At 40.7% G+C, this 244227-nt stretch overlaps 2 protein-coding genes across 2 annotated transcripts; one reads left to right on the forward strand and one right to left on the reverse strand.

Moving 5' to 3' along the window:
* The first annotated feature begins 9445 nt into the window (after positions 1-9445).
* TCEA1 (transcription elongation factor A1) lies at positions 9446-67652 on the forward strand. Its single transcript, XM_049853771.1, has 10 exons — positions 9446-9697; positions 28946-29008; positions 41907-42012; positions 47347-47434; positions 53513-53658; positions 54781-54837; positions 55842-55996; positions 58739-58885; positions 63930-64001; positions 65490-67652. Exons 1-10 carry the CDS (start codon positions 9635-9637, stop codon positions 65496-65498), a joined length of 906 nt encoding a protein of 301 aa, XP_049709728.1. The 5' UTR covers positions 9446-9634; the 3' UTR covers positions 65499-67652.
* A 29716-nt stretch (positions 67653-97368) lies between these two features.
* Positions 97369-227738, reverse strand: RGS20 (regulator of G protein signaling 20). Its single transcript, XM_049853770.1, has 8 exons — positions 227590-227738; positions 225708-225726; positions 221936-221947; positions 194944-195258; positions 139515-139663; positions 112098-112184; positions 101597-101831; positions 97369-97557 (listed from the first exon to the last, which is right to left on the reverse strand). Exons 1-8 carry the CDS (start codon positions 227736-227738, stop codon positions 97369-97371), a joined length of 1155 nt encoding a protein of 384 aa, XP_049709727.1.
* Between the last annotated feature and the right edge of the window lie 16489 nt (positions 227739-244227).

Consider the following 244227-nt stretch of genomic DNA (forward strand, 5'->3'; position numbering starts at 1 on the left):
AGGTAGTCTGTCACCAAGTGTGTGGTGTAGGCTCTCACCTACAGTCCTAGATGGGCAGGGGTGATTGGTGTAGGCACAGGTAATTGGCTGCAGTAGGGTGTCATGTGCTGCACAAGGAAGGGGCTGACAGCTGCCCAAGTGTCTGTGAGGAAATGGTGTCCCCATTCCATAGAACGTGTAGATGGCTGGGTTCTACAGCCAAACTATGGGCACCCAGTGCTGTTGACTGCAAGGACTGGGAGGCACCACTTATTCTTGGACCTTTGTTGCAGGTGAAGGCACATAAACGTTCAGGTATAGGTGAAAATATTCTGCAAAGGTGGATAAGGCAGAGGGATGGCTTTCTTGTGGTGGCAAGCCAAGTGCCTGTAAAAAGCAATACGCTTCTCCATTTATTTTCTGGAGGTAGGGCCAAGATGACAGAGTAGTCAGATACTTCCTGTGGTCCCTCTTCCAACAAAGACCCGAAAAAATAAGTGAATCGATTATATATGAAAATCCAGGAGCCCTGGACATTAAAGGCAAATTTGACTAATTGGACTGAGCAGCAGGATGGGTGGAGTCACCAATCATCAGGCCCCTGATGCGTGTAGGTGAGGACCCAGCTTAATAGGCAGAGTGGTGTCAAATGTCACCTCTCCACCATACAGCTGATAGAGTTGAGGTTAGACTTCAGGTATATACCCTGTTGTACTGTGCTAATGAGGGCCTATGCTGTCGTAATGGGCCCACACAGGTTTACCCAGGGGTGAAAGTCATTCAAAGTCTGTGGACCCCTTATGCCTGTGCCTAAGCAAAAGAGCTTTTTATGCTCTGAGTTCCTGGCTTAGGGGAGCCAGCAGATTATTTTTTCCTGTTTGTTAATATGGTCCCTCTCCAAGTCTGGGAGAATGGCTCAGGGTATGTGATATATCCTACTTCTGGCCCAGGGAATTTGGGAATATCTGAAGCTGGCTCAGACCAAGTGCAGAGAGGGAGGGGTGGAGGTAAATGGGAGAGAAGTTTTTTCCAAAGGTGTTTTGTGACCCGTGTGGAAAGTTAGACACATGTACTTATCTTTTGCTGATTGAGTGCCACTTTCACTGATTCTGGAGGCATGAGTGGACTTTCCACTGCTCAGTCTCCCCTGATGTGGAAAACGTATCCTGAATGCCACTGTTTGCCTCACCATGCTCGTGCCTCACAGTGGATCTGGCTTGCAGGGCGCCAGTTCCTACTGGGTCAGGTCTGGCAACTCTTCACTGCTTCTGAATTGTCTCTCCCTCCCCCTGCTGCTCAGTCCGATTAGTCAAGTTTGCCTTTGATGTGCAGGGCTCCTGGATTGTCATGTATAATCGATTCATTGTTTTTTTTTGGGTCTTCGTTGGAAGAGGGACCACAGGAAGTGTCTGACTACTCCGTCATCTTGGCCCTATCTCCAGAAAATACTTTAAATGGAGAAGCGTATTGCTTTTTACAGGCACTTAGCTTGCCACCACAAGAAAGCCATCCCTCTGCCTTATCCACCTTTGCAGAATATTTTCATCTATACCTGAACGTTTATGGGCCTTCACATCTACTGATGTCAGTTGGGTCCTATCAGCAGAACCAATTGAAATCCAAATTTGTACTTCCAAACCTTTACCTAAAATTTACAACATCCTTTGAAATGGGAAGCCAAAGAAGGGCTTGCTCCTATAATTAAAGACTTCTTAGCTAAATGTTTGATCATTCCTTGCACTAATCTCTGCAACGGTCCAGTTTCCCCATTAAGAAACTCAACAATTGGGGTTGGAGCTTTGTACAGGATTTACATGCCATCAACCGCATAGTGATTCCTAGATTCCCTGTAGATCCCAATCCTCATTTACTCCTTTCTAATGTACCCCCTGAAGTGACTCATTCTACAATAATCGATCTTTGCCGTGCTTTCTTTAGCATACCTGTACACTCAGAAAGCCAATATCTGTTTGCTTTCACCTTGGGTCAGTGGTATATCTAGGGTTTTATACCATCCCTGGGCACGTGGTGCCACTGAGCAGTTTCCATTAAGCTAGTACGGACCAACATCCTTCCTCAAGCACAGTAATGTGTTCATTAAAAGATTAATGAGGTTGACTTGTATTTTTTAGCTGATATTATGGTAAAGTAATCTAAAACAGGGGTGTCAGATATTTGGACAGGGGCACCATTTTTCAAAGATACACTGCTGAATGTACTGGGTTAATAGAAACTTCTCAGTGATGCCAGACACCCAGGCCCATTGCATACCTGCCATACCTGCTATACCCTAAGTATGTCTCTGGCTAGGGGGACCAACAATATACTTGGACTGTGATGCCTCAAGGCTTCACTGAATCCCCCACCTATTTTTCTCAAATTTTACATGCTGATTTACAGCCTTACAATTTACTGAAGGGTCTATATTGATACATATGTGGATGATTTGCTAGTATGTTCTGACTCTCAACAGGCATGCCTTAAGGACAGCGTCCTGTTATTACAACATCCGGGCATCAATGGCACAAAGCCTCCAAAAAAAAATTACAACTGGCCCAGCCTTCTGTTAAATACTTGGGACATGTAATTTCAGTAAAGGGGATCACTATAGACCCCAAAAGAAAAGAAACTATTTTAGCTTATCCAGTCCCTACTACAAAGAAAAATTGAGAAGATTCACAGAACTTGTACATGAAATTTTTCTTTACTGACTCAGCCTCTATACCATTACCTGAAAGGTTCAGAACCCAGTCCCTTTCAACTTTCTGAGGATGGTCAAGGTGCTATTACACAGCTAAAGTAAGTTTTAATTAATACTCATGCTCTAGGGTTCCCCAATTACAACCTGGACTTCTCACTTTGTGTGCATGAAAACTCTGGAAATGCTTTAGGACACCTTGTTCAAAAAATTGGAGGACAAAAGGGACCGATTGGTTATTATAGCATTCAATTAGACCCCATTGCTAGGGATTACCCCTTTTGCCTTAGAGCGGTTGCTGCAACCACTAATGTCTGAGACCACTGCAGATAGCTTTAGAAAATTTCCTTGATGTTTATGTTCCTCATTCTGTATAGGCCATTTTGAATTTAACTTTGATCCAGCTTCTTTCAACCAGTTGATTGACTTCTTATGTAGTCCTCCTTTTAACTGCTGCTAATATTTGGTTACATACTGTAACCTCTTTGAACCCAGTCACATTGTTACCTTTGCCTAATGATAATGATCATCCACCACATGATTGCTTGAATTTTACTGAACAGCTTTTGTCTCCCAGACGATATTTATAAGAAACTCTATTATCAACTTCTGTTTTAGTTTTATTTGTTGGTGGGTCATACTTAAAATCTGAACCTACTAGCTCTCATTAACAGGAAGGTATGCTGTGACCACATCCACTGAGGTCCTTGGAAAAGCACCCTTCCCAAAGTCACTTCAGCTCTACAGGCTAAACTGATCACACTCATGTTGTTGATGTCCTTCTCCAGGGTCTCATCCTTCCTGATAACATGTCCAAGGTATGTGAGATGTGGTCTTGCCATCCTTGCTTCTAAAAAGCATTCTGGTTGTACTTCGTCCAAGACAGATTTGTTCATTCTTTTAGCCAAAAAACCCACTGTCATCGAGTCGATTCTGACTCATAGCAACCCTATAGGACAGAGTAGCAGTCCATGGTATATTCAATATTCTTTGCCAACACCACAATTCAAAGGCGTCAACTGTTCTTTGGTCTTCCTTATCCATTGTCCAGTTTTCACATGCATATGAGGCGATCGAAAACATCATGGCTTGGGTCAGGTGCACCTTAGTCTTAAAGGTGATACCTTTGCTTTTCAACACTTTAAAGAGGTCTTTTGCAGTAGATTTGCCCAATGCAATGCATTTTTTGAATTCTTGACTGCTGCTTCCATTGATTGTGGATCCAAGCAAAATGAAATCCTTAGCAACTTCAGTCTTTTCTCTACTTATCATGACGTTGCTTATCCATCCAGTAAGGATTTTTGTTTCCTTTATATTGATTGGTAATCCATACTGAAAGCTGTAGTCTTTGATTTTCATCAGTAACTGCTCCAAGTCCTCTTCAATTTCAGCAAGCAAGGTTCTGTCATCTACAAATCACAGATTGTTAGTGAGTCTTCCTCCAGTCCTGATGCCCTGCTCTACTTCATATAGTCCAGCTTCTCAGATCATTTGCACAGCATACAGATTGAATAAGTATGGTGAAAGGATACAAACCTGACGCACACCTTTTCTGATTTTAACCATGCAGTACCCCTTTGCTCTGTTCAAATGACAGCCTCTTGGTCTATGTACAGGTTCTGCATGAGCACAATTAAGTATTCTGGAATTCCCATTCTTCACAATGTTATCCAAAATTTGGTATGATCCACACAGTGAAATGCATTCAAATAGTCAATAAAACACAGGTAAACATCTTTCTGGTATTCTCTGCTTCCGGCCAAGATTCATTTGACATCAGCAGTGATATCCTTCATTATACATCCTCTTCTGAATCCAGCTTGAATTTCTGGTAGTTCCCTGTCAATGTACTGCTGTAACCATTTTTGAAAGATCTTCAGCAAAATTTTACTTACATGTGATATTAATGATATTGGTCAATAATTTCTGCATTCTGTTGGATCTCTTGTCTTTGGAATGTGCACAGATATGGATCTCTTCCAGTTGGTTGGCCAGGCAGCTGGATTCCAAAGTTCTTGGCATAGATGAGTGAGCACTTCCAGTGCTGCATCTGCTTGTTGAAACATCTCAGTTGGTATTCTATCAATTCCTGAAGGCTTGTTTTTCACCGGTGCCTTCAGTGCAGCTTGGACTTCTTCCTTCAACACTATCAGTTACTGATCATATGCCATCTCCTGAAATGGTTGAATGCTGACCAATTCTTTCTGGAACAGTGACTCTGTGTATTTCTTCCATCTTCTTTTGATGTTCCCTGCATCATTCAGAGTAGAACTGCCCCACAGAGTTTCCAAGGAGTGCCTGGTGGATTGGCACTGTAAACCTTTTTGGTTAGCAGCCATAGCTCTTAACCGCCATGCCACAAGGGTTTCCATTTTGCTCATAGATACCTTCAAAACTGCAACACGAGGCTTGAATTTTTTCTTTTCAGTTCTTTCAGCTTGAGAAATGTTGAGCGTATTCTCCCCTTATGGTTTTCTATCTCCAAGTCTTTGCACGTTTCATTATAATATTTTACTTTGACTTCTCAAGCTGCCCTTTGAAATTCTCCATTCAGGTTTTACTTCATCATTTCGTACACTCGCTTTAGCTACTCTACGTCCAAGAGCAAGTTTCAGAATCTCTTCTGACATTTTTTGTTTTTTTCTTTCTTTCCCGTCTTTTCAATCACCTTCTGCCTTCTTTACGTGTGATGTCCTTGATGTCATCCCACAGTTTATCTGGTCATTAGCATTCAGTGCATCAAATCTATTCTTGAGATGGTCTCCATATTCAGGTGGGATATACTCAAGGTTTTATTTTGGCTCTCATGGACTTGTTTTAAGTTTCTTCAGCTTCAGCTTGCACTTGCATATGAGCAATTGATGGTCTGTTCCACAGTCAGCCCCTGGCCTTGTTCTGACTGATGATACTGAGCTTTCCCATCATCTATTTCCACAGACATAGTCAATTCGATTCTTGCGTTTTCCACCTGATGAGGTCCCAAAAAAGATATTAATCATTGGTCTTACAAAATTCTATCATGTGATCTCTGGCATCGTTTCTATCACCATGGCATATTTTTCAACTACCAATCCTTCTTCTTTGTTTCCAACTTTCGCAGTCCAATCACCAATAATTACCAATGCATCTTTATTGAGTGTTTGATCAATTTCAGACTTCACAATGTTGGTAAAAGTCTTCAATTTCCTCATCTTTGGCATTAGTGGCTGTTGTGTAAATTTTGATAATAGTTATATTAACCAGTCTTCCTTGTGGGCATATGGATATTACCCTATCACTGACAGCATGGTACTTTAGGCTAGATCTTGAAGTTTCTTTTTTTTTTTTGAGGATGAATGCGATGTCATTCCTTTTCAATTTGTTATTCCCAGCATCATAGATCATAAGATTGTCTGATTCAAAATGGACAAAACCAGTCCATTTCAGCTCACTAATTTCTATGATATGGATCTTTAGGCATTGTATTTCATTTTTGATGACTTCCAACTTTCCTAGAATCATTCTTTGTACATTCCACATTCTGATTATTATGAACATTTGCAGCTGTTTCTTCTTATTTCGAGTCATGTCACATCAGCAAGTGAAGGTCCTGAAAGACTGACTCCATCCATGTCATTAAGGTCGACTCTACTTTGAGGAAGCAGCTCTTCCCCAGTCGTATTTTGAGTGCCTTGCAACCTGAGGGGTTCATCTTCCGGCACTGTATCAGACAATGTTCAGGCTATTCATAATGTTTTCACTGGCCAATTTTTTCAGAAGTAGACCGTCAGGTCCTTCCTAGTCTGTCTTAGTCTGGAATCTCCATTAAAATCTGTCCACCATGGCTGACCCTGTTGGTATTTGACATACCGGTGGGATAGCTTCCAGTGTCACAGCAACACACAAGCCAGCACAGTATGACAAACAGATGAATTTTGGGACCCTTATCTAAATCTTGCAAATGCCGGCCAGAAAGGTTTCACTTGAGAAAGCTGTTTCTAAGGAAGGAATGCATAATTAACTTGTAACTACCCTTTTGTCACATATTCTTACAATTATCACACTGTAACCAATCTGAGGAAGACACATATGTACTTTAATCCCTTTCACGCCCCAACTTCATACAATCCTGCCTTAAGCTGATCTAACTTTGTAACTTCCAATGGCATAGTGTACTTTAAGTTCTTTGATCTTATCCTGCATATAAGTGTCAGCTGCTTCACCGCTTTGGAGCACTGGTTTCTTTCTGAGAGTTCTAGCATATCCCCAGCTTTAGCTGCCTTTACTTTGAATAAATCTCCCTTGATTTTGAACAAAGTACACATTTTTACTGCAGAACAATTCTAAAAAAGCTCTCTCCCCTACATGCTATATTTCTCTTAACCTCCTTTACTTTTATTCATAGTGCTTATTACATCTGAGATATTTGTTTGTTGTCTGTCTCCGTTCACCAAATTAAAGCCTGGGACACAGGAATTTTGCTAACTGTTGTCTTAGTTGCTTAGTGCTGCTATAACAGAAATATGACAATAGGGTGGCTATAACAAACAGAAATTTCTTTTCTCACAGTTTAGGAGGCTGGAAGCCTGAATTCAGGGCACCAGCTCTAGAGGAAGGCTCTTTCTCTGTTGGCTCTGTGGGAACATGTTTGTCTCAGCTTCTCTAACTGGCCGTCCTTAGAGTTCCTGGGCTTGTTGACTGGTTCGCCCCGTCATCCCTAGATAGTGTTGGTCTTCCCTCTGTGTCTTCTTTTTTACGTGCTTACTCTGCTCTTTTGTATCTCAAAAGTCATTGGATTTAGGACACACTCTACACCAATATGGCTTCATTAACATAACAAAGAAAACCCTATTCCCAAAAGGTATTATATTCACAGGTATATGGGTCAGGGCTCCAACACATATTTTGGGGGGACACAATGCAATCCGTAACAACTGTAGTATCCTACAAGAGTGCTTAGCTCAAAGTAGGCATCCATTAAAATTTTGTTGTGTAAATGTAAGAATGAATAAATGAGTGAATGCATTAAAAGGCAACCTACAGATTGGGAAAAGTTATATGTAAGATATATGAGCAAAAGGTTTAGTATCCCAGCATACATGAAAAACTATAAATCAATTAGGAAACAAATTAATTAAAATGGGCCAAGTATGCAAACAGGAAATTTATAGGAGACAAAATCAGTGAACTAGAACTTGGAAAAATCTGCGATTTTAGTATAGAAAGAACATTATTAGGCAGCAGATTTTGATCAATGATAGTTAAATTTCACATGGAATTATGTCTGTAGATAACATGGATTGGTAGTAAAAGGAGGGCATCATGGAGTGATTGAGCAAAGACCTTTTAAAGGAGTTTATACTGTCTCTGGAAACCCTGGTGGCATAGTGGTTAAGAGCTATGGCTGCTAATCAAAAGGTCAACAGTTTGAATTCACCAGGTGCTCCCTGGAAACCATATGGGACAGTTCTACCCTGTCCTATAGGGTCGCTGTGAGTCAGAATTGACTAGATGGCAATGGATTTTTTTTTTTCCAATACTGTTCCTGGGGGCTATGGTTGTTCTGCGGTAGAATTCTCGTCTTCCATACAGGTGACCCCAGTGTGATTCCCAGCCAATGCACCTCAGCTCAGCCACCACCCTTCTGTCAGTAGAGGCTGGCATGCTGCTGTGATGTTAAAAAGGTTTCAGCCACGCTTCCAGACTAAGACGGACTAGGAAGAAAGGCCTGGCGATATACTGAAAATTAGCCAATGAAAACCCTGTGGACCACAACGGTCTGATCCCCTTGTGCATTGGGTCACTATGAATTTGGATGACCCTATGGCAGCTAACAACATACTCTCTTCTATACGTAATGTGGCTGATTCAATTTTCTCCTTTGGCCTTGTGCTGTTAACCATAACTCTTAAGACTGTCAGCTTCCTCATGCGTCTTCATTAGCAGGTGAAATGACTTGTTTAATTTCTTTGATCAGAAGTTTACTGTCAACTATTCAACTATATTTAAAGTACTGTACGTCCAGCAAAGAAACAAGATCAAGTCTCAGTTCTCAACGAACTTACCAATGATTTGGCTTTTAAAAAGGAAAACTTTAAAACAATCGAATCACTACCACAATAGGCCAATTTATAGAAATTAGGGAGAGAGAGAGGAGGGGGCCTGGTGGCAGTTGTTAAGCAGTTGGAAGCCAACAGAGAAAAGATTTGGCAGTCTGCTTCTGTAAAGACTACAGCCTTGGGAGCTCTATGGGGCAGTTCTACTGTCCTACAGGGTCGCTGTGAGTCGGAATCCATTCTATGGCAATGGGTGGGGGAGAGGATGCATGGTTTCCGTTTTTTCCCCAGTAGCTGCGCACAAGGGACCCATCGCTTGGGTTATGACACTTTAAAAACGGTCAAAGCCCCATTCTCCGAACCTGCACCGCTCAGAGATATGGGGGTCTCCAAAAAAAAAAAAAACCAAATCCACTGCCATGCTATTCCGACTCAGAGCGACCCTGCAGGACACAGCAGAACTGCCCTGTAAGGTTTCCAAGGAGCTTAACCGCTGCGCCACCAGGGCTCCACTGGGGTCTCAGTAGGTTTTAAAACCCTGGCTGCCCGCAGGTACCTGGGGAAGAAATCCCTTCCTGGGCAGAGGCCTGCCCTTAGCGAACTTGCCAGCATCACTGGCACGAACTCTAAAGGCCCAGCCCGCGGCTCCTCTGCGCGGACCCTCCCGGAGATCCGCGGTCGATTGGTAGCGCCTGCGTGATGCGCGCGTAGTTCGACTGGCGCTGCCTGCGGTGAGGAGGCGCTGCTGCTGCTGCCGCCGCCGCCGCCGCCGCGGGCTCGTAGCGTGAGGAAGGGCCTAGGCCCGGGCCTGTCGTGTGGGCGCTCACCGGCGCCTGGGCTCGATCCCCGAAGTGCTCTCTGCCGCAGCCTCGCCTGCGTCACGTCCCAGTCAGGACAGGCACGGGGAAAACCTTCCAGAGCCATGGAGGACGAGGTGGTCCGCATTGCCAAGAAGATGGACAAGATGGTGCAGAAGAAGAACGCGGTGAGCGCGGCGAGCGGCTGGGCCGGGCGGGCGGGCGGTGGGGCCAGGTGGGAGGAAGAGCCGCCCTGGGCGGCGGGCCGGGACAGCGGCGGGGGCAGGAGGGAAGCTTTGGCTGCGACGGGGCGGCGGGCGGCGGGGGGCGGAGGGCCGCGGGCCCCGACGGCCGCGGGGGCAGGATGCAGGCCGTGACGGCGGCGGGGCGGGAGGGACCGCGCGCGGGCGACGGGGCCGTGACGGCGGCGAGCAGGGATGGCGGCCGCTTCCGCGGAGTCAGGAGGCGCCCGCCGACCGCCCGTCCCGGGAAAGCCCTCCGGCCGAAGCTACAGCTGCTTTTCCCTCCACACGCGTTAAAGGGTTTTTGGCAGCTAGAAATTACAGCAAATAGAGGTTTGTGATTTGCTTTAAGCCTCGTGTTACCTGTAATAAAAATTAAAGTCCCAGAATCTTGTTTTTGAAGAAGGCTAAACATTCACTTGATTACTTCAGGTATGCTACAGGTTTGTTTAGCAATTAAAAAGATAAAATATGCCAGTATTTTGGGCCATAGCTAGATGTTTTCAAAAAAAGTGGATCTTGTGAGTGGTAGTGTACAAAAGAGCCCTGGTGATCAAATACCACCGACCAGGGTGGACAGATGCCATTGCTAGGGACTTCGTGAGTGGTTTACAGGTAATATCAGTGGCCTTATCTTGTCACTGATGCATGTTTATGTGAGCACATTCTCTTAGGGTTTGTCTGAGGTAGAGTGTGTTCATTGTCTACGTTTTTGTCCACCTGTGTGTGCCACTTTCAGGCCTTTGCATCACCCTCATCTATTTTCAGCCAAACCAAAACCATACCCTCTGCTGTCCAGTCGATACTGATTCATAGCAACCCAGTAGTTTTCAGCCAGACATCCACCTGAATTTGTTCCACCCTGCTTAGCACATTTTCAGTACGAATGTAGCTGAAATAACTTATTCCCATCTATGAAATGAATTCCATGTCAAATTAACATGAAAGGGAGAAGAGATGTTGTGTTTACGTCTGTCAGACTGGTTTGTCCAGCCCTTTTTTTTTTTTAGTTATAAAGCATCCGCAAAACTCTTACCTGGCTCTCCAAAACAGCTATGGGTACATTTCCCAGATTTAGAAACGAAGTCAAGGAGGTTAAGTAGTGCTGTGTAATTTGAATTGAGCCAGGGCCCAGGTTTTCCACTGGATAGCATGCTTCCTGCCAGTAGCGTTAACACTGAATTCTTAAGACTTCAGACACGTTCTGTTCCTCTTTTCATTTAACAGGTGCATTGTCCAGCATTTAATTTTACACTCTGTTAATTTGTATTTGCAATTTTGGCCTTTCAAAATATTTCCTGTTTTTTGTTCTAGCCATTACCTATGCCATTTCTTCTTCCTATTGAAACGGCCCTTTCATTCCCCCATGTCCCTTCATTGCTAGGTGATAAGTTCTGAACGTTTCTGTTATTTGATTGGATTTGCTGATATGGCTGAATATTTGATAGACTGAACGTTTATTTTTGTTTAAACTGGAAAAATTTTCTGTCTTTCTAGATATCCCTGGAACCCTATTGTGGAAACTCCCGGGGAAAAAAGCCTGTTGTTGGATAATTTTTTCCTCAGACTTAGGCTGTAAAAAATGGGTGTTCTTTAATCATCTAACACATTAGGTGTACCTGTCTTTCTCCCTCCCTCTACCCCCTTTTTTTGTTTTTTTCTTTCTTTTACTCTTTCTCTCTGTCTCTTTGTTAGTAGGTGTTTCTTAAGATAATTCCTTAGTGAGCAGGTATGGAGAACACTAGTTTGTATTTTTTTTCAGTTTTCAAGTTATCAGCATATTTTCAAGTCTTTAGTAATGAGTCTGAGGGAAAATGAAGATAAACACCTCAGATAATCCTTAAGTTTCATTTTTCCCCCTCAAATTTAATTTTTTACTAATAGTTCAACACTTTACCAACATGAAAACTTGCTCCTTCCACCCCTAAAAAAGTAAAATTGACTGGCTCTTTTATTTTTTTCTCCTCCTTCTGTTGTATAGAAATTCAAATAGGCAGATGAAATGAAGAGAAAGGGAAGTGGTCTGAATGACTCTCTCCCCAAAGTACGTAATCACCCCATGAGCCACTTTTTTAAGTGTTCAATAATTTAACAGAAGTTGTTTGGGGTGTTTAAAATTGTGGTAGATTTGTTTCTTTTTTTTTATGGTTTCAAGGTTTTCTCTCATGAGCTATTTTTTGTATTATTTTTATACTATGAAAAAGTAAACTTTGCTTGAAGAACAGTAGCTGTCATCTGAATTGACAAATGTAAGTGCTGTTATTGGACATTGTTTTAATAAAACTGTAGGAGTCACATTTAAGTAATAATAAAAATAGCTACGATTTCTTGATCATTACAATGAGCCAGATATTCTGCTAAGTACTTACATAACTTATCTCATTTATTCCTCAGACAACTTTGCAAAGTAAGTGTTATCCTCATTTTAAAAATGAGGAAAATAAGCATTTAGAAAGTTAAGTGAATTGTTTTCATAAGCCACACAGCTATGAAAGTGGCCAGATGAAGGTGTGAATCTAAATCTATTTTGCATCCAAAGCCACTGCTATTCTGATGCTACACTGACTCTCTAGAAGACTCTTGTATCTGTTTTTCAATCATGCATGGGGACAATTAAGTGAATATAAATAGGACCAGGAGGTAAGGGTACTTGCTGTTTTGGGGCAGGCAGTTTCCGTAAACTGACCCTAGTGCAACTCAGAATGTTGCCACACGTGTATACTTGATCTCTGACACTATTCTTTTTTTTTTTTTTTAATAATTTTTATTGTGCTTTAAGTGAAAGTTTATAAATCAAGTCAGTGTCTCACACAAAAACCCATATACACCTTGCTACACACTCCCAGTTACTCTCCCCCTAATGAGACAGCCCCCTCCCTCCCTCCACTCTCTTTTCGTGTCCATTTTGCCAGCTTCTAACCCCCTCTACCCTCTCATCTCCCCTCCAGGGAGGAGATGCCAACATAGTCTCAAGTGTCCACCTGATCCAAGAAGCTCACTCCTCACCAGCATCCCTCTCCAACCCATTGTCCAGTCCAATCCATGTCTGAAAAGTTGGCTTTGGGAATGGTTCCTGTCCTGGGCCAACAGAAGGTCTGGGGGCCATGACCACTGGGGTCCTTCTAGTCTCAATCAGACCATTAAGTCTGGTCTTATGAGAATTCGGGGTCTGCATCCCACTGCTCTCCTGCTCCCTCAGCGGTTCTCTGTTGTGTTCCCTTTCAGGGCAGTCATCAGTTGTAGCCGGGCACCATCTAGTTCTTCTGGTCTCAGGCTGATGTAGTCTCTGGTTTATGTGGCCCTTTCTGTCTCTTGGGCTCGTAATCACGTTGTGTCCTTGGTGTTCTTCATTCTCCTTTGATTCAGGTGGGTTGAGACCAACTGATGCATCTTAGATGGCTGCTTGCTAGCATTTAAGACCCCAGACGCCACTCTTCAAAGTGGGATGCAGAATGTTTTCTTGATAGATTTTATTTTGCCAATTGACTTAGATGTCCCCTGAAACCATGGTCCCCAGACCCCTACCCCTGCTATGCTGGCCTTCGAAGCATTCAGTTTATTCAGGAAACTTCTTTGCTTTTGGTTTTGTCCAATTGTGCTGACGTCCCCTGTCTCTGACACTATTCTTAGCTGCTTTGCAAATACAAATTCTGAGGCCACAATAACTATATAAGGGTAATTCCAAATTTTCAAATATTGGTTTTGTTTTTTTTACTTTTTTTTTCCCTTGTCATTTTGACTTAATGTGAATAACCAAGTGTGACTCTTAATCTGAGCTCACATCTTGGCACCTCTGAATTTAAACTGTGTGCTTTTAGGCAATTTCCTTAATATCTGGAAAAAGTTTTTTCTTGATAGTAAACTGGAGATAACTTAGTAAAGAATAGTGAAAAATGCTTGCAGTGCTTAGAATATAGTCAAGGCTATAAAACAGTCTGGAGTTTTTCTTTATCTGTAAAGGATTTGTGATTCCAATTTGAACTGTAGAAAGAAGAGAAAGGCAAGAATTTAGAGTCTGGAAGTTCGTGAAGAGATTTTCTGGGTCAGGTTTATTTTTTTCATTGAAGACTCAAGGCTGAGTGAAATTAAATTGCAGTGAGAGAAATTGAAATTAAATGTTAGAATTTCTTAGGAGCTAGATTACCTGAAATTTGTACATTTCTCTGTCTTATTGTATGTGGGTTAAAGGAAGTAACTTTGGTATCTGTATCAGAGTTAATTAGCATAAACCAGAATTTAGAATGACTACAAAAATTTTTTTAACAGCTATATTGAGATACAATTCATGTACAATAGAATTTACTCTTTGAAATTACACAGTGTGTTTTTTTTTAGTCTACGTACAGATTTGTACAACCATCACAACTGTCTAATTTTGGAACATTTTCATCACCCTAAAGAGAAGCCCTGTACCCATTAATCAGTCACTCCCTGTTCCCTGGGAATCACTGTCTATATGTTTGCCTGTTCTGGACATGTCATATAAATAGAATTATACAACGTGTGGTCTTTGTGTTTGGCTTCTTTCACTTAGCATAATGTTTTTAAGGTTCATCCATGTCATAGGCACGTATCAGCACTTTATTCCTTTTTATTGCCAAGTGGAATCCCATTGTATGGATATACCATATTTTGTCTATTCGTTTATCAGTTGATAGACATTTGAGTTGTCTTCACTTTTAAGCCATTATGAATAACACTGCTAAGCACATTCATGTACAAGTCATTGTGTGGTCATATATTTTCATTTCTCTTGGGTTTGTACCTAGGAGTGGAATCACTGGGTCAAGTGGTAACTCTTGTGTTTAACCTCCAAGGACCTGCCTGTTTTTCTAAGGGGCTGCACCATTTTACATTCCCGGCAATAGTGTTTGAGGGTTCCAGTTTCTCTATATCCTTGTCAACACTTGTTATTATGTGTCTTTTTATTATAAAACCATTCTACTCTACCTACCTGTTGCCATGGAGTTGGTTTGTGATATGGCATCTCATTGTGGTTTTGATTTGCATTTCCTTAGTAACTAATGAAAGGAGCCCTGGTAGTGCAATAGTTAAGCACTCCACTGCTAACCAAAAGGTTGACGGTTTGAACTCACCCAGTGGCTCGGGAAAAAGACCTGGCAGTCTTCTATAAAGATTACAGCCTAGAAAATCCCGTGGGGCAGTTCTACTCTGTCACATGGGGTCTCTATGAGTTGAAAATTAACTCGGTAGACCCAGCAGCAAGGACTGATGTTGAGCATGTTTTCATGTGCTTTTTTGTCATTTATTTATCTTCTTTGGAGAAATGTCTATTCAGATCTTTTGCTCATTTTTTAATTGGACTATTTGTCTTTTTATTGTTGAGTTGTTAGAGTTCTTTGTATTTTGACTACTGGACCCATGTCTGATACAAAATTTGTAAGTATTGTCTCCCATTCTGTGGGCTGTCTTCACTGTCTTGATTGTGTCCTTTGAAACACAGAAGTTTTTAATTTTGATGAAGTTCAATTTATCTTTATTTTATATTGTTGCTTGTGCTTTTGGTGTAGAATGACTACAGGTTTGAGGTAACATAGTAAGAAATACTGATTCCTAGTTTACAGTTATGTTGCTATAAGTCATTTATAATTTAGCATTTTCTTGTAAGAAAATAAGTAGCATGTTAATTTTTTAAACTTTGGAATCTCATAATAAATCCTACGAAGTGTTTGAGATGATTGAGCTTAAATAATGCTCACTTAAAATACTGGTTTATGATTCTGAGAGTTTTGTTATGGTAGAAACAGATAATTCTTTCTGTATTTTTATATGCCATATCATCCATCTCCTATGTGTTAGGCCCAATATGTCAGTATTTTATATGTGTTGCATTGCCTCATTTTACCATTTCTCGAGACTGGTGTATCATCACCTATGTATAATGAGGAATGCCTTGTTTAATGTGTTCAGCTGCCAACCAAAGGAGCCCAGGTGGTGCAGTGGTTAAGAGATTGGCTGCTAACCAAAAGGTTGGCAGTTTGAATCCACCACCTGCTCCTTGGAAACCCTATGGGGCAGTTCTACTCTGCCCTGTAGGGTTGCTCTGCATTGGAATAGACTCGAAGGCAACAGGTTTGTTTTGGCTAACCAGAAGGTTGGAGGTTCGAGCCCACCCAGAGGCACCTTGGAAGAAAGGACTGGTGATCCTATTTCTGAAAATCAGCCGTTGAAAACCCTGTGGAGCACAGGGTCACCATGAGTTGGAGTCTACTTGACGGGAACTGTATATATAAAGAAACTTCAAAAGGATAAATAACATTCCCATGATCTTATAATTAGTAAATGACAGTGTGGATTTAAACCTAGATCTGTCTTATATATGCCCATGTTCTGAATTGTAGATCCCCCTATTGCTCCCTCCTTATATCTCCTTGAGGAGAGGGGTGTTCGTATCCTAAACTTTTTGTTTTGAATGCTCAGTAGAAGTTTGAATACCATGTTTGGAAAAAATACTTATTTTCCTTAAGAGATAAGAACACCAATGATGTAATAAAATCAAGTACTGTGGTAGTTGCAGTTTCTCTTTCAGCCAGCACTGTGTGAACTAAATTGGGCTCTGGAAATGAAGGTAGAGTCTTTCTTCCTCTTGCATCATTATCTACAAGATGCTGCAGTCTCATAGACTTGACCTTTGGAGACAGGTGATGATTGGAAAAAGATAGAATATAGCTTCTTGTTTGATCATGCTATTCACCCTGTTCACATAGTAAAACTGCCACTGACGGACCTGTGTCATAGGAAGAGCAGTGGTTTAAGGGTCAGGAGACCTTGTCCTTACTTTTATACCACCCACCTGTATGACCTTGGGCAAGTCACTTTCCTTTTGTGGTTTTAAGTGTCTTTCTCTATATAATTGAGCATTTGGAGTAGATGCTTAAAGATTTCTGCAGACTTTAAATTCCCTGAAGTCTGAAAGGATTTGTCTTGCTCATTGCTATATCCTCAGTATTTGTTGAAAGGCAATGTAATGTAATTTGATACAACTGGAGTCAGGTCTCATCTTTTTTACTTATTAATCATTGTGCAAGTTTTTTAACTAGGCTTCAATTTCTTCTTCTCTAAAACAGGGATAATAGAGTACCTGCTTCCATAGGGTTTATTGTGCGATCAAATGAGCTAATGCATATAAAATATTTAACACAATGTCTGGCACATAGTAACGATCAAAGTTTATTGTCACTGAATTAACGTAATTATCTGTGTTTTGCCGTTTTTACTCATTTGGTTCATCATAGTTGTTTACTTTTTAAAGAACCTTGTGGGAAAGACTAATCTTACTTAGAATAGTATAATTATGAAAAAGGTCATAGGTTCATCCCATGAGTGTTGCTTAGCTTTTCTCTCTTCCGTGGCTTGTGTCTCTAACCTCAGTTTTACTGAAGAGGCCTGAATAGAAAGTGACTAAATGAATGCAAATCTATTGCTTCTATTTGGAAACAACTTAAACCTTATGCCACAGTGCTGCTGTTTTAGAATAATCAACTTAATATGTGACAGACAGCATTATTTGAATTTTAGGGTACTCTGCTTTTTTTTTTTTTTTTTTAAAGTTTTATTGAGCTTCAAGTGAACGTTTACAGATCAAGTCAGACTGTCACGTATAAGTTTATATACACCTTACTCCATACTCCCACTTTCTCTCCCCCTAATGAGTCAGCCCTTCCAGTCTCTCCTTTCGTGACGATTTTGCCAGCCTCCAACTCTCTCTATCCTCCCATCCCCCCTCCAGACAGGAGATGCCAACACAGTCTCAAGTGTCCACCTGATACAAAGAGCTCACTCTTCATCAGCATCTCTCTCCTACCCACTGTCCAGTCCCTTCCATGTCTGATGAGTTGTCTTCGGAAATGGTTCCTGTCCTGGGCCAACAGAAGGTTTGGGGACCATGACTGCCGGGATTCCTCTAGTCTCAGTCAGACCATTAAGTCTGGTCTTTTTATGAGAATTCGGGGTCTGCATCCCACTGATCTCCTGCTCCCTCAGGGGTTCTCTGTTGTGCTCCCTGTCAGGGCAGTCGTCGATTGTGTCCAGGCATCAACTAGTTCTTCTGGTCTCAGGATGATGTAGGTCTCTGGTTCATGTGGCCCTTTCTGTAGGGGTACTCTGCTTTTTAAGGGACTCTTAGAAGTGTGATTCTTTATCTTCCCAATTGATCCTTTGTCAGCAATGGATCAGAAAGTCTATGAAGACATGGAAAGAAGAAACGTGTCCATTTTTTCCCTGATTTTATAAAGATTAACACGGTGCATATATCCTATATAGTATCTCCAGAGCGATCTGGGCAATTCCAGGTAATCAGGCATGAACATTTCTGTAGTGAAATGTAGAACTTTCACAGTACGTGGGATAAATAGAACATAAACAGCTTTGTATCAGTTGAGATTACATTTTCCTATAAAATGAGTTTATTAAAAACAAGCAGAATCTTTTGGTTTTGGTGTTTGCAGATACGGGATTGAGGACCTTGCTTGCCCACAAAAATGTCATACCTGTAGAGATTTTTAGTCGTAAATTTAAAGTCAGTCCCTTTAACAAGTTGCCAGTTTTTAGTTGCCTCTAAATAAAAGGAATCGATAGAATTTTAAGATTAGAAGGAATCTTAACCAGCAAATCATTAAAATTCTTTATAGTAACCTGGCCTTTCATTCCTGTTGATTTTACATTTTTATTTATGAGGTACTGGGTTAAATTAAAATCATGTATCTGTTGTTTGTTGCCAGAAGGAAAGTTAATACAGTTGTTCTCCATAGCCAAGTCTAATACCTGTCAACTTTACGCGGGAGAATTACATGATTGGAAGCCTTTACTTGATTTTATATTTAAGAAATAAAATGATACCATGAGATTCCATGCTTGCTTCTTCCCTTGATGCATGGTGAGGGATATACACTAGGGCTTTCTATTTTCTGGTCTCTGCTGTGTTTCATTAATTTGTAGAGTGCCTAGTTTTAACATTTCAGAAATCAGAATGCATTACCTGTATTGTTGGCCAGATGGCTAAAGGTGGTTTACAGTACTTTCACATGCAAAACATCAAATCCAGAGTCAAAGCTGGGTTTGATGTTTTGACTCTGGGTGTCATCGGCTTAGAAAAAATTTCAAGAGACATTAGTGGAATATTCTTTGAAACTGAGGAATCGTATGGTAGTGCAGAGGAGTGGGAATAAAAAACAGCTAGCGCTACAAACTGCAAAGCCAGCCTAAGAGCTAATGGCTCTTAGTTCTTTTATGGATTCTTTTAGGAAATGCAGCGTTTCTGGTGTTCTTAATACAACACTTTGTAGAATAAAAACAGATCCAGTTGCCATCAAGTCAGGTTCAACTCGTGGAGACCCCACGTGTATCAGAGTAGAACTGTGCTCCATAGGGTTTTAAGTGGCTGATTTTTGCAAGTAGATCGCAAAGCCTTTCTTCTGAGGTGCCTCTGGGTGAATTCGAACCTCCAACCTTTTTTTTTAATCAGCAGCCCAGTGCATTAGCCATTTGCACCACTCAGGAACTCTGAAGAAGTCTTAAATAATAGTAATAAAAAAAAAAAGCAATTACAGTAAAGTCTGTTACAACTCATGGTGACCTCATGTTGCGCAGAGTAGAACTGCACTCCATAGGATTTTCTAAATAAATAACTTGGCAGATTGCCAGGCCTTTCTTCTGAGGGGCATCTGGGTGGTTTTGAACAGCCAGCCTTTTGGTCAGTAGCCCAGTGCTTAACCACTTGTGCCACCCAGGGACTTGAAGCAGTCTTAGGAATACCTCAATTCGTTTTGCTCATATTTTCCTTTTTAATATATGTAAAGGGCGATTTAAAAATTTGCCATGTAAAATACTTCTTTCAATAAGCAAAAGAAAGTGATAAGAAAACAGTGGCACAATTTCAGAGTTTTTTTTTCTTTATTGGTGGTATGTAAAATAATGGTGAGTCCAAATACAGTACATTAAGTGAATATTTGGACTAAATGAAATACGATATTTTAAGTGAATGTATTTGTTGTTATTTTTAGGTTATGTTGAGTTGGTTCCAACTCATGATGACCATTTGTATAACGGGACAAAACACTGCCCAGCCCGGCACCATTCTCACAGTCATTATATTTTGAGCCCATTGTTACAGCTACTGTGTCAATCCATCTCAGTCCCCCTGCTGTTTACAAGGTTTTCATTGGCCAGTTTCTTTAGAAGTAGATGTCCAGGTCCTTCTTCCCAGTCTGTCTTAGCCTGGAAGCTGTGCTGAAACTTGTCCACTGTGGGCGACTGCTGAGATTTGAAACACTGGTGGCATAGCTTCCAGTATCACAGCAACACGCAAACCACCATGGTACTACAAACTGACAGACAAGTGGTGGTATGTATTAGATTAGAAAAAATATGGTAGAATAAGTAGCAAGTTGGAATACTGGGCTGCAAGTTGTAGGTGGTACTGTTGCTTTTCATCTGATTCCCTTCCTCTTTAACTTTAGGTGCTTTCCATAATTCTTCTTGGAGTCTTATTTTCGTTCTCCTTCATTTGGTCTACTGGGAGCCTTTAAGTCTAGACAGGAACTAGCAGTGAACATTTTTTTGAGCTTAACATGGACCTAGTTCTGAATTTTCTTTTAGAATTTGCTTTTTACTGCTGTACAAGAACCAAGGCAGACAGCAGTGTTCTCTGGATAGACCTCTGAGATACAGGGACCTAATGAGAATTCTAGCAAAGAAATACCTATTCCCACTTTGTGTGAGGAAATGCTAGAGGTGCTGCAGTGTCTTCTGACCCTCACTCCTACTTTCTCAGGGTTGACTCCTTTTTTAGGCATGTTTTCTCCAGGGAAATGAAAAAAAAAAAAATTTTTTTTTTTTTTGTTGTGGAAAAATATAAAAAAAATTGCTGTTTTGACTATTTTTAAGTGTACAATTCATTGACATTAATTACATTCACCATGTTGTGCAGCCATTGCTTTTATTTCCAAAACTTTTGCATCATCCCAAACAGAAACTCAGTACAGGCATGCATTGTAGATATTGCAGATTTGGTTCCAGATCACTGCAATAAAACGAGTATCACAATAAAGCGAATCACACAAGTGTTTTGGTTTCCTGGTGCATGTAAAAGTTACATTGATGCTATACTGTAGTATCTCAAGTGTGCAATAGCGTTATTTCTAAAAAAACACGTAAACCCATTGCCCTCAGTCTATACCGTGATTAAAAATATTGCTAAAAATGCTGACCATCATTTGGGCCTTAAGTGAGTCCTAATAATTTTTTCTGGTAGAGGGTCTTGCCTTGATGTTGATGTCTGCTGACTAATCAGGGTGGTGGTTGCTGAAAGTTGGGGTAGCTGTGGCAGTTTCTTGAAATAAGACAACAGTGAAGATTGCCACATTGATTGCCTTTTGAAAGCTTTCTCTGTAGCATGCAATGCTTTTGGATAACATTTTACCCACAGTAGGACTTCTTTCAGAATTGGAGTCAGTCCTCTCAAACCCTGCAGCTGGTTTATCAACAGTTTATGTAATATTCTAAATCCTTTGTTGTCATTTCAGCAGCGTTCACAGCATCTTCACCAGGAGCCAATTCCATCTCAAGAAACCACTTTCTTTGCTCACCCTTAAGAACCAACTCCTCATCCGTTAAAGTTTTATCATGAGATGCCAGCAATTCAGTCATATCTTCAGGCTCCACTTCTAATTCTAATTCTCTTGTTTTCCACCGTATCTGCAGTAACTTCCTCTGCTGAAGTCTTGAACCCCTCAAAGTCATCCATGAGGGTTGGAATCAACTTCTTCCAAAGTCCTGTTAACGTTGACATTTTGACCACCTCCCGTGAATCACAGATGTTCTTAATGGCATCTAGAATGGTGAATCCTTTCCAGAAGGTTTTCAGTTTATTTTGCCCAGATCCATCAGAGGACTCACTGTCTGTGGCAGCTGTAGCCTTATGAAATGTTCTTTCTTAAACAATAAGCCTTGGAAGCTGAAACTACTCCTCGACCCGAGGGATGCAGAATGGACATGTTGTTAGCAGGCACGAAAACAACGTTAATCTCCTTGTACATCTCCATCGGAGCTCTCAAGAGCGGTCTTCAAATGTTCAGTAAACCGTGTTGTGAACAGATGTGCTGTCATCCACACTTTGCTGTTCCATTTATAGAGCACAGGCAGACTAGATTTAGCATAATTCTTATGAGCCCTAGGGGTTTTGGAATGGCAAATGAGCATTGGCTTTAACTTAAAGTCATCAGCTGCATTAGCCCTTGACAAGAGTGTCAGCCTGTCCTTTGAAACTTTGAAGCTGGGCTTTGACTTCACCTCTCCAGCTATGAAAGTCCTAAATAGCATCTTTTTCCAATATAAGGCTGTTTTGTCTGCATTGAGAATCTGTTGTTCAGTGTAGCCACCTCCATCAGTTATCTTAGCTAGATCTTCTAGATAACTTGCTGTAGCTTCTACATCAGCACTTGCAGCTTCGTCTTGCACTTTATGTTATGAAGGTGGCTTCTTTCCTTAAACCTCATGAACCAACCTCTGCTAGCTTCAGACTTTTCTTCTGCAGCTTCCTCACATCTGTCAGTCTTCATAGAATTGAAGAGAGTTAGGGCCTTGCTCTGGATTAGGCTTTGGCTTAAGGGAAAGTTATGCCTGGTTTGATTTTCTATAAAACTTTCTCCTCATCAGCGGTAAGGCTGTTTCACTTTCTTATCATTTATGTGTTCACTGGAGTAGCACTTTTAATTTCCTTTAAGAACTTTTCGTTTGTATTCACAACTTGGCTAACTGATGCAAGAGGCCTAGCTTTCGGCCTGTCTTAGCTTTCGACATGCTCTCCTCACTAAGCTTAATCATTTCTAGCTTTTGATTTCAAGTGAGAGACATGCGACTCTTCCTTTTACTTGAACACTTAGAGGCCACTGTAGGGTTATTAATTGGCCTAATATCAATATTGTCATGTCTCAGGGAGTAAAGAGGCCCGAGTAGAGAGAGAGAGATGGGTGAACGGCCGGTCAGTGGAGCAGTCAGAACACACATAATATCAACTAAGTTCGTTATCTTATATAGTCTCGATTCGTGGTGCCCAAAACAATTACAATAGTAATATCAAAGATCACTGATCACAGATCACCATAACAGATATAATAATAATGAAAAAGTTTGAAATGTTGCGAGAATTGCCAAAATGTGACACAGAGACACAAAACGAGTACATGCTGTTGGAAAAATGGCGCTGATAGACTTTCTCGATACAGGGTTGCTACAGACCTTCAATTTGTAAAAAACACAGCCTCTCTGAAGCTCAGTAAAACGAAGTATGCCTATATTCTTCAAGCAATAACTCCTCCTTGTCCCTCCCCCAAGCCCTTGGTAACCATTAGTAAACCTTGTCTCTTTGCATTTGCCTGTTGTAGATATTTCATATAGGTGGGATCCTATAATATTTGCCCATTTGTGTCTGATTTATTTCACTTAGCATAATGTATTCTAGGCTCATTCATGTTGTAGCATTTGTTAGAACTTCATTTCTCTTCATGGCTGAATAACTCCATTGTGTGTAATATTGACATATTGAACACAAATGACCAAAGACCAGATGAGTTGTGGAATGACATCAAGGACATCATACATGAAGAAAGCAAAAGGTTGCTAAAAAGTAAAGAAAGAACAAAATTGATGTCAGAAGAGACTCCAAAACTTGCTCTTGAACGTAGAGCAGCTATAGCAAATGGAAGAAATGATGAAATAAAAGAGCTGAGCAGAAGATTTCAAAGGGCGGCCTGAGAAGACAGAGTAAGCTATTATAATGAAACGTGCAAAGACCTGGAGTTAGAAAACCAAAAGGGAACATGCTTGGCATTTCTCAAGCTTAAAGAACTGAAGGAAAAATTCAAGCCTCAAACTGTAATATCGAAGGAGTCTATTGGGCAAAATGCTGGACGATGCAGGAAACATCAAAAGAAAATAGAATGCACTCAGTCATTGTACCAGAAAAAATTGGTTGACATTCCAGCATTTCAGGAGGTAGCATATGATCAGAAACTGATGGTACTGAAGAAGTCCAAGCTGCCCTGAAGGCATTGGCAAAAACTAAGTTTCCAGGAATTGATGGAATATTAATTGAAATATTTCAGCAACGGATGCATTGGTGTTAGTGCTTTCTCGTGTGTGCCAAGAAATTTGGAAGACAACTATCTGGCCAGCCAAGATCCATCTTTGTGCCTATTCCAAAGAAAGGTGACCCAACAGTATGTGGAAATTATCAAACAGTATCATTAATATCACCAACAAGTAAAGTTTGCAGAAAGTAACTCAAAAATGGTTGTAGGGAACTGCCAGAAATTCAGGCTGGATTCAGAAGAGGATGTGGAAACAGGGATATCAATGCCGATGTCAGGAAGAGCTTAGCAGAAGCATAGAATACTGGAAAGATAGTGTTGTTGAGTATGCAGAAGCATTTGACTGTGCGGATCATAACAGATTATGGGTAATATTGCGAAGAATGAGAATTCCAGAACACTTAATTGTGCTCGTGAGAAACCTGTGCAGAGACCAAGGGGCAGTCATTCAAACAGAACAAGGGGGTACTGCCTCGTTTAAAATCATTTGTTTAAAAGGTGCGTGTCAGGATTGTATCCGTTCACTGTATTTACACGATATGTATGCTGAACAAATAATCTCAGAAGCTGGACTGTGTAAAGAAGAATGCAGCATCAGGTTAGAGGAAGACTCATTAACAACCTGTGATATGCAGATGACTTGACCTTGCTTGCTGAAAGCTAAGAGGATTTGAAGTACTTACTGATGAAGATCAGTGACTACAGTCTTCAGTATGGATTATGCCTCAACATTAAAAAAAAAAAAAAAATCCTCACAACAGGACCAATAAGGAGCATCATGATTGTCTTCGTTATCTAGTGCTGCTCTAACAGAAATACCACAAGTAGATGACGTTAACAAAAAGAAATTAATTTTCTCACAGTCTAGTAGTATAGAAGTCCAAATTCAGGGTGTCACCTCCAGGGGAAGGCTTTCTCTCTCTGTCGACTCTGGAGGAAGGTCCTTCTCATCATTTTCCCCTGGACTAGGAGCTTCTCCACACAGAAACCCTGGGTCCAAAGGACCTGCTCTGCTCCTGGGCCTGCTTTCTTGGTGGTATGAGGTCATGCCCCCCCCCTTTTATATCTCAAAAAAGAGTGGCTAAGACACACTAATCTTGTAGATTGATTCCTGCCTCATTAACGTAACTGCCGCCTATCCCACCTCATTAACATCATAGAGGTAGGATTTACATAGGAAAATCACATCAGATGACAAAATGGTGGACAGTCACACAATACTGGGAATCACGGCCTAGCCAAATTGAACACATATTTATGAGGACACCATTCAGTCCATCAAAATGTTAAACAGAAAAAATCTTGAAGTTGTCAAGGATTTCATTTATTTGGATCCATAGTCAACAACCATGGAAGCAGCAGTCAAGAAATCAAACAACATATTGCACTTGGCAAATCTGCTGCAAAACCCAAACCAAACCAAGCCCACTGCCGTCAAGTTGATTCCAACTCATAGTGACCCTATAGGACAGGGTAGAACTGCGCCGTAGAGTTTCTAAGGAGTGTCTGGCGGATTCAAACTGCCGACCTTTTGGTTAGCAGCTGTAGCACTTAACCACTACGCCACCAGGGTTTCCTCTGCTGCAAAAGACCTCTTTAAAGTATTGAAAAGCACAGATGTCACTTTGAGGACTAAGGTGTGCCTGACCCAAGCCATGGTATTTTCAGTTGCCTCATATGCTTGTGAAAACTGGGCAATGAATAAGGAAGACCAAAGAAGAATTAACACCTTTGAATTATGGTGTTGATGAAGAATATTGAATATACCATGGACTTCCAGGAGAATGAACAAATCTGTCTTGGAAGAAGTACAGCCAGGAATGCTCCTTAGAAGTAAGGATGGTGAAACTTCGTCTCCTGTGTTTTGGACATGTTGTCAGGATGGCACAGTTCCTGGGGAATGACATTGTCATGGATTGGATTATGTCCCCCCGCCCAAAAGTGTGTGTATCAGTTGGGCTGGGCCATGACTCACACTATTGTGTGATTTTTCCTATATGTTGTAGATTCTGCCTCTATGATGTTAATGAGGGCAGATGGGCGGCAGTTGTGTTAGTGAGGCAGGATTCAACCTAGGAGACTGGATTATGTCTTGAGGAAGTCTCTTGATTTACAAAAGAAGGAATCCATCAGAGAGGCAGGGGGAACCTAGTACCACCAAGAAAGAAGCACCAGAAGCAGAGCGCATCATTTGGACCCGGGATCTCTTGTGTGAAGAAGCTCCTAGTCCGGGGGAATATTGATGAGAAGGCTGGCAGAATGTCTCCCCCTGGAGCTGATGCCCTGAATTTGCACTTGTAGCCTACTTTACTGTGAGGAATGAATTTCTCTTTGTTAAAGCCATCCACTTGTGGTATTTCTGTTCCAACAATGCTGGATGACTAAGACAGACATTATGTTTGGTGAAGTAGAGGGTCAGTGAAAAAGACCATCAAGAGACAGATTGACACAGTGGCTGCAACAATGGGGTCGAACATAGCAGTGATTGAGAGGATACAGCAGGACCAGGCAGTGTTTTGTTCTGTTGTACTTAGGTTTGCTGTGAGTCAAGACTGACTCAGTGACACTTGTCGTGAATTGGGTTGTATCCTTCAAAAATATGTGTCAACTTGGCTAGGCCATGATTTCCAGTATTGTGTGGTTGTTTTCTATTTTGTGGTATTAATATAATTTTCCTATGTGTTGTAAATCCTAATCTCTGCCATTGGTTAATGAGGCAAGATTAGGTAATGTTGAAGAGGATTAGGGTGGGATTACTCAGGTTACATCCCTGATCCAATGTGTGGCCTGCATCATATTTTATCTTACAAGAAATGAAGAGAGAGAAATGAGCAGAGAGAGGGGGACCTACTACCACGAAGGAACATGAGCCTCGAGCAAAGCATGTCCTTTGGGTCCAGGATCCTTGCTCTGAGAAGCTCCTAGGCCCAGGGGAAGATTGATGTCAAGACACGTGTAGATCTGCAGGGAATGCCAGGCATTCCCCTAGAGCCTGCGCTCTTAATTCAGACTTCTAGCCTCTAAGCTGTTGGAAAGTACATTCTGTTTGTTAAAGCCATCCACTTGTGGTATTTCTGTTACAGCATCACTAGGTTAGCTAAGATAGCACCTTAACACAAGAACAATTTATGTACCAAATTGGGTTATCCACTCATCTGTTGATGGACACTTGGGTTGTTTCCACGTTTTGGTTATTGTGAGTAATGCTGCAATGAACATTCGTGTAAAAATATGTTTGAGCCTGCTTTTAAGTTTTTTTGGTTTTTTTTTAAATGTGTATCAGCTTGGCCAGTCCATGGTTCCCAGCACTGTGTGATTGTCTACCATCTTGTCATCTGATGTGATTTTCCTATGTGCTATAAATCCTCCCTCTATGATGTTAATGAGGCAGGATTAGAGGCAGTTATGTTAATGAGGCAGGACTCAATCTACAGGATTAGGTTGCATCTTGAGTCAATCTCTTTTGAGATAAAAGAGGGAGAAGGAAGCAGAGAGACCAGGGGACCTCATACCACCAAGAAGCAAGGGCCAGGAGAATAGTGTGTCCTTTGGACTCGGGCTCCCTGCCCTGAGAAGCTCCTCAACTGGGGAAGATTGATGGCAAGGACCTTCCCCCAGAGCAGACAGAAAGAGAAAGCCTTTCCCTGGAGCTGGCACCCTGAATTTGGACTTCTGGCCTCCTAGACTGAGAGAATAAATTTCACTTTGTTAAAGCCATCCACTTGTGGTATTTGTTGTAGCAGCACTACATACTAAGACATGTGGTAATTTCATGTTTAACTTTTTTGAAGAACTGCCAAACTGTTTTCCCCAGCAGCTGCAGTGCGCCATTTTACATTCCCATCAGCATTAGAAGAGGGTCCCAATTTCTCCACATGCCTTCCAACCCTTATTTCCTGGTTTTTCCAAGAATAGCCATCATAGTGGGTATGAATGGTATCTCACTGTTGCTTTGATTTGCATATTCCTAATGGTTGATGATGATGATGAATGTTTTTTCATGTGCTTGTTGGCCATTTGTATATCTTATTTGGAGAAATGCTTATTGAAGTCTTTTGCCCATTTAAAAATTGAGTTGTTTGTATTTTTGTTGTTAAATTTTAGGAGTTCTTTATGTGTTCTGGATATTGAACCCCTAACAGATAAACAGTTTCCAGATATTTCCTTTATTCTATAGGTTATCTCTTCACTTTGTTCATAAAGTTCTTTGAGGCACAAAAGTTTTCATTTTTGATGAAGTTCAGCTTACCTATTTTTTCGTTTGTTGCTTGGCTTTTGGTGTCTTATCTAAGACTTTGTTGCTGGAAACAAGGTCCTGAAGCTTTACCCCTATGTTATCTTTTAAGAGTTTCATATTTTGGCTATTATTGTTAGGTCAAAATCGATCCATTTTGAGTTAATTTTTGCATATGGCATTACATATGAGTCCAGTTTCATTCAGTTGTCACTGCAGCATTTGTTGAAGAGACTATTCTTTTCCCATTGAATGGATTTGGCACCCTTTTTGAAAATCAGTTGGCCATAGATGTGTGGATTCATTTCTGAATCTCAGTTCTATTCCTTTGATCTATATGTTTATCCTTGTACTGCTACCACACTGTCTTTATTACTGTGGCTTTGTAATATGTTTTGAAATTCAAAGTATGAGTCTCCCACTTTTGCTCTTCTTTTTCAAGATTGTTTTGGTTATTCAGGGTCCTTTGCAATTCCAAATAAATTTGAGGATTGGCTTTTCTCCGTTGAAATTTGGGATGTGTTACACCACCACAGTAAGAAATTCATTTTACATTTTTCCTTAGGTATTTTTATGCATATAAACAAATACTGCTGAAATAAACTTTCACAAAACAATGCTTATCAGGTACTTCACTAGCGCTGGTCATAACCTATAAGTGGATTTTATGATCTTCTGTTGCGTTGCAACCCTCGTTTGAAAAACACTATATGTAGTGTGTATGTGTACATATCTATATGCATATATATAGATATAGATGTAGATATATACACCTCTGTTCTCACATGAGTAAGTGTTCGATAGTGACCTTAATGTCCTGGGAATTAAGTATGAAATTATTTTATTTTACAGGCTGGAGCATTGGATTTGCTGAAAGAGCTTAAAAATATTCCCATGACGCTGGAATTATTACAGGTATGTGCTTATTACAGTTGGTATGTATATGGTAGCTATTATACCTTATACTAGATCTTATTTAATGTTTTAATAAAGGAGCTTTTATATCACCTTTAAAATATTTTATAACAGTGTATCATATAAGTTTTCAATAGTTAATTGTTATAAAATACTGAAACATTTTTGTACTGTCCTGTTATGGTATAAAAGGAGCCCTGGTAACGCAGTGGTTTAAGCTCTCAACTGCTAACTGAAAGGCTGGTGGTTTGAACCCACCTAGCCTCTCCACGGGAGAAAGACCCGACAGTCTGCTTCTGTAGAGATTACAGCCAAGAAAAGCCTATAGGCCAGTTCTGCTGTGTCACATGGGATATCTCTGAGTCAAAAGTCAACTCGAGGCCACCTAACAATAACAACAACATGATGATGTAAGCAATTATTAGCATCTGTTTTTAAGATAGTAGCATAAACAAATAATCCACTAACTTACCATTGTAGAAAACATGTCACTTACCTCATTAAAACCTGAATCTCCAAGCTTGGCCAAAAACCCAAACCAAACCCATTGCCATTGAGTTGACTCGTGGCTCTGATTTGGTCTCCCAAGATTTCATCTTCCTGGTCTCTCATGGATAGCAACTGCCAACATGAAGCAGGCCTCAGGATGAGGATGTCAGGATGTTGACCTCCTGTCTGTCTCTTTTTTTTTTATTATGCATTAGGTGAAAGTTTACAGATCATGTTAGTTTCTCATACAAAAGTTTATACATGAATTGTTATGTGACCCTAGTTGCTAGCCCTATAATGTGACAACACACTTCCCCTTTGCACCCTGGATTTCTTGTGTCCACTCAACCAGCTTCTATCCCTTTCATCTGGCTTCTGGACAAGAGCTGCCCACTTAGTCTCAGGTATCTACTTGAACTAAGAAACACACTCTTCACGAGTATCATTTTATTTCTCATAGTCCAGTCTAATCTTTGAAGACTTGGCTTTGAGAATGGCTTTAGTTCTGGGTTAACAGAGTCCAGGGGGCCATGCCTTCTGGGGTTTCTTCAGTCTCAGTCAGGCCGTTAAGTCTTGTCTGTTTATGTGGATTTGAGTTCTGTACCCCACTTTTCTCCTGTTCCGTCAGGGACTCTCTGTTATGGTCTCTGTCAGGGTGGCCATTGGTGGTAGCCAGGCACTATCTAGTTCTTCTGGTCTCAGGCTGATGTAGTCTCTGGTTTATGTGGCCCTTTTTGTCAGTCTTCTCTGTTTTTTAGCACTGGTCAAGCACGTACACAGTTGGATATCTAGTAGACATTGCACAGATTCATTACTAAAGTCTTATTTTAATGTTCTGTCAGGTTAGAATATAAAAAATTAAGAAAGATAGAATATTAAAAAGGAAGTAACGTGACTCTGACCATTGCCAGCTAGACATTTCTCCTGATTGATAAGTGCTTTCTTTGCTGTTTCTATGCTTCTAAGTCAGAATTCAGGGAAGGGTGGCCGGGGTGTTTGAACTTGTTTGGGGAAAAAAGTCACACATTTTCACTAACATCTAACTGAAATTGAAATTTTTTTTTCCAACTCTGAAGGTAGTAAACCACAGTTGTATTAGCAGTATTTCTGATTATAACTTAACAGAAATTAACAAATATTTTAACTTCAGTATATTGCATTTGTTGCAGATATACTGAAATCTGTGTTTATTATTATAGTGGGTATTATACCCTATGCTAGATAGTATTTAATGTTTTGATAAGGGAGCACATACATTATTATGTCACTTAAAAAAATGCTTTGTATCTATGTATTGTATAATCGATTTTCTGTGTGATCCTATGCATTTTATTTAATCCATTTTAAGAGCATCCTAAGAAGGGATCCGTAATGTTCTCCAGACTGCCCAAGGGATCCGTGGCACATAAAAATGTGAAGTACTCTTCTGAATGTACATCCAAGAAAGTCATAAAGTCCTACCTTCCCAATTCAGGCTTCCTATCCAAGGATTAGCAGCTACACTGGCAAATAACTCTGGGAATAACTTTCTCTTTGAGAATTACCTACCTAGGCATGGTCTAACCCTAGTAGACCTTTGTGGAGAAGACCACGTCAAAAACATCATAGTTTAATTCCAGCATTTATTTAAGAGATAATGCATAGAGTTACACAGGGTGTGGAGCTTGGATGATGCTGTTGTTGTGAGCTGGTTCTGACTCATAGGGACCCTAAAGGACAGAGTAGAAACTGCAGTAATCTTCAGGGGAGCAGATTGCCAGGTCTTTTCTTCCACAGAGCTGCTGGTGTGTTTGAACCACTGACCTTTCTGTTAGCAGCTCAGCACTTAACTATTATGCCATCAGGAAGTTGGATAGGGTTAGCATTTATACCCATCTTTGATTTTTGTTCATATGCTTCTTTCCTTGGAAAGTCTATGTATTTTTATAACAAATGTTGAGGGTTTTATTTTTTATTTATTTTTTGTGTGGTAAGTGCCATTTCGACAATCTTATGTGTACAGGTCAGTGACATTAAATATGTTCATCGTGTTGTTCAACCATCATCACGTATCTGAGTTTTTATTATGGTTAAGAATTGTTTGGGGGCACAAAAAGAAACAATCTTTGATGGTTACGAGGGAGGGTAGAGGTGGGGTTGGAAAAACACTAAATAGACAATAGATAAGTGATAACTTTGGTGACGGGTAAAAGAGTACACAATACTGGGGAAGCCAGCACAGCTTGTACAAGGCAAGGTCATTGAAGCTCCACAGACACATCCAAACTCCCTAAGAGATGGAATTGATGGGCTGAGGGCTGTGGGGACAATGGTCTCGGGGAACATGTAGCTTAACTGGCATAACAGAGTTTATAAAGAAAATGTTCTACATTCTACTTTGGTGAGTAGCATCTGGGGTCTTAAAAGCCTGTGAGCAGCCATCTAAGATACTGCACTGGTCCCACCCCTTCAGGAGCAAGGAAGAATGAAGAAAACAAAAGATACAAGGGAAAGATTAGTCCAAAGGACTAATGGACCACATCTACCATGGCCTCCACCAGACTGAGTCCAGCACAACTAGATGGTGCTTGGCTACCACCACTGACTGCTCTGACAGGGATCACACTAGAGGGTCCCAGACAGAGCTGGAGAAAAATGTAGAACAAAATTCTAGCTCAAAAAGAATGACCAGACTTGCCAGCCTGACAGAGTGGAGAAACCATGAGAGTATGGCCCCTGGACACCCTTTCAGCTCAGTAATAAACTCACTCCTGAGGTTTACCCTTCAGCCAAATATTGGACAGGCCCATAAAACAAAATGAGACTAAAGGGGCACACCAGCCCTGGGGCAAGGAGTACAAGGCAGGAGAGGACAGGAAAGCTGGTAATAGGGAACCCAAGTTTGAAAAGGGAGGGTGTTGACATGTCGTGGGGTTGTTAACCGATGTCGTGAAACAGTATGTCTCCTAACTGTTTACTGAGAAACTAGTTTGCTCTGTAAACCTTCATCTAAAGTACAAAAGAAAAAAATTGTGTTGGGTTTGTAAAGATGAGTAAGATATAGTCTTTGCTTCTCTTTGAGCTTAAAGGTCTAATGTAGGTGTCCAGATAGAGTTTGTATGGGATTCATTTTCGGGGCTGGGGCAGGTAGAAGCACAAAGACATTTACCTCTTAATCTCATCAGTTAATCTGGGAGATCTGGAAAGCAAGCGTTTGTATAGTCAATAAAGCATAAACTGAGCCTCAAAAGATGAGTATGTTCTCACTAGGCAGCTGGAAGGCTCTTAAGTGGTGCAGTTTGCACGTGAGTACTAACCTAGAAGTTGTTAGTTCGAACCCACCCACTGATGCAGCAGAAGGCCAGGTGATCTGCTTCCATAAGATGAGAACAGCCATTGCTATGAAGTCGATTCTGACTCATGGTGACCCATCTGTTACAGACTGGAACTGCTCTGTAGGGTTTTCTTGGCTCTAGTCTTTATGAAAGGAGATTGCCAGGCTTTTCTCCCATACTGCTGCTGCATGGGTTCAAACGCCAACCTTTAGGTTAGCAATCTACTGGAAACTGCTTTTGCCATCCGGGGACTTTCTGTAAGATTACAGCTAAGAACATCTGTCATGGATTGAATTATATTCCCCCCAAAATGTGTGTATTAATTTGGTTAGGCTATGTGTGGTTGTCCTCCATTTTGTGATTTTCCTATGTGTTACAGATCATAATCTCTGCCTGTGGTTAAAAGGATTAGGGTGGGATGTAACACTCTTGCTCAGGCCACTCCCTAATCCAGTGTAAAGGGAGTTTCCCTGGGGTGTGGCCTGCACCACTTTTTATTTTACAAGAGGTTAAGGGAAAGGAAAGCAAGCAGAGAGTTGGGGACCTCATACCACCAAGAATGTAGCACCAGGAGCAGAGCGTATCCTTTGGACCTGGGGTCCCTGTGCCTGAGAAGCTCCTTGACCTTGGCAAGATTGAGGACAAGGACCTTCCTCAGAGCCGACAGAGAGAAAGCCTTCCCCCTGGAGTTTACGCCCTGAATTTGGACTTTTAGCCTACTGGGCTTTGAGAAAATAAACTTCTCTTTGTTAAAGCCACTCACTTGTGGTATTTCTGTTATAGCAGCACTAGATGACTAAGACAACATCCTGTGGAGCACTTCTACTCTGTAACACGTGGGCCCACCATAAGTCACAATGGACTTGACAGCAACAGGTTAGGCAGCTGGGCAGGGGAAGGTATTCTGGCAGGAAACTATATGTGGAAGCAGTATGTCATATTAGGGGAACTACAAGTTATTTGATACAGTAGGAAGGTAAGGTGAAAGGGCAAGCCTGATACAGAGTTGAAGATGCAGGATCGCATGCAGAACCTCACATGCATTCCTGAGTGTAGCTGGGCTGAAAGGTGTTGGGCAGGAGAGCACATGACCTGATTTGTACATTAAAAAAAATGGGAGGCTGGAAACAGGAAAACTTGTTGACTAAAGCACTTATTTAGGTGAGCAGTGATGAGGGCTTGAAGTAGGATAGTAGCAATAGAAAATGGAGAGAAGGGGAGCTTGTTAGTGACGGACAGTCTACAAGAATTACCAGCTGACTAGATGTGGGTGAAGGAGAGGGAGGAATTTCGGAAGACTGAGATATTTGCAGTAGGTGATGGTAAATGATGCCATTTAACAATACTGGAAAATTTAAGAAAGGTTGCCTGGTGGGGTTAGAAAAACAAAAACAAAAAAATACAGGAAAATTCAAGAAAGGTTGCCTGGTGGGGTTAGGATAAGAAGGAAATAAAGATGAAAGGCTGAAGGGATAAAGGATAATTCTGGATACATTGGGTTTTGAGAAGCCTGTGAAAACAAATAGATGTAGATGTCTGGTAGATGGTTGAGTACATCATTTAGAGCAGTGTTTTCAAATAGAACTTTCTGCAATGATGGAAATGTTCTATATCTGTCCTGTGTAATATTGTAGCTGCTAGCCACATGAGAGTATTGAGCACTTGAAATGTGACCTAAGAACTGAATTTTTAAGTTTAATGGATTTTAATTTAAAAAGTCATTTGTGTAAACAGCTCAAGAGTGTAGGAGAAAGAGTGGGGTTAGGAAATATTTGAGACGTAATAGCACAGGGACGGATTAGATCTTCCAGGAAGAAGGGTAAGCGGTGTTAAGATGTAACTAAACCAAAAAAAAAAAAAAAAAAACCCATTGCCGTCGCGTTGATTCCGACTCGTAGCGACCCTATAGGACAAATAAAACTACCCCGTAGAGTTTCCAAGGAGCACCTGGTGGATTTGAAATGCCGACCTTTTGGTTAGCACTTAACCACTACACCACTATGGTTTCCAAGATGTAACTAGACAATTTAAATCAAATGAGAACTGAAGATTCCATTGGAGTTTACAATTAGGATGCTTTGTACAAAAGGCTAATTGCTGTGGATTGAAGAGTGAATGGGAAGTGAGGAAGTAAACAGGAAGACAAATACCATAATAGATTGGGCTAGTTTTGTAAATTATATACAGTAAATTCATTTATTCCGTAATTATTCAGTGCCTGCTATGTAGCACATTATTCCTTTTTTTTTTTTTAAAGTAATATATTACTCTGTTTTCAGTGAAGGTTTACACAGCAGTTTAGCTTCTGATTCAACAATTTCTGTACGAATTGTTCAGAGACGTTGGTTATATTCCTCAGGATGCATGAACATTCTCAGTATTTCCATTCTGGTTACTCTGTTTCCATTAATCTAGTTTTCCTGTCGCCTTTCCTTCTCATCTTTGTTTTAAAGTACTTGTTGACCATTTGGTCTCATACAGATGATTTTTTAAAGGAGCACAGTACTCTCATGTAATACCCTTTATTTTGTGAGCCAGTCAGTTATTTAGCTAAAAGGTAATCTCAAGCTAGTTTCGGTTAAAAGTTTAAAGAGCATCCCAGGGCAGTACTTTCTGGGAGTCCTGTAATATCAGCTGGTGCAGTAAGTCTTTTTTTTTTTTTTTTTAGAGAAATTTGAGTTCTGTTCTGCATTTTATCCTATCCTATCAGGGTCCATCTATTGTGGCTCTGATCAGGATGGCTGTTAGTGGTAGCCGGGCACCATCTAGTTCTTCTGGTCTAAAGGTAGATGAGGCCATTGGTGCCAGGTATTATTCTGTATGCTGGATATAGTGGTGAACAAGGCAAAGCCTTTGTCCTCATGGAACTTGTAGAAAGGATAGTAAACACACTATGTTCCCTTTTTCTTATTTTTAAGGCAGCTTTATTGAGATATAATTCACTTATGATAAAATTTACTCATTTAAAGTATATACAGTTCAATGGTTTTTAATGTATTTACAGAATTGTATTACCATCAGACAATTTTGGATCATTTTTATCACCCTGAAAGGGAACCCTATACCTGTTAACGCCCTCCCTGTTCCCACCCCCAGGCAACCACTAATCTACTTCCTGTCCCTGTAGACTTGCCTATTCTGAACATTTTGTGTAAATGGAATCATACAGTATGTGCCCTTCTGTGTCTTACTTCTTTCACTTAGCATACTATTTTCAAGGTTAATCTGTGTTGTAGCGTGTATTGGTACTTCACTTTTTTTTTATAGGTGAATAGTATTCTGCTGTATGTTGTGAGGTGTGAAATCATCTTGGAAGAACCCATTTGGCCTTTGGTCTTGGTTACTGAGAGCTGGACGATACCTGAGGTGAATTAGTGGGTATTGTTGGAGCCCTGGTGGCACAGTGGTTAAAAGCTCAGCTGCTAACTAACAGGTTGGCAGTTCAAATCCACCATCCACTCCTTTGAAACCCAGTGGGGCAATGCGCTGTCCTGTGTGGTCGCTGTGAGTCGGAATTGACAGCAATGAGTTTGGTTTTGGTTTGATCTATCCTTATGCCAGTACTTTGGCTTGATTATGATAACATTCTAAAAAGTTTTGAAATTAGGAAGTGTGAGTCTTTCAACTTCGTTCTGCTTTTCCATAGGTTCTTTTGGATATTCCGGGTCTTTTATGTTTCCATAAGAATTTTAGGATAAGCATGTCAATTTCTGCAGAAAAGCAGCTAGTGTTCGGGTGGGTAACAGATATACCACAAGTGGGTGGATTTAAAGAACAGAAAATTTATTTTCTCACAGTTTAGGAGGCTTTGTTGTTGTTACTAGGTGCTGTCGAGTCGATTCCAACTCACAGCAACCCTGTGTTCCACAGAACCAAACGATGCCCAGTCCTGCACCATCCTTACAATCATTGTTAGGCTTGAACCCATTGTTGCAGCCACTGTGTCAGTCCATCTCATTGAGGGTCTTCCTCTTTTTCGCTGACCCTGTGCTTTACCAAGCATGATGTCCTTCTCGAGGGACTGAGCTCTCCTCACAACATGTCCAAAGTAAGTAAGATGCAGTCTCACCATCCTTGCTTCTAAGGAGCATTCTGGTTGCACTTCTTCCAAGACAGATTTCTTCATTCTTTTGGCAGTCCATGGTATATTCAATATTCTTTGCCAACATCACAATTCAAAGGCGTCAATTCTTCGGTCTTCCTTATTCACTGTCCAGCTTTCATGTGCATATGATGTGATTGAAAATACCATGGCTTGGGTCAGGCACACCTTAGTCTTCAAGGTGACATCTTAGCTTTTCAACACTTTAAAGAGGTCCTGTCAATATATTGCTATAGCCACTTTTGAATGATCTTCAGCAAAATTTTGCTTGTGTGTGATGTTAATGGTAGTGTTTGATAATTTCCACATTCGGTTGGATCACCTTTCTTGGGAATAGGCATAAATATGGATCTCCTCCAGTCAGTTGGCCAAGTAGCTGTCTTCCAGATTTCTTGGCATAGATGAGTGAGTACTTCCAGCACTGCATCTGTTTGTTGAAACATCTCTGTTGATATTCCGTCAATTCCTAGAGCCTTGTTTTTTGCCAGTGCCTTCAGTGCAGCTTTGACTTCTTCCTTCAGTGCCATCGGTTCCTGATCACATGCTACCTTTTGAAGTAGTTGAGTGTCAGCTAATTCTTTTTGGCATAATGACTCTTTGTATTCCTTCCATCTTCTTTTGATGCTTCCCGCATCGTTTAATATTTTCCCCATAGAATCCTTCGGTATTGCAACTCGAGGCTTGAATTTTTTCTTCAGTTCTTTCAGCTTGAGAAACACTGAGCGTGTTCTTCCCTTTTGGTTTTCTATCTCTAGCTCTTTGCACATGTCATTATAATACTTTGCCTTCTCCAGCCGCCCTTTGAAATCTAGTGTTCAGTTCTTTTACTTCATCATTTCTTCCTTTTGCTTTAGCTGCATAACATTCGATAGCAAGTTTCAGAGTCTCCTCTGACGTGCATCTTGGTCTTTTCTTTCTTTCCTGTCTTTTCAGTGACCTCTTGCTTTCTTCATGTATGATGTCCTTGATGTCATCCCACAACTCGTCTGGTCTTTGGTCATTAGTGTTCAGCATGTCAAATCTGTTCTTGAGATGGCCTTTAAATTCAGGTGGGATATACTCAAGGTTGTATTTTGGCACTTGTGGAGTTGCTCTAATTTTCTTCAGTTTCAACTTGAACTTGCATATGAGCAATTGATGGTCTGTTCCACAGTTGGCCCCTAGCCTTTTTCTGACTGATAATATCGAGCCTTTCCATCGTCTCCTTCCACAGATGTAGTCGATTTGATTCTTGTATATTCCGTCTGCTGAGTCCATGTGTATAGCCGCTGTTTATGTTGGTGAAAAAAGGTATTTGCAGTGAAGAAGTCGTTGGTCTTGCAAAATTCTATCATTAGGTCTCCGGCATCGTTTCTGTCACCCAGGCCGTATTTTTCAACTAACGATCCTTCTTCTTTGTTTTCAACTTTTGCATTCCAATCACCAGTAATTATCAAAGCATCCTGACTACATGTTCGATCAATTTCAGACTGCAGAAGCTGATAAAAATCTTCAATTTCTTCATCTTTGGCCTTAATGGTTGGTGCATAAATTTGAATAACAGTCGTATTAACTGGTGTTCCTTGTAGACATATGCATGTTATCCTATCACTGACAGTGTTGTATTTCAGGATAGATCTTGAAATGTTCTTTTTGACGATGAATGCAGCACCATTCCTCTTCAAGTTGTTATTTGCGGCATAGTAGACCATATGATTGTCTGATTCAGAATGGCCAATACCAGTATATTTGAGCTCACTAGTGCCTAGGATACTGATGTTTATGCATTCCATTTCGTTTTTGATGATTTCTAATTTTCCTAGATTCATATTTCGTACATTCCAGGTTCTGATTATTAATGGATGTTTGCAGCTGTTTGTTCTCATTTTGAGTCTTGCCACATCAGCACATGGAGGTCCCCAAAGCTTTGCTCCATCCATGTCATTAAGGTTGACTCTGCTTTGAGGAGGCAGCTTTTCCCCAGTCATCCTTTGAGTGCCTTCCAGCTCGGGGGGCTCATCTTCCAGCAGTATATCAGACAATGCTCTGCTGCTATTCATAAGGTTTTCACTGGCTAATGCTTTTCAGAAGTAGGCTGCCTGGTCCTTCTTCCTAGTCTGTCTTAGTCTGGAAGCTCAACTGAAATGTGTTCTCCATGGGTGACCCTGCTGGTATCTGAATACCGGTGGCATAGCTTCCAGCATCACAGCAACACACAAGCCCCCACAGCACGACAAAGTGACAGACTCGTGGGGGCCAGAAGGAGACCAGGAGTCTGAATCCAGGGTGGCTCTAGGGGAACTGCCGCTTTGTCTATTTCAGCTTCTAGTAGCCGGCAGTCCTTGGAGTCCCTGGATTTGTAGATTTATCCGCCTGTGTTGTCATCAGATAGTGTCTCACTCCTCCCCTTCCCCCCCATACGTGCTTGTTTCTGTATCTAATCTGCTCTTTTTATAACTCAGTAAGTGATGAAGTTTAGGGCACACCACACTGTTAGGGCCTCATTAACATAATGAAGGAAACCGTGTACCCAAATATGATTGCATCTACAGATATAGAGGTCAGAATTTCAATACGTATTTTGGGGGACATAATTCAATCCAGAACAGTGTTGCTTTGAATATGTACATTGCTTTGATTGTTATTGCCCTTTTCGATCCATGAACATGGGCTGTGTTTCCATTTTTTTAGATCGTTAATTTCTTTCAACAGTATTTTGTGATAGCTGTATGTTTCTTAATTTAAGATTTAGCGATTACCTTTAAATTGGGTTTTTCTTCTGGAACACAACATCCTGCTGCCTAAGTTCCTCTGAGGTTAGCAGGGTCTCTTGATCCTCAATACGCTTTCTTTTTTGATTTACCACTGACTCCGTAAGACTGTTGCATCCACTCTCCACTTCTCCAAGGCAGTGTTTTTCAGACTCTGCCTCTGGTGTTTTGTAGAAACTAGGTGGCCAAGTGTGGGCAGAGGCACATATTTTCTCTTCATAGAGTTTCAGTGTTAACCTTAAAGGCTTCAAAAAGTTCTATACTCAAGAAACCTGTTTTCCCCCCGTTTTCTAACGTTACTTGAGTACACAGCACGTTTTTTATAGCCCACATATTGCAACCTGTTATTCATACCATACCAGTTTTAGGAAAAATTCCTGGAATCTAGGGAATGCTTAGAGTCAAATCTAAATTTAGTTGTTCAAGTGAAATAGCTTCACAGTTCTTTTATCTGTCCTCTTTCCTCCACTCTCCCCAAAATACCCCCTTAAAAGGGGAAAAGAAAACAAAATTACCTTAAATCTTTATCATTCTACCTCAGCAGCCTTATTTTTATTCTCACAGTTTTTTGGCTAGACAATATCTTTCTTAAATAAGACGTTTATTACAGATGACTGTATTTTCAATGAAGTCCCTGGGTGGTGCAGTTAACACACTTGGCTGCAAACTGAAAGATTAGAAATTCAAATCCACGCTGAAGCTCCGTGGGAGAAAAATTTGGCCATCTACTTCTGAAAAATCAGCCGTTGGAAACCCTACGGAGCACAGTTCTACCCTGACATACCTGGGGTCACCCAGAGTTGGAATCCACTCAGTGACAACTGGAACTGGTGTTATAGTCTCATCATGGGTTTTCTTCTCTAGGCAGGATAATCATTGACTTTTTAGTGATCAGCACATCCTGTGGTGATTAAAAAAGCAGTCAGTCAACAGCACACAATTTGTTCACGCTCTGGTTATACTTTTGCTCGCTTCTGAGTCTCTCCTAAAATGCCGTTTTCTAATCAGTGTCAGTCTCAAGCTTCAGAACTGGGTTAATAACTCAAGTTATTTCCTCCATTCATCCAATAAAATAGGTTTTCTTCTAGAAAACCATTTGGGGGCTTTGGATTTGTGGAGTCCCTTTATCTCTTTGCTCTTGAACCTAATCTGCCCTGCTTAGCTTTCCAAAAGATGTAACTCAGCAAACAAGTACTATAAATTTTTGAACAAAACTTTTGTTCTGAACCCTTTTGTTGAAAGGATCAAATAATTTAAAAGGAAACCTTAAGTGCCCCTTTGTTTCTTTGCCTTAAAGTCAACAGCAGGGGTTCCTTTGTTTTCACCACTAAAAATTCCTTTTTTTTCTTATAGACCACATGTTTTGAAAGATTGTCTACTCACAACCTGCACTTGCTAAGTAATTTACTATATTTTACTCATTATCTCTAATTTGGCCTGTCATAGTTTTTGTGTTCCTTGACCACAGTTTGAGAGCCATTGGTGTGATAGAAAGAGCATGGACTTTGGAAATGGACAGACCTGGTTTGAAACTCTAGCTTTGTCAATTAGCGATGGTGTAATGTCAAACAAGTTATTTGTCTGTACTTCCAATTTCTTCATCTTTAAAAATAAGGATAATGATCTCAATTTTGAAAAGTTGTTAGGAAGATTAAAGAATATGGATGCTTTCAGCATAGGCCCAGGCATGCAGTATTCCTGCATGTTAAATTCTCTATATTCTTTGAAGTCTGTTTTAATATCTATGATTATATGCTAATTATAGCCAAGAAAAAAAAATTTTTTTAAACCTCTGTAAGAAGTGATTTTTGTTTGGGTTTCCTCACGGTAAGTTGCAGCAAGTGCTCTATGATGTGATCTAAGTAGGAGAATGTATAGAAACATTTCTTAGTGCATTTATCAGTCATTGCTTCTGCTTGCCGTATGTATAAGTACAATTTCAATTTTATCATCGTGTTTTACTTGTGGAAAGACCTATTTCATTATCCAGCTTTTACAATAGCAGGTTGTGTGGTTGCAGATTTTCAATGATACGAACATTGATGAGTCCAATATTTGATCTGAAGATGTTTCTATCTTAAGTCTATAATATACTATTATAAGACTTCAAAAAATTCAAAGGTTTTTGCTGTAAACTGGGAACAGGAATCTGGGAAAGAAGAAAACATGGGTGAGACATCAAGTGGTCAGAAATGAAATTGCTTGTAAGTATTGTACAAATTTTTTTTGTTCTTGTCTTGCAGTCCACAAGGATTGGAATGTCAGTTAATGCTATTCGCAAGCAGAGTACAGATGAAGAAGTTACATCCTTAGCAAAATCTCTTATCAAATCCTGGAAAAAGTTATTAGGTATAATCGACCTCTCTTCTCTTACACATATTTATGATACTCTGTTTTATTCAGATGGTTGTTGTATTTTTTCTTTTTGTGAATCTAGATGTTATGAAATCAATGCTTTAAAATAAGAATGAGGGGAGTAGTTTGACCTCTGTGTTTTGCTTTTTTAAATTAGTCAAATTTAGCTTTCTTGACTTTCATTGCTACTAACTGGATAACCTCTTTAGGTAAGAAGAAAATTAAATTTTCCCCCAAGGGAAGAGTCGTGCATGCTTTTAAAATTGTTTTTAAAATGGTTTTCTGATTTACAGGGAATGTGCAAAAGTAATAAAAAGAATTCGCAAGTACCCTCTATTTAGATTATGAATTTTTGATATTTTGCTACATTTGTTTTACCATGTTCTCTCTGTGTGTGTATGTGTGTATTGTGCGTATGTGTATTCTCTCTCTCTATATATGTATGTAAACCAAAAAACCAAACCCGTTGCTGTCAAGTCCGTTCTGACTCATAGCAACCCTATATAGGACAGAGTAGAACTGCCCCATACAGTTTCCAAGGAGCGCCTGGTGGATTCGAACTTCCGACCTTTTGGTTAGCAGCCATACATACATACAAATTTTTTCTGAACCATTGAGAAGAGGTTGCATTTATGTTCCTTTACTCTTTAATATTTAAGTGTGTATTTCCTTAGAACAAGTGTATTCACTTATGCAACCATAGTACAGAAAATTTAGGAGATTTAACATTTGTGCAGTACTCTTGTCCAATCTGTAGTACATGTTGTAGTTTTGTCAGTTGTCCCAATAATGTCTAGTCCAGGATCACATATCTGGCCTTCTAATCTGCAATAGTTCCTGAGCCTTTTTTATCTTTTATGACACTGACATTTTGAAGAATGCAAGCACTCTCTCTTCCTTTGTGTTTAATAGCATGTTCCTTATTTGGGGTTTGCTGCTGCTTTCTCGTGATTAGATCAGATTGTGCATCTGTAGTTGGAGGTGATGTTGTGTCCTTCTCAGGTATCACATCTTGAGGCATTGATGATACTAATTCTGATAAGTCAGTCAAGTTCTTCACTGTATAATTGATTGTCTTTCTTCTTATAACTAATAGGCATTCTTTGAGAGGTACTTTCTCCTTATCAGACCACATCCCCAGATTTAGTATCTGCTGTTACTTGCCTAAACCAGTCTTTACAATGATAGTTGCAAAATTGTGATTTTCTAATTTTTCCATTTCTTCAGTATTTATAAGTCATCATTCTACAATAAGAAAAGAGCCTTCCTTTTACTCCTTTCCCCTCAGGTATGTCTTTATCTAGTAATAGTGTGGACTTGTGGATTCCTTTTCTGTTCAATAGATTATAATCCATTACTGCTCATGTTTATTTTGGTACATAAATTGTCCCAGATTTGGCCAGTGGGTGCCCCTACAAGCTGGCAGCTATGTCCTTTGGACATGCCCCATCTATGGGTTTTTTTTTTCCTCCTTTTATTATGTGATTCCTTTTATATGAAGTGTTCAGAATAGGCAAATCTTTGGAGACAAAAAAGCAGATTCGTGGTTGCTTAGGATTTGGGGGACATTAGGGAATAGAGAGGTGATAACTAAGGCATACCCCATCCATTTTTGATCACTTTCCTACATTCTGACATACCAAGGTATACCAGGCTCATCTCTCTTCTCTGCCCATCCCTGTAATCAGCCATTTCTCTGAGGAAAATGGAACTTAAAAACAAGATCTGAGTGTTAAGAAAATTTAATTTTGAGGCTATTGGCCTTATATGGAAGAAAAAATAGAAAAAGTGGACCTTTTAAAATTTCAAAAATAACAACATAAACCTATTACAAGAGCTTGGAAACTTGTAAATAAAAAACCATAAAGCCTATAAAATTTTAAAAGTCTAGTTTTAATGAAAACAAAATATATGATCCTGTATTAGATTCTGGACCAGAAAAAATTTGCTACGAATTTATCGTTTTTTGGACAACTGGCAGAATTTGTGTAAGGCCTGTAGATGAGTTAACAATATTGTGTCATTGTTAAATTTACTGATTATTTACTGTGGTTATATAAATTAATAACTTTATTCTTAAGAAATACATGAAGTATTTACAGATAAAGGAGCATAATGCCTGCTACTTATTTTTAAATGGTAAAAAATATATCTGTGTACATACATGTGGATCTCTGTTTATTTCTGTAGAGAGAGAGAGATGGGGAATGAATGAATAAAAGAGCAAACGTGGCAAAATGTTAATTGGGGAATCTGAGTAAAAGTTATTTGGAGATTCTTTGTGCTATTCTTATAACATCTGTGCATGTTTGGAATTATTTCAAAATAAAGTTTTCTTTTTTTTTTAAGTCTGTTGTTTAAAGATAAACTCTTAAGTTATAGTTCATTTAAATTTTAAGTCTAATTCCGTGTTTTAGGATAATAACAGTTAGTCATGGAAAGTTGGTTGAGAACCATACACAATGTACTTTTATTTCTAGAAAGAGGTTTCACACCTTGGGGGAGAAAAGAATAGACGTTGCAGTTATGCTTACTTAATCTTATATTTAAAGAAGTTTTACTGTTTATAGTTATTTGAGATACCTAATTTCAGTTCGGAAACCCTGGTGGTATAGTAGCTAAGTGCTGTGACTGTTAAGCAAAGAGTTGGCAGTTCAGATCCAGCACGTGCTCCTTGGAAACTCTATGGGGCAGTTCTGCTCTGTCCTGTAGGTTCGCTATGAGCCGCAATTGACTCGACAGCAATGGGTTTAATTTCGGTTCAAGCTCTCCTTTAAAATTTTTTTTAACTTAAGATAAAAGATTTACATGTTCATTAAATAAAATCTGGAGAGTCAAAGGAAAAAAATCCTTAGGTCTGTCCCTAACTACAACCATCAGCTTGTATCTTACTGCATTTCTCGTTTTTTCATTTTCCACTTATACATAGATTTTGCTTCCACTCTAATTTTACTTATGAAGTATATAAACTTATTTATATTCTGCATGTTTTAACAAAATTTTTAAAATACTTTCCTTCGTCATAACTGTCATTTTTATTGGCTTCGGAGTAGTGCGTTGAGTGATTATATTATCGTTTAATCACTTACAAGTTAAGTTTTTTTAACTTTATGCCTGTTAGTATAACTAATGTCTTGATGAATGTGCTTCTGCCTAGAGGGTTTTCTTCTGATTGTTAGCTATATTTCTAGAGGAGGATTTACTACCGCAGCTATTAACCCAGTAACCCAGTTAATTAGGTGTCCCATTTTTATATACTTCAGATGTGCCAGGTGTTGATGCATTTATCCTGTGCCATGGATTAATACATGTAATCCTCACAACAGTCCAGTGTGGTGGGTGCTGTGATAATCCCCACTTTGATGAGGCAGTTGAGGACTGAGAGGTTAAGTACTTGGACACAGTCTGTAGGTAGTAAGCAGGTGCGATCTGACCGCAGTCAGTCAGTCCAGTACTGGAGCATGTCCTGCTTGCTGTATATACTCCCTCAACACTCTATTCAGGTAGAATGAATGTTTTCATGGTTGCATGTGCTGTTACTGCTCTGTTTTCTAAAATGATCATACCTGTTCTCACTATGTCAGGGCAGTGTGTGAAATCAGTTTTACTGCCCCTTTAGCAACTTTGAGTCATTGTTATATGGTATTTCCTTATTGTATCAACTTCCCCTTTTAAATGCTTTCTGCCCTATTTTAAGAATATTTCTTAGTCCTTGCTGTATTCTTTAATGCCATTATTAACTTTCTTTTCTACCACATAATACTATAGCATCGTCAGACTTTGAGATCTTTCCCGTGAATTAGAGAGAGTAACTAGGGCAATAAAACTAGTATGTGGAAGCTAAGGGATACACTTGTGATCATAGAGGGACTGAATTGTATTTTAGTTTGACAAACTATACTTGTCTTGGTTATCTAGTGCTGCCATAATAGAAATACCACAAGTGGATGGCTTTAATGAAGAGAAGTTTATATTCTCACAGTAAAGTAGGCTAAAAGTCCAATATCCGCTCCAGGGGAAAGCTTTCTCTCTTTGTCAGCTCTGGAGGAGGGTCCTTGTCCTCAATCTTGCCAAGATCGAGGAGCTTCTCAGGAGCAGGGACCCCGTGTCCAAAGGACGTGCTCTGCTCCTAGTGCTGCTTTCTTGGTGGTGTGAGGTCCCCAATTCTCCACCCGCTTCCCTGGGGAAACTCCCTTTACATTGGATCAGGGAGGTGACCTGAGTAAGGGTGGTGTTACAATCCCACCATAATCCTTTTTAGCATAAAATTACAATCACAAAATGGAGGACAACCACACAGTATTGGGAATCATGGCCTAACCAAGTTGACACATATTTTTGGGGGGACACCATTCAATCCATGACAAGACTTCACGAGGTAAATTCTAGAGTTATAATTGACATCATTCTCTATCATTGATTCTCAACCCAGACAACATATTGCAATCACCTGGGGAACTTTTAACAATGTTAGTGCTTGGCACTTCATTACTAGAGATTTAGATTGACTGGAAGGTTCCCTAGTTGCTTCCGATATACAGTTGAATTTAATGCTCAAATTCTATGTTGCATAAGAAGGACATGAAGAATTGAAAGAATTTTGTTTGTGTAGCTCTTAATACTTATATAGTGAACAAAATGTAGAAAAAAACCAAACCAAACCTGTTGCCATTGAGTTGATTTTAACTCAGTAGACTCAAAACATTTTCTGAACCTAGCTTCAAGGCTGTTTTGCTTGATTGGGACATGAATGTTTGTCAGTCCTAAAATATTGTATCGACCCAGCCTATTTTCCATTCTTTTATTTCCCAGTGTGTAATTGCTCACCTCAAGTCTTAAAGCTCATGTACTTGGCATTACTTTACAGATTTAAGATAGAGGAGGCACTTGGTAGGCCTTACTAATCCTGAGGTATTTTATTCTATGAAAATATCTTTTTTCACTTCCCTTGAAATGTTTATTTGTATTTTGCATATCACTTTAAATTTTTTGAATTCATGAAAAATTATTAAAACAATATTGCTATATATGCTGTGCTTTCATTTTTTTAAATGATAGTGTTGATATTTTTTCCATATACTTTCCTTTCTTTCCCATTGGCATATGAATTTCTAGTTCCCATCAAATGAGGGAGTTTATTTGTGAATGGTGACTGACTATGCATTGTAAAAAATACTGAAGTACATATGTTAGTGGAATAACTTGCATAAACTTGTTGAAAGTTTAGAATTTTAATTTTTTTATCACGTGAATAGCTTGGTAACATGCAGTGTTTCAGTTTTGTTTCTTTGCGAATGTTAATAACTTAACGGATTCATAAAATTTCAGATGGGCCATCAACTGATAAAGACTCTGAAGAAAAGAAAAAAGAACCTGCAATTACATCGCAGAATAGCCCTGAAGCAAGAGAAGAAAGGTATTTCATTTATGGAAGTTCACTTAGGTTGAAAGTCAGAGACTGTTTCACTGGCTCTATCACTTCCTCCGGGGCCTTTAGATCCCATAACTGTGCTCCCCTTTCTGTTTTCTAATCAAACGTAATTAGTAAATGTCTATAGCCAAATATTCTAAGGTTTTTTTTTTACATTTCCTGTAAATTTAAAAGAACAGTAGAAAACACTGCATGAATAAGGACACGTTATTTACATTGTACTCAGCAAGTTTAATTGAATGGTTCAGGGATAGGCACAAACAGAACTAATAATGAGGCAACGAAGTAGAGACTCAAATGTCCATTTCCTGTATTTACCGCACTTTTTTAGATTTGTTTTGGCCCTGGATCTAATTTTTCTTTTTATGCCTTTTTTTCCTTCCAAACTTAGCCATTTGTCATAAGAACTTAAAGCATGTAGCTCAGTAATGAAGGATTCACATTACTCCTCAGCTCTGGTGGGGCCTTTGCATTAACTCTCCCCTGTCCCATCTGAGGAAACCCTGGTGGTGTAGTGGTTACGTGCTACAGCTCCTAACCAAAAGGTCAGCTGTTTAAATCAACCAGGCACTCCTTGGAAACTCCATGGGGCAGTTCTCCTCTGCCCTATAGGGTCACTATGCGTCGAAATCGACTCAACGGCAACGGGTTTGGTGGTTCTTTATCACGTCTAATGGAGCCCTGGTGGTGCGGTGGTTAAGAGCTTGACTGCTAACCAAAAAAGGTCAGCAGTTCAAATCTACTAGCTGCTCCTTTGAAACCCTGTGGGGCAGTTCTACTCTGTCCTGTAAGGTCTCTGTGAGTTGGAATCAACTCAACAGCCACAGGTTTGGTCTTTTGTTATCACATCTGACAGAGCACTGGTGGCATAGTGGTTAAGAGCCACAGCTGCTAACCAAAAGATCAGTAATTTGAATCCAACAGCTGCTCCTTGGAAACTGTGGGGGAGTTCTCCTCTGTCCTATAGGGTTGCTATGAGTTAGAATCAACATGACAGCCAAGGTTTGGGTTTATCACATCTAATGAATTGTGCAGTATCCAGCACATTCCAGTCAGGCTAGTAAATACAGTTCATCTGTTCTTTGGAAGCTTGTAGTTTAGCAGTAAACATTGACTTAGAGCAGTGTTCTCAGAAGTGTGAGGACTTGATGGAAATGCAAATTCTTAGAGCTCTCTGTAGAGTGGTAAATCAGAAACTCTGGGAGTAGGGCTCAAAAATCATTGTAACAAGCCCTTTAGGTGACCCTGATGCACTCTAAAGTTTTAGAAACATTGGTTTAGAGCAGAGGTTTCCAAACTGTGCCCTTCAACTTTTGTCTACTGTGTAACCCTCTTACGAACTTACAGGCATATTAGATTATTAAGGTTCCCTATTTTAACTGTTTATTTCTCAGTGTTTTTCCAAAATTATTAATGTACCTTTCTTTTTTTTTAGTAACAGTTGTTAGTACCATGCACTGTTATTTTATGTACTACATATACTTGATGTTAAAAAAGGTAAGCCAAAAGTAGGGTTAAAGAGCAGTTAAAATTTATGCAGTTTTATCTAACTTTTTGTTCTGAAATAATTTCAGACTCTTAGAAAAAACTGCACAAATACTACAAAGAACTCCCGTAAGCCCTTTATCCAGTGGCCCCAATTATATTAACACGTGTGTGTATACACACAGTTTTTTGTTTTGTTTATTTGTCCAGAAGGAGTGATTTAAATGTTATGCCCCCTTTACCCTATATATGTCGTTTTTTGTTTCCCAAGAAAAAGGACATTTTCTTACATATAACCACAGTACAGCTACCAGTATCAGGAAATTTGACATTGATGCAGTACATTTTTCCTGATCTATAGACTTTACTCATATTTCAGCAATTGTCCCAATAATGTCCTTTATTGCAAAAGAAAAAGATTTTTCCAAAATGTAATCAAGGATCACTTAGTTGTCATACTTCTGTAGTTTTCTTTAATCTAGAACAGCTCTTCAGTCTGTTTGTTGTCTTTTATGACCTTGACATTTTTGGAAAGTACAGGCCATAATTTATGATTTTTTTTTAGCATATGTTTTCAGTTGTGTTACATTCAAAGTCACTGGATTAATGCCTTGAATACAGAAAAATATCAAAGGAAGAGTTCTTGGTACGGTAAAACCTGTGAAAGCTGGAACCTGTGTAAGTGAAGGAAAACAAATATTTTCCACTACTATAGACTGATAGAAAAGTGGTAAGACTGCAGTCTGTCAAAGGCATAAAACTTGCGAGACTCAGAAAAACAAGGCAGTCCCGTCGAGTTCCAGCTCTCACAGGTTTCCCTGTATTTTATCAGTTTCATGTACTTGAAGTTTAGACATAGAGGCTATCTGCAAAAGCACAGAATTATTATGTTTGAAGTCTGATAAAATAAATGGTGGTATTTATCTATGCATACATATTCATACACACTTCGAAGGAATAAATAAAGGATTGGGGAAATGAGTCTGAGGTGTAACCTAAAGGAAGATATGAGGTTAGAGCTAAGTGACTTGTAGCTGAGAAGGGTTATATGTCTAGGATGTAAGAATTCAAGAAGAAAGTAAAGTGTTAAATACTTAGGGAAGAGGCATCAGGATTTAAGGGGTAGGCTAGCAGTAGTGAAGCCAGTGAAGAAAAGGCTCCATTAGCCCAACTGAGCAATTTCCCAGTTGGGCTAGGCATTGACTCCAGCTCAGAAGGCAAAAGCATATAATTGAAGTATTGAAGACGTGGGATTGTTAGCACTGGTTTGTTTATTTATCAGTGTTTGTTCATTTATCACTGATGGGCAGTTTGCTTTGCACTGAAAATATAAAGAGCTAAGTCCTAGCCCTTCTCTTGACAAGCCCAGCATGATATGGAAGAAAGTATGAAAGTCAGCATAATACAAACTTGTGTACAGACTTTGGGAGCACAGGGGGAAATCAGAGGAGAAAGGCTTCAGGAATGAGATGACTAAACATAGGAAGTATGTGAAATGACTGTTTTGGCCATTGCAATGTATTTGTGAAATTTGACAGTGGGTTTGGAGTATTTTGGAGAGGAGGTAAGGAAATATTTCATTGCAGCAGTACAGTAAGTTAATAGATTTGTAAAGTGAATGATATAATTAGTCGCTGGAAAGGTTTATGGCAAATATCTTTAATGTAATGGAAGTTAATTGAAACTAGTCACATAAAAATACTTTGGAAGGGACCTATTTTAGTAAGAACCTAATATAAGAAGTTCCTCAGAAGCAGGTAAAATGATTAGGTTAACTGAAAAAAATATTACACTGATGACCTAATGAAAATTAGAATAAGTCCACAAAAGCAAAATTATGATCTTGACTATATTCCACCTGATTTTAGAGACCATCTCAAGAATAGTTTTGATGTGTTGAACACTTACGACCGAAGACCAACTGATTTGTGGAATGACATCAAGGGCATCATACATGGATAAAGCAAGAGATCACTAAAAAGACAGGAAAGGAAGAAAAGACCAAAATCGATGTCAGAAGAGACTTTGAAACTTGCTCTTGCCTGTCAGGTAGCTAAAGCAAAAGGAAGAAACGATAAAGTAAAAGAGCTGAACAGAAGATTACAAAGGGCAGCTCGAGAAGACAGTGTAAAGTATTATAATGACATGTGCAAAGAGCTGGAGATGGAAAACCAGAAGGGAAGAACATGCTTGGCATTTCTCAGGCTGAAAGAACTGAAGAAAAAATTCAAGCCTCGAGTTGCAATATTAAAGGATTATATGGGGAAAATATTAAATGACAAAGGAAGCATTCAAAGAAGATGGAAGGAATACACAGTCATTATACCAAAAAGAATTGGTCAGTGTTCAGCCATTTTAGGAAGTAGCATATGATCAGGAATTGATGGCACTGAAGGAAGAAGTCAAAGCTGCACCGAAAGCATTGGTGAAAAACAAGGCTCGAGGAGTTGACGGAACACCAGTTGAGAGATATTTCAACAAACGCATGCAGCGCTGGAGGTGCTCACTCGTCTGTGCAAAGAAATTTGGAAGAAGCTACCTGGCCAACTGACTGGAGGAGATCCATATTTATGCCTATTCCCAAGAAAGGTGATCCAGCCGAATGCAGAAATTATCGAACACTATCATTAATATCACAAGTAAAATTTTGCTGAAGATCATTCAACAGCAGCTGCAGTAGTATATTGACAGGGAACTGCCAGAAATTCAGACTGGATTCAGAAGAGGACGTGGAACCAGGGATATCATTGCTGATGTCAGATGGATCTTGGCTGAAAGCAGAGAATACCAGAAAGGTGTTTACCAGAAAAAAAAAAAAAAACGCAAACCCAGTGCTGTCGAGTCAATTCCGACTCATAGCGACCCTATAGGACAGAGTAGAACTGCCCCATAGAGTTTCTAAGGAGCGCCTGGTGGATTCGAACTGCTGACCCTTTGGTTAGCAGCCGTAGCACTTAACCACTATGCCACCAGGGTTTCCAGAGAGGTGTTTACCTGTGTTTTATTGACTATGCAAAGACGTTCGACTGTGTGGGTCATAACAAATTACGGATAACATCGTGAAGAACGGGAATTTCAGAACACTTAATTATTCTCATTAGGAACCTGTACATAGATGAAGAGGCAGTTGTTCAGAGAGAACAAGAGGGTACTGCATGGTTTGAAGTCAGGAAAGGTATGTGTCAGAGTTGTGTCCTTTCACCATACCTATTCAATCTGTATGCTGAGCTAATAATCCAAGAGGCTGGACTATATGAAGAAGAATGGGGCATCAGGACTGGAGGAACACTCATTAACATTAACCTGCGATATGCAGATGATACAACCTCGCTTGCTGAGAGTGTAGAGGACTTGAGGCACTTACTAATGAAGATCAAAGACCACAGCCTTCAGTATGGATTACACCTCAACATAAAGGAAACAGAAATTCTCACAACTGGACCAATAAGCCACATCATGATAAATTGAAGTTGCCAAGGATTTCATTTTACTTGGATCCACAATCTACACCCATAGAAGCAGCAGTTAGGAAATCAAAAGAGGCATTGCATTAGGTAAATCTGCTGCAGAAGACCTTTAAAATGTTGAAAAGTAAAGATGTCACCTTGAAGACTAAGGTATCCTGAGCCCAAGCCATGGTATTTTCAGTCGCATCATATGCATGCAAAAGCTGGATAATGAATAAGGCAGACCGAAGAAGAATTGATGCCTTCGAATTGTATTGGTGAAGAATATTGAATATACCATGGACTTCCAAAAGGACAAACAAATCTGTCTTCGAAGAAGTATAACCAGAATACTCCTTGGAAGAAAGGATGGCGAGACTAGGTGTTACATACTTTGGACATGTTGTTAGGAGGGATCGGCCCCTGAAGAAGGACATCATGCTTGGTAAAGTACAGGGTCAGCAAAAAAGGAGAGGACCCTCAATGAGACGGATTGACACAGTGGCTGCAACAGTGGGCCCAAGCATAAGAACAGTTGTAAGCATGGTGCAGGACCAGGCAGTGTTTTGTTCTGTAGTACATAGGGTCTCTATGAGTCAGAACTGACAGCACCTAACAACAGCAATGACCAGATTGGGTTGATGTCTCTGGGGAGAAATTAAGAGATCTTTTTATGTTTTCACAACTCACTTCTCAATACACAAGGCTTTTATCCTGGAAGGGGATATTTTAAATACAGACCTGATTGGCATTTCGAGCCCATTGGAACAGGGTTTTTCAAATGTGTTTTTTCCCTTGTGGTTTTGATTGAGAGCTGTCATATTCTTTGGCCCCATGCCCTTACCCCTCTTCTCACAACCAAGATCCCTGCTTCTCATTTATTGTACTGAACTGTAATATATGTTTATTTCTATTAAAAATATTGTTTAATGTTTAAAAGGAGCATCAAGGTAAAATATAGTTGTTTAATCTATATGCAGGTAAAAATTTTTTTTTTTTATTTAAGATTCGCTGAATTATTATCTCATTTGTTAAAGCTAACTTTTTTATTTTTTTTAAAGAGTGATGGTAATGGTGTTAGAGTTTTTCCTGATTTCTTTTTGGTGTATGTGTGCATGTGTGTGTATTTTAGTAGCTCCAGTGGCAACGTAAGCAGCAGAAAGGATGAGACAAATACTCGAGACACTTACGTTTCATCTTTTCCTCGGGCACCGAACACTTCGGACTCTGTACGGTTAAAGTGCAGGGAGATGATTGCCGCGGCTCTTCGAACAGGGGGTGAGTTTGGCGTTTGTTTTACTCCTCAGGGCTTTGACCACCGTCACCGCCATCTACACTTCATGCTTTCTGTCTTACAAGCATCATTCAGTTGATCGCTGCGAACCACTGCTTAGCTTGGGGAGGAGTTGTTGGTAATTGGGGTCAGCGAAGGAGCGGAGAAAGACATATTTTTGGCATCTGCTTATTGCTGTAATAATTCCAAGAAACAGATGCCTTCTAATGTGTGGGTGTTTACCCTGATCCATAATTGTTTGAACTTTTTTCCACACAGTATCTTTTTTCCCTGTATTTAATCTCCAAACTGATTACTCTGCACCCAAATTGAGAGTTAATGATATTGTATTTGGGCCCTGTTGGTAAATGTTAATATGATGTATGTAAGTTGTGTGTTCTCAATTCCATTTTCTCCTTTTTTTTAAGTGGAAAAGAGATCTTGATTTATGTATAGGGGCTTAATTTAATTTGAATGTACCCAGTTTTACTATGTAAAGTTTTGGCTTTGTAAGAGTTTCACACACAGGAATATTTATCATTTTATACAAATTCACCCTTTTTCTTTTCTATCATACTGAGCAATAGCTAGTTTGACTATTTTTCTCCTTACTCTGCCCTTTCCACTTTGATTCCTTTTACTGTTTCTTTTTATATTTTTTTTTCTTTATAGTTTCTTTCTATTTTCTTCTAGCCTTTTGAGAATATTTATAGGAATCTTCTGAGTGTGTCCATATATGCGATTGGCAAATGAAATGGTTTCTTTGCATTGAAGCCTGGGTCACAGGAGACAAGACAGTTCTTTGTATAAGTTTCTCTACTCTCTGCTGGAGCAACCAGAATTTATGGAGTTGTGAAATGAGGAATTACCTGCTAGATCAATTCCCCACTCCTGAGGGATAAGGCGTCATCAATGAGCAGGAGCATTGTGGATCTTAGGTGAATCCAGAGCAGAAGACTAATGGGTAGTAAATGGACCAGATTCTGATGAAACTAAGCTAAAAGGATTCTGTATGTAAGGCAAATGGGGTTGAAAAAAAAGAATGTAGTTTAACTTACCCTGAATTGACGTTTTTGTTTAAAATGTTAAGATAACTTATTCATGACAATTCTTTGTTCTATTTTTAGATGACTACATTGCTATTGGAGCTGATGAGGAAGAATTAGGATCTCAGATTGAGGAAGATATCCTTTGTGTGTATATTCCTAATTGTTTTAAGTAATTTGCTGTATTAATTGTAATTTTTTCTTCCTGTATAGAATTCAAAGTTTTATTCGCCAGATTCTATCATGATTATATTGTTTTGGTGGGAAGGGAGAGGGGCAGGGGCATCCATATCATTTTAATTCTTCTGTTTCTGCTGTCATTCAAATTTTTCTGCCTTGCAAATTGAGAATGTATCATCTCAGTTGGAGTTGTGCAAAGGACATGGAACACACATACAGACACACACACACTATTATTTGGGGGAAACTCAGCAGAGCGTACACAGTTCCCTGAGCTCATTATCCAGGGGAGAAGTGTGTTTGTGCTGGCACCATGGAAGGGGCTGCAGAAGAGGGGCCAGGGTAGAATAAGAGGACGGGGAATGTGTAGGCGACAGTGTAGCGATGGAATAGCCTAGTTGAGAAGTTGGCCTTGTTAGAAAGGGAGTTCTCCAGAGCCCAGCCTCTGCTGTGACATTTCAAACCTTCTAAACTAGTTTCTTGCTAGCTAGGGGGAGGAAATGAGCCTCCAGGGCCATCAGAATGATCTGTTCTCAGAAGGCCTCCAAGGGAACTGTGTAGTCACTTAGACTTTTTAGGACCCTACTAGAATTTAGGTTTGGGCAAGTTAAAACTTGTGTTAAATTCAAGCTCCTTTTCAGAACTTCGCTCACTGGTCGGATTGAGTTCCTGAGTTATTCTTTGGAACCCTGTTGATTTGTGTGCTGCTGGCATTTAACATTAGCAAGAAAACATTACTACTCACTCAAACAGTATAAAAGTATGATCACTATTATTTGCCAGTTACAGTTCAAGGAACAAGTAGAAACCGTTTTAAAGAGTGATAGTAATGATGTTACTTGAATTGGAACCAGTTTTTGTGAACTGCTTACAAAGTTTCAGGAATTCTTATTTCGGCAGAATAGAAAAAAATGTGGTCTTACTGTTATAATTTAACCTTTTTTTCCTTAACGGCCTAGTACCTATATATCAAGAAATAAGGAACACAGACATGAAATACAAAAATAGAGTACGAAGTAGAATATCAAATCTTAAAGATGCAAAGAATCCAAATTTAAGAAAAAATGTACTGTGTGGGAACATTCCTCCTGACTTATTTGCTAGAATGACAGCAGAGGTGAGTATGCCTGAATGTAAAGTTTCCATGATGTGATTCCATGCTGTCAAGTATAGAGAAATACTAAGTGTGTAATAAATTGTCATGAGCTATTTCGATGTATTTATATATACAGAAAAACCAAACCCACTGCCATCAAGTCCATTCTGACTCACAGCAACCTTATAGGACAGAGTAGAACAGCCCCGTCGGGTTTCCAGGGAGTGGCTGGTGGATTCAAACTGTTGACCTTTTGGTTAGCAACGGAGCTTTTCAGTACTGTGCCAGCAGGGCTTCTGCATATACAGTACACTAGACAAATAAAGTGATTAAATCTGTGGGTGCTTGGCTTCAGTACTTCATTCCATCCATAGCTATGCCGTGATCTTTGGGTGACTGCATTAAATCATTGTCCAAAAACAGAAGTGTTACACTTAATGGATTTGAGTAGAAACAAAGAGTTTAATCTCTAATTGCAAACAGACATTGTAACCTCTAAGCTCTAAAAACCATAAAATCTGTCACCTTATTGACTGTTAAATTTACATAGGGAATGATAGAGAAAATGAAACTCACAGTTCACTTCTACAGATAATAGCTCTTCACAGACAAATAATTGTAGTGTGTCTGCAGTCCCACTATTTTATTATGCATCCGAGGGAGTGGATTCATCTTTCTATAAAAAAATATAAATTGCTATTTTTAAATTTCATTTTTAAAAAAAGCTTATTAAAATAATTTAGAACCATTACAAAGTAGAGATAATAGCCTAATAAAATTCCATATGTCCATCATCCAGCTTCAGGTATTTTCAAGAATTCGTTACCCTTAATTCATCTATCCCATTTTTGCTTTTTTCTTCTTTTTTCCTGAATTATTTTAAAGCAAATGTTGTTATTGTTAGTTGCTGTCGATTTGTGGCAACTACTATGTGCTGCATAGTAGAACTGTACCGTAGTGTTTTCGTGGCTGTAATATTAATGAAAGCAGATTGTTAGGCCTCTTTTTTCATGGTTCCACTGGGTGGGTTTGAACCATCAATGTTTTGATCAGCAGTCAGTGCAACCCATTTGTGCCAGCTACAGCTCTTGAAAGCAAATTCCAGATATTGTGTCTTTTTACTTCTACATACTTGAGAGTATGTGGGGGTGAAAATATATTTTCCTTATATAACTATATTGCCATTACCACATCCAACAAAGTTAACAGTAGTATCTTGTTACTATCTAATATGTAGTTTATATTTTCCTGATGGTACATGTACTTTATATCAGAATTCAAAGTCTACGCATTGCCCTAAGTTCAGTCTCTTAAAGGTTTTAGTTTTAGTTTTTTATTTTAATCTAAAGCAGTCTTCTTTGCTTCCTGTTGCCCCTCTTTTTTTTTTTTTTATAACATTGACCTGTTTAAGAAACGGTTCATTTCTTCTGTAGAATTTCCCACAGAATGAATTTGTTTCTTTCTCCCAATTTTATTTAACTTTTTTTTTTTTTTAATCCCTCTATTTTCTGTAAACTGAAAGCTAGTTCTGTAAGCCTAATTAGATTCAGGTTCAACTTTTTTTTTTTTTTGCATAAATACTTAATAATTGGTGTTTTTTACTTCATATCACATAACGTCAAATCCATTGAAAACCCATTGTGGTCGAGCCAATTCTGACTAATAGCCACCCTATAGCACAGAGTAGAATAGCCCCATAGGGTTTCCAAGGACTGGCTGGTGGATCCAAAATGCTGACCTTTTGGTTAGGAGCTGAACGCTTAACCACTGTGCCACCAGGGCCCCCACATCACATCAGGGGGCACATGATGTCTTGTTGCTCTACTTCTAGCATGCTGAGATTGATACAGTGGGCATGGTGGTGACAGTCTGATTCCTCCATTGTAAAGCTGTCCATTGACCTTTTATTTAATGGGTTCATCCACTGGTGATCCTTACCTGAGTTGGTTATTTCGTTAAGAGTTGCAAATCAGTGGTTTTAAGAATTCTGTCATTCTTTTCACATTTATTAGCTACATTTCTCTAAGAAGCATTCTCCCTTATAAACTAGGGTTGTTGGTCATTCTGTTGGCTTATATAGCAAAAGCAGGGTAAATGTATAATTCTTTTTCCTCAGTTGCCAACTATCAGAGTAAGGATTTGGTGCCTTAGCTACTGTCAGTTTCTCTTTTTACATATATGTGCGCTCTCTTTTTAAGTATCATTATGGACTCAGTGGATTTTTATTTATCCAGCGGAGTTGGGTTCTTTGCGGAGTTGGGTTCTTTAAAACAATTATTTTGAAGGCTGGAGTTGTCCTATCTTTAGCTAACGGGAACTCTTTCATGTTGGCTCCTATGTCCATTTGACTCAGTCACAATAGTCTTTGGTAGCCTTCATGCTTTCTGCCACAAGAACACGACCTTAGCTGATCCTGTGCAATTTCCTGCCTTAAATCTGGAAGCACATTCCTTCAAGGATCGCTGTTTTTTTGGGGGGCTGAGGGGTGGGAGGAATTGGTATTTAGACATCACAATCTGGATGCTCAGAGTGTTCATTGCTATAGGGTTACATTGTTTATAAGCCTTTTAAACAGTAATCGAATCTAGTTTTCATGTACAAATTTAAAGGTATTTGATGAAATTTTAAAAGGAAACTCTTAGAAGTCCTTAATTTTTCACTTTCGAAACTTTAAAACTTCATTCTGACTCTGTTAAGGTAATTGAGCCTTAGAGATATGTAGAAAGTGCCTATAACTGCTTGGTATTGCCATCTCCCTAATAGGAAATGGCTAGTGATGAGCTCAAGGAGATGCGGAAAAACCTGACCAAAGAAGCCATCAGAGAGCATCAAATGGCCAAGACAGGTGGAACCCAGACTGACTTATTCACATGCGGCAAATGCAAAAAGAAGAATTGTACTTACACACAGGTTTGTGACCATTTGTAGATCCTTATTTCTATATCAGGAATGCCTGGTGCTCCTTTTTGGAGACAAGTAGCAATCTAATTACCAATACTTTGATTTTTATTTTCTGTCAAGAGGAGATGTGATCTCTTACATATAAAATGCTTTCTAAACAGTAACAGATGCCAATTAATTGAAAAGTTGATAGTTTATCAGTTTCGTTTCTTGGAAATCGTTATTGTGAGAGCTGTGTTAGTTAAATAAAATTTATAAACCATGGAATTTAATAAAATGGCCATGTTCTTTAAGAGCCCATAAGCAGTCAAGTATAGGTTATTATGTAAACGTCTTGCTGAACCATATAATTTAAGGAAAGTTTTCCATTCTTCCTCACGTTGAGCATGGATACTTTCAGCCTAACTGGTTCTTGGATATTTATTCCTTTTTGTAACATATTTGATGACTTCTGAATTCATCTATGATGTGACTAACCTTTTTTATTCTTGAACAGCTGAAAAAGAACCATGTTGTAGTTATTTTGGTTGGGTGTGTGAATGTGGAGGTTGTTTTTTGTCACCATCATTAATTTCATTTGCCAAATAGTTTATTTGTGCTTTATCTGTAATATGTGCTAATCTGAACAGTTTCCCCATAAAAACAAACTTATTGTTACATTTCAGGTAGATTTAGAGCATTGAATTTTCTGGAGGACAGAATTAAGCACTGAAAAAAAATATGACATCTATGGCTAAACTCTCTGTGTACAGTGTAGAAAGGAGCCTTTAGTTTTTTTTTTTTATATAGGTCTTACATTCACAGGGTTGAAAATTCAAAAGGAACAAAAGGTTATAAATGAAAATTTTTCCTCCTGTTTTTGCCTTGAGCCATGTAGTTTCTCTTCCCTGGAGGTTAAACAGAATTACTAGTTCGTTGTGTAGCCTTCCAGATAGTTTATGCGTATATATGCAAATGTGAATATATATATTTTTGTTTTTCTGTTTTTTAAACACACATAGCATATTGTATAAACTTCTTTTTAATTTTTCTCAGGTGTATAATATTTTATCTTGGGATAGACTTTTATTTTAGCCTGTTTAAAACCCGTTATTTTTGAAGTCTTCCAGTTAGTCACAGTTGTGTTATCTGAAATTTCAGTGTTTTGTTTTGTAGAACTGGTAGTACTGATACATCAACAGACGATGAAAGTGGTCTCAGAAAACTCTGAGCTTGAAATGATCTCTCCCTATACGTACGCACAAACATACACATGTACATTAAGTGGAAAAATCTTAGAAATAAAAATTCTATCCTAAAAATGTCACATAAGTAGAAAGATATTTAGAAGTAAAACTTTTTTGAAACATTTTATTGTCTTTTAGGTAAAAGTTTACACAGCAAATTAATTTCTCGTTCCATGATTCATACACAGATTGTTCGGTGACACTGGTTGGTATCCCCACAGTGTGTAATCACTCTCCCCTACCTTCCCCGTTTCCATCTGTCCAGTTTTCCTGCCCCTCCTTGCCATCTCATCTTTGCTTTGGGGCAAGTGTTGCCTGTTTGGTCTAGTATAGTTGATTGTTCTAAGAAGGGCACTCCTCCTGGGGGTTATTGTTTATTTTGTAGGCCAATCTATTATGTGGCTGAAAGGTGACCTTTGGGTGTGGCCTCAGCTCCAGATTAAAAAGATGTCTTAGGGTGATAGTCTTGAGGATTCCTTCAGACTCTTATGAGTCCAGTCCATAAAAAGTCTCATCTTTTTTATGAATTTGAGTTTTATTCTACATTTTTCTCCCATTCCAACTGGGACCTTCTGTTGTGTCCTAGGTCAGAATGGTCAGTAGTTGTGGCCGGGCACCATCTAGTTCTTCTGGTCTCAGGCTAGAGGAGGCTGTAGTTTGTGTGGGCCATTAGTCCTATGGACTAATTGTTGCTTTGAGTCTTTGGTTTCCTCCACTCTCCTTTGCTCCGGACGGGAGGAGACCGATAGTTGTATCTTAGATGGCTGCCCACAAGCTCTTCAGACCCCCAGACACCACTCACCAAACTAGGATGTAAACATTATCTTTATGAGCCGTGTTGTGCTAGTTGACCCAGATGTCCCCTGAGACTATGGTCCTGAGCCTTCAAACCCAGTAACTCAGTTCTGTGAAGTGTTTAGGTATGCCTTGACTGTGCTCCCTATGTGCGTTTACATATATGAATATATATGCAACACATAGAAATATGTATGTACAAATATGCATACACCTGTATATGCACACTCACGCACTCTCATATGCCCTCCCACACCTACCTAGCGTACATATCTACCTGCGTAACCACTCGCACATTTGTGGTTATTACTGTTGTTGCGGACTTGTGTATGTTACAGCATTTACTGTAGCTGTCTTTCATTCTCCCATACCTCTCAGTGTCTTCATTTACTTTAATCGTGTTGTGCTGAATTCCCCTATGTTGTGAATTGTCTTTCTTTCCCTTCACCAGAATTAGCACATGTCTACTATCTGTGATTCTCCCTCCCTCCCTGTCCCACCACTGGTAACCATCAAAGAACGTTGCTTTCAGTATGTAAACCTATTCTTGACTTTTTGGTAAAAGTTATAGAATATTTGTCCTTTTGTGGTTGACTTATTTCACTCAGCATAATGTTCTCCTGATTCGTCCATGTTACATGATGTTTCATAGACTGATTATGCAACAGTAGTATTCTGTTATATGTGTATACCACATTTTATCTAGCCATTCATCCACTGATGGGCATCTTTTTGCTGTTATGAATAATGCTGCAGTAAACACGGGTGCGCATATGTCTGTTCGTGTCATAGCTCTTATTTCTCTAGGACATAAACCTAGGAGTGAGATTGCTGAATCATACAGTATTTCTGTTCCTAGGTTTCTGAGGAAGTGCCATAACATTTTCCATAATGGTTGTACCATTTTATAATCCCACCGGCAGTATATAAGAGTCCCAGTCTCCCCATAACCTCACCAGTGTTTGTTGCTTTCTGTTTTTTTGATCACTGCTGTTTTTCAGAGGTGAGCTGGTATCTCACTGTAGTTTTGATTTGCGTCTCTCTAATGGCTGGTAATTACAAACATCTCTTCATGTGTTTGTTAGCCACCTGAGTGTCGTCTTTGGTGAAGTGTCTCTTCGTGTCCTTTGCCCATTTTTTGATTGGATTCTTCATATTTTTGTTGTTGTTGTTGAGGTAGAAGTGAAAGTTATTTAAAACATACAGAGTTGATATATTTACATAAACAGATTGTAGACAACTAAAGTAAAAAAATATTGTTTATTTCGTTTAATAGAAAAAGCTTAGTCTAGACGTGAAGTCAGTATTTCTTAAAATCAAAACACTCTGCCTTCAGATAGAAAACGTCAGAAGTTCTCTGAAAAGTAACAGATATAAATGAATTAACTGTGACTTTTGGTTAATATATGTCCACCAGGAGATGAAAATATTTATCAAGAGAGTGAGAGGTTCCTCATAGCTGCTTTTAGGGACCTGGATATCAGTATTAAGTATGTGTAAAAAATTTCAGACTTTTTCAAACCATTTTTTATTTGAAAGCCTTAAATAAGCAGAATGCTGTTTTGAGAATGGCTTTTCTTTATCTTTGTTTGGACATTTAAAAGTTGTGTTGATACTTGATGGGTACTGTGAAGATTCCAATCTTTGAAGTGGTGATAAACTGGGATTCATTATCTCATGCTGAAATAGACCTTATTCAGAATGCAGTGTTATTAGTGTGTAGGTTCTTACCTTTATGCTTTTTCCTCTTCCCCCTTAATTAAATTTAAGAATAACTTTTAGCTTTAATAATCCTTTGTCAGCTTTCTTTAGGATTGGATGGCTTAAAGAAGTAGTCTTTTTGTCTTTGAGACCTTTGAGTCCATAAATTTTCTTCAATTGAAAAGTTCAGAAATCTGTAATCTTGTGTAGATAAAATTTTTTTTTAGAACATTACAATAGTACTTCTTGTTGTTGTTGGTTATCGAGTTGATTCTGACTCATAGCTGTCCTGTGCGTGTAGAGCAGAACCGCTCCATAGGATTTTCAAGATTTTGATACTTTGGAAGCACATCGCCAGGCCTGTCTTCTCAGGTGCCTCTGAGTGGGTTCGAACTGCCAACCTTTTGGCTAGTAGTTGAGCACTTAACTATTACTGCCACCTGGAATTCCTAAAAGAAAATTCGGAAAATACAGAAAAATACGCATAAGAAATTTAAAATCACCCATAATATGCCATCCCATGGGAACAGTGATCAATATTTTGGAATCCACAATATTTTCTGTATTTTTCTAAATGATAGTTGCAGCTGAATACAATAAAAACTACTAGATAAACTTTCACTTAGCTATTCTAATGTAAGCACTTTCCTCAGAAACTTGGCAAACGCCCCAGCGGTTGCATAATCCATCAAGTGGACGTATTCTAACTTATTTCAAAGCTCAGTGATTTTACTGTTGGTTTCCAGTGTGTGCTATTACAAAATTATACTCTTCAAACATCATTTTATACAGATCATTATTTGCATTTTAAATTATCATCTTAAAATAGAATTGATATCAAATTCCTAGGTTACAGAGAGTGGGTATCTAAGCCTCTGTTGCTGATTAGCTTTTAGAAAGGTCATAACAGTTATATTTTTACATTTGTCAGATGGAAATATTAATTTTTACATCTTTACTAATTTGGTAGGAGAAAATTGATGAATCTTTCAATTTATATTTGCGTGCTTCTTAGCGATCATGAATATTTTCTCATATTTCTTAGCCATTTGTAGAAAACAAAGAGTGACTTTCATGAGTTTTCCCACTTATCTAGAGTGAAGTAAACAAATGAAAAGACAAACAAGGAAGGAGTTAGAAAAATGAAATTTGGAAATGTACACTGTTTGGGCATTATTTATCTTATTTGAATTTCCTTTAGGCTCTTATTCACTTTATTGTGGTACCGTAATGGTTATTATATGTCTTCATATAGACTGTTTTATTTAGGTCAGACTTTTTATTTTTATGGTACTGCAAAAGGTAATATTTTTCCCTTACTTTTGTTGCAGGTACAAACTCGTAGTGCCGATGAACCGATGACAACTTTCGTTGTCTGTAATGAATGTGGAAATCGATGGAAGGTATTGTACCCTCTTGATTCATATTATATTTTACAATAGAATGATTTCTTCAGATCTTTGTATAAGAAATACCTAGTATGTAAATATATTCATGTCTTCACACTGACCAGTACTCTTTTAGAAATAAGTGTTAACTTTCTGTGAATCCTAGATGTGGGTTACTCTGTCATGGTCCGGCATGTACTGTGTTTGTTCAGCTTTGAGAATACAGATGCTTCCTTCTACTCTTGTACTTCTGGATTGTCTGTACATGTGTTTTACTTTGTTGAAATCAAGCTCACTGATTTTAGTGTTTATTTTAGGAAATGTAGATGAGTACAGTTGTTTGGTAGACTTTTCACTAAGTCTTTATGTTGTCTGTGTAGTCTTGAATTAGCCTCACACAGGTAAATTTTTGTCATTTAGATGATTCATTTTTTTTTTCATTATTAAACTTTTACATCTTTTATTAAACTTTGAATCATGTCACTAAAAAGTAAAAAAATAAAATATTACAGAGCAAAAGAGAAAAAGTAAGTAATGCATTAATGCTTTTTTCTTACATTAATATTTGTGTTTTTAAGTGAGGCGTAATAAATGATTCATTCTTGAGTGTTCTTTGTAAGCCCCCCAAAATATAGCTTAAAATTGTGTAAAAGATTGTACGTCTATTTCTAGAGATGGGGATGTGAGAGTGGGGTTAGGAGAGGCTTGCATGGAAGGAATATAGTCTTTGGAGCCAAACAGATTTTGAGTTCTCTCGCCACTTACACCGTTATTGAACTGTAGTTTTCTCATGTATTAAATGAAAATAATGCTTACATTTTAAGTTTTGGTGATGAGTAGAAATGATGTATTTAAAGTGCCCGATAATTGTCAGTGTTCCAAAAATACCGGCTATTTTAAAGTTAAGTAGACTTTTCAGCTTAGTGCTTATGTTGAATTATTTACATAGTTTAAAGCATTTCCTGAAAGTCAGAAGTGAATAAAAGCCAGACAGTGGCTATATATCCCCTATAAATATGGTATGAGACTTTGACCCTCGATACTGCTTTAAGTGTTGGAGACAGTACTCATTTTATTATACACAGAGATTTAGTTCTGAGCTGGGGAGATGAGTGGTATTGAAGCAAGATGTCTCCTATCATTATGAGTTGACAGAAGTTTTTACAGTGGCCCAAGAAGGGGACATTCATATTTGTTACAATCTGTTGAACAAACCTGGATTTTTCGGATAACACTTTTAGATATGTTTTGCATGATGGGTCATCATTATTAGTAGGAGTGGGGATGTTGCAGCTGATTTTGGATACAGGCAGTTTGCAGCATAAGGTCTGACATAGCACCTTTTGGATTTAAGGAAATTCATGCCTGAAAAATACAGCATCTAAAAAAAAAAAAAATGCCTCTCTTTCTTATTAAAATAAGGTTTATGTTGTATTAAATGGGGGATATACTTCCATTGTCTGTTTTTAAAAGTCTCACAAAATATTTCTTCTTTTTTGACAGTTCTGTTGAGTTAGAAGAATTGACAAGCTGTCTGGACCATTAAGAAAATGGATTTTGTAATTAGCTTTAAAACTAGGCCAAGCAACTAGTTTTCCTGCAAATCAGATTTTTAAAGCGGCATACATCCCTTGGGTTAGTCTTTGTTTTGGCATAACATCCCTCTCTTAAATGTCTTCTGTAGTTTCAGATGAGTAGGGAGACCATGTAATAACCTCATCTGTTTCAAAAAAAAAGCTGTTTTTTTTTTTTTAATAAGTAAGTTGACATTAAACTTTTAGCAGCTAAACTTTTGGCAATTGATAATTTATATTTTTTTCTTCTTAAAGGAAAATATACCTTAACTTTTTTACAGTCTAAAACATACACACTAAAAATGCTATCACCTCTGTTAATACATAAATGGAAATTAAATTTTTTTCCATATTGGCATGTACCGGCAAATATTAGAGGAGGAGAAAAGGTCGTACAATTTTAGGTTTATCAGATATGGTGTGGATTCAGATAATATTTGACCAGTTTATCTAAACTGTACATAATATTTAGATTGGCGTATGAATTTGGTTTTAATTATTATGCTCACAAGTCTGGGATAATTAGATCTTATTTTGCATCTGTAACTAACCGTGATCATCATTTCTTGTAATTTCTTGTACATGTACATTACTTGTTCTTAGTAGATTTACTTTCGGAAACATGACTTTGTTGAAATCAGTTTGGTTTTATTGTTTATTTACCTGTTTGACTTTTGTAGTTTTAGTTTTACAGAAGATCACTGTTGTAGTTTAGTAGGAATTTTGTAAATCCCCACGAAGGCAGAGACCATTTTTTCCTTCATAGGAAGACACACTGGGAAGAAAAATAGCATTTTACTATAATGTCCTTATTGTAAGCAGTTCACAGCTTGATTTTTATTTCAAAATTCATGCTGACCGAGGATTGAGTTTAAGGACTATATAAACCATTAAAGCTGTAGTTTTTCCATGTGGAGGTTGATAGAAAATACTTTTTTCCTGAGTCTTACTAGCTGGCATTTTCAGTTACATCCTGAATGAGATTATTTAACAAACTGCTATGTGGGCTATAACCCAAGACATAGCGCAGATCTTACAATTAAGTTTCACTTTTTGTTTAAGTGTGTGCCGTTTGTTCTTTAGAAATAGGAACTCATGGTTTCGCTTTGGTTCCTTTGTGTACGCTTGCTCTAGCCCATCTGAAAGACTGGTGTCGGAAAGGTCACGTTTTATCGTTACTGCATCTGTTTTCTGTCGAACACCTAGAGTAAGACTTCAGTACATGCTTTGTACTCCCTCTTGTCCCCTTTTCCCCATTTCTTATTGCAAATCAGTTTGATGTAATACAGAAAACAATATTTTAAGGTCCACGTTAGGCTCCGTATATAGAAATTGGCAACTGGTATCCACTGACCTATATTTTGTCAATTCACTGATTAGCCTATTGTTTTAGCCATTTTTTTTAAATTGCATTTTGGAAAGAGTGAGTTTCAGATGCATTAAATAGTCTCACTTTTAAATTAAGGGACCCATTTTTCAATTCGTAATTCAATAAAGTTTTTTTTATTGTTAAAAGTCTATTGCATTGTGTCATTTTATTTGGACATCAAAGCTTGCTCTACCTTTTGTTTAAAAAGTCTCCCTTGTCCCTACAACTAAGGTTTTTTTTTTTTTTTTTAATAATATTTCATTGTGTTTAAGGTGAAAGTTTATACATCAGGTTTGGTTCCCATTTAACAATTTCTACACAATTTATTCAGTGATATTGGTTACATTTTTCACAAGGTGTCATTCTCATGCATTCCATTCTTGTACCATTCCCAGTACTGTAGTTTCCCGGCCCCCTTGCCTTCTCATCTTTAATTTTTGACCATTTGATCTCTATTAGATAATTTTTTAAAGGAGCTCATGTCTCACAGGTGATATTCTTTATATTATGAGCCGGTTTGCTATTTAGGTAAAAGGTGATCTCAAGGGATAGTATATAAGATTTAAAGTATACCTCAGGGCAGTAGTCGTGGGAAGTCCTGTAGTCTCAACTGATCTAGTACAGTATTTTTACACAAATAACGCTCACCTGCCGTTTGTTTACCAACCACTCCCTCCCCCTGTGAGGTATTTTTGTAAGTACGCTGTGCTTATTTTTTTTAAAGTGACATGCTACAAAAAATGGCATAGCAGCCCTTATGAAAATACTTCACAGGAGAAGGGAGTGGTTGGCAAACGAAACGTAGAAGGCACACGTTACTTATGAAAAATATGGTAAGTCTGGACTTCTTTAGAAAGTTGAGTTCTGCTCCATGTTTTTCTTCCGTTTTGTCAGGATTCACCTATTATGGCCCTGATCAAAAGCATCAGTAGTGGTAGCCAGGTATCATCTGGTTCTGGTCTCAGGGTTTATGCAGTTGTGATTCCTGTAGACTATTAGGCTTTTACACTACTGTCTTCTGAGTCCTCGGTTTCCTTCTTTTACTTTTGTTCCAGACAAGTAGAGACCAATAGTTATATTTTAAATGGCTGCTTGCAACCTTTTAAAACCCCAGGTACTACTCACCACGTTGGGATGTAGAACATAAGCTTTATGAACAGTATTATGCCAATTAACTGAGTCGTTCCAAAAGACTATGGTCCTAAGCCTTAAAACCCCAAAAACCAATATTGCAAGATGTTTGGTTATGTATCTGTAGCTGTGTTCCCTGTATGGTTTATTATTAATATATGGATATACATGCATATACACTGTGTGTACACATGCCTATAGATAGAGCTGTCGGTGTACACATATGTGCTCACATATTCATTCCCGTACACATATATGCCTATATACATATTTGTATAACCACACACATATTTTTGGTTGTTGGTATTGTTGCAAAATTATATTTGCAATATCCTTTACCAAAAACGTCCTTTTCTCTTGTGCACTTCTTAGTGACATCATTTACCTTGGTCAAGCTGTGTTCCCTTCACCCATATTCGATGCTACCTTTCCCATCACCAAAAATAAGTGTCTGCTATCTCAAGAGTGCTGCCCCCATCCTTGGTAACTGCCATTGAGCGTTTGACTCTCTATGTATCTATTCTTGTCTTCTTATAAAACTACGAGCATACAGTATTTGTGCTTTTGTGATTGGCTTGTTTTACTCACCATAGTGTCCTCTAGATTCATCCGTGTTATGAGATGTTTTGAAGACTCATTATCGTTCTTTGTGACTGTGTAGTATTCCATTATAGTATGTACACATTTTGTTTATCCGTTCATCCGTTGCTGGGCACTTAGACTGTTTTCATCCTTTACTGTTTTAAATAATACCACAATGACATTGGTGTGCATATGCATGTTCATCTCTTTTTTTTTTTTTTATTAGATCTCCAGAATATGTACCTGGAGTCCTGGTGGAGGAATGGTTAAGAGCTTGGCTGCTAACCAAAAGGTTGGCAGTTCAAATCCACCTGCTGTTCCTTGAAAACACTATGGAGCAGTTCCTGTCTGTCCTATAGAGTTGGTATGAGTCAGCATTGACTTGACAGCAATGGGTTTGGCTTTTGATTTAGGGTGTACACCTAGGACTGGGATTGCTGGATCATAAGGTATTTCTGTTTCCAGCTTTTTGAGGACATGCCATACCATTTTCCTTAGTGGTTGTAGTATTTTACAGTTCTACCAGCAGTGGATAAGGGTTTCAATCTCCCCTCAACCTCACCAGCATTTATTGTTTTCTGGGTTTTGTGTGTGTGTGTGTGTGTATGTGTGTGCCATTTTTGCAGGGATGAGATGGTATTTTATTGTAGTTTTGATTTGTATTTCTAATGGCTAATGATTAAATGCATCTTTTCATGTGTTTGTTGGCCACTTGAATGTCCTCTTTGGTGAAGTGTCCGTGTTCTTTGCCTGTGTTTTGTTTGTTTGTTTGTGTGTGTGTGTGGTGAACGTTTTTACAGCAAATTAGGTTGCCATATAACAATTTCTAGACATGTCGTCAGTGACATTGGTTACATTTTTCACAGTGTGTAAACATTCTCATTATTTCTGTTCTCTTTGAAATGTTTCCATTAATCTAGCTTCCTTGCCCTCCCTTCTCATTGTTCCTTAGGGTAAACAAATGTTGACCGTTTGGCCTCATATAGATAATTTTTAAAGGAGCACAATACTCACGGGAAATATTGTTTATTTTATGAGCCAATCTGTTATTTAGGTGAAAGGTGAGCTCTGGGAGTGGTTTCAGTAGAGAGTTTAAAGGATATCTCAGGGTGATGGTCTTGGGGATTCCCCTAGTCTGTATTGGTCCAGTAAGTCTGGCCTTTTTTAGGAATTTGAGTTTTGGTCTACATTTTTTCCAGTTCTCCAGGACCATCTACTGTATCTTCGATCAAAATAGTAGTTGTAGCCAGGTACCATCTAGTTCTTCTGATCTCAAGGTAGGTGATGTTATTGTTCATGTAGACTATTAGTTGTCAACTAGTTTCTTCTTTGAATCTTCAGCTTCTTTCTCTTTTGCTTTAAATGAGTAGAGACTAATAGTTGTATCTTAAATGACTGCTTACAAGCTTTGAAGACCCCAGACGATGCCAAACTAGGATGTAGAACATAAAATTTATGAACTTTGTCATGCCAGTTGACCGAGTTGTCTCACAAGACTGTGGTCCTAAGCCTTCAAATCCAGTAAACCAATCCCAGGAGGTATTTGGTTATGTCTAGGAAGTATCCGTAACTGTACCTTCTGTGTGTTCCATTATGAATTTAGTGCAGCACACACGTACATGTGTGTACATATGCTTGCCGATACACCTATACTTGCACACGTATATACACATGTATTCCTATACGCATGTGCATAGTTATCTACATATGTAACCACACGTATTTTTTAGCTGTTATTGTTGTTAGAAGGTTGTATATGTTACAGAATTTACAAAAAATGTCCCTTGTGTATTTCCTAGTGTCGTCATTTACCTTGGTCAAGTTATGCACACTCCACCCACTTTCAGAGTTGCCTTTCTCATTACCAAAAATTGTAAGTGTCTACTATCCAGAGGGTGGTTCCCTCTCCCTCCCCCTCCCCCTCCCATCCCTGGTAACCACCAATGAACATTGTTTTCTGCATGTATACCTATTCTTGTCACTTTATAAAAGTGAGGTCATTCAATAGTTGTCTTTTGTAATTGACTTATTCCCCTCAGCGTAATGTCCTCCAGATTCATCCATGTTATCTTATAAGGTGTTTTGAAAATGCATTCTTTATAGCTGCATAATATTCCCTTGTATGTACGTACCACATTTTGTTTATCCATTCATCTGTTGATGGGCACTAGTTTCCATTTATGTCTATTTATGTCACTGTTATCAGACCTCTAGGGTCTGATAACAGTGACATAAACAGTGGAATTGCTGGATCATAAGGTAATCCTATTTCTAGCTTTTTGCAGCAGTGCCATACCGTTTTGCACAGTGGTTGTACCATTTTACAATCCCACCAGTAGTGGATGAGGGGTCCAGTCTCCCCTCAACCTCACCAGCATTTGTTGTTTTTCTTTTTTTAAAAAAAAAAAATCAGTGCCATTTTTGCAGGGGTGAGATGGTATCTCATTGTTTTAATTTGCGTCTCTCTAATGGTTTTTCTAAACCCACCAGGCCTCCTTGGAAACTCTATGGAGCAGTTCTGTGCTGTCCTGTAGGGTTGCTATGATTCAGAATCATCTGGACGGCAACAGGTTTTGTTTGGTTTTGTTTTCGGTAGTGGCTAATTGTTGCAAACATCTTTTCATATTGACTACTTGAATGTCCTCTTTGGTGAAGTATCTGTTCATGTCCTTTGCCCATTTTTTAATTGGATTGTTTTTCTTTTTGCTGTTGAGTTGTTGAAGTTTTCTGGGTATTTTAGAGATTAGACCCTTATCAGATAGGTCATATCCTAAGACTTTTTTCCTCAGTTTTAGGCTCTCTTTTTACTCATTTGATAAAGTCTTTCGATGAGCATAAATATTTCATTTCCAGGAGGTCCCAGTTATCTAATTTTCTTCTGTTGTTCATGCATTTGTAGTTGTATTTGATAATCTGTGAATAAAAAAATTAGGTCCCATAGTTTTGTCCCTATGTTATCTTCCAGAAGCTTTATAATTTTAGCTTTAACATTTAGGTCTTTGATCTATTTTGAGTTAGTTTTTGTGTATTGTGTGAGGTATGGAATCCTGTTTAATTTTTTTTGCAAATGGATGTTCAGTTTTGCTGGCACCATTTGTTAAAGAGACTGTTTTTCCCCATTGAATGGACTTTGACTCCTTGTCAAAAATCAGCTGCCCATAGATGGATAGATTTATTTCTGGATCAGTTCTATCCCACTGGTTTATTTGTCATTGAACAAGTACCAGGCCCTTTTGATTGCAGTAGCTGTTTTGAGATTGGGAAGTGTGAGGCCTCCTACTTTGTTCTTCAATATTGCTTTGGCTATTCAGGGCCTCTTTCCTTCCCATATAAAGTTTGTGGTGGTTGTTAGGTGCCATCGAGTTTGTTCTGAATCATAGCAATCCTATGCACAACAGAATGAGACACTGCCCGGTCCTGTTGTTGTTGTTAGGTGCCGTCGAGTCAGTTCCGACTCATAGCGACCCCATGCACGACAGAACAAAACACTGCCCGGTCCTGTGCCATCCTTACAATCATTGTTATGCTTGAGCCCATTGTTGCAGCCACTGTGTCAGTCCATCTCATTGAGGGTCTTCCTCTTTTCCACTGACCCTGCACTTTACCAAGCATGATGTCCTTCTCCAGGGACTGATCTCTCCTGACAACGTGTCCAACGTATGTAAGACAGTCTTGCCATCCATGCTTCTGAGGAGCGTTCTGGTTGTACTTCTTCCAAGACGGATTTGTTCATTCTTTTGGTATTCCATGGTATATTCAGTACTCTTCGCCAACACCACAATTCAAAGGCATCAGTTCTTCTTCAGTCTTCCTTATTCATTGTCCAGCTTTCACATGCATATGATGTGATTGAAAATACCATGGCTTGAGTCAAGCACACCTTTATCTTCAAGGTGACATCTTTACTTTTCAACACTTTAAAGAGGTCCTTTGCAGCAGATTTGCCCAATGCAATGCGTCTTTTGATTTCTTGACTGCTGCTTCCATGGGGGTTGATTGTGGATCCAAGTAGACAATTTGAATCTTTTCTCCATTTGTCATGATGTGGCTTATTGGTCCAATTGTGAGGATTTTTGTTTTCTTTATGCTGAGGTGTAATCCATACTGAAGGCTGTGGTCTTTCATCTCCATTAGGAAATGCTTCAAGTCCTCTTCACTTTCAGCAGGCAAGGTTGTGTCATCTGCATAACACAGGTTGTTAATGAGTCTTCCTCTAATCCTGATGCCCCCCGTTCTTCATACAGTGCAGCTTCTCAGATTATTTGCTCAGCGTACAGATTGAATAGGTATGGTAAAAGGATACAACCCTGATGGACACCTTTCCTGACTTTAAACCACTCAGTATCTTCTTGTTCTGTCCAAACAACTGCCTCTTTATGTGCCAAAAGGGAAGAACACGCTTGGCATTTCACAAGCTGAAAGAACTGAAGGAAAAATTCAAGCCTCGAGTTGCAATTGTGAAGGATTCTATGGGGAAGATATTAAACAACGCAGGAAGCATCAAAAGAAGATGGAAGGAATACACAGTCATTATACCAAAAAGAAATAGTCGACATTCAGCCATGATCAGGAACCAATGGTACTGAAGGAAGAAGTCCAAGCTGCACCGAAGGCACTGGTGAAACACAAGGCTCCAGGGATTGATGGAATATCAGTTGAGATATTTTATGAAACGGATGCAGTGCTGAAGAAAATGCAGGCCAAGAAATATGGAAGACAGCTTCCTGGCCAACCGACTGGAAGAGATCCATATTTATGCCTATTCCCAAGAAAGGTGATCCAACTAAATGCAGAAATTATAGAACAATTATCATTAATATCACACACAAGCAAAATTTTGCAGAAGATCGTTCAAAAGTGGCTGCAGCAGTGTATCGACAAGGAATTGCCTGAAATTCAGGCCAGATTCAGAAGAGGATGTGGAACTGGGAATATCATTGCTGATGTCAGATGGATCCTGGCTGAAAGCACAGAATATCAGAAGGATGTTTACCTGTGTTTTATTGACTGCAGAGGCATTCTACTGTGTGCATCATAACAAATTATGGATAACCTTGCAAAGAATGGGAATTCCAGAGTGCTTAATTATGCTCATGAGGAACCTGTATGTATAATGGTGATTAGTTTTTCTATTTCAGTAAAAAATGCTGTTGGAATTTGGATCAGTATTGATTGCCTTAGATGTACAGATCACTTTGGGTAGTGTTGGCATTTTCACAATGTTAAGTCTTCCAGTCCATGAGCACAGAATGTCCTTCCATTCATGTAGGTCTCTTAGTTTCTTAACAGTAGTGTTTTATAATTTTCATTGTATAGGTCTTTAACATCTTGTTAGGTTTATTCATAGGTATTTTATCCTTCTGGGGGCTGTTGTCAATAGTATTGTTTTTTGGAACCCAACTAAGTTTTGTGCATTGACCTTGTACCCTGCCACTTTTCTGAATTCTATTAGATACAAAAGCTTTCTTGTGAAATCTCTGGGGTTTTCTGTGTATAGGGTCAAGTCACCTGTGAATAGAGATAGTTTTACTTCTTCCTTTCCAATTTGAATATCTTTATTTCCCTTTCTTGCCTTATTGCTCTGTCTAGGCCTTCCAGTACAATATTGAGTAAGAGTGTGATAATGTATGTCCTTTTCTAGTTCCCATTCTCAAGGAGAGGACTCTCAGTCTTTGTCCATTGAGACTAATGTTGGCTTTTGGTTTTGCATGTATGCCCTTAATTATATTGAGGAATTACCCTTCTATTCTTTTTTTGCTGAGTGTTTTTATCAGGAAAAGGGATTTATTTTTAACAAATGCCTTTTCTGCATCAAGATAATCAGAAGATTGATTTTACTTTGTTGTATGTATGTGGTAAATTGCATTCATTGATTTTTTAATATTGAACCACCCTTGCTTATCTGACATGAATCCCACTTGATCATGATGTGTAATTTTCTTAATATGTTGTTGAATTCTGTTCACTTGGAATTTTGTTGAGAATTTTTGCATCTATATTCATGAGGGATAATGGTATGTAATTTTCTTGATTTTGTGATGTCTTTACCTGGCTTTCGTATGATGGTGATACTGGCTTCGTAGAATGTGTTAGGAAGTATTCTTTCCTTTTCTGTGTTTTAGAATAGTTTGAGTAGAATTGCTATCAACTCTTCTCTGAATGTTTGATAAAATTCTCCAGTGAAGCCATATGGTCCTGGGTTTTTTCGTTGGTAACATCTTCCATCTCTTCTTTTGTTATATGAACCTGTTTAGATTTTCTACCTCTATTAGTGTTAGTTTAGGTAGGTAGTGTGTTTCTGGAAACTTGTCCATTTTGTCTAGGTTTTCAAATTTGTTGGAGTACAGTTTTTCATGATATTGTTATGATCTTTTATCTCAGTTGGATCTGTTGTAATTGCTCTGATTTCATTTTTTAATGTGGTTATTTGCATCTTCTCATTTTTTTCCTTTGTCAGTGGGGAAAGTTTGTTTTTTTGATCTTTTCCAAGAACCAACTTCTAGTCTTGTTGATTTTTTTCTGCTGTTTTTCATTTATCTCTACTCTGATCTTTATATATCCTTTCTTCTGGTAGCTTTGGTCTTCTTTTGCTCTTCCTTTTTTATCTGTTCAAGTTGTTGATTTTGGACCTTTTTTTAATGTGTGCATTTATTGCTATAAATTTCCTTTTGAGCACTGCTTTTGCTGTGTCCCAAAGGTTTTGTTATGTTCTGTTTTCAGTGTTGTTTGAGTCTATTTTTTAAAATTTCACTTCTGATTTCTTCTTTTACCCAGTAGTTTTTTTGTAATGTTATTTGGTTTCCATGTATTTAATTAATTTTCCTTGTTCTTTCTGTGTCTGATGTCTATTTTTATACCACCATAGAGAAGATGCTTTGTATAATTTCAATCTTTTTAAGTTTACTGAGGCTCACTTTGTGGTCTAAAATATGCTGTATCCTGGAGAATGTTCCATGTGCGTTGCAGAAGAATGGGTATTGCGCTGCTCTTACGTGGTGTGTTTTGTATATGTCCATGAGGTCCAGTTGGTGGTTTATAGTGTTATACAGATCCTCTGTATATTTACTAATTTTGTTTTTAGTTGTTCTCTCCATTTTCAACATTTGTGTGTTAAAATCTCTGAGTAATATTGTAAATCTACCTGTTTCTTTCTTCAGTTCTGTTAGTTTTATAAATTTTGGGGCTCTGGCATTGGGTGCATAGATATTTATAATTGTTGTGCTTTCTTTTTTAAAATGAGTTTTGAATTAAAGTCTATTTTGCCATATATTCATACTGCCACTCCTCTCTTTGGTTAATATTTACTTGGTATTCTTTTTTCCATTCTTTGAGTTTTAACCTATTTATGTCTTTGTGTCTAAGGTGTGTTTCTTGTGGACAGTGTATTGATAGGTCATGGTTTTTTTTAATCCATTCTGTCACTCTGCATCTTGACTGGTCCATTTAATCCATTTACATTCAGTGTAATTATCGATAGGTAAAAATTTACTGCTATCATTTTGTTTATATATATATATATAAACAAATATATATTTATGCATGTATTTATTTATTAGCATGATGGTAATGGTTTCTTTGTTCTTTACTTTCCGTACTGAGTTCTTTTTGTATATGGGTTTTCTTTTCCTTTTGTTTTTTTATTATTTTGTGTTTACTGAGTATTCTTTATTTTTATGAGCATATTTATTAATTTTCCCGTGGTTACCCTGAAGTTTACATGTATCATACTTAAAAAAAAGCAGTCTGTAATATCATGAAATCGCCTTGAATTCCTCTCTGTATGGAGGTTCTGTAATTATACCATTCATTCTCCCTTTTGTTTCGAAGTTGTTATTTACATCTTTATATCTCTGGTTCCCTTCAATCAGTTTTGTAGCATTATTTTTCTTTTGTGAGGTGTTGGTATCTGGGTGATGCTGTCATGTGTCTTTGTCTCAAGTTGTTGTCTGATGATGATGTTTTTCTATCTGAAGGACTTGCCTTAATATTTCTTATAGGGCTGGGCTTGTGGTTAGAAATTTCCTTAATTTCTGCTTGCCTGAGAATGTCCTAATTTCACCCTCGTTTTTGAAAAACCGTTTTGCTGGATATATAATTCTTGGTTGGCAGTTCTTTTCTTTCAGGGCTTTGTATGTCATCTCATTGCCTTCTTGCCTGTATGATTTCTGATGAGAAGTCAGCACTTAGTCATATTGAAGCCTCTTTGTGATTTTTTTCATGAGCTGCTCTCAAAATCCTTCCTTCATGTTTGCTTCTGGAAAGTTTGATTGTCATATGTCGTTGTGAATTTCTCTTGGAGTCTCTCCTGTATGGGGTTTATTGAGCTTCTGGGATGGACATCTTCTCATTTTTCATGACATGTGGGAAGTTTTCTGTCATTATATTTTCTCAAAAATTCTCTCTATACTCCTTTTTCTCGCTTCCTCTTCTGGAATTCCTTACATACATATATTCCCTCGATGGTGCCTCACATAATCCTTAGGCTTTCTCTGTTTTTCTTCATTCTTCCTGTTTATTCCTCAAAGAAATTACTGCAAGGGTTTTGTCCTCTATTTTGCTGATTTTTCTTCAGTGCTTCAGTGCTATTTCTGTCCTTCCATTGAGGTTTTTTTTTTTTATTTCTGATGTTTTATTGTTAAGCTTCTGAATTTCTAATTGTTGTTTTTGTATGGTTTCTCTTTCTTTATTGAGTTTGTTGTTTTTTTCTTATGTTGTTTTCCTGAATTCTTCTAGGCTTTTTTTTTCTTCATGTTTTTCTTGATCACTTTGAGGAGACTTAATACTAATTTTTTGAAGTCCTTGTTAGATAGTTCCATTATCAGTTCTTCCTCAGAAAGGTTTTCTGTCTTTTTATTTCAGTTGTTTGCTTGAGCTGTCTTGTCCTGTTTCTTCATATGATTTGTAATTGGCTGCTGTCTTCAGAACATTAACATTCTGTTTTATTTGTTTATGTAGTTCTTAATTGGTTGTATATTTGTCTTTTTTTATATTGTTTTATTCTTGATATATCTGGAGCTTAGCTTCTTCCCTTTCTCTTTATGTTGTCTGCCTTCCTTTGGATTTTTTAAATGGTTATTGTTTTGTAATACTGATCTGTGTATGTGTATGATGCTGCTGATTTACTGTGAGTAATTTCCTCTCACTGATGGGTATGATTGGTTGCATAAACATGGGAATCCTCTTTTGTTGGGCATGTATGTCTTCCGTTATAGAATTGCATAGAGGTGTGTGAGCAGGTCCCTTTCATGTTGTGGGGCTCCAGGTGTCTCTTGGTCAGGATCCCTCCACAGCTCTTCTGGGGCCGCATGATCCTTCCACGTTGGCATGTGCTGTTAGTGTGGCCTCTGGAGAGCAGAGCAGGTTGTGCAGACCCAGGGAGGCACTAATAATGGTTGAGGCAGGCCCTCTGCTCAGTCTCAGATAAAAATCCTAGTGAAGGCGGGGAGGGCTTGGGGCCGCCTTGTATACTTGGATGGCCTGAGGGAATAGGTACAGTGTTAGAAGAGTATGCAGTGGTGGGTGACTGGGGGTACCTTGCCTTGCGGGCCAGGTGTGGCAAGCGGTGGGTGTGGGCCAGACAGATGCATAGTAAGCAAGTTGATGAGGGTACCTTGCCATTGGCAGGACAACTGGTACATGGGTCTCCGGGGTGGGGGTGGGGCTCATCGTATAGGCTGGGCAGGATGTTTTGTGGGTGGGTTGCTGGGGACCCATCACTGCGTGGGCCTTGTGGAGTGATTGGTGGGCAGGTTGCTGGGGTCGCCTTGCCATGCCTGTTGTACACTGGGCACTGGCCAGGTAGGGTGTGTGGTGGGTGGGTCACTGGGTTCACCTCTTTGGACGGGGTGTGTGGTGAGTGGCTCACTGGGAGTGTTACTGCAAAGCATGGATTTGAGCCTCCTGCCACAGAAGTCAATACTGAGACGGGTGAGGTGAGCAGTAAGAAGGTCTTTATTGTGTACTGGTAAACAAGAGACAGGGGAATGGGCTTCTCCAAAATCTGTCTACTGGAGGCCGACCAGAAGGTTTTATAGGGACAGGTTTTGGGTCTGAAGAACTCAAGGGAATTTGTTAGCTCCCCCTTGAGGTGGGCATGATGACCGTGTTCCGGACATGTTGACCTTTTGCGAGTATTCTCAAAAATCCTCTGATGCCATCCTGGTTCCAGTCAAAAGATTGGCCCTTTGTTAAGTCTCTTCCAGATTTATTGCTTGTTGTTCTACCTCCCAAAGAGGAACATAGGTTAATTTCAAACTTTATAGGATCATGGAAAAGACAAGGGGAGGGGAAAAGAGGGAAACCGCAAAAATCACTGGGGTATGCAAAAGTTAACTATGCAGGCTAGGTAAAAGCAATACCATAATGCCCAGGATGTCAGGCCTATATACCCTATACACCCTCTTTCCCATGCTGCCCCTTTCACTCCCCACTTTTACTGGGGGTTTCTCAATCTTGGGAAACAGGGTGCCACTCTTTCTCTGACTACTTCCTGCTGATTTGAGGTGCCGACTGGGTGAGAACCTCCAGAATCCACTAAGGGTGATAAACAGGTGGAAGTTAGAATGGAAGTTAGCCATGTCTTGGTGAATCAAATGATGCACGCCTCCATGATCTGGCAAAGGGGCACCTCAACTTACCAGAGCAAACATTTCTCCAGCCTTAAGGGTGTTTGTGGTCCCTTTCACTAATATTTTCATAAGACAAGGAACACAAATGCAAATTAAAATAATTACCACGTCTGTAGTGACTAAGGGAACTAACCAAGATCCTAGAGAAGGAAAAATGCTAGAAAGCCAGCTCCAGGCATTTTCTGGCCTTGACTTGGGATCTGTCCATTTGATAAGCTGATGGATAGCTTTTAAACCCACTTCAGCTTCTCCTGAGGTGTTTATCCAGGCACAGCAGGTTCTGTTTATGACAGCACAGACTCCTCCTGACTCGGCTAACAAAGTCCAGAACAATTCTGTTATCTAAAACCACCCCAGCCGAGTTGAGGGAGATTTGTTGGGCCTTCAATGCCATTCAGTACCCAAAGCTAATAAATAAATAGTGTCAGATAAATTTTTAATAGCCATTTCCATGTGGTACATTCCTAAGCCTGGCATGATTGTCCTTAGAAACTACCACCCAAATCCGCTTTCTTCTAAAATAGGGTTATACCTTTCTCCCCCTGTTACTAGGATCACCGGGTCTACTGTGGACATATTTCTCTTTTTCTGGGTGGTTTTTGGAACTGGAGAAGTGAGTGGATGAACCTGAGTTGGAAAAACCAAAAATCCCAAGGTTCACTGTCCTACAAAGTGAATTCCAGTGAGACATTGAACTGCCCAGGTGTAAGGTGAAATCCCAGGAGTTGGGACTTCGCTGGTGGGGTAAGGTTTTCTGCCACGTAAGGTGTACCCAGGTGGGGAACACAAGGATAGGCCTTGATTAGAGGTATCAGGAATACTGGCATTAATAATAAAAATTATCTGAGGTATAGTCAGAGATTCATTGCAGGATGAAAGGAGCTGGAAATCTCGGAAAACCTGTTGGTCTACTTATACTCTGGGGCAATGTGACCCCACCTCCCACTCAGTCCCTGAAGTATGATTATAAAGGCCAGCAAGGAGGAAACAAGGTATAGTGAAAGGATATTGTACGAGGCAAGCTCATATCAGGGCTTTTGGGACATTATGTGCCAACGTACAGTTTGGGATATCTCTGGTATAATCAAAGACTGGGGCTGTCATAGGGCTTAAAGGGGCTCCAGATTGGGGGAGGTGATGACATGCCCAACAGTTACTAAGGTTTTTTCCCCTGGCCACTTCTTGAGGCATGCGACCAAGCCGTCGGATGACTAATCCCACCCATCCGGAAGAGGGGCTGGGCTCTTTTCATCCTGTGACAACTACTTGAGTACCTTCTCCTCTACTGACCTCAGCGGTATTTGGGGAACCCTTTTTAAACTTGGCACGATAATAATCAGACAGAGTATACATTTGAAATAATTATAGAAAAATCTTGATTCCTTGGTCCCTTCGTATTAGCCATCGCAATTACTTGGAGAGACTTAGTTTTGGCTTCCCAAACCACCACTTGTCCTCTCTCTGAAAATCCTCAGATCTATTTGACAGGGCCCACTGGGGTCAGAGAGGAAATTACACATGGGAGGGTTAGAGTGTCTCTACTTGGAGGGTTAAAAGTTCCTCTGGACTGAAGAATTGTAGGAGCTTGATCTGTTTTCCTGGAGGCAGCGTGATAACTTGTCTGGAATAAATAAAAGAATGACAGTTAAGATCACTATTTTAGAGTTTTTGTGAACTTATATTTTAGGCCTGGGACAGGAGTACAAGTGTATGATGACTCTTCAGTTTCTTCACTCTGCTCTTTTTTCTGGTGGGGCCGCCTTCACTCTTGTGTGGCATACCTGGGTGGCTACTCCTGCTAGTTTCAGAGATGAGTGGGTGGTCAAGGAGGCTTCGAAAGATCCTTCCCACTTAGGGGCCAGTTGGTCTTCTCGGTGTTGATTTCTCCAAACCTTTAACAGGACCAGATCTCCTGGCTGAAACCTGTGGAGGGGCAAGTCAGAGGGAGGGAAAGGACAAACAAGAAGAAGCATATTGATTAACGGTGTTTACGACAATACCCAGAGAACAGACCCAGTCTCTTTTCTCCACCTCAGTCATTACAGAGGTTGGGAAAGGCAATCTTTTCAGGAATGGTCTCCCATGTATCAATTCATAAGGGCTTAACTTTAGCCTGCTTCGAGGGGCCACCCTGATTCTAAGCCGGGCAACGGGCAAAACTTATATCCAAGTGGAGCTTGTTTTTGGGCAAAGTTTTGCCAAGGTCTTCAGGGTGTGATTCATCTTTTCAGTCTTCCCTGTTGACTGTTGCCTCCAAGCAGAATGCAGCTTCCAACTTATATCTAGGGCCTTACTGACTTCTTGGGTTTTTTGTGCCACAAAGGCTCCTTCATTGTTGCTTTGGATTGAGATTGGCAAGCCGAGTCAAGGAATAATTTCTTTAAGCAATATCTTGGTTAGTTCTTGAGCTTGTTCAGTTCAACAAGGGAAGGTCTCTACCCATCCTGAGTAATAGGTGTCTACAAAGACCAACAGATACCTGAAGTTTCCAGGTGCCCGGGGCAATACACTACCGCCACCTGGCGGGGAATGTTGACCACTTCCAGGAGTTCAAGAATTTCTGGTACATGTTCTTTTTCTTTGTTGGCAGATGTCAGAAGCCCCCTTTCTTTCCAAAGGGTACTGCGTGAGTGAAGGACCAAATGGGCATATTTATTATCAGTATACACAGTTTTACGTCTTCCTGCTTCTAGCCACAGGGCTTGCCGAAGGGCTGTAAGTTCAGCCTTTTGAGCCAAAGTGCCAGCCAGAAGTGGAGTTGCCTCTGAGACCTCAGTTCATGTTACTACTGCATATCCTGCCTTGCGACACCCCTCATATAGGAAACAACTGCCATCTGTATGCATTTTAATCTCTGAGTCACTCGGAGACATCTGAGAGGTCTGGTCTGCTAGAATAAACTTCAGTTATTTCTACGCAATCATGTATGGGAGCATCTTCTGAAATAGGCAGCAGTGTGGCAGGATTGAGGGAGGAGATAGCCGTCAAAACCTCATCAGGGTTGTCTGACAAAATTGCCTGATACTTTCTCATCTGGCCTGCCATGAGCAGAAGCCTCCGTTTTGTTCCAAAAGGGGTAAGACTGTATGTGGTGTGTTCACCATTACCTTTTGTCCAGGAGTGAATTTCTTGACTTCTTGCAACAAATCACATGTCGCAGCCATGGCTCGGAGACAGGGGGACATCCTTGGGCCATGAAGTCCAGCTGCTTCGAAAAGTAGGCCACTGGTCACCTAGCTGGCTCCAGGGTTTGAGTCAACACTCCCACAGCAATTCCCTGTCTTTCATGTACAAACAGTTCAAAAGGCTTTTGGAGGTCAGGCAGCCCTAGTGCCGGAGCTGTCATCAGTTTGTGTTTAATCTTTTCAAAGGCCTGTTGACACTGTTTTGTCCATAGTAAAGGTTCTTTCTCCTCTCATTTAAGAGGCTCATATAAGGGCTTTGCTGTAAGTCCGAATCCTGATATACAGATTCGGCAAAACCATCCATCCCAAGGAAATTTCTTAGCTGTTGCTTATAATTAGGAGGCGCCACCCACATAATGGCTTCCCTCCGATCTTGAAGAAGGTCCCATTAAACCTGGGATATTTGGAACTCCAGATACTTGTGAAATCTGGGCCTTCTTGGATACCTGGTAAGCATATTTAGCCAAGTGATTCAAAATCAATATAGTATTTTGGTCAGAGTCCTTTTTAGTCTCACTTACCACTAGGATATCATCCACATATTGTAAGACAAGACCCTTTTCTAGTCTCAGTGCCCTTAGGTCCTTGGCTAGTATGTCCCCCAAAATGGTGGGGAATTTTTGAATCCCTGGACCAGAACCTGCCATGTAAGATGTCTCTTAGTCCCCGTTTTAATGTTAGTCCAATCAAAGGCAAATAGAGGCTGAAACTTGGGGTGCAGAGGAATGCAAAAGAAGGCATCTTTCAAATCCAACACCGAAAACTAAGCGCTTTTGCTGGGTATGGTAACCAAGAGGGCATATGGGTTTGGCACCACTGGATGAATATCTTCTACTATTTGGTTGATCTTTCATAGGTTGTGAACAAACCAATATTCCTCTGTCCCTGGTTTCAACAGCAGCAGGATAGGGGTGTTACACGGAGATTGGCAGAATTTCAAAAGCCCAATTTCTATATATTGGTATACCAATGGTGCAGTACCTTCTAAGGCTTCCTTACGGAGGGGATATTTTTTCTGGTTTATAATATCTGCCCCAAATTTCCGGGTAATTTTAACTGGTGCGGCTGACTTAGCTCACCTGGGCCCCTCTGATGCCCAAACCTGTGGATCTACTTTTCGCTGAACATGGAAAGGAATGCCACTAGCTGTCACTATTCTTGCAACAGGGCCGCCGCCAATGTGCATGTGGTTGCAGATGGAATTTGGACCAGTATTTGAGATGGCTCGAAAGTGATTTGAGCCCCAAGTTTTGACAGAAGATTCCTTCCTAAAAGAGGGGCATATAAAGGAACTCATGATATAAATTCCCACCTCACAATTTACCAGTTGGAGGAAGGGACGGGTAGATAGTTTCCTGGGGGCTCCTACCACTGGAGCAGTGCGCAAGCTAAGGGGAGATTCCTCCATATTTAAAACCGAGAAGGTTGCTCCTGTATCCAAGATAAAGTCAATAGAACGCCTTCCCACCTTTAGGGTTACCCGAGGCTCACAGTGGGAGATAGCCAGTGAGTGTCTTAGCCCTGGGCCCCGTCATTCCAAATCGTCCCTGTGCGAGGGCCTCTCTTGGTAAGCTTGGAGGGTGGCAGGCCACGACCGGTTTTCTCTAACCTCAGGGCATTCCCATTTCCAGTAAGCACATTGGCCTGGTCCTAGCAGCGGTCTCGCTCCATGCCCTGGATCTATCTCTTTCCTCGCCCCCTGCCTCTTTCCCAGGCCTAAAGGGGCTAAGACGATGGCCGGCAAGGCTGCCTTTTGTTTCATTTTCTGTTTCTCTTTTTGCTCCACCACCTGGTCTCTATTATTAAAGATCTTAAAGGCAATTTCAAGCAGCTGTCCTATAGGCATTCCTAGCCTGTCCTCCAATTTCTGTTGCTTTTTGCAAATGTCAGGGCCGCTCTGAGAGATGGTCATATTTAAAAGCCGGGAGTTACTAGGGTCTTCAGGGTCCATGTCAGTGTATTGACAAAATGCATGTGTCACCCTCTCTAAGAATGTGGAGGGGTCTTCTTTTTCTCCGTGGATAATTTCTCTAACCTTTTGTAAGCTCTTGGGTTTTGGGGCCCCATTTCTCAACCTGACAATTAAGCAATCCTGATACAACTGTAGTCTGTTTCTTCCGTCCACCCGGTGTGATTCCAACCTGGGTCTTGGGTGGGGATGACTTGCGCCCCCAGCAGTCGGGCCTCATTGTTGGGGTCTAAGTCATGGAGCCCATCAGCCTCGTTTCCAGCCTGTTCTAACACCATGTGGCGTTCTTCTAAAGTTAATAGAGTAGTTAGGAGTGCTTGTATATCTGCCCAGGTAGGGCAATGAGTAGAGAAAATAGAAAGGAACAGCTCAGCTGTTCGGTTTGGGTCCTCCGATAAGGAGTGTGGCTCTTCCAGTTATATACATAAGAGGTTGAAAATGGAGTATATACCAGCATTGGTCCTCATGGTTGCCCCTCAGTGTCCACTCTCACTGGAACTTCTCTCAGTGGGTATTGCCCTGCCTGGACCCCTGGGGCACCCTCACCAAAAACTGTACCCTGGTGGGTATGAGAGGGGGAGACCATACCTGATGAAATCAGACCCATACCGTCTGCTCCTCCTTTCCTGTCAGCCCCTGGTGGGCTGGCCAGACTAGACTCGGGCTCAGCCATCCTAGCAGGAGATCTTTCTGTCTTCCCCATCTGACCGCTCGGCTCCCACCACACCTCCCTGTAGAGGGGAAGAGGAACTGAAGCAGTGGCCGAAGCCCATCCTTCTAAGGGGTCCTCAGCTGAGTGATCGGGAAGCACCTTCGGTTTCAGCTTCCCCTGGAGAAGAACCTGGATAGAGGGGGTTAAAGCTGGGTAAAGAATTATCAAAGCTTGTATACAGGGGACTTCATCCCGTTTCTTTTCTCTTTTACAAAGTAAATCAAGCTGAAAAATTGTACTAAAAACCAAGGAACCATACTGTGGCCAACACTCCTGATTTCCTAGTGGATACTGAGGCCAAACTTTATTGCATAAAAACACCATCTTTTTCTTAGCCATGGGTTCATAGCTGTACTTGTTCCAGTTTGCAAGGATGCACCCCAAGGGGGATTCAGCAAGGATTAATGAGCCTTCTCCCATGCTGGGTGCCATTTTCAAATGTTCAGTAGTTATTAATGGGCAGATTCTTCCCTTTTGAGCCTGACGGTGGTTAATTAGACGGTCTACCTGGAAGTCTGTCTCTTTTCTAATAAAGATTAATTTGGCCAGAATTCCCTGGATCCTGACCCTGGGCCCCTAGCCTCCCCGGAGATGCTTTTCTAAAACAACTTGAGCATGATAGACTTCCATTGACCGGTGAGACCAGTTGAAGAAATGGGACCAAAAATATTCACAAATCTGGTGACAAGTTTTGTACAAATAAGGATTGACACAATGATGAAAACAGCTCGGGAGCTGTGCAGCGTCACAGAGACAATCACACATATATACACAGGAATCACACATACACACATAGGCTCTCAGGCTCACACTCAGCTGCTCAGCCGGCTTCACACTCCTGGCGGCCTCAACCTCCCAGACAAAACTTAGAATGACAGAGGTAATCTTGACAGCTTTTATCTCATTCACCCACCGCAAGTCCTCTTTTTAATGATCCTACTCACCAGGTCGGTCATCTGAAGCCACTCGCTTCAAAAACTAAGGGTTCAGGCTTTCCTATGGAACCTGAACCTGCCCTATCCGCCCCAGCCCTGAGCACAACAGGGAGAGGAATCGCAGACTCACTCCTTGGGATCCCTCCTAGGCCAATCTTGCCTTTTACTCACCTCGGTCGGGGCAGCTGGGGACTGGCGGTGCTGTGGCAGGCCCAGGACTGACCAATAGCCTCCCTGGAGATAAATGGAACCTCTTGCAGCTGCTTATTGAGAGGACTGGCGATCAGTCCCAGGCCCTGCCCTGGGGCGACCATGCCTCAAGCGGCTGTGAGCTCCACGTTGGGTGCCAGAATTTGTTACCACCAAGCGCAGATTCGAGCCACCTGCCGCAGAAGCCAATACTGAGACGGGTGAGGTGAGCAACAAGAGGGTCTTTATTGTATACCGGTATACAAGAGACAGAGGGGAATGGGCTCTGAAATCTGTCTGTCTACCTGAGGATGACCGGAGGGTTTTATAGGGACGGGTTTTGGGTTTGAAGAACTCAAGGAATTTGTTAGTTCCCCCTTGAGGTGGGTACGATGACCGTCTCCGGACATGTTGATGTTCTGCAAGTATTCTCAAAAATCCTCTGACACCATACTGGTTCCAGTTACAAGACTGGCCCTTTGTTTAGTCAGTCTCTCTTCCAGATTTATTGCTTGTTGTTCTACCTCCCAAAGAGGAACATAGGTTAATTTCAAACTTTATAGGATTATGGAAAAGACAAAGGTGAGGGGGAGGGGAGGGAAACTGCAAAATCACAAAATTACTGTAGTATGCAAAAGTTAACTATGCAAGCTAGGTAAAAGTGATACCACGATGCCCAGGATGTTAGGCCTATATACCCTATACACCCTCTTTCCCACGCTGCCCATTTCAGGAGTGCCTCGCTCTATGGGCCATGGGGGGGTGGGGGTCTGCTCCAACATGAGGTGGGTTAAGCAGGAAACTTCTAATTATTACTCTGCTATTTTACTATTCAATCAATGTCTCCTGCCCACATGGATGGGCACCAACACTGATAGGAAGTCCCATCCCTAGTTTCTAGTTCCCTCCCTTCTCTGCACTTGCCAGGTATGGTCTGCCTCAGTTTGCTCCAGTGGCAGTACTCTGTGTTACTTCAGTTTTAAACTGTGGCACTCCTGTGTGCCTCCTTCTTGGGCTAGTTCAGACCCATCACACGACCTCCCTACATTGCTTCTTCCCAGGTTTGTTTGCCCAGTGCCTCTGCCTCCAGCTGTGTTTTCCGAGAAGCTGCTTTCCTGGACTCCTCCCCCAGGGATGTTGTTTGCTGCCATCTCAAAATGGCTGTGCTGTGTTGTAGCAGTATGGCCAGGGCGTTCAGAGAATCTCTGCATTCCCACTGAATTCTTTCTCACTCTGTTTCCGATTGGAGTTCAGTCCAATTATTCAGCCTTTTGTTTGATGTTCAGGGACCCAGGGTCATTGTTTGTACCCATTTCGCTTGGTTTCCCGATGGTAAGGTGCACCTACATAAACTGCTATCTTTGCTAGATACCTCGACTAAGATGTTTCAAAGCACGGTCTTAATTAAGCGAAGCCTGGTCTTACTTACGTTAAACCCAGTATTGAGCTGTAGTACAGAGCATATTGGTTTAGTTTTTTTCTCCTGAGCACCTGTTGAAGGTATGGGTGGGGATGGAGTTGGGGTTCTGAATAGAGCATAGGAATAAATCCCATTTTACACTCTGTACGCACTTGGGAAACCCTGGTGGCATAATGGTTAAGTGCTACAGCTGCTAACCAAAAGGTCAGCAGTTCAAATCCAACAGGCACTCCTTGGAAACTCTGTGGGGCAGTTCTACTCTGACCTGTATGGTTGCTATGAGTCGGAATCAACTTGACAGCAATGGGTTTGGTTTGGGTGTGCACTTGATATAAGGTTAGAGTCTCAAAAGAGCGAGTCTACTATGGAAAAATACTAGCCAATCTTAAAGTAGAAGAGGAAGAACCCTTGATAATGTTTACTTCCAGGGTAAAGTAACTGCTAAATGAAGAAACAGGAGGAATTCAGTTAGGCAGAAGTAGTGGCAATATGAAGACTCATCCCGGGAAAGCAGAAAATAGCAGCCTTGGTTTTTTTGCTCTCTTAAGGGGTGGTGAGCAAAATTCTAAGTTTTGCTGAGCCATGACAAAATTCTAAAATATTTATATACACTTTAACATCTAAATTTGTATAGACCTTATAGATTGAAAATGTTCGATATATTAACAAGACCGTAAAAGAAATAACAGGCTATAATTTAGTTTTTATAGGTGCGTGGTGGTGGTCCTTAAAGGTCAAAGCATAATTTGGGCATTTGAATTGAATTTACCTGTCTGTAAAATGGCCATAGCCTCAGAACCTGTCTAACGTCATGGACGGATAATGACCAGGATTAGCTCAAAGCTGATTCCCATAAGGTGGAGGCCAGACATACTTCTACTGTCCAACCTTTTTACCACTTCTGACACCAGCCGTCCCCCCAGTGGAACCCTCTACTTCTCTGCTGTGTTTGATAACTCATTGCAATGGCCACACAGAACTCACAGACCATACTTACAGTTAAGTAGTTTATAAAGGAAGTAACAGAGTACAAGTTGGGATCAGAGTCAACAGGCTACAACTCAGGATCAGGATCAGGAATCATGTAGACAAAGTCTGCACGTCTGCCCCGAAGTACAGAGCACATCCCTCTCATCTTCAGTACAGGACAGCCCTCTCAGCCGTGCAAGCAAGCAGGTGCTTCTCTCTGCCGTGCACATCCCCTCTCAATTATGCAGGCATCCTCTCTGCCCCCTCAAGACAGCCCTGCTTTTGGCCATGCGTGCCCCCTCTCAGCTGAGCTGGCCTCTTCCTTTGGTCTCCCTGCTGTTGGCCTCTCCAGTGCTAACTGACCCAGCTTATAGCCAGTGTAGCTGTTTTTTTTCAGCTCTCAGCTGCGTTCGTAGCAGTAGGTTTCTGCCATCACCATCAACTCTGCCAGAGGGCACCATCTGGGCTTGTTGCCACTGGCTGTGACACAGGGTCCCTTCCAGGCTCCTCACTGTCTTCAGTGTTACAGCCCTTGACCCATGTTACACCCCTTTTAGGAGATTCCTTGCCTCCTCCCTTTACCTTTTCTCCTTTCTGCTTCTTCCTTCTCTTTCTGTCTGCCAACCTCTGTGGGGTTAGCTGCATATATAAGGAAACTTCTGGTCAATTTCAAGGCATGGCCCTTCCACCAGGGCCATGAACTGATTAACTCTTCTTGGTAGGTCACAGACCTGTCATTTGCATAGTTTCCTATAGTCACTTCATTTGTATATTGACCAATGCCTGCGAGGTACATAAAATAGACCAATCACAGGGCAGGCTGCAGCCCAGGGCCAGACAAAAAGTATCAAACCACAAGTTGTTTACCTAAGAAATGTCAACCAACCTAGACAAAATGTAACAAACCCTCTGAGGTAGAAAATTAGGCCCAAGGTATTTCCTCAGGGCTTAGGGGAAAAATTTCTCAAGCTGTTTTTCCAAAGAACAAGGCAAAAGGCCACATAAAGGAATTCATTTCACCACACTGTCAAAAATTACAGTTAAAGAGTTGTGATTTGAAGACTATTAAGCAACAATCCCCTCCTCTCCCCACCCCCTCCTCCCCATGTTTTGCTGTAGAAAATAATCTATTCAAGAGGAATTGCATGTTCCACTGGGAAATGTGATGTGGATATTCACTGACATGGAATTACTAGTGAAAGCCACATGTTTCTGCCAGTTTCAAAAATAAACTAAGTACTAACACAGTAAATACAGCAGAGGTACTGACAAGTACCTAGGTAGAAATGAAAGCATTACACTGAAGAAAGCTTAAGTGAATTGAAGTTGGTCAGAAGGACTAGAGAAGTGTATTGGGAAAATCTTGTTACCATGGCTATGTTAGATAACCAACAGCTATATCTTAATAATGATGGAGTTGATAAGATTTTGTGGTAAACTTATTCACTGTTAAATCTCTAGCACCTTCGCAGAACCCCCATCACATAGTAGGTGCTTGTGAAATAGTTGAAGTTTTTCTGGAGGATGTTTGTGTCAGTGTGTTAAATTTCTTGCTGTATAGGAACTGAGATAAAAAGAACGTTCCATGAGTTGAAGTTCTTTCTAAAGTTTTATTACCACTAGTGAAGACCTGCAGAAGTAAGGTAGATAACTCCTAGTTGGTAATATTTTAGACTCCCAACTTTATTGTGCTTTAGGTGAAAGTTTACAAATTAGTTTTTCATTAAACAATTAATATACATATTGTTTTGTGACACTGGTTGCCAAGCTCCACAATGTGTCAACACTCTCCCCTTCCTGACCTTGGGTTCCCCATTTCCGTTTATCCAATTTTCCTGTCTTCTTGTCTTTGCTTTTGGGCTGATGTGCCCATGTAGTCTCGTATACATGGCTGCACTTTGTGTGCTATTTTCTGTTTTATAATCCTGTCTAATCTTTGGCTGGAGGGTGAACTTCAGAAGCGACTTCAGTACCAAATTAAAAGGGTGCCAGGTGGCCATACTCTCAGGGTTTCTCCAGTCTCTGTCAGACCAGTAAGTCTGATCTTTTTTTGTGAGTTTGAATTTTGTTCTACATTTTTCTCCTGCTCTGTCCAGGATAGATGCCCAACTTTAAAGGAAGAAATGTAATGAACTAGAGTCCTGGGAGATCCCTTTCCATGCTTTAATTCTGCAAAGTGATACAACAGTTTTATTATCAATTGATTCCCCCCTCCCCGCAACCAAAAAAAAAAAAAAAAAAACTAACCTGTGTGTTCTTCTACTTGTTTATCCATCTGGTGGATGGAAAATGAAAGCACAGGTGACTGCCACAAATGACTCACCTTCTCCCTGGGTGCCATAAAATGACATCTAATTTTTTTTTCTCTTAATGGCCATGACTGCAAAGTTAGAAACAATTTTTTATATGTGATTTGCCATACAGACAGGTTAAATTAGCCTTAGTGTTTCCATAATTGGATGACCCAACTGCTTTGAAATTAAAAGGCTTTTCCCCTTTAAATATTGTTTACGATATGGATCCAAGTTTTTTGTATAATAATGCCACTGTGAAAGTACGGCTGATAACAAAAAACACAAACTAAGAGAGCACTACAGTGGAATGGCATAGCTCTAACTTTTGTCTGTCATAGGTTCCCAAACATCCTTTCTGATTCATTTAGAGAACACTGTACTCCATATGACCCTGGCGGGCTATAGTACTGTTCTACCCCAGCCCACTCTTCACTGGGATTAACAAAGCACTCTTCTGGAACTCCGAGTTAGCCGGAGCTGCACCTGGGGCTGACTGCCACCGTTTGCCTCCTATACGCAGAGACCCTCTGTGTAATGAGGCTCAGAGAAGCTGAGGTGGAGAAAGAGTCCTACTATCATTGAATATCTGGATCCAGCCATGCAGAAGCTACTACTACCCTGAAGTTCCTACTTAAGAAAACCAATAGGTTAATTTCCTTTGTGCTTAAGCTAGTTCAAAATAGGTTTCTGTCAAAAACAGGTGAAAAAATTTGTTTCAGTCTTAAACGTTAAGTAACTGTATAATGATATCCAGAGAAAAGTACTAATATCAGAACATCAAAACCTATGAAAGCATTACTAAGATTTCCAGTTAATCTGTAGAAGTGTATGGGATCTGGAAGGAACTTCCAGGTCACGGGTCCAAAATCAGGCCGGTTCATCACAGATGGTTGTTTCATTGATTTGTCCAGTGTTTTCTTTCTTCTTTCTTAATCATGGCAGTCCTAATCCTTTTTGGGGGTAAGGAGTCCTAACTCCAAATGCTTATTAACCCTCTCCCAATTAAAAACTTTTTATGGTTAAGTAGCTAATAATTTTTAAATTTAGATTTTTAATTATTTGTCTTTCCACTGTATTCCTCTGAGACACTTAGTAGACTATAATGTCAAGGCCACAATTTCATTCTCCATGGGGTGAAGTTGACATTACTCTGATAAAAAACCCTATTTGGTGACTGTTGTTATTCTAGATTGTTGCTCTTGTTGTTAGTTGCCGCCGGGTCAATTCTGACTCACGGTGACCCCGTGTGTGCAGAATAGAACTGCTCCATAGGGTTTTCAAGCTGTGACCTTTCAGAAGCAGATCACCAGGCCTGTCTTTAGAGATTGGGGAGGTTGGGGTTGAACCACCATTTTGGCCAGTAGTTGAGTGCTTAACTGTTTGTGCCACCCACGAACTTTAGCTAGATTAAAACAAACAAACAAACCAAACTTTTTGCCCTTGAGTCAATTTGGACTCATACTGATCCTATAGGACAAAGTAGAACTGCCCCATAGGGTTTCCAAGAAGCAGCTGATGGATTCCAACTGCCGACCTTTTGGTTATCAGCTGCACCTCCAGGGCTCCTTATCTAGATTAGACAACTTAAAATTGAATTTTTTATTACACACATGTCAGGAAAAGAAAGCTCAGGTGGTTTAGCTCCAAGTTCAGTAACTAATAGAAAAACTCTCACTGTTCAACTTATGTAAGGCGATATGTCATTTTATATATGAAGGCTAATTTCTTACCAACATTTATTTTGTTGTGTTATATTAAATAAGAAAAACTGTGTGGCCGTTGAGCTTCACAGGTGAAGAGAACAGGGGGGATTGGAGCCTATTCCTGTCACCAACTCCTGAAACTGGTGCAGGCCTCTTAAAATGTAATTTCTAACCCACTTCTCAGATCATTCTGGATTCTGGATATCTTTCATTCTTGTTTTACTTTAGATGTCTTTCCCATTCATTGCAGTGTTGAGTTTCTTCGGTTCTACAAATCACCATTTTTACCTCCAAGTTATGAAGTTATTTTATTTGCCTATGATAAAAACAGTGGGATCTAGAGACAGAATCCTAGGGACAGGATAATATCCATACACCTACAAGGAAGACCAGTGTCATGGATTGAATTATGTCCCCCGCCAAAATGTGTGTATTACCTTGGTTAGGCCATGTGTGGTTGTCCTCCATTTTGTGATTTTCCTATGTTTTAAATCATAATCTCTGCGTGTGGTTAAAAGCATTAAGGTGGGATATCACACTCTTGCTTAGGTCACCTCCCTGATCCAATGTGAAGGGCGTTTCCCTGGGGTGTGTACCACCTTTTATCTCTCAAGACATGAAAGGAAAGCTAGCAGAGAGTGGGGACTTCATATCACCAGGAAAGCAGCACCAGGAGTAGAGCACTTCCTTTGGACCTGGGGTCCCTGTGCCTGAGAAGCTCCTTGACCAGGGGAAGATTGAGGACAAGGGCCTTCCTCCAGAGCTAATAGAGAGATAAACCCATCCCCTGGAGCTGACACCCTGAATTTGGACTTGTAACCTACTAGACTGTGAGAAAATTAATTTCTCTTTGTTAAAGTCATCCACTTGTGGTATTTCTGTTATAGCAGTACTAGATGACTAAGACAACCAGTTAATAAGAATATTATTCAAATTTATGCACCAACCACTAATAGCAAAGGTGAAGAAATTCAAGATTTTTACTAACTCTGCACTCTGAAATTGATCAAACATGTCATCAAGATGCATGGTAATTACTAGTGATTGGAATGTGAAAGTTGGAAATAGAAGGATCAAAATAAAAAAAAACCAAACCCGTTGCTGGTCACTGAGTCGATGCTGACTCATAATGACCCTATAGGATAGAGTAGAACTGCCCCATAGAGTTTCCAAAGAGCACCTGTTGGATTCGAACTGCTTTTGTTTAGCAGCTGTAGCACTTAACCACTGTGCCACTAGGGTGTCCAAATATGGCCTTAGTGATAGAAACCATGCCAGAGATTCCATGATACAATTTTGCAAGACTTCTTCATTGCAAATTCCTTTTTTCAACAACATAAACAGCAACTATACACATGGACCTTGCCAGATGGTATACACAGGAATCAAATCAACTACATTGGTGGAAATAGACGACGGAGAAGCTCAATATCATCAGTCAGAACAAGGCCAGGGGCCAGCTGCAGAGTAGACCATCAATTGCTCATATTCAAGTTCAAGTTGAAGCTGAAGAAAATTAAAACGAGTCCATGAAAACCAAAGTAAAACCTTTGAGTATATCCCACCTGAATTTAGACACCATCTCAAAAATAGATTTGACACGTCAAACACTAATGATTGAAGACCACAGAAGTTGTGGAATGACATCAAGGACATTATACATGAAGAAAGCAAAAAGAAAAAAAAAGACTAAATGGATGTCAGAAGAGACTTTGAAACTTGCTCTTGAACGCAGAGTAGCTAAAGCAAAATGAACTGATGAAGTAAAAGAGCTGAACAGAAGATTTCAAAGGGCGGCTTGAAAAGACAAAGTTAAGTATTATGAAATGTGCAAAGAGCTGGCATTAGAAAACCAAAAGGGAAGAACACACTCAGCATTTTTCAAGCTGAGAGAACTGAAGAGAAAATTCAAGCCTCAAGTTGCAATACAGAAGGACTTTATGGACAAAAAACTGATGCAGAATGCATCAAAAGAAGATGGAAGGAATACACGGACTCACTATACTGAAAAGAGTTGATCAACGTTCAACCATTTTAGGAGGTAGCATATGATCAAGAACTGATGGAAGAAGTGCAGGTGGCACTGAAGGTACTGGCAAAAAACAAGGCTCCAGGAATTGACAGAAGACCAATTGAGATGTTTCAGCAAATGGATGCGATGCTGGAATCGCTTACTCGTCTATGCCAAGAAATTTGGAAGATACCTACCTGACCAGCTGACTGGAAGAGATCCATATACATTCCCATTCAAAGAAAGGTGATCCATCAGAATGTGGAAATTATCGAACAATATTGTTAATAGCACATGCAAGTAAAATTATGATGAAGGTAATTCAAAAACAGTTGCAGCAGTACATCAACAGGGCACTGTTAGAAGTTCAAGCCAGATTCAGAAGAAGATGTACAACAAGGGCTATCACTGCTGATGTCAGATGGATCCTGGCTGAGAGCAGAGAACACCAGAAAGATGTTTACCTGTGTTTTACTGACTATGCAAAGGCATTCGACTCTGTGGATCTTAACAAATTATGGATAGCACTGCAAAGCACTGGAATTTTAGAACACTTCATTGTGCTCATGCACAGTCTATACAGACCAAGAGATAGTTGTTGGAATAGAACAAGGGGACAGTGCATGGTTTAAAATCAGAAAAGGTGTGCGTCATGGTTGTATCCTTTCACCATACTTATCAATCTGTATGTTGTTGTTGTTAGGTGCCGTCGAGTTGGCTCTGACTCATAGCAACCCTATGCAAAATCAATCTGTATGCTGAGCAAATAATCTCAGAAGCTGGACTATATGAAGAATGCAGCATCAGGATTGGAGGAAGACTCATTAACAACCTGTGATATATGCAGGTGACACAATGTTGCTTGTTGAAAGGGAAGAGGACTTACACTCTTACTGATGAAATCAAAGACGATAGCCTTCAGTATGGATTACACCTCAACATAAAGAAAACCAAAATCCTTACAACTAGAGTAATAAGCAACATTGGGATAAATGAAGAAAATATTGAAGTTGTCAAGGATTTCATTTCACTTGGATCCACAAACACCCATGGAAGCAGAAGTCAAGAAATCAAACAACATATTATTGCATTGGGCAAATCTGCTGCAAAGACCTCATTAAAATGTTGAAAAGCAAAGATGTCCCTTTGAGGACTAAGGTGTGCCTGACCCAAGCCGTGGTATTTTCAATCGCCTCATATGGATGTGAAATCAGTACAATGAATAAGGAAGACCAAAGAAGAATTGATGTCTTCAAATTATGGCATTGGCAAAGAATATTGAATATACCACGGGCTGCCAAAAGAACGAACAAATCCATCTTGGAAGAAGTACAGCCAGAGTGATCCTGGGAGGTAAGGATGGTGAGACTTTGTCTCATGTACTTTGGACATGTTATCAGGAAGGACCAATCATTGGAGAAGGAGACATCATGCTTGATAAGGTAGAGGGTCAGCAAAAAAAAAAATAGGAAGACTTTCGATGATACGGACTGACCCAGTGGCTGCAACAATGGACTCAAATATACTGATTGTGAGGACAGCGCAGGACCAGGCAGAGTTTTGTTCTCTTGTACATAGGGGTCAGTGTGAGTTGGAATTAACTTCATGGCACCTAACAGCAGCAACAAAGACAGAATCCTAGTCTGGGAGCTAAACGATATCTTGCATGTAGTCTTACTTCCTTAACCAAATATTTATCTATAAAGAAAAAATAAAGATTGCGGTAAAACTATTGTGCTTTATTTTTTTAAAAGAGTGAAAACGCCCATATTTTTTCCATAATAAAAGTGGAAATATACTTATTTTAAAGCTTTTTTAGAAATATGACCAAACTGTGCACTGATAAATTCATTATTTTCATTGTCAAATTCTGATATTAAAATAATGGTAACTTTTTAAAGAAATAATTTTCTAAGCCTGCTGCTTTTCCTAAACATTTGATGCTGGGCCACTGAAGAGTACACTGCTTTCCATTAAAAGGTAAAGATACACATACATATCGGCATACATACATTCTAAGAAAAAGTGGAGTACCATTTTTACAAGTATTACACCTCTATAAAATGTGAACTTGGGTCCAGTAATGACACTGATAAGTGTTCAAAATGGAGCCTGACAGAAGGGAGCAAAAAAAACAAAAAAACCCCACTGCTGTCGAGCCAATTCCAACTCATATAGCAACCCTACAGGACAGGGTAGGACTGCCCCATAGAGTTTCCAAGGACCACCTGGCGGATTTGAACTGCCGACCTCTTGGTCAGCAACCATAGCACTTAACCACCACACCACTAGGGTTTCTGACAGAAGGGAGGGCAGCAGAGAAACTCCTAAATGACCTTTCTTCTGGGGGAGAGTCATCAGTTATTGAACTCATGCAAAACAAAAGTGGTCCTGTTTGTCCCAGTGGATGTACATGCCCAGGCAGTATGGAGTCTTCTAGCGTGTTCTCTGCCAGTGAGAACATGCTGCTGTGACTGTAAATGTAAACATACTACCTTTCTAAAGCAGTCATATTTCATTTTTTCTTCTAAAATTAAAGTCGGCTGTAGTTTACCTTGTGAATAATATATGGCCCTCTGTAAAAGGCAGCATGTTATTAAAATAGCTGGAATATTACTCGGGAGGTGATACTACTACCTCTGAATTCTCTGTTCTAGACATAGTCTGAGTTCTTTTAATATTTTATTAATAATAAATATATTTAAAAAATCCTATGCCTCAGTGGATTTCTCAGATAAGGACTGGAGCAAGTCCTTATAGACAGTAGAGTTCATAAACCGGGGGTATGAGTCTCTGTGCATTAGAGTGTAAATCTGAAGTTGTGCATCATCAAATATGTGCTGGGATGGTTCCAACATGTTTCTGTTGATGACTTCTCTTACTCGGGAGTCTAAGCTGACCTGTAGATAGAAACAAATAACACTAGTGTTAGATACTCCCCTTTGTGAATTCAGCCCTAAATCCCATAGTTTGTTCTGTGTTTCAAAAATCTCTAACCAAAAAAGGTCATCCATAAATCCAAACCGCAGAAAGAGAAACTGAAAAATAGCCAACAGGGGCTGTCACACTTTGGTGGCCTCAGAAGCCCTTGTAGCACTTGTTAAACACAGACTGCTGGGCCCACCCCAGAGCTCTGATTCAGCAAGTGTGGGTCCAAAAGAAAAACCAAACCCACTGATGTTGAGTTGATTCCAACTCTTAGCAACCCTGTAGAACATAGTAGAACTGTCCCCCTAGGGTTTCCCAGGCTGTCTTGACTGGAGCCGACTGCCACATCTTTTTCCCCTTGAATGTCTGGTGAGTTCGAACTACCAACCTTTTGATTAGCAGCCAAGCACTTAACTACTGAGCCACCAAGGCTCCTTGTTATTGTCGATAGCTGCCATCAAGTCGGTTCCAACTCATAGTGACCCTATAGGACACACCAGAGCTGCCCCATAGGATTTCCAAGGAGTGGAACCTTGGTGGATTTGAACTGCTGACCTTTTGGTAAGCAGCTGAGCTCTTAACCATTGAGACACCAGGCCTTCTAATTTGTATTTCTAACAAGTTCCAGGTGATGCCAATGGCATGACACTTTGAGGTCCACACTTCAGAAAATCCTCTACAGAAAGCTCATTGGGTATAAAGAGCCAGTACTTATTAGCACAGATCCTGCACAAACAGGAAGCACTCCACAAAGTTCCTGCTCTGGTAGGGGAATCAGACTAAATGAATTACTGCAGATGGAGCCTTGGCGGCGTGGGGGTGAAGTGCTCAGCTGCTAACTGAAACATTGGGTGCTGGAACCCACTATCTGCTCTGTGGGAGAAAGATGTGGCAGTCTGCTTCCATAAAAAATTACAGCTTTGGAAACCCTACGGGCAGTTCTCCTCTGTCCTAAGGGTTGTTGTGAGTTAGAATCGACTCAGTGGCAATGGGTTAGTTACTGCAGAACCAGTTGACATTAAGTCAGCTCTGACTCATGGTGACCTCATGTATGTCAGAGTAGAACTGTGTTCCACAGGGTTTTCAATGGCTGATTTTTCATACGTAGATCCCCAGGCCCTTCTTCTGAGGCACCTCTGGGTGGACTTGAACTTTCAACCTCTCGGTTGGCAGCCAAGCACATTAACTGTTTGCACCAGGTGCAAAATGGTTACTCACCATTTCAAATCAATGGTCTACACAAAGGGGCACATTTTGAGATAAAATCAGACATGGTTTCTAACCAAGTTGAGACCCCCATTGAGACCAGTTGCTTAAAAAAAGAATTTGTTATGTTGGCATCTCCTATCTGGGAGGGGAGATGAGAGGGCAGAGGGGGTCAGAAGCTGGTGGAATGGACACAAAAAGAGAGAGTGGAGGGAAGGAGTGTGCTGTGTCAGTAGGGCGAGAGCAATTAGGAGTATACAGCAAGGTGTATATAAATTTTTGTATGAGAGACTGACTTGATTTATAAACTTTCACCTAAAGCACAATAAAAATTAAAAAAAGAAAATTTGTGATGCTTAAGGATACTAGTGGGATTCCTGGGTGGTGCAAATGGGTAAACGTGCTCACTTCTAACTGAGAGGTTGGAGACAGGTTAGAAGATGCAGCTATGAAGTGACAGAACTGGGATTCAAACCCCAGCTGATTTGACCGTAATGTCTATGTTCTTAATTTTTTTCAAGCTTTTGTATTTCAAGTAAAAGATGCTTGTATTGGGGGAAAATGTTCATCTTTTTATATCACTTTTGCCTCATAAATTTGCTAAGATTTTTTTGGCTGTATAATGCTTTAAAAGACACTGAATAAAAATCTTGCCTTAAAAAAAAAGGAGAATCGTGACAAAATAAAAATACAGGAAAACTTGAGACAGCCAAAACTGTGTAAGGCAGAAACCTGTCAGAGAAGGAAAACTCTCAAATATTTTCCACTAAAATGAGTGACAGAAAAGTGGTAAGACTGCACCCTGTCAAAGACAGAAAACTTGCGAGACCCAGAAAAGCAAAGCAGTCCCGTTGAGTTCCAGCTCTCACAGGTTTAACTGTATATGGAAGCCAAACATTGAAACACAGAAAGTCCCTTGCCTTTTATTATCCAGAATGCATAGGTTATTGAAAATAACTTTCTGAGCTCCATAAGCATAATCTGTCAGCTGACCATCTCCCACTTAACAACCTAAACCTAAATAAGCAAAACTTAAGCCCTTTGGAGTGCCTCTTCCTGATCCCAGTGAACTCCCCACTGTTGGATTGGTCCAAACCAGGCAGTTAGGAGTCATTCCAAACTCTGGAATTTATCTCAAATCAAGCTCTTCCTGTCTCATTTCTCTGCACTGGCTTAGTTTGGCCTTCATCCTTTCGCTGTCCTCTGCCTTGAGTCTTGTTCTCCTAACATCTGCAGCCATATTGGTCTTTGGAAAATCCAGGACAAGATGAGAAAATGTCAGCAGGGCCTCCACGCCTCAGATGCTCTAGTGCCTTTTACCATTTCTAAGCTCTCCTCTGCCTGCCACCAGCCCTAAGAATTTGGATATACCCTGCACTTCAGGCCTGCCAGACTATCTACACTTCAATTGTGTGTGGATTTCATGCCTTTATCCGTGGCCCATTTGGTCCTGTCTCCTGGGATGTCCTCATGCCATTGTGCTTCTGGCGACTTCCTTGCCATTATCCTTGGTCCCTCTATAGCCTTCCCCAGGAACCTCCTCTGCATTCTGTCTCCATCACACCGTTGATGACTCACTTCTTTGTTGTACACTTGCCACCATCTCTGCCCATCCACTTGTGGGTGAGCTCCGTGATGGGAGAGAGCTGTCCTGTTTGCCTTATATCATCACAGAGTAGGAAGTGGACGAATGGATGGTTTTATAATCAGAGCTATGTGGCCCTTAATTTTGAGACCAGGCTAACATCCTAGATTTTAGATTTGAAGACAGAAAAGATCTGAGAGGTTGAGACTTGCCCAATTTCACTCATCTAATAAAGTTTCTGATATAAGAAAGGACATCCTGAGGGAAACCTTTGCAGCCTCAGTGTCATATTAGTATGCTTTCACTATATAAAGTAAAAACACCTGTAAAAATATTTTGCTTAGGTACCCGTCTACCACTACTGACCGTTCTGACGAGGACCACAGTAGATGGACCCTGAAAGAACGAGAGAAAACCTTGGAACAGAACTCAAATTCTTAAGAAGTCCAGACTTACTGGACCAATTGAGACTAGAGGACTCTCTGAGACCAAGGGCATGAGATATTCTTTAAACCTGGAAGCAAACTATCCTCTGAGGTCACCTTTTAGCAAAATAATAGATTGGCACACAAAATAAAGGCTATTACCCTTGAGTACGGTGCTCCATTAAAAACACCATCTCTATGAGACTAAAAGGTCAACAATTACTCTAAAGCACAAAAAAGGGGGCAGGGGACACGATGGCAGTGGGTTGGGTTTTGGGGAAACTAGAGCACTGGAAACAGAAGAACCAGAACACAATTAAAGAGAATGTTGATACATTGTGAAAAATGTAACCAATGTCACTTAACAATTTGTATAGAAATGGCCAAACAGGAACATAATTTGCTGTGTAAACTTTTACCAAAAATACGATAAAATATTATTTAAAAAAATTTTGCCCAGAATAAAATGATAATTTTATTTAAAGAAATGCCTAGTTGGTGTAATGCCTTTAGACAATATTTGTAGTAAAATGGGTATACCTTCCCTTCTTAAGGATCTGATGAACGCTATGGATACTTTTTCCAGAAACATGCACAAAGTTTTTCATCAATTTTAGGGGCATTTGGAGACCATCTTTGGGACCATGGCCAAAATCCCCTACCATAAATAGTGGGTGGAGTAATTCTCTATATTCTGGAGTAGCTGTAACTGTGCAGAGTGAACATGACCAGACACCTAAGGGCTTAACATTACCAAAGGGCCCCCTTGGAGAAAATCTTTGAGTGGTCACACACCTCTTTAGGAGAAAGAATAGAAATGTAGTCTTCATATATTATCCTTGCTTTCTCTTCAATCATGTTTTTATTGGCTTCTTTTTTCAGTTCCTCACAGGCCATCCAGAAAAGCATATTTTCTTCACTGAATTCTGTCCGAAGGAACTCACGGAATGCATTTCTTCCTGCTGGAGTGATCATTAACTTGTCAAAGGACTGGGCCCAGGTGCTGACTTCTTCCAGAGTGGGGGTCATGCTTAGTAGACCAAGAAAAAGGGGGGAAGGGAACCATGTTATTGGAAGTTAATTTGTATTTCATCCCTAGAAACAAGTATGATTTCCCTTTGGATAAGCAAAAATATATGCGCTGAGGCCCTCTTAGGAAGGAAGAGAGCTCATATCCTTAAGCCTTGGGCAAAAGCATGTGATGTTTCCAAATTGCTTAGCTGGACTGCATGGCCACGGAAAATGCTGGCAAACCAAGGTGCTAGAATAGCTGCTAGGAACACACTTGTTTACATCTAGACACCCCTGGCAGTATTTTAAGGTATAAAAGTAAAGAAAAATCCTACAACCACCTGACCAGCCCCCACCCCCCAGTCACCTGTGATAGAACAAAGTTAGACTAAACAACACGCTCCTCTAGAACAGCAACCTGGCAATGGCTTTTTAGTGTATGTGTGTGTGTGTGTTTAAAATTATGCAATGTTTGAGAAAGAGAAAAGAGTATATGTAATAAATGCAAGTTATGAAGGGTAACAACAAAATAAATACCTGTGAACTAGAACATGACCAACAAAGTTGCATTTACCTGTGAGCTATTTCCACATGCTTCTCTCCCCTGCCGAGGGGACTCCTATACTCAATTTTGTGCTTACCCTTTTCTAGTTTATGTTAATTTTTTTTTGCCTCTATTTTAAATTTTATTGAGGTCAGAAAGCAGCCAGTTTAACAGCAATCCTTGTCCCTTTCCCATCACCCTTTTTTTCCATAGGTTTTACATATGTATGTATCTCTGAAGAAGGTTTTTTTTTTTTTCCAAACTGTATAAAAATGACTTGCTATATGTTGTCTTCTGTAACTTGCTTTTTTCACCCAACATTGTTTCTAAGTGTTACCCATGTTGTATGTAGCCAGAGCTCCTGAGCAAGACTTGCCTCTTGATCATTGTACCACCCTCATCCAGTTTCAGTCTCCCTGTTATACTGGCCTCATAGATATTGGACTGGTATACAAGAGTTGTATAATCTTGAAGTGATCTATTCCTGGAATGTTTTGTAGAACTAGCCTGTAAACCCATGTAGATCCAGTGTTTATTTGGCAGAAGCTTTATTAATTACTGATATAGATACCTTAGTAGTTACAGAACTATTCTGACCCTTTCTTTTTAAGTCAGTTTTAGTAATTCTCAGCTTTTTAGGAATTTGCTCAGGGGGTCTAAATTATCAAGTTCACTGACATAAATTATTCCTAGTGTTATCATATTACCAGTCTCCACTGGATATTACATTGCCTCTTTCCTTTTGAATATTGCTTAATTGTATATTCTCTACATTTTTCTGGATCGATCACAGCAGAAGATGTCAAAGTCTTTTTAAAGAATCAGCATGTGTCTTCATCTTCTCCACTGTACCTTTTTTTCCCATTTCACTTATTTCTGTGCTTATTCTTAAGTTGGACATTTAGCTCACTAAAGACCAGTCTTCCCTCTTTTCTGGTATAAGCACTTAGAGCTATTCATTTTTCTCTACTAACTAGTTTCTCTGCATCCCACAAGTCTCATAGGTCAATCACATGTAGATTGGTTATAAGTTAAAAAAAAAAAAAAAGCCTTTATTATGATTTATTCTCTGACCTAGGAGTTATGTGGAAGTGTTTTTAAAATATCAAACATATGAGAATTTTTAGTTTGTGTTTTAAATTTTCACTCCCATTTTAATTGTATTGAGTTAAAAAAAAAAAACTTTCATAATGGTCTTTGAAATTTATTGAAACACTTTATGAGATAATCCTTAGGTTCAGTGTGTATACACAGATCCCGTTTCAGTACAGTTGTATGTAAATGCATGGAAAATTTCTTTGAGGAGATGCAAAAAACAGTTGATCAGTTATCTCTGGAGATTGGGACAAGGTCTGGAATAAGAGGAAGATTGAGTTTTTACTATCAAACTTTTGTATTATTTGATTTTTGTTTTTATCATGGGTATATGAATTTTTCATCATGAAGAAAGTATTACATATGAAAAATTACCTATCATGATTCTGGAAAAATTATTTTTGAAAGAAAAGATTAATTTAAAAAGATTAAGTTGAAGAAATTTACATAAAAATTCTGGATTAATTTTACAAAGGTTAATTAGATTGAAGAGGCTTAGTTAAAGTATCCTAAATTATGTTCCTTAAGTATGAAGAGGGGAACCCTGGTGGCGTAGTGGTTAACTGCTAGGGCTGCTAACCAAAGGGTCGGCAGTTGGAATCTGCCAGGCGCTCCTTGGAAACTCTATGGGGCAGTTCTACTCTGTCCTATAAGGTCACTAAGAATCGCAATCGACTCAGTGGCACTGGGTTTGGTTTTTGGTTTTTTTAAGTACGAAGATTCAAAAGATATATTTTTACTTCTGTCAAATTAAGAAATGTATATTAAAGAGTGATTTTTTTAAAAAAAAAAAACTTAAAAGTAATCAGTATTAGAATTTTTTTAAAAGAGAGATCATATATACCTTCCATAGCACTGAAAACCTGATAGCAAAGAAAGCACAGTTCATATTGCAAAAGAAAAGCTTAAGGAAATAATTAGGAGATATTATAAGCAGAAAACCAAAGAATATTTGAGATGATTAAACATCAAGAATGATCAAAATCACTGGTCAATGCGACTGGATTCTAGGACCCTATTTAAAGACAGAAAGAGCCCTGGTGGTGCAGTGTTTAAGAACTTGGCTGCTAAACCAAAAGGTCGGCAGTTTGAACCCACCAGCCACTCTGGGGAGAGAAAGATGTGGCAGTCTGCTTCCTTAAAGATTTATAGCCTTGGAAACCCTCTGGGGCAGTTCTACTCTGTCCTACAGGGTCGTTATGAGTCAGAATCGACTGATGGCAGTGGGTCTGGTTTGGTCTGTGGTATTTAAAGAAAGCCTCGAGTTGCAATAGTGAAGGACTCTATGGGGGAAAATATTAAACAATGCAGGAAGCATCAAAAGAAGATGGAAAGAATACACAGAGTCATTATACCAAAAAGAATTAGTCAATGTTCAACCTTTTCAAGAGGTAGCATATGATCAGGAACCAATGGTACTGAAGGAAGAAGTCCAAGTTGCACTGAAGGCATTGGTGAAACACAAGGCTTCAGGAATTGATGGAATATCAATTGAGATGTTTCAACAAATGGATGCAGCGCTGCAAGTGCTCATTTGTCTATGCCAAGAAATATGGAAGACAGCTTCCTGGCCAACTGACTGGAAGAGATCCGTATTTATGACTATTCCCAAGAAAGGTGATCCAACCGAATGTGGAAATTATACAACAATATCATTAATATCACACAGAAGCAAAATTTTGCTGAAGATCATTCAAAAGCGGCTGCAGTGGTATATCAAGAGGTAACTGCTGGAAATTCAGGCCGGTTTCAGAAGAGGACATGGAACCAGGGATATCCTTGGTGATGTCAGATGGATCCTGGCTGAAAGAGGAGAATGCCAGAGGAATGTTTACCTATATCTTATTCACTATGCAAAGGCATTCGACTGTGGATCATAACAAATTATGGACAACATTGAGAAGAATGGGAATTCCAGAACATTTAATTATGCTTATGAAGAAACTGTACATAGATCAAGAGGTGGTTGTTCAGGCAGAACAAGGGGATACTGAGTGGTTTAAAGTCAGGAAAGGTGTGCATCAGCATTGTATTTTCTTTTTTATTCAGTCTGTATGCTGAGCAAATCCAAGAAGATGGATGATATGAAGAACGGGATATCAGGATTGGAAGAAGACTCATTAACAACCTGTGTTATGCAGATGACAGAACCTTGCTTGCTGAAAGTGAAGAGGACTTGAAGCACTTGCTGATGAAGATCAAAGATCCCAGCCTTCATATGGATTACATCTCAACATAAAGAAAAAAAAAAATCCTTACAACTGGACCAGTAAGCCACGTCATGATAAATGGAGAAAAGGTTGAAGTTGTCAAGGATTTCATTTTACTTGGATCCACAATCAACACCCATGGAAGCAGCAGTCAAAAAATCAAAAGACACATTACATTAGGAAAATCTGCTGCAAAGGACCTCTTTAAAGTGTTGAAAGGCAAAGGTGTCACCTTGAAGACTAAGGTGCACCTGACCCAAGCCATGGTATTTTCAATCGCATCATATGCATGTGAAAGCTGGACAATGAATAAGGAAGACCAAAGAAGAATTGATGCCTTTGAATTGTGGTGTTGGCAAAGAGTATTGAATATACCATGGACTGCCAGAAGAATGAATAAACCTGTCTTGGAAGAAGTACAACCAGAATGCTCCTTAGAAGCAAGGATGGCGAGACTGTGTCTCACATACTTTGGTCATGTTATGAGGAGGGATCAGTCCCTGAAGAAGGACATCATGCTTGGTAAAGTACAGGGTCAGCGGAAAGGAAGACTCTCAACGAGATGGATTGACACAGTGTCTGCAACAATCGGCTCAAGCATAACAATGATTTTAAGGATGGCGCAGGACCGGGCAGTGTTTTGTTCTGTTGTACACAGAGCCGCTATGAGTCATAACCAACTCGACGGCACCTAACAACAATCACAACAACATTTAAAGAAAGAAACTCAAAGTGGGCCAAAAAAGCAACTCAGCATGATGCTATTTCCAGGAAACCCATAAAACATTACCAGAAATTTAAAGACAAGTAGAAAAACAAAAGTAAATGAGACAAATAAAGTAAGTACAGTCATGCATCACTTCATGTCCAGGATAGTTCTCTGAACTAGGACGTTATGTGATTGGATGTTGTGGGAACACCTGGGTCCCCACAGCCCAGTGAGGTCATGGCGGGGGCGGAGGTCTGGGGGTGAGCACGAGCGGCAGAAGAGCAGTCTCTGTTACCTGGGGCCCTCGCCCTGCCCACCCCCGATGCCTGCTGACCTTGGGGGCTCGGGAGCAGGATCGGTGCCCACTCTTCCCAGCCCCAGGGGTGCCTGTTCCCGGGGCAGTGGAGTGCAGAGGGGTGGGCTCACCACCCTTGGGCTGTGGGCATCCCCTGGAAGGCGCGTGTTGAACCACAGACACGTATGCAGGCAGACGTTGCCCAGACAGAAGTTAAGCAGCACAAGACTGTATAACATCGAAGGAGAAGTGGAAGCAAAGGTATAAAATTGTATAAAGAGTCATTTTCTATTGTTAATTGTATACAACTGAGAATGAATAGTTGTTGTTGTTGTTAGTTGCCTTTGAGTTGACTCTGACTCATGGCCACCCCAGTGTGCAGATTGGAATTGTTCCATAGGGTTTTCAGTGGCTGGGATCTTTTGGAAGCAGACTGCCAGGCCTTACTTCTGAGGCACCTCTGGGTGGGTTTGAACTGCCAGCCTTTTGGTTAGTAATACAGTGCTTAACCACTGGGTCACCCAGGGACTCCTTGAGAATAAATAATAGCTAACATATGTTGAGTGCTTGCCTTTCGCTAGGATCTAAGTGCTGTATTTGTCTTATTCAATTTTTACAACACTTCATTGGCTTGAGGCACAAAATCCTATTATGATCCCCATTTTATATATGAGGAAACTGAGGCAGGGTGTGGCTATTAAGTAAACTCCCCAAGTCACACAGGTAGGATGGTTAGAGCTAGGACCAGTTGCAGGCATTCTGGTGCCACGCGTAACAGTCTCAAAGCTTTGTTGTCATTAGCTGCCGTCAAGTCAGTTCTGACTCGTGGCAATCCCCTGGGTGTCAGAGTAGAGCTGCTCCACAGGGTTGTTAAGGCTGTGACCCTTCAGAAGCAGATTGCCAGGGCCATCTTCCAAGGCGCCTCTGGGTGGGTTTGAACTGCACTTTGCCATTGCACAGCTCAGAGACAGTCTCAAAGTTGAGTGCTGCACTGGACTATATAAAATAGAAGTAGTTTTTAACAAAGTTAAAAATTGTGGTAGAGCTTTACATGCCTCCCAGATTTCAAAAACTGTGGGCAAGACTATGAAAAACTATACTCAAACAAATTTGAAAACCTAGAAGACATGGATGAATTCCTAGAAATACACTACCTACCAAACTAGCACAAACAGAGGTAGAACAACTAAACAGACCCATAACAAAAGAAGAGATCGAAAAGGTAACCAAAAAACTCCCAACAAAAAAAAGCCCTGGTCCAGACAGCTTCACTGCAGAGTTCTACCAAACTTTCAGAGAAGAGTTAACACCACTACTACTAAAGGTATTTCAGAGCATAGAAAAGGACGGAATATTACCAAACTCATTCTGTGAAGCCACCATATCCCTGATACCAAAACCAGGTAAAGACACCACAAGAAAAGAAAATTACAGACCTATATCCCTCATGAACGTAGATGCAAAAATCCTCAACAAAATTCTAGCCAATAGAATTCAAAAACATATCCAAAAAATAATTCACCATGACCAAGTGGGATTCATACCAGGCATGCAGGGATGGTTCAACATTAGAAAAACAATTAACGTAATCCACCACATAAATAAAACAAAAGACAAGAATCACATGATTTTATCAATTGACGCAGAAAAGGCATTTGACAAAGTTCAACACTCATTCGTGATAAAAACTCTCAGCAAAATAGGAATAGAAGGAAAATTCCTCACCATAATAAAGGGCATTTATACAAACCCAACAGAAGGAGCCTGAAAACATTCCCACTGAGATCAGGAACCAGACAAGGATGCCCTTTATCACCACTCTTATTCAACATTGTGCTGGAAGCCCTAGCCAGAGCAATTAGGCTATGATAAAGGAATAAAGGGCATCCAGATGGTCTCTATTTGCAGAAGACATGATCTTATACACAGAAAACCCTAAGGAATCCTCCAGAAAACTACTGAAACTAAGAGAAGAGTTCAGCAGAGTATCGGGATACAAGATAAACATACAAAAGTCAGTTGGATTCCTCTACACCAACAAAAAGAACATTGAAAAGGAAATCACCAAATCGATGCCATTTACAGTAGCCCCCAAGAAGATAAAATAAAATGCTTAGGAATAAATCTTACCAGACATGTAAAAGACTTATACAAACAAAACTACAGTACGCATCTGCAAGAAACCAAAAGAGACTTACGTAAGTGGAAGGACATACCTTGCTCGTGGATAGGAAGACTTAACATTATAAAAATGTCTATTCTACCAAAAGCGATCTATACATCTAATGCAATTCTGATCCAAATCCCAATGACATTCTTTAATGAGATGGAGAAACAAATCACCAACTTCATATGGAAGGGAAAGAGGCCCCGGATAAATAAGGCATTACTGGAAAAGAAGAACAAAGTGGGAGGCTTTACTTTACCTGATTTTAGAACCTATTATACCACCACAATAGTCTAAACAGCCTGGTACTGGGACAACAACAGATACATGGACCAATGGAACAGAATTGAGAATCCAGACATAAATCCATCCACATATGAGCAGCTGATATTTGACAAAGGCCCCAAAACAGTGAAATGGGGAAAAGACAGTCTTTTTAACAAATGATGCTGGCATAACTGGATATCCATCTGCAAAAAAAAACTCCATGCACAAAAACTAACTCAAAATGGATCAAAGACCTAAATATAAAGTCTAAAATGATAAAGATCATGGAAGAAAAAATAGGGACAACGTTAGGAGCCCTAATACATGGCATAAACAGTATACAAAACATTATAAAGAATGTAGGAGAAAAACTAGATAACTGGGAGTTCCTAAAAATCAAATACCTTTGCTCAGCCAAAGACTTCACCAGAAGAGTAAAAAGACAACCTACAGACTGGGAGATTTTTGGTTATGACAAATCAGATCAGCGTCTAATCTCTAAAATCTACAAAATACTGCAAAACCTCCACAACAAAAAGACAAATAACCCAATTAAAAACTGGGCAAAAGATATGAAAAGACACTTCACTAAAGAAGACATTCAGGTAGCCAACAGATATATGAGGAAATGTTCACAATCATTAGCCATTAGAGAAATGCAGATCAAAACTACAATGAGATTTCATCTCACTCCAACAAGGCTGGCATTAATCCAAAAAACACAAAAGAATAAATGTTGGAGAGGCTGTGGAGAGACTGGAACACTTCTACACTGCTGGTGGGAATGTAAAATGGTACAACCACTTTGGAAATCGATTTGGCGCTTCCTTAAAAAGCTAGAAATAGAACTACCATACGATCCAGCAATCCCACTCCTTGGAATATATCCTAGAGAAATAAGAGCCTTTACATGAACAGTTATATGCACACCCATGTTTACTGCAGCACTGTTTACAATAGCAAAAACATGGAAGCAACCAAGGTGCCCATCAACGGATGAATGGATAAATTATGGTATATTCACACAATGGAATATTACGCATTGATAAAGAACAGTGAGGAATCTGAAACATTTCATAACATGGAGGAACCTGGAAGGCATTATGCTGAGTGAAATTAGTTGCAAAAGGACAAATATTGTATAAGACCACTATTATAAGAACTTGAGAAATAGTTTAAACTGAGAAGAAAACATTCTTTTGTGGTTACGAGAGCGGGGAGGGAGGGAGGGTGGGAGAAGGGCATTCACTAACTAGACAGTAGATAAGAACTACTTTAGGTGGAGGGAAAGACAGCCCACAATACAGGGGAGGTCAGCACAATTGGACTAAAGCAAAAGCAAGTTTCCTGAATAAACTGAATGCTTTGAAGGCCAGTGTAGCAGGGGCAGGGGTCTGGGGACCATGGTTTCAGGGGGCATCTAAGTCAATTGGCATAACAAAATCTATTAAGAAAACATTCTGCATCCCACTTTGAAGAGTGGCGTCTGGGGTCTTAAATGCTAGCAAGCAGCCATCTAAGATGCATCAATTGGTCTCAACCCACCTGGACCAAAGGAGAATGAAGAACACCAAGGACACAAGGTGATCAGGAGCCCAAGAGACAAAAAGGGCCACATGAACCAGAGTCTACATCATCCTGAGACCGGAAGAACTAGATGGTGCCCGGCTACAACTGATGACTGCCCCTGACAGGGAACACAACAGAGAACCCCTGAGGGAACAGGAGAGCAGTGGGATGCAGACACCAAATTCTCATAAGACCAGACTTAATGGTCTGACTGAGACTAGAAAGACCCCGGTGGTCATGGCCCCCAGACCTTCTCTTGGCCCAGGATAGGAACCATTCCCAAAGCCAACTCTTCAGACATGGATTGGACTGGACAATGGGATGGAGAGGGATGCTGGTGAGGAGTGAGCTTCTTGGATCAGGTGGACACTTGAGACTATGTTGGCATCTCCTGCCTGGAGGGGAGATGAGAGGGTGGAGTGGGTTAGAAGCTGGTGAAATGTACACGAAATGAGACAGTGGAGGGAGACAGCGGGCTGTCTCATTAGGGTGAGAGTAATTGGGAGTGCGTAGCAAGGTGTATGTGGGTTTTTGTGTGAGAGACTGACTTGATTTGTAAACTTTCACTTAAAGCACAATAAAAATTATTTTTAAAAAAGTGGGTAAGAATAAAGAAGAAAAATATTTAAGCTGTTTTTTGTACTATTAGATTTTTCCCTCAAAAAAGAAGCAATGTAATATAAAATCTATTTTAATGTTTTTAGGGTATTTGTCTAATATCTGTAATTTCATAGGCTGTTATAATACCAAGATAAAACCCATTGCCATTGAGTCGATTCTGACTCATAGCGACCCTATAGGACAGGGTAGAACTGGCCCATAGAGTTTCCAAGGAGCACCTGGTGGATTCGAACTGCCGACCTTTTGGTTAGCAGCCATAGCTCTTAACCACTATGCCACCAGGGTTTCCCAATACCAAGATAGGTATAAAAATAATTAAGTGGAAGCAAATCAATTGATAATATAAAGAAAAAAAGACAATTTTAAAATTTGGCATTATGGAAAGTAATTTTATGTGTGTTTTCTTTAAAATTCTTTTCAAAACACCTAGACTTAAAAAATAATACATTGGTCATTTAGTATAAATTTACAGGAAAATGGACTTACATTTTCCTGAAAACCAAGTATGTATATGTTTCATTATGGTCTTTTATTCTAAAAAATATATGAAAATGAAATATATGTTTTGTCAAGAAGCATCAACTTCTATTTGTGATTAGCAGGAAATGGATTACTAATGGGACTGCTTTTACTCCCTGTCGCACATGATTTAAAAGGAGTTCTGCAAGGTGAAGTGGTGAGGCCACCCTCATCTTATTAAATTGCAGTTAGAGAAACTGTGAATTCTTTTGAAACATATAATGTAAAAACTAAAAAAAAAAGTTGGCATTTCTGTCAATTTGGTGACCTTAGTAACACGAGGTTTCACCTTTCTTCACAGGCTGGGGTGCCCTCTGTTCTCAGGTCGTGGGAAGCCCTCCTGAGTCTCTGATCTTCTTGGTTTCTGACAGTGAGGCTGAAAGAAACAAGACATTTTCATGTCACATGAGCCCATTCTATACTAAGGATATAATTTATGCAAATATTTTAAAGTACTTCAGATCCCCAAGGAGAATGTCTTCCTCTCCTTGAAAAAAATGGCCTTGACTGGTTTTGTTAAGTAAACCAAAGACAGATAGTAAGGTAACATAAGTGAAATAAATTATAATATTGTGGTCTACAGTAATTAGCATAATAATTAGAAATTATTATGCTCAATTACATTTAGAATCAAATTTTTTTCATAAAAACACATTCATTAAAACAAAAAACCCATTGCCATCCAGTCGATCCTGACTCATAGCAGCGTAGAACTGGCCTGTAGAGTATCCAAGGAGTGCCTGATGGATTCAAACCGCCAACCTTTTGGTTAGCAGCTGTAGCTGTTAACCACTACACCACCAGGATTTCCAGACATTCACTAGAAAGTAGCAAAAAATTGTTTGGAATGTTCTGGTTTTTCACTCCATTGCCTGAACCTTAAAAAAAAAAAGGTATTCTCCGGTTTTTGTTTCAATCAAAATGGAGGTTTTATATATGTATAGGCACATACACAAAAGTATTAGAGAAAAAAGGATACAATAAAAATCCACTATTGTGTCTTTCAAGAGAATTTAAGTTTCCTTACATACATTTCTTTGTAAATTTATTCCAAGTATTTTTGTTGTTATTATAAATGGAATTTTCATTTCCATTTATCTCCTAACTGGTTATTGTTTCTACATAAGAAGGCTTTTAATTTTTTAATAGCCTTATTTAGTTACTATTTATATACCATAAAGTTTACCTGTTTAAAGTATACAGTTTAATGGTTTTTAGCATATTCAGAGTTAGGCAACCATCAGCACATTCTAATTTAGAACATTTCATTACCCCAAGCAGAAACTTTGCACCCATTAGCGGTCACTCCTCATCCACCCATCTCTCTGTTCTCCGCCAGCCCTGGGCAGACACTCATCTGCTTTCTGTCTCTGTGCTGTTGTTGTCAGTTGCCATCGAGCTCGTTCCCACTCACGGCAGCCTTACGTATCACAGAATGAAACGCTGCTTGGTCCGGCGTCATCTTCATGATCTTTGGTCCGTTTGAGTCTACTGTTGCTCTCTCAATCTGTCTCACTGAGGGCTTCCCTCGTTTTTTGCTGACCCTCTACTTTACCAAACATGATGTCCTTTTCTAGCCACTGGTCTTTCCTGATGATAAGTCCAAAGTAAGTGAGCTGAAGTCTCACCATCCTCGCTTGCAAGGAGTATCCTGGTTGTATTTCTTCTAAGAATGATTTGTGCATTCTTCCGGTAGTCCATGTTGTATATTCAACATCCTTTGCCAACACCACGTTTCGAATGCATCAATTTTTTTTTTTCTGTCTTCCTTGGCCATCCCCATGATTGCTTTCAGATGAGATCGTTGTGATCCATATGGTTCTCATTGGCTGATTTTGGGAATAGATCACCAGTCCTTCTTCCTAGTTTGTCTTATCCTGGAAGCTCTGCTGAAACCTGTGCAGCACCTTTGCGACATGCAAGCCTCCACTGACGGGGGTGGTGGCTGTGCAGGAGTCGCGTTGGCTGGAAAGGGAACAGGGTCTCCTGCATGCAGGTGAGACTTCTACCACTGATCCTCATCTAATTGCATTAATTAAACTGTTAAATACAAGGTGGAATAGCAGTGGCGACTGTGGACACGTTTCGCTCTTGATTTTAGCAGGAATGCCTTGAGTGTTTCCTATGAATTTCCGAGTGGCTTTTTTATCATTGACTATTTGTGTTTGCTCTATCTGGTTACTGCTTCAATTCCTTTTATTATATCATCCCTTAACACATTTTTTTACTTCATCTTATGTCTTCTTGCCCATTTTCAGCACATCTGCTTTATAAATAATGTGTATGTTTAGCTCTATTTTTCTTTAACTGCACAAATCATTAGAACCACAGGAACTCTTTGACTTGATGATTTCATGTGCCAGGACTAAAAAGTTTCAGTAAATAATGGTTTCTTAAAAATAAACAAAAACAAAACTTGAGAGGAATCTGGGTGGGATTCTTTCTGTGTCAGCATTGATAAAGCATGGCTTCCTAGGCTTCTTTTGTAAGCAGGGCACATTATTGCACAGTGGGGGCAACAAAGCTCAGAGAAAGAGAAATGATGAATTTGACACGAGATTCCTGAATTGGAAGCTATACTGCAAACTAAATAATGCAAAATTTCTTTAACCTTTGACACTTCTTCCTGTCTCTCTCTCTTTTCCAAGTAGTATTTTTTTTAAGGAGATGTTCCTGAAAAAGTAAAGAATATATTTTGTGTCAAGTTTTCTTTACCCAGGGTTTTTGTTATTGGGGCATTGGTGGTTCGATGGTAGAATTCTTCCATGCAGGAGGCCTGGGTTCAATTCCTGGCCAAGGCACCTCAAGTACAGCCAGCACCAGTCTATCAGTGGAGTCTGTGTGTTGCTATGGTGCTGAACGGCTTTCAGCAGAGCTTCCAGATTAAGACGGGCTATTTATGAGGAAAGGCCTGGCAATCTACTTCCAAAAACCAGCCAATGAAAACCCTGTGGATCACAATGGTCCAATCCCATCATGTATGGGGTCACCATGATTCAGGAACCTACTCGAGGGCAGCTAACAACAACAAAAACACTCTTATCGTTACAGCAGAACAAGAAAATGTGGGCAGAAGCCAAGATAGGTGCTCGCCATGTTTGAGAAAAAAATCAGTAAAAGAAGACCCATTGGTAGGTATATTTTTGTAATTTTTGAATTATAAAGAGAAAAAAAAAAAACTCTTCAACCTACTGGGGAAAAAAAGTTTATCTTCAAGGGAACAAAATTATGGATGACTTCCTTCATAGCACTACACGCCAGAAGCCTCAGTGCAGTTTTGAGTAAGCTTAACACAATGGCTTAGAACAGCTTACCTTTCTTGAAAACTGACTTTACTGTGTATAAATGGCTCAATCTCAAAGCATAATGCTGAGTGGAAAAAAAAAAAATCAAGAAAAGGAAATATTAAAAGAGTTGAGATTTCCTGTGTACTTTCTCTCCAACCTTTTCCCCCCTCTCTACCCCAAGGATAACCACCATCCTTAATTTGTTGTTTGTCGTTCCCATGATGTCCATGCCAATCCATACTTATATGTTCGCACACACTGTATCTTCAAACTTTGTATAAACGTATTACATTACACAATATGTATTGCTTTATAATTTGCTTTCCCCCTCTAACACAGGCATTTAAATGCTGCATGGTATTACATTTTTTACTATATCGCAATTCTCCTGTTTGTGAACTTTGGAGCCGTTTTCCATTTTTTGCAATAACAGTAATGCTGCAGTGAGTCTTCCTGCATGTCTCCTTGCCCTCATGCGAGAGTTCTTCCTAGGCTGGAGTGCATACTTAGAAGTGGAGCTGCTGTTCGAAGGTTATGCACATCTTCAGACTTATCCGGTGTTGCCTAATGGTTTTCCCAAGTGGCTGTACTGTTTTTACACTCCCTTTTCACTATTTTTCCCACCACATGATTTTTCAATTTTAAATACCAGCTTTTTAAATATTTTGCCAACCTGATAGATATGAAGTGATATAATTTAATTTTCATTGTCTTGATCCTAGTTAGCAGAAAGCAGTACAAGTAGATTGTCTTTTCTGTTCCATTTTATTTGCTGACTTTTCTTTTGGTCATTATTCTCTTACTAGTCTTCTGAAGTTTTTTTTATATATTCTGGATATGGATTCTTGTTTGTTATATGCACTCTATCTTCTTCCAGTATTTTTACCTTTTCATTGTATTTTGGGTATCTTGGCAATGTTTTCTTATTTCTTTGTTAGATACATTTAAAAAAACAGTTTTATTGCGATAGAATTAAGATACCATACAACTCACCAATTTAAAGTGCACAATACAATGTGTTTAGCATATTTATAGAGTCATGCAACCATCACCATAATCTATTTTAGAATACTCTGTCATCCCCAAAAGAAACCCATTAACAGTCACTCCCCTTTCCCTCCAGCCCCAATCATAGACAAACACTAATCTATTTTCTGTATCTATTTGCCTGTTCTGGCTTTTTTCACTTACCATAATATTTTCATCCATGCTGTAACATGCATCCGTACTTCATTCCTTTTTATTATCACATAATTTCCTATTGTATGAACATACAACATTTTGCTTATGCACTAGTCAGTTGATGGACATTGTACATTCATGTACAAGTTTTTCTGTGGTATATGTTTTCATTTCTTTTATTAAACACATTTTAACATTTTAATTTAGCCAAATTTATCAGTCTTTTCCTTTTATGGGTTTTTTCTTATTTAAGTTAATTCTTCCCAACACCAAGGTCATAAAGATATTATCCTATATTTTCTTCTTGACTATTACCATTTAGTTTCTTTAGGCCACCTGGAACTGATCTTGTTTGGGGGAGGATAGGTTGATTTTTGTATACGGTGCAATATAGGAAAATAATTCTATTTTTCCATATAGATACCAGGTAGGATGACCAGGTTTGCCCAGGACTTAGGGGTTTTCTGGGATGTGAGCCTTTTCAGTGCTAAAACTGAGAAAGTCTGGGCAAGGTGGGATAAGGTGATCACCCTTATGCCAGGTGTCCTGCTATTTACTGAGTATTTTATTCTCTCCTTCACACATGCCATATGTTAATAAAGTTTTCTATATTTCTTCTGTTGTCTTCTATGTGTTGTATTTCTCAGCTAATAATAATACCATTCATTTTGAAAGGAAATTTTCTTATAGGTAATTTTTTTTCCCAAACAAAATCTGCAGTTATTTGACTATCATCAACATTAAATTATTTGTCTCCAGCTTTTGTTGTAAACTTTTTTTTATTGTCCTTTAAATAAAAGTTTACAATTCAAGTCAATTTCTCATACAGAAAATTATACACACATTGTTATGTGACCCTAATTGCTCTCCCTACAATGTGATAGCACACTCCTCCTCTCTACCCTGTATTTCCTGCGTCCATTCAACCAGCTCCTGTCTCCTTCTGCCTTCTCATTTGCCTCTGGACAGGAGCTGCTAACATGGTCTCGTGTCTACTTGAGCCAAGAAGCACAATCTTCACCAGTATCATTCTACATCTTACAGTCCAATCTAATCTTTGTCTGAAGCATTGGCTTTGAGAATCATTTTAGTTTTGGGCTAACAGAGAGTCCGGGGGCCGTGTCTTCTAGGGTCCCTCCAGTCTCAGTCAGACCATCAAGTCTGGTCCTTTTACTAGAATTTGAGTTCTGCATCCCACTTTTCCCCACTCCATCAGGGACTCTACTCTGTTGTGTTTCCTCTCGGGGCAGTCTTTGGTGGTTGCTGGGTACCGTCTAGTTCTTCCAGTCTCAGGCTGATGGAGTCTCTGGTTTACGTGGTCCTTTCTGTCTCTTGGGCATATGTTTTTCTTATATCTTTGGTGTTCTTCATTCTCCTTTCCTCCAGGTGGGTTGGGACAAATTAATGCATCTTAGATGGCAGCTTGCAAGCTTTTCAGACCCCAGGTGACACTCACCAAAGTGGGATGCAGAATGCTTTCTTAATAAACTTTGTTATGCCAATTGACCTAGATGTCCCCTGAAACCATAGTCCCAGATCCCTGCCCCTGCTACTCTGTCACTCGAGGTGTTTCGTTGTATTCAGGAAACTTCTTAGCTTTTGGTTTAGTCCAGTTGTGCTGATTTCCCCTGTATTGTGTGTTGTCCTTCCTTTCACCTAAAATAATTCTTGTCTACTATCTAATCAGTGAATGCCCCTCTTTCTTCCTCCCCACCCTTGTAACCATCAAAGAATGTTTTCTTCTGTTTAAACCTTTTCTTGAGTTCTATTAAGTGGTCGCATACAATATTTGCCCTTTTTTGACTAACTTCACTCAGCACAATGCCTTCTATATTCATCCATGTTATGAGCTGTTTCGCAGATTCATCGTTGTTCTTTATCATTCTGTAGTATTTCATAGTGTGAATGTGCCATAATTTGTTTTTCCATCCATCCATCGATGGGCACCTACGTTGTTTGCGATTTTTGCTATTGTAAACAGTGCTGCAATGAACATGGGTGTGGATATATCTATTCATGTGAGGACTCATTTCTCTAGGATATATTCCAAGCAGTGGGATTGCTGGATTGTATGGTAGTTCTGTTTATAGCTTTTTAAGGAAGCATGAAATCGATTTCCAAAGTAGATGTACCATTTTACATTCCCACCAGTTCCAGTCACTCCACATCCTCGCCAACATTTATTATTTTGTGTTTTTTGGATTACTGCTAGCCTTATTGGGGTGAGATGGTATCTCATTGTAGTTTTGATTTCTGTAATGGTTAGTGATAGCAAACATTTCCTCATTTATCTGTTAGCCACCTGAATGTCTTCTTTGGTGAAGTGCCTGTTCATATCCTTTTCCCATTTTTTAACTGAGTTATTTGCCTTTTCATTGTTGCGGTTTTGCAGTATCTTGTAGACTTTAGAGATTAAATGCTGATCGAATTTGTCATAGACAAAAATCTTTTCCCAGTTTGTAGGCTGTCTTATTACTCTTTTGGTGAAGTCTTTGGATGTGCGTAAGTGTTTGATTTTTAGGAGTTCCCAGTTATCTAGTTTCTCTTCTGGTGTTTGTGCAATTTTAGTAATGTTTTGTATTCTGTTTATGCCATGTATTACTGCTCCTAGCACTGTCCCTATTTTGTCTTCCATTATCTTTATCATTTTAGATTTTATATTTAGGTCTTTGGTCCATTTTGAGTTAGTTTTTATGCATGGCGTGAGGTATTGGTCTTGTTTCATTTTTTTGCAGATGGATATCCAGTTATGCCAGCACCATTTGAAAAGGAGGCTGTCTTTTCCCCAGTTAATGGACTTTGGACCTTTGTCAAATATCAGCTGGTTGTAGGTGGATGATTTTTACGTCTGGATTCTTAATTCTGTTCCATTGTTCTGTTTCTGTTGCTGGACCAGCACCAGGCTGTTTTGACTACCCTGGCAGTATAATAGATTCTAAAATCAGGTAGTGTGAGGTCTCCCACTTTGTTCTTCTTTTTCAGTAATGCTTTACTTATCTGGGGCCTCTTCCCTTTCCATATGAAGTTGGTGATTTGTTTCTCCAAGTTATTAAAAAATGCTATTGGAGCACAACTGGACTAAACCAAAAGCAAAGAAGTTTCCTGAATAAACTGAACTCTTCAAAGGCCAGTGAGGCAGGGGCAGGGGCTTGGGGACTATGGTTTCAGGGGACATTTAAGTCAATTGGCGTAATAAAATCTATTAAGAAAACATTCTGCATCCTACTTTGGAGAGTGGCGTCTGGGGTCTTTTACACTAGCAAGTGGCCATCTACGATGCATCAATTGGTCTCAACACACCTGGAGCAAAGGAAAATGAAGAACTCCAAAGACACAAGGGAATTATGAGCCCAAGAGACAGAAAAGGCCACATAAACCAGAGACTACATCAGCCTGAGACCGGAAGAACTAGATGGTGCCCGGCTAAAACCGATGACTGCCCTGACAGGGAACATAACAAAGAACCCCTGAGGGAGCAGGAGAGCAGTAGGATGCAGACCCCCAAATTCTCGGAAAAAGACCAGACTTAGTGGTCCGACTGAGACTAGAAGGACCCCAGAGGTCATGGTCCTCAGACCTTCTGTTAGCCCAAGACAGGAACCATTCCCAAAGCCAACTCTTCAGACAGGGATTGGACTGGACTATGGGATACAAAATGATACTGGTGAAGAGTGAGCTCCTCGGATCAAGTAGACACATGGGACTATGTGGGTAGCTCCTGCCTGGAGAAGAGATGAGAGGGCAGAGGGGGGCAGAAGCTGGCCAAATGGACATGAAAATAGAGAGTGGAGGGAAGAAGTGTGCTGTCTCATTAGAGTGAGAGCAACTAGGAGTATATAGCAAGGTGTATATAAGTTTTCATATGAGAGACTGGCTTGGTTTGTAAACTTTCACTTAAAGCACAATAAAAATTAAAAAAAAAAAACACTATTGGAATTTGAACTGGGATTGCATTGTATCTGCAGATCGCTTTAGGTAGAATAGACGTTTTCACAATGTTGAGTCTTCCTATCCATGAGCAAGGTATGTTTTTCCTCTTATGTAGGTCTCTTTTGGTTTCTTGCAGTTTTCTTTTTATAAGTCTTTTACATCTCTGGTTAGATTTATTCCAAAGTATTTTATCTTCTCAGGGGCTATTGTAAATGGTATTGATGTAGTGATTTCCTCTTCAAAGATCTTTCTGTTGGTGTAGAGGAATCCAACTGATTTTTGTATGTTTACCTTGTATCTTGATGCTTTCCTGAAATCTTCTATTAGTTCCAATAGTTTTCTTGTGTATTCTTTAGGGTTTTCTGTGTATAAGATCATATTATCTGCAAATAGAGATACTTTTCCTTCTTCATTACCAATTTGGATGCCCTTTTTCTTTATCTAGCCTAACTGCTCTGGCTAGGACCTCCAACACAATGTTGAATAAGAGTGGTGATAAAGGGCATCCTTGTCTGGTTCCTGATCTCAAAGAGAATGCTTTCAGGCTTTCTCCATTTAGGATGATGTTGGCTGTTGGCTTTGTATAAATGTCCTTTATTATGTTGAGGAATTTCCCTTCTATTCCTAATTTGCTGAGAGTTTTTATCGGGAATGGGTGTTGGACTTTGTCAAATACCTTTTCTCCATCAATTGGTAAGATCATGTGGTTCTTGTCTTTTATTTCATTTATGTGATGGATTACATCAATTGTTTTTCTAATGTTGAACCATAAGCTGCATACCTGGTATGACTCCCACTTTGTCGTGGTGAATTTTTTTTTTTTTGATACGTTGTTGAATTCTATTGGTTAGAATTTTGTTGAGGATTTTTGTGACTAAGTTCATGAAGGATATTGGTCTGTAATTTTCTTTTTTTTGTGGTGTCTTTACCTGGTTTTGGTATCAGGGTTATACTGGCCTCGCAGAATGAGTTTGGGAGTATTCCATCCTTTTCTATGCTCTGAAATACCTTTAGTAGTACTGGTGTTAACTGTTCTCTGAAAGTTTGGTAGAATTGTCTAGTGAAACCATTGGGGCCAGGGCTTTTATTTTGTTATGAATTTTTAATTACTATCTCAGTCATCTAGTGCTGCTATAACAGAAATACTACAAGTGGATGCCTTTAACAAAGAGAAGTTTATTCTCTCACAGTTCAGTAGGTTAGACATCCGAATTCAGGGTGCCAGCTTCAGGGGAAGGCTTTCTCTCTCTGTCGGCTCTGAAAGAAGGTCCTTGTGATGCATCAGTCTTCCCTTGGCCTGGAAGCATCTCAGCACAGGAACCTCAGGTCCAAAGGACGTGCTCTGCTCCCGGAGCTGCTTTATTGGTGGTATGAAGTCCCCAACTCTCTGCTTGCTTCCCTTTCCTTTTATCTCTTGAGAGAGAAAGGGTGGTAGAGGCCACACCCCAGGGAAACTCCCTTTTTACATTGGATCAGGGATGTGACCTGGTAAAGGTGTTGCAATCCCACCCTAATCCATTTAACATAAAATTACAATCACAAAATGGAGGACCACCACAGAATACTGGTAATCGTGGCCTAACCAAGTTGATACACACCTTTTTGGGGGCACATAATTCAATCCATGACAATTACCTTTTCAATCTCTTCTTTTGTAATAGGCTTATTTGGTTGTTCTACCTCTGTTTGTGTTAGTTATGTAGGTGGTGTGTTTCTAGAAATTTGTCCATTTCCTCTAGGTTTTCAAATTGTTACAGTACAATTTTTCGTAGTATTCTGTTTTGATTCTTCTAATTTCAGTTGGGTCTGTTGTGATATTGCCCATTTCATTTCTTATTTGGGTTATGTGCTTCCGCTGCTGTTTTTCTTTTGTCAGCCTGGCCAGTGATTTATCTATTTTTTTGGTCTTTTCAGAGAACCAGCTTTTGGTCTTAACACTTTCGATTGTTTTTCTACTCTCTATTTCATCTAATTCTGCTCTATTTTTTATTATTTGCTTTCTTCTGGTACCTGAGGGCTTCTTTTGCTGCTTTCTCTTTTAGTTGTAGGGTTAATGCTTTGATTTTGGCACTTTCTTCTTTTTGGCTGTGTGCATTTATTGCTATAAATTGACCTCTGAGCACTGCTTTTGCTGTGTCCTAAACGTCCTGGTAGTTCTCATTTGATTCTGTGCATTTCTTTATTTCCTCTTTAATTTCTTCTATAACACAGTAGTTTTTAAGCAAGATGTTCAGTTCCCATGTGTTTGATTTTTTTTTTTTTTTCCTTGCTTTTTCTGTTATTGGTTTCTACTTTTATGGCTTTATGGTTAGAAAAAATGCTTTGTAATATTTTGATGCTTTGGATTTTGTTAAGGCTTGCTTTATGGCTTAATAGTCTGGAGAATGTTCCATGTGTGTTGGAAAAGAAAGTATACTTGACTGCTGCTGGGTGGTTTCTTCTGTATACGTTTATGAGGTCAAGTTGGCTGACGGCATTTAGATCTTCTGTGCCTTTATTGAGCTTCTTTCTGGATGTTCTGTCCTTCACCAAAAGTGGTATGTTGAAGTCTCCAACTATTATGGTGGAGCTGTCTATCTCTTGTTTCAATGCTGTTAGAGTTTGTTTTATGTATTTTGGAGCCCTGTCATCGGGTGTATAAATATTTAGTAAGGTTATGTCCTCCTGGTTTAAAAAAAAAAAATTATTGACCCTTTAATCATTATATAGTCCTTCCTTATCCTTTGTGGTGGATTTTAAAGTCTAATTCCTCAGAAATTGATATTGCCACTCCTAATCTTTTTTTATTGTTGTTTATTTGATATATTTTTTTTTCCATCCTTTACTTTTAGTTTGTTTGTGCCTTTAAGTCTAAGGTGTGTCTCTTGTACTCATCATATAGATGGATTGTGTTTTTTTAATCCATTCTGCCAGTCTTTGTCTCTTTATTGGTGCATATAGTTCATTTACATTCAGTGTAATTATGGCTAGGTAAAAAAAAAAAAATTTTTTTTCTTTTTTTTATGAGTTTAGTGCTGTCATTTTGGTGTCTTTTTCTGTGTGTGTTGTTGACCGTTTCTTTGTTCCGCTTAATTTTCTGTGCTGTCATTTTCCTTTATGTATTTTCGTTTCATCTTTTTCATTTTTGTTGATTTTGTATTTGCTGTGTCTTTATGTTTTTCTTGTTTTTTTATTTTGATGTGTAGGACTGTTAGTTTCCTTTGTGGTTACCTTAATATTTACCCCTATTTTTATAAGATTAAACCTATTTTTTATTTCTTTGTATCATCTTGACTTCCTCTCCATATGAAAGATCTATGACTTCATTTTTTTGTCCCTGTTTTTTGTTTTAATGTTGTCATCTTTTATAAATTGACATCTCTGTTTCCCTATTTTGAGTGTTTTAGCTTTGATTTATTTTTGTGACTTCCCTCTCTGGTTGATATCTGGTTGCTCTGTCCTGTGTTCTAGTCTTGGGTTGTTACCTGATGTTATTGATTTTCTAACCTGAGGACTCCCTTTAGTATTTCTTGTAATTTTGGTTTGGTTTTTGTAAATTCCCTAAACTTCTGTTTATCTGGAAATGTCCTAATTTCGCCATCATATTTAAGAGACAGTTTTGCTGGATATATAATTCTTGGCTCACAATTTTTTTCTTTCAAGGCTTTATAAATGTCAATCTCACTGACTTTTTGCCTACATGGTTTCTGCTGAGTAGTCCGAGCTTAGCCTTAGTCGACTCTCCTTTGTAGATGATTTTTTGTTTATCCCTAGCTACTCTTAAAATCCTCTCTTTATCTTTGGTTTTGGCAAGTTTGATTATGTCTTGGTGACTTTCTTTTGGAATCTACCTTGTGTGGGTTTTGACAAGCATCTTGGATAGATATCTTCTCATCTTTCAGGATATCAGGGAAGTTTTTTGTTAACAAATCTTTAACAATTCTCTCTGTATTTTCTGTTATCCCCCCCTCCCCAGGTTCTGGTACTACAATCACTTGTAGGTTATTCCTCTTGATAGAGTCTCATATTATTCTTAGGGTTTCTTCATTTTTAAAATTCTTTTATCTGATTTTTTCCTCAAATATGTTGGTATCAAGTCCTTTATCTTCAATCTCATTATTCTGACTTTGATTGCCTCAATTCTGCTCCTCCAACTTTCTATTGAGTTGTCTAATTCTGAAATTTTATAGTTAATCTGGATTTCTGTTTGCTCTCTGTGGATTCTTGCAACCTGTTAAATTTGTCATTATGCTCTTGTCTAATCTTCTTAAGTTCCTCTATTGTTTTGTCTTTGTGTTCCTTGGCTTGTTCTGTGTTTTGCCTGATCGCCTTCCTGATCTCTTGAAGAGTTCTGTATATTAATCTTTCGTATTCTACCTCCAGTAATTCCAGGAAGTTACCTTCATCTGGAAGATTTCTTGGTTCTTTGTTTTGGCAGCTTGCTGAAGACATCATGGTCTGCCTCTTTATGTGATTTGACATCGACTATTGTCTCCAAGCCTTCAATAAGTTATTGTATTTACGGATTTTAGGTTTGCTTACTGTGTCCTAGATTCTTGTTTTGTTTTGTTATGCCCAAACAGGCTGCCACATGAGCTAGTTTGATTATTGGTACCTCTGAAGCTCTAACTTCCTGTCACCAGGTGGTTAGATTTCTTACTAGGAATGTGGGCCCAGGAGTCTGTTTATTTTTCTTGTATAGATTCAGCTCAGGTGTCCCGGTAGTCAGTCACCAAGTGTGTGGTGCAGGCTCTCACCTACAGACCTAGACAAGCAGGGGTGGTTGGCATAGGCACAGGTATCTGGCTGCACTAGGCAGTCAGGCACTGAGCAAGGCAGGTGGCTGACAACCACCCCTGAGTGTCTGTGAGAAAAGCATGTCCTTGTTATCTGGAGTGCATAGATGGGTGGGTTTTGCAGCCAGACTATGGCCACCCAATGCTATTGGCTGTAAGGTCCGGAGGCACCACTTATTCTTGGATCCCTGTCATGGGTGGCTAGGTGGCGTGGAGCTAGTAGTCCTCAGGCCCCTGATGTGGGTAGGTGAGGACCCTGCTTAATAGGCACAGTGGTGTCAAACATCACCTCTCCACCATATAGCTGATACAGTTGAGGTTAGACTTCGGGTATATACCCTGCTGTACTGTGCTAATGAGGGCCTACGCTGTTGTAGTAGGCCCACACAGATCTACGCAGGGGTGAAAGGCATTCAAAGCCCACAGACTCCTTATGCCTGTGCCTAGGCAAAGGAGCTGTTTCTGCCCTAAGTTCCTGGCTTAGTGGAACTGGCAGATTGTTTTTTCCTGTTTGTTAATTTGTTCCACCTCCAAGGCCAGGAGAATGGCTCAGGGAATGTGACAGGTCCTAATTTCAGCTCAGGGGACGCGGGAATCTCTGAAGCCTGCTTGGACCCAGTGCAGAGCAGGAAGGGGGCAGGTAAATTGGAGACAGTTTTTTCCCAAAGGGATGATTTTTGATCTGCACAATAGATTAGGTGCATGTACTTATCTTTTCCAGATCGAGTGCTGCTTTTCACTGATTCTGGAGGCATGAGTGGACTTTGCCACTCAGTCTCTCCTGATGTAGAAAACGTATGCTGATTGCCACTACTTGCCTTACTGCACTCTCGCCAGCAGATCTGGCCTGTGGGGTGCCGGTTCCTGCCGGGTCAGGTCTGGCAACTCCTCACTGCTTCTGAAGTGTCTCTCCCTCCCACTGCCACTTGGGCCAATTCCTCAACTTTGCCTTTGATGTTCAGGGCTCCTAGATTGTCATATATAGTCGATTCACTTGTTTTTTGGGGTCCTTGGAAGCCCTATGAGGCAGTTCTACTGTGTTCGATAGGGTCACTATGAGTAGAAATCGACTCCACGGCAACGGGTTTGGTTTGGTTTGGTTTTTGTTATAAGAGAGACCACAGGAAGTATCTGACTACTTCGCCATCTTGGTCCCCCCTTTCTGTTGTAAACTTTTTAACACAAAATTAAATGCTACATTTTTATAGTTCTATTCGAACTCTTTTGTTTTCATCATCGTTACTTGTTTCCCATGATTTCTTTCTGGATTCACTTTTTCTTTCCTAAGTACATCTTTCTTAGTTCTTTCAGGGAGGTCTGTAGGTAATAAGGAAACCCTGATGGCATAGCGGTTAAGTGCTATAGCTGCTAACCAAAGGGTCGGCAGTTCGAATCCACCAGGCACTCCTTGGAAACTCTATGGGGCAGTTCTACTCTGTCCTGTAGGGTCACTATGAGTCAGAACTGACTTGATGGCAACAGATTTTTGGAATAGGCAGTAAGGAGCCCTGGTGGCCCAGTGGTTGAGTGGCTGCTAAACAAGGGGTCAGCAGTTTGAATCCACCAACTGCTCCTTAGAAACCCTATGGGGCAGTCCTACTATGTCCTTTATGGTCACTATGAGTTGGAATCGACTTGACAGAAGCAGGTTTATGAGTAGGTAGTAGGGAGTCCCTGGGTGGCACAAATGGTTAAGCACTTGCTACAAACTGAAAAATTGGTGGTTTGAAGCCACCCAGAGGCTCCTTCAAAGACAAGTGCGGTGATCTGCTTCTGAAAGATCACAGCCACAAAAACCCTATGGAGTACAGTTCTACTGTGACACACATGGGGGTGGCCACGAGTCAAGAGTCAAATGGATGGCAACCAGTGGTGCTGGTGGTGGGTAGTAAACTCTCTTGGATTTTGTATGTCTGAAAATGTCTTCATTTTACCTGTACTCTTGAATTACAGTCTAAGTTTTCAGTTTCTCCAATACTTTGAAGACATTTGTCCTATTGTCTTTTATATACACATATAGTAAGTGCAACGTGTTGGCTACTGTTATTATCATTGTTATTAGTATGTCTAGGTATAGCTTTTTTTTTTCTGGTACATAGCTCATATTAAGGGATAGCAACATATGCACTTGATGATGGATCTGAGGGGAAATTTCTCTGGGTTATCTCCTTATCTGGGGGGTTTTCAGAGAAGTTCATTGAAGTAGGGCGGTTTCATTTTACAGCATCCTCACCCTTCTATACCTAGGAGATTATTGGTAGGATTGGTTGACAGGGGTGAGGGGTCCTACCGTGCTGTGAGTCATGTGAAGTACTTAGCAGGGGTTGCCTCCGACAGGACGCTGTCCTGAGGGAATCTGGTTCTGTCATTACAGCCATAGAGACAGTTATTGAGTTGCTCCTCCTCCCCCCCCAGAAACATCCCTTTGACTCATAAGATGTCAAATTGTAAGGGATCTCTTAAGAGGGGTGGACATTGGCCATGGGCTGTCATTCCAGCCACGTGCCAGATTTCACAAGATGAAGGTTATATTTTACTGGGGCTTGGCACAGGACTATTTTTAACTTTCAAGTTGATCTGAGGTATGCAGTCTGAGGATTGCTGGGTATCCTCTGATTGTATGGTACCTTACTGTTGCGCAAGAGACCCAGCTACCAGGCCAGTGGTTTGATGGCTTCTAGAGAGAAAAAACAAATAGCACCGTGATGGTTCCTGCTCTGGGCAATCTAGAATGACAGATCCCAAGTGAGCTGACATTATTAGAGCCAATGTTCAGGTATGGCTAGACTTATGACTTTTTTTTTTTAAACTTACCTGGTACTAGGAGAATTCGACGAGAGTTTGAGGACTGGTTATCTTTATTCAATTGTAGAAAATTTTCAGGTCTAATGTCTTAAATATTGCTTTTTCAGCATTCTCTCCATTTTCTTCTTCTGAAACTTCAGGAAGAAGTACACTGGACTTCTCATCTCTAATTTATATCGGTTAAGTGTTCTTTTTTTTTTGTCATTTTCTTTTAATTGAACTTTAGATGAAGGTTTACAGAACAAACTAGTTTCTCATCAAACAGTACACACATTGTTCTATGACACTGGCTAACAATGCCACAACATGTCAACACTCTCCCTTCTCAACTCTGGGTTCCCTATAACCAGCTTTCCTCTTCCCTCCTGCTTTCCAGTCCCTGCCCCAGGGCTGCTGTGCTCCTTTACTCTTGTTTTGTTCCATGGGCCTGTTCAATCTTTGGCTGAAGGATGAACCTCAGGAGTGGCCTCATTACTGAGCTGAAAGGGTGTCCGGCGGCCATACTCTCAGGGTTTCTCCAGTCTCTGTCAGGCCAGTAAGTCCAGTCTTTCTTTTTGAGTTAGAATTTTGTTCTATGTTTTTATCAAGCTCTGTCCAGGAGTCTCTACTATGATCCCTGTCAAAGCAATCAGTAGTGGTAGTCAGGCACCATCTAGTTGTACTGGACTCAGTCTGGTGGAAGCCATGGTAGATGTGGTCCATTAGTACTTTGGACTAATCTTTCCCTTGTATCTTTAGTTTTCTTCATTTTTCCTTGCTCCCAAAGGGGTGAGGCCAGTGGAGTATCCTAGATGGCTGCTCACAGGCTTTTAAGACCCCAGACACTACTCATCAAAGTAGAAGGTAGAACATTTTCTTTATAAACTCTGTTATGCCAATTGGGCTAGATGTTCCCTGAGACCATGGTCCCCGCAGCCCAGCAATTGGGTCCCTCAGGGAGTTTGGATGTGTCCACGGAACTACCATGGGCTTGCCTTGTACAGGTTGTGCTGGTTTCTCCAGTATTGTGTACTGTCTTACCCTTCGCCAAAGTTATTGCTTATCTATTTTCGATTAAATGTTTTTCCATCCCCGCCCCTCTCCTCCCTTGTAACCATCAAAGATTGTTTCTTTTTGTATGTAAACCTTTTCATGAGCTTTTACAGTAGTGGTCTCATACGATATTTGTCCTTTTGTGATTGACTTAGTTCACTCAGCACAATGTCCTGTGCTGAGTTCCTTTTATTTGTGGAATTCTTTTGTTTTTGTAGATTTTGTTTTTATTGAGACTTTATATTTTTCTTCTTTATTTTGATGAGTAGGTTTGTTAACTTTCTTTGTGTCTACCTTGAACTTTCCCCTTATCTTCCTAGGTTTGAACCAGTCTATTATTAGTTGGTATTGCCTTGCCTTTCATTCCATTAGAAAGTTCTATACCTGTACCGTTTATTCCTTCTTTTATTGTTCTGACATTGTTGTCATTTACAGATTAACCTCTCTGATTCCCTGTTGCAATTGTTTTGGTTTTGGATGGTCCTTGAGAGTTCATTTCCTAGGTTGGTATTTGGCTGGTACAATCTTGCATCCTAGATTCAGGCTGTGGTTTGATGTTGTTTGTTCTCAGACCGAAGGACTCCCTTTAATAATTCTTGTAAGTTTGGTTTTTATATATTCCCTTAATTTCTGTTTATCTGGAAATGTCCTAATTTTGCCATCATATTTGAATGAAAGTTTTGCAGGATATATTATTCTTGGTTGGCAATTTTTTTCTTTCAGGGTTTTATATATGTCATCCCATTGCCTTCTTGCCTGCATGGTTTCTGCTGAATAATCAGAGCTTAGTCTTATTGTTTCTCCTCTGTAGGTGACTTTTTGTTTTTCTCGAGCTGCTCGCAGGATTTTCCTTCGTCTTTGGTTTTTTTTAGCGAGTGTGATTATGATATGCCTTGGTGTTTTCCTTTTGGGATCTGTCCTATGTGGGGTTCGTTGAGCTTCTTTAATGGTCAGCTTTTTATCATTCATGATATTAGGGAAGCTTTCTGTCAGTAATTCTTCAATGATCCTCTCTGTGTTTTCCATTCTCTCTCCCTATTCTGTGGCTCCAATAACTCATAAATTTTTGCTTTTGATTGTATCCCACGGAATTCTCAGGGTTTCTTCATTTTTTCTGATTTTTCCTCAAACAGAGCTGTATCCAAGTGTTTGTCTTCAATTTCACTGATTCTTTCTTCCATCATTTCAAGCCTGCTCCTCAGCCTTTCTGTGACACTGTCCATTTCTGAAATCTTGTTGTTTATTTATCTTTTGGATTTCTAATTGTTGTTTTTGTATGATTTCTAGTTGTGAATTTATTTTGGCATTTTGTTCCTGTATTTTCTGAATTGTTCCATTTTTTTGGTCTATATTTTCCATGAATTTGTCTGCCTTTTCCATAAATTTGTCTACTTTTTCCTCATTTTTGTCTGCTTTTTCTTCAACTCTTGGATTGCTCCAAATATTAGAGATTTGAATTCCCTGTCAGGTAGTTCTAGTGCCTTTTCTTCTACTGGAAAGTCATCTGGTGTTTTATTTTGGATGCCTACTGGAACCATCCTGTCCTGTTTTTTTATGTGTTTTGATATTGTCTACTGCCTTCAGGACATTCAGTAGTTATTTTCTTTGCTTCTTGATTGTAGATTTGTTTGTTTCATCCTACTTTTTTTTTTTTATTTTGTTATGCCTGAGCAGGTGAGCTGTGTGTTCTTTGCTCATCTGTAGTCAAGATACTTTTCACCTCCTTTTCCAATGGGCAGGGCCAGTCATTCCGCTATGGTGCAGCAGGACAGATCCAGCTGAAGGGGAGGGGCTAGGATGGGCTCTTTGTGGCATGTACTAGGGCCAACAGGGTGGGCCAGGAATCAGTGCAGGGTAGGTTCTAGCTGTGCTTGTGCTGCTCAAGGGTGTGCCGTTCAGTGCACAGTGCAGGTAGGCAGGAAAGAGAGGGGAGGTTGTGATGTGTGGAGCTAATGGGGGGGGGGAAGGAGGACAGAGAGAAGAGAGAAACAGGAGCCAAAAGCAAACAAGCAAAGAAAGAAAGAAAAAAAAAAAGAAATGGTATGGGAGCTTGCCATTGGAGTGGAGAGATGAGAAACCGAGAAATGGAGAAAAGCAGAAAGGATATTAAAAAAAAAAAAAAAAAAAGCAAGGGGAAAAAGAAAGAAAAAAATAACTAGATAAAAATTTGGAGAAGAAAAGCCCCAGGAGTGCCAGAGTCCCATCGGTGGGGCTGCTAAGACTGGGGATGTGGCTCCCAGGCTGCACAGTATAGCCTAGCTAGAGGGTTATAGATGTCACACAGCACCAGGTATTCAGGAGACAGGAAAAGAAGGTAAGTGTAGAGAGATGAGAACTGAGAAATGAATAAAGGGAAAAAGAGAGAAAGGAAAAAAAAAAAAAAAAAGGAAATGCTCCCAGGGATCCCACCTAAGCAGCTACGCAGATTGGGGGAGTGGCTCCTAAGCCGTTCAGTGCAGCCTACCTAGAAAGAGCTCCCAAGCTGCGAAAAGAAAAACAAAGCAAAACAAATGGGGGGTAAAAAAACCCAGGGATCCCACCAGCATGGTGTCCCGGACCGGGAGAGTGGTTCTCCAGTCAAGTGTGGTTTCACAGCCTTTCAAGAAGAAGAAAAGATGGCACGCAGAGCCAGGTGTTCCAAAGAAAGGACAGGGAGGTGGTAGGAGGATCAGAAGAAACCAAAAGAGACGGAAAGATCCAAAATGAGCTCAGGGGCTTGGCCAGTGTGGGCAGGGTGAATCCAAGCACCCTGAGTCCAAAGCAGTTGCCTCCTGGCCAAGAGACTGCAGCTGCCAGGAAGCAGAGGAGGCTGAAGGGGTGGGGGAAGAAGGGGAGGCTAGGAAAGCCTATATCACTTGTTACCAGGTGCTCTGTCTCCTGCTGGGAACTTCGTGAAGCTGCTTTCCTGTACTCCCTGTGCACTGTTCTCTGACGTGGATGGTGTGAAGACAAGCGGCATGGACGCTGCACTTCCCGGCAGCTGAGCCACCGCAGCCAGCCAGGAAGCTCAGAGGTAGAGCAACGGGGGCAAAATAGGGGGTGGGAAAGCAGGTATCGTGATTACCGGGTACTCTGTTTCCTGCTGGGAGTTCTGTGAAGCTGCTTTCCTGTGCTCCCAGTCTGCCTATCCCCGACAGGAGTCCAAGATGGCTGATCCATGCTGTGTTAGCTGATGGGGCCCTCTGCATGTATCTCTCTTTGGTCTCTGTCCTGTCAGTTTCTTATTCCATTCGGTGCTTTGCTGAGTTCTTTATCTCTTCATTTAGCACTTCAGATTCCGGGAATGACGTTTGTCTCTCTTAGTTTTTCGGGTCTTTCCTGTGAAGGGACAGCGTGGTGCTTCTGTCTATGGTTGAATGGTGGCTGGAAGTCTATCTTAAGTGTTCTTCTTATGTTTTCATTTATCCCTAAGTTTCCTCGGCCTGAGTTCTGATGGATTCCTCGCTTCTGTCATACGAAGATTCAGTTTGTGTATGTACTTGTATTTATCCCATCAATTTTGATTATTTCCATGGCCACATTTTTCATTTCCAAAATATCCAACCCATTCTTATTCATATCCACCTGTTCTTGTTTCATTTCTGCCCATTTTACTCTAATTTCTTGCTTTCTTCTTAAAATGGAAGCCCTTTCTTCATGTACCTCTTCAGTATTTGGAACATATTTTATAATCTTCATCAAACTTTTTATCAAACTCTAGACTGAATCCACATTCTGGTTTATTGACTCTCTTTCTTAGCACTAGATTTTTAAAGTATGTTTTGTAATTTTGATTTGCCAGTTCATTTTGAGTGAGAGGGTTTTTCTTTACATTGTTACCATCTCTTCTCCCTCTGCCTTCTTTGACACTCATGAGGTAGTTTTGTGTTGTCTCCACCTGGCTCCCAGGACCTCTGTTGAACACCCTGTCTTTTTTTTTTTAGGTATTCTTTATATATTCTGGATGCTAATCTTTTTTGCTTATACGTGTTGCAAATGTTTTTTTTTTCCCCTCCCATGTCTTTTTTTTAATTAAACTTTTTATTTTGAGATAATTTGTAGACTTAAATGCAGTTATAAGAAATAGTGCATAAAAATGCTTTACCCACTATGTTGGCATCTCCTGCCTAGAGGGGAGATGAGAGGTTGGAGGGGGTTAGAAGCTGGTGAAATGGACACGAAAGGAGAGTGGAGGGAGACAGTGGGCTGTCTCATTAGGGGGAGAGTAATTGGGAGTGTGTAGCAAGGCGTATATGGGTTTTTGTGTGAAAGACTGACTTGATTTGTAAACTTTCACTTAAAGAATAAAAATTATTAAAAAAAAAAATTGCTTTACCCAGTGCGCTCCGATGGATATCTCACAAAACTACAGCACAATATCACCACCAGGAAATTGACATTGAGTGCAGTCAAGATACAGAACATGGCAATCACCACGAGGATCCCTAGTGTTGCCCTTTTATAGCCACACCCTCCTCACTCCCTAGCACTCCATTCATATATATGTTGTTGTTGTTGTTAGGTGCTGTCAGGTTGCTCCCGACTCATAGAGACCCTACGCACAACAGTCCTGCCCAGCCCTGCGCCATCCTCACAATTGTTGCTGTGCGTGAGTTCATTGTTGCAGCTACTGTGTCAATCCGTCCCATTGAGGGTCTTCCTCTTTTTCGCTGACCCTCTACTAAGCATGTTCTTCTCCAGGGACTGATCCCTCCTAACTTGTCCAAAGTATGTGACACAAAGTCTTGCCATCTTTGCTTCCAAGGTGTCAATTCTTCTTCAGTCTTCCTTATTCATTGTCCAGGTTTCACATTCATATGAGGCGACTGAGAACACCATGGTTTGGGTCAGGCACATGTCAATCCTCAAGGTGACATCTTTGCTTAATGCAGTGTGTCTTTTGATTTCTTGACTGCTGCTTCCATGGGTGTTGACTGTGGATCCAAGTAAAATGAAATCCTTGGCAACCTCAATCCTTTCTCCGTTTATCATCATGTTGCTTATTGGTCCAATTGTGAGGATTTTTGTTTTCTTTATGTTGAGGTGTAATCCATACTGAAGGCTGTGGTCTTTGATCTTCATCAGTAAGTGCTTCAAGTCCTCTTCACTTTCAGCAAGCAAGGTTGTGTCATCTGCATAATGCAGGTCATTAATCCTGATGTCCCCATTCTTCTTCATATCGTTCAGCTTCTCAGATTTGCTCAGCATACAGATTGAATAGGTATGGTGAAAGAATACAACTCTGACACATGCCTTTCCTGACTTTAAACCATTCAGTATTCCCTTGTTCTGTTCTAATGACTGCCTCTTGATCTATGTACAGATTCCTCATAAGCACAATTAAGTGTTCTGGAATTCCAGTTCTTCACAATGTTATACATAATTTGTTACGGTCAACACAGTCGAATGCCTTAACATAGTCAATAAAACACAGGTAAACATCTTTCTGGTATTCTCTGCTTTCAGCCAAGATCCATTTGACATCAGCAATGATATCCCTGGTTCCACGTCCTCTTCTAAATCTGGCTTGAATTTCTGGCAGTTTCCTGTTGATATACTGCTGCAGCCACTTTTGAATGATCTTCAGCAAAATTTTGCTTGCATGTAATATTAATGATATTGTTTGATATTTCCACATTTGGTTGGATCACCTTCCTTGGAAATAGGCATAAATATGGATTTTTTCCAGTTGGCTGGTCAGGTAGCTGTCTTCCAGATTTCTTGGCATAGATGACTGAGCAGTGCTAGAGGTGCATCCATTTGTTGAAAGATCTCGATTGGTCCTCTGCAAATTCCTAGAGCTTTGTTTTTCACCAATGCCTTCAGTGCAGCTTGGACTTCTTCCTTCAGAACCATCACTTCTGGATTATATGTTACTTCCTGAAATGGTTGAACATATATATATATATATATATATATATATATATATATATATATATATATATATATATATATATATATATATATATATATATATATATATAATCATACAGTATGTGATCTTTTGAGATTAGCTTTTTTAGCTCTGCACAATTCTTTGAAGATTCATCCAAGTTGTGTGTATCAATACTTCATTCTTTTTATTGTTAAGTAGTATTCTCTGGTATGGATATATTGTGGTTTGTTTAACCATTGACCCACTGAAGGACATCTGGGCTGTTTCTAGTGTTTAGCTTTTATAAATAAGGCTGATGTGTTGGCTCATTTGGTAATTGCATGTTTAGTTAAGAAAGTAACAAATTATTTTCCAGAGTAGTTGTACCATTTCACATTCTCACCAGCAATGTATGAGTGATGCAGTTTCTCCACATCCTCACCAGCATTTGGCATTGTCACTTTTTTTTTTTTAGCTTTTCTAACAGGTGTGCAGTGATGTCTCATTGTGGTTTTAATTTACATTTCCTAATAAAAAAAATTATTATTATTTTTTTTAATGGCTAGTGAGTACCCTGGTGGCGTAGTGGTTAAGTGCTACGGCTGCTAATCAAAAGGTCGGCAGTTTGAATCCACTAGCCATTCCTTGGAAACCCTATGGTTCTACTCTGTCCTATAGGGTTGCTATGAATCGGAATTGACTCGACAGCAACGGGTTAGGTTGGGTTGGCTAATGGCTAGTGATGTTGAACATTTTTATGTGCTTATTTGTCATCTATATATCATTTGCAGTGAAACGTTTCTTCATGTCTGTTGTCTATGTTCTAATTGAATTGTTTGTTTAAACTGTTGAAATTTGAGAGCTCTTTATATATTTTAGAAACTGGTCCTTTGTTGCATACATGGCTTGCAAATATTTTTTATCATCCTGTAAACTGTCTTTTTGTCATCTTTATAAGATCTTTCACAGAGCCAAAGTTTTAAATTTTGATGAAATCCAATTTATCGGTTTTATTTACAAAAAGATTATGATTCTGAACTTTTTGTCTAACCCCAGATCCTGAAGAGTTTTTCTGGTATTTTTTCTAAAAGTTTTATAGTTTTGCATTTTACATTTAAGTCCCTGGTACATTCTGAGTTAATTTGTGTGTAAGGTGTGAGGATTAGGTTAGGGTTGTTATGGATTGAATTGTGTCCGGCCAAAAATATGTGTCAATGTGGTTAGGCCATGATGTCCAGTATTGTGTGATTGTCCTCCATTTTGTGATTATAATTTTACGTTAAGAGGATTAGGGTGGGATTGTAACACCACTCTTACTCAGGTCACCACCCTGATCCAAGGTAAAAGGAGTTTCCCTGGGGTGTCCCTGCACCACCTTTTATCTCTCAAGAGATGAAAGGGAAACAAACAGAGAGTTGGGAACCTCATACCACCAAGAAAGCATCACTGGGAGCAGAGTGCATCCTTTGGACCTGGGGTCCCTGCACTTGAGGAGCTCCTTGACCAGGGGAAGATTGAGGACAAGGACCTTCCTCCAGAGCCAACAGAGAGAGAAAGCCTTCCCCTGGAGCCGACGCCCTGAATTTGGACTTTTAACCTACTTTACTGTGAGGAAATAAATTTCTCCTTGTTGAAGCCATCCACTGGTATTATAACAGCACTAGATCACTACGACAGGGTTCACTGTCATACTGTGGGTATCTAACTTCTCCAGCACTTTTGTTGAAGAGGGATTTGACTTGTTTTCAAAAACCGAATTTAAAAACTTGAATGTCATCAAGGTTTTAGATCCAACTACCAATGTATAGGAAATAGAGAGGACAGAGGAAGATACTGGACCACATGTGGGATACAATAAGCAAAATCCAGTCTGTGGGAAACTTGATAGGACAAATGACCTTGCATTTTCAAATAAATTGCAAGGGTGTGTGTGTGTGTGAGTGTGCACGCGTAGAGAGAGAGAGATAGATAGATACAAAGATTAATTGATTCTAAGATCTGAGATTTGCTTTAAAATAATACAGTGGAGGGAAGAATAGGGTGTGTCTGAGACAGGACTGCTGATGGGTTGATGTTATTGTGGTTGAATGAGGGGTACATACCAAAAAATAAAAACAAAAACAAACTCATTGCTGTCTAGTCGATTCTGACTCGTAGCAACCCTCTAGGACAGAGTAGAACTGCCCCATAGGGTTTCCAAGGAGAGCTGGTGGATTCAAACTGCCGACCTCTTGGTTAGCAGCGGAGCTCTTAACCACTGTGCCACCAGGGCTCTGATGGGTACATGGGGGTTCATTATTCTCTTGTGAATATTCTATTGTGTATGTTTAAAATTTTACATAATAAAAGTTTAAAAATGAATTTATTAGGTACATTTTATAAAAGGGCAACTAGTGATTAGAAATTCTATTTGGTTCTAAAGTAAATATACCTACTCTTCACTTACGGACTATCTCATTATTTGAGATTTTGCATTTATGACAATAGTAAAAAATCTACTATTTGACTATTTTCCACATTAACAATATACATCTGGCAGTAATGAATGCCAAAGTGCAAGGCAAGAGTAATACTGGCTGTGATGATTAAGGTTATGTGTCAACTTGCCTGAGCCAGTGGTTTGGCAGTTATGTAATGATGTAATTTGGCAGTTATGTAATGAGGTAGTCATCTTACATTTTGTGATCTGATGTGGTCATCCTCCATTTTCACATGATGATTTTTGTATAATGACCTGGTCCTTGAAACCCAATCATGTTGATAAATGAGGAGTGGATGTAATCACTTCCTTGCCCTGTTAAAACACAAAGTGGTGTGGTCTGGAGGAATCATGCGAAGTGTGGCTCATGTAATTCAAAATAAATTTCAGTGTACCCTAAGATTTGTTTGTGTTCACCATGTGCCCACTCCATCTCATTCCCACACTCCCAAGATAGGAAAAGATTTTGTTGAAGCCTTGGTACAATAAAGGTCTTAAAAATAGAACAAGCAAAAGGTTGAATTTTGAGAACTTTGTACAGAAATAACCACATCATGCTTGGTGAAGTACAGGGTCAGCAAAAAAGAGGAAGACCCTCAACAAAATCGACTGACACAGTGGCTGCAATAATGGGCTCAATCATAACAACGATTGTGAGGATGGCTCAGGACTGGGCAGTGTTTCATTCTGTTGTGCATAGGGTCACTATGATTTGAAACCAACTCCACAGCCCCTAACAACAACAACCACAACCACATATTTAGCTTTCAGAAAGACACAGCAAAAATAGCAGTCCAGATTGGAGCATGCTTCTCTATATCTTACCCAGTTGAAAAATTGAGCAATGAATTATCATCACACACAAATGTATTGCTTATATGCATAGCTCTTGCCTTCTCCAGCCCTGCTTATCTATAGCTGCTGATACCTCCAGCTGTAGGCTCAGTCTCAACTAGTTTCTGAGCCACCCTAGATCCAGGATACAACCCCAGACTTGTGTCTCTTAACCCCACATTCTGTTCTTCTGGGCATTACCCCACTTTATGGAAGGACACTACTCTGGAGTCTGCATCCACCTGTCGTCCTTACCCCATCAGTACAGGACATTCTTCAGGCCATACTGTCAGCCTCCCATCCTCTGCCATGACAGCAGAGGTGTCACCAGCACTGGGGAATGCTTGCACATCTCTCAGACAATTGTCCTTTCAACACTGAGGTCCGCTAGCAAAGGGAAAGAGTGGAGAAGGGGCCTAACTTAGTCTGTCTGCCACAGGCACTATCTTCATGTTTGGGTTGGGTCTCGGACTGCCACGTGTGTCTCAGCCTCCTATCTAAGCCTCTCTTTCCATTTCCTAGTTAATCATCCAGATTCCTACCGGGGACTGAAGGCTTGTGTTAAATGCCAGACTTCCGGGCACTTCTCAACTGTACATCCGCCATATTCCCACTTGCTAGCAATGGATGGGCCCCTCAGAGCCAAGATTCTTTCAGTCCCTGGCCACTGTTATTGCTGTGCCCCATCCACTAGATGGGAACATTTTAGAAACTAACACGAGCTCAAGTCAAGCAGGAGCTGGCCAGACTTTCCTGGACATTGATTTTGTGTCTTCCTTTTTTTCTATGCAGTAAGCTAGCCTATATTTTTAGATTTCTCTCTCCATTTTAAGCACATATTTTGATATTTTTCTTTATTAAAAAACAAAATTAACAAAACAAAAGCAGCAGAAGATAACCAGGCTCTCTACTTCATAACCCAGCCTTCAGAGTCATCTGAAATCCTTCTCTTCCACAAAGCCTTTATTACCAAGTGCTGGGAGTTCACCCCTTTCTAATGATTCAGGCATTGTTTCTGCCCTAATGTTAATATTAGATGATAAACTGCCTTATATTGGCCCTCAGTTGTTTAACGTATGTTTGTCTGATTCCAGGAATTTGAGTAAAAGTTCCTCAAGTGCTAAAATGTATTCTCTTCTTAATTTTTTTTTGGGGTGGGGGGAAGGTGTCCTTTACAGAAGTCAAATCAATGTTAGCACATAGTAAAACCAGTTGCAGTTGACTCTGACTCTTGGCAACCCCATGCGTGTCACAGTAGAACTGTGCTCCATAGGACTTTCAATGGTTGATTATTTTTGGAAGTAGATTGCCAAGTTTTTCTTCAGAGGTGTCTTTGGGTGGACTCGAACCTCCAACCTTCTGGTTGGCACTTGAGCCTGTTAATTGTTTGCACCAGTCAAAGACTCCTTAGGCACATAAAAAAATAGTAGTTGCTTAAAGACCACTTGTTGAATTAACCCTAAACCAGCACTACTGAGGGGTACTAATTCCCCATCGGGAATATGTTGGTAAAAACCCCACACGTTACCAAGAGCAGCTACAGCAGCAGCACCAGCAGAAGCAGCAGGCATTTGATCCATGATTTCCCCCTATGTGCTGGCTCGGAGTGGCGCCTGGTGTCTCCTGGGCTGCAGACATCTGCCGTTTTCGCATCTCCATCCGTTCTGATCCCATAGGCTGCAGCAGGGAATGTAGGAAGGGAGAAGGCAGAGTTAACAGGCCATCAGCCCAGGGATGCAGCTGTTGGAGTCATTAAGAAGATGCAATGGTGACTCTATCCAGGTCATTTCTACTAATTCTGGTAAAATTAGGTGCTGAGAATCTTAGAATCCAGTAATTTATGAAACATTTACTTCATGCCTAGCATCTGCCAAGCATTTTGACACAGTCTAAGAGGAAAATGACAAATAAGAGGGTCCCTGCCCTTAAGGGGCTCACAGTTCAGTAAAGGAGACAGACAAGTAAACACATAAATCTAAGATGTCTCAATAAGTGCGACACTAGGGGCATTTCCCAGTCGAGCCCTCTGGAACTGAACCACGGAGGAGCAGTTACAGGTGACAGCTTAATTGTGGCTGCCCCTGAGACCAGCACAGAGAGAGAGAGGATACCAAGCCAAAAAAGTCAGCCACACTAACACAGCAGATGGAAATAGCAGAAGAGGGGACTGTTCCCGGAGGCCTGGCAGACCCAAGTCAAATCTTCACTAGCTGTGTCATCTCCAAGTTACTCAGTTTGGGATTAATGACCCCAAACTTGCAAAGCACTTAGGTACTGCGGGGTGCATAGTGATTGCTCAGTTATTCCCAGAGAGCATCAGGATGTCAGGTGGGGACTGTGGGTGGCCCCACATCTGTCCTGCTGTCTTAGGGAACTTCCCTCTAGCTCCCCAGGTGGGAAAGCAAAAGCTTTATGTCTCTCAGCCCCTCTCCTTTTTTTTTTTTTTTTTAACTGTACTTCAGATGAAGGTTTACAGAGCAAATGAGTGTCTCATTAAACAATTAATACACATATTGTTTTCTGACATTGTTGCCAACCCCACAAGGTGTCAACATTCTCCCCTTCTCCACCTTGGGTTCCCCTCTCCTTTTTTTTGAGGACCACAAAAATACCTGAAGGAGAAAAGCGTAAAGTCACCATAAGAAACCAGAAATTGCTGAGCCCATTTTTACTTTGGATACAACCGGTGAATTATTGATGGGTTAAGAGTAAGCAGATATAAAAAAAAAACTAAGGAACCTTAAACAGGACTTTGGAATTAAATGCTAGATTTATTATTCTATTCCAACATTGTATTTGTCTATTCCTATTGACTATATGCTATTGGACTTGCTTGTAATTATTATCCTTTTTTTTTTTTTATATTTGTAGGCCAAGCTCTCTTAATTAAAAAAACTTTCTTTAGTGGCTGGTCTTGACCATTTTTTCTTCCAGCTGAATTGTGGAATCAGCTTGCCAAGGTCCCAAAATGTCATGTTTGGATTTGGATTAGGGCTGATACACAGATTTATTTTGAGAGAAATGACATCTGTCTTAGTACCTGCCCAAATCAGGGACATCTCCTTCTCTAGGCTAGCCCTAACTTGTCTTTTAATTACATTGGGATGTAAGTTTCAGGACAGCATGAAAGAGAGTCCCTCCCCGTGGCAGACCAAGTGATACATCGCCCAGACCAGTCCACAGTGCCCAGCCTCCCACTGGGTGGTCCCAGGCTTCTGAGCTAGCATGGATCACTTGGTCAAGGGTGGAGGCAGGGAAATCTGCCCAGCTCACAGCCACATTTTGTGGTACTATTGGGAGATGGCTTCAAAGGCAGACGTGTCTCCGACCCCACTTAATGTAGCTCCTAGAGCAGAAGCTTTGGGCTCTCAGGGGCCTCTAGGTATCGGTCTTGTGCCTCATCTGTGGCATTTCTTTCTTTCTTTTAATTGTGCTGTAGATGAAGGTTTACAGAACAAATTAATTTCTCACTGAACAATTAATACACATACTGTTTTATGACATTGGTTGCCAACCCCACAACATGTCAATACTCTCCCCTTCTCAACCTTAGGTTCCCCATTACCAGCTTTCCTGTCCCCTCCTGCCTTCTCATCTTTGCCCCTGGGCTCGTGTTCCCATTTAGTCTCGTTTTGTTTTATGGGCCTGTCTAATCTTTGGCTGAAGGGAGAACCTCAGGAGTGACTTCAGTACTGAGCTAAAAGAGTGTCTGGAGGCAATACTCTCAGGGTTTCTCCAGTCTCTGTCAGACCAGTAAGTCTGGGCTTTTTTTTGTTTGTTTGTTTGAATTAGAATTTTGTTCTACATTTTTCTCAAGCTTTGTCTAGGACCCTCTATTGTGATCCCTGTCAGAGCAGTCGGTGGTGGTAGCCAGGCACCATCTAGTTGTGCTGGACTCGGTCTGGTGGAGGCTGTGGTAGTTGTGGTCCTGTAGTCCCTTGGACTCATCTTTCCCTTGTGTCTTTGGTTTTCTTGCATCTGTGGCATTTCAGTGGAGACACAGACCAATTATGGCTTTACTCCGTTCAGCATATGAGGGGCAAGGACAATCCAGCACAATCTTTAAGCAAAGATGCTCTAGAAAACTTTTATTTTCTAAGATATATTGATGCAACTTGCCTCATTAAAAAAAAAAAAAATCCAATTGCCTCCTAAAAGAAGGAAAGAGTATTAACATGGCAATATCAAAGGGTTTCAAGGGACTCTTATTTCAACATCTTTACAAGATCAAATCTTCTCAAATAGTACATGAAATATCTACATGTATTTAATTCCTCTCACGTACAGTTTAAAAGTTTTCTTTAAACAAGTCTTTACAGTTTTATAGGTTTATTCCAGGAGTCCTTGTGTGGTGCAGATGGTTAAGCTTTGGGCTACTAACCAAAAAGCTGGCAATTTGAATCCACTCAGAGGCACCTAGGAAGAAAGCCCTGGCAATCTACTGAAAAATCAGCCATTGAAAACCATACGGAGTGCAGTTCTACTCTGCAACAGAGTCGCCATGAGTCAGAATTCACTCAATGGCAATTGGTTTGGTTTTTTGGTTATTCCTGGATATTTTATAGATTGATTTTTGCTGCTGTCATAAATGACATCTTCCCCCCTGCCCCCTTACTTTCTAAGTGGCTATTTAGGGAAGTAGAAAGCGTCAGGATACGATATCTGGCCACTCTATTGAATTCTCTTATGAGTTCTAGGAGTCTTTCTGTTGGTTCTCTTGGATTGTCTAGTTAGACCATCATACTGTTTGTAAGTAATCACACTGTCTCTTTGCTTCCTGAACCTTTCCAAGGTACAAACATCTTTCCTTCCCTGGTTTTCGCTCATTAGCAGGAAGTTCAATAAATAGTGAAAAGTAGCAATAATACTAGGCAACTTTGTCGTCTTCATGACTTTACTGAGAAGACTGATAATACTGTCATTAAGTATAATGTGTGTTGGAGATTTCTGGGAGAAGGTAACTTCACCAGTTTAAGGAAGTTTTCCTCTACTGCTTATATAGTATAAAATATGTTGTACTAGCCTATCTTATGAGTTAGTATTTTTTATTTGTTTATGCACCTATTTCTTTGTAAATACATGGAAGAATCTTAATGATCTAGAGAACAAACTCATAACTAAATACAGCCATCAGCAGCCAAAGGCAAATTCTATCAAAATCCGTCCTTATACTTTTTAAAAAACAGCTTTATTGAGGTATAGCTGACATACTATGAACTGCACATGTTTAAAGTATACAATTTGTTAAGTTTTGACATGTCTATTAGTAGAAATTCACTCAGTGGCATACAAGGTACCTATGAAAGCATCACCTCTACTCATAGTGACCATACCTACCACCCCCAAAAGTTTCCTCTTTCCCTTTGGAATCTCTTTGTACTCCCTCCCTCCTAATACCCCTTGCCCAAGACAGTCACTGATTTTCTGTCGTCACTATAATTTTTCATTTTCTAGAATTTTATATAAATGTTACATAAATGGAATATGTACTCTTTTTTTTCTAGCTTCCTTTGTTCAACATAATTATTTTGAGATTGTTGCATGTATCAATAGTCCATTCCTTTTAATTGCTGAGTAGTACTGCATTGTATGGATATATCACAATTTGTTTATCCATTCACCCGTTGGTGGATGCTGTGTCTTCTTTTGAATATGGAAGTCTTTTATCAGGTGAAATCAGATTATGAAACACCTACGGAGATGATTGAATGAATTTTCTCCTTTAAGCAGTTAATGAAATGAATTACATTAATGAATTTCTTAACATTGGACCACCCTTACTGAGGTAAACTCTTCTTGGCTCTAATATGTGGTTTTTCTTTTATTATTCTACTGAATTTGATTTGGTAATATTTTATTAGGATACCTATCTATCCATCTATTTATATCTTCATAAGGGAATTATTTTTCCTTAAAGATTTGGTAGAATTTGCCCATGAGATTACTGGAAGCTTTTAGGAGTGGCTTTTATTGACTGTGTTTTCAATTTTGTCCTTGATTTATGTTTTGCTTTTTTTTCCCCCATAGTTTCTTCCTTTTTTGAGTCAATATGCTATTCGTCATTTCCTGAAAAAAGATGCATTTCATTTAGTTTTCAAATTTACAGGAATCTTTTAGTCATCTTAGAATTGGCAGAGCAAGATATTTTAAATTACTGCATGCTTACTGAAAAGACAAATAACGTAGCTGCTTATAGAAGAGTCGCAATTTAGTGTCCCAGGCATATTGTAGAGAGTAAGTATAGTTTTATGTAATAGCTAATTAGTATTAAGTCTAATACCAGATATTAAATGAATGCTGTTTGCTACCTATTTAGGAGACTTAAAAATATGCCCCTGGTGCATATGTGAATACAGTCAGTCCTTTCAGATGTGGATATGTGATCTGACTAGCCTCTCTAGCTTCATATATCTTCCCTTTGTTGTCATTCTACCTGTGGGAAAACACTGTACACATTTCATTTTCAATTGTTCTTTCTAAATGACACAGAATCAGTGCTCCTTGGGCACTGCTGCCTATTTCATTTTTGAGGTATATGTGCATGTGTTGGAAACCCTGGTGGCGTAGTGATTAAGTGCTACGGCTGCTACCCAAAGGTCAGCAGTTCGAATCTGCCAGGCGCTCCTTGGAAATTCTCTGGGGCAGTTCTACTCTGTCCTATAGGGTCGCTATGAGTCGGAATTGACTCGACAGCACTGGGTTTGGTTTGGGTTTGGGTGCATGTGTCACCTCTGGTGAGCATTGCTGGACATCACTTCCTTGTCTGCTGAGGTGACTCAGACATGTCATCACCTGCATGATTTCCCAGGAACTGGCTGCCTTCACTTGAGGATCCTGACGCTTGGAGGGTTGGTGAATGTAAAATCAATGTCAGTGATCTCAGGTGCTTTATTCTGTAATTTATGGCATTTCAAAAGCAGCCTGAAGAAATGTGAATAGCACATGTTGACCACTTTTCAAAGATTTCACATCCTAACCAAGAGATAAACTTACTCAAATGTGGCTTTTCCAAGTCCCTACGAACCTCAAATTTAAGAGGACTCCTTTTCAAAATTCAACTAACAGCCAAGCAAGCTCTTAATATTGATCACAATCTTAATCTTGATCACAGTCTTTTAGTAATTTGAACTCAAAAGCAGTAACTAGTTAGAAGATTTTTAAATGTAACTTAACTAGCTTATAAAAATTAGTTCCTATTTTTTGGTACATTTAAATCTTGCAGATGAATTCCATTAATAGCTGTTTATTTTCATCCACCATCAATGCCCATGGAAGCATCCGTCACAAAATCAAACACATGTATTGCACTGGGCAAATCTGCTGCAAAAGACCTCTTTAAAGTGTTAAAAAGCGAGGATGTCACCTTGAGGACTCCACCTGTGCACCTGACCCAAATCATGGTATTTTCAATCGCATGCATGTGAAAGCTGGACGATGAATAAGGAAGACCAAAGAATTGACGCCTTTGAACTGTGGTGTTGATGAAGAATATTGAATATACCACGGACTCCCACAAGAATGAACAAATCTATCTTGAAAGATGTACAGCCAGAATGCTCCTTAGAAGCAAGGATGGCAAGGATTTGTTATCACGAAGGATTAGTCCGTGGAGAACATCATGCTTGGTAAAGTAGAGGATCAGCAAAAAAAGAGGAAGACCCTCAACAACATGAACTGACACAGTAGCTGCAAAAATGGGCTCAAACATAGCAATGGTTGTGAGGTCGGTGCAGGACCAGGCAGTGTTTTGTTGTGTTGTACATACAGTCGCTATGAGTTGGAAGTGACTCAAAGGCACCTAATAATGACAACATTTTCATTACAGTTTCCAAATTCTGAAAATAACCATTATGGAGAATAGTTACATTGGGAATATAATGAAGCATCAAGTATTGTGTAGGAAAAGATTTCTATTTCTCAAGGCCCAAGACCCAAGCTCCTGCTTTATAAGGGTACAGACCACCTCCCACCTGTCAGTTTGTCATACTGTGGTGGCTTGCATTTTGCTATGATGCTGGAAGCTATGCCACTGGTATTTCAAACAGCAGCAGGATCATCCATAGTGGACAGGATTCAGCAGAGATTCCAGAGAAGACAGACTAGGAAGAAAGGCCTGGTGATCTATCTGAAGATTAGCCAGTGCAAACCCTTTGTATCACAACAGAACATTATCTTGACTTGCTTCCTTCGGTCATGTTATCAGGAAGGAACAATTGCTAGAGAAGGACATTATGTCTGGTGAAGTAGAGGGCTAACAAGAATAAACTACATGGATTGACACAACAGCTGCAAAGATAGACTTGAACATACTGGTGATTGTGAGAGTGACACAGGACCCGGCAACATTTCATTCTGTTGTACATAAGGTCGTCATGAGTCGGAGCTGACTAGATGGCAGCTAAAAACAACAACAACATGGTATAGAACCATAGATGAGATCCTGATGAAGGAGCACCCAAGAACTTAAAAGGACATAAATTCAAAACCCTCCTCAGAGACCCTTAAAACATGATCCTACCATCAGGGTAAGTTTAGAGCCCTGTAGGAGTCAGACTAGAATGCAAGAAATTTGAGAGGGCACATTCTCCTGGAGAAGACCCAAATCCATTTCTACAGCCTCTGAGCTGCATTTGCTTGGCTCTTGTATTCTCTCCCCTTTGGACAGAACTGCTAAGCAGCTGGTGGCTGCTTCTGGGTGACAGAGCCTCCGTGATCTAGACCTCTGTCAGGGCTGAGCAGCTCTCCTCAGTCCTGCCTCCGTTACCTGCTTTAGACACTGACCCGAAGGAAACATCTTCACAGTTTTAACAGCCACAGCTCACTTTGCTTTCCGGCATCAAACCCAGCAGTCTTGTCCCACTGTAATCTTGCCTTGGGCTTCACCATCACCCTACTCAAAAGCTGGTTCATGTTTTTTATTCCTACTTCCTGTGTCTTGTCAAGCACACATTACTCCCAAGACAGATATCCAGAGAGCTGAGCCCTGGTGGTGCAGTGGTTAAGAGCTGGGTTGCTATCCCAAAGGCTGGCAGTTCAAATCCACCAGGCACTCCTTGGAAATACAATGGGGCAGCTCTACTCTGTCTTATAGGGTCACTATAGGGCCGCTATGAGTCGGAATCAACTCAACAGCAATGGAGTTTTTTTTTTTTTTTTTTTAATTACTGTGAATACTATAAAGACACCAAAGACTAAAGGGCTGAGTGTCTGAATCCAGAGTCAAAGGCAGCCGTGGAGCTCTGGTCGAGCTAGTGCAGTCACTTCCACTTTGGTCACCTCCTCTGTTCCAAGCACAAAGCATTGGCAGATAGGAAATGTCTAAAGAAGGCATGGCTGAGCTCACAAACAAGGCAAGCCTATCCAAGAACCAGAAATGAGATAGAAAGTCAAACAATGGGCAAAGTAGAAACAGTAGACCTGCTTGCCTTGGGTCCAGGAAGCAGGCCGTGGCAACTTTGGTCTGGAAGGTTGTTATTATTGTTGGTCGTCATGAGTCGATTCTGACTCATGGTGACTCCATGTATGCAGACTACAACTTCTCCATAGGGTTTTCAAAGCTGTGATCTTTTGGAAGCAGATTAGTAGGCCTGTCTTCTGAGGCTCCTCTGTGTGGGTTTGAACCACCAACATTTCGGCTACTAGCAGAGTGTTTAACCATTGTGCCACCCCAGGTCTGGAAGGTAAAGGAGACTAAAGTTAGGTGGGGGCCTGGAGCTGTGTTCACTGCTTCAAAAGTTGAGACATATCTTTTCTTCTTTATGAAAGAAGCTTTAAAAAAAAATCATGGCCGATCTCTGCTGGGACTCAGGAAATCTGTAGGCCTAGGAGTGGGATCAAGGGAGGATACAGACATCTTCCTGATCATGAATGAGCCACAACTGCTGGCTGTGAGCCTGAATCTGCCATATTGTCAATACCAAATGGTGCAGAAATTCTGAATTGTCATCATAAGACCTGGCTCTCAGTAAGATGCCCAGATGTCCAGGAGGGAAATCTCAACGTTCCTAGAAAAGCATAGATGAAAACTACAGAAAACAGAAAGAGATCAACCAAAATTTGATCAACTAAAATTTAAAATAAGAAGAACTAATTCCTTCTAAATAAAGCTGCAAACCAAAATTCCAAACACACAAATATAAAGCTAAGAAAGATAGTAAAATCATCCATCAGCATATGGATTTAATTCAATGAAAAAAATGAAAAATGCAAAGTTTAAGATGTCAAAAAATAAGACATGATTTTTATTTAAAAAAAAGTAGGAAACAAAAACAGATAAAAATGAAATAAGAGCGGATGAATAGGAAAAGGAACCAAGTAGACATTTAAAAATGAACTTATTAAAACAAACTACATGGTCAAAAATAGATTCAGAGCACTAGAAAATAGTGCTGAAGGATTAAGTCAGAATATAGTACAGAGAGGGAGCCCAGGTGGTGCAGTGTTTAAGAGCTCAGCTGCCAACCAAAAGGTCGGCACTTCGAGTCCACAAGCTGCTCCTTGGAAACCCTATGGGGCAGTTCTACTCTGTCCTAGAGGGTTGCTATGAGCTGGAATCAACTCCTTGGCAGGTTTTGTTTGATAATGTGGAGAGACTAAGAAAGAGACAATGAGCTAAGATGCACCAATTAGTCCCATCCCACTTGGGGCAAAGGAGAATGAAGAAAACCAAAGACACAAGGAATATATTAGCCCAAAAGACTAATGGACCACATAAACCAAGGACTCCACCAGCCTGAAACCAGAAGAACCAGATGGTGCTCAGTATCACTAATGATTGCCCTGACTTGGAACACAACAGAGAGTCCCAGACAGAGCAGGAGAGAAGTGCGGAGCCGAACTCAAATTCATATAAAAAGACCAGACTTAATGGTCTGACAGAGACTGGAGGAACCCCTGAAACTATGGCCCCCAGACACTCTGTTAACCCAGAACTGAAACCATTCCCAAAGCCCACTCTTCAGACAAAGATTAGACAAGACTATAAAACATAAAATAATACATGTGAGGAACGTGCTTCTTAGTTCAGTCAGACACATGAGACCAAACGGGTGGCTCCTGTCCAGGGGCAGGATGAGAAGGCAGGGAGGGACAGAGACTGGTTGAATGAACACAGGGAACCAGGAGTGGAAAGGGGGAGTGTGCTGTCACATTATGGGGATTGTAACTAATGTCACAAAACATATGAGTATACATTTTTGTATGAGAAATTAACTTGAGCTGTAAACCTTCACCTAAAGCACACACACACAAAAAAAGAGATAATGAGTGGGAAGGGACTTAGGAATGACTTTGTGAGATTGGGGGACTCTCTCCCCAGCAAAACAACAATTTAAATGCTAAAAATCATTAAAAAAAATTTTTTTTTTAATCTCTGGAAATTGATCTACATACAAAAAAAAAAGTTGCTGTGGAATCAATTCCGACTCAAAGCAACCCCACAAGACAGAGTAGAACTGCCCCATAGGGTTTCCAAGGAGTGGCTTTTTGGTTAGCAGCTGTAGCTTTTAATCACTGCAATCTATGTACAATGTAGGTAAATCTGCATACAGCTCCTAGAGCAGCATTTTTTTCAAGAAAATAGACTAAATCTCAGTAAGAATAACAAGAATCTGTGGCTTTTGAGCCATGTCCTGCTGTGTTCCCCCCCATCCCCCCCACCCCTCCCCAGTCCCAGCTCTGTGTGCTAGAAGCTGAACTCTGGGCTGGTGTCGCCAAAAAAAAAAAAAAAAAGCAGTGCCCTCTCCCACAGCTTCCAGTCTAGGACTATGTTTTCAGCCCAGCAGAAGCTCTAATCCCTTCTCCTACCCAGCCGTCACTTGTAGGGCAGAAGCTCTAGTTAGTTGGTAGGGTGAAGGTTCCATGCTGGGAGGGTCAAACTGAGATTACCAGCCCCTTCCTCAGTGCCTGCTAGTAGAGCTGGGTGTAAACGGTGGAGAGACAGGTTGCTGTCCCCATTCCCAGCTCCTGTGCAGGGAGAGGCGAGCCTGAAAGACAAAAAGCTCTGCAACTCTGCCTGAGGGGACTGACTTTATTTGAAGAAGTTCATGACTAAGGGCATGGTTGAAAACATCAGAGATTCTAGTGGAAAGCAATTAAGAAGCTTCCGGATACCAATAGCAACAAGAGAAAAGGCAGACCAGCCAAAATATGACAGAATCAGCAATGGGAAAGGCATCTGCAAAGCGTGGAGGAACTCTTGGACAGGCTTCCCTGTGCTCTCTGCCTCCATGAGGTGTCACTCAGAGCACATTCTTCCTTCAGCAGCAAAACTGCAGCAACATGCATGTGACATTTCTGTTCAGGGAGGACCATCTAATGACTTCCTTAGTAAAAACCAGGGTTCTTTACTGAAGGCGGGTCACAGGCATTTTTGGCCAAAACTCCAGAATCCCAGAAGGAAAGCAGATGTTCAGCATACATGGAATTGTTTGCACCAACAGTCTAGGCACAGTTAGCCACTGTTATCAGTCAACTGTTGACTGGGAGTGCCCTGAAAGCCGAGCTCCCAGATGCCAGCTGAGGACCAGTATTGCAAACAGGACGCTAAAGAGTCTAAGGATCACATTTTCAGGCCTGCTGTGTTAACTCTGTTCTGCACAGGGACAGAAAAATTATCCAAGGAAATAACAGCTGACGTCTTCCCAAATTTGATGAAAAACACTGATCTACACAACCAAGAAGTACAATCAACTCCAAGTAGGATGCATGCAAAGAGATCCCCATAATACTCAAAATGTCGAAAGCCAAAGATAAAGAGAAAGGTGACTCATCACGAACAAGTGAACCACAATAAGATTAACAGCTGACTCCTTATCAGAAATAGCAGAGGCCAGACAACAGTGAGACAACATATTCAAAGTGCTGAATGAAAAAAATTGTCAAGCAATAACTGTGTATCCAGCAAAGCTATCTTTAAAAATGAAGATAAAATAAAGCTCTTCTCAGATGAGCAAAAACTGCAAAATCTGTTGCCTTACAAGAAGTCCTAAAGGAAGTTTTTCAGGCTGAAAGAAGCTGACACTAGACAGTAATTCAAATACACCCACACATACAAAAAGAGCTCCAGTAAAGGTAATTACGTAGGTAATGATAAAAGATGGTATATTACATATTTATTCTTTAGTCTTTTCTTATCTGATTTAAAAAGCAACTGCATAAACCAACATTAATAAAATTGTATTGATGGCCTACAGTCTATAAAATGTAATGTTTGACAATAGTAACAGAAAGAAGAGAGGTGGGGATAAAGCTGTATCGGAGTAAGAAAGTGACAGCAAGCAGTGACTCCAATCCACAGGAAGAAATGAAGAGAACCAGAAATGGCAAGTAAGAAGGTTAATACGAAAAAATGAAACTCGATATGTTTCTGTTCTCTTTTTTCCTCTTGGCTTCTTTAAAAGATATAAAATAAAAAGCAATAATTATAACAATGCGCTACTGGATTTATAACATATACACACTTAATATGTATAGTAATAATAGAGGGAAGGGAGCTGTATGGGAGTAAAGTCTCTATACATTACTGGAATAAGCTAATGTAAATCTGATGTTGACTCTGATACACTATGACGTATACCGTAAACCCTAGAGAATCTAAGAAAACAGCTTAAAAAAGGTGAAAAAAATTATTAAAGAAATTAAAATGGTACAATAGAAAACAATCACTAAGACACAAAGAAGGAAAAGAGGAATAAAAAAATTTTTTTTTTTTTATATATTTATAGGAAACAAAAAGCAAAATGGCAGGGAAAATACAACCATATCAACAGTAATATTAAATGTGAGTATAAGACTGGATAAAAACAAAACGAAAAAAACCCGTGATCTACCTATATGCTATATACAGAGTACATACTTTAGATTCAAAGATACAAATAAGTTAAAAGTAAAAGAATGGAAAAAGATAAATCACGCAAACAGCAATCTTGAGAGAGCTATACTAATACCAGACAAAATACAATAAAGTAAAAAAAAAAAGTTACTATACATAAAGAAGGACATTTTATAATGATAAAAAGGCCAGCCCATCAGGAAAATATCCCAATTATAAACATATATGCACCTCACAACAAAAAAAACACACAGAGCACCAAAATATATGAAAACTGACATATCTAAAGGAAAAAATAGACATTTCAAAAATAATACTAGGAGACTTCATTATCCCATTTTCAATATTGAACAGATCAACTAGGAAGAAAATCAACAAGGATAAAGAAATCATAAACAACACTATAAACTATCTAGACCTAACAGACATCCATAGAACACTTCATCCAACAACAGCAGAACATACACGCTTCTCAAGGACATTTGAGAACATTTTCCAGAGTAGACCATGTATTAGCCCATAAAATAAGACTCAGTAGATTTAGAACTACTGAAATCATACAAACTATGTTCTCCAACACAATGGAATTAGTTTAGAAATCAACAACAAAAAGATATTTGGTAAACTCACAAATATGTGGAAATTAAACAACACACTCCTGAATAAGCTATAGGTCAAAGAAAGGTAAATTAGAAACTATTTTGAGTTGATTGAAAACAAAAACATAACATACCAAAACTTATAGGATACAGCCAAAGCATATTTTAGAGGGATATCTGTAGCTGTAAATGCCTATATTAAAAAAGAAGAGAGATCTCAAATTAATAACATAACCGTAAACCTTTAGACACTTGGAAAAGAAGAGCAAACTAAACCCAAACCAAACATGAGGACAGATAAGGATTAGAGTGGAAGTTAATTAAACAGAAAAAAACCCAGTGCCGTAATAGAAAAAATAAAAAATTAGTTCTTTAAAAAGGTCAACAAAATTGACAAACCTTTAGCTAGCTAGACTGATGAAGAAAAAAAGAGAGAAGACTCAAATTACTAAAATGCAAAGTCAAAGAGGGGACATTACTATGACCTTCCAGAAATAAAAAATGATTGTAAAGGAATGCTATCAACAACTATATACCAACAAATTAGATAATTTAGATGGAATAGGGAATTCCTAGGAAGACACAAACTACCAAAACTGACTCAAGAAGAAAAAATTTGAATAGACCTATAACAAGTAAAGATATTTAATTAGTATTTGAAAAACTTCTCACAAAGAAAAGCCCAGATGGTTTCACTGGTGAGTTCTATGGAACATTCAAAGAATTAATACCAGTCTTTCTCTCCCAGAAAACAGAATAGGAGGGAATCCTTCTTATTCTACTGGGCCAATATGACCATGATACCAGAAACAGAATAAGATATCACAAGAAAAGAAAACTACAAACTAATTTCCCTTATGAATATAGATTAAATACTCGACAAAATACTAGCAATAGAATCTAGCAATATTTAAAAAGGATTACATACAGTGCTGAAGTGGGATTTATTTGAAGAATGTAAGGTTAGCTTAACATCCAAAAATCACTTAATGTAATATATCATATGGATAGAATAAAGAACAAAAATCACATGATTATCTCAACAGACATAGAAAAAGCATTTTACAAAACCCAACACATTTCATTATAAATACACTCAACAAACTAGGAAGAGAAGGGAACTTCCTGAACCTGATAAAGGACATTTACAAAAATTCTACAACTGATATTATACTAAATACTGAAAGACTGAAAGCTTTCCCTCTAAGAATAGGAATAAGACAAGGATGCCTACTCTCACCACTTCTATTGCATTGGAGGTTATAGCAATTGGGCAATTAGGTAATTGGGCAAGAGCATCTAAATAAATGAAAGTGCCTATGTTCATGAATCACAAAACTTAATACTGTTAAGATGTCAACGCTTCTCGAGTTGATCTACAGATTCAATACAATTTTTATAAAAATTACAATGGCTTGTTTTGCAGAAATTCACAAACTGATCCAAAAAATCATATAGAAACACACAAGTCCCAGAATAGTCAAAACAATTTTGAAAAAGAAGAACAAAATGAGCAGATTCACACTTCCTGACTTTTAAACTTACCGCAAAGCTACAGTATTCATGAGAGTGTAGTACTGGCATAAGGATAGACATACAAATCAATGGAATAGAATTGAGAGTCCAGAAATAAACTATTACATTTACGGTCAATTGATTTTTTACAAAGGAGCCAAAACAAATAAATGGGGGAAGAATAGTCTTTTCAAAAAATGGTACTGACATAAATGGACATTCACATGCAAAAGAATGAAGTTGAACCTCTTCTTTAAACTCTACACAAAAATTAACCCAAAGTGGATCATAGATCTAAATGTAAGGGCTAAAAACTATAAAACGCTTACAAGAAAACCCGAGAGTAATACTTTGTGACCTTGGGTTAGACAATGATTTTTTTTTAGAAATGAACCAAAAGCATAAGCAACAAAAGAGAATATTGTTAATTTGGCCTTAGTTAAAATTAAAAATTTTTTTGCTTCAAAGGACACTATCACGAAAGCAAAAGGACAGCTGGCTTTTTTTTTTTTTTTAATGAGAGAAAATATTTGGAAATCATATATCTGATAACAGACTTGCTCCTTGGAAACCCTATGGGGTAGTTCTACTCTGTCCTATAGGGTTGCTATGAGTCAGAATCAACTCAAGGGCAATGAGTTTGGTTTTAGTTTTGGTGTTCAGAATATATAAAGAACTCTTACAACTTAATAATAATAATAAAAAATTAATAACCCAATTTAAAATGGCCAAAGAATCTGAATAAACATTTCTCCAAAGAATATACACAGGTGGCCAACAAGCACATGAGAAGATGCTCAGCATTATTAGCCATGATAGAAATGCAAATCAAAACCACAATAAGATACAACTTCACACCCACTAGGATGATTATTATGAGAAAAAATGAAAAATAACAACTGTTGATGAGGATATGGAGAAATTGGAACCCTCATACACTGCTGTCAGAAATGTAAGAGTGCAGCCACTTTGGCAAACAGTTTGACAGTTCCTCAAAACTAAATTAAACATAGAGCTACCACATGACCAAGTAATCCCACTCCTAGGTATCTGACTCAAAAACTAAACCTGCTGCCATCGAGTTGATTCTGACTCATAGCGACCCTACAGGACAGAGTAGAACTGCCCCATAGGGGTTCCTAGGCTGAAATCTTTACGGAAGCAGACTGCCATATCTTTCTCCCTAGGAACAGCTGGGGGGTTTGAACAGTTGAGCAGCCAAGTTCTTAACCCTGCGCCACCAGGGCTCCTCCTGGGAGGAGATATGAAAACCTATGTCCATACAAAAACTGGCACACAGATGTTCTTAGGAGGGTTCTTTATAATAACCCCAAAAGTGGAAACAACACAAATGTATCAAATAATGAATGCATAAATACAATGTAGTATATCTAGCAATAAAAAGGAATAAAGTATTGGTGCATGTTACAACATGGGTGAACTTCAAAAACTTTATGCTAAGTGAAAGAAGCCAGTCACAAAAGACCATATGTTATATATTACCATTTATATGAACTGTCCAGAACAGGCAAATCTAGAGTAACAAAAAGTAAATTAGTGGTTTCCTAGGGCTGGGGGGGTAGGAAAAAAATAGAAGGAGGACATGAGGAGTTACTGCAAATGAGTACCAGGTTTTTTTCTTTTGGGGTGATGAAAATATTCTAAAATTAGATTATGATAACAGTTGCACAACTCTGAAGATAATACAAATAATCATTGTCTTATAGACGTCAAATGAGTAAAATTTTATGGTGTGTAAATTATGCCTTAATAAGGTTGTTTAAAAGGAAAAGAAATGGGGAATGTTGAATTACAGGTCTCAACATACATCTTACAGAAATTTCAAATAAGGAAAATATAGAGAGTGATGGGGAAGCAACACTGAAAAAAGTAGGTGCTCTGAGAATTTTCTAGAATTGAAAAAAGTGTAAGTCCACTTTGTAAGTGCTTTTACAAAAAGTAGGACACATAAAGATAAATCCACACCTAGAATCATTATGGTAAAGCTTCAGAACATCGACTATTAATAGATAATCTTAGAAGCTATGGGGGAGGGGGGAAGACAGGGGAAGGGAAGATTTCCTACAATGGAATGACAATTAGATCAACAACGAGCCTTCTCTTCAGCAATAACAGATGTTAGAAGAGATAATATCTTCATTATGCTGAAGGAAAAAAGGTGACAGTCTAGAATTTTATACTTAGCAAAACTGACTTTTTGTGGAGGGAGGGAAAAAGAGAGAGAGAGCTAAAAAAAGAATTTTCAGAAATACAAAGAGGCCTTACCACTCACAGACCCTTCCAATGACAACTACTAAAGAATGCGCTGTGGCAGAAAGATGAACTCCAGCGGAGGTGTGGAATACAAGAAACAACAGTGAGTGGAGAATTTGATTAAATATGTCACAAAATTTAATTAAGTACTGATTGCAAAGATTTTTTTTTTTCCCTGAAATGATTGTTTTAATCGTACTTTAGAGGAAGGTTTACAGAACAAATTAGCTTTTCATTAAACAATTAGTACACATATTGTTTTGTGAAATTGGTTACCAACCCCATGACATGTCAATATTCTCCCTTCCTGACCTTGAGTTCCCTGTTACCAGCTTTCTTGTCCCCTCCTGCCTTCTAGTCCTTGCCCCTGGGCTCTTATGCTCCTTTAGTCTCACTGTTTTATGGACCTGTCTAATCTTTAGTCGAAGGATGAACCTCGGGAATAATTTCATTACTGAGCTAAAAGGGTATCCGGAGGTTTCTTGGGCTTTCTCCAGTCTCTGTCAGGCCAGTAAGTCTGGTCTTTTTTTGTGAGTTAGAATTTTTACATTTCTCTCCAGCTCTGTCCAGTACCCCCTATTGTGATTCCTGTCAGAGCAGTCAGTGATGGTAGCCGGACACCATCCGGTGGTGCTGGACTCAGTCTGGTGGAGGCTGGGTAGTCACGATCCATTAGTCCTTTGGACTAATCTTACCCTTGTGTCTTCGGTTTTCTTCATTCTCCCTTGCTCCTTAAGGGGTGAGACCTGTGGAGTATCTTAAATGGCCTCTCACAAGTTTTTAAGATGCTAGATGCTAATCACCAAAGTACAATGTAGAACATTTTTTTTATAAATTATGTTATGCCGATTGAGCTAGATGTTCCCCGAGACCATGGTCCCCACAGCCCTCAACCCAGTAATTCCGTCCCTCAGGTAGTTTGGATGTGTCTATGGAGCTTCTCTGACTTTGCCTTGGACAAGTTGTGCTGGCTTCTACAGTTTTGTGTACTCTTTTACCCTTCACCAAAGTTACCACCTGTCTATTGTCTATTTAGTGTTTTTCCATCCCCACTCCTCTCCTCCCTCATAACCACTGAAGATTGTTTTTTGTGTGTGTGTAAACCTTTTCATGAGTTTTTATAGTAGTGGTCTCATATAATATTTTCCTTTTGTGATTGACTTATTTCACTCAGCATAGTGCCCTCCAGATTCATCCATGTTGTGTGATGCTTTGCAGAGTCATCATTGTTCTTTATTGTTGCCTAGTGCTCCATTGTGTGTATGTACCATAGTTCATTTATCCATTCATCTGTTGATGGGCATCTAGGTTGTTTTCATCTTTTTGCTATTGTGAACAGTGCTGCAGTCAACACGGGTGTGCATATGCCCATTCGTGTGTTGGCTCTTATTTCTCTAGGATATATTCTGAGGACTGGAATTGCTGGATCATATGGTATTTCTAGCTTTCTAAGGAAGCACCGTATCATTTTCCAAAATGGTTGTACCATTTTGCATTCCCACCAGCAGTGCATAAGAGTTCCAATCTCCCCACAGCCTCTCCAACATTTGTTATTTCCTGTTTTCCTGATTTGTGCCAATAATGCCAGGGTGAGATAATATCTCATTATGGTTTTGATTTGCATTTCTCTAATGCCTAGTGATTGTGAGCATTTCCTCATGTGTCTGTCAGCCATTTGAATATCTTCTTTGGTAGTGTCTGTTCATTTCCTTTGCCCATTTTTTAATTAGATTATTTGTCTTTTTGTTGTAGAAGTGTTGGATTTTCCTGTAGATTTTAGAGATTAGAACTTTGTCAAATTTGTCAGTCAAAAATTTTTTTCCAGTCTGTAGGTTCTCTTTTTACTCTTTTGGTGAAGTCTTTTGATGAGCATAAGTTTTTAATTTTTAGAAGATCTCCATTATCTAGCTTATCTTCTGGAGTTTGTGTGTTGTTAGTTATGGTTTGTATCATGTTAATGCCATGGATTAGGGCCTCTAGCGTTAATCCTGTTTTTTCTTACATGATCTTTATAGTTTTTGGTTTTATATTTAGGTCTTTGATCCATTTTGAATTAGTTTTGTGTATTGTGTAAGGTATGGGTCCTGTTCCCTTTTTTTTGCAGACGGACATCCAGTTTTGCTAGCACCATTTGTTACAAAAATTGTATTTTCCCTATTTGATGGACTTTGGGCCCTTGTCGAAGATCAGATGACTGCAGGTGGATGGATTTACATCTGGGTTCTCAATTCTGTTCCATTGGTTAATGTATCTGTCATTGTACCACTACCAGGCTATTTTGACTACTGTAGCTGTATAGTAGGTTCTGAGGTCAGGTAGTGCAAGTCCTCCTGCTTTATTCTTCTTCTTCAATAGTGCTTTACTTTTCCAGGGCCTCTTCCCTTTCCATATAAAGTTAATGATTAGTTTTTCCATCTCTTTAAAGAATGCTGTTGATATTTGGAATGGGATTGCATTGTATCTGTAGATTGATTTGGGTAGAATTGCCATTTTTACAATGTTGAGTCCACCTATCCATGAGTATGGTATGTTTTTCCATTTATGTAGATCTCTTTTGGTTTCTTGCAGTAGTGTGTTGTAGTTTTTCTTTGTATAGGTCTTTTACATCCATGGTTAGATTTATTCCTAGGGTTTTTTTTTTTTTTAGCAGCTATTATAGGTTACTCTTTTCCTGATTTCCTTTTCATTGTTCTCTTCATTGGTGTATAGTAATTCAACTGATTTCTGTATGTTTATCTTGTTTCCTGCTACTCTGCTGAATCTTTCTATTAGTTCCAGTAGTTTTCTTGTGGAGTTTCTTGGGTTTTCTAAAGAGGAACAAAGTCTTTTCGTCATCCCCTACCCTAATATAAGTTTCCTTCCTTTTCTTTTGATACACCCACAGTGTTTGTGGTAGTTATAGTCTATCAATTTACTCATCATGAGTGATGACAGGCAGCTACAATCTGCCCTTACCTGCCACTAGGACATCACTGAACTGCATCTACACTATAGGATGCACTTCTACATGCGTTTCTCTGTGCCCAGGTTGTCAATATTGCAGAGTCAGTGGAACAGTGCCTCTGGCTTCTGGCAGCTCCACAAAGACGGCAAGAGTACCTCTTTGGCAAGAATTCTAAACCTCACATTTGGAATGGTGCTAAGATGTGGCAGAGGAACATTTAGTGAGGTTTATGTTAAGACCATTAAATGCTTCCCTAAGGAGAACTCTCCCTACTTTTATTTTAATCATTGTCATGCTTGTTATCTTCCACTGATTTAACTACAGCAGTATAAAAAGTGCTGCTTTGAATTCAAGGGGGATTAGACCATTTCTCATTTGGTTGTAAGTAAAACCGAACATACATAAATTAAAAACCCACACACATGCAGGTATCTAGGAAGAATCGTCCCCAGAGAATGCCCAGAGTGGCCATTCTGTGTCTGCCTTGGGAAGCATCAGAACTGCAGAGCTCCCCAGCCATAGCGCAGATCCCAGCAGGACCCGGCCCGGGACCACCATGCTAATATGGATAGGCGGACCCAGAGGAGGTGGCTCCTTCACTCCGGGGCATCTGGAATTTTGATGACAGTAGTTTTCAGCAGTCCCAGGGATTTCAAATATTCTGTGATAGTCTTCAGATATCCTCTGAGTATCTTAAGGCCATCAGCATTTTGGATTCCTCTGAGGGAGGCAAACTAAAAATGGCTTCTTAATGTTCACCCAAATCCTAATTTCAATGCCTGAAATGATCCTGATTCGACCAGTTTCCTCTGGAGTATGGGATGGGACACTTTAGTTTCTCATTTTTTCCACATCTAAAATGGAAAGTATAAACTTCTCATTCATTTTCTGAGATCCACTCGCTGGCGTACTGTGGTGGCTTACATGTTGCTATGATGCCAGAAGCTATGGCACCAACATTTCAAACAGCAGCAGGGTCACCCATAGGGAACAGGTTTCAGCAAAGCCTCCAGACTAACACACACTAGGAAGAAATGCCTGTCGATCTACTTCTGAAAATTAACTGATGAAAACCCTATGCATCACAACAGAGCATTGTCTGATATAGTGCTGGAAGATGAGCCCCCTAGGCTGGAGAGCACTCAAAATATACAATGACTGCAACAGTGGACTTGAGCATATCAACATTGTGAAGATGGTGCAGGACCGGGCAACATTTCACTATGTTGTAAAAGGGTCGCCATGAGTCAGAGCCGACTAGATAGCAACTAACACCACTGTCAACGAAAGTCGCTGGACGCGGGAGCCTATTAGCTGTCGGCCTCTTGGCCTTACCATGCGCCTCCCATAGAATCACCAAGTCCCCACCTGTAGTGTCTCCCTTATTCCTTAAATATCTTGCACAGATTCTTCAAATCTTAATAGATATAAAAAGGCTGTTAACACAGAGACAGCATTCACTGTTTCAGAAGAAAGGTGATTTACAAACACAAGGGATGGCTGGGCAGTTCACTTACCGAGACCATGAAGGAACTCGACACATGACCCTCGTCTGCCATACCAATCACTCAACCCATTCCACCACACTTTTGTTCCAATATGTTGCAAAATTTATTGATTTGAGTTTTGCCTCCTTTTCCATTTTCTCACTGAAGCAATTACTAGTGACGATAGAACGGGGTGGGAGGTAAAGACAGAGAGCTATTTCTGGGTATGCTATAGCTTCATTAAAGCAAAAATCATATTCAGCCAATATAGAAATTGATTGACCTTTATTTAATACACGATTTGCAAATGGCAGTAACATTTCGACCAGAGAGTCAAAAATGTTCCAAAGATGAAAGAACCTCAAAACACTCTTATCCCATCGCCATTGCTGTGGAAAAAGGCTGGAACAGAACTGACAATTTGTGGTCAGGATACAGTATTGTCTTGAAGAGCAATTAAGATAATTACTTATTTGCCCTAAAGCATAGCTCCCAGTCTGACCTTTGGAGTCTGTTTTGTGAAACCGACTGAATTCTTCAGGAGCACAATGCCCAAGGCAAAACGGCCTTACTAGTTTATTTAGACCATTGTGTGACTTAAAGGTGATTTTTTAGACATGTTTCTTCAAGGATCAGGGTTCAAAATGACACCTAAGGGCAAATGGCCTGGGTGGTCACCCCAGCTCCGTGACCCCAGAAATATAGATTCCAGGAGAATTAAAAGTTTCTTAGCTTTAATAATTCAAAATACACCAGACACCCTACCTTGACCACAAAAAAGGAGAGTCTCCCCCACAAAGTATAACGTGTAAGACTGTTTCCTCTCTAGTATTATACTAAGCCACTATAATTTTACCTTATTTCCTCCATCGCGTCCTAAAAATAACTCAATATTTTTCTGAGTCTTTTCAAATGATCAGCTCTTTGTTGTTGCTCTATATTAGGAACAGAGCTTCTTCCTCGTGAACCATTCTCCTGATCATTTTTCTTTTGCTGCTTTCTGAACGCCCACTTGCACTGCGCTGTGAGAAAAGAAAGGCAGTATTCCAGGAGTGTTCTCTATGCTGCAGCCTCAGGAGACACGCTCACTTCCTTGTCCCCTGCAGAGCCGCTTCTGAGTATTTAGCACGAGGTGTTCCAATCTGCTTCCGAAGTTTACCCGCCTCTTCCTGACTTCTGGAAGTCCCCTGCCTGGGAAATCTTTCTCTAATATGATTTCCCCCTCCAGATACTGGATGATTTTTCGGGCACCACCTTCCCTTCCACTCCACAACCCTGCCTGCAAGGCACGCACAGCCAGTGTTTGAGCTATTGGGGTGTGGGAGAGAGGGATGAGAGCAAGCCACTGCGGGGTCCTCTAGACTTGGTCTTCAAATTGGGCACTCAACTGTGGGCAAGGTATTCATTTCCTAGGGCGATTGTAACAAAGTATCACAAACCAAGAGTTTTAAAACAACAGGAATGTATTCCCTCACAGTTCTGGAGGCCAGAAGTCCAAAATCCAAGGTGTTGGTGGGGCCAGGTCCCTCCAAAGGCTCTGGGGGAGAATCCTTCCTTGTCTCCTCCACCTTCTGGGGCCCCAGGAGTTCCTGGGCTTCTGGCAGTAAACTCCAATCTCTGCCTCCATCTTCACTTGGCCGTCTTTCCTCTGGGCTTCTCAGTCTCTGTGTCTCTTCTCTTTTTATAAGGACACCAGTTAGATTAGGGTCCATTCTACTCCAGTGTGAGCTCATGTTAACTGACAGCATCGCCGAGGACTTTATTTTCAAATAAAGTCATATTCATAGATACTGGGGATTAGGACTTCAATGTATCTTTTTAGGAGGCACAAGTCAACCCATAACAGTGGAGGAATGACCTAGAAGCCCATGTCTCTCACTTCTGGTAGAACTGGAAGACATGCTATGCACAGAGGAGGAAAAGAGGTGAAGAGCAAAAGGGCTAGAGAAAAGGAGCTACTAAAAGCCTTAAGGATGGTAGTTGTTGTTGCTAGTTGCCATCAAGTTGGCTCTGACTCATGGCGGCCTTATGTACAACAGAACTAACTAAACATTGCCCAGTCCTGTGCCATCTTCATCACTGCTGGTATGCCCGAGTTCATTGTTGTGGCTGTTGTGTAGTTTTTTTCAACCTAGGGGGCTCATTTTCCAATACTGTATCAGACAATATTCTGTTGTGATCCATAAGGTCTTCATTGGCTAATTTTCAGTAGATTGCCAGGCCTTTCTTCCTAGTCTGGCTTAGTTAGGAAGCTCTGCTGAAACCTGTTCACCAGGGGTGACCTTGCTGATGTTTGAAATACTGGTGGCATAGCTTCCATCCAGCACTATAGCAACCTGTAAGCCACCACAGTATGCAAACTGACAGGCGGGTGGTGGAAGCATGGTCGAGGCAGGTACAAAATTGGCATGACAAGCAATAGGCTTCTCTAAGCTGCAGGGAACTTTTTCGGAGGGTGTTTGCCTTCAGAAAGGAAGCCCTTTTAGGCTGCGCATTCTCTCTCACTCAAGAACCTGCACGATGAAATTAGCAAAACACACCAACTGGAAGTGGTGGTGCTGATTTCACTTGCTAAATGCTCCTGGGTTTAGCTACTGACTCTGAAAATAGCAACAGGTAAATACAGATTTCCCTGAATTATCCACCTTGAGCATAATCATCTGATTGCTTAATGCTAATTAAGTCACAAACAGGCCCAGTGCTGCCCCAGGCTTCCACCTGCTATGATTAGCTGCTGGGAATAAGTTATAATCCTGGTCAACAGCGATGCCTCCCTTGTGCTTAGTAAGATGCTGAAATATGCCAGCTTTCAGTCTGAGAAAAGGCTGACATGTTCTCCCAGGGTATAGTCATCACTGGAGAATAGTCAAACTCATTCCGGACTCATGAAGTATTAATGAAGGGCTAGAATTACTTGCCCTGACTTCAGAGCAGCATTTTACATTGATCAAAGAGACTAAAAGCTAAATCAAAGCTGTTTTTGATATTGGAGTCTCGGGCAGCACAAATGGTTACGCCCTGGTTGGCTGTTTGAACCCATCTAGAGGCACCTTGGAAGAAGCGCCCGGCAGTCTACTTCCATGAAAACACTATGCAGCAGTTCTACTGGGACACACATGGGGGCGCCATGAGTCAGAATTCACTCTACGGCAACTGGTTTTCATCCTTATGTGACACAGGAAGCTATCACCACCTTTTAGTAGCTATGGGTTTAGTGGGAATTCTAAATTGTTCCTCCAAAGTTATGAGTTTCAAAAAGATTGCTGTCTTTTAGTTTTTTCATCTGAATAATTTGGGGACTATTTTAAGAAAATGCTGGTTAATTGTTATTATAATAGGAGAAAACAATTGAAAGCTTAATAGTAACAAAAGATTTTTTTGACTTGTACTTACCTCCAGGTGGACGCTTACACATGTCTCCACCTTTTTAGAAGCTACTCATAGCCTGTTACCATCTGTTTTTCAACAATGGAAATCTTTACTTTTTTTATATATGTAGCTGCTGCCTAATATGTAGTTTAAGCCACTGAAGGTTTTAGGACTATAATAGTGGTGTCTTTCTCTTCTCTTTTGCTGTTATTAAATGAACCAACTGTTCAGTTGCCTTTTGGGAAATATTAGAAATAATTAGAGAGTATGATCAGAAAAAAATGAATACATAATATATGTTTTTAATTGTTCTTAATACCAACAAACAACTAAACAGCACTTTGCAAGTATCAACTGAAATCTTTATCATGGTCTTTCCTTTTACCCGGAAACCATGGGAAGATCTCAAAGAGATTACAAATGGCTGCATTCTCAACTATTATGTAGCACAGAGCCATCTCTGAAAGTATTACATACTCATTAACATCGTTGTTGCATGCTGAGCAAATAATCTGAAAAGCTAGACTTTATGAAGAAGAACGCAGCATCAGAATTGGAGGAAGACATTAACAACCTGTGATACACGCTTGCTGAAAATGAAGAGAGCTTGAAGCATTTACTGATGAAGATCAAAGACTACAACCTTCAGGATGAATTACACATCAACATAAAGAAAATAAAAATCCTCACAAATGGACCAATAAGCAATATCACGATAAATGAAAATACTGAAGCTGTCAAGAATTTCATTTTGCTCAGATCCACAATCAATGCCCATGGAAGCAGCAGTCAAGAAATCAAACTAGGCATATTAAAAGAAAAAAAAAAAAAGGCTGAAAAAGACCTCTTTAAAGTGTTGGAAAGCAAAGATGTCACCTTGAAGACTAAGGTGCGCCTGACCCAAGCCAGGGTGTTTCCAATCGCCTCATATGCATGCAAAAGCTGGACAAAGCACAAGGAAGACCGAAGAAGAGTTGATGCCTTTGAATTATGGCATTGTCAAAGAATACTGAATATACTATGGACTGCCAGAAAAATGAACAAATCTGTCTTGGAAGAAGTACAGCCCGAATGCTTCTTAGAAGCAAGGATAGTGAGACTACGTCTCACGTACTTTGGACATGTTATCAGGAGAGACCATTCCCCGGAGAAGGACATCATTCATGGTAAAATAGAGGGTCAGCGAAAAAGAGGAAGACCCTTAACGAGATGGACTGACACAGTGGCTGCAACAATGGGCTCAAACATAGCAACGGTTGTGAGAATGGCACATGACCGGGCAGTTTTTCATTCTGTTGTACATAGGGTCACTATAAGTCGGAAGCAACTCCACAGCACCTAATAAAAACAACTTCGTTACTTGCTGGGCTGCTTTAGGGAACTTTCTATTACTACAGAACGGGTTAGATGGCCATTAACAGCTGGCCCGAGCACTTCTGCCAGTTTTGTAATGCTAACTTAACAGCGAGTAGTAAAAAAAAATGAGCTTCTGAGCAATCATTGCAAATTACAGAAAAAATAGAGCAAATAGGTGCAATATGGAAAAATCAATGTGTAAAGCATCATTTTCCTGGACAAATCTATCTATTTTCTTACCTTTTCTGTCTTGGCAAGTATCATTACAACGTATCCACTTGTACAAGAAAGCTTGAAGTCACCTTCAACTCCTCCCACTTCTACCTGATGGCAAAACCAAATCAAGTCTATCCCCAGGATGCCTTCTTTACAGATCGACCTGTGCCACGGCCCTTGGCCCTCATGACACCTCTAGCCTGGATGATGACAGATGTCTCCATAGCAACCACCCTGGCTCCACTCTCCCTTCAGATAACTCATGGCGGGGGCCGGGGGGGGCGGGAACGGAGTTCTGGTAGGAGCCTGGAGAGAGTTATAAACGCCCTGCATCCATTTTGTTATCTTGTTTTTTTACTTCTCATTTCGAAAGCAGTATTTTAGGCTTAAGACTTGGTAGGGAAGGAGCTGGCTCTGGGGTGGGCGTGTTTTTGCTTGAGAAGTACATCTTATGTTGGAGAGCTGGGAAGGTAGGACTCAGAAGAACAGGCTGCTCTGGCTCGGGCTCTAAGGAAGGGGAGGGGGAAAGGCCTCTGGACCTCTGGTTGTCCACCTAGGTCATCGAGGTGAGAAAGCTGGTAGACCCAAGGCAGCCGGCAGTCAGCAATACAGTTTGCTTTTCTGCGGTGTCTTAGGTGCTGTCTCTCAGGGACCCAACTGCTGTGGTAGGTGGCTGGTGGTTGGAGCCCACATGTATCCAAGAAGAAGTCAGAATTAAATCTGAGAATATATACTTAGCATTCTAGATTAGTCATATTTGATACGTATTTCTAAACTTCAACTTCAAAATTTCTTTTCTTACAACAATTGTTGGAAATTTCATTATTAGCTCACCATATTCAAAATATTTTAAAAGAAACCTACATCAAAATATTGGTGTAGTGCTTTTTTTTCCTGATAGAAGAGGACCTAGCAGATGCCCTAAAACATTACACATGCCAAATGAAATATACACTTAAATTAATACATGTATGCACATACAATATTGATAACACAATATTAATAACACTACAATTAATACTGATTAATGAATTAACCTGTCCATTTGGATGTGGAGGGAATAAAATTAATTGCCAGTGTATGAACCACTTGACCCGTCCACTGAAAAAATTAAAATCAGCCATTTTATGCTTACATTTAAAAACTTACCTTTTCCTTTATTTTCATAACACTCTCTATAATCTAACAGTGAGTGTAATGATCCATTACATTAGCTAGTGCAAGTATTAAAACATAGGGAATGACACACACACATGCACCACACACAGACACACACTGCCGAAAGGCTAAAATAAAGAAAATATCAAATGATGGCAAGGAGATGGAGCAATGAGAACTACCCCATATTGGTGACAGAAGTATAAACTGGTGGAATCGCACTGGCGTACCGGCAGAATCTACTACAGCTGACCACCCCCATACCCGTGACTGGCCAGCCCACCAATGCTCCACGAAAAGGTTGCATCCAAAGCATGCACTGGGACGTTCCTAGATGTACTCGTTCCAACCCACAGCGACAGCAAATGGGTTTTGGTAGACGTAGTACTCAAAAAAGCTTGAACCTGGATCGATGCAAATGTTCATCAGCAGTACAATGGATAGATAAATTGTGTCGTAGTCACAAAATGGAATATTACTCAGCCATGAGAATGGCTGATCTAGATCTACCTCAACACATGGATGAATCTCACCAGCAATACTGAGTGAAAGCAGCCAGACGCGAAACAATATATACTGTATGATTCTATTCAAGTAAAACACAAAACATGCAAAAGTGCTCTATGCCGTTGGAAGTCAGAAGAGAGACGACCCCTCATGACAGGCTTCGGGGTGCTTGTAACATGCTGGTGCATGAGTCGGGTGCTGGTTACACAGGTGTGTTCAGTTTGTGAAAATCTACCAAATCATATGTGCACTTTTGCACCTGTAGGTTAAAATTTTAATGAAAGCTAAAAATAAAAACAGGAAAGGTAGTGGAAGACATGATAGTGGGTGAGAGATGGAAAGAGGTTTTCCAATTCGTCAAGGCATCTGCATCCTGCCGGCTCATCTGACTCCTGAGGAAAAGCTGCAGGAGCCGGCACGTGTGGTCTCCAGCTCTGACTGCACACACGGCAGAATCCAGATGCCTGCATTTCTCCTCTGCTCTCCAGATTTCTGTGTTCCTTTGTGATTCTGAACATTAGTTTCTCTTGTCATTTCAGTGTTGTTGACCCCACGCCAAAGAATTGGAAAGCACAACGAAAGACGAATTTTTAAAAACTAGAAGAGTGATGGAGACGGCATCTGCCTCATGCAGAAATCGGATTTCTGAAATCCTGCACAGTTGTTCATATAAATCTGGAGTCCAAATGAGCACAGCCATGGCCTTGCAAAGGACTCTCGGTTCCCCAGCGTCCTGGGATTTTGCCACCCAGACACTATGAGAATTGGTGTCTTCTTAACATCTTTGCCAGTGGGTTTGTTTCATGGTTTGGCAAATGTTGAAAATATTCTAAGTGTTTGATGACTTACCAGAAGGATCAGATAAAGAAAGATGGATTATAAATCTAGAATAAAAAAAGGTAAAATATTCCTCCTGGTGGCCTTCCAAGGTTCTTCCTTGTCATGAATGTTTACTGAGCACCGCAGGTGTCAGCAAAGCTGCTGGCTCCAGGCACAGGGGTGAGCTATGCTGAGGCATCTGTTTAAGCAGGGAAATGGACAAAACCTGTGAAAACCACTAACACATTAGCGCTGGGTCTGATAAGTGCTATGAAAGCAGTGGAATGGGAGATGCGCTGGAGCGTGCTGAGGGCAGGGCACCCTTACAGCAGAGGAGAGACCTGATGATGAATGGGGAGGAGGCAGGTAGATGACAATGTGGGACCTCCAAGAAGAAGAACTGCAAATACAAATGAGATGGACCGGGGGAATGCAAAATGGTACAGGCACTTTGGGAGACACTCTGGCAGTTTCCTAAAAAGCTAAACTTACTTACCCAAACGAGATGAAAATCTATGTCCACGTGAAAAAGTGCACATAAATGTTTACAGCAGTTTTACTCCTAATTGCCAAAAATTGGAAACAACCGAGATGTCCTTCAGTAGATGCATAGATAAACAAACTGTCATACGTCCACACAATGGAGTATTATTTAGCAATAAAAAGAAAGGTGCTATCAGGCTATGAAAACATGAAGGAAATTTAAACGCATATTGTTAAGTGAAAGAAGCCAGTCTGAAAAGGCTACATACATATTGTGTGATTCCAACTGCATGACTTTTTGGTAAAACTGTAGAGACAGTAAAAACATCAGTGGTTGCCAGAGGTTCAAAGGGAAGAGGGATGCATAGGTGGACCACAGGTCATTTTTAAAAGCAGTGAATCGCATCTGTATGACACTATGCATTTGCCAAAACCCACAGGACTGTACAATACAGAGTGAGCCCTAATGTGAACTTTGTTAGTAATGCTGTATCAGTCTTGGTTCATCACTTGTAACAAACGTACCACAAGAATGCAAGCTGCTAATAAAAGGGGAAACTGTGGAGGGGAGGGTGGAGCATGGGAGGTCTCTGTACTTTCTGTGTAACTTTTCTGTAAGTTTAAAACTGCTTTAAAAAAAATGACGCTTCTTTAAAAAATGACGTGGGGTGTTCACTGAACGGGAGTGTAGTGAACAAGGAGGAGGTGGAGGTACGGAAGAGGCACACAGTCACGGAAGGCGACAAGGTCACTGAAAGGACTCGAGTGAGCCCACGTGAAAGGAAGGGGGCTTGAAGAGGAGGCTTCCGAGGAGGCGTGCTTGGGAATGGCCAGCTCCAGGGGCTGATCCTGTAAGTGAGGACTGAGGTGTGGTCAAGGAATAGTTTTCTCAAGCTGAGAAGCCAAGCAACTGAACACTGAGATACTGCACAGGTCACTGACAGAATGCGGAAGAAATAAAGAGTGGTGGTGGAGAGGAGCCGCAGTCCCGTGTGTGAGAGTCTTCTACTTGAGGGCTGGGTGGGAGGTGAGCAGATGGCAGCCACCTGAGAGGAGGAAGGGTGGATGCTGACGTCTGAGGACCGAAGCATCATAGGACGGGGGTTTTGAGGGAAAAGAGGAGAAATATTTAAGAACTGGCAACAGAGAGCCCTAAATTAAGTGGTGAAATTTCAGCAGAAAAAGTCTGCAATGAATACGGCCTTGGGGGAAGCAGTGACTCAAATAGCCAGATTTCAGTGAGAGGAGACAGGTCAAGAAGAGAGTGTACGAATGATGGGGGCATCTTGCTGATTACAGACTCTCGGTTCCAGAGAGGCCAGCAGAGGAAGTCACATTGTGAGCTGAGCATCCCTGTGGCCACTGAGATCAGAGGGGCCAGACAAGAACATTGAGTGGGAGCAGAGAATTTATTTGGAGGGGTCCTGGAAGTCTTGGGGATGGCCCTCCAGCCTACAGCTGACATCTACCAAAGAACTGTTGAAAAGTAATGAACAATGGATCAAGATTTTCAAGAAGTCCAGTGTAACGGGCTGTGCCTCAGAGCTGTGGAGCACTACTCAAATGCCATTATTATTGTTTTTAACTTAGTGCTCACTGGTAATAATGTAAAAGATAGAATGAGTAATATGGAAAGGCCTGAAATTGTGTTTAAGATGATAAACAAATTGACCCTACACCTTAGTGCCTATATTCATCACAGAGCTAGATAGAGAAGACCCGACTCACCCACATGCAGACATCTACCACTTCAACCACCACAGGCCCAGAAGTAACCCCAAATGCCTCTGAGTGCATGCATTCAGGGACAAAAATAGCCAAGAACGGCTGAGAATGGAAACACTAGAGAGGAAGGATGTAAGTCTCTCAGTTTGCCAAGAGAGCACTTTCATACACTAGGTAGGCATCTGGAGGGTCTTGGGGGATGGGTGCTGAATTCCTGGGCTCCAGGCCTCCTTCCCTCTGCAAGTTGTGTGACCTTAGCCTCGAGTTCACCTCCCTGGGCCAGAGCTCTCATGTACAAGCCAAACATACAAGAATAGATGAATGCTGGCTTTCCTTCTCATTCTAATATGATGCTATTACATGCTACAGCCAGGACGAACCTTCAAAACATGCTAAGTGAAAGAAGCCAGTCACAAAAGACCACATATTGTATGATTCCTTTCATATGAGACCATCTCAAGAATAGATTTGATGCACTGAACACTAATGACTGAAGACCAGACCAGACGTGGCATGACACAAGGACACTACACATGAAGAGAGCAAAAGGTCATTAAAAAGATGGAAAAGAAAGAAAAGAACAACTGGATGTCAGAAGAGACTCTGAAACTTGTTCTTGAACATAGAGTAGCTAAACTGAAAGGAAGAAATGATGAAGTACAAGAGCTAAACAAAAAGATTTCAGGAGGCGAGCCGAAGAGACAAAGTGAAGTATAATGAAATGTGCAAACACCAGGAGATAGAAAACCAAAAGAGAAGATCACGCACTCAGTATTTCTCAAGCTGAAAGAACTGAAGAAAAAATTCAAGCCTCAAGTTGCAATATTGAAGTATTCTGTGGATAAAATACTGCATGATGAATGAAGCATGGAAGGAATACGCAGAGTCACTGTACCAAAAATAATTGGCCAACATTCAACCATTTCAGGAGGTAGCGTATGATCAAGAACTGATGACATTAAAGGAACAAGTCCAAGCTTCACTAAAGGCATTGACAAAAAACAAGGCTTCAGGAACTGACAAAATACCTTGAGATGTTTCAACAAATGGATGCAGCACTGGAAGCACTCACTAGTCTATGCCAAGAAATGTGGAAAACAGCTACCTGGCTACAGACTGGAAGAGATCCGTATCTGTGCCCATTCTAAAGAAAAGTGATCCAACAGAATGCAGAAATTATTGAACAATATCATTAACATCACATACAGGCAAAGTTTTGCTGAAGATAATTAAAAAGTTGTTGCGGCAGTACTTCAACAGGGAACTGCCAGAAATTCAAGCTAGATTCAAGGACATGGAACCAGGGATGTCATTGCTAATGTCAGATGGATCCTGGCTGAAAGCACAGAATACCAGAAAGATGTTTACCTGTGTTTTATTGACTATTTAAAGGATAATGCTTCGAAAATGAGAATTTCAGAACTCTTCATTGTGCTCATGAGAAACCTGTACATAGAACAAGATTTCATGAGAGACCTGTACATAGACCAAGAGTCAGTCGTTCGAACAGAACAAGGGGATACTGTGTGGTTCGAAATCAGGAAAGGTATGTGTCAGGGTTATATTTTTTCACCATACTTACTTAATATGTGTGCTGAGCAAATAATCTGAGAAGCTGGACTATATGAAGAAGAATGTGGCATCAGGATTGGAGGAAGACTCATTAACAACCTGCATTATGCAGATGACACAACCTTGCTTGCTGAAATCAAAGAGGACTTGAAACACTAATTGATGACGATCAAAGACTACAGCCTTCAATATGGATTACACATAAATAAAACAAAAATCCTCCCAATGGGACCAATAAGCAACATCATGAAAAATGGAGAAAACATTGACGTTGTCAAGGATTTCATTTTACCTTATGTACAGTCAACACCACTGAAGCAGCAGTCAAGAAATCAAACAACGTATTGCATTGGGCAATCTGCTGCAAAAGACCTCTTTAAAGTGCTAAAAAGCAAAGATGTTGTCTTGAGGACTAAGGTGCGCCTGACTGAAGCCGTGGTGTTTTCAAACGCCTCACATGCATGCGAAAGCTAGACACTGAATAAGGAAGATCAAAGAAGAATTGATGCCTTTGATTTATGGTATTGGACTGCCAGAAGAACGAACAAATCTGTCTTGGAAGAAGTACAGCCAGAATGCACCTTAGAAATGAGGACGGGCAGCCTTCATCTCAAATTCTTTGGACACATTATCAGGAGGGACCAGTCCCTGGAGAAGGACATCATGCTTGGTAAAATAGACCCAGTGAGGACCTCAAAAAAAGAGGAAGACCCTCAAGGAGATGCATCAACACAGTGGCTGCAACAATGGGCTCAAACATAACAATGACTGTGAGGATGGTGCAGGACTGGGCAGCGTTTCATTCTGTTGTACACACGGTCACTATGATTAGGAGCCGACTTGAGAGCACCTAACAACAACAACAACAAAGTGCTATTATTTTAGTTTACTTCAAATGCAACATGGTGGACTGGAAAAAGTGTCAACAAGAAGAGAGATGGGTACTGCTTGTTTGCTAACTTTTTTCCTTGTACAAATCACCTGCTTGCTCTGGATGTCTGTGGGCCAAGTTCTATACAATTATTCTGTAGCTTAATGCTGAAAAGCATCAGAAAAGAAAGGAAAAGATACCCACAAAAGAATAAAGGATACAAAAGACAAACACGAGGGACACAGGCTGTGTGGTGAGGAGTGGGGAGAGATCCAAGCAGCTTCATGCAGTAATCAGCACAGTTAGCAGAGGGACACAGCCAGACTCCTGAAGAAAACGCAGCAGTATAGAACAGAACAACGTGCAATTCCTAACATTCGGCAGAAATTTTCAAGTGTGTGTTTGAAAGGAATGTGCAATGAAAACATTCCCTGGATGGTGGAACATTCCAGTGAATAGGCCGGTCATATTCCATAGCCCGCCATTGTTCTCTGTCCAGAGGTAACTCAGCACAAAGATCAGGAATGCAAGTCCTTTCCCTGGGTAAAAGCGTTTTAAGTACTCTTTGACCTGTACAGTGATTATATTTAGCCTTTCCTACATTCAACAGTGAAGTGGGTTCTCAATTGCATCCAAACCAAAAAAAACCATACCCGTTGCCGTCGAGTTGATTCCGACTCCTAGTGACCCTATAGGACAGAGTAGAACTGCCCCATACGGTTTTCAAGGAGCGGCTGGTGGATTTGAACTGGCTGCTAACCACTACGCTACCAGGGTTTCCCGACTGAATCCAGAGAATCAGAAATACATAAAGCTTCACTAGTTACATTTCAGGTTTTATTTAACAGAGAAGACAATGAGTGAGTGCCATTAGCCATTAATGCCTACACGCCCTTACTGTGGTCAGTCTCCTACATATTTTATATCTATCCCTGGTTTGAAATCTAAATAAACCTGAAGCCCCAAAGTATACTTTCACTATAACCTTAAGAACGTGCAGTGAGATATGATGTGGATTTAAATCCTCTTACAAATCCCAACTTCTATTGAAAGGCCTGAAGCCGGGTTCTTCCTTGGTTCTGCGGTGAGAGAAAGAACAGCCTCCCAGGGGAAAAGGGATGAATCCTGCCCATGCTCCTTGACGGCCACACAGTTTTAGGTGCATTTTGAGACCCCTCAACACCAGGGCAAGGGTCTGGGTGACACCTGCTATGTTAGATGCATTTCTGGAGATGAACAGAGGTCCAGTGTAGCAAGGAATGCAACATCACCATCACCCCCAGAAGCCAGGGGAGTTCCAGGTATGCGGAGAGGCAGAGTAGTAGCCCTGGTAGTGCAAAGGGAGGGTGTGGGATCCATTCTGGAGGCATTGGCCACACCCCAGCAACCCTGCCTGAGGGACAGAGCTCAGAATGGGAATGGACACTGTAAAGATCTTCAACCAAGCAGAAAAAAAGACCCATTGCCATCCAGTAGATTCTGACTCATAGCGATCCTGGAGGACAGAGTAGAACTGTCCCGCGGGGTTTCCAAGGAGCGGCTGGTGGATCTAACTGCTGACTTTTGGTTAACAGCTCAGCTCCTTACCACTGCGCCATCAACCAAGCAGAGGGACTGGTAATGAGAGTGTTGCTGTTGTCAGCTGCTGTTGGGTCAGCACCAACTCGTGGTGAGCCCATGTACAACAGAATGAAGTGTTTCCCAATCTTGTGCCATCTTCACGACCGTTGGTAGGCTCGAGTCCGTCGCTGCAGCTGTCGTGTAGTGCTGACCTAGGGGTCCTACCTTCCAGCACTACACTGGATGCCGACCTAGGGGTCCTACCTTCCAGCACTACATTGGATAATATTCTGTTGTGATTCACAGGGTTTTCACTGGCTAATTTTTAGAAGTTGATCACCAGGCCTTTCTTCTTAGTCTTTGTCTGGAAGCTCTGCTGAAACCTGTTCACTATGGGTGACCCTGCTGGTATTTGAAATACCAGTGGCGCAGCTTCCAGCATCATAGCAGCACACAAGCCACCTCAGCACGACACACCGGCAGACGGGTGGTGGTAATGAGAGGCGGACCTGCTATCTTTGCGTCATGCAAGCCCAGATGTACTTTGTACCGATTAGCCACTCTGCAGACGTTACACTGAATTGACCTAGTGGGCGTTCAGAGGGGATTTATCAGACATACTGCTCTTAACACGGCTAAATGTGGGACAATCACCCAGCCCCTGGGGGCCTCTGATGGGTGCAACAGATGTGCCAGCACCACCCACAAAGTATTCCTGCCAAATTGCTGGGCCTAACTCTCTTCAAGCCTTTGGATCTAACATTTACAGAAAATTAGGGAATAGAGGAACAAGTTAATACCACGAGGAAGTATCAAACAATTTCATGAGGTGGATAATCTGCGGGCCATGGATCCAGTTTCTTTTACAAGTTAGTGCATGGAAAAGGAAAAGTGGGGTGGAGGGAGTGGTCTGGAGTAAAGAGACTAAAGAAACATCACTGGAATATGGTTGGGCATTAGATGACACCAACTAAATATTGCTAGCATAATGGTATCGTGGTTATTATATGGATATTATAAGTGTGTTTACTATGTTTTTTTAAAGTAACATTCATTTTTACTTTAACTGTTTTTAAAGAATAAAATGTGTAATGACCTAAGCTTCTTATCTTTGCCCCTAAATTATTAGCTGAAACTAAGGAAAACTTTATGGATAAGTCATTCTTGTTTGACCACAGGTGAGAGTAAGGACTCACCCAGTGTCACAGGAAGCCCCTCCTGTTCGGCACCAGTCCTCTGTGCTGGGCACGAACCTCACTGACTTTAGGCCCGGGTGAGTGTTTGTTGGCCGAAGAGCTTCTCCACCAATTACAGCAGATGAGGCTTAGGGTTGGTGACAGTTAGGTTGAGATATGCTAATTTACGTGCAAATTAAGGATGATAAAAATGTACAAAGGTGGTGTTCATAACTAATGAGCCTTCTCACTCCTTATAGGTCTGTCTGAGCAACTTATCCTTCTACATCTCTTTTTCAGAAATTATGCTTTTCTTCACAGAAAATTCTCCATGACCCCTCAGTAGCACTGGCTCCTCAACATGGCCTTACTTACATTATTAGAATTTTTCATCCTGTGATGATGATTCTAATATATAAGATTTGAAATGGTGAGCTCCCATCCTATTTAAAGCTTTTGGGCTATAAGGAATTTGAATCTCTGAAAGCCTCTATCTAGCAAACGAGCTCTCTTATACACAAAACTTTGTGGATATGGTCATTTCCCTGTGACCCTGCTTTATTAGTACTTCTGGGGCTTATTAGTTGCCATTAAGCAAAACATCTTGCAGTGAATATGAAAAATGTGGAATGTTGAATTGGTGGATCCCAAAAGGTGCCTTAAATTAGGTGCTTTGGTTTTATTTCTCATAGGAGATTCTCTTTAATTGGATTTTTGGTCTTTCTGGACAAAAAAAAAAAAAATTTTTTTTGTGAGTGCACTATTTCTGTGAGATGGTTTAGTAAATAACTTTGTTATTCACTGAACTTATGTGAACTTCATATTTACTTCCATATTGACAGTCTGCTACAAAAACCTAGTGATATTCCACATTTACATCTATGTTATAGGTTAGGGGTTGGCAAACATTTTTTGTAAAGGACGAGACAGCACATGCTTTAGGCGTTGTGGGCCGTGAGGTCTCTGTCCTAACTACTCAACTCTGTACAAAAGCAGTCACAGACAACACATAAATGAACAAGTAAAATTTTATCCAAGCACACTGAAATTTGAAATTCATAAAATGTCCAGGTGTTATGTAACCATTCTTAGTGTGTGGCCTGCAAAAAAGAGGCAGTGGTCTGCGTCTGGCCCATGGGCCTTAGTTGGCCAACCCCTGTTACAGACATATAGAAACTCTCAGTAGATTGTGTACAGATAATTTCAAGAATGAGATGTAGATTCCAGAGTAGTAATAGCCTATTGATAATGCTAAAGAACCTTCTACCATAACTTCCTGATAATTTAGCCCATGAAAGCATACCCATCCACACAAAAATACTTTAAATACCTCACATTTCTGTGTCCAGCCCAGGCTTCAAAACCACATAGACCTAGCTGCCTACTTGACACCACACTGGGGCTCCCACGGACACCTCAGACTTTAATGTCTAAAATGGATTCTTGTTTCACTCCCCTTCCCTCTGCTTCTCCCCCAGTCTTCTCCTGTCCATACATGGACCTGCATCCATACACAACCTAGGAGTCGCCCTGGCACCTCCTCCTCACCCTCATTCATCTGCAAGCTTGCTCTGGCAGGTCTGCACCTTCTCTCCATGCCCATGCCCTCTCTAGCCCAGGTTAACATCATCTCTGACATGCACTGCTACAAAAGCCCCATAATGCCTGCCCTCCCCTTAGTCCCCCACAGCAGCTAAGTTGTATTTTCAAAATGGAATTCAGATCATTAGTCACCTCCTGTGGCCTTCGCTAGCAACCCATGACACTCAAAATAAAATCTAAACTCTTCATCATAGCTCCTTCTCCATGAATAAGTTCCAGTCGATGCACAGTCTACCTTCCTCTGTCCCTGACCCCGTGCCTGTACTAGCGAACGTGGTTGTGATCACATCTCACTCAGTAGATTTCAAGATCTCCATTTGATTAACGGGGAAACCTAGACTCAGAGAGGTTGTGTGACTTGCCTAATGTCTCAGGGTCAGCCCAACTTCAGACTGGAATCAGATCTTTCAACTGCAGGCCTGGCTCACTGCACCACCCAGCAGTGCCTGCATCTTCACACCACAGCTGTGCACCAGCCACCATGAGATCGATATGGGCTATTTTTAAGATGCCCATTAGCATGCCTCTGGGATCCTCTTCCAGCAGGTCTACTGTTGACTCCAACAGGCTAATAGAAACTCCAGGGCATTACTTTGTCCCAGACTGCCTTTAGTGTTCCTAGGACAGTCCCCATGGGCCAAGCTGGTGGAACATTTCTGCCTGCAGTCTCTGGGGTGTGGCGGGAGTCTCTGCTCCTCAAGGTTTTGGTTCTCCACAATTAGTACTAAAATATCTACTAAATTTCACGTCTCCAGCCCCCTTTGGCCTGGAATGTTAAATAGTTAGGAATGTTGACCAAATGGATCAAAAGTGGAAGAAATGTCAAAGAAATGAAAATGTTTAGTGGTTATGCATTTCATACTGCAGCTACTCAATAACCTTTTTGTGAGTGCCATAAGGCAGTTATATAGAAAGAAGAGACCCAGGACTAAAACCCCCATGTATAGGGAAAGGGGATTGATATGAGTTATCTATATGCAGTATCTTCATTCGCAGAAGTCTGACATATTTAACAAATATATTTTCTATCTAAATCAGTACTTCTAGTTTTCATACCTCCATAGTTTTGAAAGAAAACTGGAAAATAAGGAAAGGAAATAAAGTATTTTTTCTGCCTTTTAACCGTCGGATAACAAGCCCAAGATGTGTTGTTCATTTTATCAGATTTTGCATGATTTTATCTTTTCCGTACCTCTTTCACCCACCCTCCTTTAGTGGTCTTGTTATGATGCTCCGGTGTCTTTGTTAACTAGGACTCCATGCACCAAGAACAGCCCAGCCTAACAAGTCACTGAAAGGGGCCACACATGACTTCTTTGCTTTAGAAGAAACTCAGCTCTAGTGAGAATTGATAAATTCCGGGCTGTTGCTTCACTACATACTGTAACTCTTGAATCCCGAATTAACTCTGTTCAGAGATTAAAAGGAGTACGGTCCTTCACCAAATATGGAGATTAGAGCAGCGAAGCCCACTGACCACTCATCACAGGGAAGAACTCTGTAGACTGGGGTTCTGTCCGCAGTCTCGGTGACACAGAATGAAGTACGGCCCTCCACATGGGCCAGGAGAGTCCGTGTAGGCTTCAGAAGCACTGAACTGCCTCCAGGACTACTATTTTCATCTGAAATTTAGAGTACATCTAATCATCTTCAGAGATTAAAGCAGTATTTTTTTTAAGAAAAAAATTTAGAAATCAAAATAAAAGAGCAGCTCAGTAACAAGAAATTGAATGTAAAAATTAACTATATTTAAGTCATTCGTGTAGTTAAAGCTAAAATAACTCACAGCTCTTACCCAGACTCTCCTCTGCAAAGGTCAGCCAGCTGTCCTTCCAAGAAAATACTGTCAGTCTTTCCTTAATTTTTCTTAAAATTGTGTTCTTGTTGCCAACATCTTACAATAAGCCCTACTGGACATAATACAAAGTAGTTAGATGTGGATTTTACTGAGGGCAGACTACTTTGAACACAATCCCTTCTGCAACTAAAATTTGTGTAAATTATTTAGATTTTGGTAGGCTGCCTTTTTTTTTTTTAAATAAAACACCAAGATATGGCCAAATATGAACTCACAAACTTACTGAGTAATATTGTCTTAGACAGTACGTCATAGGTTCTGTTATACCTAAGGTTGCCATACGTTGGAGCTGACTCAACTGCAACTAAGAATAACGACGAAAATAACAGTCCTTTTATATTAAAAAAAAAAAAAAACTTTCTTCAGAACCTTGTTCAAATGACAAAACTTCAGAATCTCTGCCAAACAGAAACATGTCAAAATGCAAACATTTTAAATCAAATTATCCACATCCAGTCCACTGCCACTGCCATTGAGTCAACTGTGACTCATAGCAACCCTAGAGGACAGAGGAGAACTGCCCCATAGTGTTTCCAAGGCTGTAATCTTTGTGGAAGCAGACTACCAGGTCTTGCTCCTGGGAAGCTGCTGGTGAGTGCGAACCACAGACCTTTCGGTTCGCAGCTGAGCACTTTAACCTCTGTGCCACTAGGGCTCCTCATCCACATCTAGGAGCCTAAAATAATGACAGATAAATGCTAGTAAAGTAACAATAACACGTATCGTGTACTGAATACGCTCATGAACCCTCTGTTTTACATTATTACTAGAAAGTATTATTATCCCTGTTGCATACATTCAGAACCAGAGGCCCATGAAACTAGTGAGCAAAGTCAGAACTTGAACCCATTCTCTTTCATTCAAATGATTGTGCTTTCCACATCACATGACTACAATTTGAAGCACAAAAAGTAGCAAAGATTATAACATACTTCTTTTCCTTCCCACATATATTACATTTTACACTTGTAAATGGCAACATTTTTATTACTTATTTTCTGAATTTATTGGAAACAAATTATGTAATAGAGAGATAAAAAATATAATCCAAAGATAGATGAAAAAGAAACTTAATTAAAAAAAATCTTTAAGAAACATGGTATTGAGCCAAGGCAGACCACTGTTTTTTCACAACTAAATAAATTAACTAAATAAAAACAGACAGGTAAGTAGCTAACATCATATTTTTTCTAAAGACATCAGAAGGTATGAGCACACAGAGGATCAAATTAATAGAGTTTCCAAATGAGTCCCTTTCCCTGGTGAGCCATTTGCCACTAGCTGTCTTCTCTGAGTGCATTTGCTGACTGAGGATTGGCTGATGGGATACTACAGAGTCATGTGGAGAACAAGTCCCACTTCAGTAACAAGGTCTTCCTCAAACACATGTCTGGCTTCCTCAAGGCATTTACCAAATGTGGAAGCCACAGGGGCACATGGGGCAAAGAACAAAGCTCACAACTTCTGAAGGGCAGGCTGAGTCTCCCTCCATCTTTAAAGACTGAGAAGTTAGAAACCTACCAGTCTTTCAATCCAAAGTCCAGAAGAAATACGCCTGAAGAACAGAAAAGAACCAGAGGGAGCTAAGTCTTATTAAAATTGTAAACAGCCCCAACCCAGTTCAATTTCTGTTAGGACTGATGTGATCAGCCCATCACCCAAGGAGAGGAAAAGAAGATTCCTTGCTGGTAGAAGATATAATGTATACAGTTTCTTTATATATGATGTCTGTCCTGCATATAATAAAAATTACTAGACATACAAAGAGACAGAAAAATGTGGCCAGTAACATAAAATGAACAATAGATGAAGGTCTACAAATGATCCCAATATTAGATTTAGTAGATAAAGATTAAAAAAAAAAAAATTAGGTGGGCAAAACTGATGAAAAGATGGGGAATTTCATCAGAGAGTTTAAATCTATTTAAAAGAATCAAGTGAACATACTACATCGAGAACAAAACAATTTCTGAAATTAACAACTCACCAGATGGCTTGGCAGAAGACTGGCCACAGCAAAAGATAGGTTAAGTGGACTAAAACACAGGTCAATATAAAGTATTTGAACTGAAGCACAGAGACAGGAAAAAAAAAAAAGATAGCGTGGAGCAGAGAATAAGAGACATGAGGGAAAGAAAGAAAAAAGTCTAACATATGAATGATTTCAGTCCCAGAAGCTTGAGAGAAGGAAAAAAACAAAACAAAACAAAAAACAGGACAGAAGAAGCAATATCTGGAGAGATACTAAGTGAAAATTTTCCAAAACTGATGAAAGACATCAATCCACAGATACAAGAAGCTCAGTGAATCCAATACAGGATAAATACAAAGAAAGCCACACCAAGACACGTTATATTCAAACTGTGCTAAGCCAGAGAAAAAAATTTAATCAATCAGAAAACGACATGTTTCAAAGAAGCATGATTTTTAACAGAAGCAATGGAAACCAATGGAATGAGAGTGTAAAGAAAAACATCAGGCTAGGGGAAAATATTTGCAATACATATACACATACACATTTTAACAACTTGTACCCAGAACACATAAAGAACTCCAACAAATCACTAATTAGAAGATAGATAACACAATAGAAAAATGGGCCAAAGACTTGCAGAAGTACTTTAAAACAGAAAATATGTAAATGGCCAAAAAAAAAAAAGAAAAGGTGCTCAACATCATTAGTTATCAGGGAAATACAAATTAAAAACACAATGATATGCCCCTACACAGCCACCAGAATGACTAAAATTCAATGGATGGACAATACCAGGAGCTGGTAAGACTGTGAAGCAATAGAAACCCTCATGCATTGCTGGTAGGAGTGTAAATTGGTTTGGAAGTGTAAAAATGGTTTGAAAAACTGTTCAGCAGTATCTACTAAGGCTGAACGTGTATTAAACCTATTACCTAGCAATTTCACTCCTGGGCATATAGCCAACAGAAATGAGTACTTACATTCATCAAAAGATATATTCAGGAGGCAGGGCCAAGATGGTGGAGTAGTCAGGCCCTTAGTGTGGTCCCTCTTACAACAAAAAAAAACTAGTGCCATCACAACAAAGACCCCCCAAAAACAAATGAATCAATTATATATGACAAGCTAGGGGACCTGAACATCAAAGGCAAAGCTGAGGAACCCAACTGAGCGGCGGAGGGGGAGAAATGGTTCAGAAGCAGTGAGGAGTTGCCAGACCTGAGCCTGAGGGAACTGGCACCCTGCAGGCCGATTCCACCACAGCTGCTGCAAGTGTGGTGAGGCAAGCAGAAGCCTACAGGATGTGTTTTCCATATCGGGGGATGCCAAACGGTGGAGAGTCTGCTCAACCCTCCAGAACACGCAAGTAGCGGCCCACAATCAGCAAACAATAAGTACCTGTGTTTAACCTACTGCAATCCAAAAATACCCCTTCGGGAAAAACTTCTCACCTACTTACCTGCTCCTTTCCCACCGTGCACTGGGTACCAGCCAGCTGCATCCCCTGGGCTGGAGGAAGGGCCCTGAACTCACCCTGAGCCATTCTCCTGGCCTTGAGAGGGAACAAATTAACAAACAGGGAAACAAATAATCTGCCGGCTCCCCTAAGCTGGGAACTCAGGGCAGAAATGGCTCCTTTGTCTAGGCACAAGCATAAGGAGTCCACAGACATTGAATGCCATTCACCCCTGCATAGACCTGTGTGGGCCCATTTCAAAAGCGTAAGCCCTCATTAGCACAGTACAACAGGGTACGTACCTCAAGTCTAACTTCAAGTGTTCCAGCTACATGGTGAAGAGGCAAGTTCGTGACATTTGACACCGCTCTGCCTATTAAGCAGAATCCTCACCTACTCACATCAGGGGCCTGAGGACTGGTAGCTCCACCCATGCCACCTACCCACCTGTGACAGAGGTCCAAGGATAAGTAGTGCCTCCCAGTCCTTACAGCCAACAGCACTGGGTGCCCACAGACCAGACACAAAACCCACCCACCTAAGTGCTCTAGGGAACAGGGACACACTTTCCTTACAGACACTCAGGGGTGGTTGTCAGCTCCCTGCCTTGCTCAGCATGTGACCCCCTACTACACGCAGATACCTGTGCCTACACCAATCACTCCTGCTTGTCTAGGACTGTAGGTGAGAGCCTGCACCACACACTTGGTGACTGACTATCTGCACACCTGAGCTGAATCCATACAAGAAAAGTGAATGGACTCCTGGGCTCACATACCTAGTAACAGCCCTAACCCCCTGGTGACAGGACATTAGAACTTCAAATCTGCCAATAAACAAGCTACCTCACATGAGCAGCCTATTTGGGCATATCGAAACAAAACAAAACAAGGAGCCAGGACAAAGTAAGCAAACATAAAATCAATAAATACAATAACTTATTGATTGCTCAGAAACAATAGTCAATACCAACTCACATAAAGAGGCAGACCACAATGGCTTCAGCAAGCTCCCAAAAACAATGACCCAAGAAATCTTCTGGATGAAGAGAACTTCCTGGAATTACTGGAGGTAGAATACAAAAGATTAATATACAGAACAATTCAAGAGATCAGGAAGGAGATTAGGCAAAATGTAGAACAAGCTAAGGAACACACAGACAAAGCATTAGTGGAACTAAAGCAAATTAGACAAGAGCATAATGGCAAATTTAATAGGCTGCAAGAATCCATAGAGAGACAGCAAACAGAAATTCAGAAGATTACTATAAAATATCAGAATTAGACAATTCAATAGTCAAAAGAGCAGAATTGAGGCATTAGTGAGACTGAAGACAAAGCACTTGGCACTTGGCACCAACATATTTGAGGAAAAATAAGATAAAAGAATTTTTTTTAAATGAAGAAACACTAAGAATTATGTAGGACTCTATCAAGAGGAATAACCTATGAGTGATCGGAGTACCAGAACAGAGAGGGTTTGCGTCCAGACTATGGGCACCCAATGCCGTTGGTTGTAAGGACTGGGAGGTACCACTTATTCTTGGACCTTTGTCACAGGTGGGTAGGTGGCATGGGTGGAGCCACCAGTCCAAGTCCGCAGGCCCCTGAGGTGGGTAGGTGAGGACCCTGCTTAATAGGCAGAGCAGTGTCAAATGCCACAAACTTGTCTCCCCACTATGTAGCTGAAACAGTTGAAGTTAGACTTTAGGCATATACCCTGTTGTACTGTGCTAATGAGGGCTTATGCTGTTGAAATGGGTCCACACAGGTCTATACAAGGGTGAAGGGCATTCAAAGTCTGTGGACCCCTTATGCCTCTGCCTAGGCAAAGGAGCTGTTTCTGCCCTGAATTCCCAGCCACATCACAACTGACCCAAGTGAAATGAAAAGACTCATAACAGAACACTATGAAAAATTTTACTCTAACAGATTTGAAAACCTAGAGGAAATAGACAAATTTCTAGAAACACATTACCTATATAAACCAACACAAACAGAGGTAGAACAACTAAATAAACCTATAACAAAAAAACAGATTGAAAAGGTAGCTAAAAAACTCTCAACAACAACAAAACAAAACAAAAAAATCCCTGGCCCTGAGGGCTCCACTGGAGAATTCTACCAAACTTTTAGAGGAGAGTTAACACCATTACTACTAAAGGTATTTCAGACCATAGAAAAGGACAGAATACTACCAAACTCACTCTATGAAACCAGCGTAAGCCTGATACCAAAACCAGATAAAGACACCACAACAACAAAAAAAGAAAATTACAGACCTATATCCCTCATGAACTTAGACATGAAAATCCTCAACAAAATTCTAGCCAATAGAATTCAACAACATATCAAAAAAATAATTCACCATGACCAAGTGGGATCCATACCAGGTATTCCAGGATGGTTCAACTTTAGAAAAACAATTAACATAATCTACCACACAAATAAAACAAAAGACAAGGACCACATGATCTTATCAATTGATGCAGAAAAGGCATTTGACAAAGTCCAACACCTATTCCCGATAAAAACTCTCAGCAAAATAGGAATACAAGGGAAATTCCTCAACACAGTAAAGGCCATTTATACAAAGCCAACAGTCAACATCATTCTAAATGGAGAGAGTCTGAAAGCATTCCCCTTGAGAATGGGAATGAGACAAGAATGCCCTTTATCACCACTCTTATTCAACATTGTGCTGGAGGTCCTAGCCAAAGCAATTAGGCTAGAAAAAGAAATAAAGGGCATCCAGATTGGTAATGAAGAAGAAGAAGTATCTCTATTTGAAGATGCTATGATCTTATACACAGAAAACCCTAAAGAATCCACACACACACACACACACACACAAAAAAAAAAAAAAACAAAACACTGGAACTAATAGAAGATTTCAGCAAAGTGTCAGGGTACAAGATAAATATACAAAAATCAGTTGGATTCCCCTACACCAACAGAGAACATCGAAGAAGAAATCACCAATCAATACCATTTAAAATAGCCCCCAAGAAGATAAAATACTTAGGAATAAATCTAACCAGAGATGTAAAAGACCTATACAAAGAAAACTACAAGACGCTACTGCAAGAAATCAAGAGAGACCTACATAAGTGGAAAAACATACTGCATGGATAAGAAGACTCAACTTTGTGAAAATGTCCATTCTACCCAAAGCAATCTATAGATACAATGCAATCCCGATCCAAATTCCAATGGCATTTTTCAGTGAGATGGAGAAACAAATCATCAACTTCATATGGAAAATGAAGAGGCCCCAGATAAGTAAAGCTTTAGTGAAAAAGAAGAACAAAGTGGGAGGCCTCACACTACCTGATTTTAGAACCTATTATACTGCCACAGTAGTCAAAACAGCCTGGTACTGGTACAACAACAGATATACACAGACCAAGGAACAGAATTGAGACTGCAGCCATAAATTCATCCACCTATCAGTAACTGATATTTGACAAAGGCTCAAGGTCTGTTAAATGGGGAAAAGATAGCCTCTTTAACAAATGGTGCTGGCATAACCAGATATCCATCTGCAAAAAATGAAACAAGACCCATACCTCACACCATGCACAAAAACTAACTCAAAATGGATCAAAGACCTAAATATAAAATATAAAATGATAAAGATCATGGAAATAAAAATAGGGACAATGCTAGGAGCCCTAATACATGGCATAAACAGTATACAAAACATTCCTAACAATGCACAAACAGCAGAAGAGAAACTAGGCAACTAGGAGCTCCTAAAAATCACACACTTATGCTTATCCAAAGACTTCACACCAAAAGAGTAAAAAGACAACAACCTACAGACTGGGCGATTTTTGGTTATGACAAATCAGATCAGCGTCTAATCTCTAAAATCTATAAAATACTGCAAAACCTCCACAACAAAAAGACAAATAACCCAATTAAAAAATGGGCAAAGGATATGAACAGGCACTTCACTAAAGAAGACATTCAGGTGGCTAACAGATACATGAGGAAATGCTCATGATTATTAGCCATTAGAAAAATGCAAATCAAAACTACAATGAGATACCTGTCACTCGAACAAGGTTGGCATTAATCCAAAAAACACAAAATAAATGTTGGAGAGGTTGTGGAGAGACTAGAACACTTATACACTGCTGGTAGGAATGTAAAATGGTACAACCACTTTGGTAATCGATTTGGCACTTCCTTAGGAAGCTAGAAATAGAACTACCACACCATCCAGCAATCCCACTCCTTGGAATATATCCTAGAGAAGTAAGAGCCTTTACACGAACAGATATATGCACACCCATGTTCATTGCAGCACTGTTTACAATAGCAAAAAGATGGAAGCCACCAAAGTGTCCATTAATGGATGAATGGATAAATAAATTACGGTATATTTCACACAATGAAATACTATGCAACGATAAAGAACAATGACAAATCTGTGAAACATCTCATAACAGGAGGAATCCGGAAGGCATTACGCTGAGTGAAATTAGTCAGTTGCAGAAGGACAAATATTGTATGACAGCACTATTCTAAGAAGTCAAGAAAAGGTTTAAACACAGAAGAAAACGTTATTTGATGGTTATGAGGGTGGGCAGGGACGGAGGGAGAGGGGTATTCACCAGTTAGATAGTAGACACGAATTATTTTAGGTGAAGGGAAAGACAACACACAATACAGGGGAATTCAACACAACTGGACTAATCCAAAACTAAGAAGTTTCCTGAATACAACCAAACACTTCAAGGGACAGAGTTCCAGGGGTGGGGGTCTGGAGACCATGGTTTCAGAGGGCACCTAGGTCAACAGGCATAACAAAGTTTATTAAGAAAATGTTCTGCATCCTACTTTGGTGAGTGGCGTCTGGGGTCTTAAAAGCTAGCAAGTGGCCATCTAAGATGCATCAATTTGTGATAACCCACCTGGAGCAAAGAAAAATGAAGAGCACCAAAGACACAAGGAGAATGTGAGCCCAAGAGAAAGAAAGGGCCACATAAACCAGAGACTCCATCAACCTGAGACTGGAAGAACTAGATGGTGCCCAGCTACCACCAATGACTGCACTGACAGGGGACACAACAGGGAATCCTGATGGAGCAGGGATTCTAGGAATTCTAGGAAAAAGACCAGACATAATGGTCTGACTGAGACTGGAGGGACCCCAGAGGTCATGGCCCCTGGACTCTCTGTTAGCTCAAAACTAAACCATTTTTGAAGCCAACGCTTCAAAGATTAGACTGGACTACAAGACATAAAGTGATACTGGTGAGGACTGTGCTTCTTAGCTCAAGTGGACATAGAGACTATGTGGGCAGTCCCTGTCTGGAGGTGAGATGAGAAGGCAGAGGGGGACAGGAGGTGGTTCAATGGACACAGGAAACACAGGGTGGAGAGAAGGAGTGTGCTGTTACATTGTAGGTGGAGCAACTAGGGTCACATAACAATGTGTGCATAAGTTTTTATATGAGAAGCAGACTTGAATTGTAAACTTTCACTTAAAGCACAATTAAAAAAAAAAAAAGATATATTCATAACAGCCCCAAACTGCAAACAACTCAAATGTCCTTCAACAGTGTAATGGCCTAGTAGTCTGTGGTATATTCACACAAAGGAGTTGCAGAATATTAAAAGATATCAATACATGCTGGAAAAACAAATGAACCTCAGAAACATAATGCTGAGCTAAAGAACCAAATGCAAAGAGTATATGCTATGTAATTGCATATGAGGTTTAAATGCAGGTAAAGTTTATACACGGTGAGAAAGGTTACACAAGTGGTTATCTTTTGGGAGTACTGACTGGGGGGGAAGCAAGAGGGAGCCTAATAGGGATTTGAAAATATTCTACATTTTAATCTAGTGCAGTAGTCTTCACTGGGGGGTGGTTTTGACCACAGGAAACATCTGACATCTTGTTTGTCACAGTGGGTGGGAGTGTGCTAGTGGCACTGAGTGGATAAAGGTCAGGAATGCTGCTAAACAACCTAAAACAGAGAATTATCCAACCCAAAATGTCACTAAGGCTGAGGTTGATAAACCTTGGTCTAGATAGCCGTTCCACGCGGTTACTTCTGTAAGGTTTATTCAGCTGTACACTTAAGAGGTGTATACATTACTATAAATTATAAGTCAAGTAAAAAAAGTTAAAAGCAGTCACAAATCTCACAAAACCAAAAGTCTGATCACTGAAACATGGCAAACGTAAGTAGAAACTTTGATTCAGTTTTAAATTGTGTGATATATTAAAAAGTCCTAGTGACTTGACTTTTCCAGAAATTACATTAAGTTAGGAAGAATTCAACTCTTCGTGTATGGTCTCCATTAAATGCAAAGGAAGAGTATGATGTAGTGTCCAGGTCATCACTAGAAACAAATATTTGTAGAAACACAATAAAGGCATATGGTGACACACAGGCACCTGGATTCTCCTGGAGCCATCAGAGATGATGAGAGAAAAACAGACATGTACTTTTGAGCAGTAGTCTCATCTTGGTTCCAAAGATAATAACTTCTTGCCACTAATTATCGATAAGCCATTTATACAAACTAAGAAATCCAGCCCCTTCAATCTCGTTATCACTCCACTCTGTAATATGAATGTCATTCACAAGGGAGGGGGTGAGGAAAGGAAAAAGCTGCATAATTCTTGATACTGCTTGTGCATAAGTGGAACAGCTCAATGAACTTCTGCAGATTCTAGCCATGCAGCCCTAGGGGCTGGAAGAGTTCCAGTTAGCTGGAAGAGGAGACAAGGGCCCAAACCAAGACAACCAGAGAACAGGGCATTCTCCTTTACCACTGGGCCGCAGTCAAGCTACCAGGAAACTTTGCAGAGATACCTTCATCTAAAATCCAAATGCTAACGTGTACTTGAGAAAGATTAATTAATAACAAAAAATTGAGTCTTCCGAAATCAGAAAGGTCAATTGGCTTAGTAATCAATGAAATAACTGAAGTAAAATATCAGTGCTGGGCAAGAAAGCATAGACTATATAATCAGATAGACTAGAATCAAGGCAATTTATTCTATAAATTCCTAATCACAAAATATTACCTTCAGCACTCAATCAAATCAAACCTTACTGTGAATGGCCTCCAACAAAGCCCACTCAGTCGTAAGGTGAACTGACTCATGCCAGGCAGTCTTGTCTAAACTCTTGAGCGAGCTGCTCAAGGTAACATTTGGGGACCATTTCTACAGTGCTGGGTAGTCAGTGACTCACACTTACTGTACTAAATGCTAAGCTCTGATAAGCTCTGACTCAGAGTGAACCCTGTTATTTGCTGACTGACACTACTTCTTTGAATATAAGCTCCCATTGTGACTCACCTGGTGGCGCATTAAAAACCAATTCAAAATATTCCCAATTGGACAGTGACTCACATTATAATCATATTGGGATCTGACTTTACACATGTGATTTCAAAACTCAGTTCTGGTGAACTGACTTGGGAGCATGCTAGAAGGTCACTCCCTGCCTGCTACCCTGTAGTTCGTCTAAGGATATGTGGCAGGTATCCCTGAGATGCAAAGGTCAAAAGTAAAACACTGAGCTCATGCACTGAACCATGGTTTCCTTCTTCAAGGAGACAGGCACAATTCCTAGAAATGCCTTTCTTAGAAGACATGCCATTTCTATAAATCACCAGATACCCGCTGGAAAGGCTCTACCTAAGCTGTTCATGTGAGGGCCGGCCCTCTGTGCCCCCTTCAGCCAAGTGCGTGTAGAAGGTGAATGTCGTTAGACGGCCACATGCAGAAAGGAAAAAACAGTAGGGTTTTAGAAATCGGTACTCAGGGGCCTGGAATAAGACCAGTAAGCAGGCTATTGCATTCATATAGGAAAGCTGTTTTTCTTTCTCACTTTTGTGAGTTCACAGGATCTGGAATAATAAAATGTCCACCCCTGTGACTTTGAAGGCCTTTCCTAAAACGCTCTCCTATAAGACAGGCCTTCAAAGCCCGTCAGGAGATTTTAAGAATTTAAGACAAACTCAAAAGTGATTTCTAATATAAAACTGCTACAAAGGATGGAGAGAACATGCAACAAAATGAATACTCCAGTGGGACCTTAAATTGCAGCTTGATCTGTGACCTTCCTTTGCCCTTGGCAAGTCATGTGGTCACGTCTTCCGGTGCGAAGGACCGCATGAAGCCGCCCCACAATGGCGGTCACTACAGTGCTGCACGCCTTTCTTTGTGTTGGAGATTACACAGGTTCATATATTGTTCTTAGGCAATGTCTTTTCATTTCCTATTTGGTTCACGGATTGCAGGAAACAGTGAAGCATCAGCGTGGGCTGCAAGAACCCTAGAGAGGGAGTTAAAACAAAACAAAACAAACTCATTGCCATCTAGTCAATAGGGACTCTATGGGGCAGTTCTACTCTGTCCTATAGGGTCGCTATGAGTCGGAATCGACTGGACAGCACTGGGTTTTTTTGGGTTAGGACAGAGTAGAACTGCCCCATCGGGTTCCCAAGGAGCACCCGGTGGTTTCAAACTGCCGACCTCGTGGTTATCAGTCACAGCACTTAATCACTACGCCACCAGGGTTTCCAAGGGAGGGAGTCAGAAGACATTAATTCTAATCTTATGTTGGCCCCCAATTAGCTGGTGGCACAAACGGTTAAGCGCCCTGCACTACTAACCTAAACGGTTGGTGGTTCCAACCCACCCAGAGGCACCTAGAATGACAGGCCTGTCCATCTACTTCTGGAAGGTCAGAGGTTTGAAAACTCTATAGAGCAGTTCTACTCTGCACACGCGGGGTGACCATGGCAACTGGTTAAGGTGCATTTTCTCGGCATATATATTTCACAAAGTGAAAGCTTTTGGATTGAAGATTAGAGATAATTTTCTTAAAATGTTGTTTGGGTGTTGTTTGTAAATATTTCATAACTGATTGAAATAAAAATGGCTCAGATGTAGAAATGCATCAGGTTAAATGTGGATACTGGGATTTGTTTTTTGGGGGGGGATAGAAAACCTTACTGCTCTTCTAATTTTGACTATGCCCCTCATCTATTTCATTATGCATACTGTTCACAGCATTCAGAAATATACGCACATTTATTTCCCATCCTTTTTTTTATTTTCAAGTCTACACAGCCAATTTAGCACCAATATAGTAAAATAGTAAATGAAATATAGTAATAAGTGCTTTTATTTGGTATGTGCCAGGCTCGGTTGTAAGAGCTCTACTGTATTAATTCAGTGAACGCCGGCAGCCACCCTGTGAGGTCCTGTCCAGCTGCCACCGAGCTGATTGCACTCATGAAGAACCCATGTGTGTCAGAGCAGAACCGCATGTGTGTCAGGTTTTCCAAAAGTAGGTCACCAGGACTGTCTTCCAAGATGCCGCTGGCTGGATTAGAACCACCCACATTTCCGTCAGCAATCAGGCACATTAACCACCCAGAAACTCCACACTGTGAGGTAGACACTTTTAGTATCTCCATTTCACAGATAGTAAAACTGAGGCATAGAGAGGCTAAGCACCATGACTAAGGTCACACAGGTAGGCTGGGATCTGAACCCAGCCGGTTCCAGAGTCCAGGACTCTTAACCATTAGGCAGTATTGCGTTACTGACGTTTACACAAAAGGGGTCACTTAAGCGAGAAGAAAAACAGGATGAGGCCCAATAGAGAGCTAGATGAGGAAAAAACATTTTAACAAAAATAGTAAACTCAAATCTTGGTTGTGCCAAAGAAATTATTGATGGAGTAATTTCACTAAAAATGTCCTTGCCAAGTTTGGCGAGGAAGTCTGGCCATTTCGTGAACTTAAACCCTTATTTTAGTCAATTGCACAGTCTAGAACTACTTGACGTAAAATGAAGCCAAGCCACGCAGGGGCCCAGCGACCTGTGGCCTGGAGAGGGGGGGCATGACCTCAGAAGTGTGGCTGGAGACTGATGCAGAAGCTCCAAGCGCCTCACACTTCAGGGGCAACGCGGAGCCCCAGTGGGGGCTGTCCGCGATTCGGTGGGCGAGAGGAGTCTCGCTCGCACCTGAGGCACCGGCCGAGGGTTGCGGGTGGGAGTGGGGATCAAAAAAGAGCGGAATGGCCTCTGACGGATTCTGAAAAGAAAAGAAAGCGAGAAGAGATTTTCCCCTCTCAGGGCTCTCCGCCTCTGGACTTGCAACGGAGCTCTCCGAGCTCCCAGCCCCGCGCCCCTCTGCCTAGGGCTAGCTCGGGCCAGGCTGCCCGCTAACCCGCCCGCCGGGCGTTCGTAGCCTCCGCGCCGCTTTTCTGGAGTTTTCTACATCGCTCGCAAGTCCCGACCACTCGCGACCCACTCACTCCTGGCGCGCGCCTCTGCCCCGGCCTCTCGAGCGCCCACTCTCCCAGAGGCCGGGGGCGGCACGCACACAGACGGTCCGAAGCCTATTCCCAGTCACTCGCCGGTCCCCTTCCCCAGACATCTGGGGAAGAGTGAGCGGGCCACGCACACAACGCCCCAGGCCGCTCTCGTCTCTGGACGCGGCCGCTGCTCTGGCTCCTAGCCCGCCCACTCCCCCAGAGGAGGGACTGGAGGCGGGCGCACACAACCCGCCTCCCGCCCCTTTCCCCACAGGCCGGGGGAGGGCGGGCTGCGGGCACAAACCCCCCTCGCCCACCTCTGTTCGGCACCGCCCGCGTCCCTGCCCACTCCCCCTCACCCCACAATCCCCGCTGCCTGGGCGCCCGACTCTTTCCAACTTCCCGAGCGCAGCTCTGCGAGTGTGAAGGAGTCCAGCGCTGGGTTTGTTCAAGGATCCCCGCGACGACCGCACCTGAGTCGCCTTGGCTGGGCCAAAGGGTGGGGGCCGGCTGTGTCCATTCGGTCTGCAAAGGCTGAAGCCGAAGAGACACGCGCCCCTCCCGGGCTCCAAGTGCTGGCGCCCTCTGCTCGGTTCCCCTCGACCCTGATCCTCCAAGTCACCTGCTCGGTTACCCTCCTCCGACCGGGAGTGGTTTTCTCTCGCTTCCCACCGCTCTGCCCGCCCTCCCCTCGCCCCCAGCCTTCTCCCCATGCAATGGGTTCGATAGCATCTCCATCCGCTTGAGTTTCCGAAAGAGGCTTCGGTCGGTATACATGCGTTTTAGATTTTAAGGGCAAAACTCCCGCGTCCCCTCTCAGCTACCCACCGTGGGCCATTGAGGTTGAATTGCGCCGTCGCTCCCTTCAGACCAGGTGGAAACTGGTCCTGGAGGCTCTACGCCCCCTGCAGACGCGGACCCACCCTCAGCCCACACCCCAAAATTTGCACTGACAAGCTGGGGGCGCTGGGCAGGCGGAGGAGTTCGGACCAGCACCCAGTTCCCGCCGCCGCGGCGGAGGAGGGCGGAGCGCGCCGGCCCTGGCACCTTCCCGGACCCGGGTTCCCGGGAACAGTCCCATAAAGCAAGGGAGCAGGGTACTCACGCCGCCGCCGCCGCCCGCCCAGCCGGCGGGAGAGGACGCTGTGGCCGGGTCGCCTCCGTCGGCCGTGCGCATGCGTCGGGGGCGCACCTTGGTTTATTCTAACACGGAGCGCGGTCCTCTCAGCGCCGCGGACTCCTCTCACAGCTTTCCCCTTTCCCGGCTCACGGCCTCCCTCTCCCTCCCCTGCTCCGTCTTCTCCCCGCCCTCTCCCCCGACCCCCGCCCCCTCGCCTGGCAATCCCAGGCTTCGCCTTCCTCCCGCAGGGCGCTCTCGGCGGCGGCGGGGCTGGGGGACTCTCGAGAGTGAGGGTCCGCGCGCCTAGCCGAGGCCCTCCTCCGACCCCGGGTGAGAAGTACCGAGAGTGTGGGCGCGAAGTTAGGCGAGTGTCCCCCACTGCTCGGAGCGCGGGGGCCGAAAGGAGCATCGGGTGTGCGGGACGGAGAACTGGTGCTTGTGAATGCGGAGGGCGGGGGGCGCGGTGCGGAGCGGGTGCTCTCGTCCCGGGAGAGTCCTGCCTGTGGACCGGATATTTTTAATTTCCGAGAAGGCCGCGCCTCTGCAGGGTAGGTCCTTCCCTGCCTTCAGAGTAACCTCTGACTTCAGACCCTTCCAAGACTCTCGGTAGCCGCCCTCTCTCCTGGCTTCTCCAGGGCCCCCGAGTCCAGGGGGAGAGGGTGACAGGGGGGCCTGCCGCCCAGCTTTGTGGGTCCGGAGCGCCGCGGATCCCTGTGGCCCGCGGGGTACCCTCGGGAGTGAGACGCAGCGGTGCCCCAGGGCCTTGCGCCCGAGCTTTGAGAGAACTGACACAAAAATAACAGCACGTCATTTCCTCCCTTGCCTTGCAAGCCCGCGGCCGCTGCGCGGGGAGTGGGATCGCAAGAAAGGGGGAGGCGCATCCCGGGAGGCACGGAGGAGGGCTGCACGCGGAGAACAAGAGCTGGAGAAGCAGCCTCGGGCAGGGCGAGAGCTCCCACCCGCTCCTGTTGACCCTGGGAAGAAAGCGCCCAGGAAAAAGTTGCTTCCAGTGCCTTCCTGGGGAGGGGGCGAGGCCGGCGCCCTTTCCACCAAGGCGCTGGGCCCTGCCCTTGGGATGGAGGGGTTCAGCCCGGGTTAGGAAGAAGATGCGGGGGTGGCTCCCAGAGAGGCGGGGGCAGGTAGGGAGTGAGGGGCGTGGTGGAGACCACAGTACTCACCGGCACCGGCGAGCTCTGCCGGTTGCGGGCGTCCTCTTCTCGGGGCTCGGCGACCCAGCGGGCAGGTGGGCCTGGGGGTCGGCTGGGCAGTGCCAGCGCTGCCCCAAGCAGGAACGAGAGGCGGCCCGGCCGTTCCGCGTGCCCCCTCAAGAGCCCGGCCGCTGGCAAGGCGGGGAGCAAAGGGGAGAAGTCCAGACGTCGCTGGGGAGCCTCCAGAGGGGGTCCCAGGAGATGGTGAGCGAAGAGCCGCGCGAGGCCGGAGAGCCAGCTAGAAAGGAGGCCAGGCAGCTTCGGGCCAGCGGGCGAGCCTGGAAGCTGCGAAGGCCGAAGCGGGAAGGGCAGCGACCGGAAGGGAGAGAAAACCGGCACACCATTACTGTTGCGTCCAGCCACGACTGAGGAAAACTTGCACTTAGATGGGCCTTTTACTTGGGGATACAAGACAAGGTCGATGAAAGCATAATGAAAGGCCTTTGGTTAGACTCTCTTGTGTGCCGCCCCCCCCCCCCCCCGGTTTTCTGACACGGTGCTGCTCACAGTGTGGCCCGTGGACCAGCTGCTTTGATAACACCTGGGAGCTTGTAGGAAATGTAGACTCTCAGGCTCCATCCCGACCTACTGAATCAGAATCTACACAACATCAACAGCAGATTCGTATGCACCTTAAGTGTGAGATATGCTGTACAGAAGAGAATGTTTGCATCTCTTGGCTCTTTACAATTTGGATGAGTTTTTTTTTAGTTCATCTTTGCAACTCTTGCTCTCCCTCCCTCCTCTGATTCTCCCGGCTTTCCTCTGCCCTCTGCCCTCTCCCACCTCCTGAAGTGCCTCCTTGAAGAGGCATGGCACTGGGCACTTGGCTCCATTGAAATAGGCATCTAGGGCGACCTGGATAGCGGCAGAAGGCGGCTCAGGGAGCCCAGCCCCGCCCCAAGCTGGGTGGAGAACGAGACTGACCAATTTGATTTTGGCTGTGCTGGATGTGCTGGGGAGAAGACCAGGAGTGGGTTTTGGTGTCCTTACTCCAAGTGCACATGCTGCAGGCTCCTCTCCACACCTCGCGTGTCCATCTTATTTTTGGGAATACGGGTTTTTTGCCTTTCGACCTTCCACTTGTTTCTTAGAAGACCTGAGGGCCGAGGGTGAAGGTAAAAGTGTTGTTCTTGAAGAGTGTAGGTAGCCCAGGTTCTAGATTCAGCCTTGCAACTCCCTTGAGGGCTAGCCGTTCTTTGAGTTCACTGCCTCTTCTGTAAAGTAAAGAGCTAGCGACTTGTAACGCCAGCTGCCTTGCTCAGGCTCAGGGTTTTGAGAAGCTCTCAGGGCACTTTGTCCACTAACGTTTAGTGTAGATACAGACCGGAGCCTCAGTCAACCAAACAAAACACTCCCCTCAAGCAAAACAAAGAGACAATTTGATCTGCTTGTGAAAAACAAGAGTGGTGTTTGCCAAGAAAAATGAAGCCGGGTGGGAAGCAGCAAGTAAAAGTGGCAGAGTGGTGTGGGCCAGAAGTGTAGCGGATCGCGCTGGCTGGGTCTACCCACCGGATGCGGCGGCCGCTCTCCAGGGTCCTGATAGCAGGAGCACTCCGGCGGCTTGGGGGTGCTCGGCGCGATTTCCCCGCTCCGCCGTCGTCAGGCCAGGCACGTTTTCTTTGGGTAGTGTAAGTCTTGTGGGAAGCGCTGGTGGGGAGGAATGAAGGAAATATAGCAACACATTCTCATTCATGAGGCCCTTTCTGGGAAGCCTCAAAGCGCGTTGTCTGTCTTCGGTCGTTTGTATGCGCCTGGGGAGAGTTGAGCTCGGTTTGCATTTCCGATTACGTTCACATTGTGTTGCCTCCCTTCATTACTTTTTCTTGGAGAATAAAGACTGTCTCCCCGTGTTTTAATGCTCCTCCACTCACGCTACTCTCGCCTCCCGCGTTTTCAAGTACAGATCTTTTACTTCAGGAGTTGGAGCTGGGAGCCGGGGAAGGTTCTGGAGAAGAGCCCACCGTTCACTCGAGGGGGGATATGGGCCATTTGGAAAACGCTCAAAGACTAACTTGGCATCCAAAGGCAGAGCCTTGGCGGAGCGTTCGCCTCGCGAGACTGGGGGAGGGCAGAAGACGCACTCCTCTGGCAGGGAGCTAGGGTGGGGCTCAGCCGGCGCCCAGTGCTCTCAGTCACCGCAGGGCCGCTGGACTTGGGCCGTTGCGGGTTAATTCCCGGTGGGACCTGCAGGGGGCTGGAGGGGCCCTGCTTGAAGCCTGGTTCTCGCGATCTACAGCTTCAGCTTGAGTAAGCTCCCTCCCCCTACGAGCTTCCTGACGGGCCTTCACTGGGGCTTAGATCAAGCCATAAACGCTGAAAACCAGCGCCCAGAACACGTCTGAGTCTGCGCGCCCAGCCCGGAGGACGCTAGAGGGGCCTTACATGAGTACTAGAATATGATGTCTCCAGCTCCTTTTTCCAAGTGGCTTTGTGAGGACGTGCGAACTTGTAACCTGACCCTTCACTCTTCTCCCCTCACTCCAACCCAGCTTCCCAAATCCCTCGCACGCCCTTTCCCTGGCACGCTTCATTAGGCATTTGCTTCGGTCCGGTGCTTCAAGACAGAGGCTCTTGTGAGGGAAGTGGTGGAAATGTTCAGGCAACATAAAAGTCCCAGATCCAACCCCCCAAAACAAAGCTCTGACTCTCAGCTTCTCCAGAGTCACTTTTTGCCCTTCCCTAGATTTTGTCTTCTCCATCTCACTTTCCCTTTTTCGCTAGTTCTGGCTCTCATCCTGCTGCTCTGCACCCTTGACCTGGGACAAGGGGCTTCTCCGACTAGTGGAGGTATGAGCATGGTAGGTGTGGGCTGCTCAAGTTCATGATCTCCTTCAGCCTCCTGGCAAGGACAGAGCCACACAGCATCAGTGTAGCCACAAAACTGTCATCAGAGAAAACTTTGCTGCAGAAAGACCTTCAGCTACCCCCGGCACTGATCACTCCAGAGATGAGGCCTTCCTTGTAGGCCAGATTCTAGATGACTAAGATTTCAAGAGTATTAGTCACAAAATGGAATCATCATAGGGATCCAGAGGTTTTAAGTAATCATTTGTTCTAATAGAATATCCATTTGCTTAATCAAACATGTTGGTTATTAAACAGTGAACAGAATGCCTTTATGCAGGCTAGAAAGTCACCACACCCCAAATCAATGCAAACAATGCCTTACCCCTTTAAAAAGCAAATTGGAGATTCAGTTTCACACCTCATTAGTAGCAGTTCATACAGGACACATCCATAGCAGAACTAAACTATCCCTTTACCAAAAATTTTGGAGCGGTAGAGAGAGAATAACTGAAGAAATAAGCAGGGACCAGATCAAGAAGGGTCTCATAAGCCACTCACTTATTTATTCTTTCAACAAACATTTTACAAGTGTCTCCTACGTGCCAGACACTGCTCTAGATGCTTGCGAGTTAGAAATGAGTGAGCAAGAAAATGACTTGCTCTCATGGTGTGGTGAATGAGGAAGTAGTAAGAGTCTATGTAGACTGAATAGGGCCAGAAAATCATGGTAAGGATTTTGGATTTTATTCAGTGAAGTCACTGAAAGGTTTTTGTTAAGGGAGTGACATGATCTGAATTATGTTTTTAAAAATCCTTTGGCTGTTGTGCATTGGAGTGAATTGGAAGGGATTAAGGGTGAGAATCCTGAAACAGTAGGTTTTGCATTAGTCCATGGGTGAGAAGATGATGACTTGCACCCACCCAAACCAAACCCACTGCTGTCGAGTCGATTCTGACTCATAGCAACCCTATAGAACAGAGTAGAACTGCCCCACAGAGTTTCCAAGAAGCACCCGGCGGATTCGAACGGCTGACTATGCCACCAGAGTTTCCGATGACTTGCACAGGTAATATAAAATATAAAGAAACAGACATATTTGAGAGATGTACATACAATCCACGTGAAGCCAATAGGACTTCACGTGGATTGTATGTACAGGCTGAGAAAAAGAGAACCGAAGATAGTTCTTAGGCTTTGTGACATGCAGTTGGGAGGCTTGCTGAAATGAGGAAGAGTGAGGAAGAGAAATCAAGAATTCAGTGTAGACACATTTTTGAAATGCCTGTGAGTCATTCAAATGGAGATGTTAAGTACCAACCAAAACCAAACCCAGTGTCATCGAGTCAATTCTGACTCATACCGACCCTATAGGACAGACTAGAACTGCCCCATAGAGTTTCCAAGGAGTGCCTGGTGGATTCAAACTACCGGCCCTTTGTTTAGCGCCGTAGCACTTAACCACTACGCCACCAGGGTTTCCAGATGTTAAGTAGGCTGTCATAAAAGAGTCTTGAGCTCAGGGTAGAGGTCTGGGTAGGAGTCTAGGAGGTGTAAATTTGGGAATAATTTGCATAGAATGATATTTAAAATTATTGGAATTGGGTAACACAGAGGAAAGAGAGAAAGAGAAGAAAAGATCAGAGACTGAATCAATGTAAGGAGTTTGAACCATATCCAGATGGCAATGGGAAGCCACTGACAAAATTTAATCAGTGATTAACAGGATCAGATTTGTATTTTAGAAAGATCTGTCTGTCCTTTGGTGCTAGAGGCAGGCATGGCTGGAAAGACTGAGACCAGATAAGAGGCTGTTGCAATAATTTATTGATAATAGTGACTTGATCTAGGGAGCTGCCAAATGGGGTGGAGATAATGAGCATATGAAGAGATAAATTTGAGTAGTATGGATAAAACTTGGGGATTAATAGAGGTGTGAGGTGAGGACAAGAGCAAAGTCAAGGATGTATACCCCAAGTTCCTGGTTTGAAACTGGGTGGGTTTACAGCACCATTTACTAAGAAAGGGAACTTCGGAGAAGCAGGATTTGGAGAAAGGTAAAGTCAGATTCGTGAGGGTGGCACAGGACTGGGCTACCTTTCATTCTGTTATACATAAGGTTGCCATAAGTAGGAGCTGACTTGACAGCAACTAACAACAACAACAAAAGCCATATTGCCAATTTTGAAGTGCCTGTTAGACGTTTAAATCTAGATATGTAGTGAACATTTGTATATTCATGTGTGGTTTGCAGAGGTTAGAGCTGGGTAGAACCTTCCACCTTTAGGACTGTCTCAAACCCATTGACACAGTCAAGATCAGCCAAGGAAAATGAGTCAAGTGAGAAAAAAAAAAAAAGATTCAAGGACTGAAACTCAGGAGATTCCAACATTTCAGAGTCAATAAAGGAAGGAGAATTTGCAAAAGTGACTGAAAAAGAGCAACCAGAGAAGTAGAAGGAAAACAAGAAAAAAGGGACACTGCTATGCTCCAGATACTATTCATATGATATCCGTTTATTCTATGTAATGACCTGCAAGTAAGTATTATTTTGCAGAAGATTATACAGAGACTCAGAGAGGTTAGATAACTTGACCAAAGCCTCATATCTAGCAAATAGAAGAGCACGTTTGAAGGAATTTAAGCAAACCCAGGGCTTTCCAGTTTCTGACCCTTTTAAGTAAAAGAAATGAGGTGTGTGTGTGTGTGTGTGTGTGTAGACTATCTCTGGACGGATATAGAGAAACTCGTACAAGTAGCTTCCTTGGGTGAGTAGGAGGACTGGTAACTAGCTATGGGTAGGATGGAGACTTATTCTGTTGTATACTCTATTGTGCTTTATATTATACTATAATAAAAAGTCTGACTCAATTGCTTTGTGTTTGACTGTTGACAGCTTTCAAGACCCACCACTATTCCTTCCCTTCTGTCCCACATCTGAAAGCAAGCTGATAAGAAAGCCTGGGTGCTCCCTCTTTTGGCACCTGGAGGAAGTTCAAACTGGGGGAAGTTCAAACCATGTAAGTCCTGGCACTGGCATGAGCACCCTCAGCACATTCCCAAACACTAACCACCATAAACCCCCAAGCCAGCCTTGTTTCTCTGCTCTCACACCATTTTTGAGCCAGCTTAGGGCCTCATTATGTGAGTGGTAAGCCTTTTATATGCTCTCCTTGTGTGTGTGTGTGGGGGGGTGCATCATTAGGCTTGGCATCAGAACAAAAATTACAACCAATTATATTATTTCACAACTGTAACACTATATCATTCTAATTATTTTTAAAAGTATTTTTTGTTATTGTTAAGAATATACGAAGCAGAACATACACCAATTCAACAATTTCTATGTGTACAATTCAGTGACTTTGATTAAGTTCTTCAAGTCATGCAACTCTTCTCGCCCCCTTTCTCTGATTGTTCCTCCACCATTAACATAAACATACTGCCCCCTAAGTTTCCTATCTGATCTTTTAAGTTGCTATTTTCAATTTGATCCCATACAGACAGTTCTTAAAAGAGCACAATGCACAGAAAGCAGACATTTTTTCCTTTTTTTTTTTTTAATTGTACCTTAGATGGAGGTTTACAGAGCAAACTAGGTTCTCGTTAAACAATTAATACACATACAGCTTTGCAACCTTGGTTGACAACCCCACAGCAAGTTAACACTCTCCCCTTCTCGACCTTGGGTTCTCCACTACCAGCTGTCCTGTTCTCTCTGAAGGCAGACATTTTTTATTAGTTAAGCTAAACTATTGTTTAATATCCTGTGTTCTGCGGATGACACAACCTTGCTTGCTGAAAGTGAAGAGGACTTGAAGCACCTACTAATGAAAATCAAAGACCACAGCTTCAGTATGGATTACACTTCAGTATAGAGAAAACAAAAATCCTCACAACTGGACCTATAAACCACATGGTGATAAAGGGAGAAAAGATTGAAATTGTCAAGGATTTCATTTTACTTGGATCCACAATCAATACCAATGGAAGCCGTAGTCAAGAAGTCAAAAGACGCATTGCCTTGGGCAAATCTGCTGCAAAGGACCTCTTTAAAGTCTTGAAAAGCAAAGATGTCACCTTGAAGACTAAGGCTAGCCTGACTCAAGCCACGGTATTTTCAGTCACATCATATGCATGTAAAAGTTGGACAATGAACAAGGAAGACCAAAGAATTGATGCCTTTGAATTGTGGCTTTGGCGAGGAATATTGAACATACCATGGACTGTCAAAAGAATGAAGAAATCTATCTTGGAAGAAGTACAACAGAATGCTCCTTAGAAGCAAGGATGGTGAGCCTGCCTCTTACATAGTTTGGACATGTTGTCAGGAGATGATGGAGAAGGACATCATGCTTGGAAAGTACGGGGTCAGCAGAAAAGAGGAAGATCATCAATGAAATGGATTGACACAGTGGTTGCAACAATGAGCTCAAGCACAACAACGATTGTAAGGATGGAGCAGGACTGGGTGGTTTTGTTCTGTGGTACATAGGGTTACTATGAGTCAGAACCAACTGGACGGCATCTAACAACATTGTTTGGTATGAAGAAGACTTTTGGGAGTATTTTTGGTTTAAAGTTTAAAGATGATCTCAGAGTAGTAGTTTTAGAGATTCATTTAGCCTCAATGGCTCCAGAAGGTCTGGATTCCATGAAAACTTAAAATTCTGTTTTACATTTTCCCCCTGTTGATCTGGATTGTTCTACAGAATCTTTGAACAAAATGTTCAGTAATGGAAGATGGGCACCATCCAGTTCTGATCTCGCGGCGAAGGAAGCAGTTCTTCATAGAGGCAATTAGCCATGCACTCCATTTCCTCCTCCTATTCCTGACTCTCCCTCTTCCTCTGTTCCTCCAGGTGAATATAACGATTCTTCATTTTTGTTAGGGGCCATCAAGTTGGTTCCAACCCGTAGTGACCCTGTGTATAACAGAACAAAACCCTGCCCGTACTGCACCATCCGCACAATCGTTGCAGCGTTTGAGCCGCTTGCTGCAGTTGCTGAGTCAATCCCTCTCCTTGAGGGTCTTCCTCTTTTTTGCTTGCCCCGCACTTTGCCAAGCATGATGTCCTTCTCCAGGGGCTGGACCCTCCTGAAAACATGTCCAAAGTACATGAGACGAAGTCTCGCCATCCTTGCTTTGAAGGAAAATTCTGGCTGTACTTCTTCTAAGACAGATTTGTTCATTCTTCTGGCAGTCAATATTCTTCGCCAACACCATAATTCAAATGCATCAATTCTTCCTTGATCTTCCTTATTAATTGTCTGGCTTTCACATGCATATGAAGTGATCGAAAATACCATGGCTTAGTTCAGGTGCACCTTAGTCCTCAAAGTGACATCTTTGCTTTTTAACACTTTAAAGAGGTCTTTTGCAGCAGATTTGCCCAGTGTGATACATTCTTTGATTTCTTGGATCCAAGGAAAATGAAATCCTTGGGTGTTCATTGTTGATCAAAGCAAAATGAAATCCTTGACAATTTCAATATTTTCTCTGTTTATAATGATGTTACTTATTGGTTCAGTTGTGAGAATTTTTGTTTTCTTTATGTTGAGATGTAATCCATGCTGAAGGCTGTAGTCTTTGATCTTCATCAGTAAGTGTTCGAAGTGCTCTTCACTTTCAGCAAGCAAGGTTGTGTCATCTGCATATTGCAGGTAGATAATGAGTCTTCCTTCAATCCTGATACCATGTTCTTCCTCATATAGTCCAGCTTCTTGAATTATTTGCTTAGCATACAGATTGAATAAGTAAGATGGTAACTACAACCTGACACACCTTTCCTGATTTTAAACCACGCACTACCTCCTTGTTCTGTTTGAATCACTGACTCTTGGTCTATGTGCAGATTCGTCATGAGCACAGTATTGTGTTCTGGAATTCCTACTCTTTACGATGTTATCCATAGTTTATTACGATCCATACAGTCAAATGACTTGGCATAGTCAGTAAAACACAGGTAAACATCTTCCTGGTATTGTCTGCTTTCAGCCAAGATCCATCTAACATTAACCATGACATCCCTTGTTCCCTGTCCTCTTCTGAATCTGGCTTGAATTTCCGGCAGTTTCCTGTTGGTATGCTGCTGGAACTGTTTCTGAATGATCTTCAGCTAAATTTTACTTGTTTGTGATACTAATGATACTGTTCGATAATTTCTACATTCTGTTGGATCACCTTTCTTTTGAAGGGGCACAAATATGGACCTCTTCCAGTTGGTTGGCCAGGTAGCTGTCTTCCAGATTTCTTGGCATAGACGAGTGAGCAGCTCCAGTGCTGCATCCATTTGTTGAAACATCTCATCTGGTCTTCTGCCAATTCCTGGAGACTTACTTTTCGCCAATGCCTTTGGTGCAGCTTGGACTTCTTCCTTCAGTACCATTGGTTCTGGATCATATGCTTCCTCCTGAAATGCTTGAACTTTGACCAACTCTTTTTGGTACAGTGACCTTGTGTGTTCCTTCCTTCTTCTTTTGGTGCTTCTTTGTTCAGTATTTTGCACATAGATAGAATCATTCAACATTACAACTCAAGGCTTGAAATTTTTCTTCAGTTCTTTCAGATCGAGAAATGCAGAGTGTGTTCTTCCTTTTTGGTTTTCTATCTCCAGGTCTTTGCACATTTCATTATAATATTTTATTTTGTCTTCTTGGGCCACCCTTTAAAATCTTCTCTTCAGCTCTTTACTTCATCGTTTCTTCCATTCACTTTAGCTGCTGTACATTCAAGAGAAAGTTTTAGGGTCTCTTCTGACATCCATTTTGGTCTTTTCTTTCTTTCCTGTCTCTTTAATGACCTTTTGCTTTCTTTATACATGATGTTCTTGATGTCATCCCACAACTTGTCTGGTCTTCAGTCATTAGTGTTTGGTGCATCAAATCTGTTCTTGAGATGGTGTCTAAATCCAAGTGGAATATACTCACAGTCATACCTTGACTCTCATGGACTTGTTTTAATTTTCTTCAGCTTCATCTTGAACTTGCATATGAACAATTGATGGTCTGTTCTGCAGTCAGCTCCTGGTTTCTGACTGATGATATTGATCTTCTCCATCATCTCTTTTCACAGATGTAGTTGATTTTATTCCTGTTTATGGCATCCAGCAAGGTCCACATGTATAGTTGCCATTTATGTTGTTGAAAAAAGGTATTTGCAATTTATAAATTGTTGGTCTTCCAAAATTCTCTCATGTGATCTCTGGTATCACTTGTACCACCAAGGCCATATTTTTCAAGTACCAATTCTTCTTCTTTTTTTTCTGACTTTTGCATTCCAATCACTATTAATTATCAGTGCATCTTGATTGCGTGTTTTATCAAGTCCAAAGTGTGGAAATTGGTAAAAATCTTCAATTTCTTCAACTTTGACTTTAGTGGTTGGTTCATGCCATGGATTGAAGTGTGTCCTCCCAGAATATCTGTCAGCTTGACTAGGTCATGATTCCCAGTATTGCATGATTGTCTACGATTTTATTATCTGATATGATTTTCCTATGTGTTGTAAATCCTATCACTATGGTGTAATAAGATGGATTAATGGCAGTTAGACGTGAGCAGAGAGACATGGGGACCACATACCACCAAGAAAGCAGTGCTGGGAGCAGCGCTTGTCCTTTGGACTTCAGGTTTCTGTGCTGAGATGCTTCCAGATCGAGAGAAGACTGATGACAAGGGCCTTCCTCCAGAGGCGACAGACACAGAAAGCCTTCCCCTAGAGCCAGTGCCCTGAATTTGGACTTGTAGCCTACTAGACCGTGAGAGAATAAAGTTCTCTTTGTTAAAGTCATCCACTTGTGGTATTTATGTTATAGCAGCACTAGATGACCAAGAGAGTTCATAAATTTGAATAATAGTCATATTAACTGGTCTTCCTTGTAGGAGTGTGGATATTATCCTATCTCTGAGAGTGTTGTACTTCAGGATAGATCTTGAAATGTTCTTTTGACAATGAATGTGATGCCGTTCCTCTTCAATTTCTTATTCCATGTGAAGTATACCATTTCATTGCCTGATTGAAAATGGCCAATAGCAGTCCACTTCAGCTAATTCCTAGAATATCAAACTTTATGTATTCCATTTAAGCTTTGACAGTTTCCAGTGTTCCTAGATTCATACTTCATACATTCTGTTTATTAATGGATCTTTGCGGCTGTTTCTTCTCATTCTGAATTGTGCCACATTAGCAGGGAAGGTCCTAAAAGATTGACTCCATCCATGTCATTAAAGTCAACTCTACTTTGAGGAGTCGGCTCTTCCCCAGTCATATTTTGAGTGCCTTCCAGCCTGAGGGGCTCATCTTCTGGCACTGCATCAGACAGTGTTCCACTGCTGTTCATAAGGTTTTCACTGGCTAATTTTTTTCAGAAGTAAACTGCCAGGTCCTTCTTCCTAGCCTGTCTTAATCTGAAAGCTCAGCTGAAACTCGTTCACCATGGGTGACCCTGCTGGTATTTGAAATACCGGTGGCATAGCTTCCAGCATCATAGCAACACTCAAGCCCCCATCGTGCAACAGACTTACAGATGAGTGGTGAAGAACCATTCTAGTTTTGAATATTCTTATTCAAAAGTATGAATTACTAAAAAAAAAAAAAATGGCAAGAGTAGAAAAACTTCATATACCCAAATTCTAGTGTTTTAAGACCTACCTGGACTTTCTCTCCCATCTTTCTGACTGCTTAGCTCCTTAAAAAGGCTGACAAAGAAAGATAAAAATAAAATAAATCCTGTGCTCTTTCTTGGGTTACATTCTATATCTCCAAGAGCAGGAAGGGAATTATTACATAAGATACCAGAAAAGTGCAATGAAAAATTAAGAACTCATTTTTGAAACTTTGTTGTTGTTTTTCTGGGATTTCCAGTTTTATAAAATTTCCGTTTGTTTAAAGTACTATATTTTCTTATCACTTTGCTGGGTGCCCTTTAGGCAATGTCACTTCATGTGACAGAAGAGAATTTCGCCTTTGGGTTTTCTAGGCTGTAATCTTTATGAAAGTAGATCAACAGATCTTTCTCCCATGAAGCTGCTGTGGATTTGAACTGCTAACCTTTCAATTAGCAGCCCAGCATTTAAGCATTTTCACCCTGACGGCTCCTTTTTTCTTATCATGGAGGTTTACAATTTAGAAATTTGGTATGTACATTTTTTACCTAGTAAGCTGTTCCTAGAGAACAGTAGGCAATACTCTAACAAAAACCCCACTATATTTTGCATATTTATTTTTATCATAAAAATAATTGACAGTTTTTATCCTGATGTATTAATGCATTTATAAAATGTTCTTATATACATTATCTCACTAATCACCTCTCCAGCTATTTACTGAGGAAACTGAAGACCACTGGGGTTAGAGGGTTTATTTTGGAGCCAGTAAGGAGTAGAAGGAGCCCTGGTGGCACAGTGGTTGAAGTGCTCAGCTGCTAAAAGAAAGGTTCGTGGTTCAAACCCACTGGCTGCTCCACGGGAGGAAGATGTGGCAGTCTGTTTCCATAAAGATTTACAGCCTGGGAAGTTCTCCTCTGTTCTACAGAGCCACTATGAGTTGGAATCAATTCAACGACAATGGGTTTTTTTTTTTATTATTATTATTTGGTTAAGGAGTAGGGCTGTCCTGGGCCACTCTGACTCTAATGTTTCCTGTCACCACAGACAGAAGACAGAGTCATTATTTACTGCTGCTAAAGACAGTAGCTGATGACAGTGATATTGTCGATTCCTATCCTCCTAGTGTCTGTAATAGTTTCCAGTTGTAGTTAAGTACCTTTGATCCCATTGGAGCTCTGGTGGCACAGTGGCTAAGAGCTCAGCTGCTAATCAAATGGCCGGCAGTTTGAATCACATTAATTCTCAGAACAAAGTTCCACTTTTTTCATTCTTCTCACAACCAGCAAGTGGTGGGAATTCCACTAGTCACGCTTCCAAATCTACATTGGAAGTTGAATTACTGACTTCAACTCTATAGGCATTGGACCAGTTAATCACATGTCCACTAATTCTCCATTTTCCTCAGTAAAATGATTAGTTTTCTGAGGTCCTAAAAGAATAATACAGCCTCTACAATTTTCTGATTTACCTAACACAAGGGAATAGTATTTTAGGCAGGACCAGGGCATTAGATCATATAAGGCCCCAAAAGTTTAGCCAGGAATGCACAGCAAAATGCCTTTGGAGAATCTGCCTCACTTAATGTCAGATACCTTTCATAACTTGAATCTACGGAGGCCAGAATATTGTTATTCTGAAATGCAATGAATATAGATGAAACTACTTAATTTCCCGTTTCTACTTACTTATTCATTTCTTTGTCAACAAAGCTTATAATCTTAGTATAGCAAGGCTTGTCAAAATGTCTGACAGTCATAAATAGTCTAATAATGCAGTAAATTGTATATTTATTTTTCACTTCAAATACAGTTTCTCAAGGAGCCCTGGTGGCACAGTGGTTAAGCGCTTGGCTGCTAACTGAAAGATTGGCAGTTGGAACTCACCAGCCGCTCTGCAGGAGAGTGAAGTGGCAGTCTCCTTTCATAAAGATTACAGCTTTGGAAACTCTGTGGTGCTAGTTCTACTCTGTCCTATAGGGTTGCTATGAGTTGGAATTGACTTGATGGCAATGGGTTTTTAGACAGTTTTTCTTAAGAATATATAAAATAGGTCAACAAGTGTCCATGTTGTGTTGTTTCATCATCCTAAGGCTCTTCAAATATTGACGTCAGTTACTATGATGTCACTTTAAGGACTAAGGTGCCCCTGACACAAGTCATGATATTTTCAATCACCTCATATGCATGCAAGAGCTGGACAATGATTAAGTAATACCGAAGAACTGACGCCTTCGAGTTATGGTGTTGGTGAAGAATACTGAATATACCATGGGCCGCCAAAAGAACGAACAAATCTTAGGAGAAGTACAGCTAGAATTTTCCTTAGAAGCAAGGATGGTGAGATTTCATCTCACATATTTTGGACATGTTATCAGGAAGGCCCAGTCCCTGGAGAAGGACAGCATGCTTGGTAAAGTAGAGGGTCAGTGAAGAAGAGAAAGACCCTCAACAAGATGGATTGACACAGTGGCTACAACAATGGGCTCAAGCATAACAACCATCGTGAGGATGGTGAAGGACCGGGCAGTGTTTTGTTCCATCATGCATAGGATCCCTATGAGTTGGAACTGTCGTAAACGGACACCTAACAACAACAATGATAACAACACTATAAGAAATAAAAAACTGTTTCATCTTAGTCATCTAGTGCTGCTATAACAAGAATACCACAAGTGGATGGCTTTAACAAAGAGGAATTTATTTCTTCACAGTAAAGTAGGCTAAAGGTCCAAATTCAGGGCATCAGCTACAGGGGAAGACTTTCTCCCTCCATTGGCCTTCTCATCAATCTTCCCCCAGACTAGGAGCTTCTCCATGCAGGAACCCCAGATTCACAGGACACGCTCTGCTCCCGGCACTGCTTTGTTGGTGGTATGATGTCCCCATTCTCTGCTTGCTTCCCTTTCCTTTTATCTCTTGTAAAATAGGGAAACTCCCTTGACATTGGATCAGGGATGTGACCTGAGTAAGGGTGTTACATCCCACCCTAATCCTCTTTAACATAAAATTACAATCATATAATGGAGGACAACCACACAATACTGGAAATCATGGCCCAGGCAAACTGATACACACATTTTGGGCAGGACATAATCCAATCCATGACATCCTTCATCACAATTCTAAGAGCTGGAGGGTGCAAATGTTCACATGAGAACGCGTGGGAAGGAGTCGCTCAGAATAATCCAAAGCCTTCTGCTTCTTAAGTGGTATGTACCAGAGATAAGAGTTCCCAACACTGCTGTCATTTGACCCCTAACATCCCTCCCCAGGCTCTAGTGTTCTCCTAAAGTGCCTGCCAAAAGGAAGGGAGAGGCTGGCAAGAGCGCAGAGCAGTGGGAAAAAGCCACAGCTGGAGGATGGACTCTGAAGCAGAGACAGGAGATGGGGACCCCACTACCAGTTTGCTTTGACTTTGGATTAGTCTGTTCCCTTGCCTGGACCTTGGATTCTATTCTGTATAGTAAAGGATACGGTGAATGTAGTCTCTAAGATTCTTTTTTTTTCCAATAATATTGTATTGTGTTTTTGGTGAAAGTTTACACAGCAAATTAGGGTCCCATTTGACAATTTGTATACAAATTGTTCAGTGGCATTAGTTACATTTTTCACAATGAGTCAACATTCTCTTTGATTGTATTCTGGCTCTTCTGTTCCCAGTGCTCCAGTTTCCCTGCCCCCTTTTCTTCTCTGTCCTTTAAAGACCTTTAGAATAGAGACCTTCTGGCCTCATATAGATGGCTTTTTAATGGAGCACCATACTCATGGGTACATCCTTTATATTGTGTGCCAATCTGTTATTTTGCTAAAGGGTGACCTCAGGGGATAGTTTCTGTTCAAGGATTAAAGAATATCTCAGAGTGATGGTCTCAGGTAGTGTTTCAGTTTCAACCAGTCCAGTAAGTCTGGACCTTTTAAGAATTTGAGGTTCTGTTCCACATTTTTCTCCCATTCTAACAGGGTCCATCTATTGTGGCCCTGATCAGAATGGCTGTTAGTGGTAGCCAGGCATCATCTACTTCTTCTGGTCTCAGGGTAGATGAGGCCGTGGCTTGTGTAGGCTGTTAGCCCTGTAGACTAGTTTCTTTTCTGAGACTGGTCTGTAAGGTTCTTACTGCACTTACTTATGGGTTCAGTATGACTCCCACTCTCTTACACATAATCACTGTCTATGGCCCTCTCTTGGTACGTTCGTGCAGGCACACACACACACCACAAAACCTCAGTCTTACCTTGAGATGGAGAAGCAGAGCAAAATTCCTAGAGTTCCAGAGCCAGCCTGCCTCTCCAAGCACCCACTTACCAGTGTCCACATTGTGACTTCCCCTAAACCACACCCAAATCTGTTGCTGTCGAGTCGATTTCGACTCATAGCGACCCTGTAGGACAGAGTAGGACTGCCCCATAGGGTTTCCAAGGAGCGGCTGGTGGATTTGAGCATGACCTTTTGGTTAGCAACCAAGCCCTTAACCACTGTGCCACCAGGGTTTTGTGACTTCCCAGTCCTCTTAATTAAATTACAGCAGCCTTAGGAATAGTCGCAGCCTTAGGAACAGTCGCAGCCTTTGAGTATACACAGCACTACTGTCAGCTGTAAGTCATTCCCCACCCTGCAATCGGAGTGCCCTTTCTAAAGGCAGCTGTGATCACGTTCCTTCTGCGCCTCTAACCATTCAGTGGCTCCCTATTTCTGTACTGGATGACGTTCAAGTGACGTAATACGGCATCTAAGACCTTTCATGATTTGCTGATTTATACTGTTGATCTCTATTTCTTTTCTTGTAATCAAACCTCCTATTACATCAATGTTCTTTCAGTTCCTAAAATTTCATTGTTCTTTCTCATCTCTGGAACTTTGTGTAAACTGTTCTCTTGGCCTGAATTAGCCCCTTCCCTAATCTGCTCTCTTCCTCCATCCCAGGACAGCCTCTTACATATCCTTCAGGTCTCAACTTGGGTGCCATTTCCTTCAGGAAGCTCTCCTAGATGGGGTTATTATTGTAGTTAGTTGCCATTGAGTTGGCTCTGACTCACGGCCACCCCATGTGTAACAGAACAAAATGTTGCCTGGTCCTGTACCACCTTTGTAATTGCTGGTATGCAGGCACTGTGTATTTTTAGTGCCTTCCAACCTAGGGGGCTCATCTTCCAGCATTATATGGGACAATATTCGGTTGTAATCCATAGGATTTTCACTGGGCAATTTTCAAAAGTAGATCACCAGGCCTTTCTTCCTAGGCTATCTTAGCCTGCAAGTTCTGCTGAAAACCTATTCACCCTAAAAGACCTTGCTGGTTTTTGAAATCCTAATGGCATAGCTTCCAGAATCATAGCAACAGACAAGCTACCACAGTGCGACAAACCAACAGATGGGTGGTGGTAGATGGGGTTGGCTGCCTGGTGTGTTTTCTCTTGTTCTATCATCGACTGCTCTATGTTGTGATAGCCAGTTTCCCCATAAACTCTGAGCTCTGTAAGTGCCAGCACTTTGCCCCATTCAGACCTGTGTCTCAAAACCTAAAACAGATCTTGGACATGGCAGGTATTAGATTAATATTTAAGTCAATGAAATTAGAAATGACATGACCTTCAGTTGATAGTTCTTAAAGCTGGGTAATGGGTACACAGGGTTTTATTATAACATTTTCTCTACTTTCATATAAGTGTGACATTTTCCATACTAAAACAAAAAAAACTTAAAGACAAGATTTTTAATTTCTATGCAATGCATCTGATGATTTCTTCTTAAATTGCAGCAGGCAGGAAACCGTGGGATAGAAGCTGCCACAATCCCACGTGCAAGCCTCCTCGGTCTGAAGTTTGTTAAAATGGGTGTTGGGAGCCACCTGGTACAGAGGGAACTTGAGTGGGACCCCTTGAGAAGCCTGCACCCCACTTGTCCCACATGGTCCCAGGCCTGCAAGCCAAACTTCATGCTGGTGGGGAATAAAAATCAATAAGCAGGTTGGAAAGAAAAGGGACACCACTGTTTGTGCAGAGTGGACAGTTGGTGGTAGGGCTCAGGAAGGCTGCTTGGGCTCATAGCGGCTCCAGGGCTCCTCAGGAACCAAGCTCTCCGCGTATCTCCCTTAGGCCAGGCCCAGCCCTCTCAGCCTGAGGCATTCTCCCTCTTCTGGCCTGGCTGCCTGGAGAACTTGCTAGTGGTCATTGATTTCTCTGAGTTGTATTTGACTGAATTGGAATGCTCTGTTTAGCATTCTAAAAGGTGTGTTTTTCTTTTGGAAACTGGAAAGTCAGCACCGAAATGCTGTCTTGAGATCACACATTTTGGGGCCACTTGGGATTCATAACTATCATTAATTTCCTTTCGGGCACATGAAACATTTGGCTTAAGGAATTTTGACAACCCTTAAATTAAAGAGGTCAAGAAGTCACTAAATATCTCTGACTAAGGTTTCATCCACACAAAGGGAATGCAGTAGGGAGACAGTAATCTATCTGTTGGTAGAATCTCGCCTTCTACGCGGAGGCTCGTGTTAGAGTCCTGGCTAATGCACCTGATGTACAGCCACCATCCCTCCGTCAGTGGAGGCTTGCACGTTGCCATGATGCTGAACGGGTTTCAGCGGAGCTTCCAGACTAAGACAGGGCAGGAGGAAAGGCCTGGTGATCTACTTTCAAAAATCAGCCAATCAAAATTCTGTGAGATCACAACTGTCTGATCCTGTCGTGCGTGGGGTCACCATGAGTTGGGGCCAACTGGTTAGAAACTTAAAACAAGTATAGTCTATTAATCATCATCATCAACAACAACAGTCTATTAATCAACAAGCCAATCGGTACTGACTGAGGTACTGCTATCTATTAATCGGTGAGCCATCAGTGTGTGTATGACAGGTCCCTACCTGTGCCCAGTAGGTGTGAGGCCCGACAAGTGGATTAGAACCCAGCTGGAGTTAACTAGGTTAGTAATGTTTCTGAGAGAAACTGGCTACAAACCAAGCCCATGGGGGCTCAGGGTGCCTAGCAGGGCAGCTCAAGACTAATCAGAGGCCAGGACCCTCAATGCAGGTTGTTTTTAAAATTCAAAGTATGTGATTAAAGTTAAAGTTCACATCTCTATAGTTTACCAACATTTTCCCAAACTTTACCTCATCTGGTTTTTCCAAACAACACAATGAAATTATATGTGAGAGATACTGTTTTGATTCTATAGGTGATAATGCCCAGACTCAGAGAATGAAAACCACAAAACCCATTGCTGTCAAGTTGATTCTGTTTCATAGTAACCCTATAGCACAGGGTAGAACTGCCCCATAGATTTTCCTAAACTGTAGTTTTTATGGAAGCAGACTGCCACATCTTTCTCCCGCAGAGTGGCTGGTGGTTTTGAACTGCTGACATTTTGATTAGCAGCCGAGTACTTAACCACTGCAGTACCAGGGCTCCTTGAATGAAACCCAATCCCGTAAAACTTAGATCTGAATCCCAAAACCAATTCTTGTCACTCCACAGACATTGCTCTTCGTACCACTATTCGGCCAAGCGGCAGTTCAAACCTGGGTTGCCCAAAAGATGCACATTACTAGATTTTCCCATTGGTAAACAGGATGTCTTCAAGTAATCAGAGTTGAGTTACAACTGAGCCTCGAGATTACTGGTGTGAAATGCTGCAATGCTTGATTTACCACCAGATGTCACCATTTACCATTCTTTCAATTATTCGGCAAGAAGAGCCCTCTTGCTCTTGGGCTCCTTAGAATGCTGTTGCTGCTTGGCAGGGTGTGGCAGTCTGTGTGCCAGGAAGCTGGAGGCTGAGCTCTGACTCTGGGTTTCAGGAAAAGGAATTTGAAAGCGTAGTGAGCTTTCAAGTCCCCCTGAGTTCCTAAAATCTAAAGGCAGTCAAATTTTCTCCCCCTTGTGATTTCATGTTTTCAGAAAAGAGCCCATTTCTGATGGATGAGCCAGGTGGAATGCGGTGCCCTGGCCTCTGGACAAGACTTCTAAGAAAAAGAGGCAATTTTGACATGAAGAGAGGATATCCAGTGTTCCAGCCCCACTCCGAAGTCAGTGGTAGGAAACAATGCCAGGATGGAGAACGGCCTCTTAGGAGAAGCCAGGAATAGCCCCTCGCCCCAAGTCTCTCCCCTTCTCAGCTTTCTTATGCCCCAAATGACAATATTGGGGGCTCATTCTTGTGGATCTCATGAGCTTTCCCTGTAGATTTTGTGATTTGGAGCAATATATTAATCCATTTACATCTAGGTGCAAAAGAATTTTCCTTTATTTTTTGCTAACAGGAGAAGCCAGGCCAGAAAGGGAGAATGAGGGGCCTCATGGATGATGAGGAAGTAGGGAAAGGGTCTAAGATGAGGGGTGGGTGAGAGAGAGGCACACTTTTTCTTACCTCCATTTGGCCTAGGCTAATGGATCTGGTACCCGAGGACTTCATATGTTTCCTACTTCTTCACCCCCTCCATATCTTCACCCTGCCCATCTCAAGCACCATAAGGAATTCACATGGATGGTGACTGGCACCCACAAGCCTGGGCTCCCCAGTTGACATCTGATGATGGCATATGCCTCGTTTTCCTCTCCAATATGGTAGCTCCTGTAAAGGGGAAGCTTATAGCTCTTCAGTGACACTAGGAAGTTATTGGAGATAGTGTTAAATGGTCAAACTCAAGCCACATATTTTGACTAATCTCACAGTAACCTCAGACATTTTCTCAGGGCTATTTTTCAGACTTGTACAAAATTTCTGCCAGGTGTCCTGGGTAGGATCATCTCTCAAGAGATAACATATGCACAGACTTTGGAATGCATGAATACTGACATAAGACCAAAAAACTCACAGTCACCGATTACGACTTATAGCAACCCTGAAGAACAGAGTAGAACTGCCCCATAGGGTTTCCAAGGCTGTAAATCTTTATGGAAGCAGACTACCACATCTTTCTCCCACTGGAGCAGCTGGTGGGTTGGAACCCCTGACCTTCTGGTTAGCAGCTGAGCACTTCAACCACTGCACTACCAAGGCTCACTTGAATTGGGACAAAAGTGCCTGGTTTATATCCATTTGACAGTTAAAAGTCCTTCTGGCCCAATCAACTGAAGCCAACCACTCATAAAGAAACCAGTGCCCCATAAAAAAAAAAACCATAGTAGGCAACAAATGACCTTTTATAATCATTCCTCCCAAATTAAAAAATTTTTTGCTTGATCAATCACTAAGAACTTCTTTGTTAGAGTTTCCCTCATTAGCTTTAAAAGCATTTCTTCCACTTTCTAAAAATAAGCTTTGCACCAATTAGGTCTGAAGGCTCCTCTGCTGGCAGATTAACTGCTCATTTACACAATGCTTAAAGAACTTTGTCATGTTTTCTCGATTCATAGATACTCAGTGTGATGGTTAGTTTTATGTGTCAACTTGGCTATGCTTTGTTGTTTTTGTAGATGGCATTGAGTTTGCCCTGACTCATAGCGACCTCGCATATAATAGAACAAAATGCTGTCTCGTCATGTGCTATCCTCACAATTGTTGCTATGTTTGAGCCCACTGTTGCAGCCACCGTATCAATTCATCTCTTTGAGCGTCTTCCTCTTTTTTGCTGACCCTGTAGTTTACCAAGCAGGATGTCTGTCTTCAATGATTGGATCCTCCTGATGACATATACAAAGTAAGTGAGACAAAGCCTCACCATCCTCATTTCTAAGGAGCATTCTGACTGTACTTCTTCCAAGACAGATCTGCTTTGTTCTTCTGGCAGTTCATGGTATATGGTCAGTATTTTTTGCCAACACCTCAATTTGAATAAGTCAATCCTTCTTTTGTCTTCCTTTCTCGTTGTCCAGCCTTCACATGCATATGAGGTGATTGAAAATACCATGGCTTGGGTAAGGTGCATCTCAATCATCAAAGTGACATTTTTGCTTTTTAACACTTTACAAAGGTCTTTTGCAGCAGATTTGCCCACTGCAACATGTCATTTGATTTCTCGACTTCTGCTTCCACAGACGTTGATTGTTGAGCCGAGAAGAACGAAATCCTTGACAACTTCAATTTCTTCACCATTTATCATGATGTTGTTCATTGGTCCAGCTGTAAGAATTTTTATTTTCTTTATGTTCAGATGTAATCCATACTGAAGGTTGTAGTCTTTTATCTTCATCAGTAAGTGCTTCAAGTCCTCTTCACTTTTGGCAAAAAAGGTTGAGTCATTCACATATTGCAGGTTGTTAATGAGTCTTCCTCTAATCCTGGTGCTGCATTCTTCTTTATATAGCCCGGCTTCTTGGATTATATGTTAAACACAAAGGTTGAATAAGTACTACAGCTCTGCCACACAACTTTTTCCAATTTTAAGCCATACAGTATCCCCATATTCTGTTGGGTCTATGTACAAGTTATGCATAAGCACAACAAAGTGTTCTGAAATTCTTATTCTTCCCACTGTTATCCATAATTTGTTAAGATCCACACAGTCAAATGCCTTTGTGTAGTCCATAAAACACATCTGCTTTCTGTCAAGATCCATCTGACATCATCAATGATACCCCTTGCTCCACATCCTCTTCTGAATCCAGCTTGAACTTCTGGCAGTTCCCTGTCAATACATGGCTGCAGCCAGGTTTTAATTATCTTCAGCATAATTTTCTAGCATGTGGTATAAATGATATTGTCCAATAACTTCTTCATTCCGTTTAATTCTTTGGAATAGGCGTGAACATTGATCTCTTCCAGTTGACTGGCTGTCTCCCAAAGTTCTTGACACAGAGGAGTAAGTGCTTCCAGCGTTGCATCTATTTGTTGGAGCATATCAGTTGGTATTTCATCAATTTCTGGAGCCTTGTTTTTTGCCATTACTTTCAGCAGAGCTTGTACTTCCTTGTTCAGTACCTTCAGTCCTTGATCATATGCTACTTCCTCAAATGGTTCAACATCCACCAATTTTTTTTAGTACAGTGACTGTGTAATCCTTCTATTTTCTTTTGATGCTTTCTGTGTCATTCAGTTTTTTGCTCATAGAAACTTTCAATGTTGCAACTCAAGGCTTGAATTTTCTCTTCTGTTCTTTCAGCTTGAAAAATGCTGAGGATGTTCTTCCCTTTTGGTTTTCTAACTCCAGGTCTTTGAACGTTTCATTATAATACTTTACCATGTCTTCTCGAGCTATCTTTTGAAGTCTTCTGTTCAGCTCTTCATCATTTCTTCTGTTCACCTTAGCTACTCAACGTTCAATAGCAAGTTTCAGAGTCTCTTCTGACATCTATTTTGGTCTTTTCTTTCTTATCTGTCTTTTAAATGACCTTTTACTTTCTTCATGTATGATGCCCTTGATGCCATCTCACAACTCTTTGGTTATTTGTGTTCGGTGTATCAATCTACTCTTTAGATGGCTCCAAATGCATACTGCAGCAAAAGCATTTACACAACTAAGTGCACACCCTCCTTGGATTGTACCAATGGTAATGAAGCTCTCTTCAACTGAAAATTTCAAAAACACCTTGAGACTGGCAGTACACCGGCCACGTTGAGTAAATGAGGGCCTGTGCAAAGGAGCCAAGCCTGCCATCTTCAGTAACATAGAGAGTTAACTCCCAGTGCGGAAATTATCTCCTTATCAGGCAAAACACTAACTAACTTCGGCTATTAGAATAGCTCCTTATTTAGGTATACTTCCGGTTCTGACTCAGCTAAAGAAAACAAGAGACTGGGGTCTTCGGTCCAGCTAAAACTGGTCTTGGACCAGCACAGGCCCTCCTGAACTGCATAATACTGACGACCTTGCTCCTCAGACAACTTATTGAAGTCAGAGGCCGAAAAACACACCCCCATCTACACCCCGGACGTGGGCAAAGTGCCATCTTTGTAGCCCCCCCTTTCAGACTGAACAGGCATAGAAGACTGGACAGCCCCAAGAATGCCTTCTCTTGTCAAACCAATCAGCAAGCTGACCCCAGCCTAGGGCGCTCCTGAGAACCCCAGGCCCGATTTACTTTATCCATATTAAACCCCTTGGGCTAATGTCCTGGGAGACACCTTGGCAACCTGAGTCCCGGTGTTCTTTACATGGCCAACTAAATAAAGCTTCTTCTTTTGCTTTCTTCAGCTCCCTGTGTCTTCACAGCCGCTGAGCAGACCTTGGAGTGTCAGGTTACAAGCTCATTTCAGAAAATGTTTCCTCCTGGACAGATGTTCACAGATGAAAGTCCTAAGTAGACTGGGCAAAATTCAACTCGTGGAAGAGAAAAGAGAAGATTTATTATGGTATTGGGAAATGTGATGTGAAATTGGTTGTAGCAAATGCTATGATCATTTCTTTCTAGTAATGTTTTATACATTTTGCCATATTTTGCTCAATTATTTTTATACTACCTACACTACCTTCACTGATAACTTGTAGGTAAAAAATATTCATGTACCAGTTTGGCTGAGTACCAGGTGACCCACATCGGATTAATGTGGGCTGACTTGAGAGGGCAGAGGGGGTCAAATACATATAAACCTCACAGCCCACAGTGTCCCCTGAGGGTGTGGTGACTGTAGACTTTAGTTGATATGGAGCCCATCAATAGACACTTTGCAATGGGGTTGTGAGAATAGGGATAAACAGAACATGTGACTTTATCTCCAAGATGTTATCATGAAGCTTGTGAGTGATAGATATAAACATGCCAGGTCTCGTACATCTATATCAGGGCTGTCTTCTTTAAGTGTCATTGTGACTTCAGGAGGCCCATAAACTGGTTCAAAGTTGCAGTTGCTCAGAATACTTGTGAAACAACTCCTTTATGTCTTAGGACAAAGTTTTTTCTTCGAAGCTCTAGAGCTGTAAATATATTGTCTTCAGTTGTTCAGTGTTTCAGAGAATTATGAGAGGAAGGTCCTTTTTATTCCCTTGCAAGTAATCTTATTTTTTCCTCTGCATATCTATAGAATATTGTCTTAATTTTTTGAAATTTGAACATTCTACTAGGCTATTCTTTAGGTTTAGTTCTAGCTTCATTACGTTGGCTTGGAACATAATATGTATTCCTAAGTTTATGTCTCAATCTTTGTTTATATCGGGGATATAATGTTATCTTTTCCAAAAATGTAATTATTGCTGTTGCATCTACTCGGTTCTCCCTTTATCCCTCCCCAAGGTGACTCTCAGAGCCCTGGTGGCACAGTGGTTAAGAGCTCAGCTACTAACCTAAAAGGTGGGCAGTTCGAATTCACCAGGTGCTCCTTGGAAACCCTATAGGGCGCAGTTCTACTCTGTCCTGCAGGGTTTCTATGAGTCAGAATCAACTAGTTGGCAATGTTTTTTTTTTTTTTTTGCAGGGTGACTCTCCAAGCTGTGTCCTTCTTATTGGTTATTTCCTCTGTCACAATTTTAATTTCTTCAGTTTCCTCCTCTGTGCTCTGGAAAGGAGCCCTGATGGTGCAGTAGTTAAGAGCTACAGCAAGCTATGGCTGCTAACCAAAAGGTCAGCAGTTCGAATCTACCAGCTGCTCCTTGGAAACCCTACGGGGCAGTTCTACACTGTCCTGGAGGGTTGGTATGAGTTGGAATCAGCTTGATGGCAACGGGTTTGGTTTTTCTGGTTTTTGGTGTACTGGAACAATCTCTCAAACATGTTTTCAAATTTGATAGTTTTAATTTTTGTGGCATCCAATCTTCTATTAAAAGTGTCCCTTCATTTTTTAAATTAATAACTGTATATCTTATATCTACATAAAACTTTCTTTTCTAGAATTCTCCTTTCTTGTGACCATTTTAATTTCAGATATACAACATCTGCTTGGATATTATAATGAATATGACCCCAATATACATTATTAAAATATCTCTTCTGTGTCCTACATGAATGTGATGTGGTAGTCCATTCGACATCCACCTCCAACAAAGCCACCAGCAGCCACAGAACAAACTCTGGCCCAGTAAGCAGAATCTCTAGACAGTAGAACTGACAGGGGCCCCAAAGATACCCTGTGTGGATTTTCCACTGATGTGGTAATGCCCCACCTTGAATGAGTGAGGAATCTCTGTGGCAACCCCAGCAGCCTGGAAGCTAAGAAGTATTTGAGAATCCTGGGTCATCTCCAAGGAATAATAGGTTTACTATTTTCTACCCTACTGTACTCTGAGCCTGAGGTGACCATACTTGTATGAAGCCATTCAGATTCACCAGTTTTATTGGTATATTCAGAAACTGCAGCTTCACATTCTCAAGAACAAAAACAAACTCAGGTTAAGTCTGAAAACCACATCATGCTACATATTCTTTAACCCATTTTCATGTAGAAGAACCTCAGAAAAAAACCTTAAAAATACTGTTTGTTTTACTGAAATAAATCATTGTGTTTGTAAGGAGGGAGATGTTGGTCTCTGCAAACATAATCCAGTGAAGAAAACCCAATCTTTAATGCAAAACCCTGAAAGACAATTATTAAAATGTTTTAAAAATTGGCAAAAATAACCAGAATTTATGCTTAAAAGTTTTTAATTAAAGCTTTGAGGACTAGGACTGATGAGGCTCTTCTTTGTACGAATAAACAAATCTTTATTTCCTGCTATGGAAAATGAAGATGATTGCACCTTGTTTTAGTGTCTTAGTTATCTAGGAGCCCTGGTGGCACGGTGATTAAGAGCTGCGGCTGCTAACCAGAAGGTCGGCAGTTCAAATCCACCAGCAGTTCCTTGGAACCCTATGGGGCAGTTCTACTCTGTCCTATAGGGTTGCTATGAGTCGGAATCGACTCGATGGCAATAGGTTTTGTTTTCCCGGCTATTTAAAACCAAAAAACCCCAAGCCTGCTGCCATCGAGTCTGTTCCGACTCATAGCAACCCTATAGGACAGAGTAGAACTGCCCCACAGAGTTTCCAAGGTTGTAATCTTTGCAGAAGCAGACTGCCACCTCCTCCTCCTGAGGAACAGCTGGTTCGAATTGCCAACCTTTCAGTTAGCAGAGTAGTGCTTTAACCACCGTGCCACCAGGGCTCCTTCTTAGTTCCTTAGTGTTTCTATAACAGAAATACCATAAATGGGTGGCTTTAACAAACAAATTTATTTCTCACAGTGTAGGAGTCCAAATTCAGGGTGCCAGCTTTAGGGAAAGGCTTTCTATCTCTGTCAGCTCCGGAGGAAGGTCCCTGTCTCTTTGAGCTTCTGCTTCCGGTCAGCCTTCATGTAGTTTGGCATCTCTCTTCCCCCACCTCTGCTTCTCTTGATTGCTTGTTTAATGTCTTATATAATTCAAAAGAGGTTAATTTAAGGCACAGCCTACACTAATCCTGACCCATTAACATCACATCACATAACGTCACATAACATCACATGACATAAGACGACCCACTCCCAAATAGAATTATAACCACAGGCATAGAAGTTAGGATTTACAGCACGTATTTTGGGAGCGTACAATTCAATCCATAACAGTGAGCAAACTCTTAGCTTTTGCATGATATCCCCATTGGAAAAGGAGTGAAAGTTTTCCCAGTAGCTATACTTTACGGTAATTGATGAGAAATAATAATTGACTGAACTCTAGCTTAAGAAATTTGATTTTTTTAAAGCCACGTTAGAAACACAGTGGTTTCTTTTGTGATGCACTTGTGTAGGGGGCTCCTTCATTTTGTAGTGAATTAGTGGCCCACGCTGGAGTATTCCAGACAGAATGCATACAGACCATACAATCGAGAAGGCTAGATTCGAGCCCATGGAATTACAGTCCACTTTCTAAATCACTGTCAAACCAAAGAAACAAAACCAGTTGCTGTCAAGCTGATTCCAACTCATAGTGACCCTACAGGACAGAGAAGAACTGTGGATGCGGCTGGTGGATTCGAACTGCGGTTAGCAGCTGAGTTCTTAACCACTGCCCCACCAGGGCTCCAAATCAATGGCAGAAGCTATCAATTAGTATTGAAATCAATGTCAGAAAAGCTAGGTTCAAATCACCACTCAGCTGACTTCGCGTATTTAACTATCGGTGTTTCTAAACTTGTTTTCTCATCCCTGTAACAGATCTAACTCCATCAATGCTACTTACGTAATGAAGTTTGTTAAGGATCCAGTGAAAAGAACAAGCAAAGAAGCCACAACAATAAATTTAGGCAATTAATGTAAACACGTCTGTCAGTGCCTTTGGAGGTTTTAAAAGAACTTTTTATTTTGAAACAATTACATCTTTATAGAAAATTGCACACACACAAAAAGGGACAGGGAAGTCCTATGCACCATTCACCCAGCTTCCCCATAAGGAAATTGTATAACTATAAACCCAAAAAACCAAACTGGTTGCCATCGAGATGATTCCAACTCATAGCAACCCTGTAGGACGGGGTAGAACTGCCCCATAGGGTTTCCAAGGAGCAGCTGGTGGATTCGAACTGCCAAACTTTTGGTTAGCAGCCATAGCTCTTAACCGCTATGCCACCAGGGTTTGTATAGTACAGTATTAAAACCTAGAAACTGACACTGATACAATCCACAAAGCTCATTCAGATTTCATCAGTCTTCCATGCACTACCAACAACTCTCATTTGCTGTTGCACAGGCTGGGCCCTGTTTACGGGGTTGTAGGGTCAGGACAGTAGCTGTGATCACCCAGCACTAGCATGTGTCAACCTCAGAAGGCTGTGCAGCATGGCTCTGCTGATTTTCAAATACTTTTCCAACTCAACTGCCTGAATCCATGTTAAAACATACCCCTCAGGCAGTTAGAACTTCGAGGATATATGTATATATCTCCAACATATATATATATATAAAAATATATACATATATATGTGTGTGTGTGTGTGTGTGTTGTTTTTGCTGTCTGTTTCCTCAGTACCCTCCAAATTTTACCTTTTAGTGCACATTTTCACCTCTGTCAATTTGTCATACTATAGTGGCTTGCATATTGCTGTGATGCCGGAAACCATGCCACCGGTATTTCAAATACCAGCAGGGCCATCCATGGTGGGTAGATTTCACCAGCAGAGCTTACAGACTAACATAGGTTGGGAAGAAGGATCTGGCAGTCTATTTCTGAAAAAATTGGCCAGTGAAAACCTTATGAATAGCAGCAAGACACTGTCTGATATAGTGCTGGAGGATGAGCCTCTCAGGTCATGAGGCACTCAAAGTAAGACTGGGGAAAAACTGCCTTCTCAAAATAGAGTTGACTTTAATGACATGGATGGAATAAAGCTTTCAGGATCTTCATTTGCTGAGGTGGCAAGACTCAAAATGAGAAGAAACAGTTGCAAACACTCATTAATAATGGGAACATGGAATGCACAAAGTATCAATCTAGGAAAATTGGAAGTCAACAGAACTTAAATGGTATGAGTAAAGATCGACATCCAATGTATTAGTGAGGTGAAACAGACTGGTATTGGCCATTTTGGATTAGTCAATCTTATGGTCTACCATTTCAGGAATGACAAATTGAAGAGGAATCACCTCACATTCATTGTCTAAAAGAGCATTTCGAGATCTTTCCTAAATTACAATGCTATCAGTGATAGGATAATATCCAGACGCCTACAAGGAAGATCAGTTAATACGACTATTATTCAAACTTATGCACCAACTACTAATATCAAAGAAGAGGAAACTGAAGATTTTACCAACTTCTGCAGTCTGAAATTGATCAAATGTGCAATCAAGATGCATTGATAATTACTGGTGATTGGAATGAGAAAGTTGGAAACAAAGAATAAGGATTGGTAGTTGGAAAATATGGCCTTGGTGATAGAAATGACGATTTCTCAAGAACAACAACTTCTTCGTTGCGTATATCTTTTTTCAACAACATAAGCAGTGACTTTACGCATGGATCTCACCAATGCAAAAACACAGGAATCAAATCAACTACGTTTGTGGAGAGAGATGATGGAAAAGCTCAATATCATCAGTCAGAACAAGGAGCTGACTGCAAAACAGACCATCAATTGCTCATATGCATGTTTAAGTTGAAGCTGACGAAAATGAAAACAAGTCCAGGAGAGCCAAGATATGACCTTAAGTATATCCCACCTGAGTTTAGAGACCATCTCAAGAATAGATTTGACTCATTGAACACTAGTGACCGAAGACCAGATGGGTTGTAGAATGACATCAAGGACATCATACATGAAGAAAGCAAGAGGTCATTAAAAAGACAGGAAAGAAAGAAAGGACCAAAATGGATGTCAGAGGAGATACTGAAACTTGCTCTTGAATGTAAAGTAGCTAAAGTGAAAGGAAGAAATGACAAAATAAAAGAGATTAACAGAATATTTCAAAGGGCAGCTCAAGAAGACAAAGTAAAATATTATAACTAAATGTTCAAAGACCTGGAATTAGAAAACCAAAAGGGAAGAACGCACACGACAGTTCTCAAGCTGAAAGAACTGAAGAGAAAATTTAAGCCTCCAGTTGCAATTTTGAAGGATTCTATGTGCAAAATATTGAAGGATACAGGAAGAAGATGGAAGGAATAACAAGTCATTGTACCAAAAAGAATTGGTTGACATTCAACCATTTCAGGAAGTAGCTTATGATCAAGAGCTGACGGCATCGAAGGAAGAAGTCCAAGCTGCTCGGAAGGAATTGGTGAAAAACAAGGCTCCAGGAATTGACAGAAGACCAAATGAAATCTTTCAACAAATGGATGCAGCGCTGGAGGTGCTTACACGTCTATGCCAAGAAATTTGCAAGATAGTTACCTAGCCAGCCGACTGGAAGAGATACATATTTGTGCACATTCCAAAGAAAGGTGATCCAACAGGATGCATAAATTATCGAATAATATCATCAATATCACACACAAGTAAAATTTTGCGAAGACAATTCAAAAATGGTTGCCACGGTACATTGACAGGGAACTGCCAGAAATTCAAGCAGGATTCAGAAGAGGATGCGGAATGAAGGCTATCATTGCTGATGTCAGATGGGTATTAGCTGAAAGCAGAGAATAACAGGAAGATGTTTACTTGTGTTTTGCTGCCTATGCAAAGGCATTCAACTGTGTGGATCATTACAAATTATGGATAACATTGAGAAGAATGGGAATCCCAGAACACTTAATTGTGCTCATGAGGAACCTGTATGTAGATCAAGAGGCAGTTGTTTGAACAGAAGAAGATACTGTGTGGTTTAAAATCAGGGAAGGTGTGGGTCAGGGTTGTATCCTTTCAGTATACTTATTCAAACTGTATGCTAAACAAATAATCTGAGAAGCTGGGCTATAGGAAGAACATGGCATCACGGTTGGAGGAAGGCTCATTAACAACCTGTGTTATGCAGATGCCACAACCTTGCTTGCTGAAAGCGAAGAGGGCTTGAAGCACTTACTGATGAAGATCAAAGACAACTATCTTCAGTATGGATTACACCTCAACATAAAGAAAACAAAAATCTTCACAACTGGACTGGTGAGCAACATCATGATAAATGAAGAAAAGGTTGAAATTGTGAAGGGTTTAATTTTACTTGGATCCACAATAAATGCCCATGGAAGCAGCAGTCAAGAAATCAAACTACCTATTGCACTGGGAAAATCTGCTGCAAAGACCTCTTTAAAGTGTTGAAAAGCAAAATGTCACTTCGAGGACTAAGCTGTGGCAGACCCAAGCTGTGATATTTTCAGTCCCCTCACATGCATGCAAAAGCTGAACAGTGGATAAAGAAGCCTGAAGAAAAGCTGATGCCTTTGAGCTTTGGTGTTGACGAAGAATATTGAGCATACCATGCGCTGCTAGAAGAACAAACAAATCTGTCTTAGAAGAAGTACAGCCAAAATGCTCCTTAGAAGCTAGGATGGCAAGATTTGTCTCATGTACTTCGGACGTGTTATCAGGAAGGACATCATGCTTGGTAAAGCAGAAGGTCAGCAAAAAAGAGGAAGATCTTCAACGAGGTAGAGAGTCATAGCGGCCGCAACAACAGGCTCAAACACGGCAATGATTGTGAGGGTGGTGCAGCACCGGGCCGTGTTTTGTTCTCTTGTAAATAGGGTGGTGATGAATTTGAACCAACTCGGCAGCACCATACAGCAGCAGCGCACATCTTGCCTACATTTAGATGCCCATCACTTAAGGACTTTCGGTCACTAGATCCTATTTCATTCTGGTTTCTTCAAGTCCTAGTGCTTAGTTACTTGATAATAGGATAATAGTTTGTTGATTGTTGTTAAGCCCTGATTCATGGAGACACCATGTGTTACAGAGTAGAACTGTTCCACAGGACTTTCTTAGCTATAATCTTTATGGAAGCAGTTTATTAGGCATTTCTTTTCCACAGTGATAATAAGGGTGGCATGGAAATTCATGTGACTTTGTTAATTCACGTATATTTGAAAGGTCAAAAACACATAAAAGACCTCCACATAATTAAAAAAATTTTTTCTAACTTGTTTTTTTTTTCTGCTTGTGCCAATTAGTTAAAATAACATCAGGGGAAGAGGCAGATCAAGAGAATTAAATAGCGTCTGCAAATAAAGAATGATTATCGTTGGGATATGAGCCACAGCACAAGGGCAAATGAATTTTTAGTGTTAAAGTGAATGCTTTACCCTTTGCTGTGGTCTAATTTTGCAGCGTTTAACTTTTAGCTCTGACCATTATTTGTTAGACACTAACACCTGGGCATCCCCCCTCCACACCAAAATAACCCTTTGGTTCTATTAATAGCTAAGAGGATTTACAGACTTAAATGGTGCTTTCCACAAGACACACACTACATTGAGCAGTAAAATTGCCACTCTTTGGGGTCATCATCTGTCTAATGGTAGAAAGTCATGCTGTCTTAGGAATTACTTGGAATTTAGAAAAAAAAAAAAATCCTCTTAACTCCTTAATGTTCTTATGTTCTTGTATCAGTCTATTGACTTTGTTCTCTAGCAGTCTTTATAAAAAGCAGTATACATTTTTTCATTCATTACTACATAGGATAAAATCTTTACATCAGAGAAAAATATCCAAGGGTTAATATCAATAGCCACCCAATCTATGGCTAGGTTTTCTGCTTTGAAAAACAGCATCTCCCAAAACAAAAAAGCAACGAGTAACGGCTTGCCTTGATAAACGCACGCTGCTGAGGTTGAAGAAAACTGGACGTATCAGGTAATTGTCATCACGAATATAGTTTTCCCCTGGTGGTAAACCTTCAGTAAAATCAAGTGAGCAATGGCACTCAAGCTTGTTTATGATTTTATGTTCTTTCTGGATAAATCCTCCTCCTTGTCAAGAAAGAATCATGGATTGTAAAGAGGTCATCTTACCTTGAAGTGATGCACAGCTTTGGTGTCCTCTTCGTGTTCTGGGGTTCGGTGGATGGTTGCATTATATCCTTCAGCCCTAAACAAGGGCAAAAACTTCCACGTAGATGACCTGGAACAGTGTTTCTGAAGGCCCTCTTGGTTGTCTTGGAAAAGGCTGGGCATGTTTTAATAAAAACAACAGGGCAGAATTCCCTTTCTTTCTCTTCCTTTGGCTAACGCTAAGGCATTTCTCAGTCTGCTGGCAGCCTTCTTGGAAATTTGCAGTAGTCAAAGCAAAAGGATTATCTATTTATGGATCAGTAGCTTAACCACAGATCTTTAGTCCTCATTGCTGGTGCAGAACCTCTTACTTTGAATGTCTGGGTTTACCATGACTGCCCCCTAAAGGCGGGAATGCATTCATAATTCAAACCTGCTGAAGTAACTGATTCTAGTGATATACAGCTGAGGGTATAACGATAAAGACAGACAGAGATTGCTTGACAAAATTCTGTATTAGTAATGTGTGTGAGGAAATTGTACTTGACAATCTTGGGCTATGCAATTGATAGGCAGATGCTCAGCCTAATTTTTTAGGTTTCCTAAAAGATCATTTTAATAGCAGCCAATTTTGCAGCTAGAAACTAATCTTAAATTCATATTCTAAACTTAAGCCCAAGCATTGTTACGCCTTTTACTTAAAAAAAAAAAAAAAAATTTTTTTTTTTTTTTTTTTACTTACATCATGTAAAATTAGTCAAGGTGATTTTCTTATGTGGTAACTAGTCACCTAATGATGAAACCAAGAATTAGCTTCTAATACCATACTTTATATTTGTAAAGTGTTTTATAAATATAAACTCGTTGCCGTTGAGTCAATTCCGACTCATAGCGACCCTACAGGGCAGAGTAGAACTGCCCTATAGAGTTTCCAAGGAGCGCCTGGTAGATCTGAACTGCTGACCTTTTGGTTAGCAGCTGTAGCTCTTAACCACTATTCCACCAGGGTTTCCTTTATAAATATGAGAATATTAAATGGAGTGAAAAAAGCACAGCACATAACACATTTCTCTACGATGTGACTAATGGCCAAGTAACTCTGTGGGGTTTAAGGTGCACAAAGGTAAGGGCTCCACCTGTTGATTACTGGGGACTGTGAGCTGAAGAAATTTTTCTTTTATGGAAGTGCCTGGGACTCCCGAATTAATGTACAGATTTATAGCAATTAATATGAAAATCCTAGCTGCCTTTTTACAGAAATGGACAAACTGATCATAACATTATTATGGAATTGCAAGGTACCCAGAAAAGCCAAAAAAACAAAATAAAACAACCCTGGAAAAAGAAGAACAAAGTTGGAGGGTTCACACTTTTCCAATTTCAAAAGGTACTATAAAATCACAGTAATCAAAAGAGCACGGTACTGCTGTAAGGATAGTTGTTAAGATAAACTACTGTTTGGTTTTAAAAAGACTTCAGGGGATAGTTTTGGTTTAAGGTTTAAAAATTATCTCAGGGCAAGAATTTTGGTGGTTCATCCAGCCGCCATGGCTCTAGAAAGTCTGGATTTCATGAGAATTTGAAATTATGTTCTGCATTTTCACCCTTTTGATCAAGACTCTTCTGTAGAGTCTTTGGTCAAAATATATGGCAAATTGCTTTTTTTTTAATTTGTGCTTTAGATAAAAGTTTACATAGCAGATTAGTTTCTCATTCAAAAGTTTATACACAAATCATTTCATGACATTGGTTGCAATCCCCACAATGGGTCAGCGCTCTCCTCTTTTCCACTCCAGGTTCCCCGTTTCCATTCGTTCAGTTTTCCTGTCCCTTTCCGCCTTCTCATCTTTGTTTTTGGGCCAGCGTTACCCCTTTTGGTCTCTTGTATTTCATTGATCTAAAAAGCATGTTCCTCGCATGTGCTGTTGTTTGTCTTACAGGCCTGTCTAATCTTCGTTGGAAAAATGAACTTTGGGCTTAGCTTCAGCTCGGAGTTAGAAGGGTGTCTGGGACCATAGGCCGAGGGCTTCCTTCAGTCTCTATCAGATCGGTAAGTCTATTTTGTCTCTGTGTGTGTGAATTTGAATTTCGGTCTACATTTTTCTCCCACTCTGTCCAGGACCCTCTGTTGTTATCCCTGTCAGAGTGGTCTGTGTGGTAGCTGGAAACTAGTTCTTCAGGGCTCAGACTGGTGGGGGCTGTTGTAATTGTGGTCTATTAGTTCTTTGGACTAATATTTTCCTTGTGTCTTTGGTTTTCTTCATTTTCCTTTGCTCCAGATAGGATGGGACCAATAGATGTATCTTAGATGGCCACTTGCAAGCTTTTAAGACCCCGGACACTACTCAACAAAGTAGGATGCAGAACATTTTCTTTATGGACTATGTTATGGCAATTGACTTACATGTTACCTGAGACCATGGTCCTCAGCCCTCAGCACCAGTAAGTTGGCTCCTCAAGATGTTTGGTTGTGTCTGGGAGGCTTTTATGACTGTGCCACCTTTGGGCTTTACTATATATATGAATATCTTATGTATCCGCTTGTAAATTTTCATTTGTTTTTACTGTTGTTGTACAGTTGTATATGCTATGGTATTAGCTGTGGTTGTTTTTTTTTTTTTTTTTCCTTGTGTTCTTCTAAGTGTCTTTCTTTGGCAAATTGATTTTTGACAAAGTGCCAAGTCCATTCAATGGGGAAAGAAGCCTTTTCAACAAATGGTGCGGGGACAACTAGATTTCCACATGCAGAAGAAGGAATGTGGATCAAGCTAGTGTTCATGGTAGTGAGAGCATGGCTAGAAACAAAGAAGGAGAAAATGTGGGAAACTGGAAAAAACTGAATCCTTAGGCCCCTCCCAAGCACTTCTGGTCCATTTCCTATAAAGAGCTGCCTATCGTGCTGACAGATGAGAGCTCTGTCTCCCCGACATTAGGCCACTGTTATGCATTACCCCAGGTAAAAGGGCATTTTCTAAACAGTCAGTGGAGTTTACAGAGTTCAGAGGCTTGTATCTAAGACATGTAAGCATCCGAGCAGAAGAGATTAGCGGGCTATTAATCTAGAAAATCTCTGACTTCTTTACTAGCTCAAGAGATGGATAGAAAACAAATGGATTTGAATAGAAAGCAGATGGAGTGAAGTGCTAATGGAGTTGAACTATCAGAAAAACTCTAAAACTGGCAAATCATAACCAAAGTTCTTCCCTTAGGCGAAGGAGGCTAAAGATGTTCAAAACTAGAGAGGGAAATCCTCCCAGATGCTCATCTCAGATGCCGTTACTGGACTTGTCAGGACAGGGAGACCTCTGAGATGGTGCAGTTAGTCCTAGTTCAGACTTGTGGATCAAGGAACTTGTTCTACTGACGAAAGAGGCAGAGTTGGCTGTGTACCATGGACCCAAACTGTTCTCCTCCATCATTGTGTGCTGAGAGTGCTGGTGGTAGATTTAGCACTGCACCATGAGTTGGCAGCCATAAAGACCCACACGTGGACTAGACCACGAGGATTGCAAATCACTAAATGACCCTTGACTTTGAGCCAGACACAATACGGGAAAAGACTTCAGGTTGTCTTCCCTGGAATAAGATGAATACATTTTTAATTTCATGTAGGATATGTTAAGTGGGAACATTTTTGAAAGGTTGTATATGAAAAAAAAGAGAAGTGTGTGTGTCAATACTGAGTTGTCTAGAGGTGAAATGTAGTGGATGTCTTTTTTTTTTTCCTCATCCACCATTCACGTCCTCTTCTTTTTTATGATAACAGCATCCTAGTTTTCTTTGGGGTCATGTGTCTATTCCCTTCTCAGTCCCTGTTACTTAGATAGGGCTGACCCTGTACCTGGAAACCCTGGTGGCATACTGGTTAAGTGCTATGGCTGCTAACCAAAAGGTTAGGAGTTTGAATCTACCAGGTGCTCCTTGGAAACTTCGTAGGGCAGTTCTAATCTGTCCTATAAGGCCACTATGAGTCGGAATTGACTCGACGGCAACGGGTTTGGTTTCTTTTTTTTTTTTGAACCTTGTATCCAGCTCCAGGTCAGTGAACACAACACACACATGGGCTGTCGGTAAATTCCATCCTTCTGCCTACAGTGACTGCTCAATGCCAAGCGTGTAACCAGCCCAATGGAGTCAGTCCTAGGACTTTTGATAATCTGTTAGAAAAGAAGTGCTTGTTTAGGTCTGCTAAATTGGTAGCCTATAAGTGTGGTGTTCTTGGTGTGTATATCTTTACCCGTACTTGGATAAAGGATGCCAAGAATAAACCCAGCTCACTGAGAACCAGAAGTTAGATGCAGAAAGAAAGTGCCTGACATCACTTGAGCAATTCACCATCTTTGATGGTCAAGACCTAGATTTTTCATTTACGTGATCAATGTTATTATTATTTACTGTTGGGTTGTCTCTGACTCATGGCAACCTAGTGTACTACAGAATGAAACTTTGCCCAGGCCTGTGCCATCTTCACAGTTGTGGGTATGCTCAAGTCCATTGTTGTGGCCCCTATGTATTTCGAGTGACTTCCAACCTAGGAGGATCATCTTCTAGCACTATACTAAACAATATTCTGCTGTAAGCCCTGGTGTTTTCATTGGCTAATTTTCAGAAATTGATCTCCAGGTCTTTCTTTATAATCTATCTTACTCTGGAAGCTCCACGAAATCTGTCTACCACAGAAGACCTCACTGGTATTTGAAAACCTGTGGCATAGCTTCCAGCATCACTGCAACACGCAAGCCACCACAGTATGAGAAACTGAAAGATGGGTGGTGGACATGATCAATAACCTCACTAAAATAAAAAAGTATTACTTTAAGAATATTATTTCTATTTGCTTAAGCTAGCTTAATCTGTTTTCTTTCACTTGCAACATATACAAAAGGCATGTTATGGTGCCTGGAACATAATAAACTACTGGTAAGTGCTAAATATTGTTATTATTTTAGTGATGGTGACTGTATTAGTTATCTGTTGTTGCATAACAAATACCCCCAAAACTTAGTGCTTTAAAGCAATGTTGTTATCTCACAGTGTCTGTGGATCAGGAATCCGGGCTCAGTTCAGCTGTGTCCTCCAGCCCAGGGTCTCCAACCAGCTGCAAACAAGGTGTCTGCCAGGGCCGCATCATCTGAAGGCTCACCAGGGTAAGGGTCACCAGGTTTGCTCATGTCGAAGGATCCAGCTCCTCAAGGGCTGGATTGAGGGCCTCAGTCCCTTGTTGGTTGTTGAATGGAGGCTGCTCAGGTTTTGGGCCTGTGGGTCACTCCTTAGTGCAGCTCAGAAAATGGCAGCGAGAGAGCAAGAGAGAAGAGCTAGAGAAAGCACAAGCCAGGCAGAGGTCGTCACCCTCTTTTGTAACCTAATCTCAGGAGAGACACCTTCTTGTTTTTGCTGCATTCTATTCCTAAGGAGATCGTCACTAGGTCTAGCCCATACTTGAGGAGAGAGGACTACTTAAAGGCATGAATCACTAGGAGGTAGGGGTCATTAAGAGTAATTTTAGAAACTGCCTACCACTATGAACATATTTTTTCAATTTCAAATTTTAGGAGATTGTCCATAGGGGCCAATGGTGCAGTATCATAAAATTAACCTACCTGGAAAATCCAGAAGCTTGATTGCAATGAGAATTTAGGGTACTGGTAAAGCATGCAAGTGAAGCCCTGTGTGATTGATATTGGACTTGCTTTTGGCCATACCAATGGGATAAGCGGCTGTTAGGCTGGTTGGTTACAGCACATGGTAAAGAGGTCATGGCTTTGGTACTCACCGAGCCTGCAAGGAGGCCAAACTAGGCCAGCTTCTTGCAAATGTGTATTGTTCCCAAAGGGATTGTATGAAAGAAAATGGAACAACCATTTTTCCATTAAACTAACAACCTGTTCAGTGAGGAGCAAAAACTACTTAAAATCTTTGTCCAATTGATGGTAGGCTGTTAGCATAATCTTCACTAGGGGGGATTAAGTTTCTATGATAAACCAACTTTTAGAGTGAAATATCCTCTGAAGAGAACTCCTCTGTTTCCACGGGCAAGCGTAAGTTCAATTCACAGTTGGAAAGAAGGGATTCGAAATGATGCGGTCTATAACATTCTAGATATTTTAGGCTGAAGAAGTTCCTTCAGAAGTTCATAATTTTTTACCCCTCTCCCGCCCATTTCCAAGTGATAAACTTAGTAACAAACATGTAATGTGATTCTATCCTAGTGAAGAAATATTAAAGATATGGGACATTGACTTAATTTGATGAATACATTAATTATTACTATTATTTTTCTCCTGTCAATACAGTTTTATATGACTTCCCTTATACTGAAGAGGCGCGAAGAATATCTTGCCTATTTTTTTTATGCTATAATATATATTAGGCCCATTGAGATCAGTAATGGATATATTGAAGAAATAATGTTAGGGCGATATTGCCAGGGAGTTCCTGCCTCTTCTCCCTAATGCCAGACAAATATTTGGTAATGTGTTGCTTGCAGAAATCTATTCCAGACGACTTGAGAAGCACTTGCTCATGGCACCATGACTGGTTTTGTTCCATGCCTTTATGCCTCTCTGAAAAGAGGGGGTTTCATATAATCTGTTGAAGCCTGCCGCATCATGGCACTACGGCTGAGCTAGTGCAGGAAAGATGACATGCAGAACAGGTCTGGTCACCAGCTTTGCTCAGTTTACACAGAGAAATGTGCTCCAGATTTTATTTGTCATGAAGACAACTATTTCGTCTTGAAACTGACCAGATTTGCAAGTGGGTTATGAGTGGAAGGAAGCAAAGGACTCATTCAGAATCTAAGAATCAGTCTTTCTTTCTTTTGTCTGGAATGCCCTTAGCCCGCTTCTTGATTTGCCAGCCTTGCCCAGAACTAGTGAAAGTGTCAGTCCTTAAGCAGAGTGTATCCCCCCTGACCTCTGCCTCCTTTCTGGGGGCAGCAGTAATGGCTTCCCTTTCTGTGCTCACAGCCTAGTTTTAGATATGCCTCTATTATTGCACTTACCATCTTTCATTGAAATTATATGACTATAGCAGTGCTCCTCAACTTACTTCGAGAAACTCCAAAGAAACCCCAAAGAAAATTTGAGTGCCTGGCCAATTTTGGATACTCAATAAATGTGTTGTTCCATATGTTCAATATGCCCATATTACTGGCATCAATAAGTCCATTTTATCTAGACTTCCAGGGCAGCTTTCAAAAATTACGGATAAGTTTTACTCAACTGCATTTTGCTAAACTCTTGATGCTTGTAGGCATCAAAGAGAGTAGGTTGTGTCCTGTCTTAAAATCAACTTACAGAAAGAAACTTTACATGCATATTATGGAAGAGCCTCTAGGCATATTACAGTATACATTCCAGTCTCTTCCTATTCCAGCTTCATTCACAGAACAACCCACATTCCATAACTTAAGTTATTAACAAAAGTAGTAGTAAAGGAAGATTTTCATATTTAATTTTTCAGTTGTTTAGCTCAAATTCTCTCTTTTACTCAGATATTCTTGACATCTCATGATGTATAACATTACGTTGTCCAAACTCTAGAATTCTTCAACCATTCTTAGTCTTCAAGGCACACTGTGACATGAATTGAAGAGGACTTCTTCCAGTACCAAACACGTTGTTGTTAGTTGTGGTGGAGTTAATTCTGACTCCAGGTGACCCCATGTGTATCAGAGTAGAACAGTGCTCCACAGAGTTTTCAAGGCTGTGACTTTTCAGAAGCAGACTGCCGGACCCTCCTTCCAAAGTCCCTTTAGGTGGGTCTGAACTGCCAAGCTTTTGGCTAGTATTGGAGTGCTTAACCATTTGTGCCACCCAGGGGCTCCCAATATCAAAGATACTGGGATATATATTTTATTTCCCAGTTTACCTTACTTTTTTTTTAGTTAATGTAGCTCTTGTTTTATAGTAACCCTTTAATTCAGATTTATTGTGATTTCATCCTCCTTTTTTTTTTCTTTTTTTTTACTGTACTTTAGATGAAGGTTTACAGAACAAACTAGTTTCTCATGAAACAGTTAGTACATACATTATTGTATGACATTTGTTAACAACCCCACAACATGCCAACACTCTCCCTTTTCAACCCTGGGTTCTGTATTACCAGCTTTCCTGTTCCTTCCTGCCTTCCAGTCCCTGTCCCTGGGCTGGTGTACCCTTCTAGTCTTGTTTTGTTCCATGGGCCTCTTCAATCTTTGGCTGAAGGATGAATCTCAGGAGTGACTTCATTACTAAGCTGCAAGGGTGTCCATGGTCCATATTCTCAGGGTTTCTCCAGTCTCTGTAAGCCATCGAGTCCAGTCTTTCTTTTTGAGTTAGAATTTTGTTCTATATTTTTCTACAGCTCTGTCCAGGACCCTCTACTGGGATCCCTGTCAGAGAAGTCAGTGGTGGTAGCCAGGAACCATCTAATTGTATTGGACTCCGTCTGGTGGAGGGCATGGTGTTAAAATCCCACTGTAATTCTCTCAATGTAAAATTACAGTCCCTCGGGGAGTTTGGATGTGTCTATGGAGCTACCATGACCTTGCCTTGTACAGATTGTGCTGGCTTCTCCAGTGTTGCGTACTATCCTGCCCTTCACCAAAGTTAACACTTGTCCACTGTCTATTTAGTGTTTTTCCAACCCTACCCCTCCTCTCCCTCGTAACCATCAAAGATTGTTTCTTTTTGTATGTGTCATGGATTGAACTGTTTCCCCCCAAAAATATGTGTCAACTTGGTTAGGCCATGATTCCCAGTATTCCGTGGTTGTCTTCCATTTTGTGATTGTAATTTTATGTTGAGAGAATTACAATGGGATTTTAACACCACCATGTTTTAGTTTAGTTCTTTGAGCCTATTCAATATTGTTGTTTTAAAGTCTTCTAATCTGTTCATTACCTAGACTTCTGTAGGATTAATGTCCTCGTTCTATTGTTCTTCCAATTGAGTCATCCTTTCCTGTCTCTTTGCATGTCTTGGCCTTGGTATTTTTTTGTTGAAACTGGAGCATTTGAATATTTTAATGTGGTAGCTCTGGGACTCAGATTCTTTCCTTTCCCCAGGGATGGCAGCTTTTTAGTTTACATATTTTTAATCGCTGATGGCTGTAGTAGTCCATCTGATCAGCAACATTCCCTAACTACTTTTGCCAAGATTGCCTTCCAAAACATGTGTGGACAGTTACAATTTTTTTTTTCTAGAGCTTATGCCCAACTAGTGTTTCAATGGATATCTCCTTATATTCCATTTAAGAAATAAAAATCAAAGAGCATAAAATATCTGATCATCCTACTCCTCAGGGGTTGCTGTTGCCACTCAATGAAAGTTTTAGTCAACTGCTAGTTTAGTGACTATTCTAAGCTAATTTTTAGAAAACACGTGTTCCAATTCTGTTATCTCTGAAGTCAGTCAGTGTCTTGATAGAGTTCACTAGACAATCCTCTAGCCCTTTGAATATACTGGCAGGGTGTAGTCATTTCTCGGAGAGGACTAAAGTCAGTGCAATAGCCTGTACCTGTCCTTCAGGATACCACCAGATCAACCGAACTGTGCACATTGTGTAAACCCAAATCTTGGAGGACAAGATCCCCATTACCCACCCCAGCACCAGCCAGCTGCTCTAGGAACACAGGCCCTGACTCCACCACCAAGGAGGGGCTGAGGAATAGGGAATATTAGCTGGTGCATGTGGCTCACCTAGGAGAGATCAGCAGTTTGCACCTTCATCAAGCACTTCTCTGGTTGAATTAAGTGTCTGGTCTAGTTCCAGAGTTCTGAAACACTTGATTTCAATTGCTTTTTCCAGTGCTGTTGTTATTTAGGTAGAGGGATGAATCTCTGGAATTCCCTACTCCACCATTTTGTGTAACTGCTACTGTTGTTGTTATTAGATGCTGTCAAGCGTCAAGCTTGTTCCGACTCATAGAGATCCTATGTACAAAAGAACAAAACACTGCCCGGTCCTGTGCCGTCCTCAAAATCATTGTTATGCTTGAGCCCATTGTTGCAGCCACTGTGTCAATACATCTTGTTGAGGGTCTTCCTCTCTTTCACTGACCCACTACATCACCAAGCATGGTGTCCAGGGCATGGTCTCTCCTGATAATATGTCCAAAGTACGTGAGACGAAGTCTCATCATCCTCGCTTCTCAGGAGCATTCTGGTTGTAGTTTTTCCAAAACAGATTTGTTCATTTTTCTGGCAGTCCATGGTATATTCAATATTCTTTGCCAACGCCATAATTCTTTACCACCACTCATCTATTAGTTTATTGTACTGTGGTGGTTTGTGTGTTACTGTGGTGCTGGAAGCTATGCCACTGGTATTTCAAATACTAGCAGGGTCACCCATGGTGGACAGGTTTCAGTGGAGCTTCCAGATTAAAACAAACTAGGAAGAAGGACCTGGCAGTCCACTTCTGAAAAGAATTGACCAGTGAAAACCTTATGAAAAATTTCCGTAACTATACACTGCTATTAAAAAGTTCTGAATTCTGATCTATGTATATAGGACCAAATTGACAACAACAACTTGAAAGGTTAGATAGGATCCTTAGAGGGCACTGAGTTTATGTTAATGGGGGAAGAGCAGCTCTGAAAAGGAGGATGAGAATGGTTGGACAACTCAAAGAACATAATCAATGTCCCTGAATTGTACGTGTAGAAATTGTTGATGTATGTTTTGCTGTGTATATTCCCTAAAATGACAACAAAAATAAAATAAATTATTAAAAAGTTCAGAATTGTGTAAGACCTCTCACACCATCCCTTTTCCTTCAGGCCTTAGAAGCCAAATCTATGCTTCTGTGTGCCTCATTCACACTAATTGGTCCCATGTGATTAAGTGCAGGTACTGCCTGGGGACTTTGCTCTGGTGCTTCCCCTTCTGCAGCCTTGCAGGAGTGTGAATGCTGTCTAACTCAGGGGGGAATCATCTTTGCGGCCCTTTAGGCAGCGCCCCCCCCCCCCCCACCACAGATACAGACAAACAATAGAATATTCCTCTGGCAAAAGCAAAGTCTGTTTCCTCCACTCCCAAGCCAGAGAGCATGCCTCTGTCTGGGAGCGCAGTTACTGGTTTGTGGTTCTCCCCTTCAGCAGCAGCCTCTGCCCCAGTGCTTCCTGCTGCACAGGTCGGGAGGGCAGAGAGAGTATCCACGATAGAAGGAAAAAGAAGATAATGTTCTTACTGCTTTAGAGGAGGCCTTTTTCTCCTTATTGGTATAAAAAATATATACAGTGAAACCTGTAAGAGCTGGAACTCAACGGGATTGTCTTGTTTTTCCAGGTCTTGCAAGTTTTCTGCCTTTGACAGGGTGCAGTCTTACCATTTTCTACCATGCTTTATTAGCGGAAAATATCTGAATTTTCCTTCTCTATCAGAGAAGGTTTCCTCCTTTCATGGCTGCAATTGAAATTTAAAACAAACAAACAAAAGCAAACAAACTTACAGGGCTCCTGTTTCTCTCTGTCAAGTATTTTTGTGAGTTGCACATGCAAGTTATATAAAAAAAACTTCAAGATTACACTGGAACCTGAAACTAACAGTTGCAGTTGGTTGAAATTCTGAAATCAGGATAGGGTTGTTTACTGGAAAAAATGATTTATTTAATATTTTATTTTTATTCTCTTTAACATGCATTTCGGGAATTTGCCAGGTATGGATGCTGCAAAATATATACTAGGAAAGGAGAAGAACTACAGAAAACTTGGGAAAAATTTTGCTGTTTTTTTTTTCTACAACATTAGCTACATTTCAGCATTTGGAAGTTTATTCATATGTGACTAGTTTCTTTCAGCTGCTCCTCTTTCTATGAGAGATATTTCTCCACTGTTAGATTTGCTTTCAAGAAAAAGCTCAGACTTCCACTTCTGGCCAAGATAGAATGACAGTGGCTGAATTTACTCTCCTACCTGAAACAAGGAAAAAACTCAACAAAGTATATGAAAAAAACGGTTCTCAAGACATTGGATAGTGTAGGACAGTAATCCCCAAGAGACAGGAAACAAACGAGGTGAGCCCCGTGAATGCCCCAGCTTGCTGCAGTGAGAAATTTTCCAGGAAGTAGTGTAGAGAGTGGGATCCCAGGTGGAGATCAGTGGTCTTGCTGAGGTGAGGAGATGCAATAAGGGGACTGGAAAGACCAAGGATGGAATTCTTAGGGTAGAGTACTAGAGAGGAAATAGCTGCACAGAGAGAGAACTTGGAGATTATCAGAGAATCTCCCTTGAGTATTTAGCTGAATGCTGATCAGTGCACTGCTATGAGGAGAGTAGTAGAGGCTGGGAAAGAAACATCTAAAAGGATTAGAGGAAACAATCCATGGAGCTCACAAAGTGCTGAGAATAGTACTGTTCTTACTGGCCAGAGTCGGAATATTTATAATTCACAAGGCATTGAACGTTTCAGAATTCAGAAGGGTTTTGCCTCAGCAGTGGGGAAAATTAACTCAACTACATAGTGCCCCGGTCCCATCTAAGAAGGTTTAGATGCAAGACCCAAAAGGATTAAACTGAGGGTAACGTAAGTGTGTCCAGAACAAAGCTCACGAATACTCACAGGAATAATAATCCCAGCACCCACAGTATAAACTCCCACAGATAAAAATCACAGTATGTGGCATCTAATAAAAAATTACTAGGCAATGAAATGGGGATACATGCCCCATCTGAAAAGTTAAACGAATCAATTGAAACTCCATAAAATGACACAAGTGTTTTAAGTAGTGGACAAAGACCTTACAACAGTTAATATAATTGTATTCCATGTGTTCAAGAGTCTAGGGGAGAGGTGGAACACACTAAGTGAGACATAGAAGACATAAAAAAGACTCAAAATGAATTTAGACAGATGAAATTTCTTTAACTTTTTTTTTTTATTGTACTTTAGATGAAGGTTTACAGAACCAACAAGTTTCTCATCAAACAGTATACATTGCTTTATGACATTGCTTAACAACCCAACAACATGTCAACACTCTCCCTTCTCAAACTTGGGTTCCCTATTATCAGCCTTCTTCTCCCCTCCTGCTGTCTAGTCCTTGCCCCTGGGCTGGTGTGCCCCTTTAGTCTTGTTTTGTTTTATGGGCTTGTCTAATCTTTGGCTGAAAGGTGAACTTCAGGAGTGACTTTAATACTGAGCTAAAAAGGTATCCGGGAGCCACACTCTGAGGGTTTCTCCAGTCTATGTCAGGCCGGTAACTCTGGTATTTTTTTTTTTTTTTTTGAATTAGAATTTCGTTCTACATTTTTCTCCAGCTCTGTCTGGGACACTCTAGTGTAATCCCTGTCAGAGGAGTCAGCGGTGGTAGCCGGGCACCATCTAGTTGTACTGGACTCAGTCTGGTAGAGGCTGTGGGGTCCATTAGTCCTTTGGACTAGTATTTCCCTTGTATCTTTAGTTTTCTTCATTCTCCCTTGCTCCTGAAACCATGAGACCAGTGGAGTATCTTAGATGGCTGCTCACAAGCATTTAAGACCCCAGATGCTACTCACCAAAGTAGATTGTAGAACATTTTCTTTATAAACTATGTTATGCCAATTGAGCTGGATGTTCCCCGAAGCCATGGTCCCCACAGCCCTCAGCCCAGCAATTCGATCTCTCAGGGAATTTGGACGTGTCTATAGAGCATCCATGACCTTGTCTTTTGACAAGTTGTGCTGGCTTCCCTAGTATTCTGTACCGTCTTACCCATCACCGAAGTTACCACTTATCTATTGTCTATTTAGTGTTTTTCCATCCCCACCTCTCCCATCCCTTATAGCCATCAAAGATTGTTTCTTTCTGTGTGTAAACCTTATCATGAGTTTTTACAGTACGGGTCACATACAATATTATTTGTTCTTTTTTGATAACTTATTTCACTGAGCCTAATGCCATCCAGATTTATTCACATTATGAGATGCTTCACAGATTCATCATTGTTCTTTATTGTTGCCTAGTACTCCGTTATGTGTATGTACCATAGTTTGTTTATCCATTCGTCTGTTGACGGGCATCTAGGTTGTTACCATCTTTTCACTGTTGTGAACAATGCTTCAGTGAATATGGATGTGCCTATGTCTATTCGTGTGATGACTCTTATTTCTCCAGGATATATTTCTAGGAGTGGAATTGCTGGATTATATGGTATTTCTATTTCTAGCTTTCTAATGACGCACCATATTGTTTTCCAAAATGGTTGTATCATTTTGCATTCCCACCAGCAGTGCATAAGAGTTCCAATCTCCCCACAGCCTCTTCAACATTTGTTATTTTCTGTTTTTTTTTTTTTTTTTTTATGCTGGTAATGCCAGGGTGAGTTGGTATCTCATTGTAGTTTTGATTTGCATTTCTCTAATGGCTAGTGATCGGAAGTGTTTCCTGATGTGTCTGTTAGTTGCTTCAGTGTTTTTGGTGAAGTGTTTGTTCATTTCCATTGCCCATTTTTTAACTGGATTTTTTTTTCTTGGAGAGGTGTTGGACTTTACTGTAGATTTTAGAGATTAGATCTTTGTTGGATTTGCCACAGCCAAAAATTTTTTTTCGCAGTCTGTAGTTCTGTTTTTACTGTTTTTGTGAAGGCTTTTGATGAGCATAAGTGTTTAATTTTTAAGAAGATCCCAGTTATCCAGTTTATCTTCTGAAGTTTCTGTGTTGTTGGTTATGGTTTGTATCCTGTTAATGCTGTGTATTACGGCTTCTAACATTGATCCTGTTTTTTTTTTCTATGAACTTTCTTCTTTTTGGCTTTATATTTAGGTCTTTGATCCATTTTGAATTAGTTTTTGTGTATGGTGTGAGGTATGGGTCCTGTTTCATTCTTTTTGCGGATGGACATCCAGTTTTGCCAGCACCATTTGCTAAAAAGACTGTCTTTTCCCCATTGATGGACTTTGGGCCCTTGTCAAATATCAAGTGACCATAGATGGACGGGTTTACATCTGGGTTCTCAGTTCTGTTCCATTGGTCAATGTATCTGTTATTGTACCAGTACTAGGCTGTTTTGACTACCTTAGCTGTATACTAGGTTCTGGGGTCAGGTAGTGTGAGTCCTCCTACTTTATTCTTCTTCTTCAATAGTGATTTACTTATCTGGGGCTTCTTCCCTTTCCATATAAAGCTAATGATTAGTTTTTCCATAGAGATGAAAATTTTATTGGGTGGTATTACTGGCAGAATAGACATTGCAGAATAAAATATTAGTGAACTTGAAGACGTAGCAAAATAAATTATCCAAAATAAAAGAAAAAAATCTGAAAAACCAACAAGTGTAGAGCATCAGTGAGTGAGCTGTGAGACAACATGAAGCAGTCTAATGCACATGTATTTGGAATCCTCAATAGACAGCAGGGTAGGATATATAAAAAAAAAATTGACTGAATAATGGCCAAAATTTTTCCAAAGGTGATGAAAACTATAAATTTATAAACCCAAGAAGCTCAATGAACTCCAAGCACAAGAAACATAAAGAAAACTACAACAATGCACATCATAATTAATTGCATAAACTAGTGATACAGAGAAATTCTTAAAGGCAGCCAGAGAAAAACAAAGAATAAAGATAAGAATAACGGTAGATTTTCCTCAGGAACAATGCAAGCTAGAAGGAAAGAAAGAAAGAGAGAAAAAAGAAAAGAAAGAAACTGTCAACCTGGATTTAAAATACTGAAAGAAAAAAAAAAAACATATTGTCAACCTAGAATTGCAGTGAGCTTATGGTAAGGAGAAGAACAATTCAGTAAAGGAGGGTGAGAATGGTTGTAGAACTTGAAGAATGTAATCAATGTCACTGGATTGTACACATAGAAACTATTGAATTGGTATATGTTTTGCTATGATATTCTCAACAGCAACAGCAAAGTAAATAAATATTTTAAAAAATTCCTATGGGTCAGAACAACAAAAAATGATTAAAAAGAAGGCGAAATGAAGACTTTTCAGACATACAAAAGCTGAAAGAACTCAACCGCAGCGAATTTGAACCACAAGATACATTAAGTGAATTCTTTATGCAGAATGAAAATGGTACCAAATTCCCAAATCTAGATGAGCACAAAAGAATGAAGAATACTGAAAATGCTAACTATAAAGATAGATATATAGATTTTAAAATTATTTAGTTCTCTTTAAAAGACCGTTTGAAGTAAGAATAATAATTCGTGCTGGGATTTATAACATAAAAAAATAACATACATGCAAATAAAATGTATGACAAAAATAGCACAAAGGTCAGCAGGAGAAAAATGGAAGTATAGGGTTATAAAGTTCTTATACTACATGTGAAGTGGTATGATATCATTTGAAGATAGATTCTGATAAATTAAATTATGTGTACTACAAGCCCTACAATAATATCTAAAATAAAAAAATGAAGGATTATAATTAATAAGCCAACAAAGGAGATACAATTATAAAAAATACCTGAGTAAGCCAAAAGAAGGCAGGAAAAGTGGAAAAAGGAAACAGAGAAGAGATAAGACAAACAGAAAACAAATAGCAAAATGATAGATTTAAACCTAACTATATAATCACATTAAATGTAAATGGTCTAAATACCCCCAAATTAAAAGGCAGAAATTGTCAGGTTGGATAAAAAACAGGAAGACCCAAGTATTTACTGCCTACAAGAAAAACACTTTAAACCTAAAGACACAAATAGGTTAAAAGTAAATGAATAGAAAAAGATATACGATGTTAACACTAAT

Source organism: Elephas maximus, chromosome 15 (genome assembly GCF_024166365.1).
Source record: "Elephas maximus indicus isolate mEleMax1 chromosome 15, mEleMax1 primary haplotype, whole genome shotgun sequence".
NCBI classification, from domain to species: domain Eukaryota; kingdom Metazoa; phylum Chordata; class Mammalia; order Proboscidea; family Elephantidae; genus Elephas; species Elephas maximus.

Excerpts from the sequence above, each read along its gene's own strand:
- RGS20 (XM_049853770.1), bottom strand. The coding sequence starts at position 227,738 with ATGCCCAGCCTTTTCCAAGACAACCAAGAGGGCCTTCAGAAACACTGT. Across the intron at positions 101,832-112,097 it reads ACCCCAGCCTGTGAAGAAAG|CATGACCCCCACTCTGGAAG; the intron begins GTGAAACCTCGT and ends TGGTCTACTAAG. Across the intron at positions 97,558-101,596 it reads CTATTCTTTCTCCTAAAGAG|GTCAGCTTAGACTCCCGAGT; the intron begins GTGTGTGACCAC and ends TTCTATCTACAG.
- TCEA1 (XM_049853771.1), top strand. The coding sequence starts at position 9,635 with ATGGAGGACGAGGTGGTCCGCATTGCCAAGAAGATGGACAAGATGGTG. Across the intron at positions 42,013-47,346 it reads ATCCTGGAAAAAGTTATTAG|ATGGGCCATCAACTGATAAA; the intron begins GTATAATCGACC and ends ATAAAATTTCAG. Across the intron at positions 55,997-58,738 it reads TTGCTAGAATGACAGCAGAG|GAAATGGCTAGTGATGAGCT; the intron begins GTGAGTATGCCT and ends TCTCCCTAATAG.